The sequence below is a fragment of the Euleptes europaea genome, chromosome 5 (assembly GCF_029931775.1).
Source record: "Euleptes europaea isolate rEulEur1 chromosome 5, rEulEur1.hap1, whole genome shotgun sequence".
In the NCBI taxonomy this organism is placed as follows: domain Eukaryota; kingdom Metazoa; phylum Chordata; class Lepidosauria; order Squamata; family Sphaerodactylidae; genus Euleptes; species Euleptes europaea.
The window spans coordinates 47,716,276-47,936,609 of record NC_079316.1 but is presented as its reverse complement, the minus strand read 5'-3'; the positions used below and the strand labels follow the sequence as shown (position 1 = coordinate 47,936,609).

Sequence of the window (220,334 nt, the reverse complement as noted above, 5' to 3'; positions counted from 1 at the left end):
TAGAGAGAGAGAGAGAGAGAGAGAGAGAGAGAGAGAGAGAGAGAGAGAGAGAGAGAGAGAGAGAGAGAGAGAGAGAGAGAGAGAGAGAGAGAGAGAGAGAGAGAGAGAGAGAGAGAGAGAGAGAGAGAGAGAGAGAGAGATCTAAATGTCAGGCCACTCATGCGGGACATCAGGAGCAAGGTCACATAATGTGGCTGTACATCTCCCACTCACGTTCTCTTGGCCATCCCACTTATGGAAAAGCTGGGCAGGACAAGATTCATGGTGAAAATATTTCCAAGATCAAAGCGGTGCCTTTTCATAATGCAGAGGGAGTGAAACAGCAGACTATCAAAGACCAACTAGAGGGGGCTGCCAAATTGCTGTTTGAAAAACCACAATTTCATGCAGAGCGTACTGTATATTATGGATAATTACCCACCATGCACTGCTTGGCTGTGCAGCTGGTTTCAATTATTAGTCAAACAGCTTCCTCCTCTGCATCATCAGCACAACCAGCGCACCACAAGACTCCTCTCAGTAATTGCAAGGGTTTATTTACAAAACCAGTGTCTCCACAGGGCAACAACAGCGCAAAGCCTACAGCAACAGTGGAAATTAGCAGAAAACCTTTCTCCAAGGCACAGCTCAGTATCTGAAGAGTAATGAGAAAAGAGCATGCCCTGGACCCACTGCATGGGAAGATGTTATGGAAAGCCAGTGAGCTGTATAAAGGGACTGCAAGTGGAGGAGAAGAGAATGGAAAACAAGGAGTGGATATTGTCGAAGGAGTGGATACTTTGTAAAGAGAATGGAAAACAAGGAGTGGATATTGTCGAAGGAGTGGATACTTTGTATGTGCTACCAACTTAAAAAATTGCAAGCTTTTAAACTGCAAACATACACAGTGTGAACAAACAAAATATCCCGTATCACCCATCCTAACCCATTAATTTCTCAAGGGCAAAACTAAAGAAAGAATTAAGAAAGGGTAGATGGCCATTTATGCAAGGTTAGTTGGCGCTGTAACCACCACTGACTGCTTCAGGGCTTCATTGCAATTGTGCATGACTTTTCCAACCTTCAGAAGTCACTTTGCTCCCGCCCTGCACTTTCCCCGTGGTTTCAGGATGCTGTTTTGTTGCAATCTTTACGTCAGCGTCGAGCCAAAATCAAGGCAAATTGGTGCCATTTCCGTGCATAGGCTTTATTTCAGTTTCTCTCCCGAGGCTGCTATTCTCAATTTCTCCTCCCACTCCTCCTCCAGCCACCCTTCAGCCAACCCTTCCCCCAAACCCCTAGAAGCCATCTCAGTGGAGCCTGGAGAAATAAGCCGCTGTTTATTTCTCCAACAGCATGACAACCACCATTCTCCAGCTGCCCCCTGCCTGTTTTTGTGTTTGGGAGTTTGATTTTAGTGATAAATGCTAAATATATAAATAGAAATGAAGACAAGCACAACCCAAGGAAAGACTCAGTGTTCCCTCCCCCACACCAATTCAGGCAATTTACCACTGAGTTACCCAAAAGCAGGGGAGAGGGGACGAGGGAGTGCTGAATCTTATCCTGGGCTATTCTTGCCTTCATTTCTATTTATATATTTAGTGTTTTATCACTAAAATGGAACTCTTAAAAAAACAGGCTTGTGACCTGAATTTGAGTGTGATTCTCTGCTTTGGTTTTTAAATGGCTACTTGGCTCAGTTAAAAAAGAATCCCCCCTCTGGTCTGTTTCACAGTGCAGGTTTTCAGACTTCGGGGATTGAACAGTCAGACTGATCCCCCCCTTGGTCAATTTTACAGTGAGGGTTTTCAGACCTTGTTTTCAAGTGAAGCAGCATTTTCAGTGGGGAGGTACTCAGAATATCTGCATTTTCGCTTGGGATGCATAACTGATCACAAGGTACTCTTGGAATTTCTTGGGGCAAAAAGCCCCCTTGCACAGAATTTTGAGAATTCAGATGAATCTAGAGGGGCAAACCCAACACAAGCTTCCCATGCATAAATGGCTGATCACTACATAGAGAAACAGCAAAGAAGGTAAAAGGACCTCCAGCACTGACACAAATCAACATGCTTCTGCCAAATCAAAGTGAATGTTTCAGAAATCTATCCTCCATATATGTTTCTCCTTGCATATTGAACTCCAAGCATTTTGTCTCTTTGCTGCTCTGTATTAGGAGAGTGGGAAGATGTATCAACTTCTTTTCAACAATGAAGCTTTTAAAACTCATCAAGTACAGATTAAGAACGTAGCCATAAAGGATGGAACACAGCACATACACCCTACTTGTGGGTGGGTGTGTGTCACATGTCGCCTACCCTCTGAAGCAAGGACACATTCAAAAAACAGACTAAGATGCTAGTGAAACTGGAACCAAGCTTGACTTAAGAGACGTCTAAGAACCAGTGACGGCCTCTCTAAGCATTGTACTACCTCCCTTTCCTTCATGTATGAACATGGCTCAAGTCCAGTTTCATTTTAACTCTAATAAAGGTTATATATAACATTGGATAGATGAGATCATCTATCAGAAGACAATACAGCCAATGAAGTAAAGGAGTTGCTGTCTGCCAATAATCAGGTATAGCAACAGCTAGCCAAAGCAACTCTGCATCCAACAAAGTTCAGCGACAAGTGTGAAAGGAGGGTCTTACACGTTTGCTCTGTATTTTTCCCATTTGACCTTGGTGTGGACTGGAGAAGATTCAATAACCAGATTTACACAGGGCCAGAAATGACTTTATTTACAGCTGCTCTGCCTCTCGTTATACCCCTAGGCACCGTTCATAAATGAGAACTGCCATTTGGAAGCTGGAGTAAGCTAGTAGCCAGGACTTATTGCAGAGACAAATCAATTTGTATAGGGACTGACCTTGTCAAGATGCAATACAAATGGACCATATAGTGCATCAACCCTCTGTGACAAAGTAGAAGCAGCTTCAGTGTTACAAGAAGTACTGCAAAGAGATGTTTGGTTGCTGTATCATGGAAAATCGATTAACTTGTGCATCTCCCTTATGGGAAGACACCACAGCTAGTGTCAATGCAGTTTTGCTCATCTCCCTCATGCAGACTGCCCTTCACAGGTCACTTGCATTTTTCACTAGCTCCACATGAGCTCTTGACACACCAAGAAAGAGCCACCGACCCTGCACTGACCAGCACCTCAACTTCCTGCAACCATAAGTCACAACTTCTGCTATTTCTATTGTATTGTGCCCTCTTTCAAGTAGACTGGTCCAAAGGTTAAAAATAAATGAAGCAGTACTATGTTGCATCTATCATCTGAAAGTGTCATTCTTCCCCCTCTTCTTGAGGAAGAGGTTTTTGACAGAAGGCAACAGCAGCTAAGCCCCTGCCCCAGGATGTGGTGATGGCTGCCAACTTGGAAGGCTTTAAGAGGGGAGTGGACATGTTCATGGAGGATAGGGCTATTCATGGCTACTAGCCATGATGCATACCTATTCTCTCTAGTATCAGAGGAGCATGCCTATTATATTAGGTGCTGTGGTCACAGGCAGGATAATGCTGTTGCAGCCATCTTGTTTGTGGGCTTCCTAGAGGCACCTGGTTGGCCAGTGTGTGAACAGACTGCTGGACTTGATGGACCATGGTCTGATCCAGAATGGCTTTTCTTATGTTCTTAAGATGTTTATTGCAAATGGGCCATCCCTTTTGCCACATTCTAGTAGCCTTTTGTTGGACAACTGGAAAATAACCGTAGCTATCAAGAATGGTGAACTTGGGAGGCTCTCCTCCCTGCCCTGGTGTTTTACCTCTTCAGGCTCAATCAACTTGAACTCCATGCCTCTGCCAGTCCAAGCAATGAAATGGGCATTGGCTGGATCATCCAGGAGGGTGACCAGGAATTGCCATAGCTGGAGTGATCCTCGTCTCTGGTAAGGAGGCCCTTCACGATACACTGTGGGCTCTTGCTTCACTTTGCCTGTTGAGAACAAAGCAACACCAGTTAGATTCAACATCCTCAGAAGGGAAATATAAGGCATTGCAGATTCCTCCAATTTGTCAGAACAACCTCCACCATTCTTAAGAAGCCAGGTGAATGCAGAAGTCCCAGCACATCTGTCTGGTGCCCATCTGTCTGGTAAGAGTCTCCCCCTTGTACAAAGATGCACTAAGCCGCCAGATGTCACCGTGCATCTGGCTGGCAGCAATTCTTTTGAATATTCACAGTCTCTCTCCGCCTTCCTATTCTGTAGTATTAATCTGGTAATGAATATAGATTTACCACTGAAGCCCTGTATCTTACAGAGAGTACAGACAATTTCTCTCACAGTGTATGGGGCACACAGAAGGGCTGCTGGTTAGCTAATCCACAGTCTGGCTTATCCAGAACTCACTGAAATCCCTACACAACCAGCCCCTTACCTTCCAATCTCTCTGGTACAACACAGGTATCATCAAAGTACAACCGGGCATCTTTCTCATATGAGAACCCTAAAAAGAAAGTAGACATACAAATTAGCTCATCTGACAGCACAAAACACACAAATTAGGCTGTTTCCTCCTGGACAATTTGATTTGTGTCACTTTGTTGTCTGTTGGCAGCAATTGTTGGACTGTTTGTTAAAAGCCAACAGGTATGGCCTCAAAACGCTTACTTGCGAATGTGCCAGTTGCCCTGCCAACTCCAAGGACTTGTCTAGATAGCAGGTTTCCACATGCCTGGCTTTACCCCAAAGTGTGGAAACTGCAAGCAGAAGGGAAAGAATGGCAAAAGAAGAGGGACCAAACCCCTAAAGTCTACCTTGTGCTGCAGTTTCGAGGGGTGGGATTGGGACACTTTGCTAGGACCTGGCCTGGCACTCAGAGTGCCAGAGATAAGCATGAGGATCAGCACAGTTCCTTAGTGTCGCTTGCAGGAGTATCTACTTGAAGCTCAAGAACCAGCCCTCTTTCTCCCTCAAATCCGGTGGCACCCTCAGGCTTTGTTTATATTAATTGGTTGAACTATGTAAGCTGGTTCAGACTGAACTTTAAAAATGTCCTTTTCATGTGGTCAAACAGCACTCGTCAATCTTATCAGACATCTACATTGTTATAAACCAAAGTCTGTACAAAACATTAAAATGCTTCAATCAGTAACAATCATGCATCTAGCCCAGTGGTTCCCAAACTTTTCGGGCCATCGCCCCCTTGGTTCCACAAACTCAACCCCCAGTGCCCTCTACCCTATCCTACAAAAAGCATTATTCAAAATAGGGGTTTGCATGACCCACTAAAGATAATAACAATAAAATTTCAAAACAGTAACCATTAATTGCACATCTATTCAAAATCAAATTAAAACTTTTAAGTTGAAATTTATTCAACAAAACTGATGGATTTGATCCAGTGGTACCAGCTTTTCAAAGTCTGGAAAAAATTCTGATAGTTTCCACCAGATTTGTCAGCATGGTGCCATAGCTTGATCTATTGTAAATTAGTGAATGACACAGTTGAAGGGCCCCACCTCTAGCGCCCCCTGCTGCCCCCTTGCCTCTTAGTGCCCCCTAGGTAATACCACTGTCCCCCAGGGGGTGGTACTGCCCACTTTGAGAACCACTGGTCTAGCCCTATAAGCTGATACCTATAGATATACAATGGATGGGGTGCCTTGCTACAGGAAGAAGACACGCCCTGCTTTTTCTTAATTTCCTCTGCATTGCCAACTGTTTAAAAACAAGGGCCATCTTTTCAGATTCCACAAGGTCAGTGGCCAGCAGCATTGGCTTTGACCTCTGACACTCTTTTGCAAGATACATCGCAGGTGAAAGGTCTCTAAGATCCAAATCAGATATGACACTGGCACTCTGTTGTTGTTTTTTAAACACCTTGAAATAGCAGGCTTATGGGTCCTGATTCAGACTGGTGGCCACACAAGCCTGCTGTTTAAAAGGGGGGAAAGCACAGTAGACACTCAATTCATGGAATTTTTAGCACCAACCAGCAGCTCAATCCCATTAGCCTTGACTCCTAGTTGTCTATTAAGAAATAACATTTTCAAAACCAGTTATTGAAATCCTTCTCTGATGGAAGCATGGTCTAGATACATCATCCTTCTAGCTTTCATGATAATTGTGCCATTTTTGAGGGACACTTCACATGTGACAAGTTTCACACAATTGCAGTCTGGTGCAGAAAACTGTGTACATCATGAAATGTGATAAATGCATGCATTTGTCTCATGTACCTAACATCAACTTGATCCTAGTCCTGACAGTATTCATTACACAGGATGGCAGAAAAAGCAAGTTTCCTACACAAAACCAACATCAATGTAGGAAAGTGTGTGATGCATGAAACAGATCTCAGCTGCTACAACAGGGGAAGTTAGCATAGCACTGAATTCTTAATCCATCCAAATAACAACATGTGGACTTGTTTTGAGGTCTAGCTATGAGTTTATAGTCAGTAATGAGGATGAACAATCTGAAACTTAATCCTGACAAATCCTGAGATTTGCTGGGTTTGTAGAAAGGCAGACCTGGGACTTGTGATCTCTCTTGTTTTGGATGAGGTTATACTCCCCTTGAAAAGCCAGGTTTGCAGCTTGGGAGGGCTACTCAACACAGCAGTCACCTTAGAAAACCAGCTGGCTGCAGTGGTTCAGAGTGCTTTTGCCCAGCTTCAGCTGGTGCATCAGCTGCATCAATTCCTGATTGTTAGATCTAGCCACAGTGATCCATGCCTTAGCTACATCTAGGCTGGGCTGTTACAATGTGCTCTGCTTGGGGCTACCCTTGAAGAGTGTTTGGAAGCTGCAGCTAGACTGCTGGTTGAGGCCAGCTATTGGGAGTATTGTGTGTGTGTAAAGTGCTTATGGCGACCCCTTTTTGGGGTTTTCATGGCAAGAGACTAACAGAGGTGGTTTGCCAGTGCCTTCCTCTGCACAGCAACCCTGCTATTCCTTGATGGTCTCCCATCCAAATACTAACCAGGGCTGACCCTGCTTAGCTTCTGAGATCTGACGAGATCAGGCTAGCCTGGGCCATCCAGGTCAGGGCATTGGTAGTATTATGTCCCCGATATTACAGCAATTACGCTGGCTACGGATCCACTTCTGAGCTCGGTTCCAGGTATTTGTTTTGACTTTTAAAGCCCTACATGGCTTTGGACGGGGTATCTGAAAAACCATATTCTCCCATAAATACCTGACCAGTAATTAATATCAGAAGAGGAGGGCCTCCTGACTGTCCCATCAATAAAAGAAGATTGTTTGGTGGGTGCAGGAGAGGGTCTTTTCAGTGGCAGCCCCACAATTATGGAAAACCTCCTCAGAGAGGTGCACCTGGTCCCCTTACTTTTAATCTTTAGGAAACAGTTGAAGACCCTTTTTATTTAGGACTGCATTTGATTAAGTTACTAGCAGTCCTAGATTGTGATTTAAAATTTTTGTTTGTATGTATTTTATGTATTTTATTTTATGTATTTTTATCTATATTGTAAGCTGCCTCAAGCTCCATAAGGAAGAAAAGTGGCTAATAAATGTTTTAAGTTAATAAAATCTATTTGTGTGTGCACATGCAAGAGATACTGTTTGCTCAGATAAAGTTCCAGAGAAGCTAGACTTTTATTAGCAGCAGTAGCCACCAGGGCAGCTGGTGTTGGCACCTAACATGCCGAAGAGAGAGGCAGGAAGGAAGAATCTATTCTGTGGGTAAAATGGAAGGTGTTGTATCAGCATCTAAGGAGGGAAACTGGCAACAGGCATATTAAATTTCCCCAACAGGTCCCAAACACCATTATCAATCTGCTTGCGATGCAGAAAGGGAAGCAGGATGATTTACAGTGAGAGGACTCAACTGTAGCAGGACAAGATAACATCACCAGCTGAATAAAACTGGCTTCCTTGGTCCAATTAACATCTTCATGCTGTGAGATGATACGGTTCTTGCAACCACTCATCTACTCTTTGCTTTTAGGGATAGGTAGGGACACTTGCTACCGTGGAAAGCCTAACACAGCATCCACAATGGGGTTCTGTCCTCATAGTTTTGTTCAAGCAGCAAACAGGGTTCTTCTCTTCCCAGAGCTTGCTGGGCCTTTAGCTCACCTCAATCAGAGCCCTGGGATGGCCCTGGGTAGGCTAGTCTCATCAGGTCTTGGAAGCTAAGCAGGCTTGGCCCTGGCTAGTATTTGGATGAAAAACCTCCAAGGAATACCCAGGTCATAACATGGAAGCAGGCAATGGCAAACCACCTCTGAACTTCTCTTGCCTTGAAAACTCTATGGGGTTGCCATAACTGAGACTTGATGGAACTTTACACACACGCACGCACACACATACAAAATCAGAACAGTGAGGTTCACCTCAGAAGAAGGGCCAGGCTCCGAGACAGCAACAAGAACAAAAGCAACACTCCATATCATTCATCTGTATGGTAGGGATAATAATGTAGTCCTACCTTTCAGAGTTACTGTAATTATCATATATGTGCAGAACTCTGAACACTTCAAAAGCTTATATCATTTTTAATATTCTGATTATTAGCTACTCTATGTATTGCTCTTGATAACTCCTGCTACAGTACTTCAAAATGCCGTGAAGCACACCAATCAATTGTTTCTAGTTTAATGGGAGAATTTTTGCCCATAATCATATATAGCTCTAGACTGATGTATTTTTCCAGTTTTATTTCATGCGCACAGATATACATGAGCTCATTCACGTATCTTCTGTCCAGCCACTTACCATCATGGCTGTTGGGGAAGTAGCCACCTCCTCCTCTCACATATGCCGACTGGCAATTAGGCACTTCTGAAAAAAAGATGAAGACAGAGATCATATTGTCAGCACTTCATTTTTTGTTTCGGATTTCATCATGGAAAGACCTATAAAGAAAATCCCAGATACACCACAAAGAATGTGTGGCCCCACCCAGTAGTTTCTTAGAAATACAGTGCCATGGAGAAGCACTGCTAGAAAACTCGAAACATAATTAAACACATGAAAGAGCCTCATTCCAAGTCAGACCCCTTGTCTAGGTAGGTCTGTGTACTAAATCTGGTAACTGCTCTCCAGGGTTTCAAGTGGATATAGGCCATCCCTGAAACCTGCTACTCAAGATCTTTTTAGTGGAGGTGCCAGGGACTGAACCTTCAACATTCTGCACACAAACCACATGGCACAGCCCCTCTCATCATTGTGGGGTGAACCCAGTTTGTACAATCTAACCAGGTGAAGAAAGTCTTAGCTTGCCTAAGCAATCCATTACCTGGCAGCTGTATGGTATGGTATTGTGTTTCCTCATATCAGCAAGTTCTAAACCATTTGGGACCAGGGTACCTGTTTCCGTATCAGCCCACCTGAGTTCTGAGACCTTCCTCATGGGTCCTCTTCTCTCTCCGGTTTTGAAGGTGAGTGGTAACTGGGGGTAGGGCCTTTCTATAGGGGCACCCCATTTGTGGTACTCTCTTTACAGATTTTCTCAAACACCATTTGTCTTTTAGCACTGTTAAAACATTCATTCTCCTAGGCATTTGAAAGCTGATGCTTTTATGCTGCATCTTTTCAAAGCACTGCCTATTCCTTTCAGTGGTTCTTCTTTTTAGCCGTTATATTTTATTGTTGTTTTATCATGTGTGCTTTTTTAATTGCATTATTTTACACTGTTAGTTGCCTTGTAAGTTTCACAAGTGGAAAGGGGGGTTATTTTAAGAACAACAACCACAAATACAATTAAAAGTGAATCACCTCTGCTCTGCAAACAGAGAAAGACTTCAGAGAGAGGTTATGTTTCAGATGCGAACTACTGCTATCCTATTCCCATGTGCTAAGATTATTTACCCCCTGGGATTAGGCGTTCAGAAAGACAACGAGCCACTGACTAAATAGGAGATGTATTGAATTTGCAGGCATTAATATAATCCATTGAAACCAGGCACATCATATTGTTCCTGGAAGAAGCCACTCAAATAAAATATCCCTCATTGCTGCAGCTGTCTTTCCCCAGGAGGCAAAAGCTTCCTGCAATCCTTTCCATTGGCATGTGGGGGAAAAATTAGTTAGAAACCTGCTGAATCGGTTGGGAAAACATATTTAAACTACACATAGAAGCATGATTGAAAAGTTAAGCTTCATCCCTCTGAAAACACACGAGAAGCAGGGAGAAGAGAAATTCCTTTAACTTTAGATCTTCTCCCATCTGCTCCACCCTGCCTCTGAGAGGTCATGGTATTTTTAGGTCTAAGGCGATTTGTAGTTATGCGGTAGGACCTGCACCAGCAGCAGCTGCAGAATCTACGAAGTGATCAGGCCTTCCCCTCCCTGTCCTAAGCAAGGTGAGCATTCAGCAGAAAGCCAAAGTCAGCTTCAGGTTCCAAAAGGTGTGCAAATGCAGCCCGACTCTTGTACACTAACGTCAGTCGACAGAAGGCAAGGAGGGGGGGGGACACTTTTGCACACAGGCATGTAAAAGCTGCCCTCCCCCACAGCCAACAGTAATGCCTTTCAGATTATGGAAGCTTAGATCCTGCTACATCTGTTGAATGCTGGTTTTTTAAATTTATTTTTTTAAGCCACAAAGAGATAATCTACCATTTTAAGTAGGTTAAACATGGCCACAAAAAGGCAGCTGCTCCCCCCTTCCTTGGAAACGTGTACAAGTAGCACGAGCTAGTTTTAAGAGAACAGTATAAAAAGCCTCTGAGAAAAATCCAGCACTCAAGAACACAGCAGGAGCAGGTGGAGGGACTACTGGATGATACAGTCATGTTATGGCTGCATCCTCTGTCCCCCTCCCTGGCAGGATCAAAAAGGGAGCAGCTGCTGCAGGACGCTGGTATAGAGCAGAACCACTGGCAAAGGCCACAGAAACCACAGCAGGCATATCTCCATTCAGCAGGTATTGAGCCATCAAAGCCACACAGAGACCCCCAAAGGTTCTCTGGCGTCTGACAGTTGCAAAGAAGCCCACTGTGTGCACAAAACTGCAGAAATGCTCAAGGGCAGGAGTATTTGCCCAAGGGCTGCGTGAAAACTGGCCAACTTGCAGCTGATGGTACCAAGGCTGCTTCATATACCTGACTGGCACCAAGGCATGAGCGCTTGCCATTAGCGTACTCACCTGAGTCAATGCAATAGTCCCTGGGCTCTTGCTTGATTCCCATGGGAGACTGGAATCCATGCCTGGGTGGGCCAGCGATGCCTGGGACACCATGGTCATAGAGGGGGTCATGGTACTCTTGCTTGAATCCCTGAGGAGGATGGGCAGCAGCAGGGACGATAGGCTCTGACATCTGCCTGTGGTAGATGGGGCGATTGTCTCCAGAAAGCCCCGGCTGAGGATAGGGGTGGCAAGGTTCAGACATCTGTCTCTGAAATCTTGGTAAACACAAAACAGACAGGTAGAGACAGTTATCAACCCAAGTTAAGAGGGCCCTCAGCACCCCAAGAGTTGTCCCTTAGTCCCGAACACCACACCTATAATAGCCAGCTCATCTGAAGTACCTGGCAGAAAATCTGCTTTCACTGCAATAGCCCCCAAGCAATATAGCCATATAGGTTTGTTGTCATGTATGAACGGAACAGCGGGCCCAAGTTTATTTGTGGCACTGTCATAAAACTAGTGGCCTACAGCCCTACTGGCATATAGTGGGTCCACAGTGGATCAATTGTGTTGGGAAATGCATGGCTTGTCTTGAAAAGCGAATTCTAAAACACCGTGAACCATGGCCCAAAGCTGTGCTGGCACAAAATAGATCTTATGGCACTCGAGGACTGCATCTGATGGGACTTGACATCAGGTAGGTGACTAAAAAGAAAAGGAGCTCTGTATGTCTCTAGCCCAATTTCTCAGCAATTCATACAGTCGAATTCACCTGGAGAAAATGGCTGCTTTAGCAATTGGACTCTATGGCATTGAAGTCCCTCCCCAAACCCTGCCCTTCTCAGGCTCCACCCCAAAAACCTCCCACCGGTGGTGAAGAGGGACCTGACAACCCTACATAAAGTCCACCCTCCAAAGCAGCCATTTTCTCCAGGGGAACTGATCTTGGTCATCAATGGAAATAGCAGGAGATCTCCAGGTACCACCTGGAGGTTGGCAACACTATCCTTGTAAAATAACTACATAGCAAAGGAACTGGTTTCTTATCTGCCTGGGTTGCTTGTTGGCTTTATGCTTGTGGTTGAAGCAAGAAAGACTTTTAGTGAAGTCTCTTGAGGCAGGTACAAATAGTGTGAGCTTCTATGTGGATAGAATTTCTTCATAAGAAAAAGCATGCACGCCTCATATAGCAACCGAGCATTGTGATCTTGTACACACACTGATTTTGCCATCCATTTAGGAAATTCATCACATTTAAAGCATTCTTGTTATCTATGCAGTAGGATTGGATTAAAAAAAAAAAACACCCAGTAAGTCAGGAACTATTTATCATTAAAAAGAAGCCCAAGGACACGATCTACAACTGGTTGAAAACACTGCTAAGAGGACAAGGCAGTTCATCCTTTGCTGGTGAGAAAGAACCCACTACTTTGCCATGGCTACATTTTGGTCAAATGAAGCAAACCAGTGGTTACATAATTCTGAATCTATTCAGCAATCAGAAAAAAAAATAAGTGGCTGCTAATCTGCCTGGGGATTAAGCCTCTCCATTTGTGGAGGGAAAATGTGTGCTTTCGGCAATGCTCTAGTTCTGTAAAGTACACATAGCGGCTCAGCACAACACATGCTCCTGACAGAGAACTGTTGGCTACTCTCATGCCAAGTGTGAGATCTTAGCCGATTGAGTGCCTTGAGATTTTCAAATGTCGGAGAGACACTGGTTGCTATGTTTATGGCTTCCTTTCTTGCTTCTGTTCCCATAATGATAAGGGTGCAATCTCATACTAGCCACACCATGTGACCATCGAAGTTAGCAAGGCGTTCTACACAGACAAAGATACCTTAAGAAAGATCCCCACCCCAGTCGTTTTTTTTCTCATCCAGCCTGATGAAGAGCACTGGAGGACTCAAAAGCTTGCACACGCCATGTTGGGTTATTTTGGCCTTTGGTTCACGGCAAAATCCAAAAACAATGTGGCTACCTACTTTTCGGAAGGGATTTTCACTAACTCAACAAAAGAATTTTAGGAGACAAGGAAAAGAACTGATTAATAAGAAATTACTCTAGTTTAAGGGCACGTCCAGCTATTAACTTAGATTCCTGGTCTGGCACGGAAGGCTTATTTTGGATTGTACATGTGGTAGGATGGGACAGAGGTCCTAATAGTCCTAGCACTGAGGCAATTCGGCAATTCATGCTCTCTCCCATCTTGCCTCCCCACTCCCTAGCTCTACATCTTAGCACCTTGAAAGGCGATTGCTATCAATCAATTCCTTTCCCAAGCATCAAGAGGCACACAAGCTCCATTTGGCTTTGTAACATGATCTTCTGCAGCTGACAGGCCCGGATTACTCCACTTCCGATTGGTGTCCTTCTAACCTTCTAGAATGTAACTCTAGAGCTATGCTGGTATGGCCTCTGCAGGAAGAGGCACTTCCAGATGGAACCAGGCGGAGTATCCCTAGCATAGCTTTAAGGTCATTTGTAACTCAGGGCCTGGGGGGTTTAAAAGCAACTTTAGTTGCCACCAATATAGGGGTGATACTTTTTTAGCGGACAGGGTGGAGACAGGGTCACAGTGAAAGGCGAGAGTAGACATATCTATGAAAGTAAGCTCATCTTTTGATCCTTTAATGTTGATTTATGTTCCTATGGTTTCCTCACTTGCCCAGATTAGAAAAGCATTTCACATCTCAATCTACACAAAACAGATTTGTCAACCTTTGAATTCCACCCTCGCGGCTTTTTTAAAGAGCCATGTTGTTGTCTACCCAATATAGGTGTTCTCCTTGTTTATGGGGAAGACAGTCACAAAAAACCCTTATACATATGAGATGACTGCATTTCTAAAAATCCTCTGCTTACCAAATGTGGGCTATTTCAAGCAGCAGGGCCTACCTACAATCATAGATATATCTATGCAAAAAATGTAGGACAGTTCATGACCCTATATTGTATGAGGCTGGAAAATCTGTAATGACCAAAAGCACAGTTGTTTTTCTTAGCAAGCATGGAACCTGTCTTTAGCTCTTAGTTCTGATGTTCCACTCCTTAAAGAGCCTGAGGCAGGGCCTTTAGGTCCTTGCTGTACAGTCAGGGAACTAGGAAGAGCCAAGTCTCTGAATTGGCCTACACTGGAGTTGCCAACCTCCAGGTACTAGCTGGAGATCTCCTGCTATTAAAACTGATTTCCAGCCAACATATCAGTTCACCTGGAGCAAATAGCCGCTTTGGCAATTGGACTCCATGGCATTGAAGCCCCTCCCCAAACTCCTCCCTCCTCAGGCGCTGCCCCAAAAACTTCCCACCAGTGGCAAAGAGGGACCTGGCAACCCTATCTTACACAGAGCAGTTGGAAGAAAAGTTACACAAGCTCTTAGGATCCAGGTTGCTGGAAAAAAGGGGATCCTGGAAGGGATGGAAAGGCTAAGGAAAACATAACTTAATAAAAAGGCGATGTACATGCAGAATAAAGATGCTAGAACTGAACATTTTAAAAACTTGGGAAATGCTGGGACAAGATTTTTTTTGGGATAGCTCAATGCATCTGAACTGCATTGCTTAAGGGAACACATTTCGGTAAGAAGCACAGCCCTTTTGACATCACCTATGCCCCTAGCTCAGTGGATTTATAGCGGACAGCAGAAAATGGTAGCTAACAATTGGCAAGAGACAAAGCACTGTAAGAAATACTGGAAAAGATGGAGTGGAAGAGGAGGACACAGACCATCACTCTCCAGTTAAGCCCTTAAGAAACCAATTGAACTGGTCTTGAGCTCTTTCATGATAGGGTGCTGGAAACAGTGATCAATATAAAGATCAACGATAACTTTAAATCAATCAATATAGGTGCAATGGATGAGGGAGCAATTTATAGCCTTTCTGTGGCACAGGTAAAGCAGCAGTCAAAGGGCAGCACGGAGGGCACTTAACAGAGCATGCTGGGCAGGGATGCACAGGAGCATCGGGTTTCCAAATGTTTTCTGCTACCTTGACTAATATTCATCAAGCCCAAATAAAGGTGAGATGCATAGAAATGGGGGGAATGGGGGGAGAGAATACAACAGCTGGGCTCATGTCCAGCAATCATTTGTCTTGGGAAGCAATTAATCTCTTGAAAGGGAAAGGAGCTTACAGAATTTCATTTAAAAAACAACACCCTGGGTTTAAACCATGTTAAAAGCCATGGTGGCTATTAAATTAAGATAAACAGATAACTAAGAAACAATCACTATATTCAGACATCATGACAAATAAGAGGGCTGTCTGTTATGGATCCGAATACACTCGTTGCAATGTGGTCCCCTCTCCCCTCCCCCTGCGGACTTCTGGTATTCAACAGCTTTGAATCAAGCTCCAGTTTGCTGTGAGGCATGAACACAAGCCTCTTAAGCCAACTGGAGTTTGTTCCCTCCTGCAACCCGGGGGTTCAAAACTGTGGTTTAATCCCAGTTTACATTCCTGATACTATATATACATGGTGGTGGTGGTGGGGGGGGACAAATTTAAATTTGCCAAGGTGCCTGTATTCAGACATCACAGTGAACTGGAGGTCGATTTTAATTTTCTCAAACCCAGAAGCCTTCCATTGTTCTCTGAGTATGAGCGGAGGAGGGAAGAGTGAGCACGCCAGCGTGAGAACAAGTTCCATTTGCACCCAACTGGGACAAATCCAAGTCGGACCCAATTAAATTGGACCCAGTTAAATGGATGCATATTGTTTGCTCTGAGTCAAAAGTCAGGCCTAAGGGTAGATTGACTAGTATTTTATGAAGTCATCAAGGACAGTTTCCCAAAGTAATGCATTACTTTCAAAAACAGAACCATTCAAGCCCTTTTCTCCCATCACAATGAGATGTAGAACACAATAGCCTAGTCTTCTATAGCAGAAGGTGAGTGAAAAAAGTCAGAGTTCTTTGAGGCCAACATTGAATCACAGCACAAGTCACACAATGATAACAACTCATTAGACATTTCACAGCTGTCCCCAGATCAAAGATTCCCTCTCAGGGTAGGACCAGAAAAAAATTATTTGCCACCCCATACAAATCCACCATCTTTGAATTCCAGACAGGCACACGTCAAATGGAAGCTAATTCAGGTGCCATGGGGGTGGGGGTGGGGAATGAGCTTTTGTCTACCTTCAAAACAGTTCTCAAACTCAAATGCAGTCTGGGAATACTGGTGGTAAATGTCAATGAAGTTCTGTGATAAGGCTAAGGTTTGGTGCATCAGAATTTCATACCATGTCTTGTGCAGAATTTCATTCCACCCAATTCTGGATACGAGGCATGCAAATTAGCAAGTCGGGACTTTTCTGATTTCTTTATTCAGAGGATGCGCATCTAGAGTAGGGGTGTGCACCGATTCCTTCCCCCCCAAGAATCTTCCGGTATTTTCCGAAAAAATTCGGGATTAATAAAAAATACTGGGAAACAATTAAGCAAGGGGAGCCATTCCTAGCCGCACAGCCTGCAGGCTCTGAGTCTACAGAGCCTGGAGGCAGCGGAGCTAGTAGGAACGCTCCCACCTTCCTCTCCAAGCTGCACACCAGATTGGGCCTCCCCTGGCAGCATTAAATTTGGCAATAAATTCGGCATTATTCGGCTCCGCTTTTTCGACCATTTTTTGGCTGCCATTTTTGCCGGTAACCCCCCCTCCTGAAAAATACCGAAAATTTATTTTTCGGGTTTAAAAAATGCGGCATATTGATATGCACCCCCCCCAGTCCAGACTACCAATCCTCCCCCAATACCCACCAGTGCTCTCCCTCTCTTTACCTGTGTTCTGCTGTATACTGGTTTTCAGGCATCATCTTTGGCATCTGAAGGGGCTGATGAGGTGGCCGAGGCACAGCAAAGGTTTGCTGCTGCCTTGGTTCCTGAAGAGCATGAGGGGGAACCGGAGGAGGCGGAGCTCCTTGCAAAGGGCCTGCCACGGTGGCAACATGAGTGGGGGTCTGCACAGGTGCTGCAGGCAGTGGTGGAGGAGGAGGAAGGGAGGTGCTCTGGAGTGCAGGTGATGCAGGGGTGGCAGGCGGAGTTAATGGCTTGAACCCAGTAGGGGGCTTCCTATCATAGGCACTGTGGGGGACATAAAACAGAGAGGAATTCACTATATTGACAACAACCACTGACACAGCATCAGCCTGCTGCTCTTGACAGCTCCAGCTTGTTTGCATTTCATGGTTGTCAGGAAGTAACAGTTACGGTTGCTCACAGCCCCAAGGGAATCTTTGTACTTCAGGCAAGTGACAAACAGACTGAGTCATAGAGCTCATTTTAAAACACTTGTCTCACAATTTTCACTGAGATAATTGTAGCTTCCGATTCTTTTTTTTTTCTTTTAGAAAAACTGATTGTACTGAGAAATCTCTCCCTACCCCCATCGCTTATAATCAAGAATTGAGGGCCAAACTAGATACAACAGTGTCCTGATTGGGGCCACAGTGGGGTGCCCTGGTCCCTCCTGCCTTTTCAAGTGGGGAAACAGCTCCGGGGGGTGGCGTGTGGCTGTTTTGGCACTTGAGACTGATCAGGACTGGGCCCTCAAAGCATTAAAATGCCTTTACAATGGTGGTGGCATCCTTATGGTGGTCACAAGGTCTCAGTCGTGTCTAGTTTTGCCCTTACTTGATAGCCAGAATGGTATACAAACTTTCACTCAATCAACACACAATTTATTTGTTATTAATAGACCGCCTTTCTCACAGAGTCTCAAGGCGGATTACACATAGCGAGCCAGTTCAATTGCAAAAATGGGACATCCAATCACCAATGCATTAGTATGATTTTGGAAGCCTGGAACCACCAGAAAGAATAGAAGCATAGCATGAGAATTCACACCACACTTCCTCACCAGCCTTTCAGACCCAGCGCTCAGCTGGGACGGTCTGATTCCTGAGCATGGGGCCTGAGCATCACATCCTCAGCAGCTTCCCAAGGAAGAAGGCAAACAAGCCTTTAGAAGTGTGATCCTAAGCAGGTCTACTCAATGGAGCTGACTTTCAGAAAAGTGTGCTTAGGACTGCACTGTAAGTAACCCTTGGAAAATAACTTGACTTGGGACAACATAATCAAGACCTATTCGTTTTCGCCCAACAGAAAGGTTTGTACGCTCATTCATAATTTTCCAGAAAGGTTTGTACGCTCATTCATAATTTTTGTGGGAGGAAAGTCTAAGGATTATGGTTGGTCTTCTTATATCCTTCCATGCAGACAGGGGCTGCTGTTATTGTAAAGCAGCTATAGTGACAGCAGTACCAACACATCCATAAAACAGTTATTTCCCCAATAAAAATATGCCAGAGCAGTAACAATAAAAATAGCTATCTGATGTTTTCCACTTCCCCACAACATTCTGTTCACAGCAAGGTGGCTTTTAGAGCGGGCGTCAGCACAGTCAAGGTCAACTTTCAGCTGTGGTAGATGGGTTCCTTTGGCTATCCAGATGTGCCCAGCTCTCCCCAGCCATCCAAGGGCTTCTCAGTTATGCTCTGCAAGCATGTCCTACCTACCAGTAGTTGTAGAGGCACTTTTCTCCATAATGAGCACAATGCACCTGTTCGTGGCTACAGGTGGACAGCTCAGAAGAAGGGCTGTGGAGTTCCCTCTTGATCTTTGCTGGGGGAGGTGCATGAAGTACCACTGAAAACAGAAATGGAAGAAAAACCAAAAAAGTCAAATATGAACATTTGTAATGAACAGCAGCAGGCACAGCTCTTCCATTCTCTTTGTCTTCAAGACTTTGGCCTGATTTTGATATAATTCTGACAGGACACAAGACATGCACCCAGCATTTCATTTAAACTGGACCCTTAGTCCCTATATGTGCAGTGTTAGCATGCCAGACACTTGTCATCTGGATGGGCATTGCGCTGACATGCTGCCATTTTGCATGAAGTGTGATTGCATGCATAGTGGACTAGCAATGCTGCATGGATTAATTCTTCTGCCCTGCCAGCATCACATATAAGTTAGGCCTTGCTCTCAGAATTTGCCTTGACACTTACTGGTTTTTTTTTTTTTTTTTTTTGCATTGGTGTACATTTAAGCTTCTATAACACTATGGCAGAGCTATGGAGGCATATACATGGTAATACCATCACTATTAGATTATGAATGCAAAAGAGGTCTCAGCAATTGCCCCCTAAGTAATTATCTGTCACAACTTCTCATTCTTGAGGCTCAGTCATTATTCTTTTGGCACATTTCATGCTGGCAAGAAGAGAACAAAAGAATTAGAGCTCAGGATAAGTGAATGTATTAGATAGGAATTTTAAAGTGGGATGACATATGCTTTGAGTCCATAACCAGAAGCACATGCAGCTCTCTACTCTTTGGGTAAGATTACACTGAAACAGTGGAGTCTGAACTGCATTGATCAGTCTGCTACAGAACTGCTGCACGTGAGAGAGGATTCTGGGGCATGTTCTAGGGCACATCCTCATGGGGTGCCAAGGAAACTGAGTGCCATTAGAAGAAGCCTAACACTTCGCTACAGTGGTGCATTGCAGGGGAAGATCAATAATGACAGATAAGCTATTGACCATGGAGGTTCACTGACCTCTGGGGAATCTACAGAATACTGCTTGAAGATCCTGCAGTAGAAACAGAGAGCTACAGACCATGTAAGAAAAGGAAAGCCACCTGTATTGATAAATTCCTGCACTTAACTGTTACATTAACTCAATAACAAGATTTTCACAATGGCTCGGACTCCAACACACACCCTCTGTAACTTGAAGTCTGCTTTGAACAAGCATCTATCCTGAGCTGCCATTGAGAGAACTAAGGGAAATGGGCTTTGAAGTACTTTGAAGTACTTGCTTAACCCTGGCAGGCTGTACCAACGTCCCTTTAAGTGAGATGCATCCTCCAGCACAGGATCACATCCAAGCAAAACTTGGCAATGGGAGGCAAAGTTCTGTTCGTCCTCTTTTGGAGACAATATGTTGCAGCTATGCCAATGTTTGTCGACAAGTTACAAAGTAGGAAATGACTTTGTTAGGACAAACACCTTGTCTCATCAAGGGTCACGGTAACTGCCAGCTTCACTGGTTCTAAAAATACAACATGCTGAATCCACCGAATGTCTGCATGTGGTCAGTGGCTAGGTTGGGCCTCTTATCATCCTAATCATTTTTTTTAAAGTAGTATATTCTTGACCTCCTAAGTATGCAGATCACAGTGAGATCATCATCACCTGAATTCTATACTATTTCACAAGAGAGTACAAACTCATGCCAAAGTTACATGGATGCAGTTTCTACACTAGATATTTTAATCAAATACCCTCAGAGATCTCTACTAAGATGGAGCTGAATTTATTCCAATATTCTGGCAACAGATGTTGGTTCCAACAAAATATGAGGGCTTCAGCACCTCACCTGCTATCATCTACTTAATTTGGAGACTGAGAAGTACCTTTCTGCATGGTAAACTACTAAGATGACTTTAAAACTTGCACCAAAACTTAGCTCAACAGGTAAGATATTCACTCTTACACTGGCTTAGAATGCTTTGCTCAATATTTATGACAACTATTACTTATACCGAACACATTCTTTGTTCTGCCAACCCTTTGTTCACTTCTGCTGATTTCTTAGCAGCCATGTTATAATCTGGACAGCACTGGGTCATCTGTAAGGGCTGTCTGAACATACTGGGTCATTTCAATGCAGAGGTAAGGGTCGGATGAACTTTACCTCTTTTGAGCTAAGGACTGTAAGAGCGTTACTCTCCCCTCCCCACATGCAACCACCCTCAGGCATACATTCATTCACAAGAGGAAAAATAACAGAGATAATGGACGTAGCCAACCACCATTTCTACACTTCTGCAGTTGAGCTTTTTCAAGCTCCTGATTGCAGAAACTGATCAAATGAACTGCCCATGGACACATTTCTCCATGTAAGCACGTCCTCAAGGTCATTTGGGACAACACGTACAAGCATGACCTGACCTTTAGATGCTAACTTAGAAGGTTTGCATTGTGAGTTTCAGTTAATGTTCTTTTTTGGTACCATCTTTGTTAAATGTGAAGCTAGCCCAGCTGCATCAGCAGCTCAGCAGCCTCACCTCCACTATCCTTTTCTAGGAAGGATTCTCAGATACTCTTCGTACCTGTTATAAACACCCAAATCTTGCAAGGTGTAGGGAATGAACTCAGCCGCACACCTTGAATCTCACGTCCTCTGCTGTCAGGAGCTCCCAATACCACCTCCTATTAGTTCACAAAAAACACCACCAAATCCATCTAAGCATATCTGCCCTCGCTTCTGGTCATGCTTCTTCTCAATACGAGCAATTATAGGCCACTGAAAAGGCAATACATATAGACCCTTCCTGACCATTCATTGATCGCAATATGCTGATCAGTTGTTCTCTGTTACTTAATGCCAGCTGTGGTTACTTCTTGAGCTGGCTTGAGGCAGCTTTCCAGAATGGAATGCTGGGAAAATGTCTCCTCCTTGAACCTAAACAATCAAAGAAGTGTTCTGCCCCAGGATTCTGAGATTTGACCATTCCCTGTACAAATGTCCTTCAAAGAACAATATTAATGATGAGGATATTAATAAACATTGTAGCCTTCTCCTATTCTCAGTCTGTGGCTACCAAAAAGAGCTCATCCCAACTTACACCCACATGAACACATGAAGCTGCCTTATACTGAATCAGACCCTTGGTCCATCAAAGTCAGTATTGTCTACTCAGACTGGCAGCAGCTTTCCAGGGTCTCAGGCAGAGGTCTTTCGCATCACCTCCTTGCCTAGGAGATGCTGGGGACTTAATCTAGGAACTTCTGCACGCCAAGCAGATGCTCTACCACTGAGCCACGGCTCCTCCCCATTTTATAACATTGATCTGGAAGCAGGTTTCAAATTTTAAAAGGAAGAAGTACTTAGAAAAGTATAGCAAACTGAAGCTGTACAGTAACCAACCAGAACAAGTCACAGCTACCTGCAGTTCCAATGCTCCTGCATGGAGTTCTTCTACTGTATACATGTATATATATTTAAACCAACTAATATATGCTTAGCCTAATTAATTTCTAAAAGAAGAGACTCTAGGCAAAGGCAAGTGCGTCACAGTGCTGTACCTAAATAGTGACAGAACAGCTTGGCTTAGTTGAAAGTGGAGCATTATCTCTGCAAAGGCAGAGCGCAGCCTGGTTACACCACGAGAGGAGAGCTTGGGTTTCTGACCGCTTCCAGCTGTTGGGGCCGATTCACAGTTTCCTGCATTCCCCAGGCCTTCGAAGGAGAGAGAGAGGGAGAGAAACACCAACTCTCTCTGTGCCGTTCGGACCCATCCCAAGAATTAACGCTGAGCTCTAAACTAAGATCCTTTCAAGGGCTTGTTTGCAAGGGAGGGCCGAGAGCTGAGCTCCAGAATCCTCAAGCGACACTGGTCAGGAGACCTAACAGTGCCTTGGGATACCGCTAGCTCTTTAACAGCAAGGTAATAGTTCGACGTGGCCTATGGGGAGAGGCTGCAGCTGCTCTTTATCGTCTCAGCAAAGAAAAAACGAAGTCAGTGCACAACAGAGTTCATTCACCTCTGCTTTTTAAACAGCAGCAGCTGCATTTTTGTATATACATGATGTTCCACTTTTGCTCATTTTTGGTATTTCAAGTGTTAACAACTCTTCCTCTCCCCCCCCCTCAAACTGCCCTCTGTCCTCTCCCACCCCCATGTTTCTCCTCCTATTAGGCATGGCCTTGCTGAACAGCAAACAGCAGGAAACTCACTTTGGAGGTGTTCCAGCTGTCAGTCAGAGGCATGTTTCTTTCCAACAGTCTCTGTGTTGTTTGAACTGTTGTTTTTCTGCCAGCAGCACAATGGGGCTTAGTTATTCATTCAAGGGGGGGGGGAAGTCTGCAAGCAGGCACCGCCCTCCATTCACAACCAATTTGAAATACTCCATCCATTCACAAAAAAAAAAAAAACAACAACACCCCTCTCTCTCCCTGCAGCTGAGCACTACCAATCAGGAGAAGGGAAATGACACTTAAGATCATAACAGAGACCAGCTGTCCTGCACAGAGAAGCTTGTGCTGTGGGCAACGTTTATGTAAGGAATTCAAACACTGCAGGAAAGGCCTGCAGAGCTTGGAGGGAGTCAGCCTATGAAGCTTGTTACAAACCCAAATGATTGCACAACCCCACTTGTGGTGAGGTCCGGAAATGCCCTTTGGCAGGAAAAAAAAAAGTAAAAATAAATGTAAAAGTTAACTTTTTTTCTCTTCAAAACAACATTGCCTGCCAGTGGACAGAAAAACCTCCTCTAACACTCAAAATGCCCTTGTCCCTAGGCTCCAACTCCAGCTGTTTTTGCCACCTCTCTACTTATGGGAAGAATTAGGAAGATCTAATGAAGCCCACTGCAGCACATCTGACTTGTTCGAGGACCCAGAAGTTGTGAATAATATAGCAGGCTGTTGCTCCAAAAGGGGAGAAGAGAGGGGCCCTGGAGGAACCAAGCCAAGAAATATTTCTAGCTTAATGCCTACAGAAGTGAATAGAACAGCATCGAGAATCAACTTCTCTAGAAACTCCAAGAAGTGGCTGCCCATAAAGAGTACTCAAACACTCATTATCAGGTTTCTCAAGTCGTATAATACCAGTCCCATGTGAGTTACTATGGCCAACCATTAGCTTTTGGCACAATTCTAGTTTTTGGCGTTGACTTGAAAGCCCCCATTGGCCTGGGCCTTGCCTGCCAAAGTCATCCCATAATTTATGATGGGGGGACAGAGAGGGAGAAGAGAAGCTGCATCAAACGTTCACTCCAAAGAATTCCAAGGCACAGGGCCTTTTTTATGACAGCCCCATCAATCTGTCAATTCCCACTCTGTGAAGGCTCACGGACATTCATCCTTGTGAGTGTTTAGGCCAGCCAAGCCTTGCCTGTTAACAGACTAGCTTCTGATGTCCCACCCACACAATAATTGGGGCTGGGAAATCACTATCTCCACTGGACACATATGCTGGGGAGAAGGAAAGATAAAGGAGGTCCTTACAGATGGAAGTGATCCTTAAATTTATGCAGGAAAATCCTTTTTTAAAAAGCCCTGTTCCTCATACCTTATTAGGAGCTGGGAACAGTACGCAGTGCACAGGTATGAACCATCAGCCTCTGAAGCTGGGATTTAGGCTGATACTTGCTAGCTGCTTGAGCATGATGTGTTGTGCATGCACATTTTGGAGGAGGGTTATGTTTGAAGAACATACACCCTCAGGCCCAAAGGACCATTGAAAGCAAGGAGCTGTGGCTCAGTGGTAGACCATCTGCTTGGCATGCAGAAGGTCCCAGGTTCAATCCCCGGCATCTCCAGTTAAAGGGACTAGGCAGGTAGGTGATGTGAAAGACCCCTGCCTGAGACCTTGGAAAGCCGCTGCCCGTCTGAGTAGACAATACTGACTTTGATGGACCGAGTGTCTGATTCAGTATAAGGCAGCTTCATGTGTGTTCATGTGTCCCCACCCTTGTTCAACCTGTGGACACTTCTAGGACTATGAGAATGGGTAGTGAGTGCCATAACAAAATGGCTCCTGTGGGAAAGCGGCCAATCACAAAACGTTGGGAAGCTCCACAAAATGTGAGGAGGTTCTAAGCTAAACCTTCTTCTATGATCGAGACAGCATTTTCCAAACAGGTGCTCCCTACAATCACAAAAGTGATACTTTCCCACGGGCTTCTCAAGCACTTCTTGTTCCAATGAGGCAAAGGAATGTCAGGATTGGCTCTTTGGTTTGAGGAAGATGACAATACCAGAAAAAAGACTGGCAAGCTGACACCCCCCCCCCCAAAAAAAGCTTCGTTGAATTCCAAGGTAGGGTGGGGGAACAGTATTCCCTCACAGTCTGAAGAACTGCAGGGTAATCTGAATGTCTATCCATGCGCAGACATGGTCTGCATTGTTTTTAATGTACTACCATGTGGTGATTTGCACTTGGATACTCATCCAACCGTGCATCCCCTGAACACAAAGCAGAGCAGACAGAAAATTTAGGCCTGCAAATCATGGTCTGGCAAAAAAAAAAAAAAAAAAGGTGTGCTGAGTAGGCTGCTGAGGTCTCAGCTCCTTTGCTGGATCCGAATGTGGGAAGGGAAAATAAAACAAAGAAAAAAGCTCTCATCCCTGTTCTTTCCCCTCCACGAAACACCCCCTTGTGACTTGATAGTGGTGAAGTGTAATATATTGTAACGAGGTTTTTATTACTCCGCTGTATTTTAACTGGAATATAATGGAGTATCTGCTATTGTGCGGGATTTAACTCTAGCTTTGTAGATATATTTCCCCTTTTGTTTGTGAACAAGAGAAAAGCACTATCCAAACAAGAGAATCTACAAACCCCAAGGCCATGCCCAAGATTGCCTCCTTGGGAAGCGGAGAACGGGGCAAAGAAGTGCCTCGACTTGCAAGGCCCTCTTTCCCTTGCCACAAGGTATCAAAACCAAGCCCCGAACAGAATTTGCACCTGCCTCACCTCGGCCTGTCGAGAACCAACTTGCAGTACAGGAAGGGGAGAACCCAGCAAGGGCAGGTTCCTCACTAAGGAGCTCTGAGGCAAAGTCAGAACTAAAACCCTCCTCTGTTTTCTGGCAGCTGCAACCCCTGGAGCCCTGCCAGGCAACAAGGATGGAAAACACAGCTAATGTGCTTTCCTCAGGTGCTGAAATTGAGAAATGTACCCCGCAGCACCTAGAGGAACAGCTCAGTGCTTCAAAGGCATATATGTGTGTGTGAGTGTGTGTGTGTGTGAGAGAGAGAGAGAGAAAGAGAGGAAGAGAGAAAAAGAGAAAGAGAGAGAGAGTGTTCTAATTTCCCTGTTATAATATCCTCACTATAATTAGACCCTCAGCGAGGACAACGACAGGAAGTGTCTTGACACGCCAAGGCACGGAGGAAGTCAGGAATGTAGCGCTACTTGGATGGGAGGCATCAAGGGCTTTACCTTGCTCACCTGCAAACCGGAAGCAAGGCAGGGCAATAAATGCTGAAACAGCATCGAGGCTCTGGCCCTTCCATCCCCCAGGACCTTGCATGCCCAGAGCTTTGTGCTAGTATGGCGATGCCCTGTTTTCAGATGCCATGGCACTGACCCCATAACACCGTCTTTAGCCCGGTTTATCCTGCTTGACCCACTAAACATGGAAAGATGTAAGCTGTAAGAAGGTAAAGGGTGTTTAGAAGCCAGCCACAACATCCCTCCGAGGCAGCTGCAGCAATTAGATCAATGGCCACCCTTTTAATCACCCTTCTCTAGGATTGCTCTTCTTGCTAAGACAGAATGAGCTGAAACACACAACACAGAGTTCTATAGCGTACTTCTGGCTAGAGTGACCCCTTTCAAAACTGTAGGGTCTAGTTCCTACAGCCCTGCACAAGAATCTCCTTGCATATAGAAAGCTAGTGCATCAATGAGAAGAACTTACATCTGATATGCTTGCTTTCTAGATGGCAGGATTTTTAAAGCAAGAAATTGGGAGGCATTTACTTATTTCATCAGCCAATTTATATGCTGTGTTTCTACCTTAATTAGGAATCCAAGGTAACATTCGGCCACCCACCTGTAGCCTCAAGTGACACAGACCAGCAAGAGCTGCACCAGGCCATTCTCCTGACTGTGCATGGCAACTCAGTGAGAGTACAGGCCTCATTTCAGCGTGTTTATATATATATATACACACACACAGAGGAAAATCACAATATCCACAGGTTGAAAAACAACACCACCAAACTGAGTCGATGACTTGCCTGATTGGACCATGGGGGAGCTACAAGAGGCCAGTGCTGACAGACTTTTCAGAAAGATCATCAGACTAGGGTCTGCGGCTCTAGGTTTCTTGCCTCATTTAGTCATATCCCAGTTAGATGGCAAATCCTTATTTACAAGTCTCCTTGCATGCTTGTGCGGTACCAACCACCTGACCATCTATTTGCCTTCTGGAGAAGCATAACCTTACTTCACAACCATAATTTCCCAGGCTGCTGTGGATTTCCTACGGGAGCAACTTGTTACCAACTCCAAAGCAACCTGTACCCACAAGCCAGTTGCTTGGCAGAAGTTTGCCTGGAAAGCCAATTGATTTCACTCTCAGGAAGCACCTATTTACCTCTGGAACACCTGGCCACAAAGCAATCTGCACGGGAAGGCTTTACAACCCTAGGAGGTTACAGCTTCCGTCACCAACTCAACACACAAGCCCCCTGAGACAAAAGTCAGTCTCTTATCTTTGAAAAAAAATCAGGACAAAGACTGAGACAGGGGACAAAGTTTCTCTGATCCAAGCCTCTTGTACTGTTTTGAAGCAATTCCACACTGACCCAGACCTTTGATCTGCGCTGCTTTCCATAGGAATGCTTCATCTTTTGGTCTCCCAAACAGCGGCTACAAAAACATGCCGCCCAATATCAGAATCACTGGCTAACTTTTGAAGCAGTCACTCAATGCACTTCCCTGCCGTGCAAGAGTTCTGATTCTTGGGAGGTACTTAAAAATTGATCCCCCATCTATGGTTCTGGAGAAACTGCTTGAAATTCACTAAACGTCAAGGGCTTTTTTTTTTTTTTTTTTTGCAAAAAAGTGCAATAGCAGCATCTTTTATAAAGGTATACAAAGCCATGCTTGCCATAAACTAACTGAAGAGGCTCAACTATTGATGCTGAAAGAGACGTAGCCAATAACCAGAAATCTGGGCTGTTACACAAGGAGTAGCAAAATGCTATACAGTTGAGTGACAGATGCCACTAAAAGAACTCCACAATACAGATATTCCTTCCATTCAATTGTCCCCATTTCTTTTGTCATTGGTAGAGTAGCACTGTCCTTATACCTTTCGGAGAAAATCATACTCAAGGGAGCTAAAAGGCTTGAAAGAGATATTGCTTCTCATGATATCTATACATCACTTTCATCTACTGTTGTTTTTGGTCAAATGGATTTCGCAGATTTTTGAAATGCAAGAACCTGCAAAGCCGGTTTCCCAGAGGGAAACATGCTACGGGTGCCCGTCATGAATAGGACTGCCTCTTTCAAACTGCCTTCAGCTGTAAAAAATAAAAAATCCTGTCCCAAGCCCTTTAACATGTTCCCATCCCTCTCCTTCACCAAAGTCGTTGTCTGTTTCTTCTGGTGTTATCAGCAACGCACAAAAAAACCCATATTAACCAAGTGCCCTTTCAAGAAGAAGAGTTGGTTTTTATATGCCGACTTTCTCTACCACTTAAGGAAGAATCAAACCAGCTTACAATCACCTTCCCTTCCACTCCCCACAATAGACACCCTGTGAGGTACGTGAGGCTGAGAGAGTTCGGAGTGAACTGTGACTAGCCCAAGGTCACCCAGCTGGCTTCATGTGTAGGAGTGGGGAAATCAACCCGGTTCACCAGATTAGCGTCCGCCGCTCATGCCGAGGAGTGGGGAATCAAAGCCGGTTCTCCAGATCAGAGTCCACTGCTCCAAACCACAGCTCTTAACAGCCACACACCACTTTTAATCCTCACAAACCCACTGAGATCCACTTCTTATGTTTTGGCCATTAGGTGGAGACTGCCTGAAACTGCTTGGTGGTTGGTTTTTGTGGTCTGAGCAAAAGGGTCAGGCAATGGCAGGGAGGGGGCTGATGTGGAGGGAAAGCCTGGCTTTGCTGGTGTTCCCATTCAGAGGCCACTACAGTGTTCCTGCACTTGTGCGAAACAGAGAAAAGCAACACTCAGGCTCCAAGGATTATGAACTGGCCACTGTGGGGTGCCCCCATGGGTAACAGAGGCATGATGTCAGACGTGCTATCCAATGGCTACATGAGCCATATAGGCAACCACATTCTGCAAATGCTATGAAGTCATGCTAGCCAGGGGAAAAAAACATACTATCTCCACAAAACATAACAAGAAAAAAACTCTCTGGAATCTCAGCAACCAATGCCCCCTGCATATTTATTGCATGAAAAATGCCAACTCTGAAAAAAAAATCTATTTATAAGGTAGTAGTAAAAAAAACTAGGACAACACCACCAAAAATTAACAAGACAGGTAACCAAGGTAGCAGTAACTGGAGGTGGGGTGGGGGAAGAGATCCTTGTTAACCTAAAACATTTCACTGGGCCAATGCTAGAGATCATCATTCAGATCAGCAGATACAGATGTGTAGGGAATACTTTTAAAGAGTTTAAGGGAGAATGAGAGCGCCTGAGCTCCAACTATGACAATATCCAGGAAAATGAGTTCATGTGATAACATTCTAGGAAGTACCAAAAGAAAAAAAAGCCCAACCAAACGACAATAGGAAGCCCTGTTCCTTAATCGTAACAGGGGCCATGGATCAGTAGTAGAGCATCTGATTTGCACACAGAAGATTCCAGGTTCAACCCCCAGCATCTCCAGTTAAAACGGACCAGGGAGCATGTGTTGTGAAAGACCTCTAATTGAGACTCCTGAGAGCCGCTTCCAGTCTGAGTAGACAATACTGATCAAGATGGACCGATGGTCTGATTCAGTACAAGGCAGTTTCATGTGTGATCATATAGCAGAAAAGCTCTCCCTCCAACACAAAACAAGTTCAACTGGTTCATAAATCCCCAATCCAAAACACGTTTTCTTGGCATTGAGCCCACTATTTAAATGAAGCTTACTTCCACAGAAGTGTGTTTAAGATTAGTGTGTTAGTCATACAACAGTGGATTTCTGCACCAGAGATCACAGTAAGCATGGATAATTCAAGCTAGTGACTCATCACAGACTGATTTATGCCATATTAACAAAAGTGGTTCAAAAACTCTTCAGTTTTCCTAAGATATCCCTTTCAATCCTTATGGTTGTTCATAGAGTTCTTACAGCTATTTTAGCACCATCCCTACATTATGAAAGAAGCTTCACTCAGTAGATGCTGTTCCGCAGCTGATCTGCCTAGGAACAGTGATACTAGAATCCCGTCCATTTTATGGATGCTCTAGCAACAAAACTTTAGTCACATCTCGTCAGCCACTCTCTCACTTGCACTTAGAATTTAGGCCTCTGGCGGCTGAGAAAGCACAGACTTTTCACCAGGCTTGGTGGCTTGAATTATTAAATGATTAAGAGTTCTGCTTCATCCATAGATGTGAGCGCATTGTTCCAGTAAGACTGAATTTTGTATTGCCCAATTGCAAGATCTATTCCAGACAGGAAGCCATTCATTCATAAATAAACAGCTTCCAATGGGAACTCCTCATGCATTGACTTTATTTTCCACAAATGCAGAATGCAGTGAGTGTAATCAAACCACACAGAGGCCTTTTTTTTGAGCCAAGAACTCCTGCTCTCTCTCACCAGGTTTGCTGCAGAAGCCCAACACTCTGGAGAAGCCATTTTGTTACTCCCACAATCCTTCAGGTTGCAGAGATGTAAAAGCTTGCCAAGAGGCACATTTGAAAACACCTTTGCCAACAACACTTCCTCCCCCGCAGATTGACTGCAGTTTATACTGCTCCAAGCAAGAACTGGAAGGGCTGGGCCAGAATGTCAACAGACAGCAAAATTTCTGACTCCAGGCTGCCTTTCATCTCAGGGAAGATGAGGAGGAGCAAGAAGGGGGAGAGAGAGCACAGCAAAACACGGCCCGTCTGCCTGAAGAAGCTTTCATGGCAAGCTTCCCATTCACTTAAAAGTAATCAAAGGGCAATAATTAACATGCATTTACTGTAGCAGAAGATACTATCCCCTGCGTGTTGTGACAGAGTTTGAAGGAAGAATCTGTTCCAATGCAGGCTATGTTTTGCTCCCGACACATTTCTCAGCCATTAAAAGCATCCCCCCCATACCAAGCCAGGTTTGCAGTGAACAAGTCAGAGAGCCGCTTGCTTTCATTGAACCTCTTCACACCCCAAGATCAGAGTCTAAAAATATGCCCAGAACATGCAAGCTTAAGTTCCTTGTTCCATCCAAGGAGGCAAAAATAAAGAAACAAGCAAACTGGGGGGAAAAAGACCCAGGTGTTGGTTCTCAGACCCTGCAGGGAAAAGAAACTCTCTCTCTCTCTGATGCAGTGCAAGAACGGGAGAGGTTTTCTGAGCAGCCTTTGTGGAGTTGCTGCTTTGCCAATGACTAATGCTCCCTGAAGCTGCTCAAGTTTCACCAGCAAAGCTTTGTCCTTCACAGCTCCGTTTGCTACGGCTCTAATAGCCAGAGAAGTCATTGAGGGAATTGGAGGCACAGAGCTGGGGAGAGCCAGAGTGCTCTTGGGCTTGCTGTCAAATGGATTTTCATATCTTTTACATTATGAAGTATTCATGGGGGCTTGAAAGGGTTCTGCAGAGATCAAGGTTAATTGGCAACCCCAGAGGTAACTCCCAATATATCTCCTAAGTTCTTCAATGCAAACCGAGCCGTTATCCTAAGCCTTCCATGTGTCACTGTTCGATCAACTCCCTGCTGTCTGAGTTCCACCAACTCTACAAATGCATCCAGATACAAACACTTACATTTTAATTTATAAAGGCATAGGGAAAAAACCCCCCAAACCCAGCCAGTTAGGAAGGGATCTGTGAGGGTCTCTGTCTTTGTGTCTCTGCTTTCCATCACCTGCAGTGTTATCAGTGAACTCGTAAAAGCAGTTCACACCTTCTGGTCTCAGGCGCCAGGCCTGATGGCCCATGTATCTTCCCCCCCGCTGTTCTTCCTGCCAGTACTCCCTCAGGCCGGTGCGGCCTTGGAAGTGTGATAGCCGCACCAGACTTCCTGGGATCCGTCTGATGTTTTGTATTATGCCAAGCTTGTAACTTCCCATAACAATAAGTGTGAACCCCAGTGCCCCAGTGCCCTGGAGTCAATATATTCTGTAAACCCGTATAGCCCCTCACTTGCAACTTTCTACCTGTGCCTGTCTCATCTCCTGAAGGCTTCAATAAATCTATTGTTTCTGTATCAACGTCTGAGCAACTGATTTGGAGAAGCAAACTCAGAGAGGGGGATCTCTCACATTAAGTTGCAAGTCCTTGCCTCTCGGACTGCAGCTGTACCGCTTTGGACAGAATGTCAGCCGACGAGGACACCACCCCTAACCCCGATGCCCCCAAGGAACCGGACGAGCCGGAGAAGCCGGACCCGAAGGAGGAGGGAGCCAAGCCAAAGAAACCGAAGGGTCGTGCCCCCGACCAAGATCGGGACGAACGTCCCCGGGGGCTTACTTATTGGCTGGACTCTCCCAAGGGCTGGTCGCTCTCGCGGACTGCGGCGAAGGATCGCCGGTTGGCCTTCCCCAGCACGGGACTCGAAGGGGACCCGGCCCGCAAAGAGGCCCTCATGGAGGAAGAACGAAAGCAGTGGCAGGAAGACCGCCGGGCTATGCAGGAGCAGATGGAGACCATGCAACGCGTAATGGGTGAGATGGCCACGGCCCTAGATGCGCTGAAGTTGCAACCTCCAGCCGGTGCTCCCCCAGACGGGGCGCCGGTAGTTCCGCCCGCAACCCCTGCCCCCCCGGCCCGTCGGGACCTGAAAGTCACGTACGACGGGTCGGGAGACCAGTTGACCTTTTTTATGGTCCAAGTAGACATTTTTATGCGGGAACAAGGTCGAACCTTCGTTTCTGAGGAGTCCCGGGTGCAGTACGTGGCTTCCTTACTGCAAGGGGAGGCGGCTGCCTGGATGGTGTTGCAGTATGAACTCCGCTCGCCGGTGCTGCGAACCCTGGACGAGTTCATGGTAGCACTCCGAAACCGTTTTGAGGACCCGACTCTGGGTGAGCGGGCTAAAGCCTCCCTGATGCAACTGCGCCAAGGGACTAAGTCGGTGGCGCAGTATGCAAGTGAGTTCCAGTCACTGGCTAGCCGAATTCTGGACTGGAGTGAAGCTACCTTGGTACAATGTTTCAGGGAGGGTCTCAACCCAGACCTCCAACATTGGGCCTTCATGCAAGGGAACCCCCCGGATGTGGAAGGTTGGGTTCGCCATGCTGCTGACATCGAGAATCGCAAACAACTCCTGAACTTGTCCAAGCAACGGCTTGGGCGAGACCCCAGGCCCCGAGGTGACCGTGGCCGGGAACTCCGGCAAGGGGGTGGCGGGGGTCTCTCGGCCGCGGAACGCCGCAAGCGGTTCGAGGCCGGCGTCTGCCTGATCTGCGGGGGTAAAGGTCACTTTGCATCGCAATGCCCCTCTCGCTCAGGCCGTCCGACCCCCCCCCGCCAAACCCAGGCCGAGCCGACGAAACCGGCCGCCGACAGCCAGCCTCGCCGCAGAAGCGGACCACTGAGCCGGCGCTCCGGCGCACCCTCCGCTCTCCACGCGCGCCCCCAGGATGGGGCATCCGACTCTACGGTCCCATCGGGGTCCCGGATTACAAATACCGTCTTTGATTCGGACGGCTCCCTGGAAGCCACCACCCCGTCCCCCTCTTCCAGCGAGGAGGAAGAGTGGGAACAGCCGGCAAAAAACGCCGTCGGTCTGCTGTAGAGGGGGCTCCGCAGCAGACCGTCCCTATCGTTGTGCAAGGAGCTCCACCGATGGTAAGCGCCCAAGAGGACAATGTATTTGTGCGTGTTCATCTGTCCCTACCCAAAGGGGGTCCCCCGTTAGAGGTCCCCGCGTTGGTCGACTCGGGGTGTGCCCGCACCATGATAAATGAGGAAACTGCCAAGAAGTTGGGTGTCCGGCGCAAGCGGCTTCCGGGACCCCTCCGTTTTTCCCAAATGGACGGGAGTGACTTTAAACGGGGCCCTGTGACCCACAGAACTGCAGCCGTGATTATGTCAGTGGGGGAACATTGGGAACGGTTGTATTTCACCATCGCCCCTATTGTAACCCCTGTGGTGTTAGGGATGAACTGGTTAAGGGGACACAATCCCTCCATTGATTGGGTTAAACGGGTGCTTTCCTTCCCCGAAAACCCCTGTGGGTTGCATGACAAGGAACGGGTACTCAGAACTCCAGCCGCCGCATTGGTAGGGTCCCCCGCCCCAGTCTCTCCTCAATTACCCTCTGAGTACTCGCAGTTTACTGATGTTTTCGATGTTAGAGAGTGCGACGAACTGCCTCCCCACAGAGATACGGACTGTGCCATCGAGATTGTAGGGGACGGCAAACTGTCTAAGGGAAAGGTTTACCCCATGAGCCCTAGTGAAAAGACTGTATTGCGAGACTATCTGGATGTCAACCTGGCGAGGGGTTTCATACGCCCCTCCAAGGCTCCTTATTCCGCCCCAGCTTTCTTTGTAAAGAAAAAGACGGGAGATTTAAGACTGTGTATTGACTTTCGCAGACTGAACGCAGTCACCCAGTCTAATGCTTACCCCCTCCCTCTTATTCCTGACCTTCTAGCACAATTAAAGGAGGGCCGAATCTTCACCAAACTGGACTTGGTAGAAGCCTACCACCGCATTCGCATCAAAGAAGGAGACGAACCCAAAACGGCCTTTTCCAGTTGTTTTGGGATGTTTGAGTACCTGGTCATGCCGTTCGGACTTTCGGGGGCTCCGAGTGTCTTTATGCAATTAATTAATGAAGTTTTGCATGATTTACTGTTTCGGGGGGTGGTGGTATTTCTCGATGACATTCTTATTTACTCTGAGACCATGGAGGAACATGTGCGACTAGTGCGAGAAGTGCTCCAGCGGCTGCGGGAGCACAAACTGTATGCTAAGGTGTCCAAGTGTGAATTCCACCAACCTTCTATTACATTTCTGGGGTATGTGATTTCCCACCAAGGGTTGGAAATGGACCCCGCCAAGGTCCAGGCGGTGCGGGACTGGGAAACCCCCACTACCCGCCGCCAACTTCAACAGTTTTTGGGGTTTGCCAACTTTTACCGGAATTTCATTCCCAACTTTGCCCAAGTTGCGCTTCCCCTCACTGCCCTGTTGCGTACCAAGGACAGGGGGGCTAGCGCCGCACTCCCCTCAGCCCGTCTGCAATGGTCCCCCCAGTGCCAGCAAGCTTTTGAGCGTTTAAAGCTACTCTTTTCGTCCGAACCCGTTTTGGCTCACCCGGATTGCACCAAGCCCTTCGTGGTGCAGGTGGATGCCTCGGATGTAGCCATGGGCGGGGCCCTGTTGCAGAGGGATGAGGGGGGACGGTTGAGGCCATGCGCCTACTTCTCCAAGAAGTTTTCCCAGTCCGAAATCAACTGGGCCATTTGGGAGAAGGAAGCAGCTGCGGTCAAACATGCCCTTACCATATGGAGACACTTCTTGGAGGGGGCCGAGCTGCCATTCGAAGTGTGCACAGATCACAAGAATCTTGAGGCTCTCAAGGGAGCTAGAAAACTCAATGCCAAACAAATTCGGTGGGCCCAATTTTTTGCAAAATTCCGGTTCACCCTCAAACATGTCCCTGGCAAAGAAAATGCCCTAGCTGATGCTTTGTCACGACTTCCCCAGTATCGCAACGATTTCGATCGCCCCGTCGACTCCCTGTTCACTCCCGAACAGCGAGGGGAAGTCCCTGGCTTGGCCGTCACCACCCGATCCCAAGCCCGCCAACCGGAGACCCCCCCTACGCTCAAAGGTATCCCGGAAGCATTCCAACAGCGACTCCGGGACGCCTCCTTACAGGAGGAGGAGCACCATCTCCTCCCCACTGGCTTGGAACGAACCAACACTTGGTGGGTGCAAGGGGGGAAACTATATGTCCCATCTTCCCTTCGCAAAGAAGTGTTGGGACTTGTACATGGGGCCAGGCTAGCGGGTCATTTTGGTTTCGTAAAAACGCTTCACCTGGTTCGAAGGCAATTCTGGTGGCCCGGTATGAGATCTGATGTGGAGTTGTATGTGCGCAGCTGCCCCACCTGCGCCACAGCCAAGAAACGGATGGGAAAACCCCCGGGGCTTCTCAAGCCGCTTGAGAACCCCTCCCGTCCCTGGGAAGTCATCGCCATGGATTTTATCACCGACCTACCTCCGAGTCGGGGGAAAACGGTTCTCTGGGTTATCACAGACCTCTTTTCCAAACAGGTTCATTTCGTTCCATGTGCAGGTCTTCCTTCAGCCCAGGGCTTAGCTAAACTGTTCATCACGCACGTCCTCAGGCTACACTCGATCCCGAGGAAGGTCCTCTCCGACCGGGGGGTCCAGTTTGTTGCCAAATTCTGGCGGGCTTTCCTAAAGTTAATGGGAGTGGAGGAACAGGGCCTTTCTTCCGCCTATCACCCCCAAACGGATGGTCAAACAGAACGTGTAAATGCGGTAGTAGAATGTTATTTGCGTTGCTATGTAAATTTCCACCAGGACGACTGGGTCGACCTGCTGCCATTTGCCGAATATGCGTACAACAATGCGCCTCATTCCTCTACCGGCTTTAGTCCCTTCCAAGTTATATACGGGACGGATTTTGGCCCTTTCGGTTCTGCCCCCGTCTCGCCAGAGCTCCAGTCTACCCCTGATCTTCAGGAGTGGATTCGGGTGGTTAAATCCACCTGGCCATGGTTGCTCAAAAATCTGGAAAGGGCAAAAAGCAAGTACAAGGAACAAGCAGACAAACACCGGTCTCCGGGATGGGAACTCAAGGTGGGGGAGCAAGTCTATCTGTCCACCAAAAACCTCCGCTCTCTTCGCCCCTGCAAAAAACTGAGCGACCGTTATGTAGGACCTTTCCCCATTACCAGAGTAATCAACGAGGTTACCGTGGAACTAAGTCTCCCTAAGACACTCAAGGGAGTTCATCCAGTCTTCCATATAAGCCTCCTCAAACCTTATGTAGCAGCTCCCCAGTTCCACCCCCCTCCCGCTCATGAGATTCCTACCGTGGTAGGAGGGGATACCCATTTGGAAATATCCAAGGTTTTAGATTCCAAATGGAAGAAAGGGAAACTGTTTTACTTTGTTCGCTGGAAAAACCTTGGCTCCGCTCATGACGAATGGGTGGCCGCACCCCACATGGCAGCTCCTCGCTTGGTCCGAGAATTCCACCTCGCTTATCCCGATAAGCCTCGTCCTCCCGGAGGGGGGCCTTAAGGGGGGCAGAATGTGAGGGTCTCTGTCTTTGTGTCTCTGCTTTCCATCACCTGCAGTGTTATCAGTGAACTCGTAAAAGCAGTTCACACCTTCTGGTCTCAGGCGCCAGGCCTGATGGCCCATGTATCTTCCCCCCCGCTGTTCTTCCTGCCAGTACTCCCTCAGGCCGGTGCGGCCTTGGAAGTGTGATAGCCGCACCAGACTTCCTGGGATCCGTCTGATGTTTTGTATTATGCCAAGCTTGTAACTTCCCATAACAATAAGTGTGAACCCCAGTGCCCCAGTGCCCTGGAGTCAATATATTCTGTAAACCCGTATAGCCCCTCACTTGCAACTTTCTACCTGTGCCTGTCTCATCTCCTGAAGGCTTCAATAAATCTATTGTTTCTGTATCAACGTCTGAGCAACTGATTTGGAGAAGCAAACTCAGAGAGGGGGATCTCTCACAGGATCAAAGCATGTTACATATTTTGCAAGACATTTGCAGATTTGACAGCAAGCATATAAAGAAGAGAAGAGTTACTTACAGTTATCGGACTGGAAATCTGGGACAAACTGTTCATCATCGGGAACTTGGGCTACAAAAGAGAAGTGTATGCGCTGTTTTAGGTTCTCTGGTTATCAGAGCACAAAGAGATCGAGACAATAAAATCAACAGGGATATTTACCTTCAGCTAACCAAGCCTCCTGCAGCTGGCTAAGGTCTTGAAACAATTCTGAAAAAGCAAAGAAAAACCATTTAAGCGACCCCTCTGCATACATGAAAGGCTGCACATCTTGGTTAGAAAGGTGGCAACCATGTGTGTGTGTGTGTGTGGGGGGGGGGAAGGGTCTTTATTACCTTCAGAATCATGGGCCAGGTCAGTGTCCTGAAACTTCCGTTTCCTGTCATTCACTGGCCTCCCTCGACACTCTTCTGTGCAAGGTTTCTGGCAGAAGCAAATAAATAAACACAACAGTGCCATTAGTGAAAAGGCATGGTGAACAGAATCAAAACGAACTTCATAGAAAGGGGAGGACACGCAATTTTATGCTAGGAGCTCCGCAGGAAACAAAAGTAGAACCAGGCAAGACCTACCCCGGGGACCAGGAACGGGACTTGCTGATCATAAAAGCCATCCATTGTGCTTGCAGATTCTTCAATATTCTCTTGGATGTTTTTAGCATTGAGCAATTCCAGGGCGAGAAGGCTTTTCAGAATCTAGCTCCGGCAAATTTAAACAGGGGCAGGGGCAGGGGAAGAAGAGAGAAAAATCAAAATATGTCCTGTCTTTAAGCCACTTTTAAAGACTTCATCTCTAACAGAATCTCATGAACACAAACTGTAAACTCTGAGGATTATCTGTTGTGCTTCGCTAACACGTACCAAACATTCATCAACGGAAAAATCAATCCACTGCGGTGGTTTCCCCCTTCCATTAACCTGTTTGCTATGATTGCTCGTGTTCATTCATTAAGTTACTACTGTACTGCCTTATCGTTTTTTTTGTCAGAACACAAAGGCCGCAACCTTTAATCCTTGATGTCACAGAGTTACTATGGAAACAGATGTGACATCATTGAAAACTAATTACAACTGCTTAAGAAGAAACACCGAAAGACCCTGGGCATGGACAGAAAGAGATCACGTTGATCCGAGTACATTTTCTCCCTACATGGTCAAAAGATAAAATATAAATAGCAACAAGTGTGCAGAAAGTGGATTCTATTCTGTGGCTTTTAAAAGAAGAAACTCTGACTGGATCACGGGAGAAGAGCAAACACTGTTTACTCAAAAGTAAGTTCCTTTGGTTTCAGTAGCACTCCCTTCCGAGCAAGCGTGCTGAGGACAGCAGCCTTTCAAGCATCATTGGAAGTAATAGTGTTTTAGCCAACCTCAACTTTTAACTCCCAAGATATTGTAGACCATTGGCTAGAAAGTTTAAACATGCTGTAACAGAATCCACACGTTAGGGTGACACGTGGGCCGGCACGGAATGGAAAAACGCAACTCCCTTGTTCTTCTGATGCAACTCTTGCCGTTCCTCCTAGCAGCCTGCGTGCAGCACAGGAATCAACTCTTATGTGCAAGGAGCCATTGCTTGGCAGGCTGAGCCTACGCACTTTGACTGAGATGCAAACCTCACATAGTTCAACGGGGTTTACTCCAAAACAAAAGAACAGAGGGATGCCATCTAATAAGCGTTACCCTTGAAGTTATGCCCAATAAAGTTTTGTATTGCACAACTTCGAAACAATTGAGAGGTACGCATGCTACATTTTCTAGTTCTACAGAAAAAAAAACACCCAAATCCATGATGCACAAAAAAAGTTTAAATAGGAAGTTTTGTAACATTATTTAAAAGGGAGGATATCTAGTGAACTTCTGCTACCTAGAAGACCAACTGTTGCAAACGACTCCTTAAAAAGCCGTTGGGAGCATCAATGTTCTTAAAAAAAAGGTTACATAAAAACCTCGATTTCTAATTTCCCCTATCGGTTCCGAACAAAAGCTCGGCGATTTAAACAAACAAACAGGCACGATCGTTAAACCCGCGGCGTACGCTTCAGCCGCTGCAGTTCGCGTCCTCCCTTTCCCGTGCCCCTAGGAAAAACCTTTAGCACAGCCAAACAATACATTTACCATCCCTTCCCCCTCCGCGCAAATCTGGCCTAAGTTTTATGAATGGCAGAGGAAGCAACGAGAGCAGGTAGAGTGTAACTAGATCCCCAGCGTAGGGCCCCATTCACAAAAACAAGGCACGCACTTTCCAGCTCCCTCCATTCATGAAACGCCTTCAGATGTGCCCCCACCCCCACAGCCCTGCTCAGAACGCCGCGAAAGAGACTCAGCCCCCGCCCCCGCACTTAATGCTCCATTCACACAAAAAACCAGCTCCATTCATAAAATCGCCCACATTCACAAAAAAAGTCTCGGCAGAGCCAGTGCCTGCAGCAGCCTGTGGCGGCGCGACTGTGCAACTCTATGCCGTAGCTGTACACTCAATGCAATCCCCAGGCACCCTGCAGCCCCCCAAACCCACCCCTTTCCCGCACCTCAGGACTGCCTCTGTTACTTTCCGCTGCCCCAGATCTGCTCAATGCCCTCCTCGCAGCATCTGCATCCCGAGCCCGGCACCTTGCGCCTCAAGCACCTGCACCCCCCGCAGGCGGCCTCCCGCCACCGACCCGATCCCACAGCCACGCGCGCCCCTTGCTCCATACCCCCCATCGCGAGCCCCCCAGATTTTGGCCCCGCAGGCTGGACGGCCTCGCCCCTCCTCACCTGGTCATAGAACCGGCGCTCTGCAATCGCTAGGAGCCCAGCGTCTTCTTTGGGTTGCTGCCGGAGCCCCCGAGCGGCCTCCAGAGCCCGCCCCGCCCTGTCCCTATTGGCCTGCAGCCCTGCCAGAGGCTGTCGATCACGGCTTGTTTACCGTACCAGGCACCCAATGGCGCTCGGATGTTACAACGCCTCCTGGTTTTGATTGGGCGCGGCTGCCCAGCAGCACATTCTAAGCCCGCCTCCTCTCAACGATGAAGGGGCCAATTTTTTTTTTCTTTGCGGGAACAGAACCAACCACGGGCAGTCTGATTTACATACTTTTCCGAGGAGGGTTTTCATTCATAAGAAGGATCGCGTTCCGAGAGCGAGGCAGCCGCGGAGAAGATTTAAAGGGAACGCGATGGGATGGGCCTTTTATTTTTATTTTTTTGCCAGCGGCTTTACGGTGCGCGCGTTGGCTCCTCTGCAGCTTCTAAGCCTGTGCCCAATCTCTCCTTTTATGCACAGGTCTTGCCCGAGCTCGTGGCCGCAGGCAGGCAGGCAGGCCGGCCCCATTGCGCCCTGAGACAGCAGTAACTTCGAGCTCTTGAGCCCGGGGAAGGTCGCGCTGGAGCTGACAATCTCAGCGGCGCGGTTGTTAGCCCCAGATATCCGAAATGCGGAATGAAAACAGGGAGCGAATGCCCAGGCCGAGGCACCTTTGGGTTGCAGTGGGAAAATGGCAGGAAGCAAAATTCTGCGGTTTGGAAAGGGTTTCATTTCATTTGCATACTGTAAACTGCAAACGTTGCTCTCTGACTTGCATCCAGCCTCCCCCCCCGCCCGTTTTGTGAAAAGCAACATTCGTAGGCGCATCTAATTCTGCAGCGGACGGGCTTGCCCGAGCTGCTGCGGGTCGCCGCAGCCTTCGAGCCAACTTCTAAGTGAGAGCTGGCCGATCCTACGCATTCTTCTCCAGAATAAGCTACCCGGAGTTCAGTGGGACCCTTGGGCTGCAGCCCACTGCATATTTAGTTGGGAATGAGTGGACTGAATAAGGAAGACTACTTTTTGAGTTAATGTGCAACGGGTCACGCTGCGGAGCTGGAGAAAGCCTATGCACGTTCGTCTTTTAGTTAGGAGTAAACCTGCAAGCTCCAGCTGCGTACGTTTTCCTTTCCGCTGCTTTGCCTTTGCAAGGGGCGCTTGCTAAGTGGGATCCTAATTCCCCAGCAAGTTTCCATATTTTGCGTTGCCAGCAAATAATAGTTGTTGGGCCAGTTTTCTGCCTGGGAATGGGAGAGGGCTGACAAGAAAGGAGATTATTTCCCCCTTCATAGGAGTGTCTTTCTGGGGGACTGAGAGCACCAAACAACGACAAAGCAGCCTAAAAACAATGAGTGAAGACTTACGGAAATGCAGTGAGAAAAGATCCTTATACATACTTAATGATTATATAACTCGTCTGCATATTCAAAGTGGTTTGCATTCATTGCTTTATAATAATTCTTACAACATCCCTATTATCCCCATACATCTGATGAGCAGGGCCAGATTAAGACATGTCCAGGCCCTAAGAGCTATGTTAAATTTAAGAGGCCCCAGAGCATTACCAAAAATAAAAGGATAAGGTAGTAGATTTTAATTAATTTTTTTATATTTAAAGGTCCCTCACAATCGAAGACCTTAAACTGTGCCTTACTTAGAATCATAGAGTTGGAAGGGACCACTAGGGTAATCTAGTCCAACCCCCTGCACAATGCAGGAATTTCACAACTACCTCCCCCACACACCCCTACTCCATGCCCAGAAGATGGCCAAGATGTCCTCCCTCTCATGAACTGCCTAAGGTCATAGAATCAGCATTGCTGACAGATGGCCATCTAACCTCTGCTTTAAAACCTCCAGGGAAGGAGAGCTTACCACCTCCCTAGTAAGCCTGTTCCACTGAAGAACCACTCTAACTGTTAGTTACTATGTACCTATTTCGAATAGTTACTGTTAGTTACTATATGTACCTATTTAGAATATTTCTGTGCTGCCTCTTCCGAGCCCTGCTCTGCTTGAGGTGGCTTACAGTAAAAAACCACAATATTAAAACACAAGTGATAAAAATGCATGTCTTATTACACGTTATGTTTAATATGTGATCCCAATTGGGACTTGCAGGAGGACACCAGTTGCGAGTTCCCTGTGGCAACTCAATTTAGAAGCACCACAGGGGCATGATTCTGGTCGGGACTGTGGTGGGAGGGGAGGAAGGACTCGTGGCTTCCCTCCCGTCCCATTTTCCTGACCCAGAACAGCCGTGGGGGTGTCATTTGCCCTATCAGGGGTTGCGCATGCAAACATTCAGTGCATATGCAGCCACCTGATGAGGCAAATAAGGCCCCTTGGGGCCATTTGGGGTTGGGAAAATGGGACAGGGTGAAGATTGGTCCTTCTTCCATGTGAACTGTGGTAGTAATCTGAATTGGGCCCCTGCAGTGCTGCTATACTGAGTGGCCACAAGGAATTTGCAGTTGCCCTATAACTGCAAGTCCCGGTGGCAATCGCATGTAAAATGTAATGTCTTGTTTGGGCCTTGGCTTATGCACAAATCTGGCTCTGACAATGAGATTGTGGCAGAGACAGAGAAGCTTGCCTAAGTCTGCCTGATGGAGATCATGGCAGAGGCAAGATTCAAACTGCAGTCTTCCTAATTTGTAGTTGACAGAGCTATCCTAAGCAGTTACACCCTTCTAAGCCCATTGAAGTAAATGGCATTACAATGGTGCAACTCTGTTTAGGATGTCAGTCTTTCATTGTGGTATGCCAGACATATAAATTAAAAGAGAACAAAGCAAGAAATGTATCTCTTTAGCTCCATGTAGACTACATGAATGCAGCTAATGGTCATGGATGCTACTAATATTTATTTTATTCTGCCCTTTGTAAGCCACATATTGGTGCCTGTCCTACCTGTGTTAGGGTGGGACATATGCCTCAATAAAGAAGAGTGTGATGGCTGCTTAAACTCCCCGCAAGCCGTGCTTAGTTCATTAGTCCACACAAGCCTTGCTTAATTTCTAGAAAAGTGGAGGCATGGGCTCAATTTTTTCTGGAAATTCTACTTAACTTTTTTTTTAATTAGAGTTTTTCTGTTCATAACTACAACATCTTGAGAGAGAAGATGGGAAAAATTATTACAAATCAAGATGGGGTGGGTGGGTTAGAAATACCGAGAATCGATTTAAGAACGATACATACTAAGGTCAGAATAGTGCCACAAATTTCAATCAAGTGTTGAGATATTCGATTGTGGTTCTGGAAACAGCCCCTTCTAAATTGGCAGTTTTCCTTGTCTTATCCCTACTGAGTGAGGATTCCCTGTATTTACTCAGTGTTAAAGGAGATGTACTTTGTACCTGCTCAAGAACACTTTCATCTAGTCTTACTTCACGTGGTCCAGGGTTAAGCCCTGGAATTTAAAAGCAGATACCAGGACCAGACCCTGTAAAGCAGAACAGTGAACAGGGGAAACTGCTGATTGTTTCACCGGGGAGTGTCTGCTCCAGGGGATCAGTAATGCGGAAACTGCAGCTGGGCCAATTATTGTTGGGAGCTAAACTGACATCTTGCCAGCTTTAAAACAGCAACTTTGGCTGCCAGTTTGTTCTGAAGTTCAGTGGAGGGTGTGGATTATGAGCTTCGCAGCCCTTCGCAGCCTTGGACTCATGTCTTGCTGTATGTCTCCACCAATCCTCAGGTTGCCACCTACCAGTTTTTCCCCTGCTTTGGGGAGACTGTGTGGGATCACCTAGGGGGCCTGTGCCTTCTCCATGGTAGCTCCCACCCTATGGAACAGGCTCCCTGAGCAAACGAGAGGTGGTCATCTCTAGAGGGGTTTGAGGGAGGCCCTGCATGCCTTCTCTGTTTGTGAGGCTTTTTTAATGGGATGTAGGCTGCCAACAGGTTTTTTTTTTAAGGAAGAGTGGGCTAGATGAGGTTTTTGTTGTGTTTTGTATTTTTTTAAAATTGAATTTGTAAGCTGCCTTGAATTATGGGGAAAGTGGAGTATAAGTATTTAAATAACTGACTAAGTGAATAACAGCTATTTGAGATTTGTCAACCATATACTGCTTTGCCCGCAGGGTGAGACAGAAAGCAGACTGCAGTCCGCCCATGGATCTCCGGCTAATGATTTGTGGGACAGTGCCTAGAGCCTTCTAGTTCCTGTCTGTGCCAAGAAAAGGCAAGGATCTCGCTTTTCCTGTCTAGCAGATGTTGCTGCCACCACATGCTGCAACTGCTCTCTGGCCATTGCTTTGTTTTGGCTAGGAGGCAGGAGGCATGGCTGTCCAGACAGAGTGATGGGGTAAGTGACTCCTGCACCCATTCCCATCTTTGTTTCAGAGGGAGGGAGCAGAAGAGGGAGGGTCATGGCTCAGCATCAGAGCATCTATTTGGTGTGCAAGAAGGTCCAAGGTTCATTCCCCGGCGTCTCCAGGTAAGGGGACCAGGTAACAGGCAATGGGAAGACCTCTACTTGAGACCCTGGCAAGCCACAGCCAGTCAGAGTAGACAAATTGGCCTTGATAGACTGAGGCTCTGACTTGGCATAAGGCAGCTTTGTGCACGTGTTCAAGAGATTCCTGGCAAATGGAATGTGTGTGCTCAGGTATGGTCCTATGATGGTTTTAAAGAAAGATTAGACAGATTCAAGAAATCAGTGCTTGTCAGTAGTTATTAGTCATAATAGCCGAAGGTGGAATGTGTTCAGAGGCAGTTTAACTCTGACTGAGTACAAGCAACTGAGAATACTTGCAAGCATCCCAGAATCATCTGGCTGAGTCTAGGGTTGTCAATCTCCTGGAACTACAACTGAACTTCCGATGACAGAGGTAATTTACCCTGGAGAATATGGCTGCTTCACTCCCTAAACCCCACCCTCCCCAGGATCCACCCCCAGAATCTTCAGGAATTTCCTAACCTAGAGTCGGCAGCCCTAGCTGGATCACTGTGGGAGATAGAATGCTGCTCCGAATGGTCTTATCCAACAAGCGAACCACTGAACACAGTTTATGTTTGTCAGGATATCCTGAGTAGATACTCTTTCTTAACAAGTTCATTACACACCAGTGGACTGCGGTGGTTCTAGTTTTAAAAAGCAGTACACCCTACAAACCTGAGGTCAGCCCATATCTGCTCTCATGTTATTCCTGGCCACATCCTTTCCAGAAACTGCTACCTACCCGTATCAAGATGAGAGTGACGAGAGTCCGAGGGCCACTTCACATGACCAGCTGGATGTGGTGCACGTCTGCATTGTGTAAATCTGGGCTGGGTAGAACTTGTGGTGTAATGATTGCTTGATTAGTTGGTCCCTGAGCATCATTTGCAAGTCAACCCACATACAGGACAGATAGCGTAGCTGTGGCATAGTCAAATGAGCAGCCAGTTGTGCCTGCAGTGAAGCAATCACACCACTACTTCTGCGTGAGCACAACTCAAACCAGATCTATGCATTCTCACCACACCTGTTTGGTCAAGTAAGTTGACCTCCATTGTGCAATGCTGGACTTTCCCCTTCTGCAAACACCTTCTCTTTCAGGTGATGGATGGCAGTCTGGTTCACTAGAACTGGGCAATTGTCTCTCTTTCTCTGCATCTACTGAGAGTGACTGTCTTGACTCTGGCTGAGAATCATCAGAAGAGGCGTTCTGGAGGAATCAGGAACATTGCCTGAGGAACAGCAGAGAAGTCACAGTGACCCCTGCACTGTAGCAGCCCCCTTACACCCAGGGGCCACTCTCAAGGAGCTTGCTGTTGAGGTTCCACTACCAGAACCTCCAGCTGCCCTCCCAGATCCTGGGACAGTTATGCATCAGTCAGCCATGAACACATAAACACATGAAGCTGTCTTATACTGAATCAGACCCTTGGTCCATCAAAGTCAGTATTGTCTACTCAGACCGGCAGCGGCTCTCCAGGGTCTCAGGCAGAGGTCTTCCACATCATCTACTTGCCTAATCCCTTTAACTGGAGATGCCAGGGATTGAATCTGGGACCTTCTGCATGCCAAGCAGATGCTCTACCAGTGAGCCACGGCTCCTTCAGCCATACTGGAGGAGGGCCTGGACCAGTAGCTCTCCAGGATTGTCCCCCACCTGGCAGAAACAGCAGAAGCAGCCGAGAGAAGACACAGTGCCAGGCTAGCAGCCGATAAGCAAGACCAATGTTTCAGCTGACTTCATCCCCTGCAGGAGTCTAGCCCCATTAGGACCCAGCTGGGTGGATTCCAGGACAGCTGGGGTTGTTTATCCCCCCAGCATATTTCAGCTGAGGGAGAGGAAGGGAGCTTTGCTGGATTAACTGGTTTGCAAGGCCGCTAGCCTCGTGCTCCTTACCTTGCCCTCTCCTGCACCCCAGACCTTACAAGACTGTAGTCCGTAGGGTCTCTCCCTACTAGTGGGCTGGGAAGCCTGAGGCCAGGATTGTATCCTTTGGAACAGAGTATGTTGTTACCAAGGGTTTGGGCTGCATTCTCAGTTTGCAGGGCCAGCTGGTTTATGAAATGTCACTGTTCATAATGCATTTTAAAAAAATTATTCTCATTTTAAGAGGATGATAAACAGTCAGCTGATATCGGCATAGCTAATCTGTAGCAAAATTTGGGTCTTGGCCAGTTCTAACTCATGCTTTGGTGTCAGCTGTTGCTTCCAGAAAGATATGCTGGTTGAAAGACAAACAGATTTTTTCAGGTTTTTCTTTATTATGGAAGGGATCAGTTTTTTTCTTACTTTAGGCTTATCTTTGATTGCGCACATTCCCTGGAATTATTTAAATGTGACTGGTTTTGAACTAATGGTGGACACCCTCTGAGATGACATCTTAGAGAGGGGTGTGCAATGTTGTTTAGTCTCTGGATACTTTGGGAATGTTGGGAATAGGGAATGCTAGCCACCACAAAATGGTTGCTACAGGAAAGTGGGGGGGGGGGGAAGGAAAGCATGAAATGGCTGCCATGGAGTGCTGGGGCTAATCACAAAATGTTGAGAGGTTGCAGGCCAGGCATCCCTCTAGCATGGAGGCAGCTGTTTCTGAATGGGTACTTCCTGCAGACAAGAAGGTGATGCCTGCAGGATTCTTCTGAAACTCCTCCGGCTTCAATGAGGTAAAGAAGAATCCAGAAATGGCTCTGAGCTTTAGGGAAAGGTATACTTTGTAAAAGATACAAATGGGTGCCAGGAAACCTATCAGTGGGTACCATGGTGTCTCCCAGCACCACATTGGGGATCACTATCTTAGAGAGACAGGGTGCATCTCTTTTTGGCCACCAAAAAAGCCAAGCTGCCATTGACATTAAATGATGGTTGTGCATCAGGGTTATTATCCCACACATCTGAGTGGGTACCGGCAGAAGCTATCCTTTGATTCACTCTAGGTTCCATGGCAACACTGCTGGATTATCATAATATCTGATGAGGAGACAAGGACTTTAAAAAAAAGAAGAACGGTTTCAGCTGGAAGTGTTGTTATGGGAGCATGACAATGCAGAAACTCTCTATAAAAAGGGTATAGATATAGTTGGGCAGATTTTATATATCTATATCTGCCCAACTTGTGACCCTCCAAGTTTAGCCCATCTGCTGGTTACTGTGGCCTGCAAGGTGTGGAGCAATCTCTGTGCCAGGCAGGCCTCAGAACCATATTTTCTGGTGAATCCTACTGGATCGCCTGACATAGATGGCTTGGTAGATCACAACAGCAGCGTATTTTGTCTTAGGATCTTATGTCAGATGACTTCTCAGCTACCAAAAGCTGTAGATCCTCAGAATATTAGCTGGGTTAGCACTGAAATTAAAGGGAATGACTTCCTATCCCCACCAGTTCACAAAGCCCATGGGAGAGCTATGGCCTTCACTTGTGCTGCTGCTCCTGGCACTCAGGTCAAAAAGAAACCATGCTAAGGAAGGGGTACTAGGCATTTGCTCCCCCACTGGAAGTGGATCTAGCACTTTATTTTCATTGCAGCTATATATAATATTGAAGTAGAGATGCCAGCCTCCAGCTGTGGCCTCGAATTCTTCTGGAATTACAACTGATCTCCAGACTGCAGAAAAGGCAGCTTCAGAGGGTGAACTCTATGGCATCACATCACTGATGATTTCCCATTTTCCCCAAACTCAGCCATCCTCAGACTCCACCCCCAAATCCCATGGAACTTCCCTACCTGGAGTTGGCAACCCTATTGCCACTCTCATTTTATAAAAGTGCCTTGTAGTTCAGCCTTACACACAGTTGCACCCTACTAAGTCACTGGTTTTAGACGGGTGTGACTCTGTTTAGGATTGTACTCCAGGTCACTCCTCATACATAATGCCAGCAGCACAAATGATTGTACGGCCTGACTTCTGGCTGTTAACCAAGAGGATATGTTCTGTCTGGATCCTCTAAAATTTGGACCGATGGGGGCCTGGCTGGTCAGTAGAGCATCAGATTTTTCTTGGGACATCTGGATGGCCACTGTGCAAAGCAGGATGCTGGACTAGATGGTTCTTTGGTCTGATCCAGCACAGCTGCTTTTCTGTTCTTATGTAATTGTCAGGATGTAATATTAATTGTACAGTACCAGATTTTGCTTGTGTGGAGGACCACATACACCCCGGCCCGCCTGATTTATGAGCTGGATGGGGGGATGGGGAAACTCTTTGAAATAATTATTTTCCCTTCATGTTATACTTGTCTGCTGAAGCTTTGCAGACTCTCTTGGAAAGAGGGGAGAACAACTTTGACTAAATTTAGCTCCTTCTCAAAAAAAATCATAGGCTCTAAATTTAACACAATACCTTTCACATAGAGCTTTTTCTTTGGTTTTGGTGGCGCATGAGTTCTTGCCTGCTGCCGCTTTTTTATTTTTGTTCTCTAGGAGGAAAGGCACTGATTATTTTTATCTGAAGCTTTGATTTATTCAGTGACTTAAATCATATGCATTAAAAAATGAAAGTATAGGGATGATGCCCGTCTAAGGTGACGTCTATGGCTGTCTTCACTGACCTCGTCTTTGGACTTCAGCTGTGTCCAGAGCACAAAGAGAAAGAAATTCACATGATTCTGAGATGGTGATGAATCCAGTCTTGTACAAAATCCTCTCTTCTGCAGCATCACCATTGTCTGGAGAAAGACTATTAATGTGTGTCTAAAGACCAGAGAACAGAGTAAGATGCTTCATAGCATCTTTTTATTTACTTACCCAACCTTTTGGAGCTTGTGGGCACCTTTGGAATTCTAACACACAGTGGTGGGCGCAACCACAAAATGGCTGCCACAGAAGGTGGAGCCAACCACATAATGGCTGCCACAGAAGGTGGAAGCACACACACAGAGGAAGCCCAAGTGCTGGGGAGAAGAGGGGTAATTTTAAAAATACCATTGGGAAAGAGGAGTATAACACAGTGAACAAGGATTTGACCCCAGGACTCGCAAGTCCTAGTAGGCCAGCATTCTAGCCCACCGGTCCCCAACATAGTGCCTGTGGGTGCCAGAGTGCCCATCAACACCTTTCCTGGTGCCCACTGTTTCTAGAAAGTGGGTGGGGCACTTGTCCAGTAGGACTTCTGATTGGTTCTGATTGGCCACCGGAGATCCAATTGGTGAACAAATTAAAATAACGTTGTTTAATTGACACTACTACCACAGTGCTGGTTTCATTCTCTCTCACTTCTCTTTCTCAGTGGTATTTTTGGGACTATATTTGGACTATATATGTGTTGGACTATATATTTGGGGGACCCAGATGTGAATCTCCAGTCTGGTCACTGGGTGACCTTGGGCCCGTCACACACTCTCACCTAACTCACAGGGTGGTTGTTGTGAGGATAAAATGGAGCTGGAGAGAACAATATTTCAAACCTCTTCTACTCCCCACTGTGGAGAAAATCAAGGTGTAAATAGCTACATAAATACATTCACCCATGAAACTTAATGAGTGACCTTGGGCCAGTTTTGAAACCTAACTCACATGGTTGTGAGAGTAAGAAGGGAGAGGGTAAAACCCTGAATGCTGCTGTGAGGCCTTTAAAAGATAAGGAGTTAATAACTTATAAGGACTGGGATCTACAAAAAGGAGGATAGACTGCATAAAATGTTCTCAGTGGTTACAGCAACAAAAATGTATTATGGTGCATATAGTTTTGTGAGCCTCCAGACATAACATACCCACCGTGTACATTAGTGAACAATTCAATTTTGAACCTGATGAAAGTTAAAAAGTGGATGAAATCAATATTGCTGTTATAAAGCAGGAGGAAACCTTTTGTTATACAGGGATGTGGGCTCTAAAAATAGCACGAACATTTAGAGGATGGCAGGAAGGAAGGGTGCTAAATATGAGGACTAGAATAGGACTGGAATAGGCACTTGAGGTTTTTAATTAAAAAACAACAACAAGATTACTTGATTGAGACCTGATTGAGAGTTATAGAAAGTTGCAGAGAGGGCAGACAAAGAGAAATATCCAGTCCTAGGATAATACTAATTTGGAGTCATCCAATGAATCTGCTTGACAATAGGGCCAAAGCTGACAAAAAAGCAATATTTATTTATTGTTTCAATTTAATACCCCGCTCTCCCCGGCCAAGACTGGGCTCAGAGCGGCTATTATTTCATGCCACAAAGAATTAACATATGGAACCCACCATCACAAGATGATGTGATGGCTAACAGCTTGCATGATTCAAGAAAAAGTGAGACAACTTCATGGAGGATAAGTCAGCTATTGAGCTATTCGCCATGAGAGCTAAATGCAGTCTCCAAGGCCAGATGCCGGTGGCAGGCTGTGGTGAGAGAGCTGTTGCCATCATGTTCTCTTTATAGGTGTTTGGGAGTTTGCTGTCCGTGTATGCCTTGCTATCCTGTTATTAAGCAAAGCCCCAATCCACAGAAAGTGACCCCTGAGTCCTGCTGAAATCAATAGGACAAGTCAGTCTCAACTCACTTGTCTCAAATATTTCAACAGGACTTGGATGCAACTTGCTCTGGTTTAGGGAATAAATGAGTTACAGGGGCAGGGTGGTGGGAGAGACATACAGTATACATGTTTATAATTGTATTTATTTGTCATATTTACATCTCACTCTTCCTCCAAGGATCTCAGAGACATGTTAGCTCCATGGGAACTTCATGCAAAAGCTTAGATTGAAAGACTGAGTCTGGGTCTGGTGAGGAGATACTTTATTCCTGGAGTTCTACTGGAGGAGAGGTGTTGTGGGAACAACCACTCCTTCCCCCTCCTCCTCTCACTGTGGAGAAAAAGTATTAAATGAAGTGAAGAACCTACATTTATTTTAATTTGGGATCTCACTATCCCTGCAACACAGGAGTTGCATTCTGACATCATGATACACCATGATTAGAACAAACCTTGGTTAGTTGTGACATCTGAATGCAGGAGGTCCAACAAACTGGAGTTCGTTGGTTGGCATGGAACTATGAAATCAGAACAAGAGGTTGGATCCAGCCAGTTTTTATGCTAGTTTTGACCATCAAAAAGGCTATGCTGGAGATCATAGGACTAACATGGACAAAAGCCATGTGGGACAGAAGCTGTAGTAAGGAGGGAGATTGCACAAGATTGAGAGAAAAAGCTGGCTGGATCCAACCCAGGGTTTGTAGCAGGTTTGTTAACTGTAATTTATATACACTGTGGTTTGTTGTGAAGTATGAATTCACAAACCACAGATTGTTGAATAGCAGCCGCAGAGTCACTAGTACAGTGATGGCGAACCTTTTAGAGACCGAGTGCCCAAACTGCAACCAAAAACCCACTTATTTATTGCCGAGTGCCAATGCGGCAATTTAACCTGAATACCACCCCCAGAGGGGGCCCAGAGGGAGAGGCTAGGGTTGCCAAGTTCCTCTTCGCCATGAGTGGGAGGTTTTTGGGGTGGCGCCTGAGGAGGGCAGGGTTTGGGGAAGGACTTCAGTGCCATAGAGTCCAATTGCCAAAGTGGCAATTTTTTCCAGGGGAACTGATCTCTATTGGTTGGAGATCACCTGTAATAGCAGATCTCCAGCTAGTACCTGGAGATTGGCAACTAGTTCCTTAGTGTTTTCTCTCTACATATCAAGACAAATGGAAAGGTGTTTGGAGGATAGCTTGTGGGCACTTCAAAGGTGGAATAGGACTGCACGCCCCTCCGCCCGCACAGACCCAGAGGGTGCTGGAGAAGCCGCTGGAGGGAAAGAAGGAAGGAAGGAAAGAAGGGAAGGGAGGGGGAAAGGGAAGGAAGGGAGGGAGAGAAAGAAAGAAAGAAAAAGAGAGAGAAAGGGAGAAAGAAATGGAGCAAGGGAGAGAAAGAAAAGGACAGAGGGAGACAGAAAAAGAAAGAGGCCATTTATGCATGGGAGGTTTTGCCTTGGATTTGCCACTCGGTGGGGCGCGGCGGCAGGCTTGTGAGAGGCGAGCAGGGTGGGGCAGAGGGCGCCTCCTTCGCACCCACCGATCAGCCATGCCCCTCCGCCCGCACAGGCCCAGAGGGCGCCGGAGAAGCCGCCAGCCATGCCGAGTGTGGGCGCTCGGCTTTTGTTCCCTGCTCTCCCACCCGCCTGGCTGGCCGCGCACGCTCCAGCGGCAGCAATGGCGGCAGCTTCTGTGGGAGAGTCCGGGGGCCACCGCCAATGATGTCGGAGGTTCCCCACCCCTGGGCTACAGCCTCCCCCATCCGGGGTGGGGCAGAGCCGGAAAGGCCAGCGGCTTGGAGGAACCGTGAATGCCGGCAGAAAGGGCTACGCGTGCCGGAAGTGGCACCCGTGCCATAGGTTCGCCAACACGGCACTAGTATAATGAAGATGTCTTCTCTGCTGGGAGATGGAGAGGAGGCAAGAAGCAGACAAACCAGAATTTGGGCGCAAACCAGAATTTGAATGATACATCTGGTAAACTAACCAGAATTTATTGCACAAATAAAGGTTTACTGTGCCATCTAAATACAGCCAGAACCTGCCAAGAAAGAAAGGAAATCTCAGATTAATGGAAAAATTGGCTAATTGGCAATGTCAAGCATCAGATTTTGTTTTGGTTTTGGCTAGCATTTGTTGCTGTTGATTGCCGTAGATATTAATTGTGCGCTTCATTCTGCCAATGACTTCTGCACATTTTAAAAATGCAGACAATGGCATGAGAGCCCAGAGTGAATAACTTTGCTAGTTAGCTGCAGGATGATAAAGTGGCCGAGCTTACTGTTGGTTCCTTATGAGTGTGATCATGGGCTGCTTTGACGATATGCAGTTCTAATTGTGGGTGTGTGCCTCTAACTGCATTGTGATTCTTTCTCTTGCAAAGTGCTTTAAGCACAGAAGGCAATATAAAACTAGGAAAACTAGATCCTGGTCTCTGCTTTTCACCACTTTTTTGTGTTGATCTCGGTGTTTGCTTTCCAGCACCAGTGCTAGCTAAGGGGTAACATTTTAGCAGAGGATTATCTAGAGATCTTCAGACCCTCTTTCTCACTGTAGTTGTCTTGATAATGAACACTGATGCTAAATTACCCCAGTAAAGCAAAGATACAAGAAAGCTGAAAGTCAAGAGATGTGCTTGCCCTTCACAAGTCATGAGCCGATCGTTTTGCTATTGACAACAGTTCTCAGGGAATTGCTATGATCATGACACAAGGTGCTTAAGTGACAGAATGTGATTTCCACAGAATTTGAGTACACAAAAAAGAGCCACAGAAGTGGCTGCTACTTCTGCTATTATTCCAAAGGCATTCCAGAGTCAGTTGTTGCGAGATTAATTTTATTTGATGTAAAACCACATCAGTTAGAATTTACATATAAACATGGGCTACAGTACACAGTTCACACAACTCCATGCAGGGAACCACGATAAGATCCATGGAAAAGAGGAAGAGCAGTCCACGCTCAAGAGGACATACAGTACATGTCATGGGGTGGGGGGCAGGGTTACTTTGCTTTCTGTATTCACACAATACACTAGGAGGGAAGTGTGCATTCAGTACAGCCTAACAGAGAGATGCTTCGTCTTGCCTTAGAGAAAATGTTGTTTCTGGCTGCATTGAGAGTCCCTTAAGATTTGGTTAGTGAGATGCTAGTGAAAGTACAGTTCGATCCTGTCACTTCTGCTGCAACAGAGGCAAGTTTGTTTGCCACCTGGAGTTTTGTTGGTATTTTGGTTTATTCATTTGCTGAAGGTGTTTTGTGAGATTGTTGGCTTGTTTCTCCAGAGAAAGCTTTCTGGAGATGGACGGACACCCTTTCTCCACCCATCCACTAGGCAGTAAGAATGACAGAAGCACAAGCTGACGTACCCTTAATCCATATGGGTTTCAATAGCAAGGATATGATTTCTGAATGTAAGCCATGAGAGTGATGGGTGCTCAGATTGGGAAAGGCTCCTAGGAATTCAGCCCCACTGTGAACAATGCCGATAGTTAGGTCAGTCAGCCATCCCACATGACACCAGAGCTACTGCATCAGTATTTTACGCAAGTTGGACTGGTTCACACAGGCATGCACATCGCTCGGGCTTTTTCATCACTCGATGACTTGACTCAGCTGAATGTGTGGAACATCTGTGTGGGAAAGCACGGCCTTTGAGTGGAGACTGAAAGACACAAATCTTCTGTCCCAGGTGATCCATCTGTGTTGGCTCATGCTTCATCAGTCACACATGCAAGTATCAGCTGAAGCGGCAGTGATAAGTGGGGATGTGTGAACTGGTCCCTAGCCTGCCAGAGCAGCAGTGTATGAAAGAACAGAATTCCTGTGGAATGGAATTCCTGAACTGAGTAGCAATCCCCCAGAAAACAAGCGGGGAGGGTGTATTGAGCTGGGTCATGCAGGAGCAGGACGTGAAAAGTTAGCTGTGCTGGTCAGCAGTTCTAAGGGGTTTTTACAACAGGACGACCAGGTTTAAAGGGAGCTGTTGCTCATGAAACTGACACAAGCCTAAGGTGGCACATTCCCACACGACAAGAAAACAGGGTAAATAAAGGGGCAGTTTTGACAGAAGCCTACATTCTGGGAAGTCACTTGTCAAGTTAAATTTCCCGCCATCTGTCTAGGCAATATCCCAGCATGCACTTCAGAACACTGAAGCACAAGAAGACCAGGGATGAGAAGAGAGCAATAATGCTGGGTTGGTGATGTACAGGAGGAATCAAGGAAGAAGAATGACAAGCAGGCAGAGAGAGAGAGAGAGAATGAAAATGAGCAAGAAATAAGTATGGTACAGCAGATACAGGAACAGACTACACTTGGAACTATTATCACAATGTTTTTTCTTGAAACCTGCTTTCCTCGCTGTGTTCTATGACAGATTCTCTTTGTAGTTTCCAAAATCCCTTGGCCAAATTCTGTACAGATACCAAAGCAGGAAAGTTAGCAGAGCTGTGCTCGGTCCCCTCCACAGAGAGTGCAGCCTGCTTTCTACAAAGCACTGAGTCCACAAAGTGCCAGCCACATGAAATAAACCATGCTGGTAATCTCTCTGGAGGAACCGTTGTCACTTTCCCCTCTGAATGGCCCAGAGGAACTCAGCATGAATCGAGCACTGACTGTATGCAGAATGCATTTGCGACATTCACAAATAAACCTTGCTTTGTCTGGCTGTCAGCCTGTATACTCTGCCTAGGATGGAGATCAAGCAAGGCTAATGAGTCATCACCTGGAATAAAAACTCCACAGCTGGAATTCAGCTCAGGCACTCTCTTGACAATGCAGAAGCCAAACCAGGATCCAGCTTTTCCTTGAGCCACCTCAGCCCTGCATAGCAAAGGGAAAGGTTGCCATCTTTTCCCCCCTGGCAAGACTCTTGCTCTTCTAACTGTGGCACAAGAGGCAGAAATTCAACATATATGGTTTTTTATGGCATGCAGATGCAATGATAGAAATGGCTTTATCTTTTTAATTTCTGTTTGCCATGAGACTTTGACCCCCCCCCCCATGACAATTTAGGAATAAGGAATAGCTGATCTATACCTTGGAGTTGGCTTGTTGCGCAAAAGACTCCTGTTTATATACAGGCACTTACTTATCTGTGCACAAATCACAGTATCAAATCATTCACAATTCAGGTAAAAATGAAAAAAAAAACCCCCCACCTTTGCAAGCTTTCTCATACAAACACTTATGAGCTCACTGATGATTCTATGTATTAAATAAGTCTTTGTGAGGCAACAAAATCAGAGAGGGGGAGAATGTACTAGCCTGTGAATTTAGCCTGGATATGCTTAGATTTAAGGAAGACAAAAGAAGATCATATATCTATATAAATAAAGGTTGGTATATGGTCCTAGAAAGTCTGTTTGTCCTATTACAGCTATAATCATATGGACACAACAATGAGTAAGTCATATTGGGATCTGTAATTTATTCCATAGGATTGGTCTGTAATTTACTTTATGAGGATCGATTACCAGGAAGAGATTGGGAAAATATTGGTATTGGATTAGAATTTCATGATAAAGGTTAGCATCCTTTATGGGAAAAGGCATGCCATAACAATTCACTGGCTACTAATCTACAACTAGAATGGTTTCCATTCCCTGTGCATACCTTGAAGCAAAGATGCTCATTTTCAATCACACTGAAGTCATTGTGATCTTATGGACTGAGTGCTGCATTTGATTTACAGGCTATGGATTCTCTGGTCTGGGACAAATCACTGGCCTTTTATGCATGGTCTGTTTCTGCTGGATCTGCTGCTCTCTAACTGCACAGTATTTGCAGTCGAATTCTCAAAATTCTAAGCACAGAGGCTTCTTACCCCAAAGAAATTCCAGCAGTACCTTGTGATCAATTATGCATCCCCAATGAAAATGATGGAAATTCCAGCAGTACCTTGTGATCAATTATGCACCCCCAATGAAAATGATGAGCTTCTGAACCATGCTGGAGTCCCTTCCCCCTGATTCAACCTGATTCAAAGTCAGGTTGGGACAGCCCCCTCCAGCCCCACAATGGGATTCTTTCATTTGATCTGAACCGAATGGCCATTTTACAGCTAAAGCAGAGAAGGGTTCAGAGAACACCCTCCCCCAACCAATTTGTTTCTGTGTAACTCAATGCAGGGGTCATAAGAACATAAAAACACTCACACCGCACTGTCATTTGTGACATTCATCATTCCATTGGTAGTCTTGCACTCACACAAAAAAAAAAAGGCTTTAATGCCTATAAGAGGATGCATATAAGGGGAGGGCTGCAAATCAGCCTGGCTCTGTTCCATCCTGCCAAGAACTGAAACTGACCCACACTCACTGTGAAACTGACTTGTGGTATTCCAGCATTATTCTCTCCAAAGTGCACTTGATAATGGCTTCCAGGGGAGGGGTTGGATGAGGGGGACAGACACATAGGAGGGAGAAGAGTGAATGGGTCTGGGGAGGAAAACCCCGAAGTGACAAGAATGCACAAGACTGGCTTTTGATTTAGGATCGAGGCAGACTTTAAACTCGGGGTAAAACAGCATCCTGAAAACGTGAGAAAAATGCTGCAAGGGGAGAGTGAAGTAACTTCTGAAGGTCAGAAAATACATGCATAATTAAAACAAAGCCCCAAATTAGTCAGGGGTGACCTCAACAGGAACAACCCATGCATAAAAGCCCATTGTCTTTAATTTTCCATTTCCATTGACAAAGAAGAAGAGTTGGTTTTTATATGCCAACTTTCTCTACCACTTAAGGAAGAATCAAACCAGTTTACAATCACCCCTCCCCACAACAAACACCCTGTGAGGTAGATGGGGCTGAGAGAGCTCTAAGAGAACTGTGACTAGCCCAAGGACACCCAGCTGGCTTCATGTGGAGGAGTGGGGAAACCAACCAGGTTCTCCAGATCAGAGTCCTCCACTCCAAACCACTGCTCTTAACCACTACACCACGCTGGCTCTTGAACGACAAGATTGTGGTGGGGGATAAGTGGGCATTGTTGTACATTTTGTTCCCTATTGTCGTTCTACCCACCAGCATGCTCTGGAAATGTTCTGCTCCCTTTATCCTTGCTGCTTATCAACTCCCACTGCCATTCTTTGGAAGGTGTTCATGGCTTTGCTGTTTCATAGTGTATTGTTCATTTGTGCATATGTTTGCACCTTACTGCCCACTTATTGATGAAACTGGCTGTCAGTGCTGAGCACTAATAAAAAAGTATGTTGCAGGCCAGAACCTTCAATTGGCCAAGTTATCCTTGGCACCAAGTGGAAGTCTAAGATTAATTTAAATTATGACAGTCTGAGTGTGGCCAGATCATTTTGTTTTTAGAGCTGCTGTGGTGCTCTGGAACAATTTCTGCTGTCCAAGTTCCTCTCCTTCATTGAATGTTTGCCTCCGGTTATTTCTCCTCCATATCTGTCAAGAGTAGATTTTGCTGGTTCAATCATCGTTGTTTCTTAACTCTCTTTCTAATATATTTTGACAATTTTCCTGCAGTCATTTAGACATTTGACAGTAGTCTTTTCCTTCGAAACTTTTTGCTTGGTTTGCAGTGTCATCCTAAGCAAACCTACTCAGAACTTGTGCAGGTTTATTCAATGGGGCTTACTCCCAGGCAAGCATTCTTAGGATTGCATGGTTGACCTCTAAATCTGGACCTGGTTTAGCAGGGCATCTTGCTATAAATATAATCAGGATTGGGTAGTGCAATTCTATGAATGCCTAGTTGGGAGTAAGCCCTATTGATTTCAGTGGGACTTACTTCCAGGTTAATATGCAAAGAATAAGGCAGATAGTTCACTCAATAGCTCTTACATGCCAGGAAGTTACCAATTGTGCTTATAATACTTAGGATAAGTTTTTCATCCATTCATTCATTTTATGGCTCTTTTTATTACAGTTGTTACTGTAGAAGCGATGGCTATTGTTTGGATTCTAAAAGTTATGGAGAAGCACTCATATACTGCTATCAGTTTAGTTGTGTGTCTGTATTCTCTGATCTGACTCTGAATCAGTCGGGTACACACAAGCCACGGTTTTCCTGCTGGGAACTCATTTCCCAAGCTTACAGTCATTTGGATTGGGACCATGGCACTTGGTGACAAAGGGCTACAGCCTCCCCCAGCATCATTTTCCTGACCTGAAATTTCCCTAAGGGTGGTATTTGGCCATTGGGAGCTGCCTGCGTACTGATGGGCTACACATACAGCCTCTCAATAGGTCAAAGAGAGCCCTTCAGGGCCATTTCAGGTCCGAAAAGGGATGTGCACCATGATACTGTTCCAAATTCGGTTCCCGTGCATGTGGGAAACGAGTTCCTACCAGGGAACTCACTGTTGATGTGTGACTGACTGATTCAAAGTCAGGTTGGGGACCCCGGACACAACTTGTGGAAAAATGTAAGATGTAATTTGGCCCTAACATGGCTCCTGCTGCTGAATTTCTATTCTGACTTTAGGATAAAGATTTTTGAGCAGTTCTTTATAGAAGAGACTACAGACCCTTCTGTGGTTGCTTTCATGATCTATCATTAATAAGCGTGTCACATCAGAACTCTTTCCGTTTGAGATGCCAGCTATCTCTGGTTAAATTGCCTAGGTTTCATTCTATCAATTACAGTATCATTTAGGCACCATTCTTTTTAGTTCTTCAATAAGCTAGCTTGCTAGCCTTGAATCAAACCCTCTAGGGTATAGCTGTACGCCTAATGTTTAGTTTTTCATGGCTTCCCCAACATATCCTAGAAATAGGAATTGTAGTTTGAGGGTGGTGAGAATTCTGTTAGAGATCATTAGACACCCCCTTCTTGTTCCTGAATTACCTGAGGACAGGGATTTAGTTATACCCTCTGCTGGCCAGGATGAAGACGTTCCTTTATCACTATTCTGAATCCTGAACTCCATGGGCTCTGGTTTTCTTGAGTAGAATCTTTCGGTAAAAACCCCCCAACTTCTTTTATTAGACACTGAAACATCTGATATCTAAAATTTGCTGCTTGTTTGCCTTATAGGTAAACTAAGATCTGTCTACAATGAACCAGAACTCCCAAGGAGACTAGTTGTTCTACTTTAGCAACCCATAACCTGAGATTTCTGGCTGTTGTGTTCGGGAGATTTTCTTTTTGTTTCTTCTTTACAGTATGCTTATTAAACAACACCAACCCAAAGAGCAAATCAACAGCAGGAAGAAAACTATGTTTGAGAAAAGAGTGCAGGCTGTACTTGTATGATGGATAGTTTGATCATTTTGGTTAAGAACCAAAATTGGTTAAGAACCAAAATAGAGGAAAGAAGCAAAAACACAGAAAAGGCAAAGATGTTGAGGGACAAGAAGGTAGAGTAGGGAGGAAACTGAAGTAAGGCGGGGGAAGGCAGGTGTGCTATATAATACAGTTGGAAAGCCCATGGAGGTAATCTGTAGCCCATATAAGAACAACTAGCACATGGGCACACTGTCTGTTGAGTGTAAACATGTTCTCTATGGGAACCTCCACAGGATCAACTTGATAAGTGGGCCTCTAAAAACTCTTGAGAGCCCTCAATTAAAATTTTCTCAGCATAGGCATTTATATGAAGGTGTAAGAACTAGCTCTCACATTCATTACAGTTTATTCTCCATTTTGCCTCTTGTAAAAGCATCAGGGTGTTCTCAGATACACAGCCGCAACCTAGATAGGCCACAAGTGAAATGCTTCAGTCCCTATGGAGCTGAGAGGGCAATATACAATATCTATGATGACATATTATGTACTCGTGGATGCCAAGGTCTCCACTAGATCTCCTTATTTGGAGTGTTTCTGTAATTCCTTCTAAGCGATGGCAGATGACTTCACCCAGAAAGAACTACATTGACTGAGAACATCCTTTCTTCTTATTTAGTAGGTGAAATAAATAGGCAGAGTTCTTCTTTCTCGACTTTTGAATAACTAGAGATCACATTCCTTTGTACTCGAAGAGTCTCCACGTGGTCTCGGCAAAAGGAGTGTCAACTAACTCTGTCATAGTCTTCTGTGGTTAAAAATGTATGAGACACAATGTTCAGCACTGAGCAATAAGAAGCAAGGGGCTAGAGCCACTAGGAAAAATGCCCAACAAAGCTTTCTTGCAAGAAGAAAATTACACAAAAACAGCCTTTTCTGTTCCAGAGGGTTTTTTTCCTTTCATTTGATGATATAATCAAAATCCTGTTTCAGAGTGCTGTTTGCCAGTTATTTGAAAAATAGTCCTGTCGCAAGCTGTCAACTGATTTCATCTCCCTTCAGCCCAAACTGCTGATCACGCTAAAATAGTATGTAGGCTACTGTAAATGTAAACCCAGCATGGATTGTGGTGAACTTTCTTGACACATTCTACTTTGGGCTAATTCAACATCTGATTGACAGTCTGCGCAGTTAAAAGAGCCAGAGAATAAAATTATAACCATTTCCAACTCTTGTGTCTGTGAATAAGTTAGCATTCTTTTCGACACCGTGTGTTAAAGAAAAAAAATGCATGAAAAAAGGCTCTTCCTTTGACCTTTGAGCTTGCTTAGATTTTATCACAATACCATACTGGCCTTTAATGGCAATCAAATGCCTACTGTAGAAATTGCACTTGATTCAGAATTAAAGCCAGATCCCGGGTTTGGGCTATTGTCATGCATTCAACACTCAGCCAACATTATTTATCACTGGATTGAATCAATCCCATGAAAGACAGTTCAGAAAAGCTCTCTCTTCACAGAAGCCGCCAGGAAAACTGAGACATTTCACATATGTCAAATGCTTTCAGGTTAAAGTACCCCCTCCCCCTACAAACCTCCACATGTGAAAAAAAGAATACAAAAATATTAACACAGAGGCCTAACATCTAAGCTCAAAGGATATCCAAATTTTGTCATCATTTTACCAAACTGCACTTGGATTATTTATACATTTTAAATACCCTGAGTTTTCTTGCTGCTTCCAAAAAAGGCTCTAGCCGTCGACTCTCTAACTCACTCTTTCTGGTTTCCTCTTGGCAATAATAGCTTTTTACATCTATGTGCCTCTGAAATGGAACACCTAACCAGCTTCTACTTTAAAAGAAAGTTACAGCCAAGCTAGCAAAGGACATTGCTCTTGAAAGAGCTGTAAAAATGATGCACCTCCTCCTTTCCCTTCTTGTCTCCCCAGTGTTTTCTAAACTAAGTAAAAATAAATAACATTTCTAATAATGTGTGGGACTCGGTGATGACCACAAGGGCAGTGCAGCGAGATGCCAAATGTCTTCTGACATATTTTGCAAAATAAATAAGTGAAGCTTGGTTTCTTGCCTAGTTTGGTGGATCAACGACAACTTCTGGGGTTCTAAAAGGTCCAAATAAACGGAAAAGATCCCAAACCCCATCTGCAGCACTATGTCAGACATGCTGTTTCCATGTCTGTTTGTTTGCTTTCTGACAGGGTTGTGTAATTCATGGCTGTCCAGAGCAGCTTTCCTCCCCAAAGGCCCAAGTTTTACCACAGCCCAACCAAGAGCAGTTAAGCGTTTCCCCTCCTTGAACTGTGGCATCGTGAAGGGGAAAAATCCTCCTGAACCACCAGTGTTAGTGTTATCCCTGCCAGTGATATTTAGAAAATGTGGGTATGTGTGCATGTATATACAAACCCACACCGCTATTTCAGTTTGACTGCCGAATGCCAACCCTGTTATTTTCCACTAACGGTTCATAATGCTGCCTCCAGACTGATGTTTCCAAAGCAGATACAGAAGCCAGGAAATCTGAAGGGATGAAGGTTTCTTTTCCATAGGCTTTCCCTGCGAGGTTGCCACTGGCACAGAGAATGGCCGTTTTGAAGAGCGTTCTTTGTTTGGTTGCAGATTAATCTCGAGTTCGGTTTCTTCTCCTGAAGAAGAAGAAGCTGGTCTTTTGGGGAGGGCCTAGTAACATTGGCACTTGGCTTTTGTGGGTAATTTTAATCTGAAAACAAAAGAATTTGACATCAGGATTAGATTGGGTATTTCCACACAGCCGCTATTCGAAGAAGCTATAGAGAGGAAAGACGTTTTCTTTTAGCAGAAATAATGATGCCACATCCTCTATTGCATTCTATGCTTCTGTGGAATTAAGGAGAAAGTTACAAATCAGGTCCACTGTATTAGAAACTGGTTCTGAGGGGAAGCGGGAGCAGTGGTTGAGGGCTCAAGTGCCTTTCCACATGGGCTGGTGCTTAGATAGGGTTACCAATTCCAGGTTGGGAAATTCCTAGAGATTTGAGGGTTGATACAGGGGAGGCTGGAGTTTGAGGACTGGAGGGACCTCAACAGAATATAGAGCCCATCCTCCATAGCAGCTATTTTCTCCAGAGGAACTGATTTTTGTAGTCTGGAAATCAGTTGTAATTCTCGGAGATCGCCAGGCCCTACCTTGAGGTTGCCAACCCTAAAAGAAACAGAGCCTGAAGGAAAAGGGAAGGAGAGGATCTTCAGAGCTGCTTCTGATACTGTCACCTTCCCTAGGTTGCCAACGTCCAGATTGAGCTTGGGGTTCTCCTGGAATTACAACTGATCACAAGACTCTAGAGTTCCCCTGGAGTAAATAGCATCTTCGGCAAACCTCCGTGAAAAAATGACCTATGACACCACTCCCTGTTTAGCTCCCTCCCATGCCCAAACTCTGCCATCCCCAGGATCTACCCCTAACTCTTGAGGAATTTCCCAACCGGGACTTGGCAACACTACCTTCCCAATACCTGTGTTTGATTTTAGCTCGCTTCCTCACCCACTTCCTCCAATGCCAGCAAATCAGGTAGCAGAAGGAATAGGGTTGCCAACTTCCAGTTACTAGCTGGAGATCTCCTGCTATTACAGCTGATCTCCAGCCGATTGAGATCAGTTCACCTGGAGAAAATGGCTGCTTTGGCAATTGGACTCTATGGCATTGAAGTCCCTCCCCTCCCCAAACCCTGCCCTCCACAGGCTCAGCCCCTAAAACCTCCCGCTGTTTGCCAAGAGGGGCCTGGCAACCCTAAGAAGGAATAGAACTAGGCAGTGCTGAAAAGGATTTGTAAATTAGGGTGTAACTCACAGGGCTGTTATGAAGGTAACATGGAGGAAGGGAGGAACATGTTTGCCACCCTGAGCTCCTTAGAGGAAGGGTGGAAAAATACAGCAAACTCATATGGAGCTTTATCTATTAGTTATTAACGGCTACTGGTCATCATGGCTGAATGGAACTACCATACTTGGAGGTGTTGTCTCTGAATTCCGGTTGCTGGGGATCGACAACACAGCAAGACTTAGGCATGCCATCTTCCAGGTGGTACCTGGGGATCCCCTGGAATGATAGCTCATCTCCAGACCACAGAGATCAGTTCCCCTGGAGGAAATTGGTGCTTTGGAGGATGGACTCTGTGGCATTGTACCACACTGAGGCCCTGGCCCTCCTCAGGCTCTATCCCCAAATCTCCAGAGGTTTTCCATGCCCCCCTTCCCATTCACTGCTGGTGGCCAGGAGGGACCTGGCAATCCTATCAAGGCTTAGCCACATGCCCTGCTTGTAGATCTTCAGGGGGCATCTGGCTGGCCATTATGGGAAACAGAATTCTGGACTAAAAGGACTACTGGTCTGATCCAGTTTACATCTAGTGTAACCAGCAGATGTGAAAGGGCCCTACTTGCTGTTCTACCCCCTCACTTGATACCTGAGGTAGCAGGTGATGCTTCAGCTAGGAATGAATTGCAAGGAAGGAAAGGACAAGTTTGTCAAGTTCTCTATCAGAGTACCTGCTGAATGAGAGAGATGGCCCTGAGATAGTCCAGTCATTAAGCTCTATGGGTGGCTGTGGAGGCAGCAAAGGATCAGGACAACCTCCAGAGAGGCTCAGGAGAGGCAGGCTTGCTAAGAAGCCACATCAGGCATTTCTTGTTTGACCAACCATCTGTCACAAGGTTAGCGCCTTAAAGGCCTCTGAAGGCTGGGAGCCACTGTTGGAAATCATGCACAAAACGAAACCAACTCGCCAGATGTCCCCAGGTGCTCAGCACAATTGTTTTTGGGAAGATCTGTAAACAATCAGCTGGGCTCAATTACAGCCATTGCCGTACTATGTAAACATTTAGCTGGTCAATAAGGAAAATATCCATAGTGCCTTTCATTTAGCACTTGATATCATTTGCATGTAGACACGAGTGCTGAGAACCTTTATTTGCAACAGAAATGCTTCTTTTGTAACATTCTGATCTAACCAGACACAGGCAATTTGTGCCTCATACTGTTTTTTCAACATGTTTTATGCATACTCCTTTGATCCTTAGGTGGAGGACACAGATGTGGATACACTGAAAATACACTGAGTGTCTCCATTCCCCTCCAACTGTTACAGTGATGTACACAGCCACAGATCTTTCCATTTAACTCATCTTTGAATTTCCATTAGATATACAAATTTGACTGCCATTAGGATATGACATCAAAGGAAACAGGAACAGTATGGCCTTTTATGCTTGGCTGTTTCCCTCGCGGTCACCCCTCTGATGACTTTGGGTCTTTTTTTGGATTATGCATGCCGTTTCTGACCATCAGAGGGCACCTCGCTCTCCCCCTGCGTTTCCCCACGTTTTGCCCGTGTTTTCAAATTCAAGTTAAAACAGATCTCTGAAAACGTGGGCAAAATGCGGGGAATCACAGGGGGAGAGCGAGGCGGTCAGAAGCAGCATGCATAATCAAAACAAAGCCTCAAAATTGTCAGAGGGGTGACTGTGAGGGAAACAGCCAAGCATAAAAGGCCCATGACTCCTCCTAAAACTGCAGGAGGGTTTTTGCTAGGGCATTTCAGAAGTATTGTTTCTTTATTTCCATTTCAAGTAGAAACTTAATTTGAGGTTCTATCCTTTCCCAGGCTCTACTCATTGTCTCTAGGAGTAAACCTTCTATGCTCTCTAGCACTGATAAGTGAACTCCATCCATGTGTCCTAGATCCTTTTCGAGAGGTTCAGTTACTCACTGTGCAGGGGGGCTGCATCCAGGGCTCTCCATCCACTTGCATGGGCAACAGCTTGGTTGTCCTGGAAAAGGCAAGCAAGACACAGTGGATACATTAAGGGTGTGACATGCATGCCAAGTCTGGCATGGTGTTTTGGTTCTGTTTTGTTTTGCTGCAAGCTGGCAATAAAGGATTTATGGCGAAGAGCAAGGTTAGATGCAGGGAAGGCCCTAGATTGTTTGTGTGGGTTGGTTAGGTCTTCTAGTAATTACTGAAAATTAAGATGTCAGCCAGGGCTGGGCAACCTATTGGTGGGTACAAAGGCTGCAATATTTTTGCATAATTCAGATACTTAACATACTTTGCCTGTCATTTATATGAACCCGTAAGCTGCAGATCTACAGCAAATCTCTTATACTTAAAAAAAAAAAATTCTTGTTTTTCCCCTCCTTAGGCTTTTGTCTAATTTAAAACTTGCCTCTGTGTTTCTGTGTTTCTGTGTTTTTTGCAACCAAGTTTTCAAGAGTATCTCTGCAGCCATGATGGGGAATCTTTATGGACACAGAAACATGTTTATGAATAAGTTCCTCCTCACAAGCAGGCTATGGTCCCAGATCCTGCATGGAGATTTTTGAGCTATAACATCCTGTTACCCTTCTCCTAAATTGGCCGCTTGCGCCTCCGACCAGGCTGCTGCTTCCCCTGAGCTGCACCCCTCCGCTTGGCCACTGATCTCCTTCATGCTATCTCTTTGGCGTACATCAGTGAGGCGGGAGTATCCCAGGGCCCTTCCCACATACATCTGGCGCTCCATCTACAATGCAGAGTGCTGCATGAGCATGTGGACCCATTTCCTCCCTGTGATTAAATTTGTACAAGATAGAAAGCACAGCAAGGAAGAGATGTCAGAGATGACGGTTTCCTATCAATACTGTGATTTCTCGTTTCAAAGATACAGAACAGTATTGTCGAAGGCTTTCACGGTCAGAGTTCATTGGTTCTTGTAGGTTATTCGGGCTGTGTAACCGTGGTCTTGGAATTTTCTTTCCTGACGTTTCGCCAGCAACTGTGGCAGGCATCTTCAGAGTAGTAACACTGAAGGACAGTGTCTCTCAGTGTCAAGGGTGTAGAAAGAGTAATATATAGTCAGAAAGGGGTTGGGTTTGAGCTGAGTATTGTCCTGCAAAAGTATTGTCCTGTAAGTATCAAGATAATGTGCTAATGAGGGTATGGTATGTTAATATGGAACCATTGTATCCTGAAGTGATCTGTTAATGTGTGTAATCCAAAACTAATCTGTATGGCTATTGTTGAATGTTGTCTTTGTCTGGAGGTGTTTCAGGGCAGGAAGCCAAGCCTTATTCATTCTTAAACTCTCCTCTTTTCTGTTAAAGTTGTGCTGATGTTTGTGAATTTCAATGGCTTCTCTGTGCAATCTGACAAAATAGTTGGTAGAATTGTCCAGTCTTTCAGTGTCTTGGAATAAGACCCTGTGTCCTGTTTGTGTCAGTCCATGTTCAGCCACTGCTGATTTCTCAGGTTGGCCAAGTCTGCAGTATCTTTCATGTTCTTTTATCCTTGTTTGTATGCTGCGTTTTGTGGTCCCGATGTAAACTTCTCCACAGCTGCAAGGTATACGATATACTCCTGCAGAGGTGAGGGGGTCTCTTTTGTCTTTTGCTGATCGTAGCATTTGTTGTATTTTCTTGGTGGGTTTAAACACTGTTTGTAGGTTATGTTTTTTCAAAAGTTTCTCCATCCTATCAGTGACTCCTTTAATAAATGGCAAGAATACCTTTCCTATGGGAGACTGTTTTTCTTGAGTTTTCTGATTTTTGTTTGGTTCAATGGCCCTTCTGATTTCATTCTTGGAGTAGCCGTTTGCTAGCAGTGCGTGATTTAGATGGTTAGTTTCTTCCTTGAGAAACTGTGGTTCACAGATCCGTCTTGCACGGTCCATTAATGTTTTGATTATTCCTCTTTTCTGTCGGGGGTGGTGGTTGGAGTTTTTGTGTAAGTAGCGATCTGTGTGAGTTGGTTTCCGGTAGACCTTGTGACCTAACTGAAGGTTTGATTTACGGATGACAAGGGTATCAAGAAATGGGAGTTTACCCTCAATTTCCTTTTCCATGGTAAACTGAATGTTTGGATGGATATTATTAAGATGGTTTAGAAAGTCCATTAATTTTTCTTCACCATGGCTCCAAATGGTAAATGTATCATCGTAGATGATACATTTACCATTTGGAGCCATGGTGAAGAAAAATTAATGGACTTTCTAAACCATCTTAATAATATCCATCCAAACATTCAGTTTACCATGGAAAAGGAAATTGAGGGTAAACTCCCATTTCCTGATACCCTTGTCATCCGTAAATCAAACCTTCAGTTAGGTCACAAGGTCTACCGGAAACCAACTCACACAGATCGCTACTTACACAAAAACTCCAACCACCACCCCCGACAGAAAAGAGGAATAATCAAAACATTAATGGACCGTGCAAGACGGATCTGTGAACCACAGTTTCTCAAGGAAGAAACTAACCATCTAAATCACGCACTGCTAGCAAACGGCTACTCCAAGAATGAAATCAGAAGGGCCATTGAACCAAACAAAAATCAGAAAACTCAAGAAAAACAGTCTCCCATAGGAAAGGTATTCTTGCCATTTATTAAAGGAGTCACTGATAGGATGGAGAAACTTTTGAAAAAACATAACCTACAAACAGTGTTTAAACCCACCAAGAAAATACAACAAATGCTACGATCAGCAAAAGACAAAAGAGACCCCCTCACCTCTGCAGGAGTATATCGTATACCTTGCAGCTGTGGAGAAGTTTACATCGGGACCACAAAACGCAGCATACAAACAAGGATAAAAGAACATGAAAGATACTGCAGACTTGGCCAACCTGAGAAATCAGCAGTGGCTGAACATGGACTGACACAAACAGGACACAGGGTCTTATTCCAAGACACTGAAAGACTGGACAATTCTACCAACTATTTTGTCAGATTGCACAGAGAAGCCATTGAAATTCACAAACATCAGCACAACTTTAACAGAAAAGAGGAGAGTTTAAGAATGAATAAGGCTTGGCTTCCTGCCCTGAAACACCTCCAGACAAAGACAACATTCAACAATAGCCATACAGATTAGTTTTGGATTACACACATTAACAGATCACTTCAGGATACAATGGTTCCATATTAACATACCATACCCTCATTAGCACATTATCTTGATACTTACAGGACAATACTTTTGCAGGACAATACTCAGCTCAAACCCAACCCCTTTCTGACTATATATTACTCTTTCTACACCCTTGACACTGAGAGACACTGTCCTTCAGTGTTACTACTCTGAAGATGCCTGCCACAGTTGCTGGCGAAACGTCAGGAAAGAAAATTCCAAGACCACGGTTACACAGCCCGAATAACCTACAAGAACCAATACAGAACAGTATTCAGAGCTCCCAAGAGGCTGGGGCACAAACTCTGTGCTGGTACTAAGGCCCCGGGGTGGATACCTGACGGTGACGGAGGAACACTGGGCTAGCCTCTTGCCAGCACTTTTCAGTCCAGTATAGATCTGTCCCATCTCCATAGCCCCTTCAAGTCCCACAACTTCCAGGAGCTGATCACTAAGGTCTGAAGAAAGAAAGAGAAACGTGTTAATAAAGCTAATTAAAGTATGATTTAGTTGCCTTATACAGGCATAACACAGAAAGAAGAGTAACTGGGAAGGTGAAACTGAAAAAAGAGAGTCTAGAGAACTCCTTCGTCAGGTTCCCCATTTGTTCAGAAGGTCTCAGACCCTGACACTGGACTGAACAGACCACCCTCTGAGGGCCAACTGGCACTTGATGCTGCAGCTTCAATCACGACTGGAACTCCAGATGTGTTATTAGGCTTTTAAAAATAGCCACGGGGTAGGGCAATTTAGACTGAGGGTGTGGTGCTCTTCCCCCTGTATAGGGTTGCCAACCTCCAGGTGGTGGCTGGAGATCTCCCGCTATTACAATTGATCTCCAGGTGACAGAAATCAGTTCCCCTGGAGAAAATGGCCACGTTGGCAACTGGACTCCATAGCATTGCAGTTCGTCTCCTCTCCAAACTCTGCCCTCCTCAGGCTCCACCTCCAAAATCTCCAGGTATTTCCCAACATGGAGTTGACAACCCTACCCTTGAACCATTTCCCTGATCAAAAATATCCTCTTCCAGCCCAGGCCACTGTTAACTCTGGAAGGGGGGAAAACAGGTACCCATAGCATGTCCATCTCCCCCCTCCCTCCAAATTTGAAGCAGCCTGGGGCATTTTCTGTTAGGGACCCCAATCTAAACTGGAGCTATTTGCAGTTGCTTTTTAGGGCCAGATGACAGATTTGGAGTTCCTTTCATGGAATTCCAGCACCGCAGGTACCTTTAGTAATTCATATTGCCCATCACAGTAGGAACTACTGGGCAGGATGGTCAGAGTCAGTTCCTGAAGTGTCAAAGCAAAGTGAGAATACTTACTTGGATGGGGGAAATGGGGATATTAACCTGAAAATGGTCTCTGGGACAAATGGGGTTCAGCTCCCTTGCAGGTACTCTCCTAGAAGGCTGAATACTGGTGTTCGGATCATAATGTGGCACAAGAAGTAGTTGTGTTACCTGTCATCCATATTAGGGGCACAGTTTGTGCATACCTGTGACACTCATACACTCACATTCCAAAAACCTTTTCAAATCACAGTAACCCAGGTAACTGGAGAAAGAATAGCATTTCCCCAGTAACCATACTGCTGATTGTGTGCTAGAAAAATGTTATGTCCTTGAAACAGAAGTGCTTCATTTAAGCAGATCCTGGGTAACAAGTGAAATTGTGTAGCTGATAACCCCCCTGGCCAGCTCCTATCTCTTTCAGTGCAATTTGTAGAGGCAAATCTCTTGAGGGACCACTGCACCCTGCGCTGAGACCACATTGCCCTGCACATCCCATTGAAAAGGAGACGAAAGCCAAATGAATGGCTACCTACTCCCATTAGTGAGAAAAGCAAACACACCAGTTTTCAAGGATATAATATTGCTCCAGCATTCACAATGATGACAATGATAACTGGCTAGGCTTTGCCTTGTCCCTTTTTGGTGTTTGGCATATCCAGTGGCCTGAATACAGCTGTGTGTGTGTGGTCCAATCCCCCGCCTTTTTGATGTCTTTATTGTGAGCAGAAAAGAGACTGTCCCAGATTAACAATGAATAGCAGGAGAGGAGAAATAAATGTGAAAGTCGAGCATGCTGGAAGACACTCTTCTGTTTCACACCCAACCATTTGTCCATGCCAAGGGTGCACCTGCAGCTCTTACAGCTGGAGTCAGTTTCATTCAATCATTTTCCTTCTGCGTTGTCCCAAGCCAGCACTTCAATTCCCTAAAGCTAAGCCTGGCCTGAAAGGCCTTGAGAAATCAGTGTTGGTGGCCTCAAAATATCCCACAACTTGGCTTTCCTTCCTTTGCTCCAGGGAGATGGTTGGATTAATATGTTCCATCCCCAAAACATTCCACAGTCTAAAACCTGTTGTCAGAAGGTTTCTCTAGTATGGTTCTTTTTCTAGGGATCAGGGAAAAGTAATTAATTTGTGGATCAGAGCCACTTGCACCTCAGACCTCAAAGTCATCTGCTGTTGCATGGGTAACGTCTGTGCTGTCAAAGGTCTCCACAGATCAGACTGATAGTGGACAACATAAAGCGGTATCATTAAAGCTCTTTTGTACAACTCGAATATGATGTGTGAATAATCGGGGTTTGTGTGCATGACAGATGTTGATGCTCCAAAAGGCAGTCAGCCACAGTCCTGACAACCACCCTCTGCCAACTTTGTACAGATGTGCCAGCTGACTAGATTTTGAGCCAATTGTCTGTTATTACTAGTGTGGACAATGTCAAGGTTGCTTGCAGTAATATGCAGCTGTTGGGTACCAACGTATTAATGAATTGATCTTTCCAGGAGAAAATGTAGGGTAGGAGTAGGGTTACAGAGATCAGCTCCCCTGGAGAAAATGGATGCTTTGGAGGGTGGACTCTATGGCATTATACCCTGTTGAGGTCCCTGTCCTCCTCAGGCTCCATCCCCAAATTTCCAAGAGCTTCTCAACCTGGATTTTACAACCCTACCCCCCCACCCATCCACTGCTGGTAGCCAAGGGGGACCTGGCAACCCTAGGTAGGAGAAAAGCCCAGGTGTACTGGACATGGCCTTCAGGTCTTCTGTTGCTGACCTCCGCTTCATTGCTTTGAAGCTGCAGTTCTCCATAACTGGAAGACTCATTTGGAAAAAAAAGTGATTTGAAAAATGTGCTGCCCTCTGCTCCAAATGAGGCTGGTCCCAAAAGTGTTGCTTTGAGGACCACACTGCAAATGCTTGCAGACCTCCTTGCCTCTTGAATTCTGCCTCTGTCCTTGACACTCACACATTCTCGTGCATTAGTCATGTTCTGGAGAGGGAGAGAGGGAGAGAAAGCCGTTCCACCACCTCTGCAACTTCCTTTCCCCTCCTTATATTGTAGCCTGTAGCAGTGTTAAAGGATCCTCTTAATTAGTCATTCTGCCATGCCTAAGTAACACCTGCTATGCCAAGCTCCTTTCCAATGCTTTCCGTTTTCTCCCACATGTATATAGATAGGTGTCTCTCTCATATTTTCAGTCAGGCGCTCTCACTCTTATGGGGAAACAGGCTTTCCCATGGCAGAACGTACCTTTTGCTTGCAGCAGCGTCTCCCGGCCCTGCTGCGCCAGCATCATTATTAGCTTAAGTCCATTAATATTTAATTAAATTACAAGATCCATTTTCTGTAAAGCCTCAGACTCAGAGGAGACCAGCAGGGAGTGATTAAATATGCAGCCTCTAATGAAATTCATGGTAAAGAGGAATAACAGTCCCCTAAAAACCTGCTGACTTGGAGTGCGGCATGTGTAACTCCCCTTCCTGAATTCAATGTATTCATGCTTGGAGATGTGCAAGGATTGTTAAAGGCATAAGGAAAAAAAGAGTAGAAAGGACCCAAAGATCAGCATCCAGTCCACCTCCCACCTTCTGCCCAAAGCCATCCATTTATGTAGCGTTGGTCACCCTGGAAAAGTCAGAGCACTGAGTACCACAAACTGCAGACAAGTATAGTGCTGAAAAAGGCACATACCGGGCAAATAGACTGATTCATGCAAACAAAAACTGAGCTGTTTCTTCAGCAGAAACGCTGGCACTCTTATTGCATCTCCTAGGCTTGCTGTTCTTGCTCCAATCAGGTGTCCCAAGGAAAGACATCTAACACTTACTTCTGGGACTTCCTCTAACTCATAAAAGGAAGCTGACTATGTTGGCTACAGTCAAAGATGAGCTAGACCTGCTCATTCAGCTTTTGGGATAGTGTGTGGTAGATGATCGCCGAAAGGGCTGGCTAATTGTCAGTCTGGGCTCTGCCACATCTGCAAAATCTGCTTTGCCTCCTACCATCCCTCGCAGCTTCTGGCTTGCTCAACCAGCTTGGGATTCAGTCAGAGCCTGAGGAGGAGTGTCACACTCAGCAACCACCCCTGTCTTTTTCTAGATAAGCAAGCAGAGTTTCTGCTGCAATTCAGCTTCAACACCTACCCTGGATGATTGATCTTGACTTCTGGGATTCTGAGAACCCTTAACTTGCAGTCGGGGCTATAACTTCCCTCTGAAGTTCTTCCTATTGGCCATAAATATCCGCATTAACACACTTGTACTGCTTATTTGTCTTGTGACCACATTGGTTGTAAAATGGTCTAGGGTCAAAGGCTGTATATTCCAGACCTTGCCATCTTTTGTGGCTGAACATAAGAATCGCATCAGTTCTCTGCCTTACTTTGAATCCAATCTGAATGTTACTGCCAGAACAGTTTGGGTTGGTGTAATAACCTAATCATGCTCACAAGATTCTGAACATCATAATTTTCCTTTCCACTCTAGTATTAAAAATTTATTCAAAAAGGCTGACCAGAGGAGGTAAGGATGAGAGGGGCAGCAGCTAGATCTCCACCCTGTATTACAGTCCATCTCCATCGAGTGTTGTTTTGACCCTGCCCTATAACGATATGATCTGGCACTTTACTGTAAAGGGCAGGAGGTGGGCCAGTCTATCAAGGTAGAGGACTTTGGAGAATGGGGTTAAAAGTCATGGTTGGGGCAAAGGTTCTGCCCCACTCCCATCCACAAGAGGCAAACCTCACACTTCCTTATCCATTTGGGATCTTACTCACCATTTTGTAATCTGTTTATGGTCTCATAATTTTATGCTCTGATAATTTTCATCTAAAGTGTTACAAATTCTTTAGTTCTACATTGAGGTTTCCTAAACAATGTCCTAAATCCCAGGAAAGAAATCTTAATCTGGGGAACTTCCTGAGGGAAGAGAAATTGCCTACAAACACCACATAAACTAGAGAAGCTGCTCTCCAGCAGGAGGAAGATTTGTTTTTCCTCAGAAGTCTCTTGTGCATCCTGTGAAGTCTTATCACTGCATCTGCGTAGCACAAAGCTTCACTGACTCAATTTCTGTGTGTTTGCTAGCTGTTAAAAACTCAAGAGCCTTGTTTAAAAAAAGCCTGCAGCTCTAAGCAGAAGCAAAAACACCCAACATTTAAATCTAGACCCATTTCAGTCCAGATTCATTACTAGTTTTGGACTGTCCAGCCACCCGTTAAGAGCTCCTTCCCAAACTTTTTTCACTGTGCTCCTGTCAGGAAAGGCGAGGTGAGTGGCAATCAGAGGCAGGGCTTTTTCAGTGGTGGCTCCTAGCCTATAGAATGCCCTCTGGCCTTGAGGCTTGCCAGGCATCTATCTTGCTTTCCTTTAGAGGCCAAGCCAAAACATTTTGTTTTAATCCAAGCTTTTAACTGAAAGGTTCCATCTTTTTCAAGCGGTTTTTATGGTCTGATTCTTGTCTAAAGTCTGTTTTATGAATATCATTTTAGGTTGTTAAGTGGTGTTTAAGGCTGTTTTCATTCCCTGGCTTGTTTTTTTTTTTTAATGCTGACAGTTTAATGATTTTATTGCGCTGGTTCATTTTGTGATCTGTTTTGAGCAGGTCTCTGCAGAGGTGCATATAAATATTCTAAATAAATTAAATAAATTAATAAAGACTAAGGATGAACACATGTAGACCCCTTAAAGTGCACTTCAGCTTATCTCCTGCTGTTGATATGGATGTGTGAAAACAAAATAGAAAAGCACTTGGAAATGTGCTTGTATCAGGTTGGTGAATCAATGGGCAGTCATACAGGAAGGTTGAGTTACACTTGCATTCCAGCTTTTCTACCTTTTACATTGTCATTTTTGCCTAAGGGACATAGCCCTGTCACAAACTATGAAGTCAGCCCTGCTTCTCCATCTAATCTGGCAATATTATTCCTGGCCCTGACAATATCAACAATATCAAAGGCGCATTCATCTGATGTATACTAATGTTATGTGCTACCATCTACCAGCACTGCCATTTGGCAGTTTAGACTGGATTAACAGGGACATTTTGATGCAAGAGAATTACATAAATAAATTAAAACAAATTAGTCACAAACTATACATAACAGAAATCAGTGGGAAAGAACTTCAGCCTCCCTGGGCATTTCATCTTTGACTGGTGGGGTGTCATAGTCCAACACAGCAGTTTCAAAGGACAATTACAGGGTGAAGTAGTAGAACTCAACATATAAACAGATGTGGCAGAGTTTTTGTCATAGCTTGAATCATAAGCACAAAACCCTTTCAGGTTCTTTTGTGCAAGCCTTTTGAAAACAGCAGAAACTGCTCAAGGCCTTGGTAGAGTTCCTGTTGATCTTCCATTCTTATTAATGATACTTGCACAGGGTTAGGATATCTTTTTCATTCATTTACATCAGGGGTGGGGAACCTCAGGCCCGGGGGCCGTATTCGGCCCCCGAGGACATTTTTTGTGGCCCTCGGGAGCTCCGGGGCCCTGCTGCAGAGGCGGGGCGCAGGGCGGCCCTCCCAGAGGGTGTTCCTGGTGCCACGGCTTACAGTGGTGCTGCGGCGCCCTTTGGACCTCCTCTCACCGACTGTCGGCTGTTGAGCAGTGAGAGGGAGGGGGAAAGAGGCTGGCGGCTCCCGGCGGCAGAGCATGCATGCAGGAGCCAATTGGGCTTTGGGGGGGCCCTTTTGTAGACTCTGGGGAGGAAAGAGCATGGAGACTAGGGCCCGGTCGTGTGGGGCTCTGTGCGCCGCCGTGTGTGTGTGTGGGCAGGAGAGGCTGGGGCCTGGTCGCGCGGGGCCAGCGGGTGTGTGTGTGTGGGGGAAGGCTTTTCTCTTTTCTTCCTCTTTTTCTGTCACTCCTTCTCCTTTCTCTCCCTCTTTTTCTGTCTCTTTCGTTGTCTCCCTCCATCCTTTTCTTTGTCTCCCTTCATCCTTTTCTTTCTTTCTCCCTCTCTCTCCATTTCTTTCTCCCTTTCTCTCCCTTTCTCCCTTTCTCTCCCTTCCTCCCTTTTCCTCTTTCTCTGTTTTCCTTCCTCCCTTGCCGATCGACTGTGGGCTGTGCCCCCCTGGCACCTCATTTGCTCGGGCGCACTGCTAGCTGCCCTTCCGCCTGGGAGGAGGGAGTGGGGGTACCCTGCAGGCCTTCTCTGTGTGGCCTCTCCTGTGGTTGCCAATCTCCAGGTGGTTTACTGATACAAAGCTAGTAAATCCCTAAGGAAATAATTTCAGTACACAGCCACTGATCGTTTTAACTTATGCAAATTTACTTATATTTTTTCACAATATGCACATGTATATGCGTAGCACTCTTCTCACTAAAGTTCTGAGCTGCAAATAGCCTAAACGTGTTGAAAATTATAGGCTTAAAACTCTATGTACATAAACAATTTTCTTCAAATAATACATTCATCTCAGAACATACAAACCCCCGGGGGAATCATTCTTACAACCAGCAGTCGTGTCACAAAGTCTTATTGGATATATTTCAATTCGCCACAACTCAGGCAGTATAAATCAAGATTGTTTCCAATCGCGGTCAGCTGATCCCGCGTAAACCAATCCGGTGGCTCCAATCCCGTTCCTGCTGGTAAGCCGGTTTCAAACGCTAGCTTCTGTAACTTCGCGTTGTTGTTGTTATGGTAATTATGGCACAAAATATGGTTACAAGTTCCCGGTTGTCTTATCCTTGTTTCGCAGAGTAAACTTCGCTTCATCAGACTGTGCCCTTATTCATTTCTAAAACATTAACAACATATGAGTATATACTATTGCCTAACACCCCCACCCTTGTGTAATTACAATTGTGAATAATAGTGAACTTATCCTACCTGACTGCAGCCTTGCAGTTCACAGGCATGACCCATAGCCTCTATTTCTTAGTAACATGCACTGTGGCCTTTCTTTAAATAACATCTACCAGGTGTTGATACTCAAGTCTGCTGGGATAAGTATCCTGTGTAAACTTCTATGACAATATAATTAATTGTATAAATATATTTTTTTATTTTTAAGATATAAATATTTTAAACAGACTTTTAAGAAAAATTACAGAACATGATTCCTATAAATACATAAAAGGACGTCAAGACCAAGTTTAATGGGTAAATGTGATGAATTAAAATGCAATAAATATGATTAATAATTTAATTGTAATTAATTTTATAAATAACTAGACAGATCCAACGCTGAATTTAACCCATAGGGATGGATAGAGTGAAACAAATGAATGAACCTTGCCTCTTGCTGGCATAGGATTCTTTCAGCATTGACATAGGGGCCTTTTTGTATTTGCCAAATGGCAAAAAATTGTAAATCAATATCTCTATGTCCTTTTTCTATGAAGTGGGGGACCATGGGAGCCTCTAATACCTTGTTGCGAATTCTAGACCGATGTTCCCCTATCCTATACTTTAATGATCTAAGGGTTTTACCAATGTAAATTAAATTACAAACACATTTGATGATATAAATTATTCCCTTTGAATCACAATTAGTAAAAGATTTAAGTACAAAACGAAATCCTGTTTGTTGGCAAACAAATTCTTTCACTGGTAGTGATAGATGACATTGAACACATCTTCCACATGAAAAATGGCCTCTAATAATAGGCTGGACCTGCTTTTTTGCACTAAAATCTGATCGTATAAGGTGGTCCCTAATCTCTTGAGTTTAGGTTTCAGTGGTGGGATCTCCTGCTAATCTCCTATATTTTACTAATTGTGATTCAAAGGGAATAATTTATATCATCAAATGTGTTTGTAATTTAATTTACTAAGGGTAATTTAATTTACATTGGTAAAACCCTTAGATCATTAAAGTATAGGATAGGGGAACATCGGTCTAGAATTCGCAACAAGGTATTAGAGGCTCCCATGGTCCCCCACTTCATAGAAAAAGGACATAGAGATATTGATTTACAATTTTTTGCCATTTGGCAAATACAAAAAGGCCCCTATGTCAATGCTGAAAGAATCCTATGCCAGCAAGAGGCAAGGTTCATTCATTTGTTTCACTCTATCCATCCCTATGGGTTAAATTCAGCATTGGATCTGTCTAGTTATTTATAAAATTAATTACAATTAAATTATTAATCATATTTATTGCATTTTAATTCATCACATTTACCCATTAAACTTGGTCTTGACGTCCTTTTATGTATTTATAGGAATCATGTTCTGTAATTTTTCTTAAAAGCCTGTTTAAAATATTTATATCTTAAAAATAAAAAAAAATATTTATACAATTAATTATATTGTCATAGAAGTTTACACAGGATACTTATCCCAGCAGACTTGAGTATCAACACCTGGTAGATGTTATTTAAAGAAAGGCCACAGTGCATGTTACTAAGAAATAGAGACTATGGGTCATGCCTGTGAACTGCAAGGCTGCAGTCAGGTAGGATAAGTTCACTATTATTCACAATTGTAATTACACAAGGGTGGGGGTGTTAGGCAATAGTATATACTCATATGTTGTTAATGTTTTAGAAATGAATAAGGGCACAGTCTGATGAAGCGAAGTTTACTCTGCGAAACAAGGATAAGACAACCGGGAACTTGTAACCATATTTTGTGCCATAATTACCATAACAACAACAACGCGAAGTTACAGAAGCTAGCGTTTGAAACCGGCTTACCAGCAGGAACGGGATTGGAGCCACCAGATTGGTTTACGCGGGATCAGCTGACCGCGATTGGAAACAATCTTGATTTATACTGCCTGAGTTGTGGCGAATTGAAATATATCCAATAAGACTTTGCGACCCGACTGCTGGTTGTAAGAATGATTCCCCCGGGGGTTTGTATGTTCTGAGATGAATGTATTATTTGAAGAAAATTGTTTATGTACATAGAGTTTTAAGCCTATAATTTTCAACACGTTTAGGCTATTTGCAGCTCAGAACTTTAGTGAGAAGAGTGCTACGCATATACATGTGCATACTGTGAAAAAATATAAGTAAATTTGCATAAGTTAAAACGATCAGTGGCTGTGTACTGAAATTATTTCCTTAGGGATTTACTAATCTCCAGGTGGTGGCTGGAGACCTGGCAACCCTAGCCTCGTCCCCCCACCGGGAGATCTACACCTGGTATGGCCCCTGAATGATGTCATAAATGTGCAAATGGCCCTTGGCAGGAAAAAGGTTCCCCACCCCTGATTTACATGATTTATAACCCACCTTTCTTCCAACCAAATGAGACCCAAAGCATGTTACAACAACAAAAAAATTATGAACTTCACACACAGAATAAAACCCAACAAGAGCAAGAAATGCAAACAACAAGAAAGGCTGCAAAAAGTGCCATTTGCCCCCTCCCCAAACATCATCCTGAATAATTCTACTTTATAAAGCCTCTTAAAAATACCAGTACATTACATTCTTCATGGCCTCAGACAGACCATTCCATGGGGAGGGACTACGACTCAGTGGTAGAACATCTGCTTGGCATGCAGAAGATCCCAGGTTCAGTCCCTGGCATCTCCAGTTAAAGGGACTAGGCAAGTAGGTGATGTGAAAGGCCCCTGCCTGAGACCCTGGAGAGCCGCTGCCGGTCTGAGTAGACAATACTGACTTTGATGGACCAAGGGTCTGATTCAGTATAAGGCAGCTTCATGTGTTCATATGGTAGGGGCGCAGCCACAATAACAGCATGAGCCTGGGAAGCAGCAGTTCTCAGCTGCTTATACAACAGGATAGAAAGAAAGGAGACTGATGGGCTGACCAAAGCTGCCACATGAGCTCATTACCAGGAGAGGGACTGTGCTTTAAGAAGGAGAGTCCCAACCAGGTCATGAAGAATTTTAAAGCTCTTCACAGGGGATTGTGCCCTTTGTGAAGGTTTTGCATTACAAAAGTGAAATTGTTTCCTGTTTGGATGTGTACTGCATTCGTAAGAAGTCTCATGTTCTGGAAGTCAGGATAACTTGAATTCCTGTTATTTATACTTCTCAGACAGTTACTTTTAGGGTTGCCAGCTCTGGGTTGAAAAATACCTGCAGCTTTTGGGGGTGGAGCCTGAGGAGGGTGGGGCTTGGGGTGGGGAGGGTTTTCAAAGGAATATAATGCCATACACTCTACCTTCCAAAGCGGCCATTTTCTCCAAGTGAACTGATCTCTGTTGCCTGGAGATCAGTTGTAATAGCAGGAGATCTCCAGTCACCATCTGGAGGTTGGCAACCCTAATTACTATGGTCCGCTGTGCATAGATAGGCCATTTATGCTTGGTTATTAGCCATGTGATCCCAGTGGGACAGCCCTGCAGCATTTTTTGGAGTTATTCATAAATTTTGCCTCTTTCCAGGTTCACCTCACAGCCACTACACACTTGTTCCACAATTCCAGGAACCCATTTTATCACAAATTTTAATTTTGCCCCAGTCCCACAGTGAAGGCAAGTGTGGTAAAATTCATGACTAATTTTTACTTTGGGATAATCTGCCCATGACCCCAACCACCCCCACTCCGATTTCCCCTCCCACTCCTTCCCCACTCCTCCGCTGACCAGCCTTCCTCCACAGCCTCCTATCGACTTCCCTGGAAGCCATTTTTAATTCATGTTCAACTGCCACATTGCCCCCCCTCTTTTCGCTGAAAGTTTTTTGGGCTGCCACAATGTGACTAGCAATACAGCAAGATAATTAAATACGTCTAATGACCACCCTATTTCCATTTGTCTTCCTATCCCCCCCCCACGGATAAGCATTTTTTTTAAAATGGGGGATGCTCTTTGGTGTGTTTTGTTTGAAGTGTTATTGCAAGGATCCCTTTTTGATTAACTATTTCTACATTATTTTTCCCCAAAACAAACACTTCCTTTTTCTTCTTTTTAAAATTATTTCCCATTTTGTTGATATACCAATTCAATGATATAATTAAATGAAGGATGCTTTTTGTGCTATGATGGGGATTGTGTTCAGTGTCTTTGGCAATGTTTTTATTTGGCTGGCATGTTTTACATTTATATTCTTGGAAAAGTGCTGTAACTTATTGCCACCATTTTGGGTGTTTCTCACATCTCCATTACACTCAACTCAGTCCATCAATGATCAGATAAATGTACATTCATCCCTGTCTACGGAGAGAAGAAGCCAAGTAAAGGATTAGGCGCATCAATCCCAATCCTCCCTCTCCCATACTGTTAGGGGAATTGACCTCCTGATCACCGGGGGACGGGACGGGACGTGGAGTGCAAGATCTTTTGCTGCCGAGATATTCTTTGTTTTGATGTTAATTGTATTAGTGTTTTATCGCTAAAAATGCACCCATTAAACAACAAAAAAAGGATTTATGCGCTGGTGTCTTGAGCTTGGATGTGATCTTTCCCCGTGGGGGACAAAATGGCCACTCTGATTTGGAGGAAAAGTGGCTGCTCAGTACAGAAAATAAATTTGACAGCAAGAGCAAGGGGGCATTTTAAGGCGAAATCTGCAACATGCAGGCATGCCCACAACAGAGAAAGGGGTGTTGCGAAAGACGTAACAAGAAAGACATTGTTGGGGAGAACCCGTGTCGAATACCGTGCGGTTAGACTTATCAAGCATAAGCCCTAACCCAAATCAGCCACGCAGTGTCTCCTGTAAAATCTCACCCGTGAATAGCGGTTTTAAATTTTGGATTAGAAAACTGTGCATCTAAGGAGCAGCAATTTTTTTCCATGAATAAATGGCCACAAACTCACCCCTTCCACTTAAAGTGCTTTCCTCAAGCTGCAGGCTGCAATAAATGTAGCTCTTTGGATGTTTGGATGCTGACAGATATTGGGTTGCTTGTGAGCCTGCTTGTTTTGTGGCAGAATAGACTAGTTCTAAAAATATCTCTAACACCAACTGCTCCTCCTACTGCAATACCAATGATAAGTGGCTCACCTTGGACACAGAACTTTAGCTCTTTGGCATCTGTAACAACTGAGGATTGTAACTTTTCAGGCACCTTCTTGCTCATCCGGTTATAGCTGCGTTGTTTCTTGGTTTCCCCCCAGAGGTTCGAGCCTCCATACATGCTGGGGATGTTGAGGACTGCAATACCCTCCAGTGAAGTGCTACTCAGATCCAGAACTGTTCCATCACACTGGCAAGTTAGGAAGGAGACCAAAATGTTAAGCATTGATAGGCACTGAACATCATGGATTAGCATTTCTACAGTGTAAAACTAAGAGCGACACCCTTTCAAATCTGCTAGGACTCCATTCTTATTCATTTTAAAAAATTAACAAAAACACCCTGCTACCTGTCCTAGGGTTGCCAGCCTCCAGGTGGGGTCTTGAGATCTCCCAGAATTACACCTGATGTCCAGGCTACAGAGATCAGAAAATGGCTGCTATGGAGGTTGGACTCTATGGCATTATCCTCCAACGAGCTCGCTCCCCTTCACAAACCCCACCTTCCTGAAGCTCTACATCCAGGAATTTCCTGATTACCCCACCCTTCACAAACCCCACCTTCCTGATTATGGCAACCATAATCTCACCTTCCTAAAAATCTAAGATAGTTGTATTATACAAACAATAAAATTAAATAAAACACCACTATCGACATACATAGCACATTATGGCAACAATATAAGATCAAATTGTTTTTGAAACAGAAAGGAATTGCAAATTATTCTAAATCTTGAGGACACTGCTAAAAAATCCCTGCTCTGTTTTCAGCAAGCTGACTGGCAGAATCTTGAGTAAAGCCCTGCTGGAAGACATTTGTGTCTGTGTTTATATGTGGATAGAAATTTTCTCACACCTATCTAGGGTATGGAAGGTCAATACTACCAGTTTGAATTACGCCTAGAAACAAACTTGACACAAGAACATTTGACATAAAATGTGAATAAGTTCCCACTTCCCTGCTCATGAGACTCAGTATTCTGCACCAGCTAAATGCCATATTTAAGGGCAGCCCAGAGTAGAAAACACAGAAGTCAAGAAGAAGAAGAAGAGTTGGTTTTTATATGCCGACTTTCTCTACCACTTAAGGGAGACTCAAACCGGCTTACAATCACCTTCCCTTCCCCTCCCCACAACACACACCCTGTGAGGTAGGTGGGACTGAGTGTGACTTGCCCAAGGTCACCCAGCTGGCTTTGTGTGTAGGAGTGGGAAAACAAATCGAGTCCACCAGATTAGCCGCCATTCATGTGGAGGAATGGGGAATCAAACCCGGTTCTCCAGATCAGACTCCACTGCTCCAAATGCAACCATTATCAAAAGTAACATAAGAATGAGGGCTGCAAACCTGTTCTGACAAAGTTACTCCCATCCATCAATATCAGACATCTACTAGAGTTTAAGTTTCCTACCAACAACTATCTACCTCAGTTTTATGCCATTGTTCCTCTAAGGAGTTGAGTGGAGCACAGGGTTATTCCATTCCATTTGCTCCTCATAGAAACCCTAGAAGGCAGGATAGGATGATAGCTAACTAGCCCAATGACACCTAATGAGTTTCATGCCTTCGTAGGAATTTGAACTCCCCTCTCCCAAGTCCTAATCCAACTGTGTAGTCATTACTGAATACTAGAAACTTCCCATTCAGTCTCAATTCAGCATCATTACTTTTGCCCACATCCATCTACAGAGAACAAGCATCCAACTTCTTTAAAAACAAACAAAAAACATGGAAGTGTTTTCGCCCCTTCATTCTGACAGACATCTGGTGTTCAACAGATACAGACCAAATCCTTAGCCCACAGAAATAGGTCTTACGCAACGGTAGATCAGTTGTTTTTTCCACCATACTTCCCCACAGCATCTTGGTAATTTGTGCATCTGCTGGTTTTTTTCTGGATTTTCTACAATCTTTCTCAAACCCGCTTACATGCAAAGTTTTGGGACAGATTGCAGCAAAGCATTGATGGCTGCATCAGGGCTGGATCCAGGTTTGGAGGCCCCCTGGACAGAGAGTGTGCCCCAAACCCCGCCCTCCTCTGGCTCCGCCCCCAAAATCTCCTGCAGATGACAAAGAGGGACCTGGCAACCCTACTGATAAAGCACTCGCTATCAGGCAGGGGAAAGGCATTAATGTATAGGGTTGCCAGGTCCCTCTCTGCCACCGGCAGGAGATTTTGGGGGCGGAGCCAGAGGAGGGCGGGGTTTGGGGAGGGGAGGGACTTCAATGCCATAGAGTCCAATTGCCAAAGCGGCCATTTTCTCCAGGTGAACTCATCTCTATCGGCTGGAGATCAGTCGTAACCGCAGGAGATCTTCTGCTATTACTGGCGGTTGGCTGGGAGAAAGAATAGTACTGAACAACTAATTATGCAAACACGTATTGTTTAGTGATCAGTGAAGAGTGCAAACGTAACGAACATAGACAGGTTACAAAAATACAAATATATACAAAAATACAGTTAACCAAGCATAGCTCCCAATCGGGGCCACCAAACGTCTCTTCAAAGTTAACTTATTAGTCCCGCTGGACTTTCTGTCTAATACAGTCTTTGAAGTATGAGATCGACAAGGGTGACGATAGAAGATAGTCGAAACGAAGTCCGGATTAGCTTGACGTTTTCACCGCCACTCTGGCGGCTTCATCAGCAAACCGTTCTATTTCGAGAGACAATGCTCCTGCAGAAAATGCAATACTTACTAATTTTCCAATGAAGCTATTTAAAAATCATCTTTATATGCTTTCCTATTATAAACATATGTAACCATAACATTTTTATACAGCAAATTTACCAAACATACCTTAGTACAATAATAATTTCACTGGAAAGGTGAATTCTATTCAAATGTGCTTGTAGAGCTGCTCCGCTTCTAGCTGTGTGTAGTCAAAAGCCACAGGTGTCAATAATTTATGCAACACTCCACTAGTTGATTGTCAACCTCCACACCCAATAGTTAAAACAGCTGAGGCTGTTATTACAAAAAGCAAGAAAGATCTATTTCATTATTGAGACCAAAAGGAGAATAAGATTTAAAGAGATAAATAAAGCGCATCTCTTCCCTTAAAAGGATCTTTTGCACATTGTCTAAATCAAATGAATTACCTTTATAGGTCCAGATGATAAAAAACCGAATGTCATTCTCGCTGTGTTTATTCGTAATAAAATGTGATGTTAACTGTGCATCTAACACTTTTTGCCTGATTCTTGATTTATGCTCTCAGGATCGGAGAGCATAAATCAAGAATCAGGCAAAAAGTGTTAGATGCACCGTTAACATCACATTTTATTACGAATAAACACAGCGAGAATGACATTTGGTTCTTTATCATCTGGACCTATAAAGGTAATTCATTTGATTTAGACAATGTGCAAAACATCCTTTTAAGGCAAGAGATGCGCTTTATTTATCTCTTTAAATCTTATTCTCCTTTTGGTCTCAATAATGAAATAGATCTTTCTTGCTTTTTGTAATAACAGCCTCAGCTGTTTTAACTATTGGGTGTGGAGGTAGACAATCAACTAATGGAGTGTTGCATAAATTATTGACACCTGTGGCTTTTGACTACACGCAGCTAGGAGCGGAGCAGCTCTACAAGCGCATTTGAATAGAATTCACCTTTCCAGTGAAATTGTTATTGTACTAAGGTATGTTTGGTAAATTTGCTTTATTTAATAAAATAAAACAATAAAAATGTTATTGTTACCTAAGTTTATAATAGGAAAACATATAAAGACGATTTTTAAATAGCTTCATTGGAAAATTAGTAAGTATTGCATTTTCTGCAGGAGCATTGTCTCTCGAAATAGAACGGTTTGCTGATGAAGCCGCCAGAGTGGCGGTGAAAACGTCAAGCTAATCCGGACTTCATTTTGACTTCTACCGTCACCCTTGTCGATCTCATACTTCAAAGACTGTATTAGACAGAAAGTCCAGCGGGACTAATAAGTTAACTTTGAAGAGATGTTTGGTGGCCCCGATTGGGAGCTATGCTTGGTTAACTGTATTTTTGTATATATTTGTATTTTTGTAACCTGTCTATGTTCGTTACGTTTGCACTCTTCACTGATCACTAAACAATACGTGTTTGCATAATTAGTTGTTCAGTACTATTCTTTCTCCCAGCTTACCTTGTTCGTACTAGGTGCCTATTTTTTTAGTTATTACCTGGCGGTTTGCAACCCTATTAATGTAGGTGTCAGAAAATTCATGGTTGTCAGTAGCTGTGGCCTCACCAGAAGCCCTGGGCCCCAGCAGCTGCCCCACCTCAGAGTATGCTGACACCGGCCCTGGCTGCAGCGTAGGTGGGAAAGTTCAGATTTTCCTGGTCCTGACCATATGACAACGATTTTCCCGCCCCCACGGTGGCCAATTCCTCCCTCTGCCACCAGGGGGCTTTTTGGCTTTTAAAAATGGCCTATTTATTGTTATAACAATCTGTGAACCAGGTTCTCTGAATTCCCAGCTTTCATTTTTAAAAAGTAAGTTTCTAACCCCTTTTGTTGCTGAGATATGAGGGGGAAGGCACATCTCTCTAATGAAAGAGGCTGGGGACTTCTTAAAAACCCTAGATCTAGATCCAACCCATTATAATGTTGGGTAGACATGCCTTTAATTGTTCTGCAACGTGTCTTCTCTTGGAGTCTGAGATAGCCTTGCCGGCCAGGGGCCATCTCTTCTGCCCCAACACAAAGGTACACCTTGATAGGGCCTGGGGCTGTCCTTCAGAAGGAAACGTTGCACCCACAAAGTCCTGTAGGGAGGGTATGGTCAGGCACCAGTGGGATGGGCTCCAGGTGGTTGTCACGGGGCAAAGCAGGAGGCCAATGCCTAGGGTTGCCAACCTCCAGGTACTAGCTGGAGATCTCCCGCTATTACAACTGATCTCCAGCCGATAAAGATCAGATCACCTGGAGAAAATGACCACTTTGGCAATTGGACTCTATAGCCTTGAAGTCCCTTCCCTCCCCAAACCCTGCCCCCAAAATCTCCAGGTATTTCCCAACCTGGACCTGGCAACCCTACCAATGCCCCAGGCAGCCAGCTGGTGATAAAAAGGCATTGCCATTGAGGGAAAGGGCCTTGGTGGCATACCTGGTGTCTGCCTGACTCATGCCTGGGCAGAGTACGATTAAGGGGCTGGGTAGTTGGAGAGGTGCCTCTCTGGAATTTGGCTTGGAGTAGACCAGATTTTCCCCTAAGGCAAAGGGAAAAGGCTGGAGGAAGGGTAGGGTTGCCAGCTCCAGGTTGGGAAATACCTAGAGATTTTGGGGATGGAGCCTGAGGAGGGCGAGGTTTGGAGGGACTTCAATGCCATAGAGTCCAATTGCCAAAGCGGCCATTTTCTCCAGGGGAACTGATCTCTGTCGCCTGGAGATCAGTTGTATTAGCAGGAGATCTCCAGCCACCACCTGGAGGTTGTTGTTGTTGTTGCTGTAATAAATGGCAGCATGTGGCTTTAAAGATAATAATATGAAATATATCAACTGGAAAAGAAAACAATATTATAGAATATAATAATTCTATTTTTTGAAAAATCCAAAACACAACATATATTCATAAACACTGTGTTGAAGGCCACAAAGAAACCTCACAGGGTCTAAAATAACAAAAAATGTATAATACAGATTGCTTTAAACAACATGAACAACATAAATTCAAGAATTATTTCTATGGCCTTAGCAAGGGCTCATGTATACTCAAGAATTATAGTCCATGAAAAATCACGAAGAGACGAAGAAAGGTCCAAGGTGGGTCTATCACAAGTACGCGTTTCGGAATCCAATCCTTCCTCAGCTTGGCGACCACAATGATGTTTAAAGAGACCAAAAAATGGCTTCTAGGAATAATGATAATCATAGTAATAATAATAAGGCTAATAATAAGGCTTATCAAAATGGCTACAGTGACAACTTAAGAGTGTTGAGAATACATTTGTAACAACATGAATGCAATTTCAAAAATAAGACTGCTTACCACTGCTTTTCAAAAAGTCCAAGGAATCTTCAAAAGGAAATTCATGGGAACAATTTTTTCCTATGGTACAATGAAGCTAATCAATAAGGCTAATATTAAAAAAGAGAATCAAAGATTGAACAACTCTCCATACCAAAAATGAAGCCTTACCCCATATGAAAGGGATCAAGAAAGAGTAATCAACCCATTCAGAAATCAGTATTCTTCGAAGTGAGAACAGGGATGCAGGGACAAACTCAAATACACACAGCTGTGAGAAAAATTTCTCAAAAGGATCCAACTGATTAAAGTGACCACGTTACAAAAAACAAGAGAGGTCAAATTCTGTATTTAAGCCACTAGGGGCTAATGTTTTAAAAAGAAAGATGAAGCGTCTCTCCTGGCAGTTGAGAATCTTCTTAACATCTTGTGCCTGATATGCTTTAGGCTGGTATTGCCAAAGAACAAAGAATTTGAGATCGTGGTCACTATGACCATGAGAGACAAAATGGCGGACAATTGGTGCGTCCTGAGTTCGAGCTCTTACTCTTGCACGATGTTCACCAATGCGTAAACGTACTTGGCGCAAGGTACAGCCAATGTACATTTTTGGAACTGGGCAAGAACACAGAAGGGCATAAACGACGCAGGCTGATGCACAGTTAGAAAACTGTTTAAGAGTGTACACAAATTTACCACCATCAGCAGTGACTTGCTTCACAGGTAGGCTGTACGGGCAGGCGGAACACCCATTGCATTTAAAATGACCATGTGCAGTGATCTTAGATTTCCTGGGCAACACGTCTGTTTTAATAAGATGATCCCTCAGAGCAGAGGTTTTTCTTAAGCCTAAAATAGGAGGAGAATCACAGCCCGGTAGGTGATTGATGACATGCCAATGCCTCTGAATAATCTTTTTGATATCATAAGAGAGATGTGTATAGGTGAAAGAAGCTGTCAGTCTCTTGGAGGTTTGTGAATCAGATTTCGGAGACAAAAGCTTAGAACAATCAAGAGACATTGCTCTCTGGTAAGCTCTCCTGAGAACAGGCTCAGGGTAAGATCTGGAATGAAGATTCTTTGTTAGAAGTTGTGCAGCTGTTGCAAAATCTTCAGAAGTGGAAGAGTTGCGCTTCAAGCGTAAGTATTGGCTGTAGGGGAGGTTCTTACGTAAGTGTTCAGGATGATGAGAGTGAAAATGTAAACCCCCTCCTGTGTCGGTGGGCTTCCTGTATGGTTTGACTGCAATGGTGTTACAACTGGTGCGAAAAGTGAGTACGTCTAAAAAAGAAATGGAGGTATGATGCCGACTGCCAGTAAACTTTAAATGTGGATTTAAAGTATTGATCCATAGTAATACTTGTGAGTAAGACTCAGAGGATTTACATAGGAGATACAGATCATCCACAAACCTGAGATAAAGGACCACGTGCTGTTGGAAAACTGAAGTAGGGGGAAGAAGATATTCCTCCTCAAACCACACCATGTACAGATTAGCAATAGACGGTGCGCAAGCTGCGCCCATTGAGACTCCCTTAATTTGGAGAAAAAATTGTTGATCATATCTGAAATAATTGTGCTCAAACAAAATATCAAGAAGAGAAAGAAGAAAGTGGGTGGGTGGATGAAGAGAAGTCCGACTGGATAAACATTTTTCAATAAGGGTACGTACATCTTCTAAAGGTATGTTGGTATAGAGGGATGTAACATCAAGAGTAGCAAACACTGAAGTGGGATCAATGTGTTGGCCCTCAACCTTAGAAATAAAATCCCTGGTGTCAGCAACATAAGAAGGGGTGATGATGGAGAAGGGATGCAGAAAAGATTCCAAGTATTTTGAAGTAGGTTCTAGAATTGAGCCCACCGCACTTATGATAGGTCGTCCTGGAGGTGAAGAAAGAGATTTATGGACCTTGGGAAGGGAGTGAAAAATAGGAACCCTGTATTGAGTGGGAACGAGGTATTCAGCAATTTTCTTATCAATATAGTCAAGGGCTAAGCCTTCATTAACAGTAGTCTTCAACAATGCAAGTATTGCAGGGGTAGGATCAGCCTTAATAGGCTTATAGAACACCAGATCAGAAAGTAGTCTAAGATTCTCCTGATGGTAGGAAGATTGATTCAGAACGACCAAACTGCCTCCCTTATCTGCTGGCCGAAAGACCACAGAAGGGTCATTAGATAAATCAAGCAAAATTTGCTGTTGTTCCTTAGAAAAATTGCTGTGCAGTTTCCTGTTAGCTTTCCTTTTTTCCAGTTTGTCAATGTCTCTTAATACTAACGATTGGAAGGTGAGAATATGATGGCTAGCATTTTTGGGAGAAAAAGTGGATCGGGGCTTAAATGGAGTAAAAGGAGAAGTTGAACCTTGAAAAAATTCTTTCAACTTAAGAATCCTGAAAAACTTAAATAGGTCTACTCGGGTTTGAAATTTAGAGTAACTGGGTGTTGGAACAAAACCTAGGCCCAGGTTCAACACTTGTAATTCCTCTGGTGAAAAGTTTCTGCTAGACAAATTAATGACTAGGTTTGTTTCTTTTGATGGCCCCGAGGGCGGGGAACATACCGTATATACTCGTGTATAAGCCGAGTTTTTCAGCCCAAAAAAAGGGCTGAAAAAGCCGAACTCGGCTTATACACGGGTCAATACGGTAGGAGAGGGGAGGAGGGAGGGAGGAGGGAGGAGGGAGGAGGGAGGGAGGAACTTACCGATCGCTACCTCGCCCGGGAGCCTTTCTCCTGCCAGCAGGGGCCTGGAGGGGCCGGCAGGAGGTCCCTGCCGGCCGCTTCGCCGCCGCCCAGGCGCCCGGGCGCCTTTCTCCTGCCGGCAGGGTCCTTCCTTGGCTGGCAGAAGGTCCCTGCCGGCCGCTCTGCCGCCGCCCAGGAGCCTTTCTCCTGCCGGCAGGGGCCTGGAGGGGCCGGCAGGAGGTCCCTGCCGGCTGCTCCGGCGGCGCACAGGCGCCTTTCTCCTGCCGGCAGGGTCCTTCTTTGGCCGGCAGGAGGCGCCTGCTCGCTGCGCCGCCGCCACCTACGCGCCCAGGCGCCTTCCTCCGGCCGGCAGGGGCCTGGAAAGGCCTCCTGCCGGCCCAGGAAGGCCGCGCCGCCGATTCGCCGCGTCTCCCGGTAAGTAGGGGGTTCAGGGGCTCTTCCCCCCCCCCCCTTGGATGGCACTGGGGTTGGGGTGGGGTGGGGCAGGAGGGCCCGGGAGGCCAGCGGGAGGGCGACCTGGGGCAGGGGCCCTGCGCTCTAAAATGGCGGCCGCCATTTTAGAGCGCAGCATTGCCGGTAAAGGCAATTTCTTATTGACCCTCGGCTTATACGCGGGTCAATAAGAAATTCCCTTTTCTGGCCTCAAATTTGGGGGGTCGGCTTATACTCGGGTCGGCTTATACCCGAGTATATACGGTAGTAAAAATCCTTCCTGTCTGAGCGAAGGGAATATGATGAGCCATAGGACCCTGAACTAGAAGCATTTGAAGAGTCTTGTTCTGATGCAGATCCCTCATGTGAGGCGTTCTGACGAAAATTGCCACCGCGTTGACGGCGGGTGCCCTGTCCTACCCAAAAGTAAATGCGATTTTGGCTATAATCCTCTTGGTCACGAGTAAATTTTCTAAGTTTGTAAGAATCTATGTTTTTAGCATATGCCTCCAAATCCTGTTCAAGTTTGGAAATTTGAATGTTGTAAGTTTCTTCAGGTATGGATTCTTTGAGTTCATCCTGAATTTTGGTAGCTTCATTTTTAGCAACATCAGTGACTTTTAAAGACTCCTCAATAATAAGAGTCATAAGATCAATAGAACATTTGTTGAGAATTGCAATCCACTTATCATTAAAATCCTTATTTTGCTGGTACAAAGCTGGAGCTTTTTGTATCCTCAAACCACGAGGAATGATATCAGCCTGTAAATATTCAGAAAGATTAAGGGCATGAGCTTCACTACGAATACTTCGTTTCAGGTGATTTGTTAAGGTAGAAAAATCTTTGTTAGAGGGTTTTGGTGTTTCATTTCTTTTTTTAGGTAACAAGTTCAAAATTTTATCACGATCCAAACTGGAGTAACTAAAAGTAGGCAATTTTTGAGCCATAGTTAGTAAACTGGAAGAAGAAAATACCCATGCTGGAAATAGTAGAAACTGTAATAAATGGCAGCACGTGGCTTTAAAGATAATAATATTAAATATATCAACTGGAAAAGAAAACAATATTATAGAATATAATAATTCTATTTTTTGAAAAATCCAAAACACAACATATATTCATAAACACTGTGTTGAAGGCCACACAGAAACCTCACAGGGTCTAAAATAACAAAAAATGTATAATGCAGATTGCTTTAAACAACATGAACAACATAAATTCAAGAATTATTTCTATGGCCTTAGCAAGGGCTCATGTATACTCAAGAATTATAGTCCATGAAAAATCACGAAGGGACGAAGAAAGGTCCAAGGTGGGTCTATCACAAGTAAGCGAACATTTCAATAAAGGAAAAACAAGTTAGCTGTGGATTCCCACCACCCATTGCTCACTTGCCAGGATGGTATGCTGAGGCATCCCAAACCTCCTGTGGGGCCTGAGTAGAGTCCATAAATGATGGTATGAGTTGCCCTGTTGCCTCCCTTTGCTTTGGATTTCTCTGCTTCCAAACATGGAAGAACAACAGCCGAGCAATTTGTATGATTCATCATTACATTGGGGGGGGGGGTATCTTGACTGAAGAAGGTTTGTTACAAATATACTAGAGAAAATCTGAGAACCCCGAAAGAGCATCAAGACAGCAGCAGAAATCTACATTTTAAAAAATAAACCCAAAGCCTATTTTGGTCTGAATAGGGAGGTGGGTGGTGCTTCAGACGAGAAGGTTGCCAACAAGCTAAATCCTGTCAGTTCTGTTGTTTTTTATGGGCCCATTAGAATCGATCATCCTCTGTGCTTGGCAAGGGGAGGTCTGACAAGCTGCATAATGCGATATAGATGCCATATATTCACACGACGCCCAATGAACAGCAAGTGTGTTTCCCTGTTTAACCCAGCTTTGTCTCTCTGCCAGTAGGCTACAATGGCCTCTTTGAGAAGGGGCAGCTGACGGGTTGTTGGCAGGGAGACTGGAAGTAGAAATTTGCAGCTGGGGGAAAAAAAACAACTTCATTTCCAGGAGCCTATACCGTAACTGATGCCAATTTCCAAAACAAAACTGCCATTTCTCTGTGCTCATGACAGATGCCTGGAGCCAGAGGGAGGGCAAACTGTTACTTTCAGCTTGAAATGCGGCCAGATTAACGTTTTGCAGCGCTGAGATTGCCTTCTCCTGAATGTATACTTGCAAAAGATCCAGAACAGGGATATGCTGGTCACTTATTTCTATCAGCATTAATCCGGGGGCGTCTCATTTTTCTACACCCAGACATGCAGCACAAAATCTACAAAAGGTTAAAGAATAGAACTAGCAAAAAAAAAAAAAAAAAGGATTATTTTATGCAATTGTTTTTGTCTCTGAACATACTTTGCACGACCTCACTGCCAGTGCTTAATTCCAAACCAGAGACTCAAGCATGTGTGAAACTGGTTTTAATTAACCCAGAGGTCCATCTTTCTAATCCTAAGAGTATAGAGGCTCATTGTGATTATTTGTGGGAGGGAAAGGCACTTTGCACATGCTCTCCTTTGCAGTCTCTTCTTTATTATTTCACATGTTCCATGAATGACCCCAGGAACTGAAAACTGATCCTGGGGCTAAGTCCCGGTGAAACCAAGCATCAGTCAAGCACGGCCTTCTGTAGAAATGCTCCAAATGCTTCTGGTGGAGATGTTTGTTTTGCCCATTCCACTTCTGACTTCACCCTCTCAGGCATGAAACCTTATTGCATTGTAGAAAATGGAATCTTCAAAAACAGCGGCTCTGTTGAAAGGCAGCTTTATATGTTGCTAGGCTGGCTGGTTCTCAGAGCAGAGGAAAGCCAAAAGCAGACTCAAAGGTACCAATTCTAAGGAACAGGGAAACAAAATTCTACATACCTCATACTATCAGGAATAGGCTATTTCTATGGTTTCCTTACATCTAAACTATTCCTGAATATCCACTTCTATACTGATTGGAACACTTTTTCACTGCTCCCTTGCTCTGAAAACTGAACCTTTCCTAAACGATTCACTTAAATTCTCCTTACCTACTTATAGGCTATACCAAGTTATGGACCTAATCCAGTTGTCAACCTTTTTGAGCCTGTGGGCACTTTTTGAATTCTGACATAGTGTGGTGGGCACAGACACAAAATGGCTACGACAAATTGTTGCTGCAGGGGGCAGGGCCAGCCACAAAATGGCTACTGCAGCTTAGCTTCTGTCATACAGTCCTTGTGCTGTGGTGGCAGCTGCTACCAAGGTAGGGTTGACAGCTCTGGGTTAGGAAATACCTGGAGATTTAGGGGGTGGAGCCTGGGGAGGGTGGGGTTTGGGGAGGGAAAGGACCTCATCAGGGTATAATGCCATAGAGTCCACCCTCCAAAGCAGCCATTTTCTCCAGGGGAACTGATCTTTGTCAGCAGGAGATCAATTGTAATAGTGGGAGATCTCCAAGTAGCACCTGGAGGCTGGTAACCCTATGCCAAAGCAACATTTTTTAAAAATCTGCATGGCCAATAAAATCTCCTATGATCAATCAAAAGCCTTGCTGGACAAAAAACCCACTTTCTAAAAACATTTGGCGGGAGCCTTAAAAGGTGTCAGCGGGGCATAATGTTGGGGACCCCTGACCTAATGTCATTTCTGAAGCCCATGCTTTCTTTAGGTCTGATTCTGGATATTTTGGTGAATGCCAGATTTTCAGTCAATGATGCAACTTCTAGTAATTCTTTTGCTTTAGATATTCATACCCCTGTTTTCCCCCCACAATGGCAACCTAAAGCAGCTTGTAACATTGTTCTCCCTCACTCCATTTTATCCTTACTTCAACAACCCTGTTAAGAGTGTGAGTGACTGGCCCAAGGTCAACAGGTGATAGTGAGCTTCCACAGGAGAGTGGGAATTTGAACCTGCACCTCCCAGATCCTAATCCAACAATGAGATGGGAATTCTGAGCAGAAGGCAGTCAGATCTATTCAGAATGACATTTTCTGAGAAGCAAGTACCCAAATGTGGGTTTTTAAGCAGTAACACACATACTTTATATTAAATGTCTATAAGTGACATTTACTGGTAAGGTTTTTTTTAGGAGGCCACTGGGAAATGCCAGAAAACGGACATCTACTGGTAAATCTCAAGATCAGCTGAATGCCAGCTGAATGTTAAGTGACAGTTATTTACCAATAGAACAAGCTGTCATATTTAATAGAAGGTATCAATCACTGCCCGTCCAGCCGCAATAACATATGTGCAACCCTCATTCAGCATATGCAAAACAGCACTTCTTTCTTTCCCTGCCCATCCTTGGAGGTTAGTTCTCACAACCAGGGGATGAACTGTTACCGCTTCACATTACATAAATGTTTCCCCATATTAAAAAAATCCATGCACATATACATGTACATGTCCTCCCTCTGCGATCCTAAAAGTGCATAAATTCAGAGAAACAAAAATAGTAGTCACAGGAAGAAGGTAGGCTAGAGCCCTGACATCTAGTTTACTCTGTGCAGGGAGGGAGGAGCACTCAGTCCCAGGAGGTGATTGGAAGGTCCTTGCTGATGCCAAGCAGGTCTAGGTTTGGCCATGGTCTGGATAGAAGACATCTGGGGAACCCCCATGGTTAGGGTTGCCAACCCCCAGGTACTTCAAGTAACAAAAAACCTATGCTGAATTAGTGAAACTGGAGATAACAACAGAACATGGGCTCAAATGATTTTTTAAAATGAACTAAGCATTATATTAAATGTCCATCAACTAAAAGGAAGGGAAATTCATATCCCAAAGAAACAATATTCTGATAAGTTCAAATTGTTAGTGTATTAAAGTCATACCACAATGAAAACATTAAACCAGTGCCACACAGGTTTAATATATGGCATCGATACCACAATGAGAACATTAAACCAGTGACAAGATTGGGTCAGGGGGTCCGGAGTTATGGGGTCTGGAAGGGCACCCCCTTCAGACCCCATAACTCCGGACTCCCTGACCCAATCTGCACCAAACTTGTGGGTTCTTGCAAGGAGGGTCCCTTCAAGCCACCCTGGAAGTTTGGGACCTCTACCTGCAAAAATGCCCCCCCAGGAGCTGCTAAAAAAAACTCCCAATGTGCAAAAAAACAAAAACCCTCCATGCAACGCAATCTTGGGGAAAAAAGAGGGCAGGTTAATTAGACTGACCTAATTCATAGGCTAGGTGTGAAAAGAAGAGGAAGTCTTGGCTCCCATCATAGAAAACCATAGGGAGATTTTTTCCCACGGCTCCTGGGGGGCATTTTTGGAGGTAGAGGTCCCAAACCTTCAGGGTAGCTTGAAGGGACTTTCTTTGCAAGAACCCCAAGTTTGGTGCGGATTGGGTCAGGGGGTCTGGAGTTATGGGGTCTGGAAGGGGTCGCCCCCACCCCCATTAGATTGAATAGGAGCCAGTTCTATTCATTCTTATGGGGGGATGGGGGTGACCCCTTCCAGACCCCATAACTCTGGACCCCCTGACCCAATTTGCACCAAACTTGGGGGTTCTTGCAAGGAGGGTCCCTTCAAGCTACCCTGAAAATGTGGCACCTCTAACTCCAAAAATGCTCCCCCAGAGCCACAGAAAGCCTTGAATGAGTTTAAATCGCTTTAAATGGCTGAATTATTCGGGAATCCCGAATTTAAAGCCGAATTCCCCCTATACCAAATAGGGGGAATTCAGGATTCAGGATTTCCCGAATAAAAAAAGGCCATTTAAACCCAAATCCGAATTCAACTGAATTTTTTTTTTCAACAGCCCTAGTTGGACGGTGACCTGAGAGCCCCTGCTGGGGGACCCTGTGGTTGCTGGGATTTGCCTTACTCTTGATGGCTGGGTCAGTAATGTTGGTTTATGTGGTGAGTCATGAGGCTTACATGTCAGAGTGTTTCCTGATCTGTGTAATATTCCTAGGCTGAGGAATGATCCAACCCACCAAGGCCAGTCATTTGCCCCTGACCTGGAAGGACTGTAAAGGCTTCCTGATCAGTGGGGTTTTATTTGGGCAACGATGGTATTAACTGTGCTGGACTCCTACTTGTGGCTGCAGATTGCTGGAGTTTGGTTCTTGCTTGGTGAATGTCCAAGAATCAGCACTGATACAAACTCTTGGATTAGGTGATTCCACTCCAGATAACTTTTAAGTCTAGCTTCTATCACTTCATGAGCCCTTCTCAGAGCTGCTGCTTCTTCTATTGATGGTTTGCATTTGATGGAAGCCATGGTTTATTTTTTTTTAATTTTATTGGAAAAAACCCAATGACAATAACAACAACTAAAAAAAGCAGAGTTACTGACAGTCTTCGTAATTTAAAATTGTATGGTCACATACAATAAGTAAAATAGAAAGTTTCATAAACAAGGGCGGGAAAGAGGAATGCATTGCACTCAGTCAGGACGTAATGATGAATATGAAGACATAGAAATAAGCTGTAGCAAGTGCATTCCTCTTTCCCGCCCTTATTTATGAAACTTTCTATTTTACTTATTGTATGTGACCATACCGCATCCAATCTTATTGTATCTCTATTTTTCTGATATGCTGTTAGCTTAATTAAAACATATATTTCTTTAACTTTAACCAGCCATTCCTCTATCTTTGGAGTTGATTTTTGTTTCCAGTGACTGGCAAAGGTCGTTCTAGCCACAGTTATCATATGTAACACCATACAAAGTTGATCTTTAGCTAGATTAGGTACCAGATTCAACAAGAATATCTTGGGTTTACATGGAATATCTACCTCCATTCCAACCGTTAAGACATTTCACTATTTGAAAGCTACGGTTTAATTGGCAAAGTCTGCCTCAGAATATGCACCCAGTTAAGTGCTCTAACTCAGTGATTAATGAACAAAAGCCTTGTTTACCTAGTGATGAAGAAAGGAGGAAGTTGACCAAAAACACCTTACAAAAGCCCCGTTATAAATTGTAAAATAACAGAGCTCTTAGCATCCACTGGCAAAATGGCTCATGCTCCTCCTCACTCTCTTTAAAGGCTGTTTCTATGTAACCCAAAGATGGCTATGTGTGCAGGCACAGAGTTTAAGCACACACTGTGTAATTCCAGGCATTCTCTGAAGTACAGCTGTGGAGAGAGGCGGGGGATGCATAATTCTCTTCTCCTAAAACTGTCTTCAGAGATGAAATGAGGCCAGATGAGGGAATCCATCAAATATGTGTACAAACTTTTAAAATGTCACTCTTGGTATCTATGGTTGTTTTCCCTTTTGCAGCACTGCTGCCTCCAGTATCTGTATGCAAACAGGAGCTTCCTTCACTATAAATCAGCCTCCTCCTTGTACCCAGAGCATCTCATGATGTCACAGCCAACCGAGATGCTGCTAAATGACCGACTGGAGCTTCCAGATGTTAGTGGGGAAGAAAAGCTTCTGTTTACATGCTGACAAAGAGGAAGCAACAGGAGATTATTGTTAACTGGAACATATTTCAATGTGTTCAGTCTGAAGGCTGGCTCATATTTATAATTGTGGGACAGAAGCGCGACACTGTGCCAGCTCTCTAATTAGCAATAAGATGACGATTGTTTTCAAGGAGGCTGTGGAAGTTGCAAATCCTTAGAGGAACAAGAGGTGCCCCCTAGCATCCCAGCAGGCAAAGTTTGCTAGAGAGATTTCTCCTTATTCCCTTCTGGGCTAAAAACATGTGTGGAAGAAATGAGGCAAAATGCACTTTGGGTTTTTTTTTTCTAGTTCTCCTCCCTGGCAGTGACAGCTAGGAAAGGGGGTTTCTTTATTGATTTCCTGAAGGTATTTATTTATTTATATTTATTTGACTTCATTTATAGTCCACCTTTCTCCCTCAGCAGCTTATATCATTCTCCTCTCCTCCATTTCATGCTCACAACAACCCTGTGAGATAAATTAGGCTGAGAAAGGGTAACCGGTCCAAGGTCACCCAACAAGCTTCCAGGTCTCCTGGATCCTACTCTGACCACCACACCATACTGGATCTCATCAATGTAGCCTTGCTTTTGGCCTGGGAAACTATGCTTCCTTTTTGCTGTCCCCCACAGAGGATGTATCTATACATCATTGAACATTGTACTATTATTACACTATAGCAACCATTTGTAACACATTGCTTGTCCATGCAGGATAATCCAGTTTGAATGATAGCACAAAGCAATCACAACATCCATTGATGTGTGGACACAACCTACTCCTGGCTTCTGGACCAAGCCATTCAGGACTAGAGTGGTGTGGACGCTGCGGCTTGTTTCATAATCCTTCAGATATTATCATTTTCTTCAAATACATATGTATTAATTTCTGTTGTTCCAGTGATATCTTTTATACTTGTGCTTCTGTTGCAGGATATCATGTTTTGAAGCATTCAAAACACAACCTTTTGTACTGGAGAAAATGCAGTTCTTCCCCGGAGGATGGAATGCACCCATTAATATTATGCTTACCATGCAAGATGGGGATGGGGTGTGTGCTCCTCCATGACCAATCCTGTTTTGTAAATGTTCTTTCCAAATTTTGTTTTTAAAATTAAAATAATTGAATATTGTGTGCTATCACATTGCACTCCAATACTTCCATGGCTATTGTGCCCTTAATTACAGGATATTCACAAACAATGATAGAAAACATCAAAAAGGCCCTATCAGTAGGGTTGCCAAGTGGTGGCGGGCAAACCCCCGCCAATCCATCTGGCTGCCCGCTGACCAGCTGAGGGTTAGCGGGCAACCCGTGCACGTGGCGGCACGTCACTTCCAGTTTACATCCGGAAGCGCTGAATCGCAAAGAGCCAGTTTCTACTCAAATTCCCAGTTTGAGTGGTAAAGGCCTGTTGCGATGAGGCACTTCTGGGTAACAATTCCCCATTGTGGATTTATTGCTGCATTGCTGCTTTGAATGCAGAGCATCCACAGAGGGAGACTCTTTTTTCTTTCCTCCCTATCCCCTCCTACTGTGCTGCTAGAGGGTTTTTTGCCTTGTAATAAAAATAGGTGGTAGATGTATTGCTATAGTATGGTGACTCTATGGCAGGGATGGGGAAGCTTTTTTTCCGCCAAGGGCCATTTGGATATTTATAACATCATTCGCTGGCCATACAAAATTATCAACTTAAAAATTAGCCAACCAATACGTTTCTCCATGGCCCAGGTGGGAAAGGGTTAACACAGTTTCTTGGGCTGTCCTAGCAGCTCCATAGCTAATGACACTTCTGCAAGGGGGGAAAAAGGTTCCTTTTCTTGGCAAAAGAAACACACATCTGCCTTGAACAGAGGCTATTTTTTTACGCGGGCAGGGGCGGATCACCAGTCCTAGATCCTTCTGAGCTAGAGATCTGCCAGGACCCACGAAGGGCCAGACCAAATGATTTCGCAGGCCTTAAAAGGCCCCCGGGCCTGACGTTCCCCACCCCTGCTCTATAGTCACATACTTACTACCAGTTTTTTAAAAGCCAGTTAAAAGCCTACCAGTGGCAAAGGGAAATGGTGGGTGCAATGAGAATAGGAAGGGGTAATGATATTGGATGTGACTGAGGAGGGGTGGGAATCTGTACCTTCCCATCCATACTGCAGGCAAATCCACCTTGACACCCATCTTTCCAGAAAGATGGGAGCAAAGCAGGTTTGGGAAGCAGCAGGGGAAACCTGGGGAAGTTACAGAATGCTATGGAAGGACCACAAATGGAGGAGATTGTTGTATAGTGCTCCTGAAAACCCTACTCCAGTTTGAGAGCTGAAGTGAGCAAGTCCAGTGTGGAAGCAGCCTTTCTCTACCCCACAGATTGTAGGATATAAGGAAATAAGCTCTGTAAGCTGATCTTTACATTATGGCTTTCAGGTAAATGCCACTGGAAATACTTCTGGGTGGTGGCAGTAACAGCCCCACACTGCTTTTGTATGGATGCTGCACAGAGTCACCACAAGAGGAACCTTCTCAAGCAGCTTCCAAGTGGCAGATACAGGATCAGCTCTGAGTAGCATTTCAAAGAAACAAAAACACAGCTAGAAAGGTACTTCTGTTGACAATTACTTACAGCATCTGGCAAACAATGAACCACAACCAGTTCTGAAAGCCCCTCTTGGTATCAGTGCCAGCACAGCATAGGATAAGCAGTTCAAAGACAGCTGGAAACTCACCTCAATCTCTACATAGTCATGGAGCTTTTTGCAGGTGGCAGCAAAGGTTTCAGTGGTACCGAATTCAAAATACCACAGTTTATTCTTCATTCTGACACAGAGAACATAAAGAATGGGGCATCAGAGAGGGAGATATTGAAGACAATCTTTTTTGAGGGAGGCACAGTGCTGAACTTGGTGTCCATTGCAAAAGATATGCAGAGAATATTAATATGCAGAGAACTACCACACTACCACTGGAAAGAGCTAGGGAACAGCATCTTCCTCCTCCCAGGAAACAGGCCTCTTCTGTGACTAAACTAATCTGGCTTTACTGTAAGACATGCACAGGAATGCATGAGTTGGAAAAAGATTCAAGCATAATGAACAGAGGCAGTTCTGAAGCATCGACAAAAGACCAAAAGCTCCACTTGCATCAAATGAGGTTACAGGGCTGAGACATAACTCTTCAATAAGCCACTGCAACGTGGCAATAATCCTCTGTCCTTTTTTTTTTAAAGGCAGCCACCAGCAAATTTACCCACCTGCAGCAATACCCCACTATTACATGCGTTGTCTGCATTAATGTTATTTCTTTGTTTGGAGGCTATGTGTTCAGCCTGTCCAGCACCTACTTTACATTTAAACTTTTTTTTAAAGGGGTGTCAACAGCAATATGGCTCTCCTTCCCTAGCAAGCCTCCTCCCTGCCATCTCTTATATCTGGATTGGATATCATGCTCTGGTGTTCAAAGTGGATTTTTGGGAGTACCAGGCAAGAATAATATGAGACTGTCACATGAACACATGAAGCTGCCTTATACTGAATCAGACCCTCGGTCCATCAAAGTCAGTATTGTCTACTCAGACTGGCAGCAGCTCTTCAGGATCTCAGGCAGAGATCTTTCACATCACCTACTTGCCTGGTTCCTTTAACTGGAGATGCTGGGGATTGAACCTGGGACCTTCTGCATACCAAGCAGATGCTCTACCACACTGAGCCCCTGAAAAAGTTACACAATAACTTGGGTACTGGGCAGAAAGATGGTGTCACTCCTCACCATTCATAGGTAATAGCCAGCTACATTTCACTGGGTAACTGTCCTGTCCATGGAAAGAGTGACATATTTCTAGGTACAAAATATAGCATACTCAGAGCAAGAAAAATATGTTATTTCAACCAAAAGGAGCAGAAATAATGACGTCTGAACTGCCTGCAACAAAGTGGTCATACCTGCACACTTAAACATGCTACTCTTTTTAATTTTATTTGCTTCATTTTTACCCAGCCTTTCTCCCCAATGGGGGTTTAAAGTGGCTTACATCATTCTTCTGTTTTATCATTAATAATCTGGAAGGCTCCAAGGAAGATGGCTGTTCTCTGACCAATTACTACCACTATGGTAGTTGGAGCTAGGTGGCATGTTGGAAGCAACTAGGCTAAATTCCTGCTCTGGGCTGAGCTAGAAGTATGACGAAGGCAGCTTTCCAGGTAGCGTCTTGATAGCTATACCAGAAACTCAGCATGATTGAGCTCACTCAGGCAGAGAACAACTTGGGCTTTCTGCATATCATTTAGAACGTAGCCAGTGCTTCAGAAGCAATAACAGGTCCACTAGCAGCTTCCATTCTCTGGGTGGGTAGAGGCAGCCATTTTTGCTTCTTAGCTGTCAATCAGTCAATCAATCAGTCGACCTTTATTGGCATATACTTAGAAACATGACGTAAGAAGTACACAAAATTCAGTGTGCTTCTTAGCTGTCCTCCAAGAGATGGGGGTGGGGTAGAGTGTGGGGGGGACATGGCAACATGAGATTCTCGACTGAAATCCAGTCTGCCAGGTCATGTAGCTGAGCTCCCTTGCCCACACCTCTGGAGTGGCAGCTTTTTCATTTTCTCCTAGCGGGGAAGAGACAGACAGCAGGTGCAATAGCAGCAGGGAATCTATATTTAGATCTCCTTAAGAGCTCTTAGTTTAAGTTGGTCCTTAAGGCTCTGGCTTTAATCAGTAAGATGGACATTTTTGTAAGGATTGTACAAAGTCACATTAGAAATGCAAAACCAAAAAGAAAAAGACTGAAATGCAAAAAGTTTAATTCAGATTCTGCCATATTTCAAATGTTGCAAAATACTGTGAGGCAGACTTGACAAGAACGATAAAGCCTGCTTCCAGATGGGGATTTTCCTTCACATGGACATATCCCCACAGCAAAGGGGAGAGTCCAGACAATATCATGCCCAATATGGGCACAACTTGTCTGGCTCCTGTTCCCCTACCCTTACATTGGAATAAAACACAAACCTCATTTTCTCTTGTCTAAATGAGAAAATGGGATGGCTATGGGTGGAACATAGGGTTGCCAACTGGAGATCTGCTATTACAACTGATCTCCAGCCAACAGAGATCAGTTCACCTGGGGAAAATGGCCGCTTTGGCTATTGGACTCTATGGCACTAAAGTTCCCCCCTTCCCAAACTCCACCCTCCTCAGGCTTCGCCCCCAAAACTTCCCGCCAGTGGCGAAGAGGGACCTGGCAACCCTAGTGGAACAACCATCTGGACACTCTGGTTACCAACCTCCAGCTGGGGCTTGGCGTTCTCCTGGAATTACAGCTGATTTCCAGGCTACAAAGATCAGTTTCCCTTGGAGAAAATGTCACCTTAATGGCCTGTATGTAGGGTTGCCAGTCTCCAGCTGATGATCTCCTGCTATTACAACTGATCTCCAGCTGATAGAGATCAGTTCACCTGGAGAAACTGGCTGCTTTGCCAATTGGACTCTATGGCAATGAAGTCCCTTTCTTCCCCAAACCACGCCCTCCTCAGGCTCTGCCCCTAAACCCTCCAGGTATTTCCCAACCCAGAGCTGGCAACCCTACCTGTATGGCATCATACCCTGCTGAGTTCCGTCCCCTCCCCAGGGGGTTGGCTGCTACTGGGGGCCAGCAGCAGGGAAACTAGAGATAAATCTGATGAGTGGAAGCACTCTTGCCACTGTACTATATGAGCAGCCATACCAGCTACGGAGAAACTGCACAAGCCTGTCCCTGTGTGGAAAACACTGACCACACTAATTGAGCTTTCATCTGTTGGATTTGTCCTCAGTTGAATGTCACATCTTCCCAGGGATAGCTGGTGGCATCAGATGCATGGCAGCCACACTGGGTGGCCCAGGAGGCAAGAAGCACCCTTGTTGTTCTCCCATCCCCCATCATGAGTAAGGCTGAGGATTATCTGAACTGGGAATACATGCAATTACATAATGGAGTATCTAATGTTAACAGGGTTGCTAGCTCCAAGTTGGGAAATACCTGGAGATTTTTTGGGGTGGAGCCTGAAGAGGGTGGGGTTTGGGGAGGGGAGGGACTTCAATGCTATAGAGTCCAATTGCCAAAGCGGCCATTTTCTCTAGGTGAACTGATCTCTATCAGCTGGAGATCAGTTGTAATAGCAGGAGATCTCCAGCTAGTACCTGGAGGTTGGCAACCTAAATGTTAAAGCAGCAGAGAGGGGGCACAACACAGGAACTGAAACCAGGGGAAGTATCGCACCTGAAGTGGGTTGGTCCCACAGACAGGAGACCACCATACCTTTATAAAACGGAGATTCACTACATTCACGGGAGAATCACAAGACAAAACAATCATGCATTTTCGACCAAAGATAGAGGTAGGAGGCAAGGACATTGACAGTTCAGCCAGAGCATCTTAAGTTCAAAAATGGCTACTTTGTGGTGCTTTGCAGTAAGGTTGGTCCTGATACAGTACTGTCAGTGTGAATCTTCACTGTGAAGTGTCCAATAATTCACCTCATAGTGGAAAACCAGATTTACCCTGAGCCAGCCGAATGCTTCAGCTCTCTTGGGGACAAAGAGCTCAGGCATACTGCGTACATTTCCGATGCTAAGATGATAGCACAAAAAACAATGTTGAACCTCATGGGAACAATCTGGCCCTGGAGAAAGGGACTGAAATTGCTAATGCTAAACTCAATAAAGACAAGAGCACAGTGGCTCCATGTCCTTGCTATATAATCATGTTCTCATACACAGAATGGGAGAACAATAAATGCTGCCATGCTTGCAATGGCTCGCTGATTAAATGTGAGTCAGCAGAGCAGCACTACAGCAAGAGAGGAAAATGCCAGTGAAGGATGGGTTAGTACAGATTGGTGTGAAACAATGTTATTGCTTACTTGCTCCTCTGTACTGGGTCTTTTGAGGTAGGGGCAGGGACTGCCCTTTACCCTAGAATCTGTGTTCAGTCCCTTAATCACCTCTTCAGCAGCAACATAACTTTAGCAATGGCCCTGGGGAAGCTGTAGAACCCCCTTCTTTGTTTTTCAAGTAATGGCTGGGATGGCATCTGCCAGGGATACTTTGGGTATAAAATACAAGCTTGGGTCAAATTATCTGTTTCTGTTGATGGAAGGGCACTATTGTCAGTGGGAAAGGGAACAATTTCAGCTGATTCCCTCTTCTACTGCAGACATCCACTTCACCCCCTGTACTGTTGGTGAGATTCCCCCAATCCCTAGAAAAGGAATTCAGGGGGCTCAGCATGATGGAGTGGGAGGAGGAAACAAGGAAGTCCCAGTATGCTAATTCCATTCATGGACAGGATGTTTAGATACTGCTGTTTGAAACAAGGATAATTTTGGAAAAGACATCAATTGTACTTGGATACTGTATATGTTTACTTGGATCTTTCTTGTCCTAAAGAAAGAAAATTCAACCAGTAGTTGGGAAAGTGGGCTACAACACTCTCCTCCAGAGGTCCTGCAGAATTAAACGGATGCCCATGAGAACTGGGATCTTCCATGACATTCGTATGAGTGGGATTTATACAGGAATTGGATTTATACAGGAATTGGATTTATACAGGAGTGTGATTTATACAGGAATTCTTGGGGAAGTGTGCCAATTCTATATCAGCAGGTGTAAAACCTGTTAAATTTAAGGATCCCGAATTGGGGAACCAGTACAGGACCATTGCTTTAGATTCCCAAGTGAGGACTTTGGCTGCAGCCCCCCATAAGCAAATCAAAGAGAAACAGCATTACTGCCAGAAGCCTGGGTTGGATGAGAAACCCGCCCACGTTCAGTCAAGAGTGAAAAGGCAGAGAAGACAGGTTGATTTACTAAGTGCAAGCACAAACGTCAGGCAGTATTTATTTTCATCCCGCTATGTGCCTCGTCCTCACACTGCTTGGAGCTGTAGTTTGGGATTTGAGGACCCAAAGATTAAAAGTCCGAAAAAAGAATTATGTTTGCAGAAAGTTTGCTTAATTCACATTTGATTAATTTTGATTTACTGCTTTTCAACAAATGTTCTGCAAATTCTGAAATGTTTTAGCCAGGTTGGTCTAGAGCAGTGGTTCCCAACCTGTGGGTTGCGACCCCCTTGGGGTGTGTGTTTTCTGGGGGGTCGCCAAGCCCTTGTACAAGCTGCCGAGCCCTGGGAAACCCCCCTGGCTCCCAGGGCTCGGCGGCCACCCGCACCTGGTCTGGAGCCCCTGGCGGCGGCTCGGACGTCACCGCCTTCCCCCCCAGAGAGTGGCGCCACGTTCCCCTGCCCCAGCAGCTGTTACGCTGGCTGGCTCCAATGCTGCTTTCTCCCATTCCCGCCGCTAGGGTGGGAAAGCCAAGCCGGGCGGAGAGCCTTACAGGTGGGAGGGGGCGGGAGGGCGCGCCTAGCTCTGCCACATTCGCCCTGACGCTGCCCCAGACTCACCTCGGGAAACGGCGCAGCTCCTTCTGCTTCCCCCCTCCTCTGCTCCTCCGTCTTGGGCCTTTTATGCCAGGGAGGTTGCACCTGGGATTTGCCGCTCTCTGGATGCACGTTTCCCCCATCCGGATTCTCAAAACTCAACAATCAGCCCCCGTGCAGAGTTTTGAGAATTCGGATAGGGGAAACGTGGATCCAGAGAGCGGCAAATCCAAAAGGCAAAACCTCCCAGGCATAAGTGGCCTCGCGTTATGTATTCCCAGCGATATATTAAGTCTTGCCAGTAAGATTCTTCCAGCTCCTCTGCAAGCAGTACTTAATTCTCTGATCAAAATTGTGACTCAGTTCTGGTGTGCTATGTATCAATCATATCCAAATGTCACCATGCTCGCCTTTCGAGTTTTAATTCCATTTGCCTCTACATATCTCTGTGAGAGTGGGTTTTCAATGCTTCTTCATATCAAAACAAAGGCAAGAAACAGACTAAATGTTGAGGATGACATGAGGTTGGCTTTAACAAACACTCAGCCACGAATTTTGAAGCTGGTTACCCAGATGCAAGCACAACCATCGCATTAAATATTAATTAATTATTTAATGAAATTAGTTAATTAAATATTACGTTGGAATTATATTCTGAAAAATCTATTTTTAATGTGTTTTCTTTATCCTATTGAAAATGTCATTTTATGGCTTTATGCAAATGTGGCGGGGGTCGCAGGTTACTTGGCAATTGTAAAAGGGGGTCGCGACTCGAAAAAGGTTGGGAACCACTGGTCTAGAGAAAGAAGACTGGACATGGCATAGAAAAGGGAGGGAGAGGAGGTGTCACAAAGTAGCACTGGAAGCAGTACTGAGCGAGGGTTTCCTGACCACTTGGAAGTGCAGTCTTTAGAGAAACCAGCCAAATGTTTTCAGGTGCTTCTTCACAATCATTTGTTATGCTCTCCAAACATTCACTTTCTTAATGGAACACCTACGATAAGAGCGATGGCTCTTCCTGTCAAATGCCTGAGCCCACAAAGTTCTGTCACTAAATCTCATGAAGACACACCCTTGACCTCATCAATCTCCCACCCCAAACAAAACCCTTTAACCACATTTGGAGGAAGCTTCCTCTCCCTTGCATCCTGCCAGGTTCTGGCCTTTCTATATTCTGATGAAGTCTCTTTCCTCACAGTTAAGCTAAGAGGTCCTGGGGTATCAAAGGTGGCCACATTCCTTAGAGCTGGACTGAGATGTTGATTGTGACTAAGTGGCAGAGCATCTCATGGCATGCAGAAGGTCCTAGGTTCAATCACTGGAATCTCCACTTAAAAGTATAACGGCAGGTGGAGGGAAAGCTCTCTGCCTGGAGAGCCGCTGCCAGTCTAAGTGGACAGTGCTGATCTTGATAGATCAGTGGTCTGATTTGGCACAAGGTAGCTGCATTTTTTTTAGAAGGTCAACGTGAATTTAGAACATGATGGGTAGCTGTATTAGTATGTCTGTAGCAGTAGAAAAGACTAGAGCAAGAGTCCAGTAGCACCTTAAAGACTAACAAAATTTATGGCAGGGTATGAGCTTTTGTGAATCACAGCTCACTTCTTCAGATACTCCAGAGTTTAGAAGGTTTCTCACCACAACCAGCATTTGGAGTTTTACATTATTTTTAATGGAGTGTAAATCAGAGATAAAGGATGGATAGCAGCCTGTTTAAGAAAGGAGAGTGACTTTCACCTCAGTTTAGGTTAAGAATATGCTTGCATGTCCATATTTTTTAATTTTTTTGTGTCTGATGGCACCTCTCTGGCCTAAGATGACTTCATTGAGGCTGCAAGGGTCATGTTAACTTAATAGACTTTGTTTACAGGAAGTGCCTTCACTTCTGCCCTTCACTCCTGTACCAAAATTCTCACTCACTCCCCAGAAACCTTTCAGAGGTTTAAAGACTGGTGTAATGCTTATAAACACAGCAACAGCAGCTTCTCTGCTTTCAGCCACCTGTAGGTGTAAAAACATCTCTAGAACTAAATAAGGCAGTCCTGAGGATGTCTCTGGTATTATGCATCTCTCTGAGAAGTGCCCTGAGTTCCGGGTTAAATGTTTTCCCCTGAATTGGGAGGTGCCCTCTTCCACCTTAAACACACTTGGCCTTTCAGAAAGGCCATTTATGCACGGGAGGTTTTGCCTTGGATTTGCTGCTCTCTAGATGCACATTTTCCCCATCTGAATTCTAAAAACTTTGCATGGAGGCTTACGGTTGAGTTTTGAGAATAGGGAAAATGTGCATTTAAAGAATGGCAAATCCAAGGCAAAACCTCCCAAAAATGGCCAAAGAGTGTATGCTTCGAGCTAAACCGAAGTGGGAAAGCTCAGAGCAGTATGCATATGGGAAAATAAAGCCACAACCTGAATCCTACCTAGTGGGACAATGACCAGGATGTGTCTCTATGGAAGCATTTTACAAGGCAGCTTCTGTTATTTCTAAGGCTAGAAACAGGCAATAGTTTTCAAGGCTGCTTCCACGCAGATGTTTTGTTCCACCTCAGCTGACTTACTGCAGCACTGCTTTGGGAGGCATCCACATAATGCGGTCCTATATTTGTCTTATTTCTGTGTTTTCTCCTGCTTTGCTGCAGTCTTTCACAAACCTGGTTTGGTATGATCTTTTTGGAAAGGTTACAGTCAAAGAGCCTTTGAACACCACGTGGATAGGAAGATGTATATTTTTGCAGATCCCGTCCACATCCATGCCATTTTCCCTACCTCAACCCTGCAGCTGGCATTCCCCTCACCCACTGGAGGGCTTTAAAAAAAAGTGAGTTGACAGATCACTGTAGTGCTTTGACATTATAATGATTTGTTGCTATAATGTGCTTGCTTCCAGCTTTCATTTTTTAAAAAGTAAATCTCTAGCCCAGAGGTTCCCAAACTGTGCTCTAAGGAGCACTTGGTGCTCCTGAACCACAAAACATCTCCTAGTGCTCCATGAATAGGCTTACCAGGTCGGTTTGCTCCACCGGCGGGAGCTCTTCAGCAGTGCACGATGTGTGCGACTGCCTCGCGCAATGCGCCTACGTCACTTCCGGGTTTACTTAGAAGTGACACGGACGCTCTATCAATCTCTGCTGAAACTCTATGGTTTCCATAGGCTTACCCTCAGGTGGTTGGCAGGCAGCCCGGTGGATTGGTGGGATTTTACCCACCACCACCGGGCACTTGGCAACCCTATCCATGAAGAGACTGGAAAGAAAAATACTACTGTAATTTGGTTCCCCTGACCTGGATGGCCCAGGCTAGCCTGATCTCGTCAGATCTCAGAAGCTAAGCAGGGTCAGCCCTGGTTAGTATTTGGATGGGAGACCAACAAGGAAGTCCAGGGTTGCTGTGCAGAGGAAGGCACTGGCAAACCACCTCTGTTAGTCTCTTGCCATGAAAACCCCAAAAGGGGTCCCATAAGTCGGCTGCGACTTGAAGGCACTTTACACACACACACACAATTTGGTTTAGTATATAAGTGGTAGGTGAAAATTAGTGCTCTGTGACAAATTCCTCTCCTGAAAAGTGCTCCACGACTCAAAAAGTTTGGGAAACTGCTCTAGCCCTTTTTGTTGTGGGGTAGAACAGAAAGGGCTAGAGACTTACTTAAAAAAAAGCTGGGAATGAGTGCATTGTTGCAATAGAGATTTATAACGTTCTTACTAAAACCATCTGTAAATTACCAATTTTTAAAAACCCATCGGGGGTGGGGGGCGGGCAGAGGGGAATGACAGCCAAAGGTGTTTGTGGCAAGAAAAGTGTGAGGAAATCTTCATCTGAATTCTCCATTGCAGCTGTTCCATTGCTGTAGATACATAGAGAATCATCTCCATGTAGAAACAGCCTAAGAGATCTGAAAAATACTTTTCTACTTTACTGTCCCCCTGTTGCCTCTGGGCAAATAGGTTTTGCAGGTTTTTTAGACAAAGCAAAGCCTGCTATATTTGTTCACCAGAGCCAAAAGTGGGATGACATATATACCATAGGCAGAAATTCCTTCAAACCACTTTAATGTCTCTGAAGAAATGCACCTGAAGGGTTTCAACACATTTGTGGAAAATCTACTGTAAACTCATTTCCTCTGAAACATCCAGTCCTCGCCACTGTGCTTTCAGACTTTCTATGTTGCTTTTTACAACATCTGCCAAGGAATACATGAACATCTGCTGTGGAATTAATTGCATTGCACCAGATTCTGGAGCATATTCTAGGCTGTACAGTCAATTCTAGGCTGCATGGCCAATTTGTGCGAATCACTGTTGCTTTGCATGAACTGAATCTATCCTAGAACTTGTCTAACATTACCTGTGGCAGCGATTGGTAGCTGTGGGCAAGCTATTTTTTAGGGAAACCTACCCAATGATGTTCTTCTCACAGAGAACATATGGACAGATGAAGCTGTCTTATATTGAGGCAGGCCCTTGGTCCATCCAACCTGGTATCGCTTACTCTGAGTGGCAGCATCTTTCCAGGGTTTCAGGCAGGGACTTCCCTCAGAACTACTACCATTTACTGCCAGAAATATAACCTAGAACCTTCTGCATGGAGAGCATATAATCAGTCTCTCAGCTATGAAGATCCCACCCCAAACCTCACAGACTGAAAAAAAAAAGGTTCTAACCATCTAATCTTAATGCCCAGGTCCTTCCTTACAGTTGTGATGTCCATTCCCAAATTGCTACTGGGTTAAAATTGTGTAAATGTTGGAAAGGAAATCCATGGTTAACCAGAAGAGGTCACAAATAAGAGGCAGGGAAGCATAACAAGGTGAACAGTGAGTAACGATGTAAGTGGCTTTGAGGACAGCTTCTATAAGAGGGTCAGGAAACAGGCCAAAGGCCAAGTATTTTGTGGAGGACAAAGTGAAAAGAGAGCAATTGGCAAGGACTAAGATATCTGGCATTTCAAACACAGAACATCCACCCGGCTGGGGTTTGTTCTTAGAGTTCCTGGAACATATATGCACCAAAACCAAACCAAACATTTTGTTAATGGGGAATTAATTCACTAGTGAGAATTCTAACTCCATAGTAATCAAATTAAATTAAATTCCTCACTAAGGAATACTAACTTCTGTTTGGAAAAAAATATGGGAAATTACAAATGCTTAAAATTGTAATAGATTTTTAAAAAAGATTTGAAATACAGATGTCTATTACAAGTGAAATATCCAGTTAAGGGCAAGGGTGAGAAGGAAGGAGAGCCAAGCAGTAGGAATGGAGGTAGAGGTCAGGAAACTAATGGCAAGCAACAGGCCATGAAGGGGGAAGACAACTTTGCATAGTGGCCAGTGGAAACTCCATTAGCAGTGCAATTCTATGCAGAATTACTCCAGTCTAAGCCCATTGATTCCAGTGAGTTTATACTGGGATAACTGCATAGGATTGTATTGTAAGAGTCCCACCACTTTTTCAAGTTTTTAAAAATGCATATGTCAGGGATAAAGAAATTTGACTTTTTTAAAAAAGTTCAATCTTAATATTCCAAAGTACACATTTTTAATATTCCATATTTTGCACTGTAACACACAGACAAGAAATAACCTGGGCCAGGGACAGAAACTCCTTACTAAAAATGTGTGAGGTAGCTTCACATTTCCTCTACTTATTGGTCTTCCAAGTACCCACTGGTACATCCACTCTGTACCATGTCAATAACCTCTTTGCCACTGAAGAGTGCCCAGCAGTTGCATGAATGGTCAGAAAACAGGGGACAAATTAATGTGTGATATCACCCTTTGCTTCTCATTCCACTTCAACAATCTTATCCCTATGTTGCAGTTTAGAGGATTTTTGCTTCAGAAGAAAATCTGAAGTGTGCTGGGGTAGTCCAATAAATTTCTGAATTTAGGAATCCTTCAAGTATTTCCCTGAATGTCTCCTGCGCAGGCCACAAGGGACAATCTCTTACTATTGCTGCACCATTTTTTAATGAACTGCAGATGCAACATGAGCTTGTTCTAATCTGACATTGTGTCTTGCCTTGCCAGCCTATCCCTGCTGGCCTTAAAATTCTGATGTAATGCTGAAATGTAGAAGAATGAAATTGGGTTTAAAGCCAAATTCTAGCAGCTTTCCATATAAATTTTAAAATATCAAAACCTGCAAAATGTAACAAGTTATAAACCATGCAATAGTATAGGTCACATTGTTCCAGGGTTGCATCCCATAGGCCTTATGTAATTAATTGCCCCACAGCATTTCAGTTGCAGTTTCTTGTTTTAAAAGAACAAATCACTGATTTATGGCTGGGTTAGAGTAAAGGCATAAAGATGGGCTTAAGCAGAGCTGGCAAGGTAACGTATGCCAAATTCTCAAATAAAGGTAAATAAACAGCCACCAATGGGTTGGGTTCTGTGGGCAAAAATTAAAAAGTTATGCACCTGGAAGGGGTTTCCACTGTCACCCCACTGCAATGGCAGAATTCCCTAGACCAGAGATGGCAAATTTCTGTATTCTTCTGGGGGCAATTAATTATCCAGGAACCTGGATCAGTCAGTTAACTAACTATGGACCTATACAGGGATGTTTCTCCTTCTCCAACATTTTAACTCAAACCAGAAATCTAGGAATACGCATCCAAAAAAGGTGCAGGGCAGTATAGGAGAGGCAATATCACACTTTAGTTTATGCAAACAGGAAAGTCTGCATTGCCTGTTCTAGTCTCTCTCCTATCTGTTATGGATATGAATGTGGGTTTACCTTGGGGTATGTGCAAAGAGTTGCCTTTAACAGCTGCCAAACAGAAATAAACACAAGTTTTCTTCATCATTGGTGTTCCATGCTGGGAAAGTCACCTGTTGATTCCTTCCTGTCATGCAATTCTTAAAGGCACAGAACCTTTCCCCAGGGTATCTATTTATATAATTTACACTCCACTTTTCTTCCCAATGGGGACCCAAAGTGGCTTACAACATTCTCCCCTTCTCCATTTGATCCTTACAACAAACCTGTGGGGAAGGTTAGGCTGAGAGTGTGTGACTGACCCAAGGTCACACAGCAAGATTCCACGGTGGAGTAGAGATTCAAACCTGGATCTCCCAGATCCTAGTCTGACACTCTAACTACTACACCAGGGTGGCTATTCCAGGCTTTCAGGGATCAGACAGAATCACACAGAGGCCCTGTGCTGATATGCTGGGGAATTGTTTTGGCCAGTCTTTGAAGTTCTGACAAAATAAATATATCCCAGCCACCTAGTTTTTGGTAGGACAACAGAATCCGGAGACAGATGGAGGCTCTGCCTATTAACCTGCCTCCATCCTAGATAAACACTGCAATGGGAAAGAAAATACCAAAGCTAAATGTCCCACTGCCACCCATCTGTCTATCTATCCTTTCCTTCCTTTTCTAAAGAAAAACATTTCAAGCAATACATCATATAAGCAAGTCAATTTATCCTACTATAAATTCATTGAACCCCTTCTCTTTAGCAGTACAGTGACATTTGAAGTAGGGAAAATATTTACCTGCTGTTAAATTTTTCAGGATGTTTTTCCCTCATTATATGGAATCTGTGTGCAATGGATGCATCCTGTAATGAAAGAGAAAGGGAGGGGGAAACAGAATAGCTAAGGCCCCCTCAGGTAGTAGAACCAGACTTGCAAATGTTCTGAACAAGCCTTCCCCATAGGGTTGCCAGCTCTGGGCTGGGAAATACCTGGAGATTTTGAGAGTGGAGATTGAGGAGGGTGGGGTTTGATGGGGTAGAATGCCATAGACTTCAATGGGGTAGAATGCCATAGAGTCCACCTTCCAAAGCGGCCACTTTCTCCAGGTAAACTGATCTCTGTCACCTGGAGATCAGTTGTAATAGCGGGAGATCTCCAGCTACCACCTGGAGGTTGGCAACCCTACTTCTCCAAGACACAAGTTTCAGATTTAGACGTTGCAAACATTTTTTATGTGCAAATAAGCTTCATCTGCATTCACTGATGTTTCCTGTCTCACTAGCCAAATGATACATTAACTGCCACGAAATGCATATGTGACAAGGGAGAAAAAGGGAAGTATGACCTTTCTCCATGTCAAAACTATGAGAAGCTACAGTCTGACATGTGGAACATGCATAAATCTCAAAACGAGTCCTAAAGTTACATGATCTTGAGTCCTAACTGATAAACAAGATGTTATTAATCTTTGAATATTTCACCATTTCTTCCCTGCTTCATAATTTCTATTGCAAAATGCACTTGCTGAAAAGTATCTAGAAAAAATTGGCCCTAAGAATGACAGTGTTTCAGGGGAACAGAATCCTATACAAATTATATATGATAACCTGCCCATGCAACAAAAGAAACCATATAGAGATCTTTTTTTAAAACCCACTAGAGGCTCTTAGAAAGCAACAAAGAATGTGACCAAGCAAATGCTGTAAGTATTCTGTGGACTAGTCCATGGACAAACATGTTATTTCCCGCATTTCTGTCATGTGCCTAGATACAGGAATGCTGTGTTTGTACAGACATAAAGCTCAAGTAGTTTTTCAATGACCCTATAACAGAAAGTGGTCACAAATAGAAACACGAGGGGGGGGGGCTCTCTTGCTGTGTCTGGGTTTGGAGAGCTTTCGGAATGTGCTTTACAGCATCCAGGGATTAGCAGGCTGTTCATCACCCACCAGTCAGCCACGGGCTAGAGAGGTGTCACTAGGCAGAGCCTTTGCAAGTCCAGGGCCTGTAATCCAAAACTTCCTGTCAATGATATAGCTGTTGCTGGCCCACATTTTTTCACAGCCCAAAAATAAAAAAGGGGAAAAGATTGGATGCAGCATGTGGCAGCCTGGACTGGCAGAGGCCAAGTGGGCTGTCGTCATCAAGGGCATTATTGAAAAGGCACCTTGTCAGCACTGGATCCCCAAGCACTGCAGCTCGTGCGCTTAAGTCTCTCGCCCTGCTAGCAACCTGCAAAGTGCACAGTTGATCCTTGGACACGGTGTCCCACATTGTGCTAAAGCAATCTTCCTTAGAGTTCTGCAAAGCATTCAAATCACTGTTTAGGATTATTTAAGGCAGAGGTAACAAGGGGCTGTGGAATCTGAAAGCTGAACATATCAATTACGGCCATTTCTAATACACGTTGCTCTTGTCCGTAACACGTTTACGACAATCATCCATCATGTATAAATGGAATCGTAATAGAACATGAGACCATGTTTAAACAAATGCTCTCATGTTATTATCAGCCATTTCCCCTCACCATGTCAGAATGAACACTACACTAGTCAGCTGTTGGGAGAGGGCTTTCTTTTTTAGAAACCTCCAAAACTCAGGTAAAGTGATATCTTTTAGAGGACCAACTTTTATTACTGCAGGAGTATGGAAGTCTTCAAATTACACAGGCTTCTTAACTAGGTACAATGGAAAGGGAGTTACATTTTAACTACAGAAACAGCCTCATTACAGCAAGCAAGCCTATTTGTTAGCGCAGATATGACCATGCTAATGCAGCTACACTTCAGGCCCATCGCTGGACTGTTACATTTTCCCTTGTGTCCTGTTTGCATGGCATTGGAAATGGCTTGACTCTACATCAGAGTGCCACTTACCACAAACCTAGGGTTGCCAGCCTCCAGGTGGTGGCTGGAGATCTCTCGCAGTTACAACTGATCTCCAGGCAATAAAAATTAGTTCCCCTGGAGAAAATGGCCACATTGGCAATTGGACTCTATGGCACTGATGTCTCTCCCCTCTCCAATCCCCACTCTCCTCAGACTCCACCCCCAAAATCTCCAGGTATTTCCCAACCCGGAGCTGGCAACCCTACATAAATCACATGTTTATGGGGCAATGCTGCTCCTGATTGCTGCTAGTCCACATGGACTGATAGAACTGGCATGAGACAAAGAACTACCATGATGCCAAAACAGTGATGGTAACTTCAACGCAAAATGCTTCTTCAAAAATGACACTTCCTGTTGCATTCTCTTTCCTCTGACTGGGGTGACTTAGGGAAGTACTCTCTGAGAGTGTTCTGGCGCATGTCGATGCAGAGCTGTCCCATCATGGCACATTTGCTTGTTTAAACTGGAACCACTTGACAGTCTCTTATAAATTTGGCACTAGGTCAAAGATGGTTTCTCTGACTTACTAATGAATATTTTAAGTGGGACGCAAACATTTTCCTAGGTACCACATGCGACCTCAGTATGTTGCAAACATATCCCACATATTACCTAGTGATTTTAATGCTGACTATTGTGCTGCAGGAAAACACGAGGCTGATAACCATCAGAGGTGTGGTTAAAGCAGAATAACTACTTCACTGAATGAAGTAGCACAACTGCTTCCTTGCAGCGCCACATTCCTCTCAATGATGCAGGGAAGTACACACATTCATCCTGCATATCAAAACTTTGGCTCAGTTCTATTGAACTGCTTATGAATTGGTCTAGAGAGGCAGTGGAAGGAGTTGAGGTTGCAGAGCGCTGTGTTGGTATAGTGGACTCAGACTGAAACCCATTTATTTATTAAAAAAGCGAAAGATTACATTTTTCAGAGTTAATCTCCCTGTAAATGGAAATGAGCACAGTGTATGAATGTTTAGGTTTAGAGCCTTTCTATATAATGTGCCAATTTTTTACTTGCAGGTAGTTTTCTTATGGGAGCGAAGGCAGCACATGCTACAGCCCGATCTTGTCAGATCTCGGAAGCTAAGCAGGGTTGGTACTTGGAAGGGAGAGCACCAAGAAAGACTCTGCAGAGGAAGGCAATGGCAAACCACCTCTTCTCACTTGCCTTGAAAGCCCCTTGCTGGGGTCTCTATAAGTCAGCTGTGACTTTGCAACACTTTACACACAGAGACTTCTTTCTTTTTCTTTTTGCCATCAAGTCACATCTGACTTATTGTGACCCCCGGTGGGGTTTTCAAGGTAAGAGATGTTCAGAGGTTGTTTGCCATTACTTGCCTTCGTGTCACGACCCTGTTATTCCCTGGAGGTCTCTCATAAAAATATTTGTCAGGGTCAACCCTGCTTTGCTTCCGAGAACACTTCTGTTACGTGGTAGGGTTTTTTTTTACATGGGGGAGCAATAAAATGTGATACTTCAATCAACAGTCTGAAGCCCATCACACCACTTCAGAATTCTATCACCTTACTCAGTTGCATGTGTAGACCGAATCTTATATCACTTTAGATGGCAGTTGAGGAAACCACATGATAGAATGCTTCTCATACCACCACCACCCAAAAAACAACAACCGTAGTCAGGAAGGTTTCTGTTCCTGAACACCATGCAGACACCATGTTTTTACAGGCCAGCTGACTAGGTCATGTGAGCCTTCTGGTCACCTGATTAAGGCACATTATTTCTACGGAGGCCAACTACACCAGCATGACTGAAACACACTTAGCTTAGTTCTCCACAAAGAAGTACAATACAATCTAAAAGTCCTTAATTATAAGCCCTGAATAGTGATAGACAGCACAAAATATGTGAAAAGATCAGCTCAGAATAAGGGCTGTAACTGCTTTCTTCTCTTCTCACAAAGAGAACTGTCTCTACTAAAAATAATACCTACTGGTGCAGAAGATAAACTTCTCAAATCAAATTAAGCCTGCAGAAAAAGAAAAAATAAAAAAACTCCCACAGGAATCTAAGAGCCACTGCAACCCTCAAACAATCTTCATTCCCAACTGCAAACAGGGTTTCAGCCTTGTATTTGCAGATGAGCATTTTACTGTGGGCCCATAAAAAGAAACTGCATTCCCAAGGCCCAAGTGGGAGTTGGTTGAAGGTATTGCTCATTGTGTGCACGCAATGCACCATTACCTCTGGTAAACAGATCTGGTAGGTCTCTGAAGTACTTTGACCCTGGGCAGCAGTGGGGCCAAAGAAACTGGTGTATGCATCACAGGCAACAATGCTTCTAATGTACCACTTTTCACTCTTATCAAAACTATTGTTTTGTTCCCAGCCTAACTTTTAATAACAAGGTGTGGTTAATGAGGCATCCCAATATTACAGTGATACATGGAGGGTACCAGAGTGGCAGGCCAGAGGAACAAGATCAATACAGATTGCTTACCACCCCTATGGAAAAATAGTTGTTGATGATGCTGTATGGGACTGGGTCTCCGTTCTCCTCTTTGTCATTGGGGATCACGTCAATTTGCCACCGGTCAAGCATTATCTCTGTACTGTGCTCAATATCTTTCAGGACTTTGATTAAGTTGCCTCCTTCATAACCTTGTGAGGGGCAAAGAGAGATGGAACACGTTCAGGAATGGAATGTCAGTGGGAGAGTCTGCCAAGCCATGAATGGTGACAGTACTGCTACTGAAGGACTGGTGACCCGCACAGCCAATGGCAGCGGGGAACATTTATTTATTTAAAACATTTCTATGCAGCCTTTCTCCCCAAATAGGATCCCCCAAGGCAGCAAGCATAAAAAAATTAAAACATTTAAAACATTAAAGCAGCATTTAAAATAGGGTTACATATAAAATATTTAAACAATTCAGTAAAAACCTATAGACATAGAAACACACATAACAACACAACTAAGAAGGTGGGCCAAAAAGAGTTACTTGGACCAAATGAAACAAAAAAGTCTTTATTGGCTGGCGGGAGACAATGATAGAGGGAGACAGACGAATTTCCCTGGGGAGAGGGTTCCAAAGTTTCAGCGCCATGACAAAGATGGCCCTTTCTCAGGCTGCCACCCATCTAGTCTCAGATGGCAGAGACATAGGGTTGCCAGCTTTGGGTTGGGAAATATCAACAAAATTTAATAATATTGTTAGGCATTAACATCATGCCAAATATTAACTTATGAACATCTAAAACTAACTCACAACACACAAACATACAACACATGAAGTGCATGACAATTTGAAACATAAGAATTGCAATTCTACAACAATGCAACCAAAAATTTCCCTGGCATGAGCCTCGTAATTAGGTTGCATAAACACCCAATTGGGGACCGAAAAGCTCTCGTAAGTGCCATCTGGTGCAAGTTGCCATATCCCTGAGGGTGTACAAAGTCCAAAAGAGGCCTGGAGGCAAGTGAAATCCAAAAGAGTACGTGAGACTAGTGGTGACGCGTTTCGACTGGCTTCATCAGCTCATTGTACAATTTTTTTTTAACTCCAGTAGCAATTAAAGACGAACTGTATCACATGCAGCCGGTATATGACTGTCAAGCCAAATTTGTGTGTCTCATACACAACTGTGTGTTCTCACACTCCTTCTCTCTCTCATGACCACCATATAGAGGTTTTTTTTGGTCTTTTGTTTTATTTTATTTAAAGATACAGAAGGAAAAAAGGAATGGAGCAAGGGGTAAACATTAGGTAAATCCGTCTGCAGATCAGAATAATGAAAGAAAAAATTATAGCATCAACACAATAACTAATTTGTCAGTTAATTCAACGGACTACATTCTAGCATTCTAACATAACTTTGGATCTATTGCAAAACATTTAATTTTTAAAAAGTATACACTGTTGTTGGTTGGATAGGACTGCTGGATGCACAGCGGCTATTACAAGATTTTTGTCTTGGTGCACACTTTGTAGAGGCCTGGTTCAATGTAATGACAGATCAAGAGCTGTCAGAGATGGACAGACTCTAGTAAATAATGCATTGGCTTTAAAGTTAGCTGGCAAGTTTCAGCAGCACATGAGACTGATGGCAGGAAGGATCAGTGGCAAGATACGGTGTGAGGTTATGTCGAATGACCCTATAGTACTAAGCCAATGCAAGTGGCTTACCTCCTCCCCAACGGAGACAGCGGGCAAGGTCGTTTCCCGTCCCGAGGGGAAGAATAGCTACAGCAGGGTGCTTTGGTAAGTTTACCTTATCTGCAAAAAGAATTAGGCATCAAAGCTAACAACAGGCTGTTGAATAGGACATTCTTATCATTTTCCATGCAAACAGGGAGCTGAAAGGGAGCAAAAGGTCAGAGGTTTCCAGGGTGGGGGAAGAAATGACTGCAATTATATTTATTGGCAATGGTTAGAAAAGAATATCAAGGGGCAGAGTAGGCAAGGAGAAGATGCAATGCACACCAAGAAAGATAGCATAAGTTGAGGAGCAGGTTAGAGGGTCTTTATGTCAACTGAAGGCAGCTGAGTCATCCAGCACAGAGAAGATTTAGAAGATTCCACCCATTCATCAAGTTTCTGTGCTTGAAAGAGCTACTTGATTTCTCACCCCTTATGGCTGGAAGCCATAGGAGGATACCATTTCTGAGCCCCAGAGAGAACCTTAGGAGACCCATGTCTAGCAATGCCAGTCTCAGTGACTGATTGGAAGGTTCAGGGTTTCAGTTTTTTTCTCAGGGTCTCCCAGGAGTTAAATCTCAGGTGGAGATGCCAGAAGCAAAAGAGGGCAACCAAGCTATTTTCCACAGGGTTCACCTGTTAGTGTGTTCTCAGGTGTATCCCCACCTTCTCTTTCCTCTAGCAGCCCTCACATTTGCACAGAAGGAGATGATTTTGCTCAACTCTCCCTCCTCACCTGCAGCCACTGTGTTTCATGGTGGCTTTTCACAAGGCTCCCTACACCCTCAACAGAGGGTTTCTGGGCTTGCGAGGGAGCTTCTGGGGGAAGAGAAGAATGAAGAAGACCTTTCCCCACAAGCTCCTCCTACTCACACATCTGTAGGACCCAACCCTGTATTTTTCTGTCTCTGTTCAGTGACTTCAAGAGTGTATCAGTAGTTCCTTGTATGTAATTCAGTTTAAAGGGCTGTACAATTTCCACTTCCTCTGTTCTCTTCTGGCCACTTGTTTTAATGCTTTCCTCATGCCATTCCTCTAGTACCACAGCCTGCAGTCCACACAGACAAACTGAAGGGGAAGGAGAGAGAGACACACAGAGGAGGGGGGGGAGAAGGAATCCCCTCCCCCACACCATGCTCGCTATTGCTACAGGTGCTGCTATGGAGGAAGGAGGGAAAAGGTGAGACAGCCACATTCCCTCAGTTGCCTATGGACACCTGCAGAAGAGGGGATACATAAAGGGAAGTAGATGCTCTATGTGTACTTCTTCATATGCAGCTGTGGACTTTATTGGGGACTTTTGCACAATATTGCTGCTTGCAAGCCGCCACAGTGTAACATCCTGCTTGCACATACTAGATATAACAGCTGAACTATATTTTATGCATATTTTAAACCCTATGAAGGGTGAGGGACAGGCTATTTTGGGGGTAGATTTGGAATAGGGAAATGGTGGGGAAAGGTTACACATTCCCCTCCTTCTCTCCTCTCTTGCTACTTTTCTGCTCCCAATCTGAAACAGTTTTTATTGTACAAAAATGTCTGTTGGTTGTAACCTATAGTTTGGGCCAAAGGGCCTAGATGTGCAGACGGGAAGGCAAAACCTTGCTACTGCTGGCACTGTTCTTTTTAAAAAAAAATGTGCTAGATGTTTATTTTACTCAATGGGGCCCAACTATATGTTAACATTTTCCCAGGGGCTGTCCACAGGTTGGCTCAAGAGATGTGTTCTGGAGTTCTGTACTTCCCAGACACATGGTGGCCCATTTCAGATTGGGACATTGGCATGTAGGCAAAGGGGGCTTACACCTCCCCTCCCTCTGTGTTTTCCTGGCCCTCAACAGCCCTGAGGACCCACTGTTTGCCCCATTTAAGAATGTCACTGAACCTGCAGCCCATCTGTACTTGTGGAGCCCCCAAAGAAGGCAAATAGCTGCTCACTGGAGTTGCTTCAGGTCAGGAAAACAGATCTATGCTCCCTCTTCCTGGACACCATTGTCCCAATCTGAATTGGGCCTGCATGTGCCTGGGAAGCACAGAACTCCGGAACACACATCTCCAGTCAACCTGCAGACATTCCTAGGGAAAATGTAACATGTCATGGAGCTTCTACAAATGCCAAACAACTACACAAAAGCATGATCACAAAATGGCATGATGCATTTGAACAACTGGCAGAATCTGACCTTGTAAAGAGGGAATTTGCTGAGCTCTGTCCCTTTTCAGGTTGAGCCACAAACTATCACGAGTACCTATAATTATCTGCATTCACAAACTACACTGAATTAATTACAGCTATTAATGGCTTTCCTAGAATAACACATTTTTCTAAGAACAAAATGTGCCTCCTTTGTTCAGAATATTCTTTCCCCCAGTAATAAAACAGAACCTGGCAAGACATATGGCAAAACTAAAAGGGGCGGGGTGTGTGTAGGGTTGCCAGGTCCCTCTTTGCCACTGGTGGGAAGTTTTGGGGGTGGAGCCTGAGGAGGGCAGAGTTTGGGGAGGCGAGGGACTTCAGTACCAGAGAGTCCAATTGCCAAAGTGACCGTTTCCTCCAGGTGAACTGATCTCTATCGGATGGAGATCAGTTGTAATACCAGGAGTTTACCAGTTAGTACCTGCAGGTTGGCAACCCTAGGTATATGTGTGATGGACAGAAGGCTTTCCTGCCCCTTAAGGGGAAAACAGCCACTCAGCTGAGCTATGGGAGTGCTAATCGAGCATCCAATCACCTTCAAGAAGGGGGGTAGGTGGGATGTTGGAGGGAGGCAGAGCAGGAGGAGTTGAATTCTGCTTCAGGGACAGAGCAATGATAGCTCAGGTCTGGCTTGGCAAAAGAGCAGACTGAGTGAAGGGTAGCTCTGCCTGGTAGTGGCAGAGTGGTTTAGTCTGTCTCTGGAAGAGAACAGAGTACCTGATTGTTGGGCCTGTCTCTGGTAATAAGCAGACCTTGCAGCATTTTGTTTGACTTTTGGGAAAAGGCAGGCTGGTGTGGGTGGAATCCTCTAACCTAGTGGCTAGTCAGTAAAAGCCTGTTTTGTGCCTGAAAGCATTAAATACAATTTAATTGACATTTTGAAGCAATAACCAGCTTAGATTTTTGTGCCTCAGCCAGGTTTCTCCTGTGATTATCTGGAGACCTGCGCTGCTGATCTGTTCTTTGAATCCAACCTGTAAATAAATAAATCTTCTTTGTTGTTTATATACTAATCCTGCCTCAGTGACCTCCATATTCTACTTGTGCAGGACAAAACTTACCTTGACTGCCACCAGGGGTGTGACGTGGAGGCAGTCAATGGCAAACCACCTCTGAACGTCTCTTGCCTTGAAAACCCCACCAGGGGGTGCCATAAGTCAGCTGTGACTTGACAGCAAAAAAAAATTATCTGACAGAGAGAGGCACATTATGAAGCTGGATATTTAGGAGCTGTAGGAAATAGGTATGAATAAGAAATGTTTTGTCAAATCTTTATGAGCTGGATGCAGGCTAGATTTTCCAATGGTAGGATAGAAATGTCCTGCCTCTCTACTTCCACTTCAGCACTGATCTCCATGAAAAGCTGCTCCTGGGGGTGGGGGGAGATAAGGAACTCTGCGGAATGACATGAGGAGGGTCTCCAGTGGGAAGGGTTATCAGTGAAAATAGCAAATTTACAGCCCATTCCTGAGCTGGGGACGGTGGGGAGGAGGCGTCCCATGGCTGCCAAAAGAGAAAAAAAAAGCCTTTTAGAGGCTTTTTTTTTGGGTCAAATGGGGCCTTTTGCCCCATTGAGAAAAGCTGGCACAGCCTCTCTTCTCTCGCTGCCAGCATATCTGGGGTGAACAGGGACAGGAGGCTGCCTAACGGCAGCTCCTCCCCCCTGGAACGCCGGTGCGGGCCTTTATGCAGGTGGGACGTCCAGCTGGCGTCCCAGGGTTCTCTCTCCAGTTCTCTGGAATGAGCTGGCATCCCAGGGCGGTGGTGCCACGGCAGTGCCCAGTGCCCGATCCTCCCCGCCAGCGTTGGGGCCACTTACGGCGGCATAAGTAGCCTGGACACCAGCATGGAGGGCCCCAGTGCTGGCGAAGTGCCTTCCTGGCCTCCTAAGGGCTTTTGCCCTTAAAGGTCAGGAATGCGCTGTTAGTCTAGAAGATCCAACCCAATGTCTAGAATCTCTCTGGAGTTTAGTTTACCTATACAGTCCAGGATCCATCCAACGGTCCCATCCCCTCCACAAGCCAGAATCCGAAACTCTGGAGCATCACGGAAAAAATTTAATCTAGGAAAAAATGGAAGGTAAAGAAAGGAGAACAGGTTAGAACTGGCTGTCACAAATGAGAAAGAATGCCAGTCAGAGATTGTTGTTTTTAGAATGTTAGAATGGTGCACAAATGTGAAAGTGAAGAATGACATGTTAACTCAGGTTTTGCAGATTTTTAAGATTACAATAGAATTATTGAATACAAAGTGAACTGTGATGAATAGGAAAACTGTTAAGGGCTCATTCCAGAGAACTGGAGAGCCAGTATGGCATAGGAAGTAGAGGTTTTAATTCCTACCCTGTGATACAAGCATTAGGTGGCTTGGGGCCAGGTCACAGTCTCTCAGACTAGCTACCTCACAGGTAGGGTTGCCACGTCCCTCTTCGCCACTGGCGGGAGGTTTTTGGGGTGGAGCAAGAGGAGGCCAAGGTTTGGGGAGGGGAGGGATTTCAACGCCAGACAGTCCAATTGCAAAAGCGGCCATTTTCTCCAGGTGAACTGATCATCTGTTCTTATCTTTATCGGCTGGAGATCAGTTGTAATAGCAGGAGATCGCCAGCTAGTTCCTGGAGGTTGGCAACCCTACTCACAGGGTTGTTGTTATGAGGATAAAATGGAGGAGGGGAGGGCAATGTTGTAAGCGATTTTGGGTCCCCATTTGAAAAAAAGGTGGGGTATTAATTTAATTAAATCAAGACTATCCATAAAAGAATATATAGCCCATACTACTTGGGAATGCAAAATATTAGCACAGTCTTCTGCTGGCTTGTGCTCTTGAGACTTGTAAATAAAAGCCATGCATACTTTAGGCACTATCCAGTAAAAGTTAGTTTCAGGCAAATCCCACTGAAAGCAACTTGGCTGAAAATGACTTTTTGCTGGATTGCACCATTTGTATTCTAGTATAATATACACATGCATTCCTCCATTGGCGTGTAGAGACCCCTACTGTATTAAGACAGGCACAGTAAGTATCATAAACTGCTGCATACATATGTTTGACAACAGTTAGCAGGTGAAGTTCCTCTAAGGCATGTTAATATATCACAGTGCAGAGGAAGGTAGAAGGGGGAAACTGAGAAAGAAGGAGGACAGCAGAATGGGAATAGGGAGGAGAAAGGGGCAAAGCACAGAGGAGAGGGAAGAGTGTGGAGGATGTCAACTAGATTCAGGATAGGTGTGGCCCATGTAATGAACATTGAACTTCAGTACCCAGGAATGGGTCCCCCTCGGTCCAGGTTGTAAACTTGTCTGGGGTTGAGTAGATAATGGAATTTCCGATGGACCCTGGTGAGTAAGAAAAACAAAAGTGATGGCCCCTAAGAATGAGAACCAAGGCAAATGGTTACCCTTTCTCAAGGTCATTCTCTGCTATTCTTCTCCCCCTCTACTCCGCCACCCACCCAGACTTGCTCCTGGCGGCTCCATCAACACAGCAAGTATTAAACCGCCTACTTGATTGCCAGCATTTACCTTCCAAATATGAGTTGAGCACTGAATTCTACTGAGTCAACCAAGTGCCTTTAGTGAAGAGATATAGAGACCCATCCTGTCAAAGGTCATGGCAGAACTGAGGCTGAAAAGTGGTCAACATTTCTTGTTCAGTGCTAATGAAAGGCTTGCTATTGTTAGGTTAATTGTTAGATACTGCTACTTCAAATGTGAATTATTTGGTAGTGGAAAGTGCTGTCAAGTCGCAGCAGACTTATGGTGACCGCGTGGGGTTTTCAAAGCAATAAACGTTCAGAGGTGGTTTGCCATTGCATGCCTTTGCATAGCAACTCTGGACTTCCTTGGTGGTCATCTAAATACTAAATACTAACTAAATACTAACCAGGGCTGACCCTGCATAGCTTCTTAGGGACAGATAATATTGTTAGTTAATTTAAAATGTTAAATGCTTTGAAGTGGTTTTTTTTCCTTGTTTTAAATATAGGTTACAAGCGGGGGACCCACAAGGACTTGCAGGGGACAACACATTTGCCGCTGTATCCCCTCTCCATCTATTTCATCTTTCCCTTCCCCAGCAGCCCCTATAGCCTCTCTCCCTTTTCCTGCTTCCTTTTCTCCTTCTCACCCACCAGCCAACCCTCTTTATCTGCCCCTCTGTCTTCAGCTTTCTATCCTTCTCTACCCCTTGCACCCCGGGAAAAGCCTGGCCTAGTTGTGCAGTGGCTGGCACCTAGTAGAAGAAAGGGGGTGGGAAGGAACATGGGAGGGCTATCATGTCAATGTCATGATATCATTTCAAGGTTGAACCAGGATGCCACTCTAGGATTCAGCAGAAATGTTTTGATTTTTCCACTGAGTTTCTGCTGAATCATAGAGCGGTGTGACACAATTCCAGATTCAAGTTGGAAATGACATCACACTGTTAATGTGATGGCAATTTCCCCCATCCCACCCCCCTCCCCAGACTACTGAGAGGCAGCTCAAAGGTCTGCCAGTGGGAGATTTCCCACAATAGTGGGAGACCTGGCAACGCTAGTGGTGGCTGCCAATGCAGGGTTGGGTAGGCCCAGTTGTGTGGTGGCTGCTGCTTGTGCTGAGGCAAGCCCAGTGGCATGTGTGGCTGCTGCCACTGGGCAGGCTCTCTAGAGGTTCCCACCAGGGGCAGGGGATCCCCTGCCTCTGGCTCCTATTTTGCTCTGGTGGCTGGTGGGAGGGGGGGAAATCAGGTTCATGAAAGAAATCACAACCCTCCCATTGGGCCAGGTTGGGTCAAATAGTATGGTGGGCACCACAGCTCAATCAGTTTTCTTCTCTCCTTCCCACCCACAAGCCAATCTACCTTTGTCTGCCCCAATGCTTTCAGCTTTCCCTCCTTCTCTACCCTGACAATCTCTCTGTGGGAAAAGTCTGGCTGGACTACATGCTGGCTGGCACCAGGCTAGGCTGTGTGATTACCCAGCTCAGCCGGGCTGGCTGAGTTGCACAGCGGCTGTCACCCACAGGGTTTGGATGAGTTGTGTGGTTAGTGAGTTTCTGGTAGTTGCTGCTAGTTCCCTGATAAGTACTCCGGCATCAGGGAACATGACAGTTGAGGGGGGTGGGACCTTTTCCAGGGCTGCTTCAGCCTTCTAGTCTACTCCTGCTCCCCTCCCCACAGCTTTGCTTTAGAAAGGCTTGGAAGGCTTGGCAATATTGTTGTGGTTGCCTAGCAACCCTGAACAGCCATTGAAAGTTCAGTGGGCATTATTTTCTTAATGCTACAGGTGTTGTTCCTGTTATATTGGGGAGTTTTAATCCCCTGATTTTTTTATTTAGTTTTCAGATTTTTCTGGAACCCTGGGACTTTCTTCAGGTTTCTCCCCAGTCTGCCACTAGCTCCATTTTGCGGCTCTACTGATCATATCCTCGATGGCATGGTTTGGAAATAGATATATTGATGATGGCTATATGCTTAGTGTTGTAGTGTGTATCATTTTCTTAACTATGCTTCAGTACTCTTGTTTATTTTTTGGATTTGTATCCCGTCCCCTCTCCCGGTCAAAGCTGGGCTCAGGGCAGTTCACAGTCATTAAAACATCATAACATATGATAAAAACATACAAAATATCAATTCCAGTCTAAAACCAACAGTTCAAAATAACATTGATAGGTGTTCAATATTGGGCAACAAGGCCAGAGCCAGCCAACATACACATATTGGTATATAACAGTGGTGGCAAACCTTTTAGAGACCGAGTGCCCAAACTGCAACCCAAAACCCACTTATTTATCGCCAAGCTTTAGTTTAGAAAAAACAACTCATACATTAATATCTTTTGTCTTAAAAGAAAAACACAATAACAGAGCTTTATATGCTTTGCACACTTCTTTGCACACTTTCACCACATGCATTTGGAAAAGCAACCCTTTTTTGGGGGGGAGAGGGATAAAAACCAATACTAAACAGACTTTGGGCCAAGGAAGCATCTTTAAAAGTCTCAGCAAACCCTTTTGCACACTTATACCACATGCCTTTGAAAAGCAAACCTTTTTTGGGGGGGAGAGAGATAAAAAACAACACTAAACAGATATAAAAACCAACATTACACAGTTTTTGGGCCAAGGAAGTGTCTTTATGGGTCACAGCAAACCCCTTTGTAGACATTTTCCTAGGAGTAAGGGCCACTGAATGAAATGGGACATACATCTGAATAGGTGTGCTTAGAGTGCTTAGAATGGCTCCCTTTGTCACTTGCCATAATAATGATTTATTTATTGCACTAAATCAGGATTTCTTAGGAAGGTGACATTTCTCCATAGGAAGAGGCAACATACCTTTCTCCTTGTCTCCCTCCGCTCTTGGGGTTCACAAACACCAACAGTGGATGTGTTCCAGGCTTAGGGGTAATCTGGAAAGCAAAAACCAAACCAAACAAGAAGCCTTCTTGTACTGCATACAAAATATCATTCATACAGAATGGGGAAGAATGAGTCACGTGGCACAGCTACAGAGGAAACAAGGCAAGCAACTGGCAGTGTGTTAGGTCAGTGGAATAGAGAGCCATGGGGGAATCCTGCAAATAGATGGGGAGTCACCCATTTGGTGCACTATATGTGGCTACTTTCTATGTCTTGTCCTTCAGTTAGGAGGCCACAGACTACTGTAAGTGGTGGCCAATATATAACTGCTGATGTATCCTTTGATTTAATCAGTTTATAACCTAAGAGTATTAGGACACGTACAAGTGCAGCACAAGACAGGCGTTACATTAGTTCAGTAAAACTGAGCAACCATGAGTATTTTGGCACAGCCACATTTTTCAGGAACGGAGAGAAGATGGCAGGTAACCTCCAGGTATTAGCTGGAGATCTGCTATTACAACTGATCTCCAGCCAATAGAGATTAGTTCACCTGGAGAAAAATGGCTGCTTTGGCAATTGGACTCTATGGCATTGAAGTCCCTCCCCACCCTCCTCAGGCTCCATCCCCAAAAGCTCCCACAGGTGCCCAAGAGGGACCTGGCAACCCTAATGGCAGGAGGAATTTAGGAAATGCAAGTATTAATCTCTTATGATGCACAATTCCACACAATTCTACTGTAGCCCAGAGTATATCCCAGGACAGACTTCCTGGGGAGCCTAAGAGATTATAGATGGTGCATGCGCAGAAAAAAAAAGCAATTCAGGAAAGGGGGGAGGTTTCTTTCTGAGGTCTTCTTTTTTAAAATTTTCCAATGGAAAAATTGGAAATTGTGGGGAGTACTGAAAAAAATTCCTATGCAATATTTTCTCTTTTGAATGAATTGTGGGATTGCCAGCTCTGGGTTGGGAAATCCCTGGGGATTTTTTTTTTTTTTGGGGGGGGGGAGCCTGGAAAGGGCAGGGTTTGGGGAAGAGAGGGACCTCAGCATGGTTCAGTGCCATAGAGTCCACCCTCCAAAGCAGTCATTTTCTCCAAGGGAACTGGTCTCTGTAGTCTGGAGATCAGTTCTAAAAGCAGATCTCCAGGCCCCACCTGGAGGTTGGCAACACTAAATGAGTGAAGTGCTTTTAAATACATGGTTGGCATGCTGTCAACATATACCACTTTTAAATCCAAGATGCATTTCTGTACCTAGAAGGATACCTAATCTTCATGAGGGAAGCATGCTGAGCTTCCATTGCTTCCCAACAACTGTAAGTCTTCTGTTGTCCTTTTGACCTGACGTGGTTGACCTTTCACCTCTCCCCCAAACCACTGTGACACATTTAGCCACAGACTGGGTAAAAAGGCAATCCTAATTGCCATCTTTCCTCTGGCATACCTTTCTGTACAACTGACCTGCAATTTATGACTGCTGTACAAAGTACCTTCCCTTATAAACATACACAAGCACACACATATGTGAATGAAAGGTAACTCCAGCATGTCTGACCTGCAGCCCATGTCCATCCACTGTCATAGTGTTGTATCTGAAGGTCAGGTTTGTATCATCTGGGGTGGTGCAGGATGGCGATTCACTATCTGATCTCCTCGGGTGGGATTGTCTGTCCTTTGGAATAGAAAAAAAATGCAGAAGGAGTTCCAAATATGGATGGTGGCCAGCACATAAAAAGGTGTGGGGAATTCAAAGAAAGAGAAAAGTAGGATGTACTGATGTACAAGACCACTTTAAAATATCATGGAACACCAAAAGCAAATAATAAGCCACACATGCTGTCAGAATGCTAATATGATAAACCATCAATAATACATTTCAGGACGTTCCAACAATTCATGCTATCATGGTGATCTTGCAACAGATGGTACTGAAGCCCTTAATATATCACTCTAAAAATTGATTAAATTTGTTTACACACAGATGGCCTCAATGTACAACCGATGTCTTACTTCCTAGATTTTTTTTCCGAGAATCCACAGTTAGGAAGTTCCCTCAGCTGAACATCTACAGGAAGCTGACCCACTTAACACTCAAAAGTAGTCCTTTAACCATCACAAATGCCTCACGGCTGTATGAGAACATCTTAAACAGTGAGTGAATTCATCAGATTGATAACAGCCATCTCAGTTACGCAAAGTAAAGTTCATGAAGCTGAAATGGCTGTTATTAATCTTGGTTTCAAGTTAACAAAATTAGTCTGGATTAATTAGTCTGGTACATGATTTCAGCAGACTGGTCGTCTTAATAAATGAGACTGAAAATCCCAGTAATTTATCCTGTATTATGAGTGCCAAGCCAGACTCACTTACCACAACCACGGGGCAGACGTGAGAAGGCAATAAGATGTGTTCCTTCAGTTGCCCACCATCACACTCTGGCTTCACATGGGAGGCACATTTGTTGTGAAGCTGCAAGAAGAAAGACAGCAGGGATTCACGAATGCTGACTATTATTTATTAGGGGCAGATTGGAAAGGAGAACACATGAAGTTGCCTCATATAGAACCAGGCCATTGGTCCATCAAAGTCAATACTGTTCACTCAGACTGGCAGAGGCTCTCCAGGGTCTCAGGTAGAGGTCTTTCATACCAACTACCACCTGATCCTTTAACTGGAGATGTTAGAGATTGAACCTAAAACCTTCTCCATGCCAAGCAGATGCTCTACCACTGAGACATGACCCCTTCTAAATGAGCCCAGGAGCATACCAAACTTCCAGGAGAAGTCTAGGCCCCTTTGGGAGCAAGTAGTGACAAGCTGAGAATTGCTTCTATTGTCTAGACTTTAAGTATTTGTTTCAACTGTTCAAGGAATTTTGCACACCGAGAGCTGAAGAAGCCGCCCCTGGTGGCGGCGAAAACGCACTGCATCCGGACGGCGTTCCGACTTCAATCTCCCTTTTTGCCTCCTGTTTTGAAATAAGAGACTTTGATAAAGAGTCATTGACTCTGAGTTTTAATGTACATGAATTGTTTTCTATCACAGTTGGCATATGAAAAATTGTACATAATATCCTTGTTGCTATAATATCCTTGTTGTTGAAGTAGCCTTGCTACTTTTGTGTATTGTATCCGTTTTTAGAGTTATAAGTTTCCTTTGTCACAATTAGCACTTGCACTTCTGTACTTGTCAATACATGTGTTTGCATTTACTTGAGAGCCTGTACTATATTTACCTTAGCCTTACCCACCTGGAGGTTGGCAACCTTATGTGTAACTGAACCCAGTTATAGGAAGACAGCTCTTCAGCACTATATCTGTAGAACTGCACATTAATCAAACGCCCCGTTCATGCATTTTTGCAACAAACACAGCATTTTATGTGTATGCCCATGTAGCCCTGACCCGGATGGCCCAGGATAGCCCGATCTTGTCAGATCTTGGAAGCTAAGCAGGGTTGGCCTTGGTTAGTATTTTAATGGGAGACCACCAAGGAAGTCCAGAGTCGCTATGCAAAGGCAGGCAATAGAAATCACTTCTGAACATCTCTTGCCTTGAAAACCCTACAGGGTCACTAGAAGTTGGGTACAACTTGACAACATTTCCCACCACCACCCTTATACCCATGCTTGTCCAGGGAATAGTCTAAATGTACATGGTGCAGTTCTAGAGTTGCCAACGTCCAGGTACTAGCTGGAGATCTGCTATTACAACTGATCTCCAACCAACAGAGATGATTTCACCCAGAGAAAATGGCCACTTTGGCAATTGGACTCTATGGAACTGAAGTCCCTCCCCTCCCAAACCCTGCCCTCCTCAGTCTCCGCCCCAAAATCTCCAGTATTTCCCAACCTGGAGCTGGCAACCCTATGCAGTTCTGTTTCTGCAGCTAAGCAGATCTGTCCCTGTAGATTGCCTAATAGGAGGCCCAGCCTTAGAATCATGTTTAAGTCGCCCGGAACTCTCTGAAGGAACAGCAGAAAAGCAGGGTCTTAGGGCCTAACCCCTGACCTGGATGGCCCAGGCTAGCCTGATCTCGTCAGATCTCAGAAGCTAAGCAGGGTCAGCCCTGGTTAGTATTTGGATGGGAGACCAACAAGGAATACCAGGGTTGCTGTGCAGAGGAAGGCACTGGCAAACCACCTCTGTTAGTCTCTTGCCATGAAAACCCCAAAAGGGGTCGCCATAAGTCGGCTGCGACTTGACAGCACTTTACACAAACACACAGGGCCTAACCACACTTTCCCTGGGGACACCCCTGGGTTGGATGGAGAGGTGTGTTGTGAAGTTCTGTATTTCCCAGTAGGGTTGCCAACCCACAGTTGTGCCTGGAGTTCTACCAGAATTACAGCTGATCTCCAGACTAGAAAAATCAGTTCCTGTGGAGAACGTGGCTCCTTATAAACAAATAATTCCAAGCCCCCCCAAAAAAGTCTGTAGAGAACCCAAGCACACATTCAATACATGGAAGTAGCCTGAAACCTATATTCTGCCTGCTGCTGAAAAACTTAGAATCATAGAATCATAGAATTATAGAGTTGGAAGGGACCACCAGGGTCAAAGAAGAGCTCTGCTAGATCAAGCCAATGGTCCATCGAGTTCAGCATTTTGTTATCCAATCAGATGCCCCTGGAAGATCCACAAACAGGGCATGGGGGCCAAATCTCCCCATGTTACACCCCCCCCCCGAAATTATTGTGCCTCTGAACAGGGAGGTCCAATCTAGTCATCACAGGCAATAGCCACTGATGGACCTATTTTCCATGGATGTGTCTAATCCCTTTTCTAAGCTAGGCTAGCAGCCATCACTCAAGCCATCACTCCATCATGTACTAATGATTTCCTCAAGTGAATTATGTGATGCCTTATCGGCAGGCCTGACAAACCCTCTCTTCCTGTGCTTGACATTTTACTCTGTAAGGCCAATTGACACATCCAAAGAAACACATGGCAGGGATATTCCGGCCTACTGTATTTCTTCATTTAGAATTGAAAGAAAGGGAGCCATCTCCAGGAAGTCAGAAACAAGGCATTCTGTGTACCATAATGGGGCTCATGGAAGGGCAATTACTGTGATTGCCATGGAGAGTGATGCATCACATCATTTGACCCCATCGTTCTGAGGAAGCCTGAATATCTCATCCCCCCACCACAGATATATTAGAGACTTCACATCATCTTCCTTCTTTCTTGCAGCACTCCTTGGTAAATGTCAACTGGAATGTCATGCAGCAGTTGCCGGACTGCTGAGTGGACTGGTGGATAAAAGGCCCTGGCAGCGTGCTGTGTGCCTTCTCTATTTGTTCCTGAGCTCCTGATCCTTATCCATGCAATTAGGAAAGCACACTCATGTTCTATGCTTTCCCAATAGAACTGCATGATGGTTATTTTCATGCTACTTTCCCCCTCTCCAGAAACGGAAGGACAGCTTTATTTCTCATTTGTTCAGAGCGTGGTGTGGTCATTACCAACACAGGCTGAGTCTTGGCCTGCTGACCTAGGAGGTGAGTTGCCCTGGATAATTTACCTTCTGACACCCTTGAGAAAAGTCACACCAGACTCTCTTCCCGTACTCACTGTGATCTGACACCATACGCAATGTAGTCCGGTAATGCCCTGATAGCACTTGATGCTTTTGTGACACCGATCACACTTGGCCGGGGAGTTCCCCTCAATCCATGTGTGCTGCATTACCTAGGAAGGCAGGAGACAAGATGACCAAGATAGTGAGAAAGAAATCCATGTGCTAAATGGTACACTGAAAGCAGAAAGGGGCAAAGAAATCATCCTGAAAGTTCAATGGAACTGCATTCATTCCAGTGTCTCAGGAAATTCTTGGAATTGTGGGAGAAACAGAGGACTGGGCAAGTTTGGGAAGTGCTACTGATGCAAGGGACAAACTTTGCCTATTTATTGTAAACGAACAGATTTAATTTCTCTGCTATGATTTGAACCCTCTAACAAGATTTGCATTGCTGTGAGGCAAGTTAATACTGGAGTAGAAGTTCTATATATAGATATAGCCATAACAAGGTAATAAATTATTCTCATGTGGTGCATCTTTGAAGTCATTAGCAACTTTTGGGGACACAAAAATTAAACGATTGCCTTTCCACTCTCTCTCGACCCCCATTCCTGTCTCCAGGTTCTATTCCTGTTTGTTTTTGACCTGTTAGCTGTTTCAGTGCAGCTCTTGGTATAGGCGGCTACTTTGGCCACTTGATTTTGATGCATCTTTGATCATCTGCCTAGATTTGTGACAGAAGCATCTACTTATCTAAGGTACTTAATCATGCAGCTGATGGTCATGGTGGGAATGACAATTACTTTCACACTGAGTTTGAGGAGCCCGGAACATCAGGAATCCAAGAATGTCCTGACAGAAACTGTCCCAATGATTGTTGTTGGTTTTGCTGCAGAAATGGTGCTGTTGGACACCAACCTGCAGAACCTCTTCTGTAGGCTGAAGAAGGGAATTTCAGTGAATTCAACAGGCAGCATCTGTCCTCATGCTGGCACTTGTGTACTAAACTAGAAGTGTAACGAGCTGATGAAATTATAAGGTGTAAAATGCATTGTTAAATTGTGGAACTCCCTGCCCCAGGATGTGGTGATGGCTGCCAACTTGGAAGGCTTTAAGAGGGGAGTGGACATGTTCATGGAGGACAGGGCTATTCATGGCTACTAGTAAAAATGGATACTAGTCATGATGCATACCTATTCTCTCTAGTATCAAAGGGGCAGCCTATTATATTAGATGCTGTGGAATACAGGCAGGATGCTGCTGCAGTCGTCATGTCTGTGGGCTTGTGGTTGACCACTGTGTGAACAGACTGCTGGACTAGATGGGCCTTGATCTGACCAGCATGGCTCTTCTTATGTTCTCTCTGGTACTATTGTAAGTACTGCTCTGGCTGTGTGGACTGCATGTTCCACATTACAGATGGCTTAGAACAGATGGAGGATTATCAATTCTATTATGATTCTATTTAAACACAAATATTATTCATTCATACGTGCCTCACTTACACTGGTATTTCTCTTGGATTTCACATAGGTGCTGATACAGGGGGCAATCTCTTTGGATACGCATCTTTCATGGACTGTGTATTTACAAACTGCAGAGAAAAGGAAGAGAGAGGGATGGAAACAGTATCTTTAAGTCCACTCTGAACCTATAACACAAAAGCTACAACCATTTAGCAAGACTGGCTGTAAAACCTATAATAAAAATATATTTCCCAAGGCAATAATTGACTATTTTAATCCTTAGGTTAGTTACATGGGTAATGTCCTGTCAACGAGTTTATAACTGAGCTAAGTCATACACTTACCGAGCGCCTTTAACTCATGCATCCCATCCTGACTTTATCATTTGTAGAACTGTTATTGAAAATTGAGTGCCACAGGGAGCAATTCTAAGCAGTGCTACTTAGAAGTAAGTCCCATTTTATTCCGTTGGGCTTATTGCTAGGAAAGTACGCTTAAGGACTGCACTGTTGATCACTTTTAAGAGTCTGAAATTAACATGTGCTAAACATTAGGACAGCATATATGACTTGCAAGAAGGCAACCAGACCCAGAACAGATTAACTCTCAGAAGCCACACTTATCAGGAACTGAAAGAAAAAATGCTTCTTCAAACTTACACGGACCATACAAAACTTTAAAAAGAAATGATGAGAAACCCTAGAGCCTGAGAAGGGCGTGGTTTGGGGAGGGACTTCAATGCCATAGAGTCCAATTGCCAAAGCGGCCATTTTCTCCAGGTAGGGTTGCCGGGTCCCTTTTTGCTACTGGCAGGAGGTTTTTAGGGTGCAGCCTGAGGAGGGTGGGGTTTGGGGAGGGACTTCAATGCCATAGAGTCCAATTGCCAAAGCGGCCCTTTTCTCCAGGTGAACTAATCTCTATCGGATGGAGATCTGTTATAATAGCAGGAGATCGCCAGCTAGTACCTGGAGGTTGGCAACCCTAACATAGCAAGAAGTCTGAAGTCCGGCCTACACCTCATCTCACTGAGGGTACAGTGCAGAGCTTCAACTGTAAGTTAGGTTGATCTGGGTTTTTTGGTCTGCATGCCTGCATTTCACAAGAGTCACTGCAGGGAGGTACCATGCGGCAATATTTTTATGTTTCAGCTTTCTATGGAATGTGAGTGGGTGGGTGTGGTCATTTTTTAAACCATCAGATAACAGATGGACACATATGAACCCAAAGACGATCATTTATTTGAACATTTGCACATACAAGCTCAGGTTTTGGCTACTGGCAATGAATTATCCCATTTTAACACACCACTGAACATTATTATTGATGCCACCTTGTGGCCATCTGGTGATGCCAAAAATAAGGAGTTATGCTTGAAACTGCACAGAATTATGGGATGGCATCTAGGTGATGAAAGCTGCATTCCAACAAGAACACGTTTGGGCATTGGAAAGGGAATAAGAGGATAACTGCAAATCTCGCCCATCTCTTCTGTGCATGAGAAAAAGTAAACGTGAAACAAGGAAACATCCATTTACATAAGGATAATGTCATGTCTGCTTAGTCCTGAGACTCCAGAAGGATTGTATTGGTTGATACTTGAGCAATAATTCAGCAACTTACTATGTTGATTAAAGGAATCTAAACATCTTTAAGAGCTAGATCTGAGTCTAGTAGCATCTTTGAGACCAACAACATTTTTGGGGTGTACATTTTCGAGAGTCAAAGCTCCCTTCGTCAGATGCCTTAAGAAGGGAGCTTTTTTCTCAAAAGCTTATACCCCGAAAATCCTGTTGGTCTCTAAGGTGTTACTGGACTTGAATCTCGTTTTCCTACAGCAAACCAACACAGCTATCCTCTGAAGCTAAACATCTTCAAGTAATAGAGAATTGGGTCTTCAAGAACATCAGCAGTGTATATAAGGTTGGCAGCTCTGGGTTGGGAAATATCTAGAGGTTTGGGAGGAGGGTGAAGCCTGATGAAGGCAGGGTTTGTGGAGGAAAGGGACTTCAATGGGATATAATGCCATAGAGTCTGCCTTCCAAAGTGGCTATTTTCTCCGGGGGAACGGATCTCTGCTGCCTGTAGATCAGTTGTAATCCCAGATCTCCAACCACTTCCTGGAGGTTGGCAACCCTTAGTGCATAGCAAGTGAAGGGCCTTGGAACACACAAGTCTTGGCTTTGTATTCATTTGTATCTTAGAAACAGATTCAGATATGAATGGCTCCAGTTTGTTCATATAACAGCCAAAGCATCCTTAACCCAACAAAGCAAGGGCAGAGGTGAGACTCACAGGCCTCGGGAGGGCCTGTGGTGTATCTGAGCACTTACAGGAGCAGCACAAGCCTTGCTTCCTGACCCCCAGGAGCATGGTGCGACAGAAGTTGCAGTAGGCAGGCTTCTTGAAGTGCTTCAGCCTCCAGGCATGCTGACCATCGTCCTTTACGTTCTGCAGGGGGGAATGTCCATAGAGAGTTAATGGGCAACACAGAAGGGAATCCAGAACAGCTCACTCTCTGGGGATAGATCCACACAAAAACGTTATGCACCTGTCTTGCATGTTTAGTGGCAAGTTAGACCAACACAGTTCTATTCCCACTTGGATCGCTCAGGCTGTACAGATATTAGTTTGGGAAGGCAGTCATGACAGAGCCATAGTTATCTATAGCATATGTTGTTTTCTACTTTAGTCTCTGTTCAAACAGGTTTTGCTGGGTTTTGAACCTGAAAGATCTGCTTGCCCAGAGATCACAGCAGGATAGCAAAAATGAATGGTATTATTACGGGCTGTAACGGCTCTTCATGCTACTTTCAAGTTGCTGAAAAAGCTATTGTATGTAGGAGAATGGGTAGACTGAGAATAAAGTTAGTTAATATGACTCAGTGAGTGCAGCCACAGCAAGGATACCCAAGAGACCATTATTACAGGAATTCATGTTATATCACTCCAAATATTCCCTTCTGCATGGTACTAATGGCTAGCATCTCCAGTTGTGATAGGAGGGTATGCATGGATGTGTCTCACAAATGAGCCAGTTTTTTCATCTCTGACTCATAAAAGCTTTTCCTTTGTGAGTGTCAGAAGATGTGTGAAAAAATGGATTCCTCAAGTCACACACTCCTACACAGGTCGCATCTATAGTTGCAAACTATCTTTCAGTTTAGCAACCACATTCCACACACACACACACACACACACACAACAAAGAGCTGATTTTATACTCCCTCTTCCCGATTTTGGAACGGACCCCAGTCCTTCCAATCATTTTGTCATATCACAAGGACCTACCCCCAGAATGATACAGCTTGTGAGACAAATGGCAAATACACATCACAAGAGCTTAACTGTGAGTGGTCATCAAGGGCCCACTGAACGTTCTGTGGATCTTTATTTTGTGATTTAATTGAATAATTTGCTGGAAAGATCACTGCATGTGGCCCAGGTATTACTCCACAAGGTAAAAAAAAAAAAAGGCAATTACTGTCTCATTCAAAACAATGGGAGCCAACCCAGAATGTTTTAGAACCAGTGGAAGCCATGGACTTCCTGGCCCAGGAGACACATGAGACTGCAAATGCTCAGTCAGTGCCAGAATCATGGCTCAGTTGCACAGAACATGCTTGGCATTCAGGAAGTCCCAGATCGACTCCCAGACAGCTCTAACTAAAGGATTTTTGGCAGCACAATGTGTTGAGAGCAATTTTCTCTGCCTGAGATCCTGGAGATGGGCAGACAGGCAGAGTAGTCAACACTGAGCTGGATGCACCTATGAGCTGAGTTGGTTAAAGACAGGTCTATATATTCAAAATACAGTATTCACAGCAAGGGAAAGGAAGTGGCAGCCGTGCATCCAGGTCTATGGTACCAACACAAAGAACCTGCATTTTGTGATGTCAACTGAGCCTTCTATAGACATCTGTTATCAAACTGGGAGCTATAGAACTGGGCACTGTGTCTTCCACTATGTCTCTCATCCTGCAACATTCTGATTTCCGATTAATGATTGAAGGAAACAAAAGCATCAGGTAATCTCTCACACATCCTAGATAATAACATCACTACATTCAGGTACTAAAGCTGGGACTTTCAGACCTCTGGATCATTTAACTGTGACAGAAAACAAGCCATCTAATGTGGGTATTCCAGTGGAAAGATATTGCCTTATTGCGGCAGTAATTCGAAAAGCAGGTTGCTGCAGTCACTAAAAGTACTTTCTTTCCATTTTTAATTTTATTACTCAATTACACAACAAATAAACATAACCATACATTAAGAAAATGTAACAAACAAGGGAGAACCCCTCCCCAAAGGCAAATACAATACAATACAAAACAATTGAGAAGAAAAATAAAATAAAACAAGTGCCTTTTCCACATTCCCTTTTGTCTGGGGCTGGGTGCTGAGATCAACAAAAGTTTGCAACAGTTGGCATTAGGAGCCAGCGTGTAGTGGTTAAGAGTGGTAGTTTGGAGCGGTAGAGTCTGATCTGGAGAACCGGGTTTGATTCCCCACTCCTCCACATGAGTGGCGGAGGCTAATCTGGTGAACTGGATTTGTTTCCCCACTCCTATACACAAAGCCAGCTGGGTGCCCTTGGGCTAGTCACACTCGCTCAGCCTCACCTACCTCACAGGGTGTCTGTTGTGGGGAGGGTAAGGTGATTGTAAGCTGGTTTGATTCTCCCTTGAGTGGTAGAGAAAGTCAGCATATAAAAACCAACTCCCACTCCTACAGAGCATTCACAGTGGCAGGACCCACCTTATGCAACAACAAGAGATAAAGAAGGCAACCGCCTTGGGTGGGTTCTGCAGAGACTGCAAAACCTTCCTTTTCAAATGAGCGTTTCCCCTTTCATGAGGTGAATAGCTTATTTTTATGACAGTAGTTTTCATTCTGATCTGTATGGTCTTATTAACTGATATATCGATTTTATCATGCTACTTACATGGTCTTTGCTGTTTGGATTATGTATCTTTGTGAGCAATCCTGACTGTAGGAATGCCAGGATAACAAGACTTTAAATAAATAAATATGAGTAGTTATTGGGGGCTGCATAAGAACATAAGAAAAACCATGCTGGATCAGACCAAGGTCCATCAAGTCCAGCAGTCTGTTCACACAGTGGCCAACCAGGTGCCTCTAGGAAACCCACAAACAAGGTAACTGCAGCAGCATCCTGCCTGTGTTTCACAGCACCGAATATAATAGGCATGCTCCTCTGATCCAGGAAAGAATAGGTATGCATCATTACTATTATCCATTTTGACTCGTATCTATGGATAGCCCTATCCTCCATGAACATGTCCACTCCCCTCTTAAAGCCTTCCAAGTTGGCAGCCATAACCACATCCTGGGGCAGGGAGTTAGATGGCATCTTTGTTCTCATCACATTTTTCCATATCTAATAACATATTTATTACTTATTTGTTAAACATATACTACCTAAATCATTCTCATTCTATTTCAATTTAATTCAGTTCTGTTGCAAATTTCTATCTATATAGTCAGGGGGAAAACATTCTATTTCCCCCGAAATTCTAAAATTAATCTATTATGTATAAAAGATGTCAGTTTGCCATAGTTGCGTACTCTGTTAATTTATTAATCTATTCACCTAAATCTGGATATTTCTCTGCTTTCCATTTTGCCACATATATCACTCTTACCATCGTCACCATGTACTTAAATACTTCATTATGCGTGATGTCATTTTCCACTGGTTTCCAGTTTGCTTCTGGGTTCCATTCAAGGTACTGGCTTTGACCATTAAAGCACCAAATGGTTTGAAATAACAATTCTTGAAGGATCACCTCCTCCTTTACCAACCAGCCCCTGAGATTGATGACTGAGGCTTTCCTGTGAAAACCTACCATGTCTGCGGTAAGACTGGCAGAGACATATGGGAAGCCATTTTTAGCTGCTGCCCCCAAGTTATGGAATCACTCTGTAGTAAGGTTGGTGTCTTCTGTGACGACATCATAAAGCCTTTGAAGTGATTGATTGAGTACGCCATGTCCTCTGTGGTTATATGGTGATGATATTTAATGTTGTGAGTTGTTTTGGGGGCCCTAAATGGGTCTGAAATGCAGCACAGTCATTAACTAACTAATCACCATGTGGATAGCCTTTTATATTAACAATACTGTTAGCTATTTTTAGATGAAAATACTGTTTCAATTTTTCCACACTACTGTGCCTAAGTGCGCAGGGACATATAGTTTCCCAGCAACTGCCATATAACATTTTTGAAATTTCGTGTGTGTGCTTATTTGATCTGGGAATAAAGGGAAAAGGTTATAATAGCCCACAATACAAAGAAGCTGTTTACACATGAATAAGGACACTGCATGTGCAGCTGAAGCTCCTTTTGAAGAAAGCTTTCCCCTGAAGCAGTTTCTGTTTTCCAGGGGGCAAGTTGCTTTTAAACTAGAATAGCGGCTTGCTTGTTTGAGAGAATGTTAGCAATAAACTTACTTATGAGCAAGCTTTCTCTCTTGCTTTCTGTCTGGATTGTGGCCAATGAACTGGATATCAGACTGGTGCTACTTGAAGGACTGTGTGTTAGGGCCCCACCAGAGGCGGAGATCCCCCATTTGGGGCCCCCTCCACCCAGCGTTGTCCAGCTGGCCAGTGGGGGTCTTACCAGACTTAAAATGAGGTCTAGGCCTTGACATTGCCAGCATGATGATGTCACTTCTGGAAGTGACATAATCACACAGGCGATGAGGGAGACACTCTGGTATTTCAGCAAAACTCTATGATAAAAACAGCTTCTACCACAAGGTTTTTGCCCATATACAAGAGAATCTCCCTCATCATTGGTGGCATGATGACATCACTTCTGGAAGTGATGTCATCATGCAGGTGACATCAAGGCCTAGGCCTCAGTTTAAACCTGGTAAGACCCCCCCCTCCCCCTCTGGTGGCCAGGGGGGACCTGGCAACCCTACTCTGTGCATGAGTGTGAATGTGATGGCAATTTATGGTTGGCAACCTCCAGGTGTGGCCTGGAGATATCCAGGAATTAGAACTCATCTCCAGACTACAGAGAACAATTCTCCTTGGCAGCTTAGGAGGGTGGACTCTTCGGCATTAAACCCTGCTGAGGTCCTTCCCCTCCCAACCTTGAACTTTTTCTGCATGCTTGAGTAACTCCAGCTTTTCTTGGCAGTTGATCCACAAAAATTAGAATTGGTTTGGACAGGGTTTTTCTGTACAATTTCTGTGAATTTTAACAGTTGTGGAGTCAGTTTATTTTCTTCCACATGTGGCTTAAATAATGAGGATTTTCAAGGGTGGGGGCTGTCATCATCAGTGCTATTATTGATGACCTTACAGTATCCCCCCTTTTTATAAAATGACCCTAAAGTATTAATATAATGCTGTAGTGTTGTGATGATTGTTCAAGCAGGTTCCCTGAATTACCAGCTTTCATGTTTTTGAAAAAGTAAGTCTCTATCGTCTTCCATTGTGGAGATATGACTTTCCCCCCTATATCTTTGCAAGGGAAGGGAACAGAGATTAACTTTAAAAAAAATCTTGGAATTCAGGGAATCTGTTTGAACTATCATTACAACACTACAGCATTATATCAATATTTTAGGGCCATTTTATTAAAAAAAAAACACCTAAAATTGCTCATCTCAGGGGGGGGGGAAGGGAGTGGCTTAATGATGATGACAGTCCAATCACTGAAAAGTGGGCTGAAGGTTGGTGGGACAAAGAAAACCGATAGAAAAATTATGCACTAGGAAAAAGACAACTTGAAACTGGCTTCCAGAAAATCATGTGCTGTTCTTATCTGTTGGCAGATGTATATGTACTCAAAGCTATAATCAGAAGAAAGATGGGGATGGAGTTATTACAAAAAGAGGCCAGAAAGTCCAGCATTCCAGGTCATGACATTAAATTGTAGAGCAGTGGTGAAAATGAGATCCAGTCCAAAGCATAACCAATTCAATCTGAGTTGGTATGGATTACTTCCAACTATTGATAAATTAGCAAAGTAGTATGAATCTGTACTAGGGTTGTGCATATCAATATACCCGAACCGAAAATCAAACCGAAATTAGCCATTTTGGCAATACTGAACACCAAAATCTGAGAATCTCCCCGAAGCCGAATAGATGCACAGCTCTGAGCTTTCTCCCATTTTTCTATATTTTTTTGACTGGTTTTGTTAGGGCCCCATAGTTGGGGCTCTTTTGAGGTTGGTGTCATATAATCAGAGCCAACTTAGTCTGACCAACCATTCAGTGGATTGATCTGGATCAAGCATAAGGGTTTTTTAGAAGATGGGTCTCACCAAATCCCGGACGGAGGGACATACCCTCCAACTAAAAAGAACCGGCTTCAACAGCTGCCCACACCACCAGGCTTCTGAAGGAGACGCCCTCACCTGCGTGGATGAGCAATCTTATTCAGACAGCCTTATATTTCTTGCATTTGAGCTTTCCCCCTCCGTTTGGAAGCTAATTTGCATGAACATCATGCTATGCGCCCCAGATACAAAAGGAACCCCCAGACTTTGAGGTGCTAGCCTGTTAATTGGCTCTTTCTCCCAGTTCTCAGCAATGCTGAACTTCTGAACCTGAAAACCGATGGACAACTTGGCTCGCAAATGCCTGGAGGATGGGGGTGACCCCTTTGTGGGCCCATAAAATTGGACCCCCTCTCTCAAACTTCATCAAACTTCAGTGACCATCTAAGGAAAGTCCCTTGCAGCTATGCTGCAAATTTGGTGACTCTACCTCAAAAAATGCCCCCACTGGAGCTTTGAAAATAATCCCCATAGACTATAATGGGCCTGAATTTTTCAGGAAACCCAGAAATAAAGCTGAATGCTGATATTTACCAGTATGGGTATTCAGCTTATTCTGGGTTTCTCAAAAAAACCAACAACAAAAAAACAGGCCCAATAAAGCAAACCATAAATTTATCAAACACAATTTTTGTACATGGATGTCATTAATTCATAGGGTTGCCATAAATTAGAAGCAACTTGACAGCACTTAACATACATACATTCTCTTGCATCCAGTTTGACCAATGTAAAAGACAGAAGGGTATTGCATCCTCCTTAACAAGCATATATCACCTTGGAGCATAGGGAGGTGCTATGACTCAGTAGCAGATAGGGTTGCCAGGTCCTCTTCACCACCGGCGGGAGGTTTTTGGGGTGGAGCCTGAGGAGGGGAGGGTTTGGGCAGGGGAGGGACTTCAATGCCATAGAGTCCAATTGCCAAAGCGACCATTTCCTCCAGGTGAACTGATCAGCTGGAGATCAGTTGTAATAGCAGGAGATCTCCAGCCACCACCTGGAGGTTGACAACTCTAGTAGCAGAGCACCTGGCACCTTCAGCCAAAAGGATCAAGAAGAAGGTGATGTTTAAGATATTTTCCTGTAGCTGCCTTCATTCTGGGCAGCTTGTTGTTGCAGGAGGCCACCCGGTTCTTACTCTGTACACTCTTCTGCAGGCTTTTAGCCAGCCTGTATCTGATCTCTCCCTAATTCCAAGATATCTATTTGGTTTGCCTTCAGGCCTGAAGTACAATCCAGCAGGAAGTGTTTTGTGCAAGCCCTGCTGAAATTAATGGGAGATGTGCATATTGGGCAAATCTGCTCTGCTGGTATTTTCCTTCAGCCCCAGCATCCTTCCCCTTAAGCAGGAGGCAGTTCTTTGGGCGGATCCAACCCAGCAAAAATCTCTTTTTTCCATGGGATTGATTAGGAAATATCCCCAGTTGACTTTGTCCTCTATCTGCTTTTTTTCTGGGCAATTTACTTACAAACATGCTTTCTCACAGAACAGTGTACAGATAGTAAGGTATGCTAGTTTTCTTTCACAGACAAATGCTTAAAAGGAAGTTATTCTGGCTTTTGGAGTTATGGCGCCCTCCCATGGTGTTTCCTCAGAAAGGTGTTGAGTAAAATGTTCATTTCCTCCCTCCTGCTTTGCTATAGTTGACTTTTTCAAAGTCCTATATCAATTTCACATTAATGGGCCTTGTGCAGGAGACATTTCCCGGAGAATCATACCCATTATCTATTACTTTTGCCCTCTTCTATGCTCCTTTGTCTCAAGTATAATTTTATTTTCTTCTTCAGCTACCAACTTGCACCAGGAAACCATTTTAACGGAAACTTGCAGGATATTTACAACCAAGTTGACAGAAGGGAGTGGGGTGGGAAGGGAAGTGTGTTCGTAGTTGTGAGTGATGGTAGGAAGTATTATATGTACTAAAATTACAATAACACTATACAATAATTCAGTTAGATACTCTTTGAAAATAGATCCCACCCAGGTTCATCCTGTTCAGGTTTGCCATAACAATTGTTTGCCTGAGCTTTGTCCAAATGCTGGGCATGCCACACTGCATCAGCTTGGGAAAGTAGCTGGTGTTGATTTCAAGCTTTTATTTTAAATGAAAGTGTCTAGCTTGCACAGACACAGAGATATAAGCAAAACAGGCAGTCAATGTTTTGCCCAATCATTTAGTGAAACCGAGTCTGCTCCCACTTTCCAGGGTTCCAGCCAGTGAAGGAAGTCACAACTATTATTGGCATCTTTGCTATCTCTCTCTAAGCTTTGTTGATTTAGAAGTAAGTATGAGCAAATGGTGAAGCAAAAATGCTTCCTTTGATTCTTCCCCAAATTTGTGTGGTAGTTTTTTGGAGGAGATGCATAACGACTGGTAGACAATGCATTAATGAATGCAGTTGATTTGCATCATCACCAAACAATGTATATATTACATATTCAGCTGCATGGATTTGGGGAAATGGTATGTGACCACCCTAATCCTATCTTGAAGTCAGACTTGCTACTCACCGTTTCCATGCCCAGCAGGACCAGCAAAGGGATAGTGGTCATGCCACCTCGAATCCATTCTTCCAGTGTCACAGTTCCATCATGATCATAGTCTATTTCTTCCATCATCTCCTTTAGGATCTGCAGAAAACAAAATCTCATTAGAAAATCATATCCTTGGTCACATCCTCCCTCAAGCTGTGATTATTCCATTGGTCGGTTATACAATGCATTGGACTGAAGAATGAAGAAGCAGAATCTAGCACTAATTAAAAGAAATTGTTAACGCACAACGTTAATTCTGAGCTATACAACTCTCAGGCTTGCTTTCCCACTCTGTGAAATCATGACTGATAAAGAATGCACTAATGAAAACAGAATATCTGTTCCCTTCCCCTTAGTTTTCTTTGTTTCTCATCTCAGACATTCACACTTTTTTGTGGCATGACCATCAGAGCTGAGATATGCCTGGAGAATGAAGTCACTACAGAATTCCTGTGGGTATTTAAAATTCCTAAATATGTAGATAAGCTATTCTGGTCTCATCTTTTCTGTTCTCAGCTATCAATCTACTCTTAGGCTGTGTGCCTTCTACATGGGAATCTCATCGGGCCAAAAACGCTGGATTTCAAGGGCTGCTGTTATTACCAAACGTCTTATCCTGCACCATTGGAAAGTTGTAACTCCACTCCATATATAGAAACTTGGACAGAAGAATGATTGGATCTAGTACTGAAGGAAAAAGAAATACTAGATGGCATGTAGGAACGAAACATAATAGTATTTGGGCTGAATTTTTACAGCTCTATGAAACCTTGATATAGAATTTATTTGTATCTGCCTGGATGTTTCACCTTCACCACCACCCCATTCTCTTTTCTTCCCTTTTTTCTTGGGTTATTTATTGGGTTTTTTCTTTCACCCCCCCTCTGTTTAGAGCTAGGGAAGATGGAGTGTTTATAGGAGGGAGAAGTTGTTTGATAGTGTTTTCTATTATATATTTTAAAAGCAACAATAAACTTTCAATAAGAAAAAACTGTTAAAGAAGGAGTGCTCCTGGAATATGCACTGAGGGACTGCATTATTAGTTTTCTTTCAAAAGTCTCAAAGGAGTGCATATATAAGCAAATCCTTGAGGCCAGGTCATAGTACGGTCACCCTTTATGCTTTAACTCTTGTACAGTGCAAAACAATGAACCTTACCGGCCTTAGTTCTGTGGAGTCCCATTCCAGGTATTCTGCTACGTGAACCATCTGATTGATAATACAATCCAGCTCCTGAGCTCAGAAATAAAAAGGAGGGAAAAGAGAAAAAAATGTAGCTAACTATATATTTTTACAGTAATCTAAGTTATAAATATGTTGATGTCACAGTGGGCAGGGGGAAAAGTCCTGATTTTTAAAAAAATGAAAGCTAATAAATGCCTGTCTTATTAGCTGCCTCTCTGAGGTAGAAATAGGAGGTTTGGACTTATTCTTGGAGATTGTGAGGATAAACCCTTTAGGATAACTCACTGCAGGAGAATATTTTTTTTTTGTATTTTTTTACTCCACTTTTCAGCTACAAAGTGGCTCCCAAAGTGCCTTACATCAATGTAAAACAAATACAATGTAAAACAAATACAATATATTTTTAAAGTGTATATGCTAAAGATAAGGGGGGAAACCCAGGATGACTTCTAGGGAATTTCTGGTAAGCCTGAATTTCTGCCTGAGCAAAACTGTGAAGAAAGCTGATGGGCTAGCAAGTATAAGTAGATTTGCTTAAAGTTGTGGACAATCTCAAAAGCTGTCTCCAAGGTACCCTAGTATGAGTGACTTCCACAGCTTTGGTGTCAAAGTGGTAATCTCTGAGATGCTATAAGGCACTGAGAGCCTTCCTACATAGGTTATGACAACTCAATATGTAGAGCTTAATGATTTATTAATGCTGCACCGAGGGTTCTTAACCAAAGGCATAATTATTGGTATTTTGTTCTTGGAAGGTATCTGACAACTGAATTCTCTTTCCTAATCCCTCACCACTCATACCATTACTAGAGGTTGATTTGTCTTTGGGTGTGTCAGGTCCTCTGCTACAGCAACTTCATTTACATAGGGTGGGCGTGCTGTAATTCTATACTAAGGAAGTGTCAGACCAACCCCCTCTATAATAGTAGAAAGGATAAAAGGAACATCATATTAGCACGGAAATGACACCACCTATCACAAGGAGCTTTGCTCCAAAAGCTGATGTATATTCTGTGGGAAAGGGGCATATCTGCATGGCATTTGCACTGTGGTTAGGCTTAATAGGCCTAAATGGGAAGGGATTATGACAAGATCTTGTTGTACAGAAGGCGTAATGTGCCAGAAGATATCCTTGTTACACACCTATCAATGTTTTACACCCTTTTTCTTAAACCAAGTCCCATTATACATTGCTCAGACTCTACTCCATCTGCTGTAGGGCATATTTATTTACTTTGCAAAAGCCAACAGGAAGTTTTGGTTAAAATAATACTAGAGAAACATAAATGTCCTAGATTAGGTTATCAGCTGTTCAAAATTTACCTCAGAACTGTAGCATGTGAAATGGGAGTCTGTGTTTATAGCTAGATGCCCCCAGGAGTAAAACATTAGGCAAAGTAATAGAGAAAACCATAACATGACAGGAAAAGAACATGGAATTTTGGCATAGGTGATACTGGCATAAGGAATGATCATGTGGAGATGGGGATGGATATTCATCGTGCAGCTTGTTCCACAGCATGTGCCTCAGATATAGCATAACAAGGCGGAACCCCTTGCTTGTATGCCACTGGCTTATGGATCCTCCCACCATGGACAAAAAAAGGGAAATCCATAATTAACCCTGAAGTAAGCTTGCTTGTCAATAAGTAGTGGACTTTGCTTTCACTGTCCCACACATGATACCATATCCCAGGATATGACCTGACATTTCAGGATTTTATTATCCTGCTTAGGTAGGGATGCCAGCCTCCAGGAGGGACCTGGGGATCCCCTGGAACCACATCTAACCTCCAGACTACAGAGATCAGTTCCCCTGGAGAAAATGGATGCTTTGGAGGGTGGACTCTATGGTATTGTACTCCACTGAGGTCCCTGTCCTCCCTAGGCTCTATCCCCAAATCTCCAGTTTCCCAGCCTGGATCTGGCAACCCTACCCCCACATGCCCTGATAGTGGCCAGGGAGGACCTGGCAACCCTATGCTTAGGGCATTTACCCCACCCCACCCCACCCCTAAACTCTCAGGCTCTTCCCCATTTCAGGGTCTGAACCTCAGGAGATGAAGCATCTTGATCCACAGATGTCAGACATACTTCACCGATGTGCATGTGCTTCTCTGCACAGGAGGTCAGCATCCCCAGCAGAAGAGCCTTCAGGCATTAGAGAGATAGCTGAATCCCCCCTTTCCTGAGAAAAGCAATGCTTTGAGGTACATCTTACCGAGCTGTCCAGGAGGCCATTGCCATCTGTGTCATAGAGACGAAACATAACTGCAAAAGAACACAAATGCAGACTGATAAAAATGCATGCCTCCATAGGCATCATGAGCACCATCACTTGTTTCTGTGTTTCAACATACCCCGGTGAAACTACAGTCTCCAGTTAACACTATATATTGGACATACTATATATACACAAATATAATAACTATTGTCCAAATATCATAACTCTTGTCTAAAGGTTAAGCAGAAAGGGAAGACAATTCTTACCTTCAAGCTGGAGAACACCTATTAGAGTCTAGCACCAAAGATGTGACCCTGGCCTATGGCTGAGAGTGGCCTTTGCATGTTGTCACCCACACATAAACACATGAAGCTGCCTTATACTGAATCAGAACCTTGGCCCATCAAAGTCAGTATTGTCTACTCAGACTGGCAATGACTCTCCAGGGTCTCAGGCAGAGGTCTTTCACGTCACCTACTTGCCTAGTCCCTTTAACTGGAGATGCTGGGGATTGAACCTGAGACCTTCTGCATGCCAAGCAGATGCTCTACCACTGAGCCACAGCCACTCCACCTTGGTAGGAAAATGACGCTGAGTACTATGGCGGTGTTTTAGACCAATTATGAATGGTTGTTTCCTGACAGTCACCCCACCAACTAATTCAGGCTTTACTTTGATTATGCTTACATTTCCCGACCGTCAGAGGTTACTTTGCTCTCCCCACGCGTTTCCTCCATGTTTTCTGGATGCTGGCTAAACACGAATCCAGAAAACACAGGCAAAATGCATGGAAACGTGTGTGTGTGTGGGGGGGGAAGAGTGAGGGGACCTCTGATGGTTGAAAAATGCATGCATAATCAAAGCAAAGCCCGGAAGTAGTCAGAGGGGTGACTGCCAGGAAACAGCCTTAGCCTCCTGACTGACCAGAATTAAGAGAACTCTCCCTGTACTGTTGTGCTGGTACAGTGTATTTAAATATCCTATGGAGTTCCCAAGCACCACCACAGTTTGTTTTCTCTAAAAAGAAGGAAGGAAGGCGTGGGAAGGCCATTTGCTTCTTATGCCAGTAATTGCATCTACATCAAATTACAGGGTCATTAGCAAGAGGGAAAATCCTCCAGGCTGTGTTTCAGTCATCATCAGTCAATGAAAGGCAGGCAAAGTAGGAAGCCAGTGTGGGCTGGATAGAGCCTTATTCAAAGAAGCTGATGCAGCAGGAGAGGAGATGTGTATCTGAGGGAATCCGTGTGTAGGAAAAAGAAGAGGAGAATTGCAACAAGCAATGCATTTACGTAAGGGTTAAAATGTTATTTCAGTTAAGAAGGCTGACTTCCTATTCAAGTAAGTTTAGATAAAGGCTAAACTGTAGAGATTTGAGATGAGGATCTCATACTTGTTTGGTGTTGTGTGTGTGTGTGTTATTAAAACATTGTGGATGCCTTGCAGATTGTGGAAGCATCGCTGGCCTCCATGGGGAGAATCTGGGGGAAGCCATCTACATCAGGAACATTGCACTGGAGGAAATTATTAAATACCAGGGTAGTCAACTCCAGGTTTGGAGATTCCTGGAGATTTGGGAGTGGCGCCTGGGGAGGGCAGGATTTGGAGAGAGGAGGGACTTGAGTAGGGTATAATGCTGTAGAGTCCACCTTCCATAGTAGCCATTTTCTCCAGGGAAACCGATCTCTCAAGTCTGCAGAGCAGTTGTAAATCCAGGAGATCTTCTGATCTCAACTCCATGTAATATCAGTTTACTCATCCATACTGCCCCATGTAATATCAGTTCTTCCTCCAACAAAAGGAAGCTACCTGTATGCTTCCCTTGTGATGCTTTATGTAGGTTTCATCTGAAATTCTTTGATTTCATTTTTATCTACACATGGGGTCTTTTAGAAATGGTTAAAAAGGATATGAGAACATGCAAAGAGCACCAGAGGGCAGTCTTGTATAGCTGTTCTCTAATATTAATCTAAAACTCAGTCATAAATTATTTGCTAAGGTTTTAGCTCTGTGAACTGTGGAAATTAATAGAGATGCAGCCAGAATTCCCTCTCTTTATAGCACAATTTCTGGCCATCTTCGGTCATTCTCTTGTCTTCTTCAGATCATGATAATTAGTTCATTTCATAGAGTAAACCAGACTTTATGTCCAATTCCAGAATTCTTCAGGTAAAGAGAGATGAGCAGCTTGGCCCCAGAAAACAATTATACGCACTATCTATCAGTAATCTCTGCCAATGTATACGGCAAAGAGCGGAATAGTTATAAAACAGCATTGTCAGATTGTCCTTGCAGGATCAGCTTAGGATACATAGTGTGAATAACCCTTTTGGCAAAACAATTTCAGAACAAATGTATTCAAAGGTTGTCTCCAGATAGTCAAAGAATCAATGGAAATGTGTTGACAGAACTGGCCTCTACAGAGAACACAGGGTCGGATCCAGGGCAAAATTTCTCCTTGTGCTGGAGCTCTTGCACAAGCAGAAATGCAAGTAAAAGTCTGCAATAACTGCTTGCACTAAGTCAAACTTATTTATTTTGCGATTTATACCCCGCCCTCCCTGGCCATGGCCAGGCTCAGGGCGGGTAACGTCATTTAAAATACACCAAAAAGTCCACAATAAACTCAATAACAATTTATAAATTAAACAGTAAAATCCTGATGAAAACCTTAAAACTCCAGATGGCGCCCAATTCAACTCATAGTGCCCGGAATTTGCAGCAGGGTACCCCCAGTTAACAAAAATAGCATAGATGCGGGGGGTGGGGGTGGAATAGAGAGGCCAGAAAAAGATGGTACCTGCAGCTGCCCTCAACTGTAGGCCTGGCAGAAAAGCTCTGTCTTGCAGGCCCTGTGGAACTCTAAGGTCCCATAGGGCCCTGATGTCACCAGTCAGAGCATTCCACTAGGCCGGCACCAGGGCCAAGAAGGCCCTGGCTCTCGTTGAGGACAGCAGCACACTCTTAGGGCCAGGGACCACCAGTAGATTATGATCTGATGACAGTAAAGATCTTCAGAGGGTATCCCAAGAGAGGTGGTCCCGTAGATATGAAGGTCCCAGGCTTTGTAAGGCTTTAAAGGTCAAAACCAGCAACTTGAACTTGATCCGATTCTCCAGCTGGAGCCAGTGCAGTTGGCGGAGCACTGGCTGTATATGCTCTCAGGGCGAGACCCCTGTAAGGAGTCTCACCACTGCATTCTGTACCAGCTGGAGCCGCTGGGTCAGTCTCAAGGACAGCCCTACATAGAGCGAGTTACAGTAGTCTAATCTAGAGGTGACCGTCGCATGGCTCACCGTTGCTAGATCAGAGCGGGAGAGATAGGGCACCAGCTGCCAGGCCGGCATAGATGGGAAAATACCGCTTTGACCACGGCTGCAACCTGGGCCTCCATAGACAGGCAGGCATCCAGGATCACACCCAGACTCTTGACAGTAGGAGTAGACGTCAGTTGTACACCGTCAAGAGCTGGAAGCCGGAACCCCGACCCCAAGCCACCCTGACCTAGCCACAGGACCTCCATCTTCACTGGATTCAGTTTCAGCTGGCTTTTTCTCAGTCAGGGCATCCAGACACCCAGCCAGTTTGTCCGGGGCGGAGTCCAGATGGCCGTCCATGAGCAGATAACGCTGGGTGTTATCAGCATACTGATGACATCCTAGCCAAAAACTCCAAACTAGCTGGGCGAGAGGGCACATGTAGATATTAAACAACATAGGAGAGAGGATTGCTCCTTGCGGCACCCCACACACCAAGGGATGCTGCTGCGACATGACCTCTCCCAGCGCCACCCTTTGTCCCCGACCTTGGAGAAAGGAGCACAGCCATTGATGGGCTGTGCGCCGAAGCCCACGTTGTATCCCCACATGCATTTTCACTTGTGCAAGATCTTGTGCGACCAATTTCTAGGTACGGAGAGGAAAGCACTAGGTGTTGCACAAGATCTTGCAGTGCAAAGTCTGTTTATGTGTTCTACTTGCATGTTGCTGGGGCCAAGCCATAGTGTGTAAAATTGTTTTCTAATGGCAGATGAGTCAGCCAATCAGCTTGCCACAAATAGGGCAGTACCAGAAAGAGGGGGAGGGAGGGGAGATACCCAAGGCAATCCCTGTGATAGTGTGAATTAGCCCTGAGAAGTGTTTGCCAAATAACGCCCCTAAGCATTCGCCTCCCTTCTTTTCTGGAACCAGGGTAATAAAAAATCAATCAATCAGAGTCAAGGGACCAGATTGCCCCCTACCTTTAATTTAAAGTTTAAAATCAAGCTTTAAAGTTTGAAATCAAGCTGCCTTGAGCCAAAGGAAAGGTGGGTATAGATATTTTAATAAATAAATTAACAGTGTGAATTTTGAAATTTTGCCTGATTTTTGAATGTATATATGAAATTTGAGCTCTTAAAAAGATCTTCCTTAACTGGCTAGCTCTATAGGACAGCTAGATCAAAATGTTTAAAAGGCAACACAATGTATTCAAGGCAGCTTTGATGGTATGGAAAGAAGGAAGACCATTTTGTAAGTGCTGTTTAAGTGAAAATGGATAATGCCACTCTGATGTCCCAATCAATAGCCGGCCGGCTTCAATGACTACTTAGTGGCTGGATTTTGGGGGTGGTAGCTAGTGACTGACCTAGGGTTGCCAGGTCCCTCTTCCCCACCGGCGGGAGGTTTTTGGGGCGGAGCCTGAGGAAGGCGGGGTTTGGGGGAGGGGCTTCAATGCCATAGAGTCCAATGGCCACAGCGGCCATTTTCTCCAGGTGAACGGATCTCTAGCGGCTGGAGAGCAGTTGTAATAGCAGGAGATCTCCAGCTACTACCTGGAGGTTACCCACTAGAACAAAAAGGCTCTTTGCTGTGAGTTATTGTTGAAGAACAAAACCCAGCACACAATTTCAATGCAATACAAAACAACTATATTGAACGTGTAAGGTGCACTGTGAATACCTATCTAAACACACAACAACAAAATATGCAATACAGTAACTGTACATATTGTATATTTTGTTGTTGTGTGTTTAGATAAGTATTCACAGTGCACCTTACACGTTCAATATAGTTGTTTTGTATTTCATTGAAATTGCAACTACCTGGAGGTTGGCAACCATAGACTGACCGACACAGAGGACCAAGACGGGTTCTGCTGAAATGTTTTAAATCAATGAAAGAAATAAGTGCGAGAGGGGCAGCAGCTATGTTTCTTGAGGTGCGAAAAGCTGAAGCTGTGAAGTTCGCTGTTAATGTTGTCTGTTTTTGCTGTCCAAGATAGAAAGAATACAATAGTACAGCAGTTTTTTAGAATTTGTTGCTATAAGAAGAAGAAATCTTCCAGACACTCTCAAGTGTAGATGGCAAACAAACACACGTTGGATGGCTCTCCGTCTAGTCCCGACGGGAACCAGCAGATTCAAGAAAAAGGTCCATGGCCTGAGGCCTCTTTGTAGGCCTCTGAAGGAAAGACAAAAGAAAAGCAAGAAGGGCCATAAAAGAAGAGTTGGGGAACAGCAAACTCTAGCCAGCTCATACTCAGGGATGTCACATGAACTGCCTTATACTGAATCAGTCTGTATTGTCTACTTTGACCGGCAGCGGCTTTCCAGGGTTTCCAGCAGAAGTCTTTCACATCACCTACTTACCTAGTTCCTTTAACTGGAGATGCTGGGGACTGAACCTTGGACCTTCTGCATGCCAAGCAGAAGCTCTACCATTGAGCCACGGCTCCTCTTCACAGAATGATGTCACATAGCTGACAGATTTACTTACAGTGTGGCATTGGATGAGCACCTTGTCACCTAATCTGGCCCTTGCCCTCACTTGTCACTTAACAGCCATTTCCTGCCTCCTTGTCACTTAACAGCCATTTCCTGCCTCCTTGTCACTTAACAGCCATTTCCTGAACTACCCACCCTCCCGGACGCCCACTGATACTACCACCTGGGATCACAGCCCCAACAGGCTTGCATCTGATGCTCTACTCACATACATTCTTTCTGCGCCCCCCAAGCACTTACACTCCAGCTTATCCTCAGCCCGTCCCCTTTCCAGCAGTGACAGGTAGCAGACAATGTCCTTCAGGTAGACTACCTGAGCCAGAGGGGCTGGCGAGTGCAGGCAGGCAGTTTTCAGGGAGTTGTGGCTCTTTCGGAGGATGAATGGAAATTTCTTCTCTAAGCTTCTGGATCCTATATGGGGAGACACAGATGTTCACAAAAGTTTTAGAAGCACAAAACAGATATTTGACCATGCAGTCAGGTGGAGACCATTTAAAATTATTCAACCTTATTTGGATTGATTCTGCCAGTGGCACAATGACCTCAGGAAGAGTTCACAGACTTTTTCCCGTAACCCAGTCTTATATGTCTGGTTTATTTCTAGAAGTATGAACTAGATGAAACTGCAACAGCTAAAACACCCTAATCCCCGCAAGCTGGACACAGCCATCCTCCTACCTGAAAAAAAAAAATCCATCTGGTTCCTTACTTCCAGAAAACCTGCAGATAAAAATGTTTCACCTTTCATGACCCTTAGCAGTTGAATGCTGTGAAGTTATCCATGTCGGTGCCATGGGAGCTTGGGAATTACTAGGGAAGTATATCAGTGTGCCCTCCCTCCCTGCCTTTAACCTTTCCAGAAAGAATGTCAAGCACATTTTTTGTAAAATTACTTCCGGAATTTAATATATTTATTTTATTTTTATTTTATTTATACCCCGCCCTTTCCCAACGAGGTTGGGCTCAGGGCGGCTTCCAACAATCAAAATATAATACAATATAATATAAATTAAAAACATAGAATTAAAAAATTGGATTAAAAACATTTTACAATCAGTTAAAATATGGCAATCTAACTTTATACCTACTATAAATAATAAATTTTCCTGAAAGTGAGGTGGGTTCATACAGTCGTAAGCAGAGGACCAACAATGGTCTAGAAATAACAATCATCAGGGAGTAGAGACAAAATCCAGGAAAATGTAAGGATCCAGCAAAGGGGAGAAAGGAAAAGGGGAAGGGGAAAAAAGGAAGGGAAGATGGAAAAAAAGGAGAAGGGAGGGAAAGGGAGGCCAACTGATCTACTGATGTTGCTGTGTTGCTCACTTTGTGATTTATTACTGCCATATAATGGTTTTATGGCATTTTATGTCTTGTGTTATATGCATTAGTTGATAGTAGTGTAGATTATAAACTGCCTCAAGGACAGGGTGAATGGGGGAGAAATCTTTAGACATAAAGTTTAAAAAATGTACAGCACTAGGGTTAAGGAGTAGGGTTGCTACCAGCCCTGGAGAAAAATGTTCTGTCCTTTTAATTAAAGGCTTAACATGTGAAAATGGGAAGCTGAAACTTTTCATGACAAGGAGGTCAATACATCATCTAATAAATAACATCCCATTGAGTCTCAGTTAAAGGGACAGGGCATTTTTTTCTCAAGTTGGCAATCCTACTAAGGAGCCAGCTGTACATGGGCTGCACATTATGTCACCATTAACTGATTTTGTCTCCTTAAGGTATCTTGTCTTTTACTTATGGTCCTTTACTTTTGAGATTCCTTGGAAAGTGAGCACCAAACCCACAACTTATTGTCTACTCCAATAATAGCCATGCAGACCAAAATGTCAGAGTATATATCTAAATATTGTCAATATGTAATTCTAGCAATACTTTTGCTAATGGTATATGGTGGCAGGCCATACATATGGCACCCCTACTCAGCTCCAGCACTGGCTTCTCACCTTATTCCATAATCTACACTAACTCCTTGATCGGAGAGTTAAAATTCTTCAAGGTCTTGCTTCATTGTTTCTTTCTGCTTTTGCTACTCAGTATGCTGCTGACATTCTAAGGTCGGGGTTCATGCAAGGAGAGTCCCTTGAAGCTACCCTGAAAATTTGGGAACTCTGCCTCCCAAAATGCCCCCACAGGAGCTTTGAAAAAATCCCCATAGACTAAAATGAACACCTTTTTTTTTTTTTTTTGTAAACCCAAAAATAAAGCTGAGTACCCCTTTACTGGTATGGGTATTTTTCTGGGTTTACAAAATAAATAAATAAATCCTGCCCAATAAATCCAAACTTTAAATTTACTGAATTTTTTTTTTTTTTTTTTTTGCACAACCCTAGATGGAATACATGTCCTAGAAGGACAAATCAATGTGAAAGTGAGGTTATTGGCTAGAAAGAAATAATGAAGAAATTGGTCACTGGATGCAAGCACAGATGAAGGGAGCACTAGCTTTTGGGTGCTGAAGAGATTTGCATTCTCTTTCAATAACCCTATACTGGCAGAGGCAGTTCTGTGGCGGCAAGGAGTCATTCAGTGGCTGCCCAACCCTGTCTCCTGTTGCCAGGGAATAAAGACATTGGCTGACAGGATCTCAGCAGGAAAATAGGCCTTTCCACCTCAAAAGTAAACAAAGGTGCTATGATGCTACAGAATCTGCTGTGCTTAAAAAATAAATGTGCTCCGCGGCTGAGCTCAGGCAGCTGGCGGCATTGCTGCAGATGAATTAGTGTGATGTAAATACAATCTTGTGTTTGCAAAGATAGCGGCAACATGCCTCTCTCTCAGTGCCTCAGAGGAAACTCCCAGGGTGCTTGTCTACCACTGTGGAAGAAATGGATGCGGCTGAGCCTGTGGAGAGAGAGGATGTTGGAAGTAACATAGATATTAAGTCCAGGAACAAATTGGGTTTTGAAATTTCTCTTTGCCTGACAAAAGAGCCTTTTGCTTTCCAAATTCTCCCAGAGATCTGAAGTACAGCACAGCTGGAACTTCCGCTTCAAGTATCCTCACCTGACTTCTCCAATGGACTTCACCACTTTCACTGCTGATAACAGAAAACAAGAGAACGCTGCAGTTTGGAGTTGTAAAAGTGGTTCCACAAATGCGTCTAGGGGAGCTGGAAAATGACGGCATTCATGCAAGGTCACAGAAAGACAAGGACTCACCTGGGGATTGTGGGCTAAGCAGGGAGCCTGAGGAGATCTTGGAGGACCCTGAGGAGTTATGAGCAGAGGGGGTACCGGCAGTGGATTTCTGCGACGATGACCTGGACCAGCTAGGCGAGGCATTCCCGAGGGTGTTGTTGTTGGCAGTTGGAGTGGGACTTAGAGATGCTGGTTGCTTCTCTGCTAGGTTTACCTGGGGGCTTTTGGATTCAGGTGTGTGCCTTCCTATGGAATTTAGCAGAGTCTTCCCATTGATCCCTGTAATTCAAACACATCCATGGGAGAAATATGAAGCCTGCACTCTTTAAGGAATTTTGTACTTCTACACACACCAACTACTTGGGACAAGGGCTGTTGTTCAAGTTCCTGGGGAAGTGGATAAGTTAAAAAAATTAATTGTTGATAATCAAAACATTATTTTCCTCTCATTATATTTCTTAAACGAGCTATTCATATGAACAATGTGACACACACTAATGTTACTAGAACTATAAATCAATAGAAAAACAAATGCAACTATTTTATTTTCTTGAGTATTTTTTTAAATCTTTTTATTATATTTTCAAACATAAAGAAAAATAATACAAACAAAAAAGTATAACAGTATGGAGAACTACATAATAAGAATGATCTATCTATCTATCTATCTATCTATCTATCTATCTATCTATCTATCTATCTATCTATCTATAAAATTTAAAAAGACCCAAAATACATTCATTACATTCTTATTATATTTATCCTACCCATTTTATTCCCACCGCCCTCCACCAGTGTACCCTTAATCCCTCCCACCACCATGTTGAACTTCCAGAGAAGTGTCTAAACAGTTTATTAATACATTATTTTAACAATAATTTGAATTACCAAAAATTGAATCTACAACTCGTTCACTGTATTAATAAAATTCATTTTTGCCAGCTTATCCCAACATGCGAAGGCTTTTAACCACATAGTTTTAAATTCTTCCACATCTTTCCCATATAGGGAATCTGTTAATTTAGCCATCTGCATATATAACCATACTTTTTCTCTCCAGTCCTTAATTAGAGGTCTATTTACTAGCTTCCAGGATTTTGCAATAATAATCCTTGCTGCTGCAAAACTATATTGACATGTGACTCTATCATTCCTATTCATATTATCTCTAGGAATTCCTAATAAACAAAAAGCTGGATTCATATTTATTTTGGTATTAATCAAGTTGTTAGTCTCCCTTACTACCTTTCTCCAAAACTTTTTAATTTTTTTACAAACCCACCATGCATGCATAAAAGTTCCTTTTTCCAATCTGCATTTCCAACATAAATCAGAATATCCCACTTTAAATTTACTAACCATCACTGGTGTAATATACCATCTATAAAACATCTTATATAAATTCTCTCTTATTTCATTAGTGATTGTGAATTTAAATTCTATTTTCCATAATCTTTCCCAAACCTCAAGATTAATATTATACCCCAAATCTCTCATCCATTCTATCATGACTGGTTTAATCCTCTCTTGCTCTAAATTTGTTTCAATTATAAATTTATACATCCTTGCTATCTGACCTTTATTTCCCATATTTAATATTAATTCCAGTTTAGATTTATTTCTATTAAACCCTATTGATTTATCTTTATTAAATATATCCTTTAATTTATAATACATACACCAATCTCCAATCTTGAGTTCTTCTCTTGTTTTAAGAATCCAAGTGTCACCACAATCCTCAATAATATCCCTATAATTACCTATATCCAAATTAAGCTGCGTTCCCCTTTTCATAAATGCTTCTTCGGGTTAATCCATCCTGGTGTTTTAACTTCCCAACATCTTTTATACCTTTTCCAAATCTGTAATAAACTAATACTTTCTTGAGTATTTAGTGAATGACATTATGATTTTTTTTGTTGCTCTGTTGCTGCTGCTACTGTTTAATTGGACTGTGTGCCAGCGTGGTGTAGTGGTTAAGTGCGTGGTTTGGAGTGGTGGAGTCTATTCTGGAGAACCGGGTTTGATTCCCCACTCCTCCACATGAGCGGCGGAGGCTAATCTGGTGAACTGGATTTGTTTCCCCACTCCTACATACGAAGCCAGCTGGGTGACCTTGGGCTAGTCACACTCTCTCAGCCCCACAGGGTGTCTGTTGTGGGGAGGGGAAGGGAAAAGTGATTGTAAGCTGGTTTGATTCTTCCTTAAGTGGTAGAGAAAGTCGGCATATAAAAACCAACTCTTCTTCTTCTGTGTTCTGGATTGATTGTCCAATTGTTGTGTAAGCTACCTTGAAGGCTTACCTTGAAGTGGAAAGGCAGGATAAACAAGCAGATTGGCTCTCGACAGTCACTCTCTTGCAGGGTAATCTATCTCACAGGCTTGTTGTGAAGATTACAGGACAGGAGTAGAACACACGGTCTTGAGCTCCTTGAAGGAAGAATTATGTGTGTGTGTGTGTGGGGGGGGTGATCGAGAGCTAAGGCTCTGCTTGTTTCCTCTGCAATAACTACAGCGTCTTGGTAAAGGACTTTTGCTTTTAAAATTTTCTTTTCCTATCTAAACTAGATGGTAGTTGACCACCTGCCCTTGATGCTAGAGATGCAGAACTGAAAGGAGGGCATTCCTTCATGCCGAATTTCCTGGCAGGGCATAACAGTTAGAAATGCCAGGCCAGAGCAAAATAATGGGAGAGAGTTTTAAAACACTTTGGTACTCAAGTGCTGTTTGCTTGACATGTTTACTTAGCCAAAGCATGTCTCTGAGCAGGATTCCAGACAGAGGGAGTCCCTGGCAAAAGGGGGAATAAGCAAGACAGTGGAGGAACTGAACTTTAATACAGCTGCATTTATGTCTACAGAATTCCCTTTTAAAAGTGGAGCATAGATTTCATATGCACTATGATACCTGTAACAGGGGCACAAGCAACTTCGGTCTGGATGGAGATGCCTGTATCAATAGTCTTGCCCTCTGAATAAAAGAAAGAAAAAGAAGGGAAAATACACATTTTAATGGATGTTTGCTTAATGTTTATTGCAATAAAAGTTCATTGCAACCTTAATTGCAAGCCATTGCAATAAACAGCTGTCACACTATTTCAGCCGACCTCCCTTTCTTGGAAAAGCACAAGAGAACAGAAAATACTTGGTTAAAGTACTAAAGGGTTGCATGGGCAAATCCTGCCTCATCATCAGTGTGAAATATGAGCAGAAGATACTAGGACCTGGTGAGGGTTGTAGGCAGCCCTGCCTGAATGTAGGCCTGGAAAGTGTGGAGGAACTGGAATCAGTGGGCAGCTGCAGATGGTATGAAGCTAGAACCTTAAGTATGGTCAGTACTGCTATGTTGACCAAGCAAGAGCAAAAGGCCAGGCTCCCAGCGTTTATACCAGGTAGGGTTGCCAGGTTGCCACTGGCCAGGTAGGGTTGCCACCAGCGGGAGGTTTTTGGGGAGGAGCCTAAGGAGGATGAGTTTGGGAGGGGAGGGACTTCCCAAAGCGGCCATTTTCTCCAGGTGAACTGATCTCTGTCGGCTGGAGATCAGTTGTAATAGCAGGAAATCTCCAGATAGTACCTGGAGGTTGGCAACCCTAATACCAGGACTGGCCAATCCAGAATCTTCATACTGGCTGCCAAATGCAGAAGTCAGTATTACACTCCTCTTTGGTACTTGAGCCCGAGGCTCAAGGAACCAGTAACACACTCAGCTAGGTCCCAGATCACAAAGTTCCAAGTTCAATTACCTGACAGTAGGGAACTATGGGAAAGTTCATTTTGTACCGAAAATGAATCTAATAACTGGCACACTGGGATTTCAATATGTGATTAAACAAATGCTTCTTCCTCGCAACACAGCTCACGTTTATCACACCACTACACATCTACATGGCAGCTGTAGGCTGGGATTTAACAATATGAAGCACCTCTGAGCAACACACAAAATAGAAATAATATTTATTGGACCACCTTTATTGAGAAAGTGTAGGCAATTTCACAAGCGCCTGAAAAGAAGTTCTGAAGCAGTACTCAATAAACCAGAAATGCTGTAGTTTTCAGATATTCTTCTAATAGTGGTTTTCAACTTCTGTTGTAGGGAAATCTGGGGTTCTCAGATAGGATTGCCAGTCCCCCCGGCCACTAGCAAGAGATGGGGAGGTAGGGTTGCCAGCTCTAGGTTGGGAAACTCCTGAAGATTTGCAGGTTTTACCTGGGGAGGGCAGGGACCTTAGTGGGGTACAGTGCCATATAGTCTACCCTCCAAAGCACTCTTTTTTCCAAGGATAACTTTACATTCATATCTGGTGATGGTGAGTTCCCATGGGTCTGTCCAGCCCTTCAAACGAACATGCTCCCAGAATCCTCTGCCCAGCCCTTCAAATGAACATGCTCCCAGAATCCTTTGCAGCACAGAGTGGTTCCATGACAGACAGGCAGGGGATAGAAGCTGATGTAAAGTGTCTTCTAGAGGCAGAATGTCAGTAAAAGGAATTCATCATCTTCCTTCTCTCTCCCTCCCTCTCCCTTTATTGATTAGGATTTAAAATCACTAGAACATCCATCCAAGGCAGTAAACCTCCATACTTCTGATTCCAGGTACTTGGAACAAACAGACAAGGACCATGATAGCCATATCTTGCTTATAAGCTCTCAGAGATATCTGGCTAGCTGCTGCTGGAAACTAAATCCAGCAAGACAGTTCCTTATGTACTAATGTTGTTAGGGTAGCCAGCTCCAGGTTGGGAAATACCTGGAGATTTTGAGGGTGGAGCTTGAGAACAGCAGGATTTGGAGAGAGGAGGGACTTCAATGCCATAGAGTCCAATTGCCAAAGCGGCCATTTTCTCCAGGGGAACTGATCTCTGTTGCCTGGAGAACAGTTGTAATAGTGGGAGATCTCCAACCATAACCTGGAGATTGGCAACCCTATCTTATGGTCTAGCCCAGGAGTGTCAAACATAAGGCCCAAGGGCCGGATCGGGTCCTTTGAGAGCTCTTAACTGGCCCTCGTGACAATTGAGTTCGACACCCCTGGTCTAGCCACTTTATTACTCTGTTTCCACTGATATACAGAACTATTTATTTATTTTCATTGTATTAGATTTTTAGGCCACTCTTCCCAACTAGGTTGGGCTCAGAGCAGCTTACAACCATTTATGATTAAAACAGCGTTAACATTACAATAAAATTGTCAACAATAGTCTGATAAAAATGGCGCCGTCAATCATAGTAGCAATAACAATACATCAGGTATACCACTAACAAAATCATAACGTAAACCACCACCAGAGGCTATCCCTCATCTTCAAAGTCCTATTTGTGAGCATCTTTTATTCCAAGAACTACCTGCATAGCCATGTTCCTGGGAACTACTCCTGTGATGAGTAGGACTCCCATGAAGCATTTGAGTACTAGAAATAAACTTTCCCTCACTCACAGAACTGGTATATGGATTATAAGACATGGGAACTTCAGAATCAGGCCATCTTCAGGAATTTCAAATCCTGCCATACAGCAGCTACAAACAAGAGCTCACTCTCTCATCCATTCTTTTATTAAAAAACAACAACAACCAATCTGTCAAAGTAGACCTCAGTGAAAACATCCCAGCTTTATTTCTACCTTTTATCTGACGCAACATGCAAATGCTCAATTACAGCCTCACAAGTGAACAGTTGATTCAATAAGTGTTCAGCTTCGGCTAGTGAAGTGTGATGCAGGCAGAGCTCTGCTGGAGGAGAATTCGTGCTACTCACCCAGAGTGTTGAGCTGGGGAATGCTGGAACTTTGCCGCTGGCTGTCTGGGGAATTTTGACAGATTTTTCGCTTGAAGGACATGAAGAGATGCTGGCAGAGCTCTTCTGGAATGTCCACCTCCAGGTATGTTCTCATGAAGAGCTGGAATCCCTCATAGTCAATAGGCTAGACAGGGAGGAAGGGAGTGAAGACAGGAATCCTGTTAGAAACCCCAACACCATAATCTCTCTCTCTCTCTCTCTCTCTCTCAATCACAACACTGGCTATTGCTAAGGGCATAATATATACAAACATAATTCTGAGATAATGACTGGCAACTTTTGAACAGGTTCCACTGAATATGTCATAGAAACATGGGCTCAGTGTGCTTCCGTGGAAGGGTATCAGGGACAAAGTTGTGGAGAGACTAAATGACTTTTAGGTTCATAGACATTTATCTTTTCTTGAGGTCCCTGAGTTGTTTTTATAAAGAGATTAGAACTACAGTTCCCCTGGAGAAAATGGCTGCTTTGGAGGGTACACTCTATGGCATTATACCCCACAGAGATCCCTCCACTCACCAAACCCCATCCTTCCCAGGCTTCACTCCTAAATCTTCAGGAACTTCCCAACCTGTAGTTGGCAGCCCTAGAGGGTCACTTTTATAAGGGGTAGGCTTGTAGTCTATTTCAATGTTTATTGTATGTATCACCTTTCTTTTACTGCATTGTCTTCTACCTTTGTAACCCACATTCTACACTATAGATTGCCATGCCTTAGAAGATTTTGATGCATTAAACAGTGTTTCATTTGCACTGTTTTCCAAGTCTGTCATTCTCGTCCTACTGCACTGTTGATTGGAGGCCTTTGCTGTTTGTTTGGATTGATATTTATATGTTGCAATCTTCCTTGAGATTCAGTGGGAAAGACAGACTATAAATGAAGTAAGCCAATAAAGATTCAATACTTTTAAGAGCCAGTTGAGATGCTGTTTTTAATCTCAGCCCCAGGCTGGTTTCACACGGCAATTATTCTCCAGGTAGCTTTCACTGTCATGCAGAGGCATTGGCAATGGAGTATTCACATGGCAGTTTCCCCTGCATTTTCCTTACATCTGCCCCCCATGGCTGCCATTCTTACCTGTGCCAATGGAGGGCCTTAAGGGGGCTTTTAAAAAAATCAGCAGTTGCTAGATTGCTATAGTATTATTACAATTTATTGTCATGCTCTATAAGTCTTCCAGTTTCAATCCCCCCCACCCCCCAAAAAAGTAGGTTTCCAGCTCTTTTTCCTGCAGGGTACTATAAGGGGAAATGAAAGCTGTGAACTAGTAGATTGCGGCAATAGCCCATTATCATATTATTATGCTAAAGTGATATGTCAATCACCAATTTTAAAAGTCCTGAAAAAATGGGGGGGTGGCAGTTGTGGGGGCTGAGGCAAGCAAAATAGCAAGGAAAATGTCGATGGGAACTCCAAAAACATGCACTTCCCCATTCACGTGTTGTCAAAAGGTGCTTTGGCTGTAGTATTTCCAAAAAGATCATACCAAACCAGGTCTGAGGACAGCGCACAGCAAAGCAAGGGAAAACATGGAAATAGGACAAATAAATGTGGATGCTTCTGAAAACACTGTTCCAGTACCCTAACAGCCAAGATGAAAATAGCCAAGATGGGACAAAAAATCCATGTGGAAGCAGCCTCAGAGTTAATCAGTGGGCAATTGAAAATGTGTGTACATGCATATGCAAATGAACAATGACTAATACATGTAACAACTCTAGATTTAGTAGCAAGATTTAACTGACATTGTATTTGCTACACTAGAAAAATAAAAAAGGTAGTAACAATTCCTTCCTCAGCCATGATCCCTGGACGTACCATGGTCCCTAAATGAGGCTCAAAGGTATGCTTCCAAGCCAATGGTACACACCTATGTTTCATAACAGTCCAAATAGTTGTAGGTGTGAGAGGAGCATTTGTTCCTGAAACCTGATAAAGCTACACTTTGGAGACTAAGAAGCAGTGTAGATTTGCTATTGTATTCATTTATATTTCACGTCCACCAGAAAAATAGTTCAGCAAAGAGAGGGAATACATTTATATCCCAAGAACCTCTCTGAGAAATGAAGACAGAACAAAAGAGGCAAAATATATCATTGTAAAACACACACACACACTATTAGCAATATTATGAAGCACTGAAGTTGATTTTTTTCATGTGACAGGGCTGAACTGGAACATATGTTCCCCCAAATGTGTGTGTGTAAAGTGCCATCAAGTTGCAGCAATCTCATAGGGTTTTCAAGGTGAGTGATTATGCAGAGGTGGTTTGCCATTGCCATCCTCTACAAAGTCTTCCTTGGTGGTCTCCTGCCCTAGTACCAACCCTGCTTAGCTTCCAAGATCTGACGAGATCAAGCTATACTATACTATTCCACATGCCCATACCCACATATACCATACATATATCACTGATAAGACAACTACAAATCTCTCTCTTTCCTTGAAACTGAAAAAGGGTTACATTGCAGGAGCATACACTACACATAAGCACACACGTTTACATAATAAAAATACATTTTCTACACACAAGAAAACAGGTGACACGCTTATACATATCAGCAGCGAAGGTACACACTGGACTGCATGCACATGTGGACAACAGCAGCAGTGCCTGAAAATGAGACGCAGCTAAAGCTCCTGAGGAGTGCACATCGCAACAAATAACTGAATGTACAGCATAAGCTGCAGCAAGCATCCTGTTGGGTCCATACGGAGTTTCCTTGAAAGTATTGGCTGCTGTTTAGCTGTTGGGTTGTGGAGCAGCAACAGGGCTGACAGCTCACTTCTGCTTCAATTCTGTGCACTGTTCTACTTGCAGCCCAGAATACATTGGATCCTGGTTCAGATCTCGACCAAAGATTACTTTGTACTAAAGTAAACAGTTGACATACAACAGTTAGGAGTACCACAACATTTCATGACACCACAACTTCAGAAGATGATGTCAGTGGACCAGGCATGACCAAGAGCAGCAAAGAGTCTTTCTAGTTTTTAGTGCATTTTTGTCCTGTCTTTCCTCCAAGGAGATAAGGGCAGCATACATCATTCTCCTCTCCCTCATTGTATCACAGAATCATAGAGCTGGAAGGGACCACCAGGGTCATCTAGTCCAACCCCCTGCACAATGCAGGAAATTAACAACTACCTCCCCACACACACCCCCAGGGCCCAGAAGATGTCCAAGATGCCCTCCCTCTCATGAACTGCCTAAGTTAATAGAATCAGCATTGCTGACAGATGGCCATCTAGCCTCTGCTTAAAAACCTCCAGGGAAGGAGAGCTGACCTTGTGAGGTAAGCAATGCTGAGAGCGTGACTGGCCAAAGATCACCCAGGGAGTATCGTGGCTGAGTGGAGATTTGAACCTGGCATGAGACAGGTTTGAGATCCCTTGACGTGACTCTGATCATCTCACAGTCAGATGGCAGCTGCTGGGAAGTAAATTTCCAAGTGCTACTGGAGCCTAATTCAAGACTGAGGGACGGGGGTGGGGGGCATGGGGCTCTAGCATCCTGCCCATGCCATTTTCCTGACATGAAACTGACCTGGGGGCACTGTGTGTGTTTTGGAGGGACCCATGTGTACTGATGGCTACACATGCAGCCCCACAATGTGGCAAATAATTTCCCCATGTCTGTTTCTGGTCAGAGAGACAATCAGAGACTGTAAGATGATCAGAGATCACTACACCACACTGGCTAGAGATATTGCAAAGCTCCTGTTCTAAACCTGCAGGATAGTTTGCATTCCAAAAAGAAGGCTTCACAACTCTGCAGGGATATTCTACTCTCTGTGAAATGGTAGACTAATCTCAAAATGATCAGCATACCAGTTAACTGGCACTGTAGTCAATTTGCTATGCAACACCTTCCTAAGTGGGTTAGCCTGTTTGACTGAATGAATCAGGAAAATAAATCTGGCAAAAATAAAAGAATATAGAAGAAAAACAGAATGTTACCTTTGCAGCCAAAGAAGATTTAAGACTCCTATGTGAAAGCCTGTTTAACCTACACAGGTGTACAATTTATATCAATTTGTGTGTGGTAAACTGAGTTCTGCATCGTTTATTGGTGTGCAGATAGCGATGTCAATTCACAGCAGTGGCAAAACCTCTCAGTTGCTTTGCCTTTCTGTACATGGATTCCCTGGAGCTTAGTTGGTCTTTTGCAGAGTGCTGACTGAAACTTTGGGGAATTTTTCACGGAGATTTGCTGCGCTTTCAAATCTGATTTGTGTCGGTGCAAATTTTTGGTTATTCATTGTAGGTCCACATTTTCCCAGAATGAGCAATAAAAGCTGCGTTATAACTGAGGAAACTGAAACCACTTTTAAACCGTCCTTTCCTGTTGGCGTGTGTTTTTTGGCTCAGAGGCCCATGAAGAATTGTTTGCTTCAGTTCCGCTGTCACTCCCCGTGACGTCTACTTTCTCCTCCCCCAAGAACAGTGATTGGCTGGGGGAGTTTCGCGCTCAGACAAGAATACCGCCCCTTTTGCTGCCTGCCTGCCTGCCTAGAGTCCTGGCACTTCTCTCCCTCCTTCCCGGAGGCTGGCGGGTGGGCAGGCGGCACGCCTTCCCTGCCCCTCGCCCGAGATGGGCCTTGGAGCTGGGCCCACACCTCCAAGCCCAGGGGGACGTTGGACGGACGGCTCCAGGGGGAGACCGGCGGGGCCACGCCATGTGCGCCTCGCGCGCTGGGGGTGGTGGTGGTGGCAGCTTGGTCTAGGGCAGCTGGACCTGTGGGGGATGTTCAAAGGAAGGGGCTGTTGGCCCCTCTACTGCAGCGGGGAGGGGGGATTTTTGAGAATTCGGATGGGAAAAATGTGCATCCTGAGAGTGGAAAACCCAAGGCAAAACTCCCTCCTATCACTCTTCTGAAGAGGGGCAGCCAGTCTGCTCTGGGTCTCCCTTCTCTCTCTCGATGCACTGGGGCTGGATGCCAGGGGCCTTCTTTCCTCTCCCCCCCCCCCCGCCATGCACACTGGCTGGATCAGGGCCGGCGCACAAGCCAGGAGCCCTCCTCTCTCTCACGATGCACTGGGGCCGGATCATGGCCGGCACGCAAGCCAGGGGCCTTCTTTCCTCTCCCCCCTGCCATGCACACTGGCTGGATCGGGGCCGGCGAGCAAGCCAGGAGCCCTCCTCTCTCTCACGATGCACTGGCTTTAATGCAAGAGGTTTACAGTGGCCATTTATGCACGGGAGGTTTTTCCTTGGATTTGCTGCTCTCTAGATGCACCCTTTTCCCATCCAAATTCTCAAAACTCAACAATCAGCCCCCAAGAAGAGTTTTGAGAATTAGGATTGGGAGAATGTGCATCTAGAGAGCTGCAAATCCAAGGCACACCTTGGATCCAAGGCACACCTCTTGGCACATGGATGCAATTCCTGCCCCCCCCCCAATCCTGTCTTTCATTAAAGGGCAATGGGTTCCACAGCTATAGAAAATAGAGGGAAGCTTTGAGGAAAGCGCTGCCTTGCCCCCCCCCCCAATTTGGAATCTGACTGTCCAAAGCAGAACAGAGTGAGGGTGGAAGAAAAATGGAGGAGACCAGAGGGACTGGTGGTTGCTTTTTTGCGCTGGGGATGGTGAACCGCACGAGGTAATCTGCTGGGCGGAGTTGGGGGCAGGCATAAACAATGAGCTTGTTGGAAGGGGAGGCCTCCTGCAAAAGGGACAGACCAAACCGTTGTCAAATACAGTGTGCTTTGTTCCCATGAAAAACCAAAACTACAGATAATTGACGGGGATAAATCGCTGCCATGAAAAAAACATTTAAATTGGGTTTTTTATTGGTCCGTGGCAAAAGAGAAGCAAAATCTACCGTGAAAAATGCCCCTGTGTGTCTCTCGACCAGAAGCTTACTTGATTATGGATGGCTGTCAGTTTATGCAGAAGCAAACATGCAAAGCAACATGTAAACACAACATGTGATAACTGGAGTACAGAAAACGAGTCTTACTTGGTTCAGAGTGTCTTGTTTCTGAGGGAAAGAAGAGCAGGAAAAAAAAAGACAAAGCATAGTTCAGTGAACAAATGCTTAGCAGGCGGAAGGAAAAGGAGTATCCACTCCACTGGACAGAGCTGACCAAAATCCTCAAGGTACTATATGGAACGGTCCTTCACATGATTGAGCCACCTCGGAATGCACAAGGGAAATCAATTATTGGAAAGTAACCGGACATCAGAATTTCCCTGCAGATAGAAACACTTAAGGCATGAGGAAAGAAGATTTCTGGATGGCTTTCTCCCTGATATATGTTTAGTCAACAGCTAGCAGACAGAGGTTGTTCAAGGAATTTGCTTTCTGGTGTTTGCATGCTGCCCTTCTTCCAAGAAACTCATGGCAACTTATTGCTTTACATGGAAGTGTTCTGTAAATAGTGTTGCTATACTTTAAGAATATTAGGGGAGGGATTGTGGCTTAGTAGTAGAACATATACGTGGTATGCAGAAGGTCCCAAGCGTATGTTCTGCTACTGGATATCCCCCGAGACCCTTGCAGGGCCCCTGCCAGTGTTGAGGAGACAATACAGTCCTTGATGGACCAAAGGTCCAATTCGGTATAAGGCAGCTTCACGTGTCCCTGACTTTCTGCTCTGAATCACTGGCCTGGGAGGTCTAGCCTTGGTGGATGCAGTTAGAAGCGTAGCCTGGTTTTGTGTGTGTGTGTGTGTGTGTGTGTCTGTGAAGTGCCGTCAAGTCGCAGCTGACTTATGGCAACCCCTTCTGGGGTTTTCATGGCAAGAGACGAACAGAGGTGGTCTGCCAGTGCCTTCCTCGGAACAGCAACCCTGGTATTCCTTGGTGGTCTCCCATCCAAATACTAACCAGTAGCCTGGTTACTTGTAAGTAATTATCGTTCTCGGATTCTAATTAGAATCTTTCAGACTCTGATGCCGAGTTAGTTGAGACCTCACATTATCTTTGTCTGAAGCCAAAAAAACAGAATTATTTGGTGAAAAGGAGCAGATTTCATTAAAGAAGAGGCGCGTATAAACATTTTAAAAAGTGGTTATTCATGGAAAGTTTCCATGAATGAAAAAGAGGAAGATTTTGAATCTTATGTTTGGAACAGTATTTTAAAGCAAATAGCATTGAAGAAGAGGAGGGAGAAAAGGTACGTTCCTCACATTAATAGGAAAGGGGACTTTTGCTTTGCTGAAAGACGTAGCTTACCCACAAGAGCCTGTGCAAGTGCACTATAGAGAGTGTATTAAACTGCTGAAAGGCCTTTTTTTTTTTTTTTTTACATAATAACAATTCCCTGGTGGAACAATATAAATTCCACCTAAGAGACCAAATGGAAGGAGAAAGTGTTAGAATGCCTTTCGGGTTTGAAGAAACAGAGGGAGTACATACGTGCCTGCCAGACTACCCCATTGCATGAATCAAATTGTTTTCCAAGTACAGCTGCAGGAACTGAGGCAGGCTACTTTTCGCTCAAATCGAACTCCAGTTCAGAAACTGGATTTCTGTTCAGGCAAGCTGCTATCTGAAGTGTACCCATGACCTGTATGCCAAAAATGATGGGATATCCCCGCAAAGTAACAATTCCTGAGAGCAGTGGGAAGGGGGTTGCGGTGATATAATTTTAGCAGTGGCTTACTGGCTCCCTGATACATTATTACTGCAAGGAGAAAGTAGTGGGAAGGGTATTAAACTAATGAAAACTAAATCTTACAAAAAAAAAAAAAACTGTAAGAAAATGGCTCCCCCCCCCTTCCATTATGGTCAACTTCCTCCATATCCTCTGCTGGAAAGCAAATCTGCTTCAAAGAGATTTTAAAGGGAATTAGTCATTAAACCCAATGGCAAATGCAGTAATTTCACTGAGAGGGTAGTGATGAATTATATCTACATCAGTTGCTTTGTTCCATACAAATAATCACAGTAGCAGCTCCTGCCAGGGGATGGAAACTGCAGCAAACACTCTTGGTGGAAAACAACACAGCCCACTTTCAGCCACCCACAACACAGCATTTGTCCTGTTCTCTCCTAAGTGCCTAACAAGTACTCTTCTTAATGCGGAGCGAACTCGTTTATGATTTCTGTCGCTTCCTTTGTTGCCTTGTCCTCAGAATTACTTCATGAGTCAAGACTTTCCTCACAGATTCTTTGTGCCCACATCTCACTTAATTTCATTTGATATTCTGGAGCCTTTTGTGTTCTTGAATAGCTCTGCAGTTCTCTTCTCTCACCTGGGAACAGCCCACTGTTATAGTACTTACTAATCTCCATTTTCTATAACAGTGATAATCTGCCCCATTTTCTCAGGGTCATTGCTCTTCAGAAAAGGTTTTCCCACCCCCATCCCCAGCAGAGGCATTAAAGAGCAGGATTTTCCTGTGATATTTCTCTCCATCCCACTCCCAACTTAAAAATAAGGAACCTACTACTCCCCCCACCAATGTTAAGCATAATACTTAAACATGTTGGCTGTAATAAAGAACGAACATGATTTCTGTTCCACTTTTGATGTCTCAAGAGCAAAAATGCAAAAGCAACAGAACAAAAAGCAATTTTAATACGATGAAAATGCATAAAATTATCTTAACACAAACAATTATTCCAAATTAGAGACTTCTGATTTCCAGTTAAAATCATAACAGTTGTGTTTGCATATGCAGTTATTATCATCTTGGAGTATCTGTTCATAAACAGTGGTAGTGAGATCAGTATTTTTAATAAACTGATATACAGGATGGGTTTCTAAATCTAATATCCAGGCTGAATTTACATTTGGAACCATTTACTTTTACGTGGAAACACAAAGAGCGCAATCCTGAGTGGGGGGGGCAGTTGGGGCAGGACCGGGGACGGCATCACTGCACTGCCTTCTGAGCGGCTTGCAGCGGCCTCCCCCCCTTTATGGATTGCTCTGAAAGGTGCAAACACACACTAACAGTGCAATCCGGGGGGGGGGGCGAAAAGGCTTAGGAGGCGATGGGACCCTGGAGCCAGCGTAAATGCTACTTGCACCATCGAAATGGGCATTTACGCTAGTGCTGGGCCACTTGCTCTGGTGCTGGTGAGTGGAACGGCAGTACCACCCATGGGCACCGGTGCAGCTGTGGTGGCACTGGCAGTGCACCTCCGGTGAAAGAGCTTGCCCCAGGGCCAAAGGATGTCGTGGTGCAGGCGAGGAGCGATGGCTGTAAGCTGTAAGCGTAGTCTGGGGAACAGTACAAGGTCATTCACAGTGAAGGCAGAGTCTGAGATAGCAATAAAGGCAAGGGAGGTCCAAGGCCAAGAAGTCAGGATACCAGGAATCCAAAGGATAGCAGGGAAACAAGGCCAGAACACAAAGAGGTTGGTGACAAGTTGCTTGCACAACAGCCAAGCCTAACTGATGGCTTAAATCCCTTCCCCTGCTGCTGTAGCAGAGCCAGCTGATGCTGATGAGGCTGAGTTCACAGGTGGTGCTTCAGCCCTGCTCTTCCTCATCACTGCTACTGGGGAGGTTCCTCTGTAAAGCCTTCAGTCTAGAACTCTGCCGTCTCTGCTGCATTGCCAGACGAACGTGTTTTCTTCTCTGCTCCAGTGGCCTTGGCGAGGCCTCTGGAGAGACTGCATGTTGCAAGGTGTCAGGTCCAACTGGAGTCCTTGAGCTGGCAGGCTGCAGGCATGGTGAGTCATCTCCTGACTTTGGCTGATCCTCTATTCTGGCAGGCTGTAGGCCCTGTGGTTGTTCCTGTGGGACTTCTGCCTGAGGATGTCCCTCTGTTCTGGCTTCTAGTTCCTCTTTGTCAGAGGAGGTCTCTGCAGGCTGACTCATGACAAAGGAGGTGTTCCCAGGGGTGGGGCTGAGACTTTTCGCCCCCCAGGGAATACTTGTTTTTTGCCGGCGCGAACTTTAGGGTTGCCAACCCCCAGGTATTTGTTTAGCAAAAAGAAGCACCCAGTACTAAGTAGACTAGCTATGTAAAAAAATAGTATTCAGCTCACACAAATTATGCAAAAGTGTGATGTTATTATTTACAAGTGCAAGAAGCCAACAATAATAGAGATACATGCAACAAAATATATACAAAGATAAAGTGTAGCTAAAGAGCTACCAATACAGATGGTCAGTTTTAACCTGGAAAGTCCTTTAAAGGTAAGTACAATGACTTTTTTATTTTTTTCTTCCAGAAAGATGACGAGACTGAAGCATAAACACAGCTGGACAACGTCAAAGCTGGGGAGCGCCTTCCGGATGAATTTAACGCTTTCGCTGTCTAAAAGACAGCTTCTTCAGCCAATAGCCTCAACAAAGCATTTTTCCTTCAATAAACAATGAAAATTCCTAGCTTGTATGTCTCTCTCTTCTCTGCGCCTAGTTGGCTGCTTGAATAATTCAACTAGGAGCCAATAAGCCAACTAGGCGCAGAGAAGAGAGAGACATACAGTGTGAGCTGAATACTATTTTTTTACCTAACCCACAGGTATTAGCAGGAGATCTCCTGCTATTACAACTGATCTCCAGCCAATAGAGATCAGTTCACCTGGAGAAAATGGCCACTTTGGCAATTGGACTCCATGTCATTGTAGTCCCACCCCTCCCCAAACCCTGCTCTCCTCAGGCTCCGCCCAAAAAACCTCGTGTCAGTGGCGGAGAGGGACCTGGCAACCCTAATCAGAGCAGCTAACAGTTTAAAACAGACATGATAAAATCACATTTTAAAACCACTAAAATCAACCCCCCTAACGCACATATTTAAAACAAATTAAAAGCAGAGTTAAAATACATATAAAGACATAAAAACCTCAATGAAAACATTGGTTAGGAAGGAGGAATCCCAGAGGGAATGCCAAATGAAACAAACAAACAAAAATACAGTGAGGGAAAAAAGTATTTGATCCCCTGCTGAATTTGCTCGTTTTCCCTCTGACGAAGAAATGACCAGTCCATAATTTTAATGGTAGGTTTATTGTAGCTGTGAGAGACAGAATAACAACAGGAAAAACCCCAGAAACCCAGAAGACAAAAGTCAGAGATTGATGTGCATTATAATGAGTGAAAGGGAGGTGGCCATTTTGACACTTGAAAAAGTGTGTGTGTGAGAGGGGAAACACAGCAGCACCTCAGCCCACCATGCTGTGGGCCCTGGCGGCAATTTTAATTGACTTTAAAATGGCGATGGAATCCTCATGGTAGCCTTGAGGTCACTGTCATGCTAGCATTGCCAGGTCCCTCTTTGCCACTGGCAAGAGGTTTTTGGGGCTGAGCCTGAGGAAGGCAGGGTTTGGGGAGGGGAGGGACATCCATGCCATAGAGTCCAATTGCCAAAGTGACCATTTTCTCCAGATGAACTGATCTCTATCGTCTGGAGATCAATTGTAATAGCAGGAGATCTCCAGCTAATACCTGGAGGTTGGTAACCCTATGCCATGTCTAGTTTGGCCCTAAGTTGCAGGGTTCTTCTAACCTAATTAGGACTGCAATACTAAATATGTTTTCAAGGGAGCAAACCCAATTCAATTAAATGGGGCTTTCTTTTGGGTAAACATGCTTACTGGATTGTACTGTGCATCTGCAAGAATGTTCTCCGTTGAGATAAATGGCAGAAAAGGACACAGCACTGTGTTTTCACTCAAACATCTCTTTTTTGTAAGTATATTATGTCAAAAATATTTGGCTTCAACATTCAGCCTGAAGAACAGTTTTGTAAAATCTGAAATCTCACACGCTGCATCGTGAACATTGGCTGGTCCTACTAAGTGCTCATATTTGACTGAGCAGCACAACCAATTGATTGTGATTTTATATATATTCAGGAATATATTCACCTCAAGTTTCCTTACCTGTTCTGGGTTATATTTTGATAGGACACCATCCCCATGGAATTCTTCTAAAACATCTTTTAATTTCTTTGTGGAATCTAGATGGAGAAAACCCATAACAATAAAAGTTACTATATAGTCATCTATTTACTGAGAAGATCCCTGCAGTTTGTCAAGCGAAGGATGATTATAAACAATCATTGGAACACCTTTTACAAAGTTGTAAAAGTCATGGCACAGCCCTTTTTATTTCCAAGGATATCAAGTCTGCTTTCTTTTAAAAGCTTTTTAATGAACTCACAAATGTGCGAGCTACTTAAACTCCGTATTTACAATACTCTGGATGCTTTCTTTGAAGCAGAAGTTTGATTAAACTTGCAATAACAAATATTTGACCTCAGTAATGTGCTGAGAACAGAGAGCAGCTGCCTCCTCTAAAATTCCTTGGCACCAGAAAGCCCTGGCAGGCACGGGGGTGCTTGCGAAAGTGTACATATTTCCTCCACAGAAAGCACTTCCAGGTATGAAAAAGTGTTCAAACCACGCATGAATCAGCACATGGCAATCATTAGGTCTCTGTTTCATCACTTACACATGTGCTTGCAAAAGCTATGGCACAAAACTGCTTTTCCTGATTGTCACATGCAATGATCAACATGCCGATGGCAAGCTTTTTCCCATACGAAAGTGATTTCTTTCGTAGAAATCCATCATATTTGAAAAGTCCTTCTGAACTAAGCTTAAATCAAAATTTGTGAGTGGGAGGCAATATTTTATAGTCTTTTCTTTCTCCATGAGAAATGTCTCTCTCTTCAGATAGTTGAGGTTTGTTTGTGTGTGTGTGTGTGTGTGTGTGAATTTTCATGGCTGCAGAGAGGAGACATCCCATGTCACATAGTCGGATTCTATAGGTTTGCCCTACACACCAGGTATTTCTGAGGGAGCAACATTTTACTACCATCAGGGTTGACACATGATGTCAATGTTTCTAGGAAGCCAATTCTAAAACAAAAACTGATTCCAGAATTTTTAGGATCTTGAAGGGAAGGTTTTTGCCTCCCAAAGCCCCCTTATCAAGTGCCAAAATGGCTGCACACCCTGCCCTTGCTACTGTTTCGGCACTAGAAAAAGCAAGAGGGGAAACAAGAGTCCTGTGTTGTGGGCTCAATCAGGATCAGGCCCTCGTGGCATTTTTAAATGTCTTTAAAATGGTGACAGTGTCCTCATGGCTGCCACAAGCATGCCTTCATGTCTAGTTTGGCCTGAAGGCTACCAAATTCTCAGATTCAACCCTGCCTTTGGAGCTAGCATCAATGTGTTGGACCATATACACGAGATAAGTGAATATTGGGTGAAGTGACCTAAAGCAGCAGTTTTAGGATGGCTCCTTTTATTTCAAAATAGTGCCATCCCTGATCTAGGGATCCTGTACATAAGACAATGTATGGCATCATTTCTAAGGGTGATTTCCTTATAATTACCTCTCACCATTGCTTCTACAACTGCAAGGCAAGTTAGGGAGCAAAGTGAAAGATCGGCAAAAGGATGACAGGAGGGTGAGGTGGAGATGGTGTGGTGGTGAAAGAAAGAAAGATCAACATTGCAGGGATCAAAAATACATTCAGAGCCCAAGCACATAAATTAAATGCTCAGTAGGATCCCCACTTCCTCTCTAACAATAATTACAACTTTGCTCCGCCATGGGGGTAGCAGCATTTTCATTGCAGCTATTTTTGTTATGTATCTTTGGCCATTTATGCTTGGTTATTAGCTGTGCAATCCCTGTGGAACTGCCCCAGGTCGTCTTTTGAGTTATTCATGTTTTTACATGCAGCCGCCCCACACTTGTCTCGCGGTAAACCTGGAATTTCTGCAGGGCATTGGATTTTGAAAACTTAGTTTAGAAAACTGTGCACCGAGAGTGGCAAACCAGGCACAAATTTCCCCTGTATAAATGGCCACAGAGAACTCGAAAGCAGCTTAACTCCCGATGTTCCCTGCACAAAAAGGAGAGTTAGTTTTACTTGATAGAATAACATCGTCTATTATTTCTGTGACTAAAAATATTTGAGAAGAGTTCTTTCAAAAAATTATTTGTAGATGCCAGTTTCTTTTTTTAATCCTTATTGCTTGGGCTTCCAAACCCCAGGAGGTGAAAAGTCCCCAGTGGGGCTACACAGTTCAGCTGCCCTGGATTAGAGGGTCAGTCCCAAAGAAATGTCACAAAGAAATGCTTAAAACTAGGAATCTGTTTTCAGATGTCTTAAGATGCTTCTAAGAATAGACAACAGCTCAAATGCTAAAGATCTGGTCTTTCCAGTGGTGATGTTTGGGCAAAAGCTGCTGAAATTTTACGTGCATAGTGATCAGATCAGCAGGAATAAATTGTTCTGGACATTCCTACTCTGGCATTTTATGCAATCCCACATGAAATCTGTCTAGCATAAGCAGAGGAGGCGGATGCATGTGGACAGATTGAAGGGATGTCGCTTCTGAATTTCACATCCTTAGAATGGAAATTAGAATTGTCCTTGCAAACACCCTGCTTTTTCTCACAAAGCACACTGCCAATAAAGGTGTGTGTGTGGAGGGAGCTGCCTCGAATTCTGTTCTCTACCAGTAGAAAAGAGCAAGAGTCCTGTAGCACCTTAAAGTCTAACAAAATTTCTGGCAGGGTATGAACTCATACCCCGCCAGAAATTTTGTTACTCTTTAAGGTGCTACAGGACTCTTTTCTACTGCTATTGACAGATTGGCACGGCTACCCATCATATTCTAGTTGGCATGGTGCTTCCTCTTCTCCCCCTTCAACTGCTCCTGTCTGATCACATTCTCCTTAGGCAGGCACATGGTTCATCTGCTTCCCCGCCCAGGTTGATGGTAGCCCAGATTCACTTCTGTCCTAACACTGAACAGCAGACGATCTGAGACACTGCACCAAGTTAATAACTCTCATGAGCCAGATCTGTATGTGATTTCTGCTGTGAATTTTGTAGAAGGCTAAATGCTCAGAACCAAAATACCCTGGACGTATTTTCATAGGAGCTTCCCACATCCCTAATGTGGCCTTTTAGTGTGGGAAAGCAGTATGCAAACAAAGTAACATAACTGTGCGTGGGGAGTTTCCTCTGCACTGTTCCCTTTTGTGGAGTACACTACCCTTTTTGATCTTGTAAATCCTCTACAACTGTCTTAACCTGTCTTGAATTCTAATAGGAAATCAGTGCAGACTCCATATCAGTGTGATATATCTTGCAAAATGACAACAGGGCAGATATGTTGCATTTGTGGACCTCTCTTATCCTCCTCGATGTAGTCAGTTTTTAGAGTTATGTCCCTAATTTTAGTTAGCACACCTTATTAGATTGTCCAGTGTTCAGTGGTATCTCTGTCAAAATTAATGCAAAGAGATGTTTTTATATACCATGTAGGGTTGCCAGCTCTGGGTTGGAAATATCTGGAGATTTTGAGGGTGGAGCCTGGGGAGGGCAGGGTTTGGGTAGGGGAGAGACCTCAGCAGGATATAATGCAATAGACTGCACCTTCCAAAGCAGCCATTTTCTTCAGGGGGACTGATTTTGGCCATTTGGAGATCAATTAGAATAGTGGGAGTTCTCCAGGTGCCATCTGGAGATTGGTAGCCCTAATACCATGTCACAAATTAATAGTACCACTCTTGTGGAAAGAATGATCTGATTTGAATGTATCTCACCCATAGTATTCTTGCGATATCACTTCTCAGCCTATTGGCTAAGATCAAGTGCAGTAGTATGCTGGATACCACAGATACCATGGACTACCAAAAAAACAAATCAGTGGGTTATAGATCAAATCAAGCCTGAACTGACCCTAGAAGGTAAAATGACTAAACTGAGGCTGCTGTACTTTGGTTACATCATGAGACGAGAAGAGTTTGGAAAGGACAATCATGCTAGTTGAGGGCAGCAGGAAAAGAGGAAGACCCAACAAGAGATGGACTGATTCTATAAAAGTAGAAAAGAGCAAGAGTCCAGTAGCACCTTAAAGACTAACAAAAATATTTTCTGTCAGGGTATGAGCTTTCGTGAGCCATAGCTCACTTCTTCACTTTCTTCAGAAAGCTCATACCCTGACAGAAAATATTTTTGTTAGTCTTTAAGGTGCTACTGGACTCTTGCTCTTTTCTACTACTGCAGACAGACTAACACGGCTACCCACTGTGATTCTGTAAAGGAAGCCACAGTAGGGCTGTTGATTCGGTTCGGCCCGAACTGAAAATCAGCCGAATTTCCCCTGATTCGGTGGTTTTTAGTTCGGGAGGAACCGAACTCAAAACTGGCGGGCAACCGGGGAGGCCGAATTCAGCGAGTTCGGGAGTTCGCGAATAAATTCGGCAAATTCGGCCGTCAGTAAGCAGCATAACCGTCAGTAAGCAGCATTCTCCTCCCCCGGCCAATCGGTGGCCAAGCTGGGTCTTCTTCTGGCCAATCAGTCAGGATTGAGTACTGGAGGAATCAGCTGATGTGCGGCCCCGCCGGGGAAAGCGAGAAAGAGGGAAATCCTTGTGTGTGTGTGCTTGTGCACATTCGCTTCTTTCTGTGGCTGCAGGGGGTGCATTTTTTGGGGTACAGACCCCAAACTTTGAGGGGATATTCAGACAAGCCTTCTTAAGAGACCACCCAAGTTTTGTAAACATTGGGCCAGGGGGTCCCGAGATATGGGCTCCCCCCTTTTTCTTTCCATGGCTGCAGGGGGCGCATTTTTGGGGGTATAGACCCCAAACTTTTAGTGGAGCTTCAGATGAAGCTTCTTAAGATACCCCCCAAGTTTTGTAAACATTGGGTCAGGGGGTCTCAAGATATGGGCTCTCCCCCTTTTCCCTCCCCCCCTTTTCCATTTATGTGGCTGCAGGGGGCGCTTTTTTGGGGATATAGCCCCCAAACTTTTAGCATAGCTTCAGACAATTATTCTTAAGATACCACCCAAGTTTTGTAAAGATGGGTTCAGTGGGGGCAGAAATATCGCCTCCCCCCTTTTCTCTTTCCGTGGCTGCAGGGGGCGCATTTTTGGGGGTGCAGATCCCAAACTTTGAGCGGAGTTTCAGACCAGTGTTCTTAAGAGACCACCCAAGTTTTGTGAACATTGGGTCAGGGGGTCCCGAGATATGGGCTTTCCCCTTTCCCCTTTCCCCTTTTCCCTATTGGGATGAATGGATCAGCCGATCCTGTGTGTGCATCTTCTCCAGAGCAAAACGTCCCGTGCCTAATTGGAATCATCTTGGATTACAAGTCCTCCCCAGCCCGTCCTGATGGAACAGAAGACAACCACAGTAAGACCCCTTTGGGGGCTTTAATCTATAATTTTTCTCCTGTGTATGTGTGTGTGTGTGGGGAAAGCAGAGTCTGTGTGTGTGTGGGGAGGGAGCAGTTTCTGTGGGTGGGTGGGGGAAGCCAAAGGGGGCTTTCGTCAGTTCTGCCTGGGGTGTGTGTTCCCCCTCGAGTCTCTCGCTCCCTGGTTTGAGGGGGGAGGTTTCAGTTGTGTCTTCTGGTTTTCCCTGTTGCAAAGGTGTTGTTTTACAAGGTTGTGTTGCTTTGCAAACTGTTGTCGGGGCTGGGAGCTTTGTGCATGGGCGGCAAGCTCTGCTGAGAGATGCACATTAAGGGTGGGGGGGACCCCTTTCAGGGCCCATATCTCAGCCCCCCCTGACCCAATCTTTACAAAACTTGGGGAGTCTTTCAATAAACGTCCTTTGAAGCTCTGCTGGAAGTTTGGGACCTCTAACCCCAAAAATGCCCCCCCAGAGCCGCGGAAAGGCGCGATTGTGTTTTTAATGGCTTTATTCGGCCGAATTTTTTTTCCGAACTTTGAATTCCCGCCGAATTGAACGGATCCGAAGTGGGGGAGTTCGGACTTCGGCATACCCCGAATCTAAACGGGCTGAATTCGGCCAAATCCGAATTATACCGAATTTTTTTAAATTCAACAGCCCTAAGCCACAGCCCTCAATTTGCAAGACTTGAGCTAGGCTATTAAAGATAGGACATTTTGGAGGACATTGATTCATAGGGTCGCCATGAGTTGGAAGCGACTTGACGGCACTTAACACACCCATGCTGGAGAGCAACAGATTTTGTACATAAGAAACCCAATGACAAATGTTAGCACCGAGAGACAGGTAGAGTACTTACAGTCGGAATACTGTTGGAGCTGAGCAAACTCTGCCGGACTAAGTGTGATCCACGTGCCATCACTCATCTTTCAGGTGAGCTCTGGGGAGGCTGCGTCCTTTTTTAGCAAAGGTCCGTGAGGAGCTGTGCCTCTGGAGCTAGGATTTATTAAGGGTCATTGCTTCTGCTCAGGGCTGCAAAGGCCTGCTGTTGTTGTCATCAGAAGTATGCAGCCAAAGAACTCAAAGCCTGGCCAGCATGAGGGCTGAGGTCCCCAGTTCCTTCAGAGCCATCCTTTTAACCACTGTGCTTAGAAGTGCCATCGGAAGATACTCCAAGTGGGAGATCTCTGCGTCTTCAAACCTAGAATTAAGATGTGGAAGTTATGAAAAGCACGTCATTCTGTTAAAGTGTTTCCTTCTTGCTGACGCCCAGGGAAACACTGAGAGAACTGGTCTTATGAAAAGCTTGCTTAACAAAAGAATGTAGAAGCCAAACAAAACTGTAACTCTTATTTTGGAACTGACTATTTTCAGTTAGATTTGAAAATCAGTGTCACAGACTTAAAAGGAAATGAGAGAGGTAGATGGATAGATAGATGAGAGAGAATCTCAGTCACAAGCTCAGCTGAACGGCTCAAATGACTACTTCAAAAGGAAGAGCCGTAGGGGCAGCTCAGTTGTGGATTTCTCCAACAGGCCAAATAGCACCCCACTGAATTTGGGAAATGGCATGGGAAGGAGGCTGAAACCCCTTCTCCATGCATACCATGGTCCCAATCAGAACTGGGCACCATGTCTGCAGGAACTGAGGAAAACCTGAAAGTCTCACCGCTATACTGGCTGACTACCCCAGACTGAACTGTGTACTTTGTAATGTGCGAATCAGCATTTCAAGCCAGCAGCTTACAATTTCACAATGAAGGGTAACTTCCTACGAAGTGAAAGGTACTTGGAGTATTCTGAAATACAGCATGCCCCTGTGTGGTTCTGTAAAGTGGAGCTATGCAAAAATTAAGACCATTTCTTTAATGCGGTGATAATCAACAATCTTAAGAAAGCCATTTGGCTTTCAGCTTCACAATTAACATTAACACTTGGTTCAGATAAGCAGCTGTGTGCGTGGATGTGATCCCCACCAGCCTCTTTATAACTTAAACATGGTGTAAAAATCAAATCAGGCTAACATCTTCTAAGCCGGTCCATGCCTTTTCAGAAGCCGTTGTGCCCCCAGACATTCTAACTACATAGGAGATGTTGTAAAAGGATTAATTCATCTGAACCTTTTTATCCAATTAAAAAACAGAGTGGTGCAATGAATTAGGACCATTCCAGATACTGCAGTTGTTGAGAAAGGACTCCATCCCTATTTTCTAATACACAATACAGACAACCCCCCCACCCCAGCAATCACTTCCACTGTAGGGAAGTATTCAAACCTCTAAAACAGGGGTGTCAAATTCAATTGTTACAAAGGTCGGATATGACATAAATGTCACTTGGTCGGGCCGGGCCACACCTCGCCTGCCCAGATTGAGAGTGGGGGGTTGGTGGCTGTCTCGGCTGCCTCACGGGCCGGATAAGAGCTCTCTAGGGGCCAGATCTGGCCCTCAGGCTTTATGTTTGACACCCCTGCTCTAAAATGAATTGATTTCTGTTCTTTCACCAGCAAGCCCAAGTACTTTGTGTCTTAATGTTCTGTGGGCAACAGATGTGCAAATGCTAAGGGCCCATCTAAAAGATGCTAGTGATATCACTGTGGAGAGTATCCCAAGACTCTTTTGCAATACCAAAGCCATTTCAGCTTAGCACACCCCATCATGATTCACAACATTACACTGATGCAAAAGCCATCATACTTAATCCAGTCCATTCCTATTATTCCCCAACTCTAGGGCAAACCACTGAATTGAGCAATTAGGTTATTTTAATTCATAGCATTTCAATTCAGAGTATAACTTAGGATCAGGGGCAGATTGAAGGGTAGAAACAGCCCTCAATAAGGACCCTGCCCCCTGCCCACCTCAGTTTAGTCCCCAGCTAGTCCTGGGCCCGCCCCCACCCACCCCCAAAGGAGAAAGGAAGTACATGCCCAGCCAGCCCTGGGTAGCTATGCAAGGTAAGGTTTGGCAGACCCATCCCTTGCTAGGCCAAGGGAGAGCCAGCAGGTGCATCCCATCCCTTGCCACGGCAAGATTCAGGCAGGTGAGGCTGGACCAGTAGGGCACACCCCATCTCCTGTTGCAGAGGGTCCTTCATTGCAGTGAGGCTGAGAGGGCATGTCTGGTTCTTCACCATAGTGAGGCTGGGTGAGCACACCTAGTCACTTGCCAGAGTGAGGCTGGGCATGGGTGGTCAGGTTGCCAGGTCCCTCTTCACCACCGGCGGGAGGTTTTTGGGGCAGAGCCTGAGGAGGGCATGGTTTTGGGAGGGAAGGGACTTCAATGCCTCAGAGTCCAATTGCCAAAGCAGCCATTTTTCTCCAGGTGAACTGATCTCTGTTGGCTGGAGATCAGTTGTAATAGCAGGAGATCTCCAGCCACCACCTGGAGGCTGGCAACCCTAATGGGTGGGTTGGATGGGCACATCCTGTCCCTTGCTGTGGTGAGGCTGGGCTAGAAGGGCACATCCCTCACTGCAGCAAATCCTCCCTTCCTGTGGCTCCAGCTTGCGCCCACTTGTCTTTGGGCTGGCATAGTCATCGGTGGTTGCCCCTGTGTTTGGGGGGCAGTCCCCCAGGCCATCAGTCCACTGGGACTCTTCCCCTTGGCCATCACTGAGTAGTGTGTGATAATCCTTCTTTGCATATTAGTAGTAATGCAATTGCTACTAAAGAGCAGGACATAAACATTAGAGGTACCAACCTCCAGGTGGGATCTGAAGTTCTCCTGGAATTACATCTCGTTTCTAGACTACAGAGATCAGCTCCCCTGGAGAAAATGGATGCATTGGAGGGTGGACTCTAGACCCAACTGAGGTCCCTCCCCAAATTGTATACAAATCTCCAGGAATTTCCCAACTATGGCCATTTCCGCACCAACAACTTACAACATATTATCCTTGTGGTCGATCTTATACAATTGGCCACAAATTCACCCCATTGTATTCCTTCTTCTTGAAAGCGTTTCACCCTGACCACACTCCCCTGGGGAGCATCATGTCATTTGTAATGTTGTGGATGCTTCCCCTTCTTCCCCCTTTTTTTGTTTCTGCGTGCGCTCCAGCAAAGGTACGATGGTGTGCTGCTATTGGCTGCTGTCTCGCAGCCATGCAGACACCTTCTGGAGAAGCAATCAGAGAGCCACCTTCCTCTATGCTGTTCAGTGGACACTCTTTATGGATGATAAATGAGCTTAAAGTAGAATAACCCTTGCCTTGGGATCATTTGGTGTGGGTACATGGGGCTGCTCCGCACTCAGTGAATACTTTGCAAGACAGGTCACCAGACATCCCCTTCCCCCATCCTGCAACATGTTCTGGATTTATGAAGCCAGCATGTGTATTGGGCTAAAACGCATGGTCACTTAGCCCAGTTCCAGCCCCGTTCCAGCCCAGTTCCCTCCCAGTTTCACCCCGATATCTTATTTACTCTTCTTTCAGCCCTGTATCGAAGCGAAATGAACCCGCCCTTTCCCATTCCTCTTCTGGGAGAAACAGAAACAGAAACAGGGGGAAACATAGATGATTGGCATCTCTCACAGCCAATTGCGAAGCAGTGTTTGAAGCAGCAGGGATTCAACAGTTTCCTGCCTGCTGCTACTTCGGAGCTTTTTCTGAGAAAAAGAAAGTCTTTTTTAAAACGAGGCTTGGATTCCCCCCCTTCTTTCAGGTAGCTCTGTTTTTTGTTTTTTAGTTCTTAAAATGCTTTTAAAATTACAAGCGGGGGGGGGGGAAGCCTCCATTAGTCAATTCGAAAGGACCAATCACCAGGAGCTGGGGGTGGGAGGGCTTACTCAGCAGGAACCCGCATTTTCTGTTTACATGGATCCATTTGCACACAGTTTAGTCCCTGCTCATTCCAGGTAATGTGGGTTCATTTGATCCTGGGTGGAACGGGGATGGAACTGGGCTGGAACTGGGCTAAGTGACCATGCGTTTTCGCCCTATATCTGCTTTAGGCACTAGGGTGCTGGAACGTAAAGGGGGGGGGACAGAAAGGACAGGCAACCACTCGGCCCCTTGGAAGAAGATCCCTGCTTGAATTCCAGTGAAGCCCTCCGCAAATGTGCCGCTCAGAACAGCACTACTTAAACCCCAGGATCGTGTCTCTGCACCTAAGCAAGAACCGTGAGCCAGGCTCTCTTTCTGCAGAAGAGGCGCCAAACAAAAGATCAGGTTGCACTGCCTGTCTCATCCAACGTTCCAGCATTCCTTTGGTATTCCAGGTGCATTTGTTTTAAAAAATTACAAAGCATGGAAAATGGCTACCGTGGGGAACGAGGAGGGGAGGGGAGAGGGGCGAAGAAATGAATAGCATTTTAAACATGTCCACACCTCAGGGGAAGTTGTTCTTGAAACAGAGGAAATGGAAACATCGTGGTATAAGTGTTGGTTGATAACTTGGACATTAAACAATTGCAAAACGTTTCCATTACCAAACAGAGGAAAAATAGTGCGGACATGAGAAAATAAAACGTTTCATCAGGCGTTGCAAAAACATGGTGCAGAAATGGCCACTGACTTGGCAACCCTAATTTAAACACAGAAAAGACTGATTTCTGTTTTTACTAAAACATGGGAGGGGGACCCTTTTCATACAGAAGTGAGGGCTTCAGTCCTACACACACATATTTAGAAGTAGGGCTTCCGTTAAATTTGGTGGGAATTATTTCTGAGTATACTGCATTGGGTCAGACTGCACAGCTCTATAAAGATGGCTGGGATGTGATGTGATGTCACTTCCAGGAAAACCCAGAAGTGATGTCATGTCATCAGCTTGATGGTGGTCAATTAAAAAAAATATATCCTGCCACCACTCAGAGGTAGAAATGGGGAATCCTGTGACCCATGTTTTGCCAGTTACAGCAAAAACAAAAAAGGAGCCTTGTAGCATATCACAATACATTTGGTCTTGTCTTGGGGCACCTTATGGTATAACACAGAAGGGTGCTTCAGGAGGAGCTCTGTGGTATAAAACAAGTCTACTATAGAGCCTGTCAGGTATCAGATAAAAGAGGGTCACAGAGGTAATGAAATCTTTTAAACTGGCTCTCTGTGTCCTGTTCAGCTGATCTGTTATTTATCTGGGATAACAATCCCCGAATTCACTTCAACTCTGAGTGATTCATTTACATATTCAAGGGATGAATCAGAAGTCAGAGAGCTGAAGGCGAGATCTCAGGTTTTCATTCACCTTCCTTTACCCGCATCAAGGTCATACTAGGCCTCAGGGCTGGTGTCAGCATAACCTGAGGTGGGCATATGCCAATGAACAGACTTCTGACAGGGACAGCCTAGAGAAGATGTTGCTTCCCACCTGAGGGAATGGGGGGCAGGCACTCACCACACAGGAAAGTGGGGAAGCAACAAGTAACCAAAAGAGGTGCCTGTGTTCCATCCACCACGGTAGGGATGCCAGCCTCCAGGTGGGACCTGGGGATCCCCCGGAATTACAGCTTATCTCCAGACGGCAGAGATGAGTCTGTAATTCCGGGGGAAAATGGATACTTTGGAGGATGGACTTTATTGCATTGTACCCCACTGTCCTCCCCAGGCTCCATCCCCAAATTTCCAGGAATTTCCCAACCTGGATCTGGAACCCCTATCTCTTCATCCCCCACCAGTGGCCAGGGGGCATGTGGCAAGCCTACCCCACCATGAGACAAATAGCAGCTTTAGTTAGGTGGGATGAAGTTAGATACGTGGCATTTGGGGGAATGTTAGACCCTCTCACCTGCCTCCAAGTCATATCCAGATCTGTCACACACATGCATATTCATCCAGTGGATGCTAATATGCCTGAACAACCCACAGTGGATGTGTTCAGGGGTCTCCAGATTTTACATCTAGTAGGAGGAGAAACCTGCTTAGCTAAAAGACTCCCTCTTTCCTAGTGTTGCCAGCTCTGGGTTGTGAAATGCCTGGAGATTTCCCAACCCAAAATCCTATCTCTTTCATATAGGTTTAATGAGTGGAAATAGGCAGATGAAGTTAGTCATGGCATGGTTAAAACAGCATCTGGTAATTGACTGAGGAGCAAACCGATATTAAAGAGGGAACTAGAGGGACCAGTTTAAAAGTTGGCAACTTTACTGCCTAAGCTAAGTGTTGTTGTGAGGATAAAATGCAGGAAGGGAATAGGCTGGATGGCACCCTAAGCTCCTTGCAGAAACGGAGGGAGGAAAATGTAGTAAATAAATAAGTTTGTTCTCTGGAGCTCAAAGCCATTTAAAGTATCTCTCCCCACCCCCAGCAAGTGGCACAAGCAACCAGAATTTGAAAGCAGTGCTATTCCACTTTGAAAAAGCAAGCTTTGGGGGACTGGATGACTGGCTAGGCCCCAAGAGCCATTCTAATCTACACACATGCTCTGGGCATTTAACAGTTACACCATGATGAGGCTGTATCTGCTGGCACATAAACCATACATAATGGACCGGTGATGCCTTAGCTGAAGGCATCACTGTGCTGTGAGAATGTTTAATAAGATATCAAGGGAAAAGCGGTAAATACTTCCTGCTTCTACAATCTGATAAAAGCTGTGCTCCGTTCTTCTGCCTATAAAGACTTCTTTTTTTGGGGGGGACCCTTACCTTTCTCTTCATACTCTCTATTGCTAGGCAAAGTCTCTGCCCCAAATGTGGTTCTTTAAGAAACTCAAGTACAGTTGCCAGGCCACCCTGGCCACCGGCAGGGGATGGGGGGTAGGGTTGCCAGATCCAGGTTGAGAAACTCCTGAGTAGGGTTGCCAGCTCCAGGTTGGGAAACACCTGGAGTTTTTTGGGGTGGAGCCTGAGTAGGCGGGGTTTGGGGAGGGGTGGGACTTTAATGCCATAGAGTCCAATTGCCAAAGCAGCCATTTTCTCCAGGTGAACTGATCTCTATCAGCTGGAGATCAGTTATAATAGCAGGAGATCTCCAGCTACTACCTGGAGGTTGGCAACCCTATCCTGGAGATTTGAGGATGGCGCCTGGGGAGGACAGGGACCCCAGTGGGGTACAATGCCACAGAGTCTACCCTCCAAAGCTTCCATTATCTCTAAGGGAAATGATCTCTGTAGTCTGGAGATCAGCTGTAATTCTGGGGGATCCCCAGGTCCCGCTGGGAGGCTGGCATCCCTGAACTCAAGCAAATTTCCTTTTGTCACATTCAGTTTTTGCAATAAGGGAAAAACAACACAACTTCACTGTTTGGGCAGTTCTGGCCATTAGTGATTTTTGGAGTCAGAAACAGCATGGTGCTCTGTGGTTGACTCTGTAGGTACTTTTGGATTTTGAGAACAGGTGCTACCATACGATGGCTGCCAAGTTAGGGGCATGACCAACCACAGAATAGTTGCCATGGGAGCTGGGGTGAGTTACAAAATGTTGGGAGGTTCCAAGCCAAGCATTGTCACATAATGGAGGCAGTGGTTTCTAAATGTTTCCCTGCAAACACAAACTCCTGCATTCTTCTGCATCCTTCCAAAGCAACTCCTGCTCCAGTGACGTAGAGCAAAGCCAGGGGTTTGGGGGAAGAAGAAAACGCAGTGGCAGGTGCAGGGGTGCCCATGGGTACTACACCAGTATCACTAATACTAAGCTATATGTATTTTCTTATTATCTCACGTGTGGCTTATCAAGTTCTCCTCATTAGCAGAACACATGGCGTGTGCCTATGAATATACTTCCAAATCTATTTTAAATGTTTTGCTGTCATGCACTGATGTGTTTTAAAATCTCTCTCTTCAGCAACTATTTGTTTACTTCATTTATACTGTGCCTTTTCCCCCAATTGTGGTCCAAAGTGGCTTACATTGTTTTCTTCTCCGTTTTATCCTGACAAGAACCTTGTGAGTTAGGCTAGGCTGAGAGAAAGTGAACTGATCTCTGTAGTCTCAAAATCTGTTGTAATTCTGGGAGATCTCCAGGCCCCACCTTGAGGTTGGTATGCCGAGTTTGTGGGCTATTTCAGAAATAGCTTACATTTTATTTGGTTGCTTTTCTTGGGCAATTAGATTTTTAAAATTGGTTTTATCTGTATTGCAAATGATAATTTTTGTGTTGTTTAATATAAACTTCTATAAGTCACTTTGGATGCCATGTTTTGACAGAGAAGCAACAGAGAATATTTTTAAATAAGTAAAGCTGACAGCATGCTACAAAAGTGTTATCATTTGAAGTGATTCAAACAAGTGAGCCAAACAAGATACAGCAAAGAGAAAGGAAGGAAGGAAGGAAGGAAGGAAGGAAGGAAGGAAGGAAGGAAGGAAGGAAGGAAGGAAGGAAGGAACTATTCAGGTAGTGCTGACAAAATTTTAGGGAAGACTCCTTCCTGACTCTAACATTGCAATCCCAAACAGAGTTACACTCTCTAAGCCCATTGGCTTCAATGGGTGTAAATGTCTTTAGGATTGCAGTGTAAATATGGCAAACAGACAAAACTTGACCCAATTGATTGACTGCTCACAGACAGGATGCTGTTGGTGTTAAGAAAAGACAAAAATAGGCTGATCGTCTAATCCTATAATGTTTACTCAATTCTGAGTCCTACTGAGTTCGGTGGGATTTACTTCCTCATGTGAATTTAGGACTACAACCTAAATTGGTATGACATGTACTTTAAATTCACTCTTGCAGATTCTATAGTTACCAGTCATAACTGTGGCCTAAAACAGATGATATTTTCCCTGATGTTATCTGTATATCAAATGAGGAAGCACGACTGCATCTTCCCACCCTGTTCCCTGCTACACTTAGGTACAGGGCTGTGCATATCGGTAAACCTGAACTGAAACCCAAAATTAGCCGTTTCGGCAATATTCGGGTTTACCGTAGTTTTGGCTGAATACCAAAACCTGGGAATCTGCCCGAAGCTGAATAGGCGATTTCCCAAAAAGCCGAGTAGATATATATTTGGCTTTTTTGGGTTTTGGCTATTCGCCTTTGCTCAGATGCACAGCTCTGTGCCTTCTCCCTTTTGAGATAAGGGTTGTGTAATTGGAGCCAACTTGGTCAGACCAAACTATCCATCACCCTTCAGTGGAGTAATCTGGATAGCAGAAGGGTCATTTAAAAGACAGGGCTCACCCAGTCCCGTCCGGAGGGATATACCCTACAACCAAAAGCATCAGCTTCAACATCTCCTGATCCGGTCTCTGAAGAATTCTCACCCGCACAGATGAGCAATCTCCTTCAGAATAGCCGCCTTGGTCGTGACTTTGGCTGGCTCAGATATATATAAAAAACCCCACCCATGAAAATCTGCTTTCAAACTGAAAATTGCCCTGAGTGGTGGCTTTGTTTCCCTGCACCATGACCATCTCTTGAAATCAGATTTTGGATGTCTATAATAAAGGTCTGTTCACAGCATGTCATTTGCCACCAAAAGAAATGTTTCCTGTGCCTTATTTTTCTTGCATTTAAGCCATTTCCCTCAGTTTGGAAGCTAATTTGCATGGACATCATGCTATGTGACCCAGATACAAAAGGAGCCCCCAGACTTTAAAGCGCCGGCCTGCCAATTGGCTCTTTCTGCCAGTCCTCAGCAACACTGACCTTCTGAACCTGAAAACCAATTGATAGTTCAGCTCTAGCCTCTCACAAATGCCTAGAGGATGGAGGTGACCCCTTCGTGGGCACATAAAATTGGACCTCCTCTCTCAAATCTCACCAAACTTTGGTGTCCATGTAAGGAGAGTCCCTTGCAGCTATGCTGCAAATTTGGTGGCTCTACCTTGAAAAATGCTGCCACCACCCACGGAGCCTTGAAAATAAATTCCATAGACTATAATGGACCTAATTTCTTTTGGGGAAACCCAGAAATAAAGCTAAACACCCATGCACCATACATTTTCCCCAATTTCATTCCTTAAATTTATATCCTCCGAGGAGCTCAGGGCAGTGTACATCACACCCCTCCCATTTTATCCTCACAATAACACATAATAACACAATAACTAGGTTAGTCTGAGACAGTAACTGGCCTTCAGTTGTCCACTACTCTATTATTCGTTTATTAATTTTCTTCATTTATACCCCATCTTTCTCCCCAGTGGGGACCAAAGCGGCTTACATCATTCTCCTCCATTTTATCCTCACAACAATCCTGTGAAGTAGGTTAGGCCGAGAGTGTGTGACTGGCCCAAGGTCACCCAGCAAGCTTCCATGGCAGAGGGGGATTTGAACCTGGGTCTCTTGGATCCTAGTCCAGCCCTCTTACCAATACACCACACTGGTTCCACAACTGAATGGGGATTTGAACTCAGATCTTTCCCATCCTTCGCCACCACTCTCACCACTTCACCTCTCTGCCTACCTACCATCAGCTTCTCCTATTGCAAAAGCTCCTTGCAGGAGTTCTCCTTTGGAATACCAGACCGAAGGAAGGGCAGAAGGATTGTGGCTAAATGCAGCTTGTTCTTGCCTGGCTTTACCAACCTAAACAAACACTGTATACTTTACCGTGTGACTGGATGGGAACGTCCCCCTTCTCAAACAAATAGGAGGGGAAGAAAAAAAACCTGCAAAAAATAAACTATGGTGCAAAGTGGGATTTCAGGTGCCCACGCTGTTCTATTGCCTGTTGCAGTTTGTGCCACCAGCAATGAGCTTCTGAACCTTATGGGCAGTTTGCAGCCCCCCCCCCCCCACAATGTCGACCGCAGGCAATCATGGAATTAAATTCCAACATTGGAATCTTGTGAAGTAGCTGACTACCAGATGCGTATCGTGCAGCCCAATCCTATGTGGGATATCATCTTCCCAGGGACATAACTCGTGGGTGTCTGGGTGTACGAGACAGAATGAAAATGGGAGAATATGGCTTCAGTCCTGTGCACACTTACCTAGGAGCAAGCCTCATTGAATCAATGTGCCAATTGGTTCTGAATAAACATGCACAAGAGTGCACTGCCAGGCCATTTATGCAGGGCTATTTAGTTCACAGTCCCCGCTGGACTACTTCGAGGCTGCTTTTGCATTATTCATGATTCTACCGACCTTCAGACGTGACTTCGCTCTGGCCTCGTTCTTCCCCTGTAGTTCTAGGATCCTATTTTAGGACAAATTTAAATACTGCTTTGAGGCAAGAGCAACGCAAATTCCCCCCATTTCCATGCATAGCTCTTAACTTTGGGTTTCTCTCCCCACGCCCATTTTGGCTTCTCCCTCCCATACATTTGTCCCTGCCATCCAACTCCTTCCCTCAAAGCAAAGCACAAAAGAGGGAGTTAAGCCTTCATGAAATGTGCAGGAAGACGCTGAAGAAGGCTGCAAAGGTTGGAAGGCAGCTCCCGGACCGACAGGGAGCTGTTGAAGAAAGGTGGGGAGGAATACCCAGCAAAAGCATACAGTCCCTTTGAGAGCTGACCCGCCCCCCTCCAAGTAAAGTGCAACAAGGCTGCATTTTCAGGGGGAGGGACTCAGAAGCTCCGCGATTCACTGGGGGTGTCTAATTAATCACAAGGTACTCCTGGAATGGGGGGGGTATTACAGGGGGAAGGAGAGAATCTCTCATGCATATGATGTTTGAGAATTCGGAGCAGAAAACTGCGTAGTGAACCAAATGCAAATTTCCCCTACATAAATGACCCCAGTGTACATATGTTTCCAAAAGCACACTGATGAAGGTGATCCTGAGTTTGAGCAGAGGGTGAGGCAAAACTGAGGCACTGAAAAGGGTGACCTGGTGGTAAGACAAAATGGCAGCAGCATTATCGAGGTATACTTCCTGGTAAGTGGTCATTGTGTGCATACATATGTATGCATACAATGTGTCCATACTGGTGCACACTTTGGTTATAAACTTTCTAGCTTTATTGTTTCCCTCAAATGTTGTCCTTTTCAGTCAAATCAAATCAAATCACACCTTTATTTGGCATTAATCCTCCTTTTCAGTCTACGTTCAAGGTTATGTGGCAGAAAGGAAGCTTTTTCTTGCTCAGTTTTGCTTTGTGCAATGTTGCAAAGGTTTTGGATCCCATAATTACCAGACTGCCAATTTCAAACGATGAAAAGTTATGAGTCAGACGGATGTGTTTGAGCCTGAATTGTATTAATCCAGAACTAAACTGGCGTAAATCCAAATACATTGGCTTAATTGCAGTTGAAGATAAAATTTAAAGTCTTACATTATGTGGGGGTTTATTTTAGGCCACCTGTCCTCACTGGCATGGATTCGGGGTTAAAAAAAAAAGAACCCTGTCATAATGTAAATGCCAACCCCCTGTCAAGGCAGGGTTCCTCCAAGAAGAACCTGTTTCTGTCTGGACGTTGTGCCCCAAAGACTCAGTAGACTAGACAGGTATGTTGCAGATTGACTCAGGTACTGATGTTGAAGTAGCCCTTTGTTAAAAACTCCCTATAACACCACAGATTACTTGCTTTGATTGCCCAGAAGCAGCTTTGCAATGTATCCTATTTGAATTCTCCATGGTGAGTCTTTCCCTGCATCCATCTTTCAGCTTTCCCATTTGTAACCTGTATTTTTTCTCCAATGCTTCCTCTTCAGACATTAGCAGCCACCCCACCTCTGAACAGTCCTTTGTGTGTATATGTTAGCAGGACTTGGCAATCATTCAGGGCGCAAATTATGCAAAGTTTTGCACTTTAAAGGGCTGTGAATTTCAGAGGGAGAACAATGGACTAAAATACGTTTGACTTTTTACTGCATTTCCTCATATCTCACCCTGTTAAAACTATAGGGGTGGTTTTGATTGTTTGTTTGTTTTCCATATTCCTCCTGCTTGGTAGGTCTGCTGTGCTGATTCTCAATTTTATTCCTCCAGCCAAGAGTCTTTAGAGCACAGCCTCTTCTCTTAGTGCTGTGTTGATGGCTGGCTGAGACACGAAGCATAATGTTTTTGACACAGGCCAGAAACAGAAGCTCTGGTGCTTGAGACCACGGACTACTAGAAAGCATTTCCTCTTGATAAGCCCTCTCTCCACTGCCAGCGCTCTTCTCAGGCACCTATGATGTAACACAGAAGGCAGCCTTTCTGGGCACAGCAGAAGAGCAAGCAACCAGCAGGAAATCCCCTGAGGCAAGGCTGTTTTGGAAATATTTTACTTATGGGTTCTGTCTCGCCTGGTCACAATCATGCATGAAGATGGCCCCTACAAATCAGGGATCTTACCCCTCTAGAGAAATGGCTGTGGTATCCAAGCAGGCAACAAGTAGTTCTCTATTAGCTGCTCCAGTTTCTTTCACGGCATTGATGATCCACAATACCATTTGCTGCAGAAGTAGCAAATGGAATAGAAGTGCATGGGGGGATGAGAGGGTATCAGTGGGAGTTATTTGCAAGTGTGCATTTTGGCACTATCAGCCCAAACTGCTGAATTTCAGCTCTGTGTGATATCCTCATGGTCATTTTCCAATTTGATATCCTGTTCACATGCAATAGATGGAGGGGAGAATCCTGCTGTGAGGGAGATAACTGTGCTGCTTCTCACCTTTTCATTAAAAAAAAATACCCACAGCTGGGCCCTAGAAGTATAGATCAGCACAGGAAAGCAGCTGTGACCTACCTTCAAAGAATTACAGAACAAAACTATGAGCTAAAACTGGTTAGTCCATCAGGTTTAGGATCTGTAAGACCCAGGTTCAAATCTCCCACTCTGCCATGAAGCTTGCTGGGTAACCTTGGGTCAGCCACACTTTCCCAACTTAACCTACCTCACAGGGTTGTTGTGAGGATAAAATGGAGGAGGGGAGAACCATGAGTACCAGCCTGCATTCCTTGGAGGAAGAATTAAAGGGAAATGTACCACTAATCTCTACTTTGATAATATAGCTCAGTATTTTCTTCAACCATCAGTTTGTCTATATAGTGCATTTTATCCTGCTCTTTCTCCAAGGTGTTCAGGGCAATATACACAAGTTCTCTCACACAAAAACCCTGTGAGGTAGGTGAGGCTGAAAGAGTGTGACTGGCTCAGGTTCATCCACTGAGCTTCATTAGTCCCCAAGATCTTAGGCCAACACTAGGGTTGCCAACCTCCAGGTACTAGCAGGAGATCTCCTGCTATTACAACTGATCCCCAGCCAATAGAGATTGGTTCCCCTGGAGAAAATGGCCACTTTGGCAATTGGACTCTATGGCATTGAAGTCCCTCCCCTCCCTAAACTCCACCCTCCTCAGGCTCTGCCCCCAAAACCTCCCGCCGGTTGTGAAGAGGGACCTGGTAACCCTAGCCAACACATAACCACTACATCACGCTGGTTGGATTAAAGCAGGGGTGGGGAACCTTTTTCCTGCCAAGGACCATTTGCACATTTATAACATCATTTGGGGGCCATACCAAGTGTAGATCTCCCAGAGGGGGGGGAGAGGCTAGGGTTGCCAGGTCTCCGGCCACCACCTGGAGGTTGGCAACCCCAGGGGAGGCCACACAGAGAAGGCCTGGAGGGCTCCCCCGGTCCTCTCCCCCCTCCCAGGCAGGAGGGCAGCCAGCTGTGGGCCCGAGAAAACGAGGCCCCAGGGAGGCGCAGCCCGCAGTCGATCAGCAAGGGAGGAAGGAAGGAAAACAGAGAAAAAGGAAAAGGGAGAGAGAGAGAAAGAAATGGAAAGAGGGGGAGAAAGAAAAGGACGGAGGGAGACAGACAAAGAAAGAGACAGAAAGAGAGGGGGAGAGAAAAGCCTTTCCCTCCCCACACACACACCCGCCGGCCCCAAGCGACCTGGCCCCAGGCTCCATGCCCTCCCCAGTCCACAAAAGGCCCCCTGAAGCCCGATCTGCTCCTGCGTGCATGCTCTGCCGCCGGGAACCACGGGCCTCTTCCCCCCCCTCTCGCTGCTCAACAGCCGACAGGCAGCAAGAGGGGCTTACAGTGTGCCCTGGTATTCCTGCACGCTGCGGCTATAGGGGGCAACCTTGGGGGAAGCGTCCCTCTCCCTCCTCTCGCCGGCCAACAGCTGTTAGTCGGCGAGAGGAGGTCCAAAGGGCACCACAGCACCCCTGCGAGCCGTGGCCCCAGGAACACCCTCAGGGAGGGCCACCCTATGCTGAGCCTCCGCGACGGGGCCCCAGAGCTCCCGAGGGCCACAAAAAATGTCCTCGGGGGCCGCATGTGGCCCCCGGGCCTGAGGTTCCCCATCCCTGGATTAAAGTTTTGTATTTCAGAAGTCTTGTCACAAGTGAAGGTGGTAACAAAACTGCAAAACTGATGTGGCTCAGGCATCCTAGTTTAATTCCTTCTGTGGATCTGGCAATTGGATCATGCAAAGGTGTCATTTTTGCCTTACTAATTATGGGGGGGGGCTGTGGCTCAGAGCATCTGCTTGGCATGCAGAAGGTCCCAGGTTCAATCTCCGACATCTCCAGTTAAAGGAACCAGGCAAATAGGTGATGTGAAAGACCTCTGCCTGAGACCCTGGAGATCCGTTGCTGGTCTGAGTAGACAATACTGACTTTGATGGACCAAGGGTCTGATTTAGTATAAGGCAGCTTCATGTGTTCAGTCTATACCTGCAGGACATTCTGAGTTACTAACACCATTAAAACTGGTGGTCTACTCTTTCTGGTGCCCCCCCCCCCCAATCCCTGTTACCCCTGTTACCTGTCCTGCTTTGATACTTGCACATGCATCATGTATTATGGTTGACCCCCAGAGATCCCTGTGCAGTGACTGGCTGCAGCAACCTGTTCTTAAGCAACCTTCACAATTTCATTGTAAACCCTCTTCATCATTATTGCAACCTGCTTTGTCCTTATTAATTCCTTGCCCTCCACCCCCACCTTTACCTCTTCTGTGGGCTTCATAGAAGCCTAATCATGCTATCACAGATGGAGGCACACTGCTCATCTAATGACTCTGACAAGCCCTTCGGAAGCTACTACAAATCAAGTTGACAGTTTTTTCACCATCACCCTTAGATAAATGGGTAGACAGATGATCTAAATGTTGGTTATGCCTCTGCAGCTGACACAGGATAAGTGGATGATCTTGCCTCCAGCAACACTTCCATCAGACACAAGATTTTCTTTACAAACTGTGGATTCCTTCCAAGTTCTTACCTTATTGTTTCATTGTATGCATTATACTGCTTTCACTGCACTGTATTTAATTTGTAATCTACTTTGAGTGTCAGGTGGACCGTAAAGAAATTAAACAAACTACCCTCGGCACCAGCTATATAATGTTCCTGAAGTAGATCCAGGTGGACAGCTACAGCAGGCCTCACCATGTGGGAAATGGATTCGCTCCCAAAGACTCAATTGCGTTTCCACCAACCCAGATCATTATTTTGAGCCATATGCTGTCACTGGATGAAGTGAATAATCTTGTTGCATTCCACCCCAAACTCCCCTCAACCCCATTTTATGTTTTGTGTCTTCCTTCTCAAATGAAGAATTTTGCTATTGGAGCCTGTCTTCTCTTCCATCCTACCATACAAAGAAAGGCAGAATATGAAGACAAATTCATCTTGAATTCCCATTACCACCAAGGAAACCTCCTAGGTAACTGGAAAGGATATATTGGCAGGGAACACCCCTGTGAATGTGAACCCGCACGTGCCCCTCACCTTGTTCAGGCCTACCATTAAGCCTACAGTGACCCTAGACCAAGGAATTTCTGGCAGAGGGGGGTATATTCAAGGGGCTAGAATTAGGTACTTCAGAGACTGAGGCCTGTGCCGGATCCTATGTGTTCAGAATTCATAACCCAGTTGGGAATAGGGATTCTTACTAGGGTTACCAACCTTCATGTGAGGCCTGGAGTTATCCCATAAACACAAACGATCTTCAAATGACAAAGATCAGTTCCCCTTAAGAAAATGGCAGATTTGGAGGATGGACGCTATGGTATACCATAAAGTCTAGGAGAAACAAGTTCCTCCCCAGGCACCATCCCCAAATCTCCAGGAATTTCCCAAGCTAGAGTTGGCAACCCTAATTCTTATTTTAATCCTCTTTTGATAGGCATGTAAGAATTTGCCCAAGTCTGGTATGTGAATATATAAATAACAGGGCTTTCCCCTGTTAGCAGGACAGTATTCTCTGTTGCTACTCTTCAGACTGCCCGGATGGGCTCCAGAATCCCTGTGCCCCAGGTCTTCCTGGATTCTTCTAGGCCATCTCTATATTCCAATTCCCTTTGATCTACCAGCTGTATTACTGGTTCCCCAGTAGATGGTTGTTTTGGCTAGGATCTGTATTATAACTGTTCTCTCCTAGTCAGCAGTGTGGTCTCTGAAATGTCCACCTCAGCCTGCCATGGTAGTACTTGAGGCTGAGATCCATGGTCCTTTGTTGTACACAATAGAGTCCTTTCCATTCCACAGATGATGTCATGCACAACCTTAGCCGTAGCCTAGTCTTAACAAAATGGTGGACTTTTCACTGAGGTGTAGTATATTTCTTATGTCTTTGTCACATTATATAATAGAAACACAGTGTGGATGGATAATTTGAGGACAATAAATGTTCTAAAGAAACCTGTTGTTCTTTCCGTTTTCTTCAAGAAACCAAGTGCCCCTTGCAGACAGAGACCTGCTCTGTGCATGTAGTAGGAAATCAGGCCCCTCTCAAAACTGGCGTAGGGCCTTGATGCCAGTTTGTATTCAGGTCTTGCCTTAGTTAAACTGATGAAAAAGAAAAGTGTTAATATTCAGCCTGGGCTTTCCTCTCTTCACCGAATGAAGCGGAGCCCTGGTCACCTCTTGCTTTAAAAGATCTTGAGCAAGTAAAAGACAATTTTGTATCAGAGCACTGAAAGCTGATGTTAATAATACCAGTGCTTGGAGGGAAGCACACATTTAACGGGCAACTTCTCTTTCTCCATTTCTGTGATTCATTCATACAGCCTTTTTTTTTACTACACGGCCTAATACATCTCCGTGCCCCCACTCCTACAGAATTGTTAGACAAATCATTAGATCAAAGGGAGGATTATTTTAAATTGATTTATCCTTTTGGATCCATCCACCCTGGTGAGAATCAAATGCCAGCACACACTTCGTGTTCTGGAGAGGTAAAAACTATAGCTGATACTTGGAAGCAAGCTCTCTCTGTCTGCATTCAAGGGCCAGCCCCTATTTGTCAGCAGATGCCTTTTCTTCCTAGGTTTGTTTGATGCCAAATGGAACTCTGCTGGTGTGGGAAAGCTCACCAGTGCATATTTATTCATATATTATTGTATTTATTTATGCTATTTATAGTCTGCCTTTCCCACTGAGACTCAAGGTGGATTACACAAAAGGAGTCAACATAATCAACAGGGTAGGACATTCAATAAACAGTGTAATAGAAGTAGGATTGTTGAGCCATCCAAAAATAAAACTGAAACAAAGCGTAAATATTAACAAGACACATTAAATTATACAAAATTACATAGAGCCAGTATGGTGTAGAGTTAAGAGTGTCGAACTAGTATCTGAAAGACCCAGGTTTGAATCCCTACTAGCGCCATGGAAGCTCACTTCACAGGGCTGTTGGGAGGATAAAATGGAGGAGAGGAGAATGATGTAAGCTGCTTTGGGGCCCCATTGGGGAGAAAGGTGGGCAAAAATGAATTAAATAATAGTACTTATATCAAGCTATACTACGTAGTACTGATCACAATAACTTAGTTTTGCATAGTTTGCAGAAAGCCAGGAGAGTGGGAGTTTTCCTGATCTTCTCAGGCAGGTCTTTCCATAAGGCGGGAGAGGGGAGGGGCTGTGGCTCAGTGGTGGAGCCTTTGCTTGGCATGCAGAAGGTCCCTGGTTCAATCCCCGACATCTCCAGTTAAAGGGACTAGTCAAGTAGGTAATGTGAAAGACCTCTGCCTGAGACCCTGGAGAGCCGCCGCTGGTCTGAGTAGACAATACTGACTTTGATGGACCAAGAGTTTGACTCTGATTCAGTATAAGCAGCTTAATATGGGGTCACAAAGAAGAAGGCATGTATACAGACATATTTGTTGCTTTTGCTCATTTGCAGCTTGGCACCTGCAAAAGGCCTTGCTCAGATGAGAGAAGCTGTCATGGTGGCACACAGGTAGAGAGTCAGTCCCACAGGTATGAGATCCAAGGCCATGAAGGGCTTTGTTTGTGATAGCCAGTATTTTAAACTGAGCCTGGTAACCTCCAGGTTGGGGCCAGGAGTTCTTCTGGATTTACAACTGATCTCCAGACTACAGAGATCCGTTCCCCTAGAGGAAATGGCAGCTTTGAAGAGTGAACTCTATGGTATCACATCCCTGCTGAGCTCCCTCCCCTCCCTAAACTCTCTTATCCTCAGACTCCACCCCCAAATCTCCAGGAATTTTCCAACCCAGTTGGCAACCCTAGCTGCACAGCAAATTAAGACAGCGTGCAACTCCATGGGCCTCCAGGCAGTGCAATTCCTTCCTCCCAGGTAGAAAGGCCAAGTTCTTAAGGGGAGAGGAGTGTTGCATGACAACCACTCTACCCCAAGAAGCATTGTGGAGCCAAGTACAGAGCCATGTGGATGGAAAAGTACAGACCAACTACCCCCATGTGGATGCCAATGTAAATGCGCCTGCATTTGCAGCATGAACAAGAGCAACATGGAGAATTGTCTCCATGTGGAAGCAGTCCATATGTGCAGATGAATAAAGTGGGATATAAGTACTAAAATAAATTAATTCACTGCTGTCTCCTGTAGTGGAGATTGCTCCTTCTCTTCTTGTGTTTCCTCCCCCCCCCCAAATATTAGCCCTTGGTTTCTTTCACTCAGGAGACCTGCTGCAGGGTCATCTGCATACAAAACACTCCTGATTAATGTAAATGGATTAAATAGCTGATCTAGTTATCTCCACAGCCCCATGTGACTGCTGACTTGGACATGCTGAGATGAATGGTTCTATGCTTGCTTAAGCTGTTCATACCGCTAAGGGTCAACTTGCCTGCTTTACGCAGCTGCAGGTATTTAATCTTCTCTCTCTCTCTCATTTTTAACCGAATGCCATATCCATTTCAGCAGAGAAAAGGCAGGGCAGGCAGAGGATTTTCCTTTTTCCTGTTTTTACTTCAAAATCAATCTCCCCAGCTATTTTTTTTTCTGCACAGGAAAAAGAATAGTTGCCTGTCTCTTTCCCCCTGTGTTGAAAAGTAGGCTGGGTGAGGGTGTGGTTTTGAATGTTAAAGAGCCTCAGCAGCCACTTCTGCCTCAGCTGAAACTCAATTTCACAGGCTTCTGTTAGAATCATAGAATCATAGAGTTGGAAGGGATCACCAGGGTCATGTAGTCCAACCCCCTGCACAATGCAGGAAATTAACAACTACCTCCCCACCACATGCCCAGTGACCCCAACCCTCCCCCTGCCATGCAGAATCCCACAATCAAAGCACTCCCGACAGATAGCCATCTAGCCTCTGCTTAAAGACCTCCAAAGATGGGGCTCCACCACCCTCCAAGGCAGCACATTCCGCCGTTGAACAGCCCTCACCGTCAGAAAGCTCTTCCTAATGTTTAGGTGGAATCACTTTTCTATTAGTTTAAATCCATTACTCCGTGTCCTAGTCTCTGGAGCAACAGAGAACAAGCTAGTTCCCTCATCAACATGACATCCCTTCAAATATTTAAAACGGCTATCATGTCTTCCCTCAACCTTCTCTTCTCCAAACTAAACAAACCCAACTCCCTAAGTCTCTCCTCATAAGGCATGGATTCCAGACCTTTGACCATTCTAGTCGCCCTCCTCTGGACACACTCCAACTTGTCAACATCCTTCTTAAATTGTGGAGCCCAAAACTGGACACAGTATTCCAAGTGAGGTCTGACCAATGCAGAATACAGTGGTAGTATTACTTCCTTTGATCTAGACACAATACTCTTATTGATGCAGCCCAGAATTGCATTGGCCTTCTTAGCCGCCATATCACACTGTTGACTAATGTTCAGTTTGTGGTCCACTAAGACTCCCAGATCTCTTTCACATGTACTGTTGTCAAGTAAACTATCTCCCATCCTGTACCTGTGCCTTATGTTGTTTTTGCCTAGGTGAAGTACTTTACACTTCTCCCTATTGAAATCCATTTTATTGCTTATGGCCCAGCTCTCCAGTCTATCGAGGTCATTCTGAACTCTGACCCTACCCTCCGGGTGTTAACTACCCTCCTAACTTGGTGTCATCTGCAAATTTGATTAGCATGCTCTGTATTCCATCATCCAAGTCATTTATAAAAATATTAAATAGTACCGGTCCCAGGACAGACCCCTGTGGTACCACACTGGTCACTCCTTTCCAGGATGAAGTTGTGCCATTAATGAGCACAAGTTGTGCCATTAATGAGCACCAACTGAACCCAAAGGGTGCTCATTAATGGCACAACTTAGTTTGTTACTGGTTAAAAATGGCATTGTTAGTTTGTTTTAGCAAAAAAAATGTTGATGAAAAAGAATACACATGCAGGAAACTGGCCATTACAGGGGAATTTCCTGATGGGCTGCTGTCCTGCAGGGTAACTGGTGTCCAGGGTCAAGCATAGCCAAACCCCAGCAACTCTGCTAGTGCTTTAGGGACCCCTTCTGCAGCAATGATCATCACTGTCAGCTCTCCAACTGCCCCCTCCTGCACTTCCACCAGTTTACAAAAGTAAGCAATGAGTGAATTAGAGTCCACTGCTGATCCCACTGAGGCTTCTCATTTTGGCTTGTCCCATTTTAACTTCCCAGTCCACCTCTGAGCACACAGCTGAGTATAATATGTAGTTTGGCCTGAACATTGGCTGTTGGGTAGGTTTTGAAAAAAATGGAAGGGTGTAATGAGGTTCTAAACAGATGTAGAGGGGATATGATATATTCTTTTCTGAATAGTAGCTTCAGTATTTCTTTTGGCCAGAATACAGATGTTTTTGTAATACCAGGTTTTCAGGAGCCAAAGTTAACCTTTCAGCCTGTCAGCTTTAGTTGACTTTGGCTGCTTCCTCATGGAGGTTCTTCTCTGCTTTGGCTTCCAAACTGGAGAGATTTTGGGGGGAGCTTCCACACAACACTGTGCTGTAATTACCATGTTACCAGGTTTTCCCTGTTCTCAATATGCTCTTTCCCAAAGCTGCTTTTTAAAAACACAGCCCAAGCATATTCGATCACCATCTGTAAGGAATGGTGCACATTTCCCCGCCTTGCAAAGGTCAGACCCACAATGACAACATTTCCCCACATTCAGCCCCTCATGGGCACCATTTTCCCAACATTTCCCCCCCTGTCAAGCCAACAGTGGACTTTTTGAGTGTTTTTTGAATGAAAATTGTGATACTGCTATAACAATCTATTGCCACGTCTATTTCAAATTTTAAAAAGATAATTGTAGTGCTATAGTACATTAATGAAGAAAAAGAACAAAAAAAGAGAGAGTGGTAAGTTCCCGTGGCAATGGCAACTGTGATGAGCAAAAGCTAATGAAGAGTTCTGTGGAGCACATGTCAAAGGGAAAAGTTGGAGGGAAGACAGAGGAAGAAAATGGAGCAGAAAACTCTCGCATTTGGAAGCTCCATTGTCAGTGTCCATGCCTCCTCATCCATAGTGGTGATGAAAGAAACGCAGAGGCTCCTCGCCATGAGGAAACAGCCTTTGGGTACTTCTGTGTGTCTACTGTATGCATTCCATATCCATCCCATTATGTTGTTAGGCAGACATCACTTCTTGACTCTGTCTGATATGATAATGCAGCTCCTTTCCCTTCTCCCTGTGACTCCCCATGCACAATGGATTCTGAGGCTTCTGCAGACATACTGGGATGAGTGCACATCAAAATTAAATTTCCAAAGCCCCTCCCCTTTATGTTACATTTCCATGCTGCTTTGACTAGAACTTGTATGTATTATTGCTTGTGTTTTGAACCTGTGATTTAAAATTATAACATTATGTATACGTGTGGAGAAAGTGGCTAGGGAGACATTTTTCTTCCACTCCCATAACACCAGAACTTGGGGGCATACAATTAAGTTGAAGGACAATAGGTTCAGGACTGGCAAGAAGACTTTACTCAACAAGTAATTAAATTGTGGCATTCACAGCCAGTGGAGGTAGTGATTGGCATAAGAGTAATGGCTTTAAAAGGGGGTCAGACTTATTAATGGAGAGAGATTCATCACTGACTACTAGCCATGGTGCCTAAAGGGAGCCTCCATCTACAGAGGCAGCAAACCTCAGAATATCAGTGCTGAGAGGCAGCCTTGGGCTCTCTGCCCTGTTTATTGGCCCTCCAGGGCAACTGGTTGGCCACTGTATGAAACAGGATGCTGGATGGGCCACTGGTCTGATCCAGCAGGGCTCGTCTTCTGTTCTTAAAATGGCATTGTCTTGCATAAACTATGATGTCTACTTTCTGAGCTGTGCCTTATCTTTCTTTTCTGAAATTACAGTTGTGTATATTGCAATCTTGGGCAGATCTAACTCAACAAAGGGAAGGTGGTTTTAACTCTCACACTACAGGTTTTTTAAAAAAACTACCGGTAATTTCAAAATCTTTTTTGCAAATGGCAGAATCGGAAAGGCACCCATTGGCTCTCAGATCCCAGAGCGAGGCTATGAGGTTGAAAATTAAACCACAAACCACAAGACATTTTGATAGCCAGATTCATAATAGGTTAAATGGCAGGCTGTGATTTTCATTTATTTTATTCAAAATGGCAAACGTCTCTCCAAAGCAGCTCATATCTACAGCAAAGAAACAAAGTTCCAGTGGAGTAGCCATGTAATCAAACCAACAGGGTATCCTGTAGCAACCACCTCCAAATGTGTGGAACATGCTTTCTTAGAGGCCATGAATTTTACCAACCCTTTGCCAAACAGATAATTTGTACTTAACAGATGAATGTCATATTCTTTGCTGTACCTGAACTGGATGAACGAAATTATTTCCTCTCCCTCCCTTTGTAGTTTTGAAGCCTTTAAAAGGACAGCTAATCATCCTTCTAAAGAGATATGTTTATTTAGCTGAATTGATATTTTACCATGGATCAGCAAAAGCCATGAATTGGCTTCCTAGCTCTTTTCAGTACTACCAAATGGTAGAGGCACAATTGCAGGGTGTTTGTACCTGTATGAATCCACCCATAGAGTGTTGAGTGAAACTTATTATTGTGTTGTTTCGTTCCACTATTTGAGAATTACTTTGGGTTTTAAGTAGATAACTGCGTAACTGACATGGGGCTAAAAGTTATCTGTAAGCTTATCTGAAAGTCTTTCTTTCTTTCTTTCTTTCTTTCTTTCTTCCTTCCTTTCTTTCTTCCTTTCTTTCTTCCTTTCTTTCTTCCTTTCTTTCTTCCTTTCTTTCTTTCTTCCTTTCTTCCTTTCTTCCTTTCTTCCTTCCTTTCTTCCTTCCTTTCTTCCTTCCTTTCTTCCTTCCTTCCTTCTGTGTATTTAGGTACAAAGCCCAGAGGAGCATATGTGGTTAAAATACAATATTATGGGGGGAAAGCCCACAGTAAACAATACCACCCTGAATTGGTTTACAGATCATGTTTTACTGTCTTCATGGAAGCTTTTAAAATTTTCTAACAATGCAGGCAAAAAATTGATCAGTGTAGCATGTAATCAATTTGTATTACCATTGATTAATGATGCAGGCCAAAGGAAAATACATTTAATTTCCCTGCCCCCAAATCAAACTATTCTGCTCAAAATCATTCTCATTACTCATGTCTAATCTGAATTATAGGATTAAATGGGCAGGGGAGATGATTGCCTGTTTGTTTGTTTGTTTTGTCAATTCTGTGCATAATAGCCAGACAGCAAAAGCTTGTTAGACGTTTTATATTCTGCAACTCACTGCTTCAGGTGAATGGAGCTACAAGCCTCTAGCAAGCACCTCACAGTTGCCTTCCTCCATTCTCAGGCACATTCCCCTAGTGGCTTTCTTTCCAGATAGGAACAGTAGGAGGTGATAGCAATTTTGATAGTGGAGAAGCAAACATGTAGGGAAGGAAACCATCCTGTAGGGAAAGCAAACAGGGGAAAACAAAGCATTCAGGAGCAGGAGCCTTCCTTGCTGGCTGGCTTGCCCACCTGCCTTGGCACAAACTCTTCCTGTCTCAGGCAAGAACCTTTGTTCTGCAACATGGGAAGGACAGAGAAGTGGTAGTGCATGAGCAGTCAGCAGGGCGCCATGACTCTAACATATCAGCATCTACTTTTTGATACGCTACAGCCACATATACATTTACAATGGTACATTCACAGTGCTGCTACTTCTTAACATCTGTCTTTTTTACCCTTATACTTTGTTACAAGCTTAGCCATTCAATTAAAAAATATGGCTGCAAGCTCGCCAAATCTTGAAGGAACACCTTGCAGTTCTTTGATAATAATTACACCATCAAAGACAATTGCACAATTTTCTTGAAAATTGTCAGCAAAGCAGTGTTTTACTTTGCACAGAAGAAAATCAAGCAGAGCCAACTGGTTGGGATTTGCCTGAGTAGCATAGAGCAGCATTAACACCGTAGGAAACTCCTCTCAAAGAGAGGAGCAGCATTTTCCTAAGATAAGCTTTCCCATTGGATCTATGAAAACTCTTTTTGCTTTGAATTAATCACTAGATTTTTCCAGGTTATGCATTTTGGTGGAAGAGAAGTTTTCTTGTGTGGCAAATCACAGATTGGAGAAGTCCATTGGTATAATTTTACCTTTTTGTTCAGCAGTTATTAAATCAAGTGTTGTAAGGTAACAAACTGGCTTAAAAATACTGAGGCATCTTGATGCCTGCTAAAAGGATTGCTTTCAGTAAAGGGCATGAAATGCACAGTGACCTCATCACGTTCTGATTTTTTATGCCGTTCTATCCATTTGCATGCATCTGGAGTCATATCAACCATCTCCTCATACCTTCTTTTCACAGAGCTTCTACTGTTAGTACATCCACTGATAAACTGCAAAATTACTATTCCAGTCCAAAATCGCATCACTTTTGAATTCTGAATCTCTGTTGCAGGTGATAGGTAGGTTGTGTGTTATTCATAATTAGGGTTGCCAGCTCTGGGTTGGGAAATACCTGGAGATTTCTGGGGCAGAGCCTGAGAAGGGGGGGGTTTGGGGAGGGGAGGGACTTCAATGCCATAGAGTCCAATTGCCAGAAAAGCAGTCATTTTCTCCAGGTGAGCTGATCTCTATCAGCTGGAGATCAGTTGTAATAGCAGAAGATCTCCAGCTAGTATCTGGAGGTTAGCAACCCTATTCAGAATGTCTGTTGCGCTCAGATACTGACCAGCATTCTGAGTATGATACTGCCACAAGGATAGCAAAAACGGGCTATCACAGGCAAGGTAGAGGTTTTGATATATGCGTAATGAGGCTATAACACAGCCAGCGATGATTGTATTAGGATTGAATTTGCTGAATTTTAGTTGTCACAGAGATCTGGGTATGCAGGAAGAAAATTCCCCAAAGGTTTGTTCCCCACTCCACTCTGCATTTACTTAAGGGGTCTCTGCTTGTGCTACATCTATTAGAAAAGTTACTAGCATGGAGTCTGGTATTTCAAATCTTTTCATAAGAATATCTAAAAAATGACACATAGGTATGCAGTTCAAAGGTGCTTTTGTATGTGGAATTTATTCATTTTTGCTTAAACACAGGCAAAGTATTCACTGACTATGGTCCAGTCAAACATCTCTCATGTTTTCTGTTCTGTATTAACAATGATCACATCTTCCCATAAAAAGCATAGTGGAGGCTCAAAAGTGAAGCCTGATATGACAACACTCCAGGATGCACTGTATAGTTAGGGTCTTTGCAATTGATTTGTTGTGTTTTAGCTGCACTTTCTTGATTAAAGACCAAGACAGTTTATTCTCATTCTATGTATCAATATACCTAATTCTCAATGTAGCCCCATCTGTAGATATTCAAAGCCTAGCCCTAGAGCAATGAACAGAAAAGACAGTTCTTTCTACAAGCTTAAGGAAAGCCCTGGTTTTGCGGGGGGGGGGGGGGGGGAAGAAGAATCTGAAACCTTACAAACAACAACAACAACACACAAAAAACCACATGGGATGTTAACCCCCTCAAATAACAGAAGCAGGGCTTGTGCCATTAAGAGTTGCTGCCACATAACTTTCACATCTGAGCCATACTTTTCCTAGGGAGAGGCTGCCAAGGGGAGGAAGGAAAGCTGAGAGACAATGTGATATAATGGTTACAGGTGTCAGACTAGGATCTGACAGACCCAAGTTCAAATCCCCATTCTGCCATGGAAGCTTTCTGGGTGACCTTGGGCTTGTCACTCTCACTCAGCTTAATCTACCTCACAGGGCTGTTGTGAAGAAACCCTGAACACCAAAATGCTTCACCTCCAGATAATTCTTTGGCCATTAACGCATGGGCAAGATGTCACCGGTTAATCTCTCTCTCATCTCACACTATTTTTATCTGGGATCATAAAAGTAAATGCACGTTCGTCTCCCATCCCACACTATGTGCACCACCAGAAGCTCCATGCGTTTGGGACATGGGATAACATGGGATATTCGGGGAGTGCTCCGTCGCTACCGACGTCATTACATCACAGTCACGTGACTGTGCGCGCTTGGCATCTTCCTTTTTCTTCTTCTCCCCCCTAGAATGATATGCCGGTATACCAACGCAACTCACTTCAGGACGTTAGTTTTTCTCCTGCCCTCCTGCTCTGCAGCAAAAAGCAGAGCTCTCCGGCCCACAGCTCCGCCGTCTCCATTTTTGAGGCGGCAGGAGGCTCGGAAGCTCAGGGCAGGTGCGGCTAGAGCAGGGAACACTGAGTCCGCCGGCCAGCTGAGGGGCGGCTCGGCGGGTGCAGCGGGAGCCGCGAGAGACGAGTGGACGCTTGGGCCGTCTCGTCAGGCTTAGCGGCATTGCCCGCTCGCTTTCCTGGCCAGGGGAGGGGTGGTTTTGAGCCCCTGAGGGGAGTGAGCCTGTGAGGGAGAGGCGCGGCCTCGGCGCGAGGCATACATGGGGCCTGGTGTCAGCGGGTGGCTGATCTACTGGAGGAGCCCCCCCTCCTCTCTTTGGCGGGGAATTTCACACACACACCCCTCTTTAGGGCGGCCAGGCGCTAATAAATAAATCACTCCCGGTTGTGTTTGGCCGGGTAATTATCACGCACACGCACACGCTGGCACGCATGCAGTCTTGGGCGGCAAGGACTAATGGAATATCAACCCGGAAGTGCACGCATGACGAAACAACCGGATTTATCTCGATTGTGATCTGTATTTCGCGATATTTTCCAAGACTGGTCTTGGAAAACACGCAAGTAAATCGCGCTCATGGGAGATTTGATCCGCAGAGCGGAGACTGCGTGCGTGTGACCACTGGAAAACCGCTACATTAGTGGGGGAGAAGCAGACCAAATAGGTCATGTGTTAACGGCCATAGTCGCTTCTTCCTTCCTCTGAGCTTGAATTTAAACTGGAAAACTGCTTTTAGTTATCTCTCTGTCCCCCTCCCAAACTCTGAGGGGTGACACATCGGAAATGCTAGGACAATCAAGGAACACTGCAGCTCTTTTGTCGAGTCCCTGACTCCCAAGTTGGCAATTTGGGTAAAACTCCGGTGATAGGCCCTTCCACAGCAATAAAGACAGTCAAGCTTGCAACAGTATTTATCATTTGATGGCCTTGAGACTTACAATTACATTAATGTGCTCGTCTAAATATTAAACATGGTTGTCATGGAATATGGAAGAAAAAAAGGAGGGGAATAAAACCCAACCTAAAAACAAAAGCTGGGTACCCAAGGTTGGGTGAAAAGAAAATATATATGTCTATGTATAAATACTGAAAGTATAATTTATTAGAAGCGCTATATAAAAGTTAAAATTATTTAAAAGTGTTAAAGTAGCACAATGGCATTTCCTGAGGTTGATAACTATAACCACATACCAAACGCGTTTCGGCCTATGGGGCCTTCATCAGTGGTTAATTAAAACCCTTTGTCAAACCGGCACACATTTACAGAAATACATTAATGAATACAAATACAAATACAGACAGTTCAAACCCAACCAGGCATGTGTATATGTTGTAAATTCGATTCCCAATTACTCAAACATCTGGTATAATAGGTTCTTGTTGTAATACTGGTTAGTATAAGTCTCTCAAATACTATGTGTGCAGGTATCAACCTAGTAAAGCAGCTCATGAAATATGAACAATAATTTTCCTGTTTTATCTGCCTATCCTCATTTTGTTGGAGATTAAAACATTTCTCCGTGGAAACACTGAAACATAGCTAGAAAGCAGTTTTTCTATACTGTTGCCACTAAACAAAATGCACTGTTTCCCAGTCATCCTTATTTAAAAATGTACAATCATAAATTCACATTCATTTGGTCCCCCTGTTAGCACGAAATTAAAATGGAATGCACATGCCTTTTGCAAGGAACTGATCATTGTACAGTGCCCGGGGAGTGATCTAACAGTGTAATCCTAAACAGAGTTATGAGTTATATGAGGGAAAATTTGTAATTATAAAACGTAACGGATGGACCAAAACTATTGATTTCATTAAAAGTATCCGTATGTAAAATCTGAAAAACAATGTTTTTTAATATACATGTTGTACATTTTTGCATAATTTCCCCCCACTACTTCCCACTCATCTTTAAGCTCTCTTGTCCCCAAATCAGGCAAAAAGTGTGAAAACTATAACCCCAGAGTATTAGGATCCCCAAAAAATGATTAATTAAATGTTTTTTAACAATAACAACAAAAACCTGCAGGAATTCTTGCAGGAAACTTTTACCTACTGGCGCAAATCAGACCTGATGCTGGGAGTTCAGTGGATGAAGCTCCTTGAGGGGTTTCCCAGTATAAATAGAAGGAGGGGGTGGGGTTTTAACTTTCTGCCCTGGTATTTTCCTGACCAGAAACATTCCCATGGAATGACTGTTATTTGCCCCATTGGGGAAAACATCCTGGTATGAGGTATCAAATAGTACCGAGGGATTTTTTGGGGAGGAGAAAGTGGCATGGGGGGAAGGCAACCTCCCCCACTCTCAGGATTTGGTCCCAATCCAAATAGGGCTGGGTGGACCTCCATTACCATATTTAAAGGGGGGAAAACTACTGGGAGCTCCATTCATGGAACTCCCAGCATCATGTAATGTTTGGTTTCTAGACAATGCAGCTAAAATTATTTTCTTAGCACATTTGTTGCAGTTCATTCAGTAGCCTATGGATCAGAACTAGTTTCCTATAAAAAAAAAGACACATTTTCTTTGCACACATAGGCCTTGATCTGGTTGGCCCAGGCTAGCCTCCTCAGATACTAACCCTGGTTAGTATTTAGGTAGGATACCAGCAAAGACATCTAGGGTTGCTATGCAGATGTAGGCAATGACAAACTACCTTTGTACATCTCTTGCCTTGAAAACCCCATGGGGCCCCCATAAGTCAGTTGCAACTTGACAGCACTTTCATAGAATCATGGAATCATAGAGTTGAAAGGGACCACCAATGTCATCTAGTCCAACCCCCTGCACAATGCAGGAAATTCACAACTACCTCCCCCCCACACCCCCAGTGACCCTTACTCCATGCCCAGAAGATGGCCAAGATGCCCTCCCTCTCACAATCTGCCCAAGGTCATAGAATCAGCATTGCTGACAGATGGCCATCTAGCCTAAGCTTCAAAACCTCCAGGGAAGGAGAGTTTACCAACTCCCAAGGAAGCCTGTTCCACTGAGGAACTGCTCTAACTGTTAGAGAATTCTTCCTAATGTCTAGACAGAAACTCTTTTGATTTAATTTCAACCCGTTGGTTCTGGTCCAACCGTCTGGGGGCAACAGAAAACAACTCGGCACCATCCTCTATATGACAGCCCTTCAAGTACTTGAAGATGGTTCTCGTATCACCTCTCAGTCTTCTCCTCTTCAGGCTAAACATACCCAGCTCCTTCAACCTTTCCTCATATGACTTGGTCTCCAGACCCCTCACCATCTTTGTTGCCCTCCTCTGGACATGTTCCAGCTTGTCTACATCCTTCTTAAATTGCGGTGCCCAAAACTGAAAACAATGCTCTAGGTGAGGTCTAACCAGAGCAAAGTGATACCATCATTTTGCGTGATCTGGACACTATACTTCTGTTGATACAGCGGAAGATCGCATTTGCCTTTTTAGCTACTGCATCACACTGCTGACTCATCTTCAGTGTTTGATCTACTAAGACCCCAAGATCCTTTTTGCACACACTACTGCTCAGACAAGTCTCCCCCATCCTATAATTATGCATTTTATTTTTCCTACCTAAATGCAGAACTTTACATTTATCTCTGATCATGATCCTAAAATTACGGCTACCGTAGCTGAATTTCTTACAGGAGTTCTTAAAGAACAAGAAAAGTTTTATTAACCTGACTTGTAACTTATATGTATTGCCCTTTGGAGGTATAGTGTTGTTGTTTTTTATCTCTGTCTTTTGGTATGCCAATAAAGGTTAATGAAATGAAATGAATGACATTTATCTCTGTTGAAATGCATTTTATTAGTTTTAGCCCAATTCTCCAGCCTGTCAAGATCATCCTGTATCCTTGCTCTGTTTTCTACCATGTTTGCTACCCCTCCCAACTTAGCATTACCTGCAAATTTAATAAGCATCCCCTCTATTCCTTCATCGAAATCATTTATAAAGATGTTGAACAACACAGGGCCCAGCACAGATCCCTGAGGAACTCCACTAGTCACTCTTCTCCAAGTGGATAAACCATTAACAAGCACTCTTTGGGCGCGATCTGTCAGTTAGTTATTACAACAGTAATTGGATCTAAATCACATTTTCCCAATTTGTCAACAAGAATATTATGGAGGACCTTATCAAAAGCCTTACTGAAATCAAGATAAACTATGTCTACTGCATCCCCCTGATCCAGCAAGGTAGTAACTTTCTCAAAACAGACAATAAGATTAGTCTGACATGACTTGTTCTTGAGAAACCCATGCAGGCTCTTAGTAATCAGATCCATCCTTTCTAAATGCTCAAGGACTGACTGTTTGATGATTTGTTCAAAAACCTTTCCCAGTATAGACGTAAAGCTGATGGGTTGGTAGTTACCCGGTTTCTCCTTCTTGAAGATGGGGTCAACATCTGCCCGCCTCCAATCTTCTGGAACCTCACCCGTTCTCCAAGAATTCTCAAAAATAATGGTAAGAGGCTAATGGAACCAAATCGCTTTAAGTATCATCTGAGACATAGCGGCTGTTACCACACTTGTATTTCCAGCGATGTATTAAGTTTGAAAACATTATAAAAAATACTGTTCGCACTTTGTTTGGCCCCTTTAGCTGTAAAGACGTCTTCCAACCATTTATAAGCTGTGGTATCCAAAAACCCTTTTAAAGCAATGTTTTTTACAACATTTTCAAACTCTTAATACATCACTGGGAATACAAAGTGCGCGGTAACCCCCAATATTTCACAAATGAGCAGTTGGTATTATTTAGTGTTTTGGAACCTTGAGCTCCAAAATCTGTACTTTGAACAAACAGTCAGAACATTAGAATCAGTATTAGTATCAGAACATAGGTCAGTATTGCTTCCTCTGACTGACATCAGCTCTCCAGGCACTCAGGCGGAGGTCTTGCATATCGCCCTCTACTTGATCCTTTTAACTGGAGATGCCAAGTGCTCTACCACTAAGCCACAGACCCAACTCTAGTTTTAGTTTTAAAACTGCTCCCCCAAGTTCCTGTTTTTTTTAAATGAGGAACGGTCTAGTTAGTCATTGTCTTACTGATTTCAACGGAATATATTTAAGGATTTGCTTAACCCTTCTGTTCGAGAATGGGATTATCATTATCATTAGTATTATTATTGTTTGCTTGCTAAGTTAAGGCCACCCAGGCTAGCCCGATCTCATCAGATCTCAGAAATAAAGCAGTGTCGGCCCTGGTTAGTATTTGGGTGGGACCTCCAAGGAAGTCCAGGGTTGCTATGCAAAGGCAGGCAATGGCAAACCACCTCTGAATGTCTCTTGCTTTGAAAACCCTATGGGGTCGCCATAAATTGGCTGCAATTTGACAGCACTTTACACACACATACACAAAGTTAACTGGGATACCCAAATCATATTTTCAATATTTTTATCAGAAAACTTCAGGATTAGAGCTATTTTGATTAGTTTTGTTGAGTGCTGAGTTTTATGTGGTCTTAGAAAAAAATGTATCACCATGCTTGCAATAAAAGTATGGTCCAGCTACCTCCTCCAGATAGACAAGATGTTATTTGCTTCTGTTACTTTTAAAGAATTTAACATTAAAACTGCACTTTTTGTTATGTCAGCACTAACCTAAAAATAGTGTGGGGGTCAAATACATCAGCCAGCTTGGAGGTGGAATCATCATGTTGGGCCACCATTCATTTTGCATTCTAAAAGTTCAGTTTATGGTTACCCAGTAACCTAGTAAGGATCATCTTCAGAACAGCATACTGGAGAAAGACCATTCCAAAGCCTTTCACAGAACCATAGAATCATAGAGTTGGAAGGGACCTCCAGGGTCATCTAGTCCAACCCCCTGCACAATACAGGAAATTCACAACTTCCTCCCCCTACACCTCCCCGCCCAGTGATCCCAGCTCCATGCCCAAAAGATGGCCAAAAACCCTCTAGGATCCCTGGCCAAACTGGCCTGGAGAAAAATTGCTTCCTGACCTCAAAGTGGTGATAGGCATTTTCCTGGGCATGTAAGAAGGGGCCATGAGAGCCAAGCACTGACACAACCCTTCCTGACTTTCCTCTCATGATCTGCCTTAATTCACAGAATCAGCATTGCTGTCAAATGGCCATCTAGCCTCTGCTTAAAAACTTCCAAAGAAGGAGAGCCCTCCACATAGGACTTGGTCCCCAGACCCCTTACCATATTCATTGCCCTCCTCTGGACACATTCCAGCTTGTCTTTATCCTCCTTAAATTGTGGTGCCCAAAACTGAACACAGTACTTTAGGTGAGGTCTAACCAGATCAGAGTAAAGCGATACCATCACATCGCATGATCTGGACACTATACTTCTGTTGATACAACCCAAAATCACATTTGCCTTTTTAGCTACCGCATCACACTGCTGATATGTGACTGTATCACAATTCCTGCCTCTAAAATGTGAGCGTATGTTTGCCTCTCAGTTCCTTCAAAGTTGCTTTCCTCAGTGATTTGCATGTATAATTAAAACACAGGTGTATTTTTACAACTGGCTTAGCAAAATCAGTTGGTCTCTGAGGGTCAAGTTGAGCTCATTGTCTCTAAATTAGGCCACTGATGATATCAAATGATCTGCTGCCATGGAACTTCTGGTTCCAGGTCAGGGTTCAAATGTAGATACATAATTGCAATAGCTTGAGGCATAGGGCCAGTTCAGAAGACTGGGGAATATGCATTGAATGGACTTTGGGTATCCCAAAGTCCATCACATGGCACAATTGTGGAGTGTTTCCTGAACTTATATCCCCAGCTCTCAATTCAACATACATTTATTCCATAGCTACAATTCAGCCTGGATCTTTCAATTTGTGTGTTGATAACCATATAGGGTCATATAAATTGACCCTAAGGCTATATTTCCCCCTGAAAAATTGCATTAGTTATACTTAATGCATCATACCAATGAGTCACACCCAATACTGTTCACCTGCCCTTTATCAGACAGTAATGATACTGTAACAGCTGCTTGCAGTGATGTTGGTTGACAGAGGACCATCACATTGTTCCTGGATAAACAGGCACACAGTTAAACATATTACTAGCTCCCCCATGTCCCACTTGCAAAAGCCTACCTTGCAGATGTGGCTAGTAAACAAAATGCAGTAGGGTTTTCAGCCTTCTTGAAACTGTCACCTTGGGTACCCAGCTTTTGTTTTTAGGTTGGGTTTTAAAACTGTCACTTTTGTACTGAAAAACAACAGTACAAAACTTTAACCTCTGGAGTGAGCAGGTAAAGCTCTGGGACATAGGCGGTTAGCAAAGACAGGTCCCTTTTTATAGATCCTTAAAAAAAACAAGGAGAAAAACTACATGGGAGGAAGCCCTCAGCTATTATCTCCCTCACCCAGAAGAAGCCTTTAATCTCTGGAATGCAAGGAGACTCTCCCTGTCTCTTCTACCCTCCCCAATTCTTCCACAAGATCTGTCCAGCCCAGTTAACAAGCTCTAGTTTCCTTCCTGACAGGGCTGAGATGCTAAGGACAGAGTGTGCCTGTTATTGGCACCAGACACCAGTGTCTTTTGCTACAGCATGAGACCCATCAGGCTTTGAAACGGCCGTTGAATTAAAGAAGAATCTCCTAGCCATCCTGCTGCAGTCTGTAAGCTACATCCTCTCTAGGATCTACCGCAGACAAACTCAGCACATTAAGCCACCAGCCGGAGCTTCTCTGTTTGTCTGCAACATGAGCTCCGGTGAAACAAACATGGAGCAGTTTCAAGACTAACAAGCACAGACACACAAATGCATAAACACATGTGCAGCTACACTTACCGCAGTTTATGTGGGTTTTGCGATTTTTCAGTCTTACCGTTGAAGTTGCTGGAGGCTTGCTTTTGTTTTTCTCCCTCTCTCTCTTTTCCCTTGATTCCTTTTTTACTTGGGAAGGCAGCGAAATAAACAGAGCAGATGGCTTTGAATACCCAAGCCTGCCATCTGTAGCATTGGCCCTTATAATCCAGGAGGAGTAGCTGGCTGGCTCCTCGGGTGGCAGTAGGAAATACAGGCTGCTTAAGGGAGCAAGGAGTGCTTGGAAGGAGTCTTCTCTCCCCCTCAAGGCTATGCTTTGTGGACTGAGCTTGTCTTTGCTGGCAGCTGCTGTCTCTGTAGTTCTGAGAGCTTCCCCACTCAGCCTGACAGCTCCAGCAACTACTCTTAAGGTGGTTCTCAATCCCTAGCTGCAGAATTTTCTTCATGTAACAAACAAACAAACAAGCAAACAAACAAACAAACAAACCAAAACAGTAAGTTCACATCCAGCTCTACCTGGATACTTCAGGCAACACAGGGGCACTGTCCTCTCAGTGTGAATGAAAGAGAAGCTCCCTGCTTTCGAGGATGGGTTGGGGAAAGAGCCATCCTTTGGATTAGTCTCTCTGTTTGCATGTTTGCTTCTTCATTGCATGCCAAAATGTATTGCTCAATAAGGCAGAGCAGGAGGGAGCAGCATATTTAATGACTGGCAGCCCCAAATCAGTCTTTGTGTAGTATTTGTCCCCCACCTCTGAGTGCTTCCCCCTTAAATCCATAACACAAATTCAATTGCTTCCCTGCTTCCAGTTAATTCACTTTCATTTCTCATTCAATTTCATGGGGACCTGCAAACCTTAAGTGGCTGGAATCCCAGGCTGATATTTCCAGGCCAGGCTGTCAGCCTGGGGAAGCTTCTTCAGGTGAGTTTGAGCAGCAGTTATCTGTCTGCTCTGAGATGCTTCAAGACAGAATCCCCTGAAATCTGGCCTCCTGTAACATCCAAGCCTGGAGAATAGTTCTGGGTGTCCAGAAGTCTCTGATTGAGAATGTCTGTTAACATTTTTGCACCTGTTTGATTGTCTTGATTCTCTGCTAAGGAACTCTGGAAACCAAAGGGGATCTTTAACCAAGAAGAAGAAGAGTAGGTTTTTATACCCCAGTTTTCTCTACTTTAAGGAGTCTTAAAGCGGCTGCATTCCCTTCCTCTCCCCACAACAGACACCTTGTGAGGTAGGTGGGACTGAGAGAGTTCTGAAAGAACTGTGACTGGGCCAAA

General features: G+C 44.5%; 2 protein-coding genes across 4 annotated transcripts in view; both read right to left on the bottom strand.

Annotated features, from left to right (window-relative positions):
- ETV5 (ETS variant transcription factor 5) overlaps positions 1-38,181 on the bottom strand; it is a 44,991-nt gene extending 6,810 nt beyond the window's left edge. The window contains exons 1-10 of the mRNA XM_056849520.1: positions 38,048-38,181; positions 37,811-37,898; positions 37,638-37,685; positions 37,497-37,547; positions 18,551-18,680; positions 16,815-17,117; positions 11,052-11,308; positions 8,678-8,743; positions 4,372-4,440; positions 3,759-3,928 (exon numbers count right to left, since the gene is read on the bottom strand). Coding sequence (XP_056705498.1) covers positions 3,759-3,928; positions 4,372-4,440; positions 8,678-8,743; positions 11,052-11,308; positions 16,815-17,117; positions 18,551-18,680; positions 37,497-37,547; positions 37,638-37,685; positions 37,811-37,898; positions 38,048-38,092 — 1,227 coding nt within the window. The 5' untranslated portion in view covers positions 38,093-38,181. The remainder of the gene's footprint in view (positions 1-3,758; positions 3,929-4,371; positions 4,441-8,677; positions 8,744-11,051; positions 11,309-16,814; positions 17,118-18,550; positions 18,681-37,496; positions 37,548-37,637; positions 37,686-37,810; positions 37,899-38,047) is intronic.
- Positions 38,182-61,962: 23,781 nt separating this feature from the next.
- Positions 61,963-183,677, bottom strand: DGKG (diacylglycerol kinase gamma). 3 transcript variants are annotated; one of them, XM_056849297.1, is made up of 26 exons: positions 183,567-183,677; positions 177,421-177,497; positions 171,596-171,616; positions 165,589-165,754; positions 162,744-162,806; positions 159,858-160,115; positions 156,922-157,092; positions 150,915-150,964; positions 148,667-148,741; positions 147,485-147,604; positions 138,983-139,100; positions 136,692-136,780; positions 135,240-135,356; positions 132,034-132,132; positions 131,219-131,335; positions 129,639-129,712; positions 126,585-126,659; positions 125,304-125,389; positions 121,116-121,205; positions 119,426-119,586; positions 114,868-114,932; positions 101,675-101,765; positions 82,456-82,657; positions 69,625-69,745; positions 66,113-66,173; positions 61,963-63,087 (listed from the first exon to the last, which is right to left on the bottom strand). In XM_056849297.1, exons 1-26 carry the CDS (start codon positions 183,631-183,633, stop codon positions 62,989-62,991), a joined length of 2,733 nt encoding a protein of 910 aa, XP_056705275.1. In that variant the 5' UTR covers positions 183,634-183,677; the 3' UTR covers positions 61,963-62,988. The 3 variants fall into 3 exon arrangements, with proteins under 3 accessions (XP_056705275.1, XP_056705276.1, XP_056705277.1); XM_056849298.1 differs by lacking the exon at positions 171,596-171,616; XM_056849299.1 differs by lacking the exons at positions 150,915-150,964; positions 156,922-157,092; positions 159,858-160,115; ... (3 more) ...; positions 177,421-177,497; positions 183,567-183,677 and having other exon boundaries at positions 147,485-147,620.
- Positions 183,678-220,334: the final 36,657 nt, after the last annotated feature.

Excerpts from the sequence above, each read along its gene's own strand:
- DGKG (XM_056849297.1), bottom strand. The coding sequence starts at position 183,633 with ATGAGTGATGGCACGTGGATCACACTTAGTCCGGCAGAGTTTGCTCAG. Across the intron at positions 147,605-148,666 it reads ACTCCACAGAACTAAGGCCG|ATCCTAAAGGAGATGATGGA; the intron begins GTAAGGTTCATT and ends TGTTTTCTGCAG. Across the intron at positions 126,660-129,638 it reads GGAGGGAGACAAGGAGAAAG|GGTCCATCGGAAATTCCATT; the intron begins GTATGTTGCCTC and ends CTTACTCACCAG.